The sequence below is a fragment of the Molossus molossus genome, unplaced genomic scaffold (genome assembly GCF_014108415.1).
Source record: "Molossus molossus isolate mMolMol1 unplaced genomic scaffold, mMolMol1.p scaffold_m16_p_1, whole genome shotgun sequence".
NCBI classification, from domain to species: Eukaryota; Metazoa; Chordata; class Mammalia; order Chiroptera; family Molossidae; genus Molossus; species Molossus molossus.
The window spans coordinates 17,179,924-17,468,281 of record NW_023425344.1 but is presented as its reverse complement, the minus strand read 5'-3'; the positions used below and the strand labels follow the sequence as shown (position 1 = coordinate 17,468,281).

Sequence of the window (288,358 nt, the reverse complement as noted above, 5' to 3'; positions counted from 1 at the left end):
TTGTTTGTTTTTTTATCCTCACCTGAGGACATTTTTGCATTTATCTTCAGACAGAGAAGGAGGGAGAGAGGAGGGAAAAGAGAGAGAGAAAAACATCAGTATGAAAGACACATCGACTGGTTGCCACCCACACGACCCCAACCAGGGCGTGGACAACTGCAACCGAGGTACGTGCCCTTAGCGGGAACCAAACCCGGACTCTCTGGTCTGCAGGCAGACACTCTAACCGCTGAGCCAAACTGGCCAGGGCTCAGGTGAGGATTTAAAAAAGAATATCTAGGTGGGACACTGGAAGTTCATGCAGAATCAGGGAGAGCGTTTCATGGGCAGAACTATTCCATGTATCTCGATGCCTAGCATCACTGGCCACCATCCCATACATGGCTGAACACTCCACAAGTTACACAACAGCCCGGGGAATGGAACCACCCTGCTGGTGAAGGGTTACTGCCTGGTCTGTGTCCCCACCCCTTCCTGCCTCTCCCCAGTGGGAGGAGGAGTCATTTTTTTCATTGGTGTATTTGGGGAATATTGCCCCTTTCAGCTTCTCTAGTGGATTCAGCATACTGGAGGGGTACACATTCTGGGCTGTGCTCCAGCCAGGTGGAAACACTCGCAAAAGTCCAGCCCAGGACTGGTGGGCGAGTTAACTCTGGGAAGGACAGCAAACCCCTTTGGCTACAGATTCAAAGCCATGTTCTCTAATCCGCCTTGATGGTAATAGAGCTGACATTTTGCTCTCTGTCTCCTAAATCTTACTTCTAACTGCTTGCGGGAAGCATCGGGAGAAGAAGGGTGTTGTTGATTGCCCTCCACACACACCCCCTTCGGAGAAAGGATGGTCTCTGTGATTCCAGGAAAGATGAGACCATCCAGGGAGAGTGAGCGGAGGGAGATGTGAACAGGCCGTCAGAGCCCTGAAGAACCTCAACATTGAAGGCTGTGGTTTGTCAACTGTGCTTCTTGGAGCCCACGGTCTGGAGAGGTGCCCTGGGGCCTCTGGAAGAGGAGACAGGGGCTGGGAAAGTGCTTCTCCAAGAAACACCACCAACCTCTTTCAAACAGAAGATCTGATTTTGGTTTTTATATTGGGCTTGGGTGTATGTAAAATTTCATTTAAAAAAAAAAATGGTCCTACTATAAAAAAAAAAAAGTTTGAAAACCACTGATATATGGAATAGCAGAGAACAGAGCAACCGACAAAGGAAAATCAGAAGGATCTGCCAAAAAGCAAGAGGAGGGAGGAAGGCTTGCTGGCCAGGAAACCCAAGGGATGGAACTTTTCAGGAGCGAGGACAGGATCAAAGGCATGGAGGCCAGAGGGAGGTCAGGAAGGAGAAGGACAGAAGAGTGACCAAAGGGTCTACTGACACTGCGATCTTGTCAGGAACAGGCTCGGTGCAGGGCCAAGGATTAAGAGTGGATTAAACTGAAGTTTGAACTTCACTATGAGGAAGGTGATGGAGATTAAAGAGTATTAGTTTCCTCAATGCCTCAGGTTGTCCAAAGGATTCACACACAAAGGAAATGAAATCGCTGCATGTGTTGGACAATAGAGTGTTATATTCATAGTAGAAACGGAGACATTCTTCTTCAAACAGAGCAGCAGAAATAGGAGGAGCAGGGGACAAGGGGGGCGGGCACACCTTGGCTTCTTTCCTGGAAGTGCTAGGTGGTTTGGAATTGTTGTGTTGTTGCTGTTTTTCATACTGAAGAGAACATGAATCTTTCGAGGAAGTTCGTGTCCCAGATGGGAGCTGCAGTTAGCAATGCTTCCTGTGTTTCTAACATATTAATGCATGTCGGGCCAGCAGGAAAGGGTGATTCTTCCTCCCCCACACTCCATATCCTGCTGGTAGCAAGGATATAAATGCTGCTGATTGGCTGCCTAATGGCCCGTGGAAGTCACTGAGGTGACATCAGTTAGTGTTGGAGACCTCAAAAGGGCTTCTTTGTTCTTAGAGAAAAATACTGGAAGGAATTGGAGAGTAAAAGCTAGACAGAATGAAAACTCTCGAAGTTAAGAAACATTGGGAAAGTTACAGGGGAAAAAAATGGGAATCCTAAGAGTCATTTTGCTAAGCGTAGCTCTGGAGTTCCAATTATGTTTGACCTCCCCACACAAGAACATGGTGAGGAGTCCGAAGTTTGCAAGGACTCCTGAACTCCACGAGACAAATGACCTGCAAGAGCCCATCGGGAGGAACAAAGACGCATGTTCTTCGGGCTCTAGCACTGATCTTACAAGTGACCCTGCTTTTCCTCAGTGGCATTCTCTGTGTCTTCCTCCACTCATCAACAAAACCAACTTCATGGGCTTCTGTGTGGATAACTCATTAGAGCTTTCCATGGTGCTCAACCAACAGAAGAGAGGTGGTCAGGTGGGGGAATGCCCGTGTACTTCATTGGTTTATACCTCATAACAACCTTGAGAGGCATGGTTACCCACTTTACAGATGGGAAGCCAGACGCCAAGCGAACATGGGTCACCAGCATAAGGTCCCTGGGCTGATAAGTGGCCAAGTGAAGTCAAGAAGACACATCGTCTGGCTCTAAATAATATGAAATGATGAATGAATGAGAGATAATTGAATGATAAAGGAATAATGACTTAATATTATGATACATGTTAGAAATGTGAAGTTCCACTTCGGGACTTAGTTTCTTCCCCTGTTTACTTTCAGAGTCACTTCTTTGTCCACAAACAACTGCTAGCCAGGCAGTCCTGTTGGTGGTGGAAGATTTAATGCTCAAACCGTGAACACTACGCAAGTTCGGGCACCTCCTTTCTGCAGCACAAAATGCTGTGCGAGACTGATAAGTCTTAGAGTCCAGAAGACCTTAAGTGAGGTCAGATAAAGAACACCATTGGGTGGTTAAATAAATTTCAATAATCTGCAGAGTGGAATGCAATGCAACCATTAAAATATGATGTTAAAGAGTTCTGAGATTGAAATTATAATGCTAAGTGAGAAAAATGTGTGCATGGACAATATTAACAATGACTTGGGGAGATGGGATTATGGATAATTTTTTCTTCTGTTTTATACTTTCCTGTGTTTCCAAGATTTCCTTCAATTACAAGTCATGATTTTTAGAATTTAAAAATATGTCACACTTTCCATTGTTAGTGAGCGTTTGCCAAAGCGAATCTACCAGAGACGATCTTTCTATAGGGCAGAGTGTTCAGGTCATTTTTCCCTTTCATGTTCCGTGGACACCCTGACTCCTTGGGATATGGTTCCACCTTGTACAATGCCACGCCATTTTTCTTGTCCCTTGAACAGACTTCCCAGAGGCTGGGGGCATCGAGGCAGCACCATCTTGGAAAATACCCCGCCTCGGTACCGACACAGTTGGGGCTTAGACCTAGGAGATGAGGGCTCATCCCAGGGAACCCGGCAAAGACGCGCAGGGTGTGCTGATCCCTCCAGGCAGCCCTGGGCGCTGGCGCCTGCACCCTCCAGGGGTCAGCATCTCTCTCCTGCGGATCCCACAGCTCTGGCACTGGAGTCCATGTCTACCCCATGTTTTAGGTGTTCTCCTCCACGCCTCTTTGGAGCTCCTCAACAGCTCTTATCATGAGAAAATCAAGGATGCAGAGGTCACATGACCTCCCGAAGTCACATGGCTAAAGAAAAAGGCAGAAGTGGGACCTGAACCTCAGAGCTTCTGGTTCTAAATCCCTTGTACCTTCTAGCGCCGCACTCTGCCGCCGGAGGTGCCTCTCAGAGACACATTCTGTTCAGGGAAGAGAACGAGGTACGGACTCCAGGTCACACTCTGGCAGGTGGCAGAGGTAGGTTTCCGCCCAAGGAACCTCCCCCTGGTGCCTGTGTCAGTCACTCTGCCTCTGACAAGAAATGATCAAAATAAGCTTTTAGGTTGTTTTTTGTTTTGTTTTGTTTTGTTTTTTAATCCTCACCCGAGGACATTTTTCCATCTTTTGTTCAGGTAGAATGGGAGGGGGAGAGAGAGAGAGAGAGAGAGAGAGAGAGAGAGAGACATCGATGTGAAAGGAACACATCGAGTGGCTGCCACCCGCACGACTGACCAGAGCCGGGGACAAACTGCAACCGAGGTACATGCCCCTAGCGGGAACCGAACCCGGGTCTCTCAGGACCGCAGGCCGATGCTTTAACCGCTGAGCCAAACCGGCCAGGGCGCTTTTAGGTTGTTAAATAGCACCCAGATTACATGGCACAGTGCCCACTCCTGTGTCTCCATCACCTGTGCCTGTGAAGAGACAGGAGGAGGCCCAAATGTTTGGCCTCGGTGACCTCCTTTCCTGCCCTTTCCAACCTGTCAGGTACATCATGAAACTGCTCTGATGTGAAGTTCAGCCCAGGGGCGATACGTGTGGCGGGTTGTAAATGATCCAGAAGGGAGCCCATGATTGGCAGCAGTGCAGTTTGGTGAGCTACGCCGGCCAGGCCACCTGCCCCATCAGGGTTGGAAGCTCAAAGACTACGCATCACCACTGACCGGCCACACCGAGTCCAGCCTCCCCGGCAAGGGAAACACCCGGACCCTAATGTGTAGCCAGTTGTCCTAGGGAATGAATGGTGCCGACCCCACCCTGTCTGAGCGTGCAAGTCTCCTCGCACACGGATGAGTCTGCAGCGTGCCCCATGCACAGGGGCATCCACTCACCTCTGAATTTGGGCAACTTAAGGGGGAACAGGTGGGCAGAACTGGGAGGTGCCTCACGGATATAGAGCACTTGCTTTCATGAAGTGCAGAGGGGGGCTGTCTAAGGGACCCCACGAAACAGGCACGAGAACTCACTCTCTGACCGGCCAGTTAGCCTGCTGCTGCCCAACGTGCTGGCGCCAGGAAGCGTTCTCCAGGGCCCAGAGCATGCCCTCCCTGTCCACCACCGCGCCAGTGGCTGGCTCCCCGCGATCGCTGCGTCAGAGATGGTACTCATCGCGTGCCTCGTTTGTGCTGCTGTGCCTGCCTGGCTTGTCAGCTTCTGAGTCTTGCCAATAACATGGCCCTGGCTAGTGCCAGTCACAAAGGGGGCCGTGGGGAGAATATAGAGAGGTCCAAAAAATCTGGGAAAGCCCGGGGCTGCTGCTGGTGGTAGTGGGTTCTGCGGTGTGGCCGCAGGAAGACTGCCTGGGTCCAGCCCCTGGAGCATGAGCCAGGCCCAGCGGAGGGCAGGCGGAGCGTGCCACCCGTCTTAGCCTTCCTCCCAATCCCCATGCAACCTTCGTCTTCTTAAATCCTCTCTCCATCTCTCTCCTGTTTCCCTCTCTCCTCCTGAGGGAGCAGAAGTAAATCAGAGTGACAGGACGCAAAAGGGCTGGGCGCTGGCGTTACAGACCCCTGCAGCCATGCACCGAAGATGCTTACCAGCTTATCTGTTGGTCTCTAAGGGATTCTGATCTGTAAATGGAACATTTCTCAGGGCTCTGAAAGAGACTGTATACATGTAAGTGGGTAGACACACACATACACTATTTGTTTTATTGCAATGAGCTCACCGGAAAACAAGATTAAAACCTTGCCCTTCATTATCTTCATCCTCAACCTTCCCGACTCCCAGAAAGGAGCTTTTGATTCTGGGATTTTGCCCCTGGAACCAACAGAAGGGCTTTTTGGACCGTCAGGCCCTTAACTGCCCACCTTTGCAAAAGATGGTCCTTCATCCGGGAACTGCTGTCTCCTCCTCCTTCCCAACCTGGTTCCTTCCTACTAATACTTTAAGACTCCGTTCAAGTGGCCCCTTATCTTCCAGAGATGCCTTCCCCACCCAGGGTCCCTGAGCTGACCTCCTCCTAGTCATGTCCTTAACCCCAAGGACACAGCCATGACCGTACTTGGGAGTTTCTGCTTTGTGGCCTCTTTCGGGACCGGGGTCCAGAGGTCCGGCAGGGCACCTGGCACAGAGTGGGTGTCTGTGAAAGAATCCCCTCTGCTACTCTCTGTTTTCCATGTTCAGCTTAGGTGCAAGATTTTGCTTGAAGAAGGGTTCTGCTGGGGGGTGGGGGGGGGTCTAGTCCAACCCACCCATTTTATAGATGAGGACAATGAAGCTCAGAAAGTTAATGCCATTTGCCCAAAACAACATCATGGGTGGCCAGATCTTTTGATTCTCCGGCAGTGCTCGCTCAGTACCTGCCCGCCTTGGTCTCCAAGCAGCCTGTGCTCGGCTGGCTGCCCCCAGCATCCGCTCACTCCCCTGCCCCTCCCAAGTCACCCTCCGTTAAGGTCAGGGGAAGCCGGTATGGGGACTCCCTGGGTCTTCCCTGGTTTAGATGACAGAGCCAGGGCGCTGACACTGTGGCTTATCCTTGGTGGACCCCAGGCTGATCCAAATGAAGAAGAACATGACAGCCAGAGTAAACTTCAGAATTATAACAGCTCTTTACAGAGACTCTGAAAAAGCATCTCAGTGATAGCACGTTCCTCCTGCCAAGACCGTCTGGAATCCTATAATTCTCTCCGTAAGTGTTGAGGTCCTTCTGGGTCCTTATATCAAATTAAATGTTGCCTACTGACTCAGGCCTGCCGACTGAGCCAAAGCGGCGACACAAATAAAAGGCACAAAGGGTCCCGTCACGCTGGGGATGTTTTCTTTATAAATCAGCTGGCAGAGACAATAGTCCTTTAAGGCTCCACCACCTACTGGAACTGCAAATTACTGTAGGTGCGTCCAGGAAGCCTGAGACAAAACGCTCCGCGGGGAGAAAATAAACAAAGAGCCATTTCACTTCATGTGGATTCTGCCTCTCAAAATGCCCTTCCCTTCTAATAAGACTTTTTGCGTTTCCCGCACCCCCATGCGTGCACTCTGCCTGCCTTATTGTTACTGTGGGAAATGCAGGCCTCCAGACTGAGCGTTAATTGGGAGGCAGCTAAGGCACATGAGTCATGCATGAAGAAAATGATAATGGGCCAGCTAGGGCTGAATGGCCGGCACATGCCAGATACTGCTCCAGCTGGTTTACGTGTGAGAATGCATCTAATCCACACTTAAACTCTATGGGGCAGACACTGTCAATGCATCAGTCAACTAGACTTCATCCCAAAGGGGAGGAGAGGAAACTAAGGCACAGAGAGGTTAAGCAACTTACCCAAGGGCACACAGCTGTGACTGGCAGAGCCAGGCTTCAGAAGACTACAGATCAAGGCCTCTGCTGGAACTAAGCAGAGCACACAAAATAGGAGACATCAGGGCATCAGGAACTTAGTTGTCCTGATTGAGAAAGGTGAGCAAACATTCCTTTGGGCAGGGACTTATTTATTCAAAATCGTATTACAGAGTCCCTGGGGCGAGTCAGAGACTTGGAGTTGGGAGGATAGCGGCGCCTCATCAGCCAGCCCACTGCCACTTGAAAGCAGGGGGCCAAGAGGCCAGGACTTTGTGCACAGGCAGACTGTAGCTGTCTCTCCACTCACAGGCCATTAACTGTGGGGAAATTGTGCAACTCTCTGTGTCTGAATCTTCTCATTTGCAAAATGGGGAAACTGCTATTAATATCAAAGGGCTGCCATAGAACTAAGGAGACACACGTCCGCCCCTAGGCACCAGCAGCGGGGCGCTCAGCATGCAGGATGGCCTTTCTCTTCCCAGGGGTGTACCTGCCGCCCGTCTTACACCACCTTGGACCAGCGCATCACCTTCACCTGCTTAGCCCAGCTCATCATCATGACACACTTCGTTCCACTGCCTCCCGGGCTCAGCAGGGCTCCATAGAAAAGATATGGGCTTTGAAACCTAACCCAAATACATCTGAAGCCTGGATCTCATGTTCAGCAAGTGGCATTCTCTCGTGGAGACTCCCTCTCCTAGGGACTGAAATGGAGATGCCAGGGACACCTGTTCTGGGCCCTTGCTGAGGATGAATGAGTGAGCCAACGCTGTGAGCAGTGAGCTGCGTGAATCCCGCTCCGCTCCTGCCTTTGTTAAACTAAAAGCTGCTTCTTAAAGCTCCTGCCCTTTGACCCTACGTATGCCCTGTATTTGTTTGCTAGGGCTTTTGTGATAAAGGACCACAGACTGGGTGGTGTAAACCACAGAAGTTTATTGTCTCACAGTTCTGGAGGCTAGAAGTCCGAGGGGCATTTCCTTCTGAGAGTTTGGGGGAGAGCCTAGATGGCCATCTCCTCTCTGTCTCTTCACAGCACCGTCCCTTCCTTCTTATCTACCTTGGTGCCCGAATTTCTACTTTTTTATAAGGACACCAGTCATAGTGGATTAGGGTTCACCCTAATGACCTCATCTTCGCTTGACCATCTTCAAAGACCCTGTTTCCAAATAAGGCCACGTTTACAGGTAGTGGAAGTTAGGACTTCAGCATCTTTGGGGGAACACAGTTCAGCCCATGCCCTACGGGACTATGACAATGAAGTCAACTTCCTGCTCCCAACCCCGGTACTTGGAGCATTTGGACTCAGCTAGAATGTCCCCTCTTGGTCTCCACTTCTCCTGTCTGGAGATATGTCACATCAGCCACAGACTCCTGGTTCAGTCCCAGGCTCTCTTCTCTAGACAACTTCAACTTTGGCAGAATCCCTTTTATTCTTTTTGTTGTTGTCGTTGTTGTTAATCCTCACCCGAGGATATTTTCCCATTGATTTTTACAGAGAGTGAAAGGGTGAGAGGGAGGGAAGGAGGGAGGGAGAGGGAGGGAGGGAGAGAGAGAGAGAGAGAGAGAGAGAGAGAGAGAGAAACAGTGATGTGAGAGAGACACATCCATTGGTTGCTTTCCACACGACCCTAACTGGGGCTGGGTATTGAACCTGCAACCCAGCTATGTGCCCTTGACTAGAATTGAACTCGAGACCCTTCGGGCCACAGGCCGATGCTCTAACCGCTGAGCCACACCCGCCGGGGCTGGCAGAATCCCAGACGAGAACAGGCTTCCCCACATGCAGCGTGTCTGCACGGAACACAGTGAATCCACCACTTTCCGAGAAAGAAACTCCATTCAGTTACTGCAGCCTGTGCAGCTAGTGTCCCCCAGCCTGTCTGCAATTGAATGCTTGAACCTGGGTGCACCAGTTTGTATTGAAAACTGACTGGTGAGACTCCAATGATCCCAGATAGTTTTGAAGCTGGATCCTGCCATCTGTTATATCCCCCGTTCTACTCAAAGTTGTTTCATCTGAGTTCCATCAGCATGCCTTTCTTGGCCTTCTCTCCAAGTCTTCAGTAAGATTACCAAGGACATGCATTCTCAAAGAGGGTGACATCACCCCCAAAGGGGCAAAAACACCTTCCTCTTTTTACATATAAAACATACATACATGCAGCCCTGGCTGGTTTGGCTCAGTGGTTGGAGCGTCGGCCCTCAGACCAAAGAGTCGAGGTTCAGTTCCGGGCAAAGGTAAGTACCCCGGTTGTGTCCGGTTCCCAGCCCTGGTCAAGGTCGTGCAGGAGGCAGCCAGTCCGATGTGTCTCTCTTACATCAATGTTTCTCTCTCCCTCTCCCTCCCATGCTATCTGAAGATAAATGGGAAAGTATCCTTGGGTGAAGATGTTTTTTAAAAAGCATAGACGCCCTGGCCAGTTTGGCTCAGCGGTTGAGCATTGGCCTGCGGACCAGAGAGTCCTGGGTTCAGTTCCCGCTAGGGGCACGTACCAAAAAAAAAAAGAAAGATAAAAAGCATAGACATGCATATAATATGTAGACAGCAGTTATACAGTATATTATCTGTGGTAAAAGTTCATAGGAGGGATGGGTATTTGGGCAAACGTTTCTAATAAGGCTCCTTAAAGGGACAATAATAAAAAAAAAGTGGTTGAGAAAGACTAGTCGAATGGATAAGTCTCAGAGCAAAGCATCGCCTGAACCCCCTGGAGTTTTCCTCAGAGCTGCCCACACCTATCAGTATGATTAACTGTCTGCACCAGAGCCCTCCACCTGGATCAGGGCCAGCTGGCCATTTTCAGATAGGCAGGAATCCATAAATATTTTGATATATTTTAATACATTGTGCGACAATGCTTTCAACAACTAACACAGAGGGGGGGCACACAGATTAACAAATCACTCAGATCTAAATGGACATTAATCATTCATCCATTCACTCAATCATTCATTCATTCAACAAGTATCTGAGCGCCTACAATATGGCAGGCAACGGTCTAGGAGCTGGGAATGCAACAATAAACAAAACTGACAAAAAATCTCCTCCTTCATGGAGCTTTCGACCTGACATGGGCTGGGGTGAGGGGAAGACGGACAATAAACAAAAACATAATTAAACTATGGAGTGTCGTCAGATGCAGCGCCATGGAGGGAAACCCTCATGAAGCTCTCACCTGGGGGGCTGGCTAGGGCAACAAACTGTGCTCTACGAAACGGGAATGATGGACACAGGTCATACCACATTAGTCAACACCCAGAGAAATGTACAGCACAGAGAGTGAACTTTAAATTATGGATTATAGTTGATAACGTATCAGTATGGATTCAGTCGCTGCAACAAATGTACCACACTAATGCAAGATGTGAACAGTAGGGGGCAGTGGTGGTGGCGGTGGGGTGGGTGCATTGAACCCTACGTACTTACAAGCTGCTCAATCCCTCTGTAAGTTTACACTGTGCTAACACCCACTAACTTTTTTTAAGCTGTGGTCTGAACCCATGGACAAACACAGGAAAGGAAGGGTTGGAAGCGGGCCGCTTGGCAAGAAGAGTTGAGAAGGTGAGTGTGAGCGCAGCTGACCTCGGCCAGGTGGAAAGGAATCCACGCGCGGACAGAAGCAGGTGAACGAGGAGGAGGAAGCAGGAGGAAGTTCGTCCCAAGGGATGCTGTGGAACGAGGACAGCAGGGGAACCAACAAGGTCCCCGCAGCAAAGAGCTGTCGTCACAGAACAGAGAAGCCACCACTGTACAGGAGGGGAAGGACAGGAAGTCAAGTTGTGATCAACTTTCAAGGGAAGTTCAGGCTAACAACAAGGCAGATGGAAACCGCTGCACACAGCAGAATTTGGGGATTAGGCGTTGGGAGGAAATTACAGGCAATTTTTAATACCCTTCTCCCAGACACAATTTCCAGCGAACAAAACTAATTAGAATTAGTTTTATGAGTTTTCCCAGCGACACTGAAGTATGAGAAGTAATAATGAAGAAAAGGAACACTTTATTACAAACAGATTAATTCATCACAGGAGTCCAAACAGTTGATAAGTGTCTCGTGTGGGGACTTTAAAAGCCACAAGTTTGCAATACGTGGACTCGCGAGGAACAGAAGCAGTCTTTCCCCGGCCACGAGAGTGACTCATCAGTTCCTTTGGGCTGAGTTTCATAGGTTTAGTGAAAGTATCCAGATTAAAAAAAAAAAAAAAAGCACATACTAAAGGATTTCACTTACACCAAGAACCAGCAATTTGATGATGATGGAGATCGGAAGAGATTGCCTTTGAGATATTGACTGGGAAAAGCACAAGAGAACCTTTTGGGGACCTAGAAATGTTCTGTATATGATCTGGGGTGTAGTGTCTTGTGAATATGAAAAGAATATGTAAAATGTAAGGTATAAAAATTAACTAACTTGTGCCCTTTAGATTTTTATTTAATTTTCCTTTAAGCTGTACTTCAACTTTAAATGTAAGTAAAATGAAAGAGACCTGGCCTTGTCCAGAGTGCATATCTTCAAAACATACGGCAACAGTGGCCAAAGGGAGGGGACACTTAGGAGTGGAAGGGGAGTGGTCTTGCCCATGGACTCGGAGACCACCCTCCCCCCTGCACCCCTAAGTGGCTGTCACATCCCCTTAGCCCTTACTAACAGAATTGGAAATGATCACATTTTCTGTTCTTTTACTCGTTTAAACTCTGGTCCCACCCCCATAAGATGGTGGCATCTGTCAGTGACCCAAGACCAGGACATGCCTGGCTCACAATAAGCCCAAATTAGTATTTCTTGGATAGATGCATAAATAAATGAAGAAGTGAAGGAAAGCAAATCTGACACCATGCTGGAAAACTAGGAATACAAAGATTAATAAAACACATCCACCCCGCCAGTGTGGCTCAGTGGTTGAGCATCGACCCATGCACCAACAGGTCACTGGTTCGATTCCCGGTCAGGATACATGCCCAGGTTGTGGGCCAGATCTCCTTTATTGATTTTAGAGAGAGAGGAAAGTGAGGAGAGCAAATCAATGTTCTCTCTCATTGATGTTTCTCTCTCTCCCTCTCTCTTTCTCTCTCTCTAAAAAATAAAGAAATAAATAACACATTTATATGGAAAATTCTGTGTGAAAATATGTTTCAGGACCACTTCAAGAGGAGAGACAGAGAGAGAAGGTCAAGTTTACTTAGGGCTTTACTCTGTGTCTTCTTTCCTTCAATATTTATGCTGAGTCCAGAGAGGAGGGGTAATGGGTGTTTTCATTCCACCTCAGCTGAGCATGTGGTCTCCACCTCAGTCTGCATGTGGTACCACAGACTGGTACAGGGCTGTCACAGAGCAGACATAAACATAGATGTCAAGTTGAATAGAAACCAATTAACCTCAACTTGACCCTGAGGGTCCCTGCTCCCTCTGTTCTCCAGCTACTCAGACTGGATAACTCGGACTCGTCCATTTCCACCCAGCTGCCCAAGCCGGGTGAGTCTTCCTTCCCCGTAGCTCTTCCTTTACCTTCTCTGTGTTCCCATCACCTTCATGCAACTCATTATGAACCCAGACTTCTGCCCCTGCTCTCACCTGGCCTTTGGGCTTTCCAGCCCCCGATCCACCATGTATGTTCTTGCTCCTTAACCTTCTCAAACTGAGGAGCTCTTCCCAACACCCTCTGTGGAAGCTCTTGCGTGTCGCCCACTTGCCCAGGATACAGGTCACAGCCCTTAGCCCAGTACTCAGAGTAGTCCATTTCCAGATTCAGAACCCAGCAGTGCGCGAGCCCCGTGGCTACTGAGCACTTGCAATGAGGCCGGGAGTCTGCGGGAGGGAGAGACAGTCTCACTAGAGTGAGAAACACTTTTGTTTCCCATTGACCCAACTTTATTGTTTTACTAAAATTACATTTCATTTTAATATCCCCTAAGATGTTATTGTACTGCACACATTAGGTGCAAACATTGCTGTTTCTAGTATACATAGCATGTCGATGAATTGCTTCAAGTGTTTTCGTTTTCTACGCACTTACGGAACATTGTCACGTGTTTATCTGAATATTATCTGTAGACACTAAGAGGTACAGGGAGATCTGTGTAAATCATAATTGGTAATTAAACTGAAATACTGTACTTGTTTTCATTATAATGTAATTACATTTTTCTAGTTAAAAAGGTATGGGCACATTTAAAACTTTTTATTTATTTATTTTTACTTTTTTTTTCTCTTTATTGATTTTAGAGAGAGATAGAAACATCGATGAAAGAGAACATAAATTGGCCGCCTCCTTCATTCCCCCCACTGGGGTTCAGGCCCACAACCTGGGCATGTGTCCTGGCTGGGAATCGAACCAGCGACCTCTTGGTATATGGGTCATTGCTCAACCACTAAGCTGCACCAGCCAGACTAAAACCTTTAATGGAGATAAGTTAATGATGCAGAATCAAGTAGAGATGCAGAAGCTAGTACTATGATCAGCAGAGTGAATCAGAAAAAGATGAAAAGATGTCTGGCTGGTGTGGCTCAGTGGTTGAGCGTGGTCCCATGCACCAAGAGGTCACCAGTTTGATTCCTGGTCAGGGCACATGCCCAGGCTGTGAACCCAGTGCCCAGGGGGGGCATGCAGGAGGGGGCCAATCAGTGTTCTCTCTTATCCGTGTTTCTATCTTTCTCTTCCTCTCCCTTCCTCTCTCTCTAAAATCAATAAAGAAAAAAATAAATAAGTTTAAAATAACACTATATAATTAGTTTTCTTTACATCTGAGTTAATATAATATCATTTATCTTGACTAATACCAAAAACAATCACTGCCATATTAACAGTTGGTAGAATTTTGTATTTGATAATCCCTCTATATCAGACAGCATTCAAATAAGTATCAGTGTAGCTTTCATTCATCAAAGAAAATATTGTATTCAAGTTCCCCAAACAAATGTGAAGTGTTATGTTGAATTTAAATAGAAGAAAAAGGCCCAGTTAAAATATGGAAACAAAGTTTTCATTTGGTGGAAGCCGAAATCAGTGCATATACTCTAATGAAAGATCTGTCCCATGTGGCATTTTCCAAGGTTTTCAGTCCACCAGGCCAAACCCTCAGCTGCCTTCACAGCCTTTGCTTTGCTTCGCCCCTTTGCTTGCTCCCGCTCTGCCTTCAGGCTTTTTCTTGGCCCCTGGTTCATCCAAACGGGGTGCTGTCCGTGCTGGACCAGAAGCCTCTTCGTTACTCTTAGCATCAGTCTCCATTTCCAGGCCACCGTTCCGTCTTTCACCACACACTGCGCTGTCTCTTCAGAATGTTCCGGGTGCACCACAGTTCTACCTCTTGAACATCTTTCATTAAAACATCAGCATCGACTTTAAGAACACGTTTAAGTCTGCCAAGTTGCTTTGGGGCGCTCTTTTTCTTTTCAGCACGCATCTTCCTTTTCCACTTACTCCGTAAGCTTTCAGCCACATTTTATCTGAATAGTTCGCACTCACAATTCACACGCTCATGACGACCGGAGTCCCACGGACACTGGAGATTTAAAAGCTACACTTGCGGCTCGTGTGGTATTTCTATCGGATATCTCTGATCTAGCCTGTAATTGCCATGATCGTAAGACAAAGGTGGTATGACCTTTGCCTTGTTTATTGCTGTGTTCCCAGAGTCCAAAACCAGCGCCTGGCACATACTGGTGCTCAGAAAATACTGACTACGTAAATGAACCTAACCACAAGGAAATACTTCATCTGGGCTCTAGCAGAAAACTGAAATCCTCCAATTATTTCTGCCAGAAAGGGATTCAATCTGGGAGAGTAAGCATGTACAGACATCATGGGAAGGGCTAGAGCAGCAGGCTCCAGACCAGACCCTCAGGAACGGTGCCCGGACAGCGCTGTAGGACCAGCCTGCCAGGGGAGCTGCCACCTCTGCCACATCATGGAGGCAGGACTAAGGAAGCTGCTCCTGGAGCTGCTGGCTCCAGAAACACATCTCTTCAAGCGTCACGTGTTAGATTAGAGCCACACCACACCGAAGGGATCTCGTCTAGTGACACATACATGGTTGCACCCTGCCTCTCGACTCCAGAAGCTGGTGCCTGGATGCTGGAACACACTGCAGAAAAACTAGCATGTTATTCTGTGCATGACACCATGCAGATGCCATGCAGGTGCAGCTCATTTAGGACCCCGCAATCACACCCAAAAACCATTATCAAGAAATCTTTCCCATCTCCCCACTCTTCTTACCAGGTCAATGCCTTCAAATTGAACATCTCTTCCTCCAGGAAGCCCTCCCTGACTTCCCCAAGACTATATTAAGTTGACTTTGCATGCATACTATATGCATTCGTGGCTCCCTTCATTAAATTCATTTATTCTAAGTGTTTATTGTCTCTCTTCCTGATAGGTTGTTAGCTCCATGGCCTGGGCTTTGCCTGTGTATTCCACATTGTCTTTTCCCCACCTAGTGGTAGATGCTAAATTCACATACATTGAATGAGTGAACACAGAGCACAGAGCATCAGAGGTGGGATTTGAATTCCTCCTTCCCCATGCCATGAACCCTCTCATAACAGCCATGTGCCCCCACAGATTCCCTACCGCCAGAGTAAGAGGAGTTAGCACACCCATCACCAGGATGCAAATGTGCCCTCTCAAGGAGGATGGCCCTGGGGCTCTTTCTAAGAAACAGGAAGGGACTATTGTCTGCACAATGATTTTCAAGAAAATGCCCTGGGCAGCGCTCTCTCCCTCAGGAGCAGGCCAGGGCATTTTCCTTTCCCACCTCTCCCCCTCCCCCCACACCCACCCCACCCACACCCCACCCCTGGGGGTTACCTTTGCCTTCCTCTCTCCAAGGGCCCTTCTTTTGCCTCTTAACCGCTTCTTTAGCCCATCTCTTCTACAGCTCACTTTTACTACCTCTGTAGCTTTCTAAACAAACTCTCTTGTAGTTTGAAAAAAGAATAAAGAAAATGCCACGGGCTATGGAGCTTCAAGCTCAGGCTGAAGACCAGCCAAGGGAAGATAGAGCCAAGAGGTTATGTGGACATGGCATGAAACACACCCAGCCAGGCTCCTGTCACCAAGGAAGAGTGGGTACTTCAGTGAGGAACTCAGGAGAGGAGGGACCATGCAAACAATGACACCCAGGAGCGGTTTCACAGCTTATGAAACTCCTTCCCAGGCATTGGCTCACTCACCATTATCACCCTTCTGCCATTATATAGAAAGGGAATCAAAATATACAAGATTAGCACTTTTTCCAAGGGCAAGTGCCAAATCCAGGTCTTGAGCCCAAGGAGCATGGCGCTGTGGTCACAACACACGCTGGAGAATCAGACAGGGCCGAGTTCCAAGTCACCTTTGGCCACACACCAGCCGGGGGTCCTTGGGCAAGTCACTCTCTGAGTCTGTGTTTTCTCATACATCAAGTGAAGACGATACCATCTCATTCACAGGGTTGTGAAAATTAAATGAAATACGCAAAGAATTTAGCTCAGCACCTTGCACAGAGTAAGGATTCAGTAATTAGTATCCAGTTATTGTTACCACTATTCCAAGTTTAAGACTTTTTTCATAATCTTAGATTGCCTTTTTATTTTTTTTCTTTATTGCTTTTAGAGAGAGAGGGAGAGAGAAAGAGAGAGAGAAACATTGATGAGAGAGAACATCGATTGGCTGCCTCCTGCACGCCCCCTACTGGGGATCGGGCCCACAACCTGGGCATGTGCCCTGACCAGGAAACAAACCGGTGACTTCTTGGTGCGTGGGTGGACACTCAACCACTGAGCCACACCGGCTGGGTTCAGATTGCCTTTTAAGTGTACAAATCTTGTTATGGTATTACTTTAAAATACTTCAGCAAAGCCAGCGTGATATGAATGAGGGAGGGGTGTTAACAAGCTTCACAAGGGGCATCCGGTCACCGAGATTAGGTATGCACACTCCAGGTCTGGTGAGCGACAGTCAACCCCAAAGACCTACTCGGAGGGCACCATAACACCTCCTCTATTTTCATGACCAGTCATCACACCCAGAGGCTTTGCGAATCCACAAGATGAATGTTAGAAATGAGTTTCTATCAGAGTACTTAATGACTTGCGAATCACAGAACCAATGTACCAAAATGACTCCATTGATAAAATTATTGGTATTTAATCTATAGAGTAAAATTCAAAATAAGTGATCTTAGAAGCACTTCCTGCCCTTAATTCATCTTAATACCAATCAATTCAGAATGAAATGCCAGTTTGATTAAGCTCCAGTTCAGAGACTATTTTGGAATCCCAGGTTTCAATCATTTTAGAATAGCTTCTCTTGTTGTGGCGGAAATTTGGTGGGTGGGAAGAGAGACTGCAGCACTCGGAGGATTAGAAAAGGACTGTTCAATGCACACCGGTGCGGCCCCGCGGAGTCACCTCCGAAGGCTGAGCCCAAGCCCGGGTTCCGGCTGCCTTTTACACATGACGAGCTTCTGGGTATTTGGGGGCTTTCTAGTTCCGCTGTAGTTTAGGCAGCTGGCAGATATAAGGGGATTACAAACGCCAGGGGCGGGGTCTCTGCACTGCCTCAGGGGTTGTCTCCGAAGGCCTGCCTTCTCACTCCCGCCTCTTGATTCTCTAGCTGCTCCTGGCTGACTTAGAGAACATCTTGGACAGGGAGTTCCCTTAGTGCCACGTGAAGAAAAGGGGCAACCATCTCTCTGACTGCTTCCTGCTGAACAAGGGCGTTGAGGGGGAGGGATGCAACAACTAGAGTTCCTCACCATCCAGAGGAGAGTAGTTGGGGGTGCACAGTTATTCCCAGGAAAATAGGTATTCTATCAGTTACCCACTTATGTACCTCAAGAATGGTTTTTCCTAGTCCTTCTAGTTGTTTTTGAATTTCCAAATTTTCCAGTTCTTTTATATCCCCCTTGAATTGATCAGTGGAAGAGGTCTCCCATATAAGATTTCAAAAGGGGAGAACCCTATCATTGCCTGAGGGGTACAACATACTCTCAGGGGAGCGAGGGACAGTATATCAGTCCAGGGAAGGTTGGTTTCTTGACATAGTTTTGCCATGGTCTGTTTAAGGGTCCAATTTATGTGTTCTACTTTCCCTGAGCTCTGGGGCCGGTAGGCCGTGTGCAAATTCCATCAGATGCCTAGAGTACAGCTAATCCTCCGAGTGATACAGCTACCTGCTGTACTATTTCTGCTCGGAAGGCTGATCCTATAGTCAATGGGCCATTGTCTGATCCTATAGTCAATGGCATTCCATATCTTGAGATGATGTCTCTCAGTAGAGCTTCGGTTACTTCTCTTGCCCTTTCCGTACATGGGGAGTAAGCTTCAACCCCACCCGAGAAAGTACAGATGTCCTCTACTGGGGCCTATTTCCGAGAAGTCGACCTCTAGATCTTCAAAGGGTGCTTGGCCGCAGTGCTGGATCCTGGTGGGCCTGGTGCAGCCTTGTCTGGCGTTGTTTTGAACGCAGAGGAGACAGCATTGGGAGACCGAGGCACAGAGGGATGGAAGTCAAGCAATCAGGTAGTACTGGCTTCATAAGGCTTCTAGGGCAAGTTTTCCCAGATGGGTGAGTTCATGTTGTTGGAGGACTAACCGATGGGCTAATTGTTCTAGCATGTAGATTCTGTGGTCTGGGAGTATCCACCACCCTTCCTTCGCTATATTCCCCTCACCCTGTTGTGCCCATTCTCCTTCCTGGGCCGTGTATTTCGGGGTTGCAGGTCCTGGAGGCAGCATGATTTTGACGGGGCTGTCTGTTCTCCTGCAGCTTGTTCAGCTGCAGCATCTGCCCGACGGTTTCCTTCTGACACTGAGTCTCTTCCCTTTGGTGTGATGACCCCTACCTCTCATCACACCAGTGGATGACCGCTACCTCTCTTGGTTCCCAGACCACCTCCAGCAATGTTAGGATTTCACCTTGGTATTTTTTTTTTTTTTTTAATCCTCACCCGAGGACATTTTCCCATTTTTTGTTCAAGTAGAGTGGGAGGGAGAGAGAGAACCAGAGAGAGAGAGAAACATCGATGTGAAAGGAACACATCGAGTGGCTGCCACCCGCACGACTGACCAGAGCCGGGGACAAACTGCAACCGAGGTACATGCCCTTAGCGGGGACCGAACCCGGGTTTCTCAGGACCACAGGCCGATGCTTTAACCACTGAGCCAAATTGGCCAGGGCTCACCTTGGTATTTTTACTCCTTTCCCCCCTGCAGTAAGGGGCCCTCTTTCCTTGTATATAGCCCCACATATATGTAGTATGGCAAAGGCACAGTGCGAGTCAGTATATGTGTTGGCCCACGAACTTGCTGAGCTCCAAGGCCCTCACCAGGGCCCATAGTTCTGCTCTTTGGGCAGCCCACCCCTCAGGGAGGCCTCGCGTCCACTCGCACAATCTGAAACTGTTGCACACTCGGCGTATACTGTGCCCTCACTCATGTGACTGCCACCATCCGTGTACAGCTGCCTCCTTGATTAGCAGTGTGGTGGCCACAAGGCCCTCAGACAGGGTGGCCGGCCTGACACAACTGGGCCACTGTCCCTGCCAAGGCCCAGACTCCTGGGTCTGGGCTCCCAGGGACGTCCTAAGGCTGGTGCCGCTGTGAGCTTGGCAAACGCTTTCTCTTTATCGGGGCCCCAGACAAGGGGCGCCTTTTCTTCTCCTTTTAGGGCCTCATATAAGGGTTTTGCAAGTTCTGGAAATCTGAATATCCATATTTGACAGAACCCTGCTGCTCCCAGGAATTCTCGAATCTGTCGCCGGGAAGTGGGAACCGGGACAGTGCAGGCTGCCTGCTCCCTCCCCGCCCCTAGCATTCGTTTGCCTTGGGGACCTTGAAGCCTAAGTCTGGCCGGTAGTCTGGGTGGAGCAGAAGTTCCTGGTTTTCCTTGCTGGCAGTCGGGGCACTCATTTTTCCACCTCCTGCATGCCCCACACTGGGGATCGGGCCCACACCTGGGCATGTACCCTGACTGGGAATCGAACCTGAGACTCTTTGGTCCATGGGCCGACGCTCTAACCGCTGAGCAAATCTGCCCAGGGCTGAGGGCAGGAAAGAGCAGCTATACCAGGCCAGGGAAAGTCACAGTAGGGAGCAGCAGATGGGGTTGGGCTCCCCAGAGCCAGTGGCCCATCCAGCCCCTCCTGGGATGTGGGTCCAGCTGGGACATGGCAGGGTGCTGAGCTGGGAGGGACTGAGGCTGTCTGGGCACCGTGTCCTTCACACCCTGGCTTTGTGGAAAGCTCCCCTCTGCAGCCTGGGGCTCAGACTAGCGCCAGGGTCAGAGGCAGAGTTTCAGAGGGGCTGGGGACCTTCAGAAGAGATGGAGAAAACTTTCCCCTAGTGGCCCAGCTCTGCAAACCCTCTTCTCTGTATCTTTGTCTCTCCCTGCCTCTGTCTCCCACAGCTTGTCTGGCCACTCTCTGTCCACCCCAAACTCTGGCTTCGCCTCTGTGCCTCTGTCTGTCTCTCTCCTGCCCTCTCCCGTCTCTGTGTCTGTGGGTCTCCCAGAGGTTCCGCATCAGGTAAGTCCTCTCGTGCCCAAGCTTCTGTGTCGAGATGTCCAGCTGACGCCTTGGTCTGGAGCCACTTTCTGGCTTCTGTGACAGTCCACTACAGTCGACCCAGGTGGGGCGACGAGTCTGGAAGACTGCTCCCCACTCTTGTAGGGCCCGTCAAGGCCCATTCTCTGTGCACCCCTTGTCTCCCACAGTGGTAACTGCACTGCTGCTGGGGGTTTTGGTCCCTGGGTTGCTCACCTGGGACATCTTCCCACTGGCTCTGGCAACCCTGGCACCGGGTTGAGGGTGAAGCGGACGGAGGTGGGCTGTTGGGCAGGTGAGGTTCCTCATTCTTAGGTAGTGGGGCATATGGTGGTGACAGTGGACGGGCCTCTTCTGAATCCCCTTGTAACATAGGAGGCTGCTTAATTCGCCATGAGGTCTTCCTTTCACCTTGTGCCACGAGGACCTTACACTGTCCCTGACCAGTAACACAGAATCGGACCCAAGGAGGCCTGATTTGGGCTGCTTCCAACCACTGGTCTATGTAGGGAAATTGGTCAGATGGCCAGAGTCTCCTATACATAGCCTGGACTGTGGGGACATCACGGGTGACTTCAGAGGGCCATCCCAGACCAACAGAGGGTGTACAATTTTCCAGGGGTCAATTTGACCCCATAATCTCCTGAGAACCACTTTATACAATTCTTTATCATACATTTCAGAACAGTGGGTTTAGAGGAACTTCTCCCCATAATGATATCTAAGATGGTTGAGCAATCCTCCCAGTGAACAGTGTCACAAGACAGAAGGAAACTTGTTTTGTTCGCCTGGTTGCCCCCCTCTCAGGGACTTATGTACCTCTTGGCATTGGCAGGTCAGTATAAACCCCTGACTCGAATCGGGTTCACTGGTGGAGACAACGTCCCCAAGAACCTGATACTGCCCTTAGCCATGTGAGGTCACCACGGATGCGCAGGTTGGGACTCACACAGGCTCCATAATAGGTGTTGTGGAGCATGGTCACTCCCGCACACAATCGCACAGAATTTAAACTTTCCACCCAGGAATTCCCTATCCTGTGCGGCCTCTGTGCCACCTGGGAGGTGATCAAATCCCCTTCTGCCTTAGAGGTGGGCCTGACCTCGGCCCTGGGTCCCCAGGGACACTTACTGATCCGATGTCCTGGCAGTTCTATCCTCCCTGGAGTCCATTTGAGCACAGCGGTGGCCGGCTACAGTCGTGCCCGGCGAGGGTCAGGGTCCAGTGAAATCACAGGTGGCACGCTTCCTTTCTGCCACGGGGGCCCAAAATTAGTGGCTCCTTCCTGCTGGCTTCCGACAGTGGTGGCTCAAGGGGCCAGTGCGGCTGTCAGCTTCCCGGCCCTCGCACCAAAATGTTGTGGCAGGAATTTGGTCGGCGGGAAGAGACAGACTGCACGCACTCAGAGAATTAGAAAATGACAGTTTACTGTGCACTGGTGCTGGCCCAGCAGAGTCACCTCCAAAGTCTGAGCCCCAAGCCCGGGTTCCAGCCGCCTTTTATACATGATAAGCTTCCAGGTATTGGGGGCTTTCTAGTTCCGCTGTAGTCTAGGTGGCTGGCGGATGCGAGGGGATTGATTACAAGAGCCAGGGGCGGGCTCTCTGCGCTGCCGAGGGGTGTCTGCAGAAGGCTTGCCTCCTCACTCTCAGCTTCTTCAGGTTATTTTGATCAGAGAAAAACAGTTTGGCCCTATTTATCATACTATAAAAATAATAATAGTCAGTGTGGTTCTGTTCAGGGACAGGTTCCTTTTGGCTTTGGTTTTTCGCTTTGTTTGTTTCTTTGTTTGCAAAGTAGACTTGGTAGCCTTGCTCTTGGGGAGTTTTTTTTTTAGGCAAGAGATAAGTGATGCCATAGATATGCTAATCACCCCAGACGCTAACCATCTTCTAAGTATAAAAACCTAAAGGAATGGTCATCTTGAATGTGTCCATCAGTTAGGGCCAAACAAATGAATCTACATTAGCCAATAGTAACCATACTTCATCCTTGTCGGAGTCTCCTTAATCCAGGCCTGGCTGGACCTTGTGTTGGTTACCCACCCCCACCCCGCACCGACACCTACAGGAGGGAAATACCACCTGCCCAGCAGCCTGCTTTATAGACTGGCAAAGAGAAGCTCAGGGCGGTTGGGGGCTGGTGTGAGTCAGCACAGAACAGATTTCGGGAATCGGTTCATTGTTCCAGCCCCGGAAGAGTGTGCTGAGCATGAACTACATCTCCCAACAAGGACTGCACCAGAAGGAAAGCCCACAGAATAACATTCTCTTCCTGAGTGGCAAACTCTCCTCATCATACATGAAGTTAAACAAGATCCTTCTTCTGCCTTCTGACAGCTTCAGCTAAAAGTTGGACCATGTCAGGCACCTAGAGGCAGGTTGTTGGGTTGTATATATAGATGGATTCACGTGATTTTGGTGGGTGACGACCTAGGTGCCTTTCAACGCACTTCAGGGAGGCTCTCTCTGCGTAGGCAGCCAGGCGGGGAGAAGGGGTCCGGGGAAGGCACACAGGGCCGCAGCACTGAAGCCTCGGGGCCTGGAGCCTACTTGTCCTGGATGCAGAAGCTCTGCTGCTCCCCAGCCGGGCGGCTCCTTGTCCATGAGGCCACCCAGAGCCGCCCCGCAGGCCGTGGGCGGGAACGGCCCAGCCTGCATGGAGGTCAGAGGTGGGGGGGGGGTGACAGGAAGATTCCGCACTGGTCTCACTCCAAACCTGCCAGTAGCTCAAGAGTAACGGAGCTCACCTTTGCAGGGAGGGAGGGAGCAGGATAAGGAAGGGGAAGATGGAGAGTGTCCTCTGAATGAAGTTCAAAGCTCTTCTGTCCAGTCTGATTCGGATTAAGCTGTGGGTGTCTCCTGTGTGTTCGGGGCATTTCGCTCTTGCCTGAATAGGGAAGATTTCAAAGGCAAAAAGAGGTAAGACCATAAATAAGAGAAACCAACCAGGCTCTCACTGGCCCCTCCTCTTCCCTCCAGCATGTAAACCTCCAGCTCAGGGGGCACTGCCATGGCCGTGGGCACACGGGCCTCAGAGTCTGCGAGACCTGAGCCCCAGTCCCACTGTGCCACTTGCTGGCTGCAGGAACGTGGGCACCAACCTTTCTGAGCCTCCGTTTCCTCATCTATAAAATAGGAATAATACCAGCACATCTTTCAGGGTTGATTGTAAGCTCTAAGCACCTCCGAATGACTCAGCACAGTGCCTGGCACGTGAAAAGGTTCCATAAACGTCATGGCTTCACTAGGTGACTATTCCAGCAAGGAGCTCCCACAGCACAGGTGATTAGGTTAACTAGGTGATTCAGTCTAATCAAGTGATTTAATTACCTAGAGGCAAAATGGCTCTTGTTGAAATACGGACCCTGGAACCCATCTCTCCAGCTTTGCTGGAATGCAGCCAGGCCTGTGGTGACTTCTGGAGATGTTGCTTATTCCTAAGGGGACCTTCTCAGTAGACAATGTATTGGGAAGCCTAAAATTGAGGTATGAAGGGGAAAAGGGGAATGATTGTCTTAAATTATTCAAAGGGCTGGTCTGCAGATTAGGCATTAAATTTAAAACATGGGCCCCCAAAGAGAGGAATTCAATCCAGTAGCAGGAAATTCCAGGGAACAGATTTCTGCTCAGAGTAAGGAAGGACTCTTGTTTCTAGGAGCTTCCCAAAGGAAAGGGGGCTGTTTCTAGAAGTAATGAGCTCCCCACCCCTGGAGGTGACCAAACCTAGGCTGGATGAGCTCTTGGCAGAAGCCCTTAAATCCTACATCTGTGTAGCATTTCTTAGGTTCACAAGAAATGTGAGCTATTGTCCTTGTTCCCTTTTTGCAGATGAAAACATGGAGGCTCAGAGAGAATCCATCCCTCGCCCAATGTCACATGAGGGCGCCACCAGGGTTGGGCCTCTGGTCATTTTTAGCTTAACTCCAGTGCTCAGGCCCTCAGTGACAACAGGTATCCACCCCTGCTGGCTCAGGAAACCTTTTAGAAATTCAGATCCCTACTAAGCAGCTGTTAGAAAGGAAGACCTCTTACCCTTTGAGATGACATAGAGGAACATGGAGAGTATTATGCGAAGAGAAATAAGCCAGTCAGAGAAAGACAAGTATCACATGATCTTACTTATTTGTGGAATCTAATGAAGAAATTAAGCTGACGAATAAAATAGATCCAGAGACATGGAAGAAGGGAACAGACTGAAAAACCTCAGAGGGAAGGAGGTGGGGGAGAAGGAAGAGATGAAACAAAGAACTGATTGCACATATGCACAACCAATGGACACAGACAACCGTGTAGTGAAGGCTGGGGGGTAGGGGTTGGGAGGAGGGTGTCAATGGGGCGAAAAAGGAGGGGCATCTGTAATACTTTCAACAATAAAGATTCATTTTATTAAAAATACAGATTCCGAAATGTCATCTCAGACCTACTGGGTCCAGACCTTCAGAGTTGGTTTTCATTTTTTAAGTTTTCCCTAGTTGGAATGATAATCCAAATTCAAGATAAAGTTAGCCTCTGGGTTGGGAGTTGGAGGGAGATCCCTCTGGGGAGGGGCACCAGGGATTTCGGCTGCACGGAGAAAGTTTGACTTCTTAAGCTGGTGAAATGTACAGCAATGCACACTGTCTTCCACGTCTGAACTCACCATCATAAAATCTTAAAGCTCCCCATTGACATGTAAGCAGCCAGGTTGGGAATCCACCAGATGGTCTGTAGGGTGTTTTCAACTCTAGCAGGATTGGATCTAAAGCAGCTGGAATCTGAGGTCATTCCTGGAGATCCACTGAGCTCTCTTGTCAGTAACTAGACCTGGTTCCCACCAGCTCTACTGGTCGCGATGTTTATGCGCCGCCCACCAGCCCCTTCCCGGGACAGAGTCAAAGGTTTCGTGGATGCTCCGACGTGCCCATCCTCCCACCAGTCCTGCTGACGCGGTGCTTTCGGGATCTCCAGGACTGCTGGGGCCTCCCAGGGAACCTACGGCCTCCGGGATGGCCTCCGGGTTGGCCCCACGTCAAGAAGAGCAGCTGCTGGCAGCCGGGGCCTCGGTCGGCCTGAGGGTGCTGCAAACCTGTCTTTAGGTGGTTCTGCTTTAATCAGCTGTTATCACACTGTTCCCAGCACAGATGGGCCCCACCGTCTGCCTGGCTGTAAGCTGGGTGGGAGTTGCTTAAGCCTGGGGTGGCACATGCAAAGCAGGGAGCCAAGCTCCGGCACTGCTCCATCCTGGGTAATGACTGGGCAGGCCCGGCCAGGAGACCAAGGACGCACCGGCCCCAAGTTCAGCCTGACCTGATGAATGTTTACAAGCAGCGAAGCCACAGGGTGTGTGTAGAAATGAGAGCACGCATGCGCCAGGTGTGGGGAACTCTGCGCTGTCCTCCCAGCTTCACAAGGCACCCCAAGGACCAGGATGCTTAGGGACGTGCATGCTCCTGCCGCTGCCGAAGCCAGCGGTCTTCAGAGTGGGGTGAATGTACCCGGGCTCACAAGGTAATCCATGAGTTTTAAGGGACATGTAAGACCTTCTATTTCTATTTTTTTTGTATCTTAATCTTAAACTTTCTATTTTCTTTCCATTTATAATATACATATTTGATTGCACAGTAGTCATAGTAATAGATTATGTTACCGAGCTCTTACTCTATGCCAGGCACGATTCCCAGAGCTTACATATTTCAATTCACTTGACCTCTACAACAACCCCATGAGGTAGCTATCCTTACTTCCACTTCCTTGGCACAGACAAAAGATCCCTCCAGTGTCACACAGCTGGGTTTACTAAATCCCTCACTCAGCTCTCAGGGAGGCTGAGGGAGGCTTAGTAACAAGTGGTCAGCCAGTGGTCCAGAACATTCTGAATAATGCTGACTGCCCTCCCGCAGCACGGACAGCCTGCCCCCATCCCTCAGAGGAGGAGGGAGGGGAAGCGGGAAGGAACCGGTGGAGCTGGTGACCCAGTCAAGCTGAGCCCTGGCCCAGAGACCAGGGGAGTTCCAGAGGCCTCTCCCAGACTTGCTTTCCCTCCCTGTCGTGAGCGAGCGAAAGGTGCAGGGGGCAGCTTGGCAGGACCAAAGCCAGGTAGCCAAGCCCCATTCCCCGGCATAGCTCCTGAGCCACAGGCTGATGATAAGGGCTCCCCAGTAAACTCAAACACCGAGGAAGAAGGCAGTACTTGCCCCCCAAGGGCTCATGAGAAGTTAAGAGCGGGACTCATGGCCCACGGTCAGGCCTGGCTTCAGAGTCCTCCGCACTGACCAGGCCCTTGCGGACCAGCTGTCCAGGGCAGACACACCAAAACCATTATGAATAAGCTGAGTGGCGCCAGAGGTGAGGGACATGCTGGGTCCTGGGAACAGAAATGGGAAGGGGGGAGGGGCTGGGTCTGGGATCGAATCCCAACCCACTTCTGAGCCATGAGGCTTGGACATTCTTAAGAATTCTTAAATTCTTAAGAATTTAAGAATGCTTAAATTCTCCCATTTTCAGTTTCTTCACGCATACAATGATGTCACTCGCTGTTCCCTTGATTTGAAGGTTAAAATGACATAAGTGACCAGGGTCTCATACACAACAGGTTCTACATTTTATTATCTGGTGTCCACAACATTGTACAAATAGTTTCTACTTATCTGTCACTTACCTTTACATTTTGTTTGTTTTCTCTGTTATACAAAAGCTTTAGATATACTCAATCTGTCAGTCTTCTTCTTTACGGTTTTGTGTCTCACTTTGAAATATGTTTCCAAGGTCCATATTAATGAACTATTCTTGTGTGTTTTCTTCAAATATTTTTATATCTTATGTGTGTATGTGTGGTTTGTTATGATGCATGTTATCAAGTAGGATCTGACTCTGTTTTTCCCAAGTAGATTGTCAGTCATCCCAGTCACAGTAGTCACACAGGTCAGCAACTTCCTACTGACTTAACTTACATATTACATATATGTATTACCTATTACATACACACATGCCTAGGTGTATTTCCAGATTCTCTGTTCAGGACCAATTGCTCTATTTGATCATTCCTGTATAAATACCACAATGTCAAAATGACAATGACCTTGGAGAGGTTTTGATAGATCAATGACAAGTTCTTCTCACCCTGATTATAGTTCTTTTCCAATAATTTACTAGAATTCTTCACATGTTCTCTCTTCTAGATGAATTTCTGAATCCATTTATTGAGTCCCATGAAAACTTGCATTGGCTTTTTCATCGAGACGACAGTGAATTCATATATTATTCACAAAGAACTGATTTATTCACAAGACCAAATATTCTCATCCTGGAGCATAAGGTGTCTCCCTATTTGTTCAAACATCCTTTTGTGTGCTTGTTGATTTCTTTAGGTTTGTTCTCATTTGTTTGTTGTTTTGGATACTTTTGTGGATAGAATTTTTTTTTACGACATTTTATAATTGATTATTGGTGGTCTATAAAAAATCTATCAATGTGTTTTATATTTATTTAGTCTTATCAAGGTGATCACTTCATAAGGTAAATGAACGTCTAGTCACTATATTATACACCTGAAACTAATGTAATATTGAATGTCAACTGTAATTGAAAATTTTTTTTGATGTTTAACTGATGACCTGAGTACAGGTGACATTGCTCGTGCCGTATTCCACCAGTGATCTCCCTCTTCCCATTCTCCTGTTACTGCACTTTCTTTCCCATCCCATCCTGACGTTGAGCCCATACACCGTTTATAGAGTTGCAGACTGGCCCTGGCCAGTTTGGCTCAGCGGTTAGAGCGTTGGCCTGCGGACCAGGGAGTCCTGGGTTCGATTCCAGCCAAGGGCACGTACCTCAGTTGCAGTTCGTCCCTAGCCCCAGTTGGGGTCGTGTGGGAGGCAACCAATTGATGTGTCCCTCTCACACTGATCTCTCTCTCTCTCTCTCCCTTCCTCCCATTCTGTCTGAGGATAAATGTAAAAATATCCTCGGGTGAGGATTCAAAAATAATTAATTAAATAGATAAATAAATAAATAAAGTTGCAGACTGTCTGAGTTTTCCTGCCATTAGCTGTAGTGTCTCCAAACCTTTCCCTCGGGGGACATGACAACGGCCGTTTCCAACGTGCTCTTGCTTTTCTGCGGTGAGGCTGTTTCTGTCAGGGCGCTGACTGTCTGTCTGTCTGTCTGGCCATGGTGCCCTTTTTTTTTTTTTATATTTATCTTCAGATAGAGCGGGAGGGAGAGAGGGGGGAAGAGAGAGAGAGAAACATTGATGTGAGAGAGACACATCGAGTGGTTGCCACCCACACAACCACAACCAGGGCTGGGGACAAACTGCAACCAAGGCATGTGCCCTTAGCGGGAACCGAACTCAGGTCTCTCTGGTCCATGGACCAACGCTGCAACCACTGAGCCAGACTGGCCAGGGCGCGGTGTCCATTTTTCACAGATCCGTTCCTCCTCCTCCTTCCTTCCTGTGCTGGAGAAGCCTCCACACCCCACGGAGGCCACCTTCCTCCCAGCTGCTGGGTGGCACCCATGATGGGCACGAGTAGCATGTGGCTCTACTTCGCCAGCCTAATCAGAAGCTGGTTTACCTGAGAATAGAACTCTAGGCTCAAAATAGCTTTTCTCAGAACCTTGGAAATACTTCATCGTTGTCTTCTAGCCACTGGAGTCGCCGCTAAGAAGCCTGGTGCCAAGCTGATTCTCGCTCACTTGTTGGAAAATGGATGGAAAATACAGAAAAAAGTATACGAGACAAATAGGACACAAAGAAAAGGGATAATATATATGTAACTGGAAACATGGAAAGAGAAAATAGGTCAGAAGCAATATTTGTAGAGATAATAGACACGAATTTTCTGAAACGGATGAAATATGTTATAACTCAGATTCAAGAAGTTCACTGAATTCTATCACAAGGAAAACCACACTGAGGCATAGCGTAGGAAAACTGCTTTCAAACTGCTAAAAACCAGAGATAAAGATAAAAGCTTAAAAGTAGAGAGAGCCTTCGATGGAACCACATTAAGACCGAGAGGTGATTTTCAACAGAAACAATAAAACTCAGAAGACAAGGTGCTGAAAGAAAACAACTGTCCAATTCGGATCATATACTCAACGAAATTATCCTTCAAAACTAAAGATCAAAGGACAAGCAAAACCGAGAGAATTCTCAGCCAGCAGAACTAAAAGAAACACTGAAGGAAATTCTCCAGATAGAAGGAAAAGTATTCCCAATAAAAATACAGAAATGCAGAAAGGAAGGGAACCTGCACAAAAAAAGTAAATAAAAATGAATGCTGACTTACACAACAATAATAAAGATGCACATGCCTTTGAGCCAGCAATTGCACTTCCAGAAACTCCCACAGACACACTGTACATATGCTCCCCCCGCACCCAGATCTGTTTTCTGTTCTTCTCTGCCTAGATCTGGGCCAGGAGAGTAACGACTCCAGTCACCTGGGTCTCTTGCCATCCGGCCTCTACGGCTGGGCATGGCTACTGGGGGGCGCTGGCAGGAAATTCCAGAGCAAGAGGTTAGGGGTGGAGGTATTTCCCCTGCTCCCTCTACCCTTTGGGGCTGTGTTCCTGGAAACATGCGGCTCCCGCTTGGTGGCCTTGCTCATGCTCCTGCTCTCCGGAGGCTCCAGTGGCACATTTTCCCCTTCAGGCCTGGGGCTGGTGACAGCTTCCCGTTGTTCTCGATCCCCTGGCACTTCAGCATCCACAGGTGGTCCCTAAACCTGCCCACAGTTAAAATGTCAGAGCTGCTCCCTTCCAGAACTCCAACTGATGCAGATTCAAATCTCACTGATTTCACCAAAGGATTGTTTGCAATAACCAAACACAGGAAACAGCCTAATGTCCATCAATTGGAAAACCAGATACATAAATGACTCATATAACAGAACACCATTCCAAATTTTAAAAGAATAAAGTAGCTTAATAGGAAATCAGGGGGAATGTTCCCCAAGATGTATTAAGTGGGGGGGGGGGGGGGGAAAGCAAGGGAAGAGTCTGTATCATAAAGTCTCATTTATGTAACAAAAAGCATTTATGTATGTATACAAATATTAATATCTCTGCAACAACACACAAAAATGTGGCATTACTCTGGTCCGCAGGCCGATGCTCTAACCGCTGAGCCAAACCGGCCAGGGCAGGAATGTGGCGTTACTGATGGACTCTCTTTTCCCTATTTGAAGTTTGTTTACACTGTGGATGCATTACTTTTTCAAAAACCCTTTTACACATCTTTTGGAGTAGAAAATCCTTTACTAGAGTTAAAAGTACCTTTTAATTGTTTGGAACATCAGCTTCCTCTCCCCTTCTCACCTGGTTTCACTCTCTAAAAAATACACCATGAGCCAAACCAAACCCTTCACCTAAGTAGTACTTTAAAGAATCTTGACTAAATCAAAGGAAGAGAGACAAACAGAGGATCCGGATTTCAATGACCTTTCCCAGATTTCTTTGTAAGTTTCCTCTTTAGCAGTGGAGATAAGACTTGCAGAGTGATAAAGGTTCTGGAGGGGACAGAAGGACAGGAACAGACTATTTACATTCCTCCCCCACCCAATTCTGACCTTGACTGAGTGTCACTTAACCTGTCACTGCTTCTGGTTTGGATAAGTTTCTGATCATCTCTGGTAGTGGACAAGTGAGGCTGCACACAGGACTAAGCTCTCTCCAACGTAGCAAAGGGGTTACCAAGTAGTCACCCTACCTACCAAAGGGTCAAGACTAGAGCAGATGATTTCAGTGTCATCTTTATCCAAGAAGAAGAAACAGGTCTTCTTTTGAGGAAAAAATGACATATCTTTGTCTAATAAAGACTGCAGTTCTCATAATTGGCCATGTTCCCTCTTTGCCTTGGCTGTCAGGAAGCTCAGACATGAATTTGCTCCCCACAGCTTTTGTGCCATGCATATCTCCATACTCATTCTCTGTGCTTTATCACCCAATTCAATTCTCTTTTCCCTTTATATTTGATTTATTTCTGTTTTTTTAAAGTCATTCTGTAGTGTGTATATTTTTGGAGCTACCTCAAATGCTTTTTCGAATGAAAAAGTAAGTTTAATCCATAAATAAAAACATATTGTCCCGTTGACCTACATAGTCAATAGGAAGGACCTCAAACTTATTTTATATATTTATGTTTAAGTCAGTAAATATGCACTGAACACCTAGTATATACCAGGCCCTATTCTGGCACCAAGGATGTAGCAAAGAATACAAGCAAAGCCCTTCCCTCATGGAATTCCCATGCTAGTGGGGAAATAGCAAGCACACAAAAAGTAAATACATACTGTAACAGATAGTAATAGTGCTAAAGAATAAAAGATAGCAAATTAAGGAAGGTGAGTGAGAAGAGAGATAAACTTCACATTTTTCAACTTGGCACTTAAGAGCCTCAAGGTCTAGTTCCATCCTGCCTTACTCTCAATGCACAATTCACCACACAGGCCCAGACAGCCACCTCCAGGTCCCTGCCCATGCATTTCCTCTGCCACCCCTCAGGATCTAACCATCACTTCCTCTAGGCAGCCTTCCTGAGCATCCCAGGCAGAATGACTCTGCCTTTCTTTGAAGTCCTAGAACGATGACAGCACCACAGACGTCATATAGTGGTCAGTTATGCAGATACGTGGCTTGTATATTTGTCTACATCCCTCCAGGATGATGAGCTTTGGGAAGGTCTTGCATGTAGCAGGCATTCAATAAATTGTGACAAAATTCACAATTAAAAAACCTTTGAGTTAAGAATGGTCCTATGACTAAGTTCTAGTTGATGATTTATAAATAAATATCTGGTGTTCAACTTTCTAGAAAAGGGTTTGCCCTCCTTTTTTTTCTCCCCTTATTCCTGCTAGCTGGAAAAATTCTTTCATACACATGACAGAGAAATACACTTTTATTTCAACCACTGTTATTTTGAGTATTTACTATCCCTCAAGCTAACAGTGCCAACTAAAACAATATTAAAGAAATAGATTGAAAAAAATAAGAAAGCTACCTTTACATTAGGTAAGAGAAAATATGTAGAAGCAAATGATTTTTAAATCTTGTTAAAAGCATATTTTCGGATCCTGAAATTCAACCTATGTTGCTTAAATGTGTTAGTCACTGCTGATATGACTCAGTTAATAATTATAATATGATCAGAGGCCTCATTTTGAATAACTACAGCAATGAACATTTGCTGCATTATTTAAGAATATTCCATTAAAAAAGTTAATAACTTCAGAGTAAAGTTATCTCTTTTAATCCATCTTCACATTAACCCTATGAAATAGCAAAGGCATTTATTTTTCCTATTTACCAGTTAAAGATACTGAGGGCCAGATAGGCTAAGGGATTCGTGGGTAGTTACTCCAGAGCTCCGTCTAGAAATCTGAATCCACTTGGACCACACAGGCAGGCTCAGCGTAAGTAAAACATTGCCAATATGCAGGAACTACAAACCACAAAGAAATTCCAAACATTGCCCCAAATAACAGTGAAAAGTGCAAAGGTACAAGAATGGGTCAACCAGACTGGTCTTAAAAACAAACCCACAAACAAGCAAAGAAGCCCATGGTACAGCACACACTAAAATCAGCATTGTTCTTCAGAAATAACCTTAAGAGCCTGTACCAGTGGGAAGTGAGCTGGGATGAAAAACCCTGGGATGGCTGAGTCACAGGGACAGGGTCAAAGTCTTGTCAACTGGAGGAACATGCCTGTCTCATGAAGGAATGACCCACTGTCCTGGTCTGAGGACTGGAAACTGTCTGTGCTAAAAATCAGAAAACATTCCAGAAAACCAGGACAGGCCGGCCACCTGCGAAGAAGATTGTTTCTGGGAAACATTAATGTTCACCTTGGGAGGTGTGCTTTAGAATTTCTCTCTACAGGTTGCTTTCCAAGCCACTTTATACTTCAGCCAAGAAAAATGGCCTTGTTATTTGAGTGACACCTTGTTTTTGAACAAAAATGGCATTACCTCAATGAACTGGAATAACTTTCATGTCTTTTCAAAAACGTATATCTCACCCTGGCCAGTTTTGCTCAGCAGTTAGCGCATCGGCCTGCAGACCAAAGAGTTGCAGGTTTGATTCCAGTCAAGGGCACATACCTTGGTTGTGGTTCAGTGCCCCAGCCCTGGTCAGGGTCGTGTGGGAGGCAACCAATTAATGTGTCTCTCTCACATTGATGTTTCTCTCTTTCTCTCTCCCCATCACACTCTATCTGAAGATAAATAGAAAAATATCCTCTGGTGAGGATTAAAAAATAAAACAAAAATGTGGAATGGAGATGGCGGCAGAGTAAATGGTAGCTACACAGACCATTTCCCAGGACCAAACTGGAATTACAACTAAAATAAAGACAAATCACCAGGAAAAACCAACTGAAGAGCAGCTGGAAGAGAGCAGTACAACCAGGGACAGAAAGAGGATGCCAAATTGAGCCTAGTAGAAACTGCGGAGGCAAATGGGGGCAGGTTGGGAGCCCACGGACAGCAACGAGGGCTTTATTAGCAGTGTGCACATCCTGCTGAGAAAGCAGGGGTTTTTTAAAGCACCAAATCAGCTACAGCCTCTCACCTTGGGTTCCAGCAGAGGGAGGGCAGACTGGATTGAAATTGTATGGAGAGAGTCTGGGGTTCCTGGTTCAGGAGAGACCTGGAGAGAAGGACATCGGAAGTTTTATACTGAATCATTCCCTCACAGGACAGTAGCCACATTACTCAAAGAGCCCCTTCCCAGACCTCTGGGGAGAAGCAATGGCCCCTCCTGCAGAAATTCAAAATGACCAGGCCAGGCTAGGCCACAGAAATGCAAGTTGAGGCTCATTAACGGCTAAAATCTGATAGCACGTAAGTGCCCCACCCACTGAAAATCCTCTTACAGCTGAAAATTTTTTCATTCAGCTGAGGGCTACCAATTGAGGCTCATCTGAGACTAATAGCCTTCAGGCAACAAGCTAGAGAATAAGTGAACCTTTTCTTGGTTTGCAAATTTACCCAGGAAAGTAAGACTTGACAGTGGTGTTTAACGTGGGTCCTCCCACATTCATCCAAACCCAGTAGAGGGAGCCACAATCAGCAGAACACCAACACCCACAGAGAAAATTTGGCAAGCTCCAAAACCCACTGAGGGAGCCAAAATGGTGAAACAAAGAAACAAATCCCAAATGAAACAACAAGATAGTTTGACAGGAGAAGAAATAAATAAAATGGAATTAAGCAAGATATCAGAGGGAGCATTCAGAGTAATAATCATGAGAAGATCAACAACATGAGTAAAAATATAGAAGCATTAAAAACCAACCAACTCTAAATGATGAATGACACAGCAGAAATAAAGAACACATTGCAAGGAATAACCAGCAGAGTAAAGGAAGCCAAGTACCAGATCAGTTCATTAAAGACAGGGTAGAAAAAAATTACTCAATCAGAGAACCAAAAAGAAAAAACAATTAAAAAACAGGAAGACAGCCTAAGAGAACTGTGGGACAATACAAAATGTAACAACATCCACCTCATTGGTGTGCCAGAAGAAGAAGAAAATGAGCAAGGGTTAGAGAATATATTTGAAGAAATAGTAACAGAAAACTTCCCTAGCTTGGTGAGAAAAAAAAGGCATACAAGTTCAAGAAGCACGAAGAGCCCCGAGTAAGAAGAACCCAAAGAGGCCCACACCAAGATACAAAATAATTAAAATGCCAAAAATTAAAGACAAAGAGAGAATCCTAAAGACAGCAAGAAATAAGCAACAGGTTACCTACAAAGGAACCCTCATAAGGCTATCAGCTGACTTCTCTCTCTCTTTTTTTTACATTTTTTCTTCAGATAGAGTGGGAGGGAGAGAGAGAGAGAGGAGAAACATCGATGTAAGAGAGACACATCAATTGGTTGCCACCCTCACGACCCCAACCGGGGTGGGACAGAGCTAGGCACGAACTGCAACCGAGGTAAAAGCCCTTGGCCAGAATCAAACCTGGGACTCTCTGGTCTGCAGGCCAATGCTCTAACTGCTGAGCCAAACCAGTCAGGGCTATCAGCTGACTTCTCAACTTCTCAATAAAAACACTACAGGTCAAAAGGGAATGGCATGAAGTTATCAAGTTAATGAAAAAAAGGATCTGAACCCAAGACTACTCTATCCAGCAAGGCTATCATTCAAAATAGAAGGTGAAATAAAGAGCCCTGGCCGGTTTGGCTCAGTGGTTAGAGCGTCGGCCTGCGGTCCAGAGAGACCCGGGTTTGATTCCCGCTAAGGGCACGTACCTCGGTTGCAGTTTGTCCCCGGCCCTGGTCAGTCGTGCGGGTGGCAGCCACTCGATGTGTTCCTTTCACATCGATGTTTCTCTCTCTCTCTCTGTTCCTCTCTCTCCCTCCCACTCTACAAGAAGGTGAAATAAAGAGCTTCCCAGACTAAGGCTAAGGGAATATGTTAGCACCAAACCAGCACTCCAAGAAAGGTTAAAAGGACTGCTGTAATAACCAGAAAAAAAAGAGAAATATAACCATAATAAACAAAAATGGCAATAAATAAGTACATATCAATAATAACCTTAAACATAAACGGATTAAATGCTCAGATCAAAAGACACAGAGTAGCTAAATGAATAAGAAAGCATGACTCATACATATGTTGTTTACAAGAGACCCACCTCACAACAAAAGACTCCCATAGGTTGAAAGTGAAGGGATAGGAAAAATCTTCCAAGCAAACAGAAGGGGGTAAAAAGCTGGTTTAGCAATACTCATATCTAATAAAATAGACTTCAGAACAAAGACCATAACTAGGGACAAATAAGGCCACTACATAATATTGAAAGGATCTATCCAACAGGAGGATATAACCTTGGTAAACATATATGCACCTAACATTGGAGCATTAAAATACTTCTGGAGGACTTCAAAGGAGAAATCAACAGCAATACAATCATAGCAGGGGGCTTCAATACCCTGCTGATATCACTGGGTAGATCCCCTAGACAAAAAAATTTAAAAAGGAAACAGATACTCTAAATGATGTACTAGATCAAATTGATTTAATAGATATATACAGAGAATTACACCCCAAAACTTCAGAATTTACATTCTTCTCAAGTGCACATGGGACATTCTAGAAGATAGACCACATGTTAGACCACAAACTAAGTTTCTACAAGAAAATGAACACAAAACAACACAAAATCTATGGGACACAGCAAAAACAGTCCTGAGAAGGAAGTTTATAGCACTACAGGCCTACCTCAAGAAATAAAAAAATTTCTAATTAACTTTAAAACCCTACAACTTAAAGATCTAGGAAGTAAACAAAAAGAAAAACCCATAACAAGTAGCAGAAAAGAAATCTTAAAGGTCAGAGCAGAAATAAACAACATAGAAACTAAAAAAATTTCAAAAGATCAATGAAACAAAGAGCCGACTCTTTGAAAAGATAAACAAGATTATTAGCCAGACTCACCAAGAAACAAAAAGAGAGGACCCAAATAAACAAAATCAGAAACAAAAGAGAAGTAACAACTGACACCATAGAAATACAAAGGATCATTAAAAAATACTATGAACAATTGTATACCAATAAATTGGATAAACTAAGTGAAAAGGATAAAGTTCTAGAAACACATAGACTTCCAAAACTGAACCGGGAAGAGATAGAAAACTTGAACAGACCAATAACAACTAAGCAAATTGAAGAGGTAATCAAGACTCTCCCAGCAAACAAAAGCCCAGGCCCGGATGGCTTCATGGGGGGAGTTTTACTGAACATTCAAAGATCAAACACCCATTCTCCTCAAACTATTCCAAAAAATCCAAGAAGAAGGAAGACTTCCAAACTCATTTTATGAGGCCAGCATAATTCTAATTCCAAAACCAGAAAAAGACACTACAAAGAAAAAAACACTACAGGTCAATATCCCTGATGAACGTAGAGGCCAAAATCCTTAACAAAATATTAGCAAATCAGGTCAAGCAATACGTCAAAAATATTATTCACCATGACCAAGTGGGATTCATCCCAGAGATGCAAGGTTGGTACCATATTCACAAATCAATAAATGTGATACACCACATAAACAAAATGAAAGATAAAAACCATATGATCATATCAATAACCACTTAAAAAGCATTTGACAAAATCTAGCACCCATTTCTGATAAAAACGCTCAGCAATGTGGAAATAGAGGGATCATATCTTCACATAATAAAGACCAAATATGAAAGACCTATAGACAACATCATACTCAATGGGCAAAAACTAAACACATTTCCCTTAAGAACAGGAACAAGACAGGAATGCCTACTTTCGCTACTCTTATTTAACGTAGTACTGGAATCTTAGCCACAGAAATCAGATAAGAAGGAAAAATAAAAGGGATCTAAACTGGAAAAGAGGAAGTGAAACTGTCATTATTTGCAGATGACATGATATTGTACATAGAAAACCCTAAAGACTCCATCAAAAATCTACTAGAGCTAATAAATGAATTTGGCAAATTAGCAGGATACAAAATTAACATTAAGAAATGGACGGCACTCTTATACACCAATAATGAACTCTTATACACCAATAATGAACTAAAAAAACAATCCTATTTACTATTGCAGCAAAAAACTAAGATACCTAGGAATAAACTTAACCAAAAAAGTAAAGGACCTGTTCACAGAAAACTACAGGAGATTGAAAAAGAAATAGAGGAAGATATAAAAAAGTGAAAACATATACCTTGTTTGTGGATTGGAAGAATTAACATCATTAAAATGTCCATACTACCCAAAGCAATCTATAGATTCAATGCAATCTCCATTAAAATACCAATGACATATTTTATGGACTATACCAAATACTCCAAAAGTTTATATGGAACTAAAAAAGGTCCTGAATAACCACAGCAATCTTGAAAAGGAAGAACAAATTAGGAGGGATCACAATACCTGATATCAGGTTATACTAAAAAGTCATTGTAATAAGAACAGCCTGGTACTGGCACAAGAACAGGCATATAGATCAATGGAACAGAACAGAGAACCTTGAAATACACCCAAAACATTATGCTCAATTAATATTTGACAAAGGTGGCAAGAGCATTAAATGAAGTAAAGACAGCCTTTTTAATAAATGGTGTTGGGTAAATTGGACAGCTACATGAAAAAAAATTAAACTAGACCACCAACTTAAACCATATAAAAGAATAAACTCGGAATAGATAAAAGACTTAAATGTGACTCAAAAATCCATAAAAATCCTAGAAGAAAATGTAGGCAACAAAATTTCAGACATCACATGCAGCAGAATTTCACTGATACAACGCTTAAAGCAAGAGAAACAAAAGGAAAACGTAATACATGGGACTACATCAAACTAAAAAGCTTCTGCACAGCAAAAGAGCAACCATCAAAATGGAAAGGGAACCCACTATATGGGAGAGCATAATTGCCAATGATACATCAGATAAGGGGTTAATTTCCAAAATATATAGACTACTCATACAACTCAACAAAAGGATGACAAACAATCCAATTAAAAATGGGCAAAGACTGCGGACCAGAGAGTCCCATGCTTGGTTCCCACTAAAGGCATGTATCTTGGTTACAGTTTGTCCTGACCCCGGTTGGGGTCATGTGGGTGGCAACCACTCTGTGTGTCTCTTTCACATTGATGTTTCTCTCTCTCTCTTCCTTCCTCTCTCCCTCTTGCTCTATCTGAAGATAAATGCAAAAAATGTCCTCAAGTGAGGATTAAAAAAAAAAAATGGGCAGAGGGCCTAAATAGACACCTCTCCAAACAGGACTTACAAATGGCCAAGAGACATATGAGGAAATACTCAACATCACTAATCATCAGAGAGATGCAAATTAAAACAACAATGAGGTATCACCTCGCACCTGTCAGAATGGCCACCATCAACAAATCATCAAACAACAAGTGTTGGTGAGGGTGTGGAGAAAAGGGGACTCTAGTGCACTGCTGGTGGGAATGCAGACTGGTGCAGCCACTATGGAAAACAATATGGGGTTACCTCAAAAAATTAAAAATTGAACTGCCATTTGACCTAGTGATTCTACTTCTAAAAATATGACCTAAGAAACCTGAAACACCAATCAGAAAGAATATATGTACCCCCATGTTCATAGCAGTACTATTTATAATTGCTAAGATCTGGAAACAGCCTAAGTGTCCATCAATAGATGAGTGGATAAAAAAGCTGCAGCAGATATACACTATGGAATACTATGCAGCTGTAAGAAAGAAAGATCTCTTATCCTTTGAGATGACATGGAGGGACCTGGAGAGTATCATGCTAAGAAAAATAAGCTAATGAGAAAAAGACAAATATCACATGATCTCACTTATTTATGGAATATAATGAACAATACAAGCTGATGAACGAAATAGACCCAGAGACATAGAAGTAGAATACAGACTGACAAACCTCAGAAAAGGAGTTGGGGGGAGAAAAGAGATAAACCAAAGACCTTATATGCATGTATGTGAAACCAATGGACATAGACAACAATGCTGGAGGTGGAGGGGCAGGATCGGGAGGAGGGTCAATGGGGAAAAAATGAGAAACATCTGTAACAAAAATAAATTAATATAAATTGAAAAAAACAAAGCAAAACATATATCCCCTTTAAAGGAAAAGATTGTTTACCAATAAAGATAGCTAACAGAACATGCCAAGAACTAGGAAGGAAAGTCCCAGAAAGATGTTGCAAAGTGTTCAGAGCCTCCCAAATGGTGTCCAAGTAGCTCTTTTGAAGGGCTCATTCATTTGAATGCCTGCCTCTGGAATATTTATTAAAATTAAAAAGTCTGTTTCATTAACTTATAGCCACCCTTTGCAAATAGTTAGTAGACATAAAAAGACCTTTGAGTTGCATTCAATTATTAAAGCAGTAAGCAAAGATGGCAGGCCTCCAGAGACTCAGTCACTCCATTGGTGTCCTGTGAATGCCAATACATTAATATGCACAAGTATGCATTTATAATTGAGAAAGATCAGAGATCCTATTTGAGGTATCCTTCGAAAGGAAGAGCCATGACCAAATTCATTTATCATGATTAATTTATCTGTCCACAGGCAAAACCAACGGTCTGTGTGTTTTTATGCATGAAGTAATGGATCTTGATTAAAGCGATGTTGGAGCCCTGGCCGGTTTGGCTCAGTGGTTGGAGGGTCGGCCTGCAGACCAATGAGTCGGCCTGTAGGTTTGATTCCGGTCAAGGGCACGTACCTCGGTTGTGGTTCACCCCGGCCCTGGTTGGGGTCGTGTGGGAGGCAACCAGTTGATGTGTCCCTTTCACGTCGATATTTCTCTCTCTCTCCCTCTCTTCTTCTCTCTCCTTCCCACTCTATCTGGACAAAAATGGAAAAATATCCTCGAGTGAAGATTCAAAATACAGTGATACCTCGGTTCTCGAACGCCTCGGATTTCGACCAAATCGGTATTCGACCAGGAGATTCGAGAAACTTTTGTCTTGGAATCCGAACAAATATTTGGAACTCGAACTTCCGAGATGAGCCGAGTTGAGCCGAATGGCGTTCATTCGGCCCAGCGCGCCTTGCTTGCGGCATCAGTGTGAGTGCAGAGAGAGTCACGCTTTGTGGAGAGAGTCACGCTTTACACTGAATTGAACCCTTAGACATACTGTACACTTTTATTTCTTGTTGAGACTTATGTTTTTCTACATATTATATACAAATTAGGCCAGTAAATAGGCATTTTCTGGGGCTTGGAACGAATTAATCCAGTTTCCATTATTTCCTATGGTTTCATTGCTTCGGTTCTCGAACAATTTGGTTCTCGACCGTCCTCCTGGAACGAATTATGTTCGAGAACCGAGGTATCACTGTAAATAAATAAACAAATAAAGCTATGTTGGACGCATTTGCGTTTCCATTGGCAGGCTTTATTTTCGCATCTCTTACAGTTAAAGGAAGGGACACTTGGATTAGAGCAACACTTTCATATATTGAAACTGGTAATTAATGCAGAGATCTTATGTCAATGAATGACTGTCCTTCATAAAGGAACCTCGTACATTCGAAAGTTAATTTAACTCCCATGATACTACATAAGCCTGTTTGGTGTTTGGCTGTAAACTATATGGGAAGTAATAGCAAGCCGGAAAATTAAATGAGGAAAGCTACTAATGATGAGCCACCTAATAGACAAACCCTGTGATTCACCTTCTCATTTTAAGAACCGCTATTTATTGAGTGTGTACTGTGTGCCAGGCATGATTCTAAGAGTTTCATGCTTATGGCTTCATGTACTCTCTCTAACAACACAAAGAAGACTATTGTGGGTTTTTTTTATCCCCATTTTGACAGAGGAGAAAACTGAGGCACAGAGAGATGGGGCACCATGGCCCAGGTGATGGAGCCGGAGGCCAGCATCTGACTGCTGAGCCCATGTGCTCTCATGGTGGGGACCTGTCCTTCCCTTTTTCAGGAATTCTAGTCACTCCCTCAACTCTAGCCATCACCACCGCCTTCTCCCCCACAGGAACTTAACCCGAAGCTTTTTCCTTTGTCCATCTTCAGTGGCATCTCCAGACACCTTCAACTCAACACAGCCCAAATGAGCACATCACTTTCGCCTCCAAACTTATGCTCCTCTTTGTCCTGTGCACCTGGCATTGTGGTTTATAAGTCCCCTCACTCACCCCAAAAGCTGAGGTGGTTGTGCTGTCTGCTCCCCATTCCAAGTGATGTTATGTCTCACGGATTCTCCCTCTATTGCAACTCAGTGCTATTTTTCCTCCTACTGAAGAAATGTATTTTAAAGGCTAGTTTCTCTTGCTTTATGGGTTAAAAAATGGATACTTCTGCTGTTTCTCTAGTCCACTTGCTTTTTCTAGAATGATTCCTTAATCAGTCCAGTAAGTGAGACATCGCCACAATCTTTTTATGAGAAAATGCGCCGGAGTTCTCCTCCGGGAGTCCACGCTGGAGACCTCCGCAGGGAAGTCCCCCCGAGCTCCAGCTTCCCTGCGAGTCGCAAGTGGGTCCCACTAGCGCTAGGTGAACAGAGCCGTAAGCGCCAGGGAGGAGAGTCCTAGTCAAGGTTGTGTTTCTTCTTCATTACAGTGAAAACTTATTCATTAATTTTTGAAATGGCTATAAATTCCTCAAAATTCTCTTATTCCTACAATATAAATGTGAAATATTTGAGAAGTAAGAGAATAACTGCATTCCGTGCTTAGCCAACGCCCCTAGCTCTTGTTCCGAAATCGGGCATCTCTGCCTTCAGGTGAGCATCACTTTTCTTGCTCAGGCCACAGATCACCTGTGTAGTAAGCCTTTCTGGGCTTTGCTGAGCATTGGCCGTGTCCTCTATGCGTGGTGTTTTTGTTATTGATAATAATAATAATAGACATAGATCTCATACCATTTAATTCCTTAACAACCCAAGAACTATTATCATCCCATTTTTATTGCGGGAACAGAAGACTCAAAGGTGGGAGGCAGCTGCTGAGTGCTGGGACTGCGCAGTCTGGCTCTGGGCCCTCGCATCCCTAAGTACTCTTCTGGGAAGGATACTTTTTTTTAACCCCAAAGACTTTAGGTGGAAGTACCTCCTAGTCACATGAATTAATATCTTGTTGCTCATCTCCAGAACCCAAGCCAGGACATAGCTTGTTTTTTTGTTTTGTTTTGGTTTCTTGTTGTTAATCCTCACCCAAGGATATATTTTTCCATTGATTTTTTTTAGATGAAGTGGAAGGGAGGGAGGGGGAGAGAGAAAGCGAGAGAAACATCAATGTGAGAGAGACACATCGATTGGTTGCCTCCTGTATAACCCTGACAGGGGCCGGGGATTGAACCTGCAACCCAGATACATGTCCTTGACCAGGAATCAAACCCTCCACCCTTCGGTCTGCAGGCTGATGCTCTAACTGCTGAGCCAAACTGGCCAGAGCAAGCTTATTAAATGATTAAACTAGGGAGCCTCATGATTGTGTCCAAGATATCTTAAATTCTGCCTGATTTAGAATCTATACTGGAGTCTTATATTGTGCCTCTTTACCAATGTTGATTTAAAATACCTGCTATGGCCCTGGCCAGTTTGGCTCAGCGGTTAGAGCGTCAGCCTGCGGTCCACAGAGACCCGGGTTCGGTTCCCGCTAAGGGCATGTACCTTGGCTGCAGTTTGTCCCCGGCCCTGGTTGGGTCGTGTGGGTGGCGGCCGCTCAATGTGTCCCTTTCACATCGATGTTTCTCTCTCTTCCTCTCTCTCCTTCCCACACTATCTGAGTAAAAAAAAAAAAATGGAAAAATGTCCTCGGGTGAGGATAAAAAAAATAAAAAATAAATAAAATACCTGCTATGGCCTGGTTGGTTTGGCTCAGTGGTTAGAGTTTTGACCCAAGGACTGAAGGGTCATGGGTTTGATTCTGGTCAAGGGAATGTACCTGGGCTGCAGGTTTAATCCCCGGCCCCAGTCGAGTCATTCAGGAGGCAACTAATCAATGTATCTCTCTCACATCAATGTTTCTCTCTCTCTCCCCTCCCCCACACCTTCCCTTCCACTCCATCTTAAAATCAATGGAAAAATATCCTCCAGTGAGGATTAGACTAAATTGTATTTCTCTAAAATTCATATGCTGAAGTTCTAAATCTAGTGTGCCCGTATTTGGAGTAAAGAAGTAATTAAGGTCAAATGGGGTCATAAGGGTGGAGCCCTGATCCAGTAGGATTAGCATCTCTGTAAGAAGAGTGATCAGAGAGCTCATGTTCTCCCTCCCTCTTCGCCATGTGAGGACATAGCAAGGAGTCAGCCATCTGCAAGCAAGGCAGAGTTCCCACCAGCAGCGCGTTAGTAGGCACCTTGATCTTGGACTTCCCATTCTCTAGGACGATAAGACATACACTTCTGCTGTTTAGCCACCCGTCTGTGGTGTTTTATGGCAGCCCAAGCAGACTAAGACAATACCCAAACACATTTCATTAGCTGTTCTTCTTAAAAATGACATGTCCCCAATCTTGGGATGTGAGCTTATCACTTTTATAGCCAAGGCCTTCTGAGATGCCCTTAGACACGGTGCATAGAAACTACCATTTACACAACCCGAACAGCACAACTCTAATTCATTGGTCCCCTTGTTAATAGAACTTGAGCCCACTCAACTGTCTCTTTATGCTCAATGGGTGTTTAAATTATTTTCACTCACTCTCCGCTCTCTTCTTCCTCTGAGACAGGTAAATGGTGTTAGAACCATGACGACTCCAGTTAAACTGTCCCATTTGTTTATAGGATGGTTTCCATTGTATTCCAGCTTTAATGCTTGCGTAACCTAGACATGCTAACTTTTAAATGAATTATTCTTGTTGTTTGTTTGCAATGTTATTTCACAACAGCTGTATTTTTCTCCTTTTAAAAAAATTATTTTTTCTTTATTGATTTTAGAGAGAGAGGAGGGAGAGGAAGAGAGATAGAAACATCGATGAGAGAGAACATTGATTGGTCACCTCCTGCATGCCCCCCACTGGGGATCGGGCCCACAACCTGACCGGGAATGGAACCGGCGACCTCTTGGTGCATGGGTCGACACTCAGCCACTGAGCCACACCGGCTGGGCTCTTTTTTAAATTTATTTTTGAATACTGTAGTGGACCGAATAGTGTCCCTCCAAAGTTCACATCTACCCAGAACCCCACAATATGATATTTTTTAGAAATAGTCTTTGAAGCCCTGGCCGATTTGGCTCAGCGGTTAGAGCGTCAGCCTGCGGTCCACAGAGACCCGGGTTCGGTTCCCGCTAAGGGCATGTACCTTGGCTGCAGTTTGTCCCCGGCCCTGGTTGGGTCGTGTGGGTGGCGGCCACTCGATGTGTCCCTTTCACATCGATGTTTCTCTCTCTTCCTCTCTCTCCTTCCCGCTCTATCTGAGTAGAAAATGGAAAAATGTCCTCGGATGAGGATAAAAAAAAAAAAAAGAAATAGTCTTTGAAGCTGTAATTAGTTAAGGATCTTGAAAAAAAATCATTCTTGATTTATGATGAGCCCTAAATCCAGTGACTGGTGTCCTCAAAGGGGTGAAGACAAAGGAACACAGAGAAGACAATGTGAAGAAGAGTTAGAGATTGCAGTGACTCCCTCTCCAAGCCAGTGAATGCCAGGCGTCTCCCAAGGTTGGGAGAGAGGGCGTCAGGGTGGAGGCCCAGCTGGCAGAGGATGTTTGTAACATACACTCAAGTCCCCTCCTGGGTTTGACACTGGTCAGAGGCAACAACTCCAGTACCCCACCCATAAAACACCTGGGATTGGCTTTGCAAGAATTTTTCCTCCAATATTTAGATGTCAGTGAGCATTAATGTTCAGCTGAAGAAGTCTGGCCAAGCCTTCCTGCCCCAGAGGCAACCCAGTGCCTCCTGGATCAGCCAAGCTCCAACAACACTGAATGTGACAACTCAATAAGCAGGGAAGACGGTACCTGGAGGTCCGTCTCCAAATCAAATCAAATTTGTATTTGATCATTCATCCATCCAACCAGTACTTATCCCAAACCTCAGTGTACAGGGTGTTTCTGGACTCGGGTACAATAATGGTAACAGGTCACTCGGTCTTTCACACGCTAGTTCCTTTCCCTGGAAGGTCCTACGGCTCCCACCACCATCACCGCTGCTCCATCTGCCTACCCTCAACCCCTTCGTCTGGTGAATTTCATGCCTAGAGGCTAAGTTCAGGGACATCTCTCGGCCATCTCTCCGGGTCCAGATGTCTCTCTACTGTGCTCCCACATGACCCCCACCCCACCCCATGATTAGCCCTGACTGCGCTTGACCTGCTTGCTGTGTTGTCACCACCTGCCTCCTGGTCTTCCATTGTCACTACACTGTGGCCTTCCCGAGGGCAGGTGTTGGCTCTCCCTCTCTCTATACACAGTGCCACCCATTGCCTCGAAATGTCGTCGAAGCTAGAAGCTTGATAAATATGTGTTCAATGGATATTTTTGACCCAACTGCTCCATTACAGATTCAGGACGTGCTATATCTGAAAAACTGGCCCATGATGCATAGGAAAGAGCCCCTGCTCCCTGTCCTGAATATTCAGTCAGATGCTTGTAAAGGCTGTGTATGCAGAATGTCCCACAATGATAAGCACTGGCAGCAACTGCGTAGACAGACGCTGTTAGGTGTCATTGCTGTTGTCACATTGACAAGGTTAATGATATCCATGATAAAAGATAGCTAAGTTTGGCTGCAGGAGGGACCAGAGGCCAGGAGATCGTGACTTCCCATGACCTTCAAACCAGCGCTGTGGCCTGGGACAAATGCTGCTAAATCCAGCAGGATCATCGTCTAGTTACTCTCTGGAGCCTTCCCCAAGTCCCTCTGGGTTTGAAACAGGTGACACGGTCTAAGCCTGTCACCCTCATCACACCTCCCTCCCAGGCCCAAGCAATTGAACTCAGGTTTGAGCCAGTTCAATAGCAGGCCCCAAATCTCAGGCACTGCAAAGCTATCTGTGATGACATCTGTTCCCTTCTGGTGTATGATGTCCAGACACCTGTTTTCCTACCAGGAATTTCTCAAAGCACATGGCTAGGGATGATCACGCTGTGGCTCCGAAGCCAGCCCGACAAGCCACCGCCGGCATGGTGCCGGCCGGAATAGTCCTTGGAGGTCTGAGGAGTCCTAAACTGGGTCACATTGAAGAGCCAACACTGATCCTTACAATGCTATATGTTAATTATAATTTTTTTTATAATAAAAAGGCTTTGAAATTTCAATCCCACTTGGGAATGTTGGGGAAGCAGGGGAGAATTCCCCCCACTATCCTTCTTTAGTTCTTATTGCTAGTTATCAAGGAATAAGATAGACACAAGACTAGATTAACCAGGGGAAAAACAATTTAATATGTGCCCATGGAAGACTCGCATCAGATGCTCAGATCACAAAAGGAGGCTCAAAGAAATGATCGAACCAGGCATCCTGTTATACTTTTTAGACAAAGAAACAATACATTTGCGAGTAATTGACAGAACAAAGAAAGTTAGTGCTCATGAGAAAGGGATCTAAGCAAGGTGTGGACATCCTTAGTGAGAGATCTCAACAGTGCTGGGCTTGGGGAGTCCAAGAGTAAAGGCATTGCGAGGTTCGTTCCGACAGGCCTTTCCTGCTCCCCATCTTCGAACTCTCCTGATGAGGTGTCTCCGAGCCTCTCAGAAGTGGGAGGGCACCTACCTGCTCCTAGGAGGACGGAGGAGGGTCGGAGAGCTCCTCTGAGGTTTGGCCGTTGATTTCAATTCGAAACCATCAACAGGCTGTGGTGCGGCATCACGGGCAGCCTGTCCTGACCCCACAGGAATCAGAACTGCATGGGACTTCTCAACAGCCAGCCAGAGCTGGAAGATCCCGGAGCAAAACCCACACATTTTTTTCTTTCTTTCTTTTTTTAATCCTCACCCAAGGACATTCTTGCATTTATCTGCAGACAGAGCAGGAGGGAGAGAGGAAGGAAGAAAGAGAAACAAACATCAATGTGAGAGAGACACATTGAGTGGTCGCCACCCACACGACCCCAACATGGGCCAGGGACAAACTGCAACCGAGGTACACGCCCTTAGCAGGAACCGAACCCGGGACTCTCTGGTTTGCAGGCTGACGCTCTGACCACTGGCAACCTGCCAGGGTCAAAACCCTCACCTTTCTGATGGGAAATGACTTCTAACTTAGATCCTACACGCATCAAATCATCACAAAGACGTTTCAGGCGTGCACCATGCGACCCACACCTTGCCCTCCCGTGCTCTCCATTCCACAGCTGAGCTGACCCCTGTGGGCTGTTCCTGGCCCCCACGCAGCTGGCTTCCAGCTCCCTTTCTTCCCTCCATTCTCAACCTGGGCCACCTCATCTTCAAAAAGGCAAAGATTGGTTCTTGGGGGGCAGGGCGGTGGAAAACTCTTGTTTTTGTATGTAGAAAGCATATGTACAGTATATCTGTGGTCTGAAAATTGGATTAGGGAGAGGCTATTAGGAAAACAAATGTCTGAACAGTCTCCTGGGGTTGATCTTTTTTTTTTAAAGTCTGAGAAACTCTGGTTTAGTCCGTGGAAGACGCGGGCAGCAGACTGGGGAGAGAAGCCATTGGGGAAGGAAGCCCTCTCTCCCCTGCCTCTCCGCCGTCTCCGGGCAGCGTCCGCGTGGCCACATGTCTGCCTGACTCCAGCCTGTGCTTGTACCCAGCCCTGGGCGCCGCCTGCTCTGCCTCCCGTGTCTGATCAGGCTGGGCGGGGCCTGCAGTTGCTGATCCCCGCCGTGCCTCGCCACCACTTACAGAATCATTCCTTGATCACATTTCCCTGTTGATAAAGGGAGGGACACGAGGCGGCCCTATTTGGCTTCATAAGCTATGTACTTTATAGTACTATGAAAAACATGTTTAAAATTTGATTAAGATATGTCCAAAGTTCCAGAAGGAAGAGTGGTTCATAGTTTAAATCTGAATAATAACAGTTGGCCCCGAACGAAAGGGGTGAAGGCAGAGTGGAGTGAAGACAGGAGTAAGCGTGTTTTCAGCTCTTGAGGACAGAGACCGTGGGTTACTTCCTTGGGTCTCCTGGAGCCCACAGCATCTCCAGAGCCAGGCTGGGCCCCAATTAACACTCGGTGGGTGAGCTGAGGTTGACACAGACCGCTGGCTGCCTGGTACCAGCCTGCTCCCATTCAATAGGCCCCTTGCCCCACCACAAACTGGGTGTGTTCCACTCATGTTCCCCTCCATTCCTGGACAGAAGGGAGAGGGCTGTTAAAAGAATCTGAGGTGTTTGTATTTTTGTTAAGACAATGATGAGAATCCCCCCTTCTCCTTTTTACTTATAAGGAAATCGGGAAGTTCTGCAGGACGACTTAAGCTTGAACTTTTCATTGATGAACCCATCCCCTCCTCTCAGGATTATTCTTAAAAGAGGGGGCAAGGGGCCCTTTCTAAATCTATTCTCAGTCCTACAGTGAGTGACAAGGCTCAGTCTGGCTCCGGCTGGTAAATGTGAGCGTCGTGTGCAGGGCACGTAGGAGTATCTGCCTTTTCCACTGACTTACCCAGTGGCTCCCAGTTCTGCTTCAGAAAAAGAAGAAAGAAAAGCGAAAGAGGGCGAGAGGGAAGGAGACAGACTGAGATCTATGGGCTCAGAAACAGACCTGGTAATTGTGCATCATTTTTCCTTTTTTTCTTTTTCTTTGTATTCATTTATTTGCTTACTTTTGTTCTCTAATTTGGTCCAAAATAGGGAGGGAAAAATTTGGAGTTTGCTTTATGGCAGAAACTAAAGGGGACGTGGCAGAGAAGACGCGCCGTAAACACACCCACCTGCTAACCCTGGTGTTCGAAGGGCAGCCGTTCTCCTTGTTCCTCTTCTCTACGTTGTCCACTCTTTCTGCAATGGCCACTCTTTGTTTTGCTTTTATAATAATAACAACCAAAATCCTTATACACAAAACAAAAACCAAAATGTTGTCTTGTTTTATAGAAAAATACGAAAGACTAAACCATCCCGCAATATAAACAGTGGTTATTTCTGAATGATAAGATCTGGGGCAATTTTTTTCCTTTTGCTCATCTCTGATTTCCAAATGTCACGATGAGAAGATGTTACTGCACAGGAAGGAAAGGGAGGGCGGTGGGGGGCGCACCTGCCCTGGGCCCCTCCGCCACCCTCAGGGCCTCCAGACTCAGCAGGAACTAAGAGCCGGCAGCGAGGATGGTCCAGGGGAGGAGGAAGCAGTAACATGACCTCTCATGAGGACTTCACCTTTGCTCTTGTTTGGGTGTAAAACCCTTCTTCCATGGGTTTTTAAATTCAACCCCACACATTTGTTTTCCCAATAGACTGCAAGGCCTTTGAGAGAAGAAACTGTTTGCTAACCATTTTTATATCCCTCATAGTATTTATTAAATTGCCTGTAACAGGTAGGTGGTGTTTTATCATTCATTCAACAAACCTTTATTGAGGGGTTCACTGAGCATCATCAACTCGGTGAGGTCCTAGGAACTAAAGGCCAGGGCACAGGCCTCGCTCTAAGGGACCCCTCTCATCCTCATCTGTACGCAGGACAAGTGAATGCATGCAGGGTGACCCTGAGGTCAGCAGAGGAACAAGACGAGGAGAGGGCAAGGGGGTGGACCCCGGGGAGAAGGGGAAAGTCCCAATGGGACTAAAAACCCCAATGGAAATCACAGAGAGGACCACCTACTTTTTTTAGTCCTCACCAGAGGATATTTTGCCATTGATTTTCAGACAGAGTAGGAGGAAGGAAGGGAGGGAGAGAGAGAGAGAAATATTGATGTGAAAAAGACACAGGGATTGGTTGCCTCCTGCACAACCCCAACCAGGACCAGGGATCAAATTGCAACCAAAGTCTGTGCCCTTGACCAGAAATGCACCCACGGCTCTTTGGTCTGTGGGCCAATGCTCTAACCACTGGGCAACTGGTGAAGGGCTGGACCACCCACTTTGACCAGGGTGTCAGGCGTGGAGAAATAAGCCCTCATCGCCTGGCTGGTGTGGCTCAGTGGCTGAGCACTGACCCAGGCACCAAGACGTCGCTGGTTCAATTCCTGGTCAGGGCACATGCCCAGGTTGTGGCCCAATCCCCAGCGGGGGGACATGAAGGAGGTGGCCAACAGATGTTCTTTCTCATCGATGTTTCTTTTTTTATTTTTTTTATTTTTTTAATTTTAGTCCTCACCCGAGGACACCTTCTTATATTTTGTTCAGATAGAGTGGGAGGGAGAGAGAGAGAGAGAAACATCGACGCGAAAGGGACACGTCGAGTGGTCGCCACCCACACGACCCAACCAGGGCCGGGGACAAACTGCACCGAGGTACCTGTCCTTACCGGGAACCGAACCCGGGTCTCTCCGGACTGCAGGCCGACTCTCCAACCGCTGAGCCAAACTGGCCAGGGCTCATCGATGTTTCCATCTCTCTCTCCCTCTCTCTTCCTCTCCCTCTAAAAAATCAATAAAGAAAAAAATATTTTTTAAAAAAGGGAAGAAAGAAGCCCTCATCTCAGCAGGGCTGACAAGGAGATGAGGTCCTGGCATCAGAGCCTGGCTTCTATTTGGTGATGGGTGGAGAGTGTCCACAACGGGGAAACATCGGAAGCGAAGTCAGCAGTTGTGAAAAAGCCACTGGAAAGTTCCTTTTCTGTTGATAAAGAGGACACTCTCCTTTATAGCTTTGCAACCATAGGCAATATATGTTTGTTGAATGAATGAAGGATTGAATGAATGAATGAATGATGCCGTTACCAAAGGGGTGGGTCCTGGGTCATCCTGGGTCATCTGGGGTCCTTTTCCTTCCTCAAACTGTGACTAAGAGCTCGTCCCCCCACCAGGAGCCCCGACCCCGACAAGACTGCTCCTGGGAGCAGACCTGGGCCCGCCGGTGAGGTGCCATTCACCCACCCCGACATGCGTGTACCCTCGGCACCAACAGTCCCTGACGCGAATGACTCCTACAGACACAGAACCCACAGGCCCCTCACCCCTCCTAGAGTGCGGGCGGGAAGTTCCCGGAAATGCACACGGGTCAGAAATCAGCGGGAAGAGAGGGCAGCAAACGGGGGGTGACTGCTCACATCCGTCCATCAGGCAGCAAGACGGGATCTACTTGGGGGACACTCGGTGGTAGATGAGATTCATTCCCATCTGCTTCCAGGCTTTAATTGCCCAGCCCTGCCCCGGCCCGAGCTGCTCGGCGGGTTGGGCATCCTCCAGTGCACTGAAGGGCTACCAGTTCGATTCCCAATCTGGGCTCAACCCCTGGTTACGGCTTGATCCCTGGTGGGGGCGTGCAGGACGGAGCCAATCGACGTTTCCCTCTCACATCGAGGTTTCTCTCTCTCCCTCCCATCTCTCTAAATATCAATTAAAAAATCTTTATAAGTAAATTAACAGCCCTGGCCAGTTAGGCTCAGCGGTTAGAGTGTCGGCCTGTGGACCAAAGAGTCCCGGGTTTGACTCCGGCCAAGGGCACGTACCTCAGTTGTGGTTTGTCCCCGGCCTCAGTTGGGGTCGGGCGGGTAGCAACCAATCAACGTGCCTCTCTCACATCGATGTTTCTCTCTCTCTCCCTCCCTCCCACTCTGTCTGAAGATAAAATGTAAAAATATCCTCGAGTGAGGATTAAAAATAATAATAATAAATTAATTAATTAAATGCCCAAGCCCTGCCCTCTGTCTCCACAGTGTGCCCAGGATTGTCAGCAGCCAAACCTCACTGGCATCCACCACCCTGATTGCAAATCCCTGAGACTCTGGGGCACCAGGCCCTGTGGCTGCGCTGGGCGGGTCACGTGCCTGAAGCAGCCTTTCCCTGGCTAATCCCTGACGAAGGGGACCCACAGGCCCCGCAGGAGAAACAATAACTCCCCCCAGGTTGCGGTTTTGTTCCAGATTCCTGGTTTTATCAGCAAAACCCAGGTGTCCTCTGCATGTCCTGGCCCGATGGTGAAAGCCAGCAAGAGCACAGGCCGCGGCTCACCAGCTCTTGAGGGGCTTTGGAAAGACGGACTATGGCCGGTGTTGTCTGCACCCAGTGCGGAGATAGGTCCTGCTGCGCTGTCACAGCCCTGCAGGGGCAGGTGAATCAAGTGACACAAGCTGGTGGAGGGCTTGGAGGAGTCAGGATGAGCCAAACAGGGTGGCCTGTCCTTCCTGCCGCAAAGAATTCCAGGCGCCTGAACGGTGGACTTGAGTTCGAGTCCCGACTCTGCCACTTCTGCGAGCTTGAGCAGTGACTTACCGCTGCTGAGCATCGGGGTCCTGGCCTCCAACGGGGCGCGCTGGCAGGGCGTCCCTCCTCTGCTCAGCGTGGTTGGGCGGGTCCCACTGCTAAGGCAAACCAGGCTTCAGACGCAGGGAGGGCTGCTGGGTAAATGTCAGCCTCCATCCTTTCCCTGAGAGCTGGTGTTTGCGATGACCCTGAACATCACTGATGGAATTCCAGGCCCAACCGAACGGGAAGTTGGTTAATATACGCATATTGAGGCACTTCCCTCACCCCTTGGAAAGAGGAAACAGGAAAGAAGACGAGAAGAGGGACAGCTCTCCAGACCCATCAGGGGTCCTTCCAGTCTGCCCGGGCCTCCTTCAGAACCCAAACCTCCTGCTAGCTCCCATACCCCGACCTACTGGTTCCCCTAAGGTCCGTGCTTTCAGGCCTCTGGGCCTGGCACATGCGGTTCCCTCTGCCTAGAAATCCCTTCCTCCTTGTCACCAGGACATCCTCACCTCATGCTTGAGAACTAAGTTCAGGGGCCTCCCTCCTCCAGGAAGTCTTCCTGGCCCCCACCCAGGCTAAGCTAGGAGATTCCTCCCTGTGTGTACCACCATCCTGGCACTTGGGGAACAGGACTATAAATATCCGCTTGCTTGGGCACCTCCCTGCCAGGCCCGGAGCCAGGCGGCCAGGGACTAGATGTCATTGACATATTAACATTTCCAGCATCTGACACATGGAATACACCCAATTCGTGTTCGATTCACTCAGCAGGTGTTTACTGAGCACCTGATATGTGCCAGGTACATGCACACCACGGTTGCCGAAAGTCCAACTCCTCACTGTCATGGAGCCAGAGACAGATGACCAAAACATTAAATAAGCATGTTACAAGTCAAGTCATAGTAAGTGCCAAGAAGAAAAACTAAAGCAGGTAACAGGGATGGGGTGTGTGCTAGGAGGGGCGACAGTTGGATCATCAGTCACAAGCACAGTGTCTAGTCCCAGGAGGTGCTCAGTATATATTTTTTGTTGTTGTTGTTAATCCTCACCCGAGGATTGTCCCATTGATTTTTCAGATAGAATGGAAGGGGGAGAGAAAAAGAGAGAGAAACATTGATATGAGAGAGACATATCATTTGGCTGCCTCCTGCACAACCCTGACCGGATCTGGGGATCGAACCTGCAACCCAGGTACGTGCCCTTGACCAGAATCAAATCCGTGACCCTTCGGTCCATGGGCCGACACTCTAACCACTGAGCCAAACCGGCCTGGGCTCAATGCGTATTGATTGACTGGGTGGATGCTCGAGTAATGAATGACTCACCCCCGAGCAGAACAGAGCTCCCTATGGTGCATGGTTCGTACCTCGCCCATCGTGAATCCCGCGTGGCCCCGTGTTTCGGTAATGTTTTTAATTGTAGTGAGATGCACACCAAACTTACATACGTCAACATGGACATTTCCCAGGGAGAAAATGGCCTTCCACTCGGAGGGACGCCTCGAGGTCGTTCTCCTGGTGTCTCACATCCCCTCCTGCAGGAAAGGAGAGGAGGAACGAGAGCAAAGGGAAAACACTTCACTCGGGGTCCCTGCTGAGTGACCCCCTCTTGCCTCACTTTACCTCTTCCCGCTTGTGGCAACCCTGCAGATTGTTTCATGTCTTCTTTTTCCCACTTCCAATGAAAAGCCACATAACCCCGCAGCTGGAGAGTTTAGGTAACTTGTCCCTGGTCACCGAACAAAGCTGAAACCCACACAGCTCTGAACCCAGACCCACGTCCCCAGCACCGCCAGAACCCTGGGGCGGTGGGCTCACCCTCCAGGACATTTGAAGTCACCTTCTGCGTGTCTTCTTCTCCCTTCGCTTTTCGGGTGCCCCTGATACGTTGATGTCCTAACCCCTACTTGGTCCCTGGAAATGTGACTGTGTTTGGAAATAGGGTCTTCACAGATCTTGTTGTTGAACGTTAAGATGAGGGTGCACTGGAGCAGGGTCGGCATCAAATCCAGCACGTCGGGTGTCCTTGTAGGAAGAACAAGACGCAGGGAGGGGACAGCCACGTGACAGCAGCCAGAGGTCAGTGTGGTGTACGAATAAGCCAAGGACCCCAAGGACTGGCAGCAAAGTCCGGGAGCTGGAAGAGGCAAGGAGAGATTCTTCCTGTACTGCAGGAGGGAGCCGGCTCCGCGGACAGTTCACTTCTGACCTGCCTCCGAGCTGTGAGGGAGAAGACAGCTCTGTCGTAAGCCCCCTTCTTTGTGGTGCTCTGTTACAGCAGCTCGAGGAAGCTCACACACTCTCCATCGGTCCGCAGCCTGTCCACAGCCACTCAGGCCACGGCCACTGGCCACGGCACTTCCCGAAGCTCCCATCTGGCCACCCCACCCATCCCCCACCACAGCTCTGAGTTCTGCTGCGACTGTCGGGGCTCTGACCCAAGGGGCACCCTCTCGACCCCGGAGATCCAGCATTGTGTCTGAATCCACAGCAGAATCACACAGTGGGGAGCGTGTGTCTCCAAGCGTGGTGCCTTCTGGATCATTCAGACAATTCTGTAAAATGCCCCCAAACCAATGGACTCAGTATCAGGGGGTCAGAATTCTGAATTGTTCACAGACATCTCGTGGGCCTCTTATGTTCAGAAAAGTTTGAGAATGAACGATCTCAGATATATTTTCTGAAGGTGCCCATCTCCTTTCCCAAAATGCACTGTGGCCCTGAGAACACACCTGTCCTCCAGGCAGAGAGAAGGGACATATCGACACAGCCTGTGTAGCACGTTGTAAAGGAGAAGACATACCTGGGCCAGGGAGCGAGCCAGAGGGCAAGGTAATGGGTGTCATGGAAACTCTTCCAGAGGTGGACATGGGGCCCAGGGCAAGTGATGTGAAGGTGATGAAGACGGCAGAGGCAACTGGTCCAGAGAGAGGACTCGTGAAGAAAGGGCAGAGGACCGCGGTGGGCAGGAACCACTCCCACAGGAGAGGGGCCGAGCGGAGCAGGAGGACCTGCCTCACCCCCAGCTCTCCAGCTTGCACACTGGTACCTCACTGCCCCTCTCTGAGCCTGCTCCCCCCTCAATATAAAGAAGAGGGTAATGGTGGCTGCGCTTCCTACTCTGCAGAGCACCAAGTGAGAGGGAGAATGTGAAATAGTAAATGGCTTCTGCAAATCTGACTCTGGGGATGATCAGAGAGATGGCGGAGGTTTCAGTATCAGTGCTGAACACAAGAGGCCTGGAGGAACCAGAGGCCGAGGGGCCACCAGCACGGGTCAGGGGCCCAGGCTCCACAGCTGGAGGACCTTGTCTTACATCACATTCTCTACTTGCTGGCTGTGTGTTCTCAGGCAAGTTACTTAACCTTCCTGTGCCTGTTTCTTTTTCTGTGAAAACACGGCTAACAATAGTTCCCAATTCACAGGGTTGATGGCAGAATTATATGGAGTATTGTTAATAAAGACTTAGGATCTGACGCACAGGAGGGCTTGTTGAAATGCACTTTGGAGCTGAGGAGCTAGGGCAGAGGTCCAGTTGTCAAGGACGCTATGGTGGGGTGTGGATGGGGCTCCCCAGAGGAGAAACAAGCCAACTTCGCAGCTCTTCCCCTACCTTGATGCACCTCTAATCCCCCTCCCAGTAACTGCTCAGGTTTAAGGGTTTAACACCATTACCGCTGCTGCCCACTAGAGGGAGGTACTTCCTCCCGTGTCTCCCTTTGTCTTCCTCCCCTCCCCCCATCCCACAAAGCTCCTTTCTTCTAGCAAACCCCATAACTTTGATCTTTCTAAAACAGTATTCACCAAGAAACCAAGTCACCTATTTGATCACACAAATTCAAACCAAAGTTTACAAAATCGGGGGACTCGCCTTGCCCAGATGCCACACCAAGAATCCTGACAGGTTAGGCTACGTTCCTGTGTCCCCCCCACAGTCCCAGCCCTTCCTCTTCACTGTCCTTCCTGGGGACCTTGGCCTGACCCCTATTCTGAGGGGAGAAGATTGATTGTGGGTATTGATTATGGGAAATTCTCTTGACCTCCTCACCATCTCTTCCTCCTCCTCCAGACTCCCTCCCTCCAGGGCAGAGGCTGGGCAAGGGGCTGGGGAGGTCGGGGGCTCCACTGAGGGACCAAGTGGTCATTTCCTTCTAGGGGAGCAAAGAGGCCAAGAGGCCACCCAGCAGATGGTCAAGGGCCCAGAGAGGACCTTGGCTTGTTGCTCTGAGATTTTCCTTCTCTGAATCCCTCCTGCTGTGAGCACCAAGGTGAGTCAGCAACCCAGGGTGACCAGCAACGCGGAGACATCTTCTCCCCTTAGACAGGGGCCTCTCTGGGCAGGGCCCCTCTGCCCAGCCTGGCAGGCGACTGTCCCCTCTGGTGACCCGTAGCTAACCCTGTTGGGCACTGGGGCGCATGGGACTGAAATTCTTAAGTGGTCCGGGCTCCTGGGCCAGCACTGCTCATCCCCTGTCCCTGGTCTGTGTGGCTCCGTGGCTACCTAGGAGAAGGAGGATGAATGAGGAAGATGGGCAGAGAGAGGGGGGAAAGGAAAGAAGGAGGGAAGGGGGTGGGAGAGAGGAGTATTGCAGGGTTACTTGCTATGCTGTTCTGCTTGCTAGAATCATGCATCATTTTCAGTGTCTCTCATATTTTATGAATTTCACTGGGACCCTTGGGCTCAATCGTTCAATCACCTCTTAATTAACTTCACTCGCAAGTCCCTAAACGCTCCCGACCTACTCTAAACCCTGCCCTCCCGGCTCTGGAAGAGACACGGGCTTCTCACCCCACTGCCCTGGGACCTGGGACCTGGGACCTTGGACAGCGCACCCTTACGTCCGGCGTCGGAAGCATCTGGTGCTCAGGCAGCCCAAGAACCCGCCACTTATTTCTGCTTAATCGCTGGAGAGGCTTCAAGCACCGCAGAAGGAGCACAGAAAACACTCCCTTCCTCTCGGGAACTCTCCCTGCCCCGGCGGCCAGGAAGCCCGAGGACAGCAGCCCAAAGCGAAGGCTTTGCTAGTCATTGCCCCTCCCGGAGGCCTGATCGGCCCGCCGCCCTCGGCTATCCCTCAGGAGGCTCCTGGGGTTGTTGCTGCCTTTGCCAAAAGTAGGTTCGCTGCAGGGTTTCAGAATGTCCCCTGGGCAGAGTGAGCCCCTCCGGGAGTTACTCCCGAAAGCCACGCTTCAGAGGCACTTAAGGAATTAGCTACTCAGGCTGCCCTGGGTCGGGACAAGGAAAACCTGGGTGGGAACTGCCCACGCGGGCGGCCTTCCTCGGGCTCCGCCGGCGGGACGGCACTGGAGGAGAGCTTGGTGCAGCACTCCGGGAAGAAAGGCCGAACCCAGGAGCGCTGGAGGTGGCGTCTTGCCACCCTTCATCTCTGAGCTGGGACGGTGCCTCTCAGAGGGCGCTGCCCCACTGCGCCGCGCTGAGCCCCACGGGCCGGCCGGCGCTGTTCATCAGGCCGCGAGGCCGGCCCCCCAGAGCTGACACTGCAGTGGGGGCGCCCGGCCAGTCACAGGTAAACACACGGTCGGCTCAAATAGTTGCAGGTGGAGCACATTCTAGGCAGAAATGCAAAGTAGGAGAACAAAGGTTTGACTAGGACAAGGCCTCACTCCGGGGACCGGGAGGCCTCTCTGGGGGGGTGACTTCCGAGCACAGTGGACACTGAATACAGCGTGGGGGCCAGACACGGAGACAGCTGGGCGAGAATGGATCCAAAAAGAGGGGCCCGCGGGGAGATGAAGGGAGGTGCAGGTGACGAGACGGCCAGGAGCAGACCCTGTCACAGAGCCCTGTCCTGGCTGCCAGTTTTCAGATGAAGGACGGCGGATCCAGGAGGCCACAGGCCTGCCAAGACCACAAAGCCAGTATGTGTTAGCTGAAGCCACCTGACTCCGAGAGGCATTGCTCCCTGCTGTCTGCTGTCACAGGGCACACACAGACCATGTCCCTTAATCCAAACCCTGGGCCAGCTGTCGGTCAGCATCCAGAAGTCTCCGACCTAAGGACGTTTGTGCAGTGCAGTACGGCATGACCTGGGCCAGCAGAGGACCTGGGGCAGCTCCCAGCAACTGAACATAGTAACATGGCACGACACAAGGGAGCGTACTCACCTCTCTGCAGCACAACGGCTCAGCGCGCTCAATAAAAACTATTAATAGCCTCAGTTCAGATGGGTTTTTGTCACCAAATCCAGGCCACATTTTGATGCCAAATCAGTTACCGAAATAAGTAACAAGCAGCTTTCAGTTTGCAGAGCCTTCAGGATTGTCACTGAAAACACCAGGCACAGTGTCACACCCTCTGAAAACGACAGTGGCAGAGAAGCCAGCTGGAAACGGGGTCGCCCCCATTCACACCCCGGCCCGGCCCAGACCTCGGTGTTCACAGCCAGGGGGCCCGAGCGCAGGGGGCACACGCCGCCTCCTTGGCCAAGGAGCAGCCGCGCAGAGAGCGGCCGGCGACATGCCGGAGAAAGGTGACGCACGGGTCCGAGTCCACGCAGGGCTAGAAAGGCGCCAAGGAGCCCAGCTTTCTCCAATAAACCACCCAAAGGAAGGTGTTCGTTTCAGCTCCCCTGTGCCCTTGCTTGATGGAGTTGGGTTTGAAAATGTGGCCAGAGGCAGAGACGTTAAAGATGGGAGAGACAAAAAAGCATCTTTCTTTAAATTTTTTTAAAGACTAGTTTATTGATTTTTAGAGAGGAAGGGAGAGGGGGAGAGAGAAACGTGGATGTGAGAGCCCAACGTCAACCTGCTGCAGCTGCCTCTGGCACGCCCCCTGGGGGGGCCCCCAACCTCCTGGCACGTGGGACAGTGCCCACCCAACAGAGCAACACCAGCCAGGCCTCTTTGTTTTTCAAATCACACTAGTGTTTTTCCTGTTTCAAGTGCTCCAGGGGTGTCCCATCTCCTTTAGGATAAAACCCACGGGACTCCCAAGGCCCTGTGAGTGTCCCCGCCTGTCCGCCTGCCCTCAGCCCTGCACACACCTCAGTGCCCTTGCAGGTGCTGTTCCCTCCGCTGGGAAGAAATCTGCCCCCCACCTTCACGTGGCCCCCTCGCTCTGCGTGCAGGTCTCTTCTCGAATGCCCTACCTCACCTAAAGGAGCAACTTCTTTCCTCTCCCTTCCCCTCTAGCTTCTTCCCCTGCTTCCCACGTCTTTCCACGTGGTGCGTTATCTGAAACGATCTGTTATTTGTTCGTGCACTTGGTCATTGTCTGTCCCTCCCCTGCCAACAGAATGCAAGACCATAAGGGCAAGGATGGGGTGTTGATCAACATATACATCACCAGTGTCCACACTGCTGAGGGCACAAAGGAGGTGCTCCGTAGTGTTTGTTGAATGAATAAATGACATCCTAACTTCTTAGCATAGCACCTCATCTCTCCATGATCTGACCTCTGCCCATGTCTCCGGCCAGATTTCTTGTCCGTCTCTCTGAGACACCCAGGCATACTCAGCACATGTGGCTGGGGGAGGTCACCTGAGTGTTGACGGCCCCCAGCCTTTGCACGGCTGTGCAGTTTGTCTGGAACCCTTCCCACCTCGCCTGACGGAGGACAACTTCCCCAGAGTTCCAGATGCAGCTTGAGTCCGGCCTCCCGACAAAGCCTCCCCGGGCGCCCAGGTGCCGCCCTGCTCTCTCGCTCCTTTGCCTGGTACCTGTCCTATGTCCACCACACCTCTTATCTCATTAGCTAGCTGTCCAGCTGTGTCCTCCTCGAGCCCCTGCGGGGCCAGGCTAGGCCTTCATCTGCAGGAGCAGAGAAGCTGCTACACAGGACATACCCAGGGAACGTGGGCGGAGCACAGGAGAAGAATCAGCAGAAACCAGGCAAATCTCCTGAGCTTTTTCTTCCTTAATATTACTCTTAAAATTGCAAAAGTAGTACATGCTAATTATTTCTCGTAAAAATACCTGAGTATGTACAGAGAACAGTAAAATTCCTAACTGTCCGGGCCTCGCTGGAGCTGCCCTGAGCCCTGAGCACTTTTCGGGCGGGGAGCCCCGGCAGCAGGCCAGCTCCCCAGCAGGGCCCCAGCTGCCTGCCACACAGAGCTGGGGTGCCCCTCACCAGGACAGGAGGCTGAGGCAGACTCCAGCGTCAACCCTTCCCTCTACAAGAAACGGGACACCCTCTGCATTCCCCTCCTCCCCCCGCCGAGAAAAAACGTCGGAAATTGCTTTCTTGTCTTTCGTAACTTGGGCAACTCCGAAGAGATAAGAAAGTGCTTTGAAATTGCCCAACTTGGAATTTCCCAGAAAAGTTGACAACATTAGTATCAGTAAATACAGTAGATGGAGTTATTGAATATTTAGCCTTTTTAGCCCCACCCCTCTCCCTTTTCCCCTATTTTTTTTTTTTTTTTTGGCGGAATCAGAAACTCCAAAAATGAACAGATTCTTTCTGGAGCTGGGCGCTCATCGTGGACTTGGTGTTCCCCTTGTGCAGAAATCCAATGCGGCCGCGGAGGCCCCTGCACAGCCCGGCCACAGCTCACCCCGAGCACATGCGTCCTTCTGGTGGACGTGGGCAAACCAGCCAACTTCCTGTTCAAACGTTGGCATCTCGCATCATTTTACTACAGAGAAAAGATGCCCTAGTTGGCAGGCACAAGTCTGGATTGCTAGAAAGTTGTGTTTCTCGTTGTAAATTGTGATTTTTCTTTTAAATCCTCACCCGAGGACATTTTTGCATTTATCTTCAGATAGAGCAGGAGGGAGAGAGGGAGGAAGAGAGAGAAACATCGACATCGACGTGAGAGAGACACATAGAGTGGCTGCCACCCACAGGACCCCAACCAGGGCTGGGGACAAACTGCAACCGAGGTACATGCCCTAGTTGGAACCGAACCCGGGTCTCTCTGGACCACAGGCCAATGCTCCAACAGCTGAGCCAAATAGGCCAGGGCTAAATTGTGATTTTTGAAGACAATGCTTTCACTCCTAAAAGACAGCAAGGAGATAACAGACTGCTGAACAGGTGGGCAGAGATCAGGATTAAGGTGATAATGCTGATGGTGGTGATGTTGAAGAAGAAGATGATCTTAGAAAACAAGAGGAGCCCTGGCCGGTTTGGCTCAGTGGTTTGAGTCCTGGTCAAGCACACATACCTGGGTTGCAGGTTCAATCCCTGGCCCCAGTTGGGGTCATGCAGGAGGCAACCAATGGATGTGTCTCTCTCACATCAATGTTTCTTTCTGTCTCCCTCCCTCCCTTCCACTCAATCTAGAAATCAATGGAAAAACATCCTCGGTGAGGATTAACAACAACAACAAAAAAGCAAGAGAAGTAACACAGGCCTAGTGTTTCTTTCAGACCTATAAGTATGAAATTAAAGCTGTGGTCACCATGGGGATTTAGCTAAATACCTTAGAGACCTGTCTGATACCCAACCGAAGTATGCCTCCCTCCAGTGGTCGGATGAATTTCTGCACTGACCACTTCCCCAACTTAGATACTCAGCCTCCTTCCTGCCTTTGCTGCAAGTCAGCCAGCAATTGAAATCTGGTCACTGGTTTTCCAGAGTCTACTTCATGTCGCTCTTACCTCCTTCCCCCATCGTCCCTGCCCTCTGGCCCCCAAGGCCTACCCTTTGCCAAGCTGCCCTCTCGTAGATTTGCATGACCAAATATATCAAGTCCAAACCTTAACATCAACAATAATTTACATTTGTCTAGTAACCTAAGGTTCACAGTTCGCTTTTGCATAAATTATCTGATTGAATCCTATCCTTGCAGACTTGATATATTCATTTTATAGGGGAGCAGGTGGAGTGGCCCAAAGGTAAAGGGACTTACTCAAAACCACACAGTTAGATATATGGGAAGCTTTTCCAGCTACACTGTAGCAGACTCGAAAGGAGTGGGATTGGTTAATATGAAAACAGAGAAGAAGAGAGGTGTTGGATTTCATTATTTATGAACATCATGTGTGGGAAAGGCACTGAGATGAGACTCAGTGTAGTGGAGAGGATAATCCTGGGTCCGAGGAGCTGGTTCACAGGCTCCACAGTGCTGTGTCCGTGGCTTACAAGGTACTGCAGAGTCGAGCTCTGCTGGAACCGGTGGTGGGGCTGGAAATCCAATGGCCTGGGACAAACAACAGCCTGTCCAGGAGTCAGGCTGGGACAGTCCCTCGTGAGCTGCCGCATCCCTTATGTATTCCAGCTCATTGAGAGAGAGAGAGCCACCGGGCAGGCAATATGTCATACGAAGGGACTTTGCAGCCGTGGACATCTCAGAATGACAAGGCGTTGTTCCCAGGGGCCCTGGAGTCAGTCCTTGCAGACGCAAAACGTTTTCAACAAACTGGTGGCCCCCAAGTTCTCCCTGCTTTACCTTGGCCCGTCTCTGGCTTTCCTCCCCTTCCTACTTCCTCAGGCGAGACCCTAGAGCAGGCTGTGTGCAAAAGAAGATTTATATACAGCCAATAAACACACGAAAAGGTGCTCAACTTCATAAGTCATCTGGAAATGCAATTGAAACCACAATGTGCATCAAAGAGCATGGCTAAGATGAAAGACAGGAAATGCTGAATCTCGGCAAAGAGGTGGTGTGGCTGGAACGCTCGTACCGCTGGTGGGAGTGTCAACTGGCACAACCACTGAGCAGAGCTGCTGGCATACACCCTCTGACCCATTCCTTAGTGTATACCAACAAATGCTTTCATGTGTGAACCAAAGTACATGTACAAGAATGTCATAGCAGTTTTATTCCTAATAGCCCCAAATTGAAACAACTCAAAGCCCATCAACAGAATAGATCAGTACATTGTGGTATATTCAGAAAATGGACTATAACAAAGCGACGAGAATAACAGGTTGTTGCTATACACAGCACAGACACATCTCACAAAGATAACGTGGAGGGGAAGAATCTAAACACACATGCATGCAGGGTGCATACAGGTCTACTCATATGAAGTTCAAGGGCAGGCAGAGTAAAGGAAGGTCAGCAGAGCAGTTGCCTTTTGGAGAGGGGCATAAAGTGGGCTTCTGGGGTACCGATACTATCCTGCCTCTTAATCTGAGGGCTGGTTAGCTGGGAATTTTCATTTCATGACAATTCATCAAACTCTATCATGATCATTTTCTTACTTTCCTTAATGTATCTAACACTTCGGTGAAGAATTTTAAGACTCTAATAATTTAACAGAAAACAGGATGAATACTTTTAACGGTGGCGGGTTAGAATTGCAATCTGGTACGGCAAGTACGAACCAACAAGAGTCTGACCAGGAGTGTGGATGGCAAATAGCAGGAATGGCCTGCGGCTCTCTATGGGTCTGACCACTCGGCCTTGCAGATCTGATCACTGCCAAGGCAGGGGTCTGCTGTCCATATCCATCCATTTATTCATCTTCTGTTCATTTATCAGTCTGTCTGATGTACTGTTTCTCAAAGTGGGTCCCCAGAGGTTCACTGATGGAAGATTCTTGGGCGGGAGGGGTCCATACAATTTTTCCTATAAAGGGGGCCATACATAACTTCTTTGAAAAATCCTGAACAAGAGGCCCCAAACTTGTTCTAAAAACCAACAAGAGATACAAAGACAACAGAGTCCCTTGAAAATCATGTCACAATACACTGTTAAGGAAAAGAGCAAGTTACAAAGTAATATGTGTCATATAATCTCTATTTTGCTAAAATATTTATATGTACATGAAAAGTGAATGGATATACTGAGATGGAAAAACACAGCCGAGCAGCTGATTGTCCCCGAGGCCCTGAGGACATTCTCCTGGGTGTCTGAACCTCATTCCCCAGGAGGCCCTCGGAACTTGGTGATGCTACAATCTGCCATTCTAAGTAAAAGTTTGAAAACTGCAGCTAGATCCGGCCCCCACCAAAACCACGTGAATGTTCCTTGGTCATGACCAAAGCTGAACGCAGGAATGGCTACACTGTGCAGGGTCCCATATGGAGTGGAAATCTGGGGCCCCTGGTCGGGAATTCCAAGATGGTGACAGCAGCGTGAAAGACTGAACGTGCAAAGGGACCACAGCCAGGCCACATATAACAATGGAACTCTGACCCTCAGCCCGTAGCAACCTGCCCAGAAAATCAATTCCTCACCTACAGTAACCAGCCCAGAAAGCCAGGCTGCTTTACGTAAGTCATTCTTGTAGAAAGACTGCCATCTCTAGTGACAATCCATCCAAACAACCCCTATAACAATAGGCCCAAAGGCCTGGACTTGATCAGTAACGGAGAGTTTCCCTGCTTCCAACTTAGGACCAACCAGAGAAAGTCCAATGTGCAAGCACACAGGGTGCCCACTCTGTTCGCCCGCCTCCAGCGGCACCTGCCCGCAGCCTGCACTCAGGGTGCACCCAAAGCCCCCCCATCTCCACTACAAAGCGCCCCCACTCCTCTGCCTGCCTCGAAGTCTCCACCTTTCTTGCTCTAGAATAAACAGCCTTTGCTTATTCCAGTCGGTGGGTCCATTTTTCACAGGCCTTAGACCAAGCTCCGGCCCTGTAGCGCCACAGGGCCACTCATACCCACATGGCCCAGGGCCAGCCCTGGCATGAGCAGCACAGACAAGCGAACTGCTGCCCTCTGCCGGAGGTTCCAGCCAGCCCTCAGCTGGCAAGCCAGTAGCCCTCAGGAACTCGGACTCCTGATTGAGACCCTCCACAGGTCTCCCTCTCTGGGGTGTTCTTCCTGGGCCATCGGGCTTGAGAGAAGACTGCCTGGCAACTCGGCATCAGCCACAAAGCCCATGTTGTGCCTGGGCTTCCTGGACCGAGGCATCCCCGGAGCACCCCAGACGGCTGCCGGGCTGCAGCCTCGGGAGCAGCGCTCTCCTCCCTTGGAGCCTCGAGGGCTGGGAGCCTTCTGCAATGCCCGCTTGAGGCTACAGTTAGACTTCTTAGCCACCAGGGGGCGCAATGGCTTCCAAACAGGTGCCCAGACTCTTCATTTCAGAGGTAGGGCTTCCCATGGGGCAGAGATCTCTAGCGAGGCTTTACAACCAGGCACCTTGGGGTGCTGGCCCTCAGAGTTCACAGGCCAGAAGGGAAATGTACACACCCCACAAGTAATGGGAGCAGCTGGTTGTCAGAGATGTACAGTGTATGACAGAGAACTTGGGCCCCACCCCTCACTAGCTGTGTGAACTTCGGCAAGTTACCTACCCTCTCTGGGCCTCTCTATCCTCCTTGGTACAAAGGGCTTGATAATGCTTCCTTGCTTGTGGGTGATGGGGAGGGACAGTCGAACAAGTTAGTACCTGTAGTGTATTTGTAAGCCCAGGTCCTCTGCGAAGGTTAGTGCTCAGTAAACAGAAGGTTCTGGGGAGGACTCTTTTGAGGGCGGAGATGACAGCCAACCTGGGGCCGAGGGGACGGGGCTGGGACGCGTGAAGGGAAGTTTGAAAGAGCATTTGAGCTGGACTCTGGGGCAGATGCAGGGAAGGCAAGAGGCAAACTCTTTAAGACACATTTCGTAGACTCCTTCCCTCAGAGTGGCACCACTTGTTTTGCTTCAACCCATAAAACATACCGGCGGTTTTCTTTTGCAGTGATGTTGTATAGTGTCCTCTTCTCCACCCTCTCTGGCAGCAAACTGTCATCCCTCCCTCCAGCTTCCAGAAACGGCTCACCCAGGCGGTGTGGGTCACATGCCTCGTGCACAGCCCAGAGCAAAAGTGGCTGTAAATTAGCGTTACATCTAATGAAACACAAACAGGCCATTGCACTGAGTTAGGAACTGAGGGGCGGGGGAGCATGGTTTAGAAATGCGAGGAACCCCAGGCTCATGCGCTAATGGATTTGCTGAGCTGAATGTGTTCCTCTGACTTCCATTTCTCAGATGGAAACTGCATTATCACATTTCCTGCTCCACCCCAAGCCTGTGCTGCCCATCAGGGCCCTTTGACGTGTTGGATAAGTAACCAGGATCATTGGCATGTGGTGTTCTGAGCTGTTGTGTAAAACACGAATGTGGTGGTTACTTTCACGACACTGTTGTCACAGTCCCCAGCCCAGCTCACAGGCCACAGGTGCTTTTCTGCTCTGCATTCCGGGAGCCACTCGGTCTTTGTCGCAGTGTTCGCAAGGGAACACGCCGAGTTCTGAACAGTTCCCTACGGCAAACTGCAGATGCCCTCTGCTTGGCCTGTGCGCCTATTCTGAAGATCATTTCACTGCTGTCCCCAAGCTCGCCTGGTGGGAGCTGTTGCCGCTGAGGTCTTCAGACCAGTAAGCTGTGGAATCCTCGTGCTGAATAGGGGAACGTCCGCAGCACAAAGCAGCGGGCAGCTGCCCTGCGGAACATTCCGGGGAGGAGCGCAGAGCTGTCCCTTGGAGACCGGACCCCACCCGAGAGCCTCAGGGGCCATGGCCTGTGCCACTGGCTGTGGGCAGTGCCATCTTGGATGAAACCATACTAATCCTCGAGGTTCAGATTTTGGGGTGCTGGTCCCAGCTCCACCACATGCTACTCCCATATGTGCAGGAAAAACACGCCGCTGCCTCTCACAGCCTTCCTGAGCCGCGGGCGACTGCGTGATCTGCGAAGACTGAAGCCCATCACCTGTCATCACTGTGGGTGCCACCCAGACATTACCGTGGTCATGTCACTGCAGGACTGCTTGGGGAGCTGGGCCACGGGCAAGGAGGGAGGGCAGTGTAGGGGAATGACGCACACCCCAAAAAGGCAGCACGCGGAGTGGTTAATCACAAGGGTCCCGTGCCAGACTGCCTGGCTGCCCATCTCTGTCCCACCCTTGCTGACTGTGTACAAGTCAGAAAATTGCCCTGTGCCTCAGTTTCTTCATCTGTGAAATGGGAGGATGCTAATAATAGCACTTACCTCATAGAACTGTGAGGAGGCCTGAGTGAGTTCACTGTAGGGTGTGCTTGGAGTGGTGCCTGGCTCCGACGACGTACCCAGCAATCATGGTAATCTGGGGCCAGATCATGTTTGCCCCCTGGCCCCATCGCATCCCAGCTGTACGGCTGAGACACACTGAGCCTCTCTGAACGTTCGTTCTTTCCTGTGAAGTAAGGAGAGCGACTCCTTTGCTGCAGATCGGTTCAGAAGACTACAGGAGACAACACACATGAAGCACCTGTGGTCTCCTGCAGCGGTTCCTCCTCCGTGACAGTCCTCTACCCGTGAAAAGCCAAATATGGACAGGAAGGGGGCGGCGGCAGCAGGTGCAGGAAGAGGCCTTGGCCACAGGCAGCCTCCAGTGTGGCCTGGCCCCAGACTTCTGTGGGCCCAAGCACTTGGGGTTTCTGTGGACAGTTCGGCAGATCCAGAGGTTTTCAGGTCCAGCTGGGTCTAGGCCCTCCTGGCTCCGCTAAGGAGCAAGCTGAAGCCCAGGCCATCTCCTAGGGTCCGGAACTGCCCTGCTCTCCAAACAGCCACAGCCTCTGGACAGGGCAGTTCCCCTTCAGAAATGTTTCGGGCGCCCCAGGAGAGGCTAGCGTGCTGGGCCACTCGAACCCGGAGCTGGAGAGACCTGGACTGCACCTCCTCATGGGGGCAAGACCGATGGTGCAGGCCGTGCTCCCCCGGGGCCCGCAGCTGGGCCTCCAAGAGGGGCCCTCTCAAGCCACGCCCAGGCAGGCATGGGGCCACCTCCTCACTGCCACAGTTTCGCCCACTGCAGTGGCCTAAAAAGACAAGATCAGCAGGACAGTCACCAGAGAGCTGCCGAGTCCGAGTCTGAGTCCGGCTGCAGGGTGCTGGTTGTCAGAGGGATGGGGGTTGGGGGTGAAGGGGCCCTAATATATGACGACAGATGATTTGACTTTGGGTGGTGGGCACGCGATGCAATATATAGATCTTGTATCATAGGAATGTACACTTGAAACCTATGTGGTCCTATTAACCAAAAAATTTAATTTAAAAATAAATCCATAAAAAAGAAAAGTTGATAAAAAAATTTTTTTTTAATTAAATGAGAACTGACCTCCATGTCCATTAGTCTTTAGTCTATCTCCAGATGTAAGTTCTGCCCTAGCCGGTGGCTCAATGTGGCTCACAGATGTGGAGCATCATCTGTGCACAGAAGGGTCACAGGTTCGATTCCCAGTCAAGGAGCACACCCAGGTATTGGGGTACATGCAGGAGGCAACTGATTGATGTTGCTCCCTCTCTGAAATCAATTTTTTTAAAAGTCCTGACCTATGGCTGGCACATGAACGGAAACACCCCCACGCTTACGTGTCCGCTCAGCGCTCTCTGCAGCATTGCCCTTGATAGCCACGGCTGTCCCGAGCCCGCGGCCGGCGGTGGGGCTGAGGGGCGTGTGAATGCCTGCCTCGCGGCTCCCTAAGTGACCTTAAGTTACCGACCTTCTACGGGGCTTCCACTAAAGCACTCACCTGGGTCCCCTCCGGTCACCAGCCCACTCTCCCCAAGTCTCCTTGGCTGGCTCCTCCTCCAACAGGAACAAGAGGGCTCTACACACCTTGTAGGGCCCCCCAAGGCCTCAGCCCCTTCATATCCGCACGCCAGACCTTGACTTTCACCTCGAGAGCAAACTGTCACCCTATATCTATGTATTTGTCCTTCATCCCTTCTCCTGGGCAGGACAAAGTGGCGCGGAGGCGGGGAGTGGCCTGGCCCGCGTGAGGGTTCGACAGCATCACTGGGATGCTGACAGCCGCTAGTGTAGTTCGCAGCAGCCATCTAAACACCCAGTTCTACCAACAGTGGGAAATATAACTTAGAATAACAACAATGTTCACTCTGCAGCAGTAATCAGAGATTCAGAAATGAATAAAAGCAGTCCCTAAAGTTGCCAGTCTGGTTGGGGGCACGTGAGAAATCGGAAGTTGGCTGGTAGGTGGCACAAACTACAAACTTGTCTTTTTTTTTTTTTTTTTATCCTCACCTGAGGATATTTTTCCATTTTTTGTTCAGGTAGAGTGGGAGGGAGAGAGAGGAACAGAGAGAGAGAGAAACATCGATGTGAAGGGACACATCGAGTGGCTGCCACCCGCACGACCGACCAGGGCCGGGGACAAACTGCAACCGAGGTACATGCCCTTAGCGGGAACCGAACCCGGGTCTCTCAGGACCACAGGCCGACGCTCTAACCGCTGAGCCAAACCGGCCAGGGCCAAACTTGTCTTTTGATATTTAAAACATCTATCAAGTCGGCTCGAGCGTCCTTCTGTCACATGTGACACACAGTGCATTTGGGTCTGCTGTGAGGTCAGGCTAGCTGCATGCACCTGAGGAAAGGGGACACTTGTGAGCTGTAATGGCCTGTTCCCGACCCTCATGGCCCATACACAGCCAGCTCAGCTTCCCCCACTCAGCCGAACGAGACCTCATGGCTGAACTGCGGCCGTGAGGGGTTCATTTCTACATGCCCCAATGCACAGAGAGAACTGGGGTACAATCTGCCCACCGTCATTTACACAGATTCACCTGAGTGTGAGTGTCTTGCAGGTGAAATTAAACACCAGTTAGGGACATTTTTAAAGAAAAAAAGTACATTTATTTTCAATGCATCTAAAGGAACAGTGTTTAACTTTCACAACTAAAAATAATAAACATCTAATTACTAAAAAATAACACCCATAAAAAATAATGGTTCTCAACCTCAGTGGGCATAAGATCAGTGAGTTGGTTAAAAAATGCAGGCCTGGGCCCTACCTTCACATTCTGATTGAGGGGGCTTGGGTGGCACCCACATATGTGCATTTTTAATCCCTGGCCCAGGCAATTTTGATGAGGCAGTGTGTGCTTCACGGGAAATCCTGTTCTAGTTCACTCTGAAAGTAAAAAACATTGATTACCTACCATAGGTAACAATTCATTTCTTAGAACTAACCCTTTAATAACAGAATTTCTGAGCTGAATTTTCCTCGTAAGAGTTCAAGTACGATTTTCTTATGTAACACACTCCCTGCTCTCACATTTGTGTGAACTTGACTTAGCAGAATCTATGTGCCGACACCCTCTGCTCAGTGAGAACTAAAAGTGATTATGTTGAACAGTCAAATGGAGATCTAATGAATGGAAACAGTCTGTAGATAACTGTCACAATTTCGAGGTGCCAAAGAAATTGACTCGCGCCTGGTGAAATCACACAAGCCGTAATTTCAGTTACAGCATCCTCTACAAGTATTGAGCACACGTCTGCTTGCTGAACTTGCTCAAGAATGGGAATTCGTATTTAGATTAACTGAGATACAGACAGACTCCCGGAGTGGCATCATAAACTCCAGCCTGTACTGTAATAGTTTCTTCACATTTATATTCAAATGCTCTGACTGAAAAGAACACAGAATGTTTTAGCATTTTGCTGAGCATAAAATTTTTATTTTGGAAGAAAATCAAGAATAAAACGAAGACAAAAAAAACCCAGGAAGCCAGAGAATTAGAAAGACTATTATTGTCATAGTCTTATTAAGTCTGGCACAAAAATAAAATGTTATGTAAATTTCTAAACAAAAAATACAATTTATCCTGGAGAACAGCACAGAATATTGTAGTAAGTGCTCATCTTTATCAGGTGCCTCATATATGCCGAGCACAGTGCTCCAACACGTTCCTCCATTTAGCCCTCAAACCCTCAGACAGCACGAAGGTCAGGGCCCGAGGTCCACGTCAGTACCTGGGGGAGTCCAACTGCCAGGTCCTCCACATCTGCAGCTTCGCCTTTTGTTCACTAAACTCAAAACGCAAACCCAGCATCTGCTGCTAAATCTAGTCTCTAGTGGTCAAATTGGTTCCAAATATTAAAAACAAAGTTTCTGGCTGGTTTTGCTCAGCGGTTAGAGCATTGGCCTGCAGATCAAAGAGTCCCAGGTTCTGTTCTGGCCAAGGGCATGTACCTTGGTTGCAGTTTGTCCCCGGCCCTGATTGGAGTCGTGCGAGAGGCACCAATCAACGTGTCTCTCTCACATCCATGTTTCTCTCTCTCTCTCTTCCTCTCTCCCTCCCTCCTGTTCTATTGAAGATAAATGGAAAAATATCCTCAGGTGAGAATTAAAAAAAAAAACAAGGTTTCTAATGGTGGCGGCCAATCGATGTTCTCTCTCCCTCTCCCCTCCTCTCTCTAAAATCAATATAGAAAAAAACAAACCATATATCTAAAAAGATGATGAACAAAATTAATTGCTTTATACTTATTAAAACCTAAAAAGAGCCCTGGCCGGTTTGGCTCAGCAGTTAGAGCGTCGGCCTGTGGTCCAGAGACCCGTGTTCAGTTCCCACTAAGGGCACATACCTTGGTTGCAGTTTGTCCCCAGCCCTGGCTGGGTTGTGCGGGTGGCAACCACTCGATGTGTCCCTTTCATGTCGATGTTTCTCTCTCTTTCTCTCCCTCCCACTCTATCTGAACAAAAAATGGGAAAAAAAAGAAGTTAAAATAAAAAATTAAAAAGAGATTCCGATATCAACTTAAATTTTTTTTCACTTTGATATAACACAAATCCAGCTCCTAAATATGTGATATATCATATACATTAAAAATATTAGTGAGTCCTGGCTGGTTTGGTTCAGCAGTTAGAACATTGACCTGCAGTCCAGAGAGATCCGGGTTCAGTTCCCGCTAAAGGCATGCACCTTGGTTGCAGTTTGTCCCCGGCCCCGGTTGGGGTGGTGCGGGAGGCAGCCACATGATGTGTTCTTTTCACGTCGATGTTTCTCTCTCTCTTCCTCTCCTTCCCTCCCACTCTATCTGAAAAAAAAAAAAAAGAACAAATGTTCTCTGGTGAGGATTAAAAAAAAAAATTAGTGAAAACTATCCTCTTATAATTAGGAATTATTCACGTTATTAATTTAACTGTCAGTGTTAAGGAAAAGCTAGGTGCCGCAATAGAACGATTTCTGATCCCTGGTTCAGGAAAAGTGCAGAATTTGAAAGTCTTGTTTTTTATTTACCCCTATGCTGGAACCACAAATAGCAAACATGCCCATATTAAAAAACCTTTATAAATTTAATGAAGTCACATGGGACAGATTACTGTCTAATAAAGAATTGGTTGATTATCATGAAGCTGGAATTCATTTAAGAACAAGCCATAATTATTTATCTCCCAAATCCATTGAAGTTATTTAAATGTTATACCATTTAATTAGTTTCAGCAATGCATTTACTCCGCATACCTACCACCTATAATTTCTCCGTAATGTCACCTGACAGTCAGTTACCTTTCTCACTCACAAAAGCTAATGTAGACATTCTGCGCTATGCCATGAACACTGACCAACCATCAATAAACAATGACGTAAATTATAATTACTTGTGTTTAAGGCCTGCTATGTGCAAGGCTGCAGGCTAGCACGGTCAATCTCCCACAGGTCACACGTCTGAACTCCAAGTTCACATACACCAGTGGCTTCTCAGCTTTCCCTTCAAAACCAACAAAGAGCAGACGAACTGAAGCACCTGGAGTGTATAGAGATGTACAGTCGTCCCTCACTTATCGCGGTTAATGCGCACCTGGCGTTGAAGGATTCCTGGGGTGCTCGAATACATAGGCCTAGTCCCTCCGTACAGTAATTTTAATTTTAATTGTAACACAGGGGTGTAAAATTGACTCAGACAACCGAGCATGCGCTGTATCATTTTCACTGTCTCGATCAACTTTTTAATGAATATATTTGAAAAAAACGCAATAGAGTGAAGTCACAAAAGGCGAAGCACGAAGTGGCTCATGAGGGACGACTGTACCTACTTAGTTCATGTGCAAAAAACAAATGACACAGAATCCTGCGGTGACCCACTTACCTGGTTACAGTATATCTTCCTGCCCAAAGATCCTCGAAGCTTTAAAAGGGAGTCTTTCATTTAACAATGCACCAATACTATAATTCATACATAAAATGGAAACTCTTTGAAAGTCATGAGAATACTATTCCACTCTGGGAATGAGCACTAGGAAATCTGAACTAATGCTAAATTATGTTTACTTGATCCACATTTCTCATGTTCCCAAGGAGGCAAGTGCACAGACAGCCACCGCATGCTCTTGGCCAACTCTAAACAGAGGAAAGACACCCAGACCCCTGCTGGCTCCAAGAATCCGGAGCTCTAACACAGCATGGCGAGAAGAGATAATCATGCAGGTGTCAAGCAATGTTTTGCCATTTAGATCATAAAGGCTGAATCCATCTTTGGTTTACTCAGCATTACAGTAAATCAGTGTATTTTGAAAACGTAATTTTGAAAGCATTCTGGAGATCTAAAATAAACTAGAAGAGGAAGATAGAAAAACAAGAACAAATGTCTATGTTTTAAAAATACTATGTGCATCAAAATTTCCAGGGAATGACTATTTAAATGTGATTTTTTCCTGGGATAGGAATGATTCCTGATACTTACCTTTTTCTTCACAGTTAATGTTTTTTTTAAACACTAGTTATACACACAGTAATACAAAGGAATTTCAGCAAAAAGAAAGTCTTTCACAGTGACTATACCACTGAGAGAAGATGAAGCAGAATGAGAATAAAATTTACTGTTTATTTCTTTGTTATACAAAGAGAATTAATTAAAAGTGGTTCAAGACATTTAGCCCATCTCCTATGTCCTTTCTGACATAATGAGAACATACAAAACGATGACACCTAGACTATGAGTCTAGCTCAGGGTCCAGTTTTTCCACCTTAATGACTATCTCCGGAGCTAAAGCAGCAGCACCAGCGTGTTGGTTCTCTGCCTCTGACTCGGACAGCACTTCTTCCTTTATTTTTACAGGCTTATTACTGGCCTCCTCCTCATCATCTGAAGACTCATCCAGCTCCCATTCATCATCTATGTCCATTTCAAACACTCGCACATGACGGAGATTTGAGCTTAACTAAAGAAAAAGGTCAAATACAGAATTTTTAAATACAATGGCTTAACTAATACATTATATATAAGGAATTAGAAATCATAAATTCAAACAAAGAATGGTTTGATAGAAAAATTATTTTCACATGAATTTACAACAAAATCATTGAACTGAAGCCTTCACTTTGCATAAAAGGACTTCCACACACTACAGTAACAATTTCATGATTAAAATCTAGAACTGTTATTACTTAGTAAGCTTTCTCAGAACAAAAGAATTAAATAGCTAAGGCAACTAACAAGCTCATAATCAATAGAAGCAATTCATCACAAAATGTTTGCACTGAGAGGACTTTATAGATCCAGTCACTTCCTCCTGTAACTCTCAGTAAAGGATCTATAAACACTTACCACACAGGACACCTTCCGAAAACCATTCCCAGCAACATACTGTGCTTTCATACTTTCCAGTAGTCTCCAGTGCTTTTCGAAGTGCATGGTGCGTGTAGGAATAGCACTGCACTGCTCATCGAGCCTAGACAGGAGAGAGACCAACCCGGAGTGAAAAGGGGATCTTCTCCTTGGTTTAAACTCAACCACGGGCTCCATTTCTACCCATATTCCCATTTCCAACAGAATTCTACCAGCCACCATATAAAAAAGCTGCATAGCCCTGGCTGGTATGCTCAGTGGTTAGAGTATTGGCCTGAGCACCCGCAGGGTTGTGGATTCGATTCCCAGTAGAGGGCATGTATCTGGATTGCAGGTTGGATCCATGGCCCCAATTGGGGTGCGTGTAGGAGGCAACCAATCAATGTCTCTCTCCCTCTCTCTCCTTCTCTCTCCCTCCCTCCTTTCCATTCTCTCTTAAAAAAAAAAAAAACAAACAATGGAAAAAATATCCTCAGGTGAGGATTAACAAAAATAGAACATTAAAAATTTTTTTAAAAAGCTGTGTACTTATCCTATAAAAATACTACAATTACAAATAAGCAGAGTACTATCTTAGTAAGGTTGTTTACTCCCTTTCAAGGAAAGCAAATAGACACATTTTTAAATTAGAGAAGGGATCTGCTTACTTAAATCTTAGTCAACTAAATCCATCTCTTGGAAAGGCCATGTACCCTCCATGTGGCCACTAAGGTCCTAATTCTGGAAGAGAAACACTAAACGCAATCTAGAATAATTCATTCTACTACAGACTGGGTTAATTCATGCTACTCTTGAAAAAAGAACTAACAAAAGCCCCACTCTTTACTCCAAATAATTCCCAACCTTGTTCCCGCAAATACTTATTAATAAAGCAAAGGAACAGAAGAGCCATTGAAACCAGTATTTTTTAAGATAAAAAATAGGAGTATTTCTGCTCAGCTGACTGTATAGTTATCCTTGGTAACGATTATCTAGCACACCTAAAGAACTAGAATGTATGACATACATTAAAAAATATTTTAACTCTTATATCAGAAAGACGAACTCACTAACGAGTTAGTTACCTTGTAGAGTAAGTCCCAGTGAACTGATATTCTGCAGAATCTTCACAGTTATACACTAAAGACAATGGCAACTGGACCAAGAGTCTATCTCTTCCTTCACGTCCTACAGTGTCCTTAAGAACTACTGTTACAGTTTCATCATCATAAAACTGTGCATCCAAACAACTGTAGGTGCTAGAATTGAAATGAGTTTTGTTACATGAAAGATAATCATAACTACTTTATTGACAATATTGTATGTATAACATACTTGTACCAAGCCCCCCCCCCCCCCAAAAAAAGTTAATAAAAAAATCAAGTAACATTCTATAAAATAACATTTAAAAGACATCATTAGTTTGGACTAAAATCACAGCTACCTAATATACTGATTAAGTCACAAATATAACTAGGCCCTAAAAATAGGTGATCATGAAAAAAGAAAAATCTATAAGGTTGGTTCACAGTTTCAACTGTGGAAGTTTTATGAACAATACCATTTTTGTATTTTGATTTAACTAGACAGAAAGTAAAAATAAGATTTTCATATAAAGATACATCAATTTCAAAGACGTTATCATAACATACTTTTATATAAGGAGAGTGAGAAAAGATCAGCCAATTTTGTCCTCTGCAAATCCTCAGGGATGACTCAGGTATTATCACTCTTTTGTACCTTAGAAAATTCCCCTGCATTAAGAATGATACCACCTATCACCTCACACCTGTCAGAATGGCCGCCATCAACAAATCATCAAACAACAAGTGTTGGCGAGGGTGTGGAGAAAAGGGGACTCTAGTACACTGCTGGTGGGAATGCAGACTGGTGCAGCCACTATGGAAAACACTATGGTGCTACCTCAAAAAATTAAAAATTGAACTTCCATTTGACCCAGTGATCCCACTGCTGGGAATATACCCTAAGAAGCCTGAAACACCAATCAGGAAGAATATACAGTGATACCTCGGTTCTCAAACATAATTCGTTCCAGGAGGACGGTCGAGAACCGAATTGTTCGAGAACCGAAGCAATGAAACCCAATAGGAAAGCGTGACTCCACAAAACGTGACTCTCTCTCTGCACTCACACTGATGACGCAAGCAAGGCGCGCTGGGCCGAATGAACGCCATTCGGCTCAACTCGGCTCATCTCGGAAGTTCGAGTTCCAAATATTTGTTCGGATTCCGAGACAAAAGTTTCTCCAATCTCCTGGTCGAATACCGATTTGGTCGAAAACCGAGGCGTTCGAGAACCGAGGTATCACTGTATGTACCCCCATGTTCATAGCAGCACTATTTACAATAGCTAAGATCTGGAAACAGCCCAAGTGTCCACCAGTAGACGAATGGATAAAAAAGCTGTGGTACATATACACAATAGAGTACTATGCAGCGGTAAGAAAGAAAGATCTCTTATCCTTTGAGACGACATGGAGGGACCTGGAAAGTATTATCCTAAGCGAAAGAAGCCAAGCAGAAAAAGACAAATACCACATGATCTCACTTATATACGGAATATAATGAACATAACAGTCGAGGAATACAGTAGACTCAGACACATGGAAGTAGGGCACAGACTGACATCCCTCAGAAGAGGGGATGGGGGGTGGGGGGTGGGAAGAGATAAACCACAGAACTTATATGCATGTATGCATGACCAATGGACATGGACAACTAAGCCGGGGACAGGGTGGAGGGGGGGTGGGGTGGGGGGTGCCAATGGGGTAAAAAGGTAAAATATCTGTAACAAAAAAATAAATAAAAATTCATTTAAAAAAAAAAAAGAATGATACCACCTCCCATTTTTGTTGGTCATAACCACCACCTCATCCACCTGCCCCTGGAACCACATTACTTTCTTATTAACAGACACGGAACTCAGAGGTATTAATTATAGAAAACCACATTACAGAAATTCCTGCTGCAAGGTAGTAAGCTTCTATTCAACTCTCTTTGTAAGTATACAACATGTGACCAATCCTGCTCCCTATGTTGCAAGTGAGGAAGGCCTTGAAGGTATGTATCACTTAACTGAGTCCAACCACATTCCTATAATTTGCATAATTAAACATATATATATATATGTATGTGTGTGTGTGTGTATGTATATATATATATTTATCATCAAAATAAAACTCAAGATTTACCTTCTTCTCACTTTCTCAGTTGTGGCATATGTGAAACTCCCAAATTTAACAGCAATTAATCCATTACTTACAGATCTGGAAGAAAGAAGCAGGGGAGGGAGACTTTGTGTAACAACCTGGATAGCCAATAATCCAAATGCTTGAAAAAACATGATTGTCAGTGTTTACCTAAACACCGAACATTTACCTAAACACCGAACTCCAGACCCAAATGCCATTATGCTCACTCTAGAACACTGATAACTAATTTAAACACCTAGATAGATAAACCTAATATCAAAATTACAACTTGGGCCACAGCCAGTGTGGCTCAGGTGGTTGAGCACTGCCCCATGCACTGACAGGTCCCCGGTCTGATTCCTGGTCAGGGCACATGCCTGGGTTGTGGGCTTGATCCCCAGTAGGGAGTGTGCAGGAGGCAGCCAACACATGTTCCACTCTCACATCAATATTTCTCTCTCTCTCTCTCTCTCTCTCTCTCTCTGTCTCCCTTCCCCTCTTTCTGTCTGTCTTCCTTCCTCTCTCTCTAAAGTCAACAAAAACATGCCCGGCAGGTGTGGCTCAGGGGTTGAGCATCAACCCATGCACCAAGAGGTCACAAGTTCGATTCCCAGTCAGGGCACATGCTCGGGTTGTGGGCCAGGTCCCCAGTGGGGGGCATGCAGGAGGCGGCCAATCAATGTTCTCTCTCATCAATGTTTCTGTCTTTGTCTCTCTCTCTCTCTCTCTCTCTCTCTCTCTCTCTTTCTCTCTCCCCCTTCCTCTCTCTCTCACATCAATAAAAAAAAAAAAAATTAAAAAATAAAATCAACAAAAACATATTTTTAAAAAATTACAACTTGTTTACAATCTTATATTCATCAAAGTAGCTAGATACCTTATACAATTAAGGAAATCTGGAACAACCAAATTATTTCACATCTTGGTTTCAAAATATGTCCTTGAAATTCAGATTTAAAACCATTTAAGATACTAACGGCATTCTGCGTATGATTTACCTTCCAGAACTTTCACTTTGGATTCTCAAAAAAAGTTTCCACAGGTGAGACCTCTTGTTTAATGAAAGGCATACTTAACCTGAGGTAAAAGTCCTTTGTATAAGGAACCCAAAATACAGTTTTGAACTTCCACAAGTTCACAAGATAAAATTCTGAGTGTTCTGCTCTTGATTTTTCCTAGGCCTAAAAAAAACCCTCCATGTAACTGCTATACACCGACACAGAATTAGGTAATCGAGAATCAGAAGGGATCATATAGCTTCCTAATTTGGCACTATCATCCAATGACATGAAAACAGACTAAGAACAGTTCAACGACAAGCCTACAGCCACAAGGTAGCTTAACCAAAACCTGAAACGTAGGGAAGAAAAGCTGTATACTTTATGATTAAGAATAAAATCTTATCTCTTCTGATTCAAACCTCAGACGAACACTTACTGGGTAATATCAGTATGTCTCCTCAAGATGCACATTTTATAAAGTGAATCTTCTAAAATAGTAAAAAGAAGGTAATGTAGATTTGAAGTTTTATTATTCCACCTAAGGAAAGAAAAATGTAATGTCAAGCATGATATGTAGCTATCAATGCAGAGAAAACTGTGCTGTGATCGGGAAGAAGCACACACTTACAGAAAAGGAAATTTGAACAATCTACGTGTAGAGTCCTCACTAAAACAAAAGGAAAAAAAATTAAGAAAAATTTAAATCGGCTGCTGAATTATACCATCCAAAAGCCAAACAAAATTACCTTCTAGTATCTTTATATAATGGAATACAGATTGCTTGATTCATTGATTTTCCAATTACATCCTAAATAAAATAAAATTTAAAATATTAGAGCATTTTACATATCCACAGAAAATACTCTACAGAAAATGAATGGCCATTACTGGTTAAGTCTAATAAAAACAAGTCATCTATATCATCAAACCTTTCACACAGAAACTTTAATGACAGTCCTAACAGTAAGGGAAAGAGAGAATTCTGAGCTGAAAAGGATCTTGGATAAGCACACAACACGTTAGGAACTGCCTCCTCCACGTAAGTCTCACAGTGCCAATCACCCATCCTTCAGGAGTAAACAAGCAATATGTCAGCTCTGTAACTAAGAACATTTATAATAAGTTTGTTCTGGAAAAAATACTGGATGCCAACACTTTCAATAATATTTTTGTTTTTAATATAAGATACTAACAATAAGGAGGGAGTGGGAGTGGGAAGGAGGGGGTCAATGGGGGGAAATAGGGGAAACATCTGTAATACTCTCAACAATAAAGATTTATAAAAGAAACTAACAGTAAGAGGAAATATTAGGGTGAATCATATAAAACTGCCAGTATTCTTAGTTAAAAAAGGTTGAATATCAGCATTTTCATTTGGTTCAGCTTACTGACTATGATCATTGGCATAAATGAGCCACATACTGTACATATTCTTGCTCCTACACAAAGACGTGCATTTCAGACTTACTGCTGGCTTTTGCAAACACTGATCAATAATGTTCTCCATCCGCCTTTTCACAAAATGCAATGACTTTCGAGGATAATAAGGAAACAGCAATGGACTTTCTGGTTTCATACAAAAACAGAAACAAACAATAAAAGCTATAGTAAACCAGATGATTAGAAGGAAATATTCTGTTACTAGAGCCAGCCCACACCGCTTCTCTGACGGTGGACTCCTCCCTGGCCACGTCCTTGGATGTTCACACCTCACTGAAAACGACCGTGGCGTGGCCTCTGCCTTCCATCACCCCTGCTGACAGCCCACTAAACACAACCACTTACTACCAGCTAAGTCCCAGCAGCTTATCACTCAACACGCTCCCTTTCCCACCAAAATCCCAACAGTGTACTTCTGCTGGCTGGAAGAAGGGGAGGGTTTGGGAACCACAGGACATAACGAAACCAAATTCTTCTTCTCCATCCGTAGCCAGTGGACTGAACAGCAGTCCAGGACTGCTCTGGAGGAGGGTGGTACTAACACAGCAGGCAAGAAACCAGTGCTATGAAAATAAACTCTACTTTAAAAAGGCTACTTTTTCAGTAGAAAGTAGTATGTAATTCAGCATTTACTGACACTAACTATGCTAGGTTCTTTTTATATCTGTCATATGTGTTGCTTTACAAGAGAGTACAAAGTAAGCATCATAGTGTCCATTTTACAGATTTAAAAAATGAGATGTAGGAGGCCTACAAAGTGCCCGCCATGAAAATGACCATCTCTGAATCAAGCCAAGTCCAACACCCAAGCTCACCTCCCCCACTTGCCCTGCAGGCCTCCCTCACCCCGCCTCAGTCCCGGCACCTCAGGTGCCAGCTGGGCTGGACAGAACAAATGTTGATCATGTTAACATTTTCTGCTCCCAACAGGTGACAGATACGGTGGTGCCACAGAAAGATATGGGGTCTTTGTCCCCAGTTCCTGGCACAGAGCTTAGAATTTCCTGAGTGATAAGGGTGACAGGAGCATCTTTTGTTTTGATGAGGCCATGCTGGCCAGGCCCCTAGATGGCTTCAGAGGGAGGTGGACACCACAGACCTTGGAACTTTCAGTCCCATCCCCCAACATCCAGGAAGGGAAGCTGAAGTTCAATCATCAATGGTCAATGCCTTAATCATCATTTCTACATAATAAAATTCCATAAAACCCCCTCAACAACAGGGTCAGAGAGCCTCCGGGTAGGTGAATACCTTGAGGTTCTGGGAGGGTGGTGTGCCCGGAGGGGGCTCCATGACCCCCCATTCCATGCCCTACACATCATTGCTATTTGGCTGCTCCTTAGTTGTACCCTTTACAAAAAACCAGTAAACATGAGTCTGTCTCTGAATTTTCTGAGCCATTTTAGCAAATTATCAAACCTGAAGTTGTGGGAACCCACAACTTTGTAGCCAAGTGGGACAGAAACATGGGCAACTTGGGGTCCCTGTACTTGTGAGTCACATCTGCAGTGGGGGCAGGCTCAAGTAGTCAGTGTAGGACAGCCACTTGGTGTCAGAACTGGTCTAGTTTTGGTGTCAGATGCATTTTGAGAGCTCAGATGCTAGCACCCAGGCACTAAGTGCACTGTTTGGATTAATCTGTTCAATCTTCCCGACAGCCTTTGGAGGGAGGCACCGTTATCACCCTCATTTTCAGATGGGAAAACTGGGGCACAGAGTTCAGGCCCCCCGCCACACTCTGAGGGAGCAGGGTAAGATTCACCCCAGGCAGTCAGCTTCCAGAGCACCGAGGTGGACCCGTTATACGCGGACGCCTCACGTGCCCTGACAAGGACAAGCATTATGTATTCAGTCCTTGATGTTTGCAAAGTGTTAGAAGTTTAATTCAAGTTTTCCTACTAGTTCCATAATGACATTTGGTACTACTTCCAATTAGACTCAGAAGCTGCGAGATGAGTGAGCTTGTCCAAACTCACACACTAGCAAAACCTCAAGAATTTAAGAGATGGAGTTACTCTGAAGAGTTGTTTTGATCCACATGAGGCCTGTAGCTAAGATTAGGCCTTTCTATTCAGCCACAGATATGGGTGAATAAAGGGACAGGACCTCTTTTTAGCCCAACCAATTTCCCAGGATCAGTATCAGCCCAATACAGTGACATGCCCAGGGGCCACCGCTCCTGCACACAGCCATTAGCCAGCCCTCTCAGGCATCCTTCCTTACTGCTGAAGCATCCTGATTAAATACGGTAAATGAGCTGAGTCAGCTGTACCTTTATTCTCCCTCATTCAATACCTAATTTACATCAACACACCTCTCTCCTGGTCTTAAGACTCCCAAGGTGGAGCAAAAGTAAGTTTACAGTTGTAGCATACAAAATACAGTTTATTCTTCTATTATTTATTAATTATTGTATTCTTTTCCATACGAACAACTATAAGCCTGCTTTTGCCCCACCCTGTATGTGCTGCCCTAAAAAAGAATTTGGACTTCCAGGGTTAAAACAAAAGAGCAATAAGCCAAGTTCTGGGCCCCTCAGAGAATTCCTTCCCTCTTCCCTCCCTCATTCCCTCCCTCCCTCATTCATTCATGCACTCCATTCATTCATTCATTCATTCATTCATTCATTCATTCATTCATTCAGATAAGCAGCAACCAGATCAAAGCGTCAGAGATTACTAATGAGCCCAGTTAAAAACTCAGGCTCTGCAGTTAGCAGAATCCTAGCTCCATCACTAGCTCATATGAGCTTGGGCCTGCTCTAACATTCAGTTTCCTCATTAGTAAAATGAGGGTAACAAGTACCTTCCCCACAGGATCTTGTAAAGATTGAAGGAGATAATGCAGGTATGTGGCTATTACCCTAAGGATCTAAGAAACAGCTAAACTGTGGTCAATTACTCTTTCAGAAAACAAAGAAATACTTTAAAAATATTTTCATCTAAAATGGTGACGTCCTGACATATTGAATGGTTGCTATTTTGTGTTGCATCCCTAATAATAATGCTGGATAAATAAAATTTACCACACCAACATTTTACGATCCTAGAAAATGAAAGGCATGACAAGTAAACAAAAAAGCTACCACCTCAGGAGAACTCACTGATGCATCATTATGCTTTCAGGAGGCAACAAACTGGAACTAGCCAAACAGACTTTTCTGACTAGTAGGCTCTAGTTTTCTTTGCAATACCCTATTTTTCATATGGTGCAAAACAGACAATACAATACTTAAGATATAAGCAATCTTACTATATCACAGTTAATAGTGTTTTCGATCATGGTAATGTCATACACTCTGTTATTTTGCTATTTCTCTAATCAAATAAAAAGGACACAGAAGATAAATCTAAAGAACTTAGATAAATACTCAGCAAGGGTTCGGCAAAATTGTTAGTGGATATACTCATCTCAAATAAATAGATGTACTAGTCAAAATCTACTTGGGTTCATGCAATACCTTTAAGGTGGCTGCTGTTTTGAAGAAAGTCATACCACTGGTTTCCTTCTGTGTTAGGGGGTGACACGAGATCATCATCTTCATCTTTCAAGTACTAGTAATACGGAATTAGAAATGTGCATGTAGGAAACCAAAACATCGGGCTTCAAAAATTGCTTATATTTAACATTATTCTATTTAATAAGTTAATTTGTTTTACTGCCAACTCCTCTTGGAAAGTGCACTGAAGTAATCATGAGCAAGGTGACCAAAATTTTACTAAATGAAAGCAACTAAAGAAACTGCTAACTACAAAAAGATCAGAATGCTGTAAACATAGAGACCACAAATAGAATTTAAATTCTGAGTTCCATTTTCATGAGCATATTTTAAGCTTATACATGTAAGCTTATAAAGTAATATGGTAAGTATCACTGTCATTTTACTCTAGGGCAGCAGTTCTCAACGTGTAGTCCATGGACCCTGGGAGTCCCTAAGACGCTTTCAGGGATTCATGAGGTCAATACTGTTTCTACAATAATACCAAGATGTTATGCGTCCTTTTCTTTCTTTATTGATTTTAGAGAGGAAGGGAGAGGCAGAGAGAGATAGAAACATCGATGAGAGAGAACATCGAGTGGCTGCCTCCTGCATGCCCCGCACCGGGCCCACAACCTGGGCATGTGCCCTGACCGGGAATCGAACCAGCGATCTCTTGGTGCATGGGTCAATGCTCAACCACTGAGCCACACTGGCCAAGTGTTATGTGCCCTTTTCAATGACATCTGCACTGATGGTCAAAAGCACAGGTGGGAAAATCTCTGGCACCATCACCAAGTCAAGTAGTGGCACCAAAATTTGCTATCAGTCCTTGTATTCCTCTTTGCCACATACTGATTCACTCATCTCTGATAATGCTATTAGCATTATTAACCTTATTAAAGCTCCACCGCTGTGTGAGGGGGCTGGGGAGCGTACAAAAAGCACTTCTGCTGCATACCAAAGTGAGATGGTGATCCCGAGGGAAAGCTCTTATGACAATGTAGTTGAGACTTACGGCAGGCACTGTTTGTTGTTAATGGAATTGCATTTTTACATGAAAAAATGACTTAGAAAAAAATATGATTATTCATTCTTGGATATTTGGCAGACATTTTCTTAAAAATAAATCCAGTGAGCCCGTCACTTTAAGTAAGACAACTGCAAGTATTGGCTGCCAATGATAAAATGCAAACATTTATGCAAAAATTAAAATTTTGAAAAGCCTGTATCTGCCACTGTGTGTTTGACAGCTTCATGGGACTTAAAGACTGATGAGTCTGGCGATGATGTAATGCAACCTGACTTGGAATATATATGAAGGAAGGTGTCAGCATATGGAAGATCTGCATAACTCAGTGAACCTGTATTTTCCTAGTGGCCAATACATGATACTACAAAATCACACATGGGTAACAGACCCATTCAAAATGCAAGGCAGCCCTGGCCGGTTTGGCTCAGCGGTTGGAGCGTCGGCCTGCGGTAGAGAGAGACCCGGGTTCGGTTCCCGCTAAGGGCACGTACTTCGGTTGCAGTTTGTCCCCAGCTCTGGCTGGTCGTGCGGGTGGCAGCCACTCGATGTGTCCCTTCACATCGATGTTTCTCTCTTCCTCTCTCTCCCTCCCGCTCTATCTGAACAAAAAATGGAAAAATGTCCTCGGGTGAGGATAAAAAAACACACAACAACAACAACAACAACAAAAATGCAAGGCAGATGGATTTTTAATGCATCAGAGTATGGAAAGTCCACTGATGCAGTTTAGATTCTATATTGAAACTAACCTTTAAGAACCTATTATCTGTCAGGATTCGGTGCATATCAAAGAATACCTCCAACTATCTAAAACACTATTAAAATACTTCTCCCTTTCCAACCAAACACCTATACGAGGCCAAACGTTGTTTACACAGATTAACCAAAACAAAATATCACAACAGATAAATGCAGAAGCAGATATGAGAATGTAGCTGTCTTCTATTAAGCCAGACATCAGAGACTGGCAAAATTATAAAACAATGCCACTCTCTACTGTTTCATTTTCTGAAATATAGTTATTTTTCATTGTAACTATTTATATTAAAATGTAATAAAATTTTTATTTTTAATAACGATAGTTACTGTTATTTTTAAATGAATTAAGAAATATTTCATTCTGTTTAATTTCTAATACCTAGTAATATCTATCATTGATAGATACAACCCACATAAAATCTTGTTAGGGTCCTCAACAATTTTAAGAATGTAAAAGGGTTCTGAGGCCAAAAAGTTTAAAAACTACTACTCTGGTGATTTCACTAAAAGGGCAGGGCTATATATAACTGGCCTTATATTACTCTCCAAAACCCCTAGATACTAAAAGACTAACACTGCTAATGTTTTAAAATTAGTTTTTAAAAAAATAATAACAATAATTAAATCCAAAGCCCATACCTGACCGACTTTTTCAACATTAAAGTATTTTCCTTTTCTATTATAAAGGTCTGGAGCCTGGAAAGAATAAATACAGTTTAATTCATAAGCCAACTCACAAACACACACAAAATCTTATATTTAAAACAAAAATTTTATTTGCTAAGAGGGCTGTTAGTGGCAATTACTCTTCTCTTTCACGGACTGTAAGACACACATACAAATAGAAGTTCAACTTACAGGCTTTACGTTGAATAAGTAAGCACTGCCATTCATCAGTTCAACATTGTAACAAGCGTAACTGCTAAGGACTTCAACTAAACTGGATTAAATCTGACTACTTCTTACCATCACTCAGGTTTATTACAATACAGGTAGGAATATCTAAGTACTAGATTTTTTACTATGAAGAATAAAAAACAGCATTACAGAAATATCAATTTCCTACCTCATTGAAATGTTCAGTAAGAAATTCAGCAACAAACGTGATATCTTTTTGAGTCATCTATCAAAAACAAAAAAGAAAAAGAAAAATTAAGATAAAAGAAAGCCTCCCAATAAAAGAATTATCATGTAATAATAAATGTGACTTTTTTACTATCTACTAAAAGCCACGGACAAATAAGCCAAGTTCCTTTGAAGAAATATCAATAAAAACCCAGATTATGTAACTTTAAACATAGGAAATCCTGGGGTTCTAAGAAGCATGTAATTAAACATTTAAGCTCATTTTCCAATCAGAGACTCCAACAGCTACCAAGCTCGCCATGACCCAAGGATGGTTACTATGCTCTGCAGGTGCTGAGACGTGTGCGGAGTCCCTCTTGTGGGGGTGGGACTGTGAGCCCCAAAAGTGACCTCCGCCTGAGGTAAGGACGGCACAGTGCTTCCTGCAAGACCCCTCCCTCACCTTACCCAGGTTCTTCAGCCCTCAAAAAGCACAGGTCTCTCCCAACAACTAACACATTTTATCCCCCAAGATAAAGGTAAGACTGATGTCACAGAACAGCTAATGTGAACTTTCCTGGTTTACAAGTCCAGTCGCCCACAGCACAATAGGTTGTGTTGAGTTGTAATCCCTTACTCATTTATTCCACCGAGGCTAATTTTACTGCTCTCCATTTTTTTTTAATCCTCACTCGAAGATATTTTCTTTTTTTTTTTGGTACGTGCCCCTAGCGGGAACCGAACCCAGGACTCTGGTCCACAGGCCAATGCTCCAACCACTGAGCCAAACTGGCCAGGGCAGAATATATTTTCTTAAATATCTTCACATAGAGTAGTAGGGAGAGAGAGGGAGACGGAGAGTGGGGGAGAAAGAGAGAGAGAAACATAGATGTGAGAGAGACACATTGACTGGTTGCCTCCCACATGAACCCAACCAAGGCCAGGGACAAACTGCAACCGAGGTCCGTGCTCTTGGCCGGAATCAGACCCGCGACTCTTTGGTCTGAGGGCCAACGCTCTAACCACTGAACCAAACCGGCCAGGGCTGCTCTCCATTTTTTTTACCTAATCTATCTGAATCAGACAGTTTGGGCAGGAATGAGGATGAGGGAGCCACAGGAATCAAGTGGCAACTTAGTCCTGTTCTTTAAGATCTTCCTGGAAAGAGACTGCATTGCCACTTGTCACAATCCTGATAGTCAGAAAGAAATCAGGCTTACCAGACATCAACATAGGTATGAATATGTAAGTACTAGATTTCCAAGGAAAATAGAAATGCACTTAAGGTTTAAGAAAGTTAAATCTTATAAAATTAGCCATAATAAAGATATTCTGGCCCTGGCCGGTTTGGTTCAGCGGTTAGAGCGTCGGCCTGCGGTCCTGAGAGACCCGGGTTCGGTTCCCGCTAAGGGCATGTACCTTGGTTGCAGTTTGTCCCCGGCCCTGGTCGGTTGTGCGGGTGGCAGCCACTCGATGTGTTCCTTTCACATCGATGTTTCTCTCTCTCTCTGTTCCTCTCTCTCCCTCCCACTCTACCTGAACAAAAAAAAATGGAAAAATGTCCTCGGGTGAGGAAAAAAAAAAAAAATGAAAAAAAAAAAAAAAAAAAAAAAAGATATTCTGTGATAAAAAACCAAAGGCTTACTAAGATTTGTCTCATGTGTCTATATAGCCTGACGACCTATTGACTAATAACTGTGTAATAAGAGTACCAAGATGAGCCCTGGCTGGTTCAGCTCAGCAGTTAGAGCACTGGCCTGTAGACCAAAGGGTCTAGCGTTCAGTTCTGGTCAAGGGCACATACCTGGGTTGCAGGTTCAATCTCTGGCCCCAGTCGGGGTCGTGAAGGAGGCAATCAATCAATGTGTCTCTCTCACATCGATATCTCTCTCTCCTCCTCCCTCCCTCCCTTCTACTCTCTCTAAAAAAATCAACGGAAAAATATCCTGGGGTGAGGATTAACAAAAAATTAAAAAAAAAAAAGAGTAACAAGATGACCAGCAAAGCTGAGCCCAACCGGGACATAATTAGCACATTAGAAAAATATACTAATATATATATACTACCTTATTCAGCTCGGGAAGTACGTGGTCTTCTGTCATCCTCAACATTGCTGAAATATAAATTTAAAAATTATCTTTAAAGGAAAACTACAAACATGATTTTACTTATAGATGCTTTCCCAAGAATAAATGTGGTTCACTGGACCAAAATTTCAATTTTCAACAGCTACTTTTCACCAAGAAAATTTTATTTTCTTCTACAAACTTCAGGGAGGGTAAACAGGGTAAAAAATGGTGACGGAAGGAGATCTGGCTTTGGGTGGTGAACACACAATGCAATATACAGATGTATTGTAGAATTGTACACCTGAAACTTATATAACCTTATTAACCAATGTCACCCCAGTAAGTTTAATACAATTTTTAAAAAAACCTAACAGGTCAAGAATTTAAATTTGATTTATATTTTTAGGTTCCAAATGGTTGGTCTAATTATCCTAAACTCTTAGTTTTCATTTTCTCCTTCAACCTAACCCACTGCCACTCCAGACAAACAAATATAACTGCTGCCTTGTGCTAAGACTGCGTTTGCTAACCCGGAGATGTTTTTTCTAACCCGGAGATGTTTTTTCTAACCCAGTGATGTTTCTTCTCTTAAAACCTATAAGTAATCCTTTCCTCCAAAAGCCTCAGAACACCAAACAGATGTTTTTCTCTCTTGGGCTTTTCCACTACATAAAAGAAGTTTACAGTAAAATGTATGTGTGTATACATTCGCTTATATACAAATATTTATATAGTCTTTAGCATCTATGGCTGACTCTTTTTGTCCTTTCACAGGGCAGTCTTCAATCATGTGTTTTTTTGTGTTAAATCATAAGGGTGATGCCTCTGCTTTTGCGGTGTTTGAATGTGCTCCTTGTGTTTGGTCAGGAAAAGGCATGCTGGACATGCTTCTGCAAATATAGATTATTTCAAAACCCATTTTTAACTCAAACTTCTACGTTATCGGTAAAACCAGCCATAATCTAGTTCCACTCATTCATTCATTCATCCTTTCAAAAATTACTTGCTGGCCATAGCATAGGTGCTAGGGACACAGCAGTATGAAAGAAGTCCCCGCCTTCATTAAGATGATATTTTAGGTTACAGAGCTAATCGTGGCAGGGCCAGGTTACAATTAGGTCCCAGTGCCCAATCCAGTGCGCTTTCTACAACGTCCTGCTCTAACAATAAGCACTGAGTGGTCATTCATTTCTCTTCTAATCCGGCTTCTTATCACATGTAGGATGTGCAACGAGAATGTAAACTGCCTAAATTACTCCAATAATCATAAGCAAAACCAAAGTCCCACTTCTGTAAAAGAAAATTAAAGTTTCTGTAATTTATTCTAATTAACAACTCTGATCAATTAAATAGGCTGGCCTGAGAAACACTCTGGCTCCCCATTCTGGCTAGCATTGGTACGGTTCTGAAAAAAATCTAAGAATTATAAATGTCAACATCTGCAGACTGCATTCATTATTTTACCAAAAGTGATTATATTAGGCTGACAAGTATGAAGTCTGTTTTCAAAATATTAGAATTGAAGTTTTGTGCATTTGTTTAAAGGATGCTAACACATTACAGGTAATTTATTTTCTATTTTACTCTAGACTTTCTTTAATAGAGTTTTCATTGATTTTTAGATAGAGTGGAAAGGAGAGAGACAGAAACATTGATGAGAGAGAGAGACATCAATTGGCTGCCTCCTGCATGCCCCCTATCGGCAATTGAACCAGTGACCTCTTGGTGCATGGGATGATGCTCACTCCACTGAGCCACACCGTCTGGACTACTCTAGATTTTTAACAAATATGAAATAAATTCCATTTACAACTAAATTTTGCATATGTTGGAAGGAAATGTATGCTGGATTATTTCAAAGATTTTAAGAGAGGTCACAAAGGTAACAGTACAAATATACCTAAATAAAATACACATACACTGTAAAGTGAGTATTAAAATATTTAATATCAAGTTTATAAGTATTTGTAATTTATCTACAAGTACAAAGTCTTGTGGAGATATATAAAAAGGGCCGCAAGTGGTCTGCATTCTGTTTACCTACGGCACCACTGTCCAGTAGAAGGTAATAGCAATGTTCTAGTTCTGTGCTGTCCAACACAGCAGCCCCTAACCACGTGACTACTGAGCTCTTCAAATGTGACTAGCAAAACTAAGTATGTAATTTTATATAACTTCAACTAATTTAAATAGCCACATGTGGCCAGTGGCTACCAGATGGACTGTACAGATCTAGAGATAAAAAACCAAAGTATAAAACAGGAGGTAAGCTACTCAGGGGCACAAGCTGTGTCTTATTTTTTTTCTTTCTATTAATTTTAACACTTAACAACGCCTAACACACAGCAGGAATTCAAAAATGTTATTTTAACCTAAGAAGACATTACAAGGCAAAAAAAAAAAAAAGGATTAATTAGCCCTGGCTGGTGTGGCTCAGAGGGTTGGAGCACCACTCTGTACATCAAAGGGTTGAGAGTTCGATTCTCAGTCAGGGCACATTCCCAGGTTGCGGATTCAAACCTCAGTCAGGGCGAATATAGGAGGCAACCGATAAATGTTTCTCTCTCACATCGATGTTTTCTCTCTCTCTAAAAATCAATAAAAACATATCATCAGGTGAGGATTAAAAAAGAGAGGGTTAAGCCCTGGCTGGTTGCTCAGTGGTTAGAGCGTCAGCCATCAAGGGCACATACCTGAGTTGCAGGTTCGATCCCCGAACCCGATCAGGGTCATATGGGAGGCAACTAACTGATGTGTCTCTCTCGAATTGATGTTTGTTTTTTCTCTCTCTCCCCCTTCCTTCCACTCTCTCTAAAAATCAATAAAAATATAGCCTTGGGTGAGGATTAACAAAAAAGGGGGGGGGGGTTAATTATCAGTGAGTGACACAGATAACCCATGCTACAAGTTACATGTGAGGGGAGGTGGGAATGGGTGGGTATATAGAAGAAATAAGACTGGCCATGATTTGAAAACAGATGAAAATGTAGAAAGGGGTTCATTTATACTACTCTCCCTACTTTCATAAGTACTTGAAATTTTACTACAGTAAGTAAAATATTGTAAATTGATATTGCTACTATTTTTTAAAAAGTGTCAAAATAAGAATGCTTAACTTACCCACATACAGCCACCGAAAAAATGCTTTGAAGTTTTTCATACTACTATCTATAACTCTAGAGATAAAAATAAATTAAAAAATGAAATTATTACATAGGTTCATGCAACATTTTTCAACTGGAATATAATAATCCTTACTGTTCTGTTATATCCTATCTGAATGACATGTAAACCTTGAGAACAGATTTTACAAATCACACACACACACATCTAAAAATGAAATTTCAAAAAAAGTGAATCCTGATTCTTTTAAAAAATAAGGCAAATAATTCAGATTCTAACTGGTTATAACAGCCTTGCCACAACCATAATAGTCTCCCCTAACATTTAGTTAAGTATGAAATCCTTTTCTAACTTTGCAAATAAAAGAAGAAAAAAAAAAAACAAGTTTCCAGCATTATTCTGTTTAAAAATATGCTGGTCAGTAAGAAAAAATAGCAACCCCAACAGAAAATCATTATAAATTTGTATGATGTCACTACCCTCAGTATCATTGAACATTGTTTTTGGAAGTTAATTGTTTGTCCTTACAATTACAAATCGCAAGAATGAAATTTCCTTGTACTTAGCACAAATGTGCCCCAAAATTAACTGTTGTAAGTGGAAATCATCTTCATGTTGATTAACTGTTTCGGAATATATCTATCATTTTTAAAATCCTCTTTAAGCTTACATCTGTAAGATAATTACTCTAAGAAAATAACACTTGCACTTCTCGTTCCTAAATCTCAAAGCCCCTTCCCAGCATTAAGTTCCATAATGCGAGTGGAGAGGTGGGTCATTATCATTAACCATTCTGTACCCAGTAAAACCTTTGATTTAAAAGACTGTCACATCTCTTTTGTTACTAAGCAATACAATCAAAACTCTCTGGCAGCAAAAAGAAAAAATAAGTTCCTTTGTATCTTTCCCAATCAATACTTTCACCCTAACCCTGGATATCCCTGGATAACATCAAAATTCTTACTGCCTCAGTATCTCCATCTGTAACGTAAAATAATGTTGTTATCTACTCGAAAGAAGTTAAATAAACTACCTTTCATTCATACTGAAAGGTGATCACAGAAAGCTTAATATTGCATATTTACTCTGAAAATAGGGTGAACCAAAAAATAACTCAAAACACACAGCAAGCAATGTCACTTTTCCTCAAACTGTTGTCTCAGCATATGCATCCATAACCTCTACCTTCCAAAACCCCATTAAAATGATAGTGGGGGGAAGTGGACGTGAACACACACAAAGAGAGGGCAGCAGGAAAGAAAGAAACTTCAGCAATGTCAAAGCTGACCGAGGACCGCTGACAGACGGGGCTTAACAGAGACAGCCACGTGCCAGACAGTGCAGAGAGGGCAGCAAGGAGCCATGTGCCCCCAGAAATGCCAGGGTCAGCAGAAGACACTAGGACGACGCGTGGGGCTGGCCACAGGAGGACAAACTGAAATAGAGTAGTCACTATGTTCGTTCCCAAAAAGCCTAGGGATTTACCTTCCCGACAAAATCAAACACAGGGTTCTGCGCAGACAGGGAACGGACTGGGGGCCGAGGCAGTTCCAGGAGGGCAACGGCGGCGCAGCACAGCTCTGCACTCTGGTGCTCACGCCGGCTCTGGGCCGCCCACACTCAGAGATGCCAAGCGACTTCACCTTGCCACGTGAACAAATATGAGTAAACCATCGGGCATCAGGTATTGGGAAGAAGCTTCCAACAAGAGACCAAGACAAATAGAAAAGTGAGCCAGGAGGGGAACATAACTCAGGGAGCAGCAGGGAGTGTTAATTAATGTCCTCGAAGGGCGATGAGACGGGCACCACTCCCCTGGTCTTTCTGCCTCCCCAGTTTCCTTCGCTAGCTCCCCATCAAACCCATTTCTAAATGCTGGAATGCCCATCACTCAGCTCTAGATACCTCCTCTTCTCTAAGCACACTCACTACTTCCTCCAGGCTCATGGCTGGAAATAACATCAATGTGCTGCTGACTTCCAAATTTACATTTCCAGCCTGGACCTCTCCCTTGAATATTAATCTCACTGTCATCAACGCACACTGGACAGCTCCACCAGTTCACCTAACGGACGCTCCAAAGTTAACATGCCTAACACACTGACCAGGTGATCCAAATCAGTATCGCCAAAGAGGGGTAGACGGACACCGTTTGCCTCTGGATGTAACACCTTGAGAGGGACACTCCACCAATGATGTAGTCCTTGGCCTGGGACGCATAACTTGAATCTAATCACAAAAACATATCAGATAACTCCAAGCTGAGGAACATAAAATACATATATATTTATGTATATTCCACTAAGACTTCCCCATTTCAGTAAATGTCAATTCTACTCTTCTAGGTGCTCAGGACCTAAACTCGTAATTATTGATGGCTCTTTTATTTTACCATCCACATACAATCATTCATCAAATCTTGTTATTTCTACTTTTAAAATATATCCAGATTCTGAGCACTTCAGATTCTGACCACGATTTCTCCCTTGGCTTCTGTTCTTACCCTCCTATAATCTATTCACAACACTAAGCAAATAACAAGAGCAATCTTTTCAAAACGTAACTCACTCCTGTCACTCCACTGCTCAGAACTCCCCGAGAGCTTCTTACACCCACAGTAAAGCCAAAGTCCTTACAACTGCCTACAGGCTCTATACAACCTGGCCTACCCTCACATTTTGTCATTCAAGTCACTTTAGCTATGGTGTCTCCTAGAGGTCCCTCAAACATGACAGGCATGCTCCAGATTCAGGGCCTTTACAGCTGATGTCTCTTTTGTCCCCAAATATCAACAAGGTTCATTCTCTCCTGTCTCCCTCCAACATGACTTTTACAGTGAGGCCTTCCCTGACCACCTGTGTAAATTGTACCCCCAATCCCTAGGTTCTCCTTCCCTGCCTGGTTTTTCTCACCACCACCCATCACTGTCTCACACATTAGATATTTTAATTATTGATTTCCCTACTGTCTGTCTCATCACTTTAGAGTTTAACATCCATGAAGACAAGGATTTGTATCAGTTTGCTCACTGCTATGACCCCAACATCTAACACAGTGTTTATAACACAGGTAAATGCTCAGCTAACATTTATTGATAAATGATGGTGTTGGATAATTAAGTCAAGAAAATTTCTCGAAAAACAGAAAAGACAAAGGTATGAATCCACTGCCCTGGCTGGTATTGTCCAGTGGTTAGAGCATCGGCCCAGACCAGAGTGTCCCGGGTTCGGTTCCCACTCAGGGCATGTACCTCGGTTGCAGTTTGTCCCAGCCCTGGTTGGGGTTGTGTGGGTGGCAACCAGTCGATGTGTCTCTCTCACATCAATGTTTCTGTCTCTCTTCCTCTCTCTCTCCCTCCTGCTCTCGGAAGATAAATGTAAAAAAAAAAAAGATGAATTCATTAAATCTATTATTTGACTAAGTAAATTTCTAGAACAAAAAATCTAATAAAAGAAAAAGAGAGCCCTGGCCAGTTTGGCTCAGCGGTTGGAGCGTCGGCCTGCGGTACAGAGAGACCTGGGTTCGGTTCCCGCTAGGGGCACGTACCTCGGTTGCAGTTTGTCTCCGGCCCTGGTTGGTCGTGCGGGTGGCAGCCACTCGATGTGTCCCTTCACATCGATGTTTCTCTCTCTCACTTCCTCTCTCTCCCTCCCACTCTATCTGAACAAAAAAGTGGAAAAATGTCCTCGGGTGAGGATAAAAAAAAAAAAAAGAAAAAGAGAAAATTATTAAAATAATAATACAGTAGAATTCATGTTAAAATGGCCATTTTCTTATTATCAGCACAATGAATGAAAAGATGCACATATGAAAGTGCTGTTGTAAAATTTCAAGAATAAATTTAGAGATGAGAGAAAAAAAATAACCTACAAAGGAATGAGAATCAGAGGCACTAGACCTTTATTAGCAACAAAAAGTCCAGAATACAATGGAGCAACACTTTCAAGGTTTATGATAAAATGATTTCGCCTTCAAAACCCAATACCCTGTGGAAACCATCAATCAAGTGTGAAGGTAGAAGAGACACAAAAAGACACAGCAAGTTCACCTCACATACCTTCTTTTTGAATAAGTTAGTGGAGGATGCTTTCCAGCAAAATGATTACATGAGCCAAGAAACAGGAAATCCTGGCAGTCTGGATCTAACCCACGAAAGCAGTGAGGAAAATGCCCGTGGGGTGGCTGGTAGGAGAGCTGGAACACAGAGCCAGACGGTGCCGGTGCAAGGCTGAAGGAGGAGGCACCAGGGACAGAGGGGAATCCTAGGGATATGATACTACCCTTGAGACAGGGAAAGAACCCACGGATGTGATAAAGACAGACAGTATAAGAAAAAAAGAAAGCAAATAGAGTCTAAGAAAAACAAACAAAAACATAGAGAAGAGTAAGTTCTAAAAACTGATGAATAAAAGAAATATAGTAGTCACACAGTTTAGATATATGAAAGTAAACCATACAAGAACCAAAAATACAGTTACAGAGTGAAAAGGTCCCAGAGACAGAACTGGGTTTAAAGGTCGGGGGACAGGAAAATACTATTTTTTGTTATGAAACCACCATGCTCTTGGCTGGTTTTAATCAAGGTATAATTTTGACAAAAACTTTAAAACTCATTTTAAGAAAATCATGACAATTTGCTAGGTTCTTATTTGTAAATAAAAAGGGAAATATTCTCAGGTCAGTGATTCTGGGTATCCCCAATACTTACTGAAGAAGTTCATTTGCTTTGAGTATGAAAGAACCCACAGCAGTAATAGCATCTGAAAGGAAATAAATAAATATCATTTGCCAAGTAAGTAAGTGTGTTCAATGTACTCTGTTGAAAAATGAAATTAGCACCTTCAATTCCTGCAGCATCTAATCCAAGAGGTTCATATTTTTGCTTCCATGAAGCCATTCCTTTCAGTTCACTCAGATGGTATAATAAAGACTCTGAGCCACTAAAACAGAGCAGAAATAAATTAGTGTCCTTACCACCAGCAAGGTTGCAGGCAGCTACTACCTTCCCAAACATTTCTGAATTCTCGGAAATAAAAACTGAAAGTAACTATAACTTTCTTCTAAGAGAAATAATTATTTCTCAAAATTATCTCTAAAAACTGTAGCAGAATCATTTGGTCATTAACTACTGAGATGAGTACATGATTAAATTCTGTAAGATAATCAAATTATGTACGGGAACAAAACAGGGATGCCCCATCTCACCACTCTTATTCAACATAATACTGGAAGTCTTAGCCACAGCAATTAGACATGAAGAAAAGATAAAAGGGATCCAAACTGGAAAGGAGGAAGTAAAACTGTCATTATTTGCAGATGACATGATATTGTACATAGAAAACCCTAAAGATTCCATAAAAAATCTACTAGAGTTAATAAATGAATTTGGCAAAGTAGCAGGATACAAAATTAACGTAAAGAAATCGATGGCATTCTTATACACCAGTGATGAACTCACAGAAAGAGAAACTAAAAAAACAATTCCATTTACCATCACAGCAAAAAAAATTAAGATACCTAGGAATAAACTTAACCAAAGAAGTAAAGGACCTCTTCACAGAAAACTATAGGTCATTGAAAAAGGAAATAGAGGAAGATATAAAAAAGTGGAAGCACATACCTTGTTCATGGATTGGAAGAATTAACATCATAAAATGTCCATATTACCCAAAGCAATCTATAGATTCAATGCAATCCCCATCAAAATACCAACGACATATTTCACAGAACTAGAACAAACACTCCAAAAGTTTATATGGAACCAAACAAGACCCTGAATAGCCATAGCAATCTTGAAAAAAAAGAACAAAGTAGGAGAGATCACATTATCAGATATCAAGTTATACTACAAAGCCACTGTAATCAAAACAGCCTGGTACCAGCACAAGAACAGATCAATGGAATAGAGCAGAGAACCCAGAAATTGACCCAAGACAATATGCTCAATTAATATTTGACAAAGGTGGTAAAAGCATACAGTGGAGTCAAGACAGTCTCTTCAATAAATGCTGTTGGGAAAATTGAACAGCCACTTACAAAAAAATGAAGTTAGACCACCAACTTACACCATACACAAGAATAAATTCAAAATGGATAAAAGACTTAAATGTAACTCATGAATCCATAAAAATTCTAGAAGAAAATGTAGGCAACACAATTTCAGACATCATACGCAGCAGAATTTTCGCTGATACCACACCTAAAGCAAGAGAAACAAAGGAAAAAATGAACACATGGGACTACATCAAACTCAAAAGCTTCTGCACAGCAAAAGAAACAATCATCAAAACGGAAAGGGAAACCACCATATGGGAGACCATAATTGCCAATGATGCATCAGATAAAGGATTAATTTCCAAAATAGATAGAGTACTCATACAACTCAATAAAAGGAAGACAAAGAACCCAATTAAATAATGGGCAGAGGACCTAAATAGACACCTCTCCAAACAGGACATACAAATGGCCAAGAGACATATGAAAAAATGCTCAATGTCACTAATCATCAGAGATGCAAATTAAAACAACTATCAGGTATCACTTCACACCTGTCAGAATAGCCGCCATCAACAAATCATCAAACAACAAGTATTGGTGAGGGTGTGGAGAAAAGAGGACTCTAGTACACTGCTGGTGGGAATGTAGACTGGTGCAGCTACTATGGAAAACACTATGGTATTACCTCAAAAAGTTAAAAACTGAACTGCCATTTGACCCAGTGATCCCACTTCTAGGAATATACCCTAAGAAGCCTGAAACACCAATCAGAAAGAATATATGCACCCCTATGTTCATAGCAGCACTATTTATAATAGCTAAGATCTGGAAACAAACCATGTCCATCAATAGATGAGTGGATAAAAAAGATGTGGTAATGCTATGCAGCTGTAAGAAAGATTTCCTATCATTTGAGATGACATGGAGGGACCTGGAGAGTATTATGCTAAGCGAAACAAGCCAAGCAGAGAAAGACAAATATCACATGATCTCACTTATTTGTGGAACATAAAGAACTAAACAAACTGATAAACAAAATTGACCCAGAGACATAGAGGTAGGGTACAGACTGACAAACCCCAGAAGAGGGAACGTTGGGGGGAAGAGATAAACCACAGAACTTATATGCATGTATGTATAACCAATGGACATAGACAACAAAGCTGGAGATTGGGTGGGGGGGATGGGGAGGAGGGTGTCAATGGGGGAAAATGGAGAAACATCTGTAACAAAAACAAATTTAAAAAAAGAAAGAAAATCAAATTATGTAGTTAGTCTTGACACTTTTAATACAGTCATATGGTCATGTTCTCTCAACAGCTATGCAGTTAACATTCAATAAACACTTATTAAATTTCAACTTTAGGTCAGGCACTGTGCTAGATACTGGGAACATAATGGTGAACAAAATGAAAGGGACCCTGTGGCACTGATAGTCTAATGGGAAGACAGTCATAACCACACAATCAGACATTACATCATGCCAACTACCATAAAGGCCTTGAAGGACACGCACAGGGTGCAGGTATAACAGAAGAACGTAATCTACCCTGGGGATTACGGAAGGCCTCTGTGAACAAGTGATATTTGAGCTAAGAGCTAAAGAGTGCTAGTGAAGAGCAGGGTGGAAGTGTTCCAGGTGAGTGGGATGCCTGAAGGCATTAGGTGGGAGAAAAAAATCAAGGTTGAGAAGGCCACCGGAGTGGGTAGAGCAGAGGCAGGTGTGCTAAAGACCATGCAAAGGTCCTGGGAATGAGAAGGTAATGGAAGTTTTCAAGCAAGAACAACATGATCATATCCACGGTGGAAAATGCATTTGAGGGGCACCATGCAGACTAGAGAAGACTAGGCCCAAAGGGACTGCAGTGATCCAAGGGAAAGGTAATGAAGGGCTAGAGGACTCAGCATAAAGAGATTTATCAAAATTTAAGTCAAACACTAAGCACATCCACCTGCCAAATGCTTCACTGAAATAGCTGTGGAGAGAAACAGCATGAGACTTGAAGATCTGGGAGAAAGTCTGGGCTCTGACACTTAGTATCTCTGGGCCAGTCGGATGACCATTCTGAACTTCAGTTTCTTATGTAAAATAAGGATAATCATAACTAAAACCTTTCCAATGTATAAATGCAAGATTATATAACATCATGCTTTGTAAACTTAAAAATGATATACAAACACACTTAAATTCACTGCTCGAAAAAAGCCCAAACAGGGCCTAGCCTGGTGAAAAAATACTAAAAAACAAGTTCATAAGCAGAATCACAGGATTGATTTCTTATATCTTGGGTACTCTGAGATTCCCCTCAAATGCCAATGCAATAATTTTAGCTAAAAAAGGCTCAAAAAGAGAATGACAGACGATGAAGAGAAGGCTGCAGAAAGAAGACCAATGCCCAGACAGTACAGTGGGGAAAGCCTGGGGTGGGGCAGGGCCGGAGGGGAAGAGGGGGGGTAAAATATATCTGTAATAATGTCAACAATAAAAAATAAACTTAAAAACAAAACAAACAAGAAAATGAAGACCAATGCCCAGTACATGTAAATGCAATACCAAAAAATTCTACATCACCTTCATACCTCTGTAAGTGACTTATAACCAATTTTTGTATACTGGAATATGATGACTCTATAGACTGGCCAAGCTTTTTTAAGCCCTAAGAGAAGAAAATATATTTAATATGCAAGTAAGAAATCTATATGCCATTAAAAAAAATTAATACTGTTCATAGCCACTGGAATACAAAGACACTTTAACCACACACACCTTAACTGTTAACTGGTTCATTAAGAGGGTCTGAAGTTCAGCACTACAAAGAAAAACACAGTATTTTTAGTCTTCTCTATTCAAAATCTGAATAAATCCCTGAAAACTTTTAAATTTCAAATTATAAACAAGATTTTTAAATAAAAAAGAAATAGTCCAACAAAAAATAAGAGTCTGTTGTACTCACAAAAGGAACAATAAAGTCCAGGAACAGACTGAAGCATACATGAGGATGTCTGCATGTTAAAATGGCATTTCAAATCAGTGAGAAGGTGCAATACTCAATAAACTATAACGGGCAATTATCTAAACATTTAGAAAAAAAGTCTTCCACGGCATATAACCAAAAAAATCACATCTGGGACGTGAAATAAAAAATAAACCATAAGCCATGGCCAGTTTTGCTCAGTGGTTAGAACATCAGCCTGCAGTCCAGGGAGACCCGGGTTCAGTTCCCGCTAAGGGCATATACCTCAGTTGCAGTTTGTCCCCGGCCCCAGTTGGTCATGTGGGTGGCAGCCACTCGATGTGTCCCTTTCACGTCGATATTTCTCTCTCTCTCTCTCTGTTCCTCTCTTTCCCTCCCACTCTATCTGATAAAAAATGGAAAAATGTCCTTGGGTGAGGATAAAAAATTAATAAATAAAATTAAAAAAAATAATAAAAGATCACATATTAAAAATTTTTTTAAATAAACCATAAAAATAAAAAACAAAGAATACAATCTTTGAATATTCCTAAGATGGGAAAAGTCTTTTTAAGAAAAATGCTAAGGCAGATATTACTAAAGAAAAAGATTAATTTGGCTATATAAAAATTATATTTTTATACATTTAAATATATAATATATATTATACATATACAAAATGATCACATTTACATAAAAATGTGTATGTGCATAGAAAAGTCTATAAACATATACTATTTTTTGTTCTTGTGCACCAGAATTTTAAAATGTTTTTTATAATAAATAACTTTTGACATAAAAAATTACTTTAAAAAAGGAAAAGCAAAAGTACTTAACATGAGTTTATTACCTAGCTTTCCCCCACAACAGCAAGTGCATGAATTCATCTTGCACTGATGTGGTTGTGTTCTTTTCCTAAACAAAATAGATAAAATTATACAAAGTTTTCATTATAAGCATATTTATTCAAAATTATAGGAGTATGACTCCCTTTCCTTTCCTTAACTTTCCCTTTATATCCACATTTAAATTGATTATGTGCATATCAGTTACTAGGAAACAGCCAGTCAGTTCTTCCAACATCTGTCCTTACTCCCCAAACCCCACCGGCCCCACCTCACAATCCTGTCCCCACCTAAGTTGTACCAATGGGAAGAGTCCTTTCTCTTCAAGAAAGTAGCCTGAGGTTAAACCAAAGCATTTGAAAGAAGTCCTGATCTTAGCCTTTTTCAAACCAGACTGATTTTTCTTATGTACCTGGTGAAGTAAATGAGGACACCATGCATTCTTCAATGCGTAGGAAACCTCTGGTACACTACCTGCACAAACTTGGTGAGACGAGAATCCATCTGCATCAGTATTTCTTCCCATGCTTCACACATGCATGTTAGTGACAAATTTACATACTATTAACAAGAAGAAGAAAATATTAATACGGTAAAAAGTATTAAAATCAATATGTTAACTGAATAATCACTTAACTATCAAATATTCCTTAATTAGCCCAGCTGGTGTGGTTCAATGGTTGAGCGTCGACCCATGCACCAAGAAGTCTCCAGTTCAATTCCTGGTCGGGGCACATGCCCAGGTTGTGGGCCTGATCCCCAGTGGGGGGCATGCAGGAGGCGGCCAATCGATGTTCCAATATACCATTTTATTTGTGGAAATACTTAAAAAGATTTAAACTACTTTTTTCTTTTTTTGGAGAAACAGAGATGGGTGGGAGCAGATTTTCAATTAAATTTCTTTTTCTTACTTTAATGGAAACTAAGATTATGTATGAGATTAGACACCTCTACTATAGATAAAGTTTTCAAGTTTTTCATTTATAGAACATTAGAAACTTATAGTAAATATTCACAAAAAACAAGGCATATGTAAATACCTGTAAAAGAGCTGAAATGTGAGTAAACTTTCTGGCCATCCGAGTTACTTCAGGTAAAAAAGAGTACAACAGATTGGTTTCAAGCTGTAAAATCAAAGTAATAAAGTGAGTTGCAATTAGACACACTTACTTTTTTTTTTTCCAACTAAAAAAATTTTTTTCAGTCTGGCTGGAGTAGCTCAGTTGGCTGAATATTGTCCTGTGCACCAAAGGTTGCTGGTTCGATTCCTGGTCAGGGCACATACCTAGGTTACAGGTTCGATCCCTGGCTGGGGCGTGTACAGAAGGCAACCAATCAATGTTTCTTTCTCACATCGATGTCTCTCTCTAAGCATGTCCTCAGCTGAGAATTTAAAAAAATGTTTTTTTCAATTACAGCTGACATTCAATAGTTCCAGGTGCACAGCATAATGGTTAGACATTTACATAACTTAAGAAGTAATCACAAGTCTGACATCACACATGGTTATTACAATGTTGTTGACTGCATTCACTACACTGTGTTTTATATCCCCATGGCTATTTTTTAATGACTAGTTTGTACTTCTTAATCCCTTTACCTTTTTCACACTTACTTCTTTTAAAAGATAAATCAGTCCTTCCCTGGTACAAACTTCCAATTGTAAAATAAATCATGGGAACTTAATGTATAGCATGGTGACTATAGTCAATACTATTGTAGTGCAAGAAAGTAAATCTTAAAAGATCTCATAAGAAAAAAAATATATATATATATTTGTGTAACTTTGTATGATAATGAATAACTAGTCTTATTGTGGCGATCATTTCACAATGTATACAAATATCAAACTGTTACATTATACAGGAGGGACTAATGTTAACATGTCAATTATACCTCAATTAAAAAAAATAAATTAAAAAAACTTAAAAAAAATAAATACAGCAGTCCCTCCAGCTTCAAAAAATACAATCCTATAATTCAGAAGAGTCAAGGTCTACCTCTGCATCATTAGAAAGACTATGTGAGAATTCTGCTCCTTTTGAGCACAGCAGTTTTGAGACTAATGGAACAAAACTGTAGGATTTTCTACTCTGCCACGTTGAACTGTGCACAGCTCAGCCTCCCTTGGTTAGCAATCCCCTCTACATAGCTAGAATAACTGTAATAATCTATTCTGTAACACTATTATGAGGAATTTAAAAAACATCATAAATATATATGAATTCTTAAAGAAATTATAGGCTATTGATAAATACAAGTTGAATATTGCAATGGAATGTGAAATATATCTCAATAAATATATCTCAATAAAGCTGTTATTAAAAATTACTACGGAGTTCAAAGAAATAGTGAATCATTTTGTTACAGCTCCAAATGCAATTCTGGCAATCATATTTTCACAGAACCTTAAGAGAAAGAGCAAATATTAACAACTTTTCCAGGGAATTTTCTGATGCTTTGAATACAATGAATGTTGGAAGGCTTACACATATCTTCTGGCCTACTTTTGCTTGAGAGTTCTGGGTTATTTGAGATGAAAATTTGGGGAAGATTTTCTTGAAGTCAAGGCTATACTCTACTCTGCAGGAGCCCAGTCGGTTTCCACAATCTAAAATACAAACGGCACACACTAAAAAGGTTTTTCCCCCCATCCACTGATCCTCATACCAGAGGCAATGTGTGGGTGAAGAGCACCAACTCTGGAGCCAGGCTGCCCAGCATCCCTTTCTAATTCTGTGACCCCAGCAAGTTGTAAGTTTCTCTATGTGCTCATTTACTCATCTGTAAAATGGGGATAATAACAGTACCTACCTATCAGGTTGCTGTGAGAATGTATTATACTGAATCACTCATACTTGGCACATATGAAACAACAAATATTACCTTTTACTATTATTGGGGTAAGAGCCCTAAAAAAACACAGTACAAAGATGAACTGGTATAGCAATCAATTAATATGGTCATTAATAAACCATCTAAACACTGTTTTTATGAAAATTATACTAGGCCATGGAAATAAGAATAAGGTATTCATTGTAAGAAGATTCTACATGTAAAATTTAGCAGCCCCAAGTCAATATTTTGCTTTTTGTTTTAATAACCACTAGGATGATACGGACAATAAAAACCTATAAAATCACCCTGGCCAATGTGGCTCAGTGGTTAGAGCGTCAGCCCACGGACTGAAGTCTCAGGTTCGGTTCCTATCAGGGGCACATACCTCAGTTGCGGTTCAGTGCCCAGCCCTGGTCAGGGTTGTGTGGGAGGCCACCAAATGATGTGTCTCTCTCACATGAATGTTTCTGTAGCTCTCTCTCCCTCCCTCCCACTCTGTCTGAAACTAGATGAAAAAAAATCTTCAGGTGAGGATTTTAAAAAAAACAAATTATAAAAAACATATTTACTTTCTGTTGTCAGGTTTCAATACTCACCTGAAAGTATGAAACTTCTGAAGCACCAGTGGCAGACACCTCTGTGACCACAGATAATGATTTCAAATCACTTGATAAACACAACGCAAGACAAGTACCAACAATCTGTAAGACAGTCAAATCCCCCAGTATATTTAGTATTACTGCAGATTGCATCTGCTTACAATACAGGTCACAAAAATTCACAGAGGTCTAAAAAGCAGAAACACATCGTGGCTCCTGCCACACGTGTAGCCAGCCAGTGAAGGTAGGCATCCACCTAGCTGCAAGGACAAGAAAGGACACGGACACACGGATGTGCACATACCCATATCAAGGGTCCCCAAATTAAGTGTTGGAGAACCAACCTTTTCCACAGAGTCTACAATATTTTATGCCCTTCTAGGGGAGAATTGATGATTAAGCTATGGAAGAAAAAGAAAGCTATGGGGAAGACAACCATGGCATCATGGGAGACTCAGTGCTGAGGAGATAGCTCCTGATGACTTGCATCACATGGCTATCACAGACTGTAGCTCTTACCCACCACAAGGCTAGAACAACATCAACTCACAATCAAGTGTATTCTATCAACCTTTCTATTAAAAAGAACAACTTGACTAATTCCATGAATAGTTCCAAATCTTAACAGACATCATAACACTCTTTTTCAGTAAGAAAGTTATCTTCTTAACATTTAAGAACAAACAATACCAACACTTGAACCTTAGAAAAAATAACCTTTTATTCTTTTTTCATAAATCCGCTGGCTGCTATATTCTAAGGTAAACAATACAGAAAATACTAACAGAAAACTTACCCCTGTGACTCGGGCAATTTTGAACATTCCATAAGCATAAAGTTCAATAAAACCAGAGCTTCCTCCAAGGACGAGAATATTAAGCCTAATTAAAAATAATGCAAGAAGCTGAGGACAATGGTGAAAGATGGCGTTCTTAAACCAAGATATAAATTGTTCCTACTTTCACACACTCGGCATACAGGGGAAATGAAACATCAAACAAATTCACTAATATTCAATCACATCAGCCTTATTCCATTTTTTCGGAAGAACAACATCAATTTTCTCTAGCTTAAAAAACATCAGTTTACAGTAAACTAGGAATACATTATTTTGACCATGACTGCATTTGTATACCCTCAATAACAAAACAATCCTTTTTGCAGCTAATACAAAGCACCATCAGTTTTATCATAGCTCTGATGCTTAAGTGTATTAAAAAGACTTAAAGAACTTGAATATTTACATTTAAATTTTAGAAACTCAACTACTTCAATTCTCCTTTACTTCTTATTGGAAGAAACAAAGGTACATTATATTATTAACCTTGACACAATCAGATTATATAACGAAGACAAGTAAAAAAATACATGGTAATGTCTGTATATTGTACAGAGATATTTGTCAGCAATAAAATAAAGAAATTTTATTTCTGATAATGGAATTGCCCTTGAAACTCTGAAAACTGCCTCAAATACCAAATATCAACTTCAATAAATTAGACTTGCTATTTAAGATATGTGCAAAATTTACCTGACATCTCCCAAAAGCTTAATAATTTCATCAGAATTTTCTTCACTAAAATATAAAAACAATTGAGTTATTTTTTAACTATATCCTTTAAATAATAAAAAGATTATCTTACTTGAAAATAAAAAAGGCATATCTTACCTAAATATTTTTGAGGTGTTGCTATAACTAGAGAAAAACAAAGACTGGGGTAAAAAATACTCTTAATAGAATAGATTTTTTTAAACAAATGAAAAAATTGTCACAGTGTTAATAGTAAAGAGAAATCTGCAAGATTAATTCCAATGTTATTAAACTCTGATACTTACTTCTTTGGCAATGTAGGTAGTTTAGGTAAGAGAAGATTTGATTCATCTTCAGCATTATAAAAGGACGTTAGAACACTAAAAAATAAATAAATAAAGCATTATAAAAACAACAAAGATTTTGCTTCTCTTTCCACTTAAATACATAATCGTTTTTTGAAATGCCCAGTTTTACACATTATACATTACCAAGTAAACAAAAGTCACATATATTTTACCATTGTAAAATAGTCATAACAATCATAAACAAGAAATAGAAGAGTCGAAAATTTGTGGTAAATTCTTCATTTACAAAAGGGTTTATTTCTGAAAGAAAAAAAAAATATCAGCCTGCCCACTTGACATTTAGTGGAACAAATATTAAAAACAATGATCTCAGCATATGAAATATACTCAAGTGTATTCAGTATTAAATACTAAGGATTTATGATTTCTTTTTTAAATTTATCTTTATTGTTGAAAAGTATTACAGAAGTCCCCCCCCACTGACCCCTTCTCCCCGCTCCTGCCCCCGTCTGCCTTCACAACACTATTGTCTGTGTGAATTTATGATTTCTTAACTCTCATCTAAGAACCATCACTAAACCTGAGTACAAGAGTAATTTTAAAGAACACTGCAATTATTTTATCATTTAATTATGAGTTCTATGGCTTACATACATTTGGAGATTCGACAACCCAGTAGGTACATAAGACAACACGATGCATTTTGAAATATTCGTATTTACTCCCCCTTTTCCCTCAATTCTACCTCCAAATAAGGTTGGAAATAAATAAGTGAGAAGGTTAAAAAGCGGTGACTTGACAAGAATTTTTTTCCCACACAAACTAGGGCCCTGGCCGGTTTGGCTCAGTGGATAGAGTGTCAGCCTGTGGTCCAGAGAGACACGGGTTTGGTTCTTGCTAAGGGCATGTACCTCGGTTGCAGTTTGTCCCCGGCCCCGGTTGCGTCGTGTGGGTGGCAGCCAGGCGATGTGTCTCTCTCATATCGATGTTTCTCTCTTTCTTCCTCCCTCTCTCCCTCCTGCTCTATCTGAAGATGAATGCAAAAATGTCCTTGGGTGAGGATAAAAATAAATTAATTTAAAAACAAAAAACCCCCACAAACTAGGTGTCCCAAGAGACCATGAAATCTTCACAAAACATTTCTAAACTATTTGTAGAAAATGTGTTAGAAATACACTTAGCAGCTAACTAGACTAGGATAGAAATTAAATAGTATACTTTGCTCTAACCTCCTATAAACCTACATGACAATTTGTACTCTTGATTAATTGATGATGGATTAATCACTCTGTTTTATCTGAGGTGAATTTCAAACCCCAGGCTAGATCTTTGTTATCCAATTCTTTACAAACCCCTCTTAGGAAAGCTGTCAATTAATATTCAGGTTTTATAAATTCATTTGATATTATTTTAAAACTTAATTAGAAAGGAAAAGCTAATGAAAAGAAAATTATCACATTTACTCAAAAAGAAACTTTTATTTTCAGTATTACCTAAACCACTGATCCTTTAGGCCATCTTAACTGCAAACCTGGAATATTATTTGACTACAAAGACTAAGGCAAAATTATTTTCATAAAACAAGGGAACTACTGGGATCTTGGGCACAGAATAAAGCTGTGTAGCATCAAAACAGAATGCTCCATTTAACACTGCATACTATAAGAATATTCACTAAGGCATACAAAAAAAACCAAAGCTTTAGATGAAATAAATGGTGAAAAGAAGAACAGAACCTCAATTTGCTAACCAGAAATTTTAATTAATATTACTTGAAAGTATATATCAATGACATAAACTACAAAAATAACTAAAAAGAAAGATCTTGGACATTCAGACATTACTGCTCCATTGAAAAAAACAGATTTTTTTCAGGAGAAAATAAAATCTAACAAAGCATAAAACATGTTTATCTTGATAAACTTAAAACCAACAGTTAAATGCAATGTACGCATACTTAACATACAACTAACCCCTAAGTACCATTTAAAAACAATGAGTTTCACGCACGTTACTGGGTTTTTGTTTTGTTTTGAATTACTCTACCTGCTTTCTGCAGTCACTTCCATCCAATGCATACAAGAGACTGGAGCCTCCACAGAAAAGGAGTGCAAGCTTTCAGGTTTTTCCACATCACACAAAACAATTTTCTTGGTGTCAGCAAGAGCAAAGGCCAAAACTAAAACAAGAAAATATAATCAGAATAAATCAGGGTAACATTCGAGAAAACGGGTATTTCACTTCTAGCCCAGTTTTACTATTTTAAATACATTATCACAGAACTCTTTAAACCTAAAAATCCTTTCTTTAAATATTTTAAAACCTAAAAGATGTCTTTGCACATAGTTAATCTGTTACCTAAGCTTACTTTCAAATACTCAGACTTTCATGAATAATCTACTACTTCCTCATGTACTGTACTTAACATCTTACACATCAAAGCCTCTAAACTGGAACCCAGCTGCCAAGCAGAAAATACAAACCAGGTCTCAACAGACTGACAATAATATTGTATCACCAAGACATAGTGGTCCTGTAAACGGGCCTAAAAGGCCAGAAGCAATTCCATCTGCTTGGTTCTTGGAAAGATTTTTATTCCCCTTTTTTGTTCCTAACACTTAATGAAAAACAAGGCTATTCCCATGACTGAATTATCAAGTACAGTTTCTCTGAGTCATTGACATCTTTCTAACATATCAAATTTCGGAACTTCTAAATAGTAGCCTGTATGTATCACTGTATATCAATACACACAACTTGGATGGATGTGAGGCAATCCAGGTTTCCTCCTCTTTATAACGATTTAATGCAATCTTGAAATAACCAATACATAATAAAACCTTTTTTAGTGTCTAAACACACAAGTCATTTTTAATGATAAAAATATCATCTACTTAAATACATTTTAATACACTAACTTGCATGATTTATTTTTGAGATCCTGGTATTTTTTGAACGAACACTGTAAGATATCATGATGTTACTTACAAAAGTCCTCTAATTTTACATATACTTTAAAAAAAAAAAGATAAAACAAGTCCTAGCTGGCGTGGCTCAATGGTTAGAGTGTCGGCCTGTGTCCTGGAGGGTCGCAGGCTGGATTCCTGGTCAAGGGTACATACCTGGGTTGCAGGTTCAGTCCCTGGCCCCTGGTCTGGGCTCATGCGGTAAGCAACCAATCGATGTGTGTCTATCTCTCCCCTCCTCCCCCTTCCTCCCTCCTTCCCTTCCACTCTCTCTAAAAAAAAAAATCAATGGAAAAAATATCTTTGGGTGAGGATTAACAACAATAAAAAAAGATAAAACAAGAGCTGAGCTAAATGAATACAGATAAAAATAATTATCTGTAAGTGATGGGCTTTCAGGGCATTTGTATGTATTTGAATTATCTAGAAAAAAATAAGCAATGAAGAGTACGTAACATTTTACAAAAACAGTTCTTTTTCTTAAAGCACTAATGACACAGATAAACTTTGTTATGATTTACAGCATTTTACTGTATTGACTGTATTTGTACAACAGTTCAAATAACAACTGTCATTACTACAAAATAAAGGACACCAGAAGGAGAAAAATCATACAGAAATGAAAGAAATGAGGTCAGAGCTGACAGTCCTTCAGGTGAGGCAAACATACATGCAGAGAGAATATTTATGAACCATACATTTAAAGCTAAGAAACATTTTTGGAAGAAAAAAGCCATAACAGCACTGAACTGACCAGGGAGAGGTAGGTAAAGAGTCAGACAAACTGTGCAGGACAAGACAGGGAAAGGATAGCACCAAAATACTTTGTATATTCCACCACATTTCTTTTTAGAGTTATCTTTGCCAAGAAGTCAGATTTTATTTTGGAGATATCTTTGGGAAGAGACAAGATGGTAGAATTAAAATTTGAGTTTTATGAAAATACTTTAAAGCAGTCTAAAAAACAAAGTTCCCAAACTGGTATTTAAAATTCTAGTATATAATGAGAATAAATTCTTTCTGAAAATAAGCTTTCTTTAAAGAATACTCTGTGAATAATAAAAACAAATTTTTTTACAACACTGTCATTACGTTTGCCATCTGGTCGCCAAGCCAGACAGGTCACTTCCTTTCCTGTATTTTCATTTGGTGGAAAACTCCAAACCCGATGGAAACTTGCAAGTCGATGAAGTAAAACCTAGGACAAAATAAATATAACAACATTAAACGAGAACCCATTTCCAAAAACAAAATAAACCTAGATTCCCAATACTTTTAAATCATCTTGAGTGAAATATTTAGCTATCAGAAGAAGTTAGAAGACAACAGTGTCTGAATGAACATAAGGTATTTTCAAAACAGGTGGAGCAGGTCTAATTTAGCCCTGTACCCTATCTTTATGTCAGCTCAGCAGAAAACTTGTCTTTTGGAAAGTACTAAGGCTGTCCAAGAAGACGATGACAAAGAGAAGAACACAAATAGCACTAGAAAGGTAGGGCTGATATAGTTAAATAACAGTAAACTTGGAATCAGACAACTTGGGATCTGACTTCAGCCATGTCACTTAACTGGTCATGGATCTTGGACAAGTCACTTAGCCACTCTAAATTTCCATTTCCACACAAGTAAATTCCCATCTTGGAGGTTCAAGATGATATCCCAGAGTTCCTTGTACTTCAAAAATAAGACTGTTCCTACTCCATCTTGTATATAACCAAATGACGATTGAAAATAAGGAAGAAAAAGTAGAACTGTGTGTGTTCCTAGACCCCAGTACACCGTCTTAGTATCCCGCATTCACAGCTTTACCTCTCCCTGCCCTATCTCATGGAGTCCACTGGAAGCCAGGACTCCCAAGGAATTACTCATCCTCCAGACTCAATGCTCTTTTCTGAGCCCATCTTGCCATTTCTTATTTCTGCTCCCTTTAGAATTCATAGTCAGGTATCATCAAGATCCCCTGCATCTTCATTCTCTTCTCTGAAATGTGCTTCTCACCTAAGGACACTGCTTCCCTGCAGGATTCTCAGGTAGTGGCCGTCTGACTGCCCACATCCCCTGTACTACTACTGGACTAGGAGATAAAATAGGATTTTTTATTTTTTAAATATGTTTTCATTGAGTGTTTTAGAGAAAGGAAGGGAAAGACATATAGGAACATAGATCTGAAAGAGAAACATCGATTGGCTGCCTCCTGCATGCCCCCCACTGTGGGGATGAAGCCCACAATCCGGGCATGTGCCCCAACTGGGAATTGAACCAGGACCTCTCAGTCCATGGGACAACACTCAATCCACTGAGCCACACCCATCAGGCAGAGATGAAGTAGGTTTTGTCCTTGATGCTCAATGCCATTTCTAGATGATTTTTCTTCCCTTCTCTAAAATCCTCTAACTTTGAATCTTATGCAATCAGACTGTATTTTCCACTATCCCTCTTTAATTGCAGTCATCTAGAGACCCCTAGGCCATTCCCTTCACTCCTGGAAGGTGGGGACTCCTGTCTGGCTCACTCATGCTTTCCAACATTACTCATCATTCTTAGTGATTTCAAGAGCTTTTCACTTCTCAGTCACCTGTGCTCCAATGATCACATCTTCTACCTCACCTCAGTCACTTCCAGGGTCACACCCCTAACCTTGTCATTACCTACAACTACAAATGCTGCCACAGTTTCAAACTTTTCACTTTCCAGCACTGCCATATCTTTCCAGCTCATCCCTACTTATACCCAACTTTGATTCTTCAACCTTACCAAGACACACAATCCATTTATTTAACCACCTATTCATTGCTTCTCACTCCACACATGCCCTCGCTTCCCTCCTTAAACAGGTTAAAACCCGAGGTTCATCAATACAATCACTCCTCTTGCATATACTTCAACTCCCTTGCATCTCTCTTGATTTATCATACTTGCAAAACAACCCTGGTTAAACCCAACCATGTCTGCACCCGCAGAGCCAAGAAGAACAGTGGAGACATACAACTATGCTCACTAGTTTCCCCCGAACTACAAGACCGTCAATCTCATGTTGCTCTTAATAATGACCAGCAATCCTATTAGGTTTCCTGGTCCGCTTGCCTTGTCAGCTTTTTCAGACCTCTCCTTTCTCATCAAACTTCCAATACTTCTTTCTCCATCATCACTCCTAGACAGCACCCTTTCTTCTCAAGGAGACAGTGGAAGTAACAAGTGCCTACAATTACATCTACCCATCTGATTGCACTGGCATCTCTAAGATCTCCCTTCCCCTGCTGCTGTGGCTGTATCTGCACGTCTCTCCAGAGCGAGACAAAGTTCTGAAGCACCCTGGCAGAGGAGGGAGACTAGATTTAGGGAATTCCTTGAGAAAGCAGACATCAATACCCTGGCAACAAGGGCAGGGCAGTCAGCCAAGGAATGCAGCCCTGAAAACTGCTAAGTTTTCCTTATCGCCTGGTTTCCAAGCTTGCTGCACATAGCATAAGCCTCACCTGGCCAGGTAATTATCAGGAAACCTGACAAAAGGCCAAGAGAGGAAACACGCACAGGTGAAGGTTTCCTTACAAAATGGCAGCCAGGCTGAAGCTCGTATTGTGAACTAGAAATGGTAACTGTGAACATGCATGCACATTCCATGAGGAATCCGGTGAAACACCACTCCCTTGTTGCTGTTTTCTTGTGTTTTTAATCCTCACTGGAGGATACTTTTCCATCTATCTTTAGATAGAGTGGGAGGGAGGGAGAGAGGAAGAGAGACACATCCACTGGCCGCCTCCCGCAGGACCCCAACCGGGACCGGGACCAACCACAACCGAGGTACGTGCCCTTGGCCCGAATCGAACCCGGGACTCTGATCCGCCGGCAAGGCTCTAACCGCTGAGCCAAAGCGGCCGGGGCTCACCCCCTTGTTTTAAGGGTATTTATAAGGGGGGGGGGGTTATCCAACACTTAACACAAACCTCGTCCAACATGATATAGATGCTTAAACACATCCTCTGTGGCAGGCACACGCGCGCACATTTGCAGATAAAGTTTAACAACAACTCATCTTCCTTTTGCTACTAAACTGCAAACTTCGGGCAGGGTCTGTGGATCTACTACTCTAGTTCACGAGTGACACATAGCGGGGTTTCTAAAAGCCCATTTAACGGATGAATGACGAAGAGAGCGAGGGACGCAGGGCTGCGTGATGGTGTGAAAACGTGTTTTCGCCATAACATATGTGAAGCGAGCATGTGGATTCTCTTTCCCGTACACGGTTGCTTACACGTTCACGAGCAGCTCCCAGCCGGCCCGGAAGGGAGGCTGGGCAGACAGGTGGCTCGCCCCGGCCACGCGGGGAAACTGAGGCCGGGCGCCCGCTCACTCACCTCGCCCGCGGTGTTGGCCAGAGCAATGAGATCCCGCTTGGGTGACCAGACCAGGAAAATGATCTCCTGCGGCAGCTGCTTCTCTCCCACCACCCGGAAGGACGGGAAACAGGTCGGAAAACGCAACATGGGGGCGACTCTGCAACACCTCAGTCGCAGGCCGGCAGGAGCCCCCGCGCCGCCCTGGCCCCCGGCCCTCTGCGGAGAGCCCCGACCGCGGCGATAGCTGCGACAAGCCCTCGGCAGCCAGAGCGGCCCGGGCTGCCTCTCCCTCCCTTCCTCCGCCGGCCCCGCCGCCTCCGCGCAGCCCCGCCGCCGCGCGCTCGGGGCACTTCCGGCGTCCGGACTTCCTCGCGAGAGGAAGCAGGCAGCGTGCGCGCGGGCCTGAGCGCGGCGCCGCGAGATGCGCGGCGGGGGGAGAGCGCGCGGGAGCGCGAGGGCGCGGGGACCCCGGGGGCGCGGGGCTGGACCCCGACACCTGGCTGGAGAGGGGCGGGGGCGCGTCGCTGAGACCCGAGCGCCAGTGTATGGGTTAGCCTTGTGTACACGTGTGTGCGCGCCCGCGGGTCTTGTCCGTTTTCGCGGAAATTCCTTGCTTTGGGTGAACGGACAGTTACAGGTTTGTGGGTGAGGCCTTCGACTTTAGGTCCCGATCAGCCGGAGCCTTCTTGGACAGTTTCTAAGTGGGTGTTCAGTCCGGGTTGCTCAGTAGAATCACCTGGACAGATTTTTACCCCTCTCCCCTGCCCAAGGACCCCAGACCAATGAAAGGAGAATTAATGCGGGATGGCACCCAGTATTTATTAAAACTAAGTGTTTCCAATTTGCAGCCAAGGTGAGGGTCCACCTCTAAAATATCTGACATAGGCAAGTATCTTGATTATCCCATTTAAGCCTCACAATTTAGTAGTAGTAGCCCCTCCACAATAAATGAGGGCTATGGACTCATCTCGGATTTACCCCATAGCTATTTGAGCTTCTAGTATGTGAAAGAAAGTGGACTACACGAATGCACAGGACATGGGCTCTGCAGAACTCATCTGGTGCTTCTTTATACAGGACACATTTAAATGTTCACAAGTTCCCACAACTTACAACTGGGTTGAGAATGTGACAGTATTGTCTTGTGATTCTTAAACTTCAAATTTATGGTGCAATGCCATCTATCTACATTTCACTTCTTTTACTATTTAAAAAAGAGAGAGGTGGCAGATCTTCAGTTTTCAACAAGCCCCATCTTCTTGCCCTCTATCTGGATCTATCCTTGTGGGAATAAGTGATAGAGGTAGACTAATCCATTCAGCAACAAATATTCCAGGCACTATTTTATGCCAGACATTATTCTTAATGTTTAAAAATATTTTTTTAATTTATGATTTTAGACAGAGAGGCAAGGAGAGAGAAATAGCTATTTGTTGCCCCACTTATTTATGTGTTCATTGGGTGATTCTTGTATGTGCTCTAGCCCGGCATCGAACTGCAAACTTGGCATATTGTGTGGAAGCTCTAGCTGAGCTACTCATTGATACTTACACTGCTCCCTCTGAGAGATGGGCTTTTTTTCCTTGCCAGACTATTTAGCATGTCTCTCATTTCTAAGGTGAGAATGGACTTGCCTTTGCTATTATTCATAAAATACATTTTCAGGTGTTAATGTTCTGGGGTGGCTACAATGGATAAACTGGATGGTGGGGATCCAGTTATCTATCTGCTTAACATTCCTATGGAAACTGAATGCCTGTTTTCCTGAAACCTATCCTGAATATGAACCCTCATACAACAAATGAAAAGAGCTGGTGAGGGATACACTCAGTGCACATTATGAAGCCTTCACAGAAGAGTATGAATTTCCCAGAAAGTATTACAGCACAGGAAACAGCATGGATGTGGAGTTCCCGATGTGACTAGGAAACAGCAAATAATTTTATGTGGCCATCGTAGTGCCTTGTGTATGTTGGTGGGAGTAGGGGGCAGGGGATTGTTACTGGAAATGATCCAAAGTAGCCATAGGATAAGAGCTATGTTAACAGTGTTCCCAGCCTTTTCTTTTTCCCATTGCCTCGTAAGGGAAATTTGGGCTTTACCCACTCCATATACTTGCCTTTTTCATTCTCTTAATGAAAACATTGCTGCTCTGGCTGGTTTGGCTCAGCAGTTAGAGCGTCAGCCTGTGGACCAGAGAGTACCGAGGTTGGTTCCCAATAAGGGTACATACCTCAGTTGCAGTTTGTCCCGGGCCCCGGTTGGGGTCCTGTGGGTGGCAACCACTGGATATATCTCTCTCACATGAATGTTTCTCTCTTGTCCTCCCTCTCTCCCTCCTGCTCTACCTGAAGATAAATGCAAAAATGTTCTCGGTGAGGATAAAAAAAAAAGAAAAAGAAAACATTGTTTGTTAAATTGGTTTATTTGTACTTCTCTGGCACAGAATCAAGCTGAAAGGGGAAAGCCCCAGGGATCGGGCATCAGTGCTCTTTTAAAGGGGCAATGACAGAAGACATGAAAGTATGGAGACTGGGGAGGGAGGAGGGAAATGTAAGAGAAAATATGCTTTAAGAAGAATTTCCATGCTCTGTATATCCTCTTCCTAGAGCTTGAAAAAAAAATGCAAGAACTAGCTTTTTTGAAATAACTTTTTGGTAGCTAGGCTGTTTCTTTGATCACTACACCCTGCTTGGGCTAGCTTATGCTGATTGCGTCTTTCCAGGTGTTATATGGGGTTGAAGTTTGAAGAGCCAGGCAGCTCCCTACAGATTTATTGGGGGAGGGGTATATATTGTTGACAGCACTACACTAGTTCTTTGGTTATCTGGGATCTTAATTCTGTGACAAGGGTCATGATACATTACAAAGAGGTGTAAAAAGTGGCAGGAAGACAAGTTGGGTGTGGGGGAGGAGGTTCTAGAGACATTTCTGAAGTAGAATAACAATAATTGATTATTGAGTAGATTGGGGGAATGAAAGTCAAGACGAGGTTGGGATATTTGGGTGCACAGATTCAGGAAAGAGAACTAGTTGTTGAGTTATGGGTGGGGGTATGAGGGAAGTATGAGGGGGAAGGAAGGGAAAGTAGACCAAAGCAAAAATTCAGTAAGGACTACATGCAGGTGGAAGAGGTGTGTGAAAATCTGGCCAGTGGGCAGCTGGAAGGCAGGTTTGAAGGGGAAAGGTCCAGGCCTGAGCAGAGATGCGGGAATACCTGTGTATAGGGATGGAAGATGGAGTTGTGTGGAGTGTGAAAGCTGTTACTTTGAGAATACCTGTGTATAGGGATGGAAGATGGAGTTGTGTGGAGTGTGAAAGCTGTTACTTTGAGAAGTCTATTTTGAAGTCATAAAATAAGCAAATCAACAGAATTTGCTGGAAAGAGAAATAAAGGTAGATTGGTGTTAAATATCTCTGCCCTACTACAGTTTCATTCACTAGGCAATAAAAAATACCAGACTCAAAGTGGCACAGGTAATAAGGCGAATGTGTTGGCTCATAAATAGCAAGTCCAGTAATAGGGCCAGCTTCAGGCCAAGTTAAATCCAGCAAATTTATATCATCAGGGTATGTGTCATCATAAGGCTGGCTCCCCACGTGGTCACTGTAAGACTGCTAACAGCAACTGGAGCTACATGCTTTTTCATTCAGAAGAACAAACACTTCTTCACCAGTCACATGATTAAAGTCTTGATCCTCATGATTAGACCAAGCCCTGTCACGAGCTTAGCAGAAATCAGTCACAGGTAAGGGGTATAGAATTATGCCCCATAAAAAGCCCTCCTCAAGAGCTGGGGATTATGTCAGTCATCCCCCAAATCCCATGGCAAGCCCACAGTGGGGAGGGTGGGAATGATGCTGCCGAAACACCAGTCAACAATGTTCAATGACAATCACAACTACTCAAAGAGTAGTTTTAAGTATTACGTGCATTTGGGAGATGTTCCATCCTCACAGGGAATCTAAATTGTATCAATTCATTGCATTGTGTTCAGTTTGTCTCCCACAACCATTTTCAGTTGCTATTCTGAGAAAGAAATTCAGAGACCTACTCATGTGACTTCACTCTAAAGAAAAAAGTTCTAATAAGCTACAGAACTGGTATTTGTATATATGGATTTATCCTAAGAAAATAAGATTTGGTTATAAGTATGTTCATCATAGGGTCGTTTACAATAGTGAAGAAAATGCAAACAACATAGATATCCAACCATAGATTGTTTTTAAAAAATATGGTACATCCAGCCCAGCTGGATGTGGTTGAGTGTTGACCCATGCACCAAGAGTTCCTTGATTCGATTCCCGGTCAGGGCACATGCCCAGGTTGTGGGCCAAATTTCCAGTGCGGGGCATGCAGGAGGTGGCCAATTGATGTTCTCTCTCATAAATGTTTCTATCTCTCCCTCTCCCTTCCTCTCTCTCTAAAAGTCAATGAAGAGCCCTGGCCAGTTTGGCTCAGCGGTTAGAGCGTCGGCCTGCGGTCCAGAGAGACCCGGGTTTGGTTCCCGCTAAGGGCACGTACTTTGGTTGCAGTTTGTCCCAGGCCCTGGTTGGTTGTGCTGGTGGCAGCCACTCGATGTGTCCCTTCACGTCGATGTTTCTCTCTCTCTCTCTCCCTTCCTCTCTCTCCCTCCCATTCTATCTGTACAAAAAATGGAAAAATATCCTCAGGTGAGGATAAAAAAAAAAAAAAAAGTCAATGAAGAGCCCTGGCCAGTTTGGCTCAGCAGTTAAAGCGTCGGCCTGAGGACCGGAGAGTCCCGGGTTCGGTTCCTGCTAAGGGCACGTAACTCGGTTGCAGTTTGTCCCCAGCCCTGGTTGGGGTGTGGATGGCAACCACTCAATATGTCTCTCTCACATCGATGTTTCTCTCTCTCTCTTCCTCCCTCTCTCCCTTCTGCTCTATCTGAAGATAAATGCAAAAATTTAAAAAGAGTAACACAGAATAGTATGTATATACAGTTCCGTTATTGTGAAATAAATTTTAGTGTCCGTGTAGCTATTTGTACAAGACCGTCCTTGGAAGAACATACATACACAGAAGTTGTGACAGTGATTATTTCTGGGTGATAGGATTAGAGCTGCTTTTCATTTTCTTGGATTGACCTGGCCCATGTATTATCAAGTTGACAGGCAGGAACCTTTGTTTCCTTTGTCCTCTAAGCACGTAGAATAGACTTGGCTATTCTAGTTTGCTCCCACTCCTCACCTCCACATTTGCAGATGAAGACACTGGCCCATCTATTCAGGCGTAGTTTCTTAGATGCCACCGCACGCTACACCTCCAGTCTGCAGGGCTATGAAGCAACTGGACAGCGCGAGAATCTCGACTGTCCTGCTAATGGTGTCAAACTCACCTCTCAGAGCTCCGAGATCTACTTGCTCACTTTGGGTGCTTTCCCCTCAGTCTTGCTGAGTTAACATTTACACTAAATCACCTGAAATCTTATCTTTGATTGCAATGACCTTCTTAACTGACCCTCAAGTAATTTAACCCATGTCCTAATGTCCCAATTAAAGTTGTATCAAGTAAGTGAAATTGGATTTTCCTTTGCATTTTGTGCAGGCTTTCCTTACCTACACAGCTCTATGCAAAATAATTTCTTACTCATGTAGTAGTTAGAGTTCTGAGGCATAAAGCGGTATATCAAATGGCATTTCTACTCACTCAATTTGTATTTATGAGCAGCTACTACTTGAAGGGTGAAGAATGTGTTAGCCTGGCCACATGCTTCCCAAGGTTGTCGGGAGGAACAGAGATCACACATGCTGCAGTCAGCTGTCGCTGATGTCGCCACGTGCAAACTCCAGGAGCCAGTGAACACAGTGGTGTCCACAGGCCCTGCCATCGATGAGCTAATCTGTACAAGGGAAACAAGTACGAAACATCATTCTAACACAGGGCATGAGCTAAGCACCTCAAAAGAAGTATAAATGAAAAGACACACAAATATTATTTCACTGGCGGGAGATGGACTATTTCAGTAGAGACACCTGCAAGGACTTTGTGAAGGGGTGGAGCAGACCAGGACCTTTGTGCAGGCTGTGATTTTATATTTAAAAATTAGCCAGATTTTTGGTATTTTACAGATTACTTTGAAAGGGCCAGACATCAACTTATTTTTCTTAAAATAACCTTGAAAGCGGAATCATTTTAAGTTTAAAGACTCCCAGAAAAGACTGTCAATCATGCCCACACAGCACATCCCAACGTTCAAAGCCTTCATATTAGCAGTCCTAGAATTCAGAGACTGAATTCTTCCCCGTATTGTTTAGGTCTGTTTTCCGGTCCTTATAAAAATAAGAGCAAGTTCTCTCCATATCTTAGCCATGCTCACTGTTATAGACTGAATTGTGTTTCCCAAAATCCATATTTTGAAGCCCTAACCCTGAGTACCTCAGAATGGGACTATATTTGGAAATAGGGCCTTTAAAAAGGAGATGAAGGTAAAATGAGGTTATTAGGGTGGCTCCTAATCCTCCGACTGGTATCCTTATAAGAGGAAATTTGGACACAAAAGAACACCAGGGATGTGCGTACAGAGAGGAAAGATCACGCGAGGACACAGTGAGAAGGTGGCCATCTGCAAGCCCAGGAGAGAGGTGTCAGAAGAACCCTGCCAGCACTGTGATCTTGGACATTCAGCCTCCGAAGCTGAGAGCAATAAACTATTGTTGAAGCCACCCAGTCCGTGATCGTTTGTTATGGCAGCACTAGAAAACTAATACACCTACCGTCTGAAAACCTTTAGAAAATTTCATGCTTTCATCAAATTTTTATTGAGCACCAACAATGAATCATTAGAGACATAAAAGTGTGTAAAATGTTTATTTATTTGTTTATTTATTTATTTTTATCCTCACCCGAGGATATTTTTCCATTTTTTGTACAGATAGAGTGGGAGGGGGAGAGAGGAAGGGAGAGAGAGAGAGAAACATCGACGTGAAGGGACACATCGAGTGGCTGCCACCCACACGACCAACCAGGGCCGGGGACAAACTGCAACCGAAGTGCGTGCCCTTAGCGGGAACCGAACCCGGGTCTCTCCGGACCGCAGGCTGACGCTCTAACCGCTGAGCCAAACTGGCCAGGGCTAAAATGTTTATTGACATTAACAAACTGAAACCTTTTGGGGAAACAGAATCTTGGTGTATAATCATGTAAGAATAATACATGAAGAGACCAATACTGGATACCAATGTGGTGCAAAACGCCAAGGGGCTCAGAGAGGAAGGTACTGGTTGGTGTTGGGTTCATGCAACACTCTCAGACGAGGAACAGACTTGGGCCAGGGCCTGAAGCTCCATCAGACTTGACAAGATGGTTGTATGGAGGAAAATATTCCAAACAGAAAACAATGGATAGAAAAACTGAGGCATACTGGAGAAATAAATTAGTCTAAATATTAGACTAAATGTAGGAAAATGTCAACTCTGATCATTCAGGGCCTACAAAGTGACTCTATTTCATTAAATTGTATAAGCAAGAAGTAGGGCCCTGGCCAGTTGCTCAGTGGTTGGAGCGTCAGCCCACGGACCAATGAGTCGTGGGTTCAATTCCGGTCAAGGGCACATACCTCAGTTGTGGTTCATCCCCGGCCCTGGTCGGGGTCGTGCAGGAGGCAATGAGTCGATGCATCTCTCTCACGTCAATGCCCCCCCACCCCTCCCACTGTATCTGAAGATAAATACAAAAATATCCTCGGGTGAGGATTAAAAAAAAAAAATAGAATGAAGTAGCTATAATTGTTTAAGAAAAAATATCCTAAAAAGCATAGAAAGCTTTATCTGTCAAATTTCAGGAATTTTCTTTTGTTGCTGTTTTGAGTAGGTATCTTAATGTTCAGATTTGCAGCTTTTTAATTAGAACAAATGACCTCATCTCCCATCACACTTTACCTCCCAGGGACATTTTTACATCCCACTAGTTTATTTTTAGAAAAGAAAGACATTAGTCCTTAAAATTAGTATGAATTGAACATAAGAACAGAATCTACATTTTTCCTATTTTTAACTTTCTTAGAAGGTAACATTTTTAAAGTACATAATTCCTGATTATAATACCGTATCTCCTCAATTCTAAGACGTACTTTTTTTCACATTTCAATATTTCTGAAATAACATACATCTAAAATTTAATATGTACAATGAACAAGTTATGGAGTTTTTCCCCTTGAAAAGCTATGATTACATCAATAGTGCATTTTACAATTGATGGTATCTTAAAACAAAGGAAATACAGTGATGAAAAGAACCATTGTCACCTGGCCAGGGTGGCTCAGTTGGTTGAGTATCGTCCTGTGCACTAAACAGTTACAGGTTAGATTACCTGTCAGGGCACATACCTGGGTTGCAGGTTCAGTCCCCAGTTGGGGCATGTATGGGAGGCAACCGATCAATGTTTCTCTCTCCATCGATGTTTCTCTCTCCACTCCTCTATGTATGTCCTAGGGTAAGGATTAAAAAAAAGAACTACTGCCCTGGCTGGTTTGGCTCAGTGGTAGAAAATCTGCCCGTGGACCAATGAGTCATGGGTTCAATTCCAGCCAAGGGCACATACCTCGGGTTGTAGGTCATGTGGGAGGCAGCTAGTCAGTGTATCCCTCTCATGTCAATGTTCCTCTCTCTTTCTTCCCCTCCCACTCTATCTGAAGATAAATAGAAAAATATCCTCAGGTAAGGATTAAAAAAAAGAAAAGGAACCATTGTCTATCAGGACCCAATTCTGCAGTAGTCACAGTCCCTCAGGTGTCTGCGTTTTGGGGAGAGCTCATTAGATTTTACCCTGTCCCATGACATTACCACAAAAGTCTGGTAATGTCCATATCCATGCCTGAATCGGGAATCCTCACAATGATTCTACAAGGTTCATATGTCATGGTACTAGCCCTATCACCATAACAACCCATGTAGAAAAGGGAGCAAGAGAAGAGTTTCCTGATACTTATTAAGTCTAGGGCCTTAGATTACCATTTGATGTCGCCTGATACACACACTACCACTACACTGACCAGGGCCCCGCTTGAGTATCCCACACCAGACATCAAACAGCCCTAACTTAAATAGCAGATGGAATTTCAATACCAGATGGAGTACAGTTCTTCTACCTTTACTCAGAGGGCCCCAGCTAAGCCCAAGCAAAGATGCCTCCAGACTCGCTCTAAAACAGGTGTTTGGGAATGAGAAAAGTCATTATGCAAATGCAAGTCATTCAAAACCGTTCAATCTTGAGGAGATAATGTCCGCTATCTAGCAGAGAAATGGGGAGATGAACTCAGAGTTTGTTCTCCGAATTCAAACTACCCCATCCATTCAGTGCTGATACTAGACCACCCTTGATCACTACCAGGGCTCCAGGGCATCTTCACTGGCTAAATTTCTCACCAATAACAGGACTGACAGAGCCAGGTGCACACGTTTCAGCACAAAAACAAACCTGAGGGGTAACTATTATTCTCCCCATTGCGAGCATGAAGAAACCGGGGCTTCTAATGAGTTAGTAACCTGGCTCTCTCCCTCTCCCCACAGAGTAAAGGCTGTCCGAGGACACAGCGAGAGGGTGGCCATCTACAAGCCAAGAAGAGAGGTCTCACCAAAATAAGGATCTTCCAGGCCCTTGATCTGTGTCTTCAAGCCTCCAAAATGATTACTGTGGAACTATGATCCCTGGAGAACCTATGTGAAGTGCTTCATGACAAGCAAGTGCCTGAGATACATTAGAAACTTGTGCATGATCAAGACAGCACAAAACGAAACCAGGAGAGCGGGGTTGATTACTTGCTGCAAGCACTGTGTCTGCAGTAGGGATACACTGACGAGTGGTGAGGCAGAGGTGCTCTCTGAGCCCGGTCCTCCACGCAAATCTCCTTTCCTCCACCAAGTCATCTGAATTCCGTCTGCAAGGCCCAGCATGACCTTCATCTCTGGCTCATGCAAACTTCCAAGGAGATCTGAGACACAGCACCAAGGAACATTTACTGAAAGTTTGTCTCTAATTTCTATCCAAGATCTAGTAACTGTGTCTCTTTTTTATTGCTAAAGACCAGTCCCATTTTTCACCTAATTTCTTTACATCATTGTGAATGCAGTCAGCAAAATCTCTGGAGGTAGATTCTCATGTTGATGTCTGAAGTTAGTCACTTTTACCAACTTCCAAAGTATGAGACTATTACTTTAGATACCCAAGAATCAATGTCCTTTACTGTGAAAAGTGGATATTAATAGCATCTATCTCAGAGGGAAATAAATAAATAAAAATAAAAAGTGAATAACCCAGCCAAGGACATGCCAGTTAGTCAAAAAAGGAATAGGATTTAATCACCAAACTATTCTGCCTTCTACAATAGTTTTATAAAAAGAGAAATTTACTGCTTAGATTAAAAGATGAGATGATGGCCCTGGCCGGTTTGGCTCAGCGGTTAGAGCATCGGCCTGCGGTCCTGAGAGACCCGGGTTCGGTTCCCGCTAAGGGCATGTACCTTGGTTGCAGTTTGTCCCCGGCCCTGGTCGGTCGTGCGGGTGGCAGCCACTCGATGTGTCCCTTTCACGTCAATGTTTCTCTCTCTCTCTCTGTTCCTCTCTCTCCCTCCCACTCTACATGAACAAAAAATGGAAAAATGTCCTCGGGTGAGGATAATAAAAAAAAAAAAGATGATGAGATGATGGAGCAAGTCCTAATTCTAAACACCTCATTCACTCAACAAACATTTGGGTGATTCTATATCATCAAAGGACAATTGCAAAAAAATACTGGAAAAGAAGTATTTAATAATGATGTAATCATAATTATAATTTTTGTATCTTTCGAGTCCCTGTGTCAAAATTATTTCCATCATTTTCAGATTCTGTCTAAAAATAACTGTACAGTGTCCTTTTCCTTACAAGGGGCGGGGGTTAAGCCATTGTACAATATTTTAATATTTACTTTAAAACATTTTTCTTAACATTTCTTATGCAATGTATACAAAACCTCAGATTTTCATTTTCTTCTGACTCTACAAAGAATGCTCTACCCTCACTTTTCAGACAAAAAATGCTAAAGTAATATGATTAGAAGGGATTTAAAGGGAGGAAAAAGACAGAGAGCTAGTAAACCAGTTAAGAATGGAACAAGTCACCAGGTCTCCAGAGACACTGCTGAGGGGGTCTATAAACCAGCAAATACCATCTGCCTATTATCCAGCTTAGAAAGGTGCACACCTTTGAAAGTGACAGAATTTAAGTCCAGCATGGCACTTTCAGAAAATGGCATCAAAGGTTGGACTATAAATCTTTCTTATTCTCAAGTCACTGGACATTTAAGAGCAAAGATATTGATGGGCTCTTTCGCTCCTTTTCTTCTTCCTTGTAACAGATGTATGATTCATGGATTGTCCTTTAGTGGTCTCCATTTTCGTCTTATTACTTTTTCTTTGCTTCTGCTTTCTGACAGCTCTGAAAAACAAGGCGCTAAATTATTTTGTAAAATGAGCACAGTGAATAACGTAATTAGGTTGAAGTTTAACTCGCTAACCAAATAAGAAAACAGAAAGGAAATAATTTACTGTATTATAAGCATAAATCCTCAGGATCCTAAACCACAATAACAAGGAGATAGTCTGAGGCCTGATCAAGTAAAATATTTGAGAAAAGAAATTTCTTTGAAAGAGGGTTACTACAGATTTAGAACAATCTAATCAAGGCAAACACACAACAGAAGTAAACAGTCAAGCCAATGAGTTGGGAGTTTTTTTGTTTGTTTGTTTGTTTGTTTTTATATCTGTACCACTCAACTCGGCACTTCAATCTCCGAATCCCTGAATTACATTTTTCAGAAAAAGGATAGATATATTCCGGCAGTTAGCAGAGGTGGGAAAATGAAACAGCACAATAGAAAAAAACTGACAACACTTAAAGAGACTCACGTTGTAAGTCCTACTGCTAATTTTCCTTGCCTCAGTAGATCTAAAAGTCCGGACAAGTTCCATATGGATGTCCACCTTTTGCAGTCTCTGTCTTCTTGGAAGTCTAGCTTCAAAATGAACAAGTGGGAACTAACCCTCTAAAAACACTAAACCACACCAGAAACAAACAGATCCTTTGTTTCTGGTGCTCTCTGAACTATCTTCCAGGCACTCTGTAGCTGAGGGTCGCCGGGCTGTTCATTCTCTCTCCAAGCTAGCAGAATCATGCCATTTATCATCCATCGCGAACCTCAGGGTGAGCTGGGCTGCCAGCCTTGGCAAACCCGGAACCTTCCCACGGCTGTGCAGCAATAGCACTCATTAGACTCATTCTCCTAAACCACAACAGGCCCCAGGGAAAAGCTTATTCTTGATCTTCCCAGGACCAAAACCTGGGAAAGGAGCTTCCTGAACAGTATATAATCCCCAGTGAACTAAACTCAGGCCTCACTTTTTGTTCATTCAGCATATATGCTAAGTGTTGAGAATACAGACAATGAACAGGCATAGTCTTTGACTTCAAGGATCTGGGAGACTGAGACAGGCGGATGTCATCCTCCCCTTTCCTTCCCAACTTTTATAGGCGAAGAAAGTGAGGCTATGAAATCATCCAGTGAAGAAGTGGCAGAATGACCTTGATTCTAGAATCTGTGCTCTTAATTACCTTGATACTGTATACTCTACTCAATTATTCAGGTGTGTAAAACACTAGGCATATAGTAAATAAATAAATCACTAAATAAATATTAGCTATTATTAGTAGCTCCATGGGACTATAATTCAGAATTTTGCTTGACATTTTTAAGTTTTTCCATATTTAGATTTTGCACTATAGACTGGAGTATCCTACCAGTTTATAAAACAAATAATATTAATCTTTTTACTGTTTTGTGCATGTTATATAAATCTCCTTTCCCTCCAGCCACTTTTTAAAAAGTAAGATAATGTCCTGATAAGTGATGATTTTGCAAATTTAATAAAGTATAACTTCTCAATGCAAAGTCAATGAAGCTATGCATGCCTGTATACAAAATGTAAATAGATTTTCTTTGACTTATCCTCTTATTCTAAGACCTAAACATGGACCAGATTTCACTAGATACAGTAAACAAAAACAGAAAGAAAATATTTACTTGTAATATGAATAAAACTTTACAGAGATAAAGTATTTGAATAGCAATAAAGTGATTAAGCATAAATAATTAAAATTAAAGTGACCTAGTATTTGTCCTCTAAATTAAAGGTATTTATATAACTGATAAAATGAGCTTTAACCACAAGAGGGAGCCAGCATCATTCCAGTTCACAACGAAAGGAAAGTTAATACTAAGGGAAAAGCCAATTAATATGAGACAGCTATAAAACACATATAAGATGAAAAGATGTTTTATGCCATATAAACTAAAAAGGCTATTAAAATTATTTTTTTTATTGTAAAAGAAGGTTTTGCATTTTCAATTTCATTACAAAAAAAATTTTAAAGCAATAGCTTAAGAAAACTGTAAACAGTTCAGCAATTTTGTCTGAGAGAAGTACCACATCCTAAGGGATCTGCTCTTTGAATTAAACTTGATAAAATCTAGTACTAAAAGATATGAGATGGTTTCCCTCAATGAAAACAATGTGTTACTACCAAACAGACTAGCCAGGGCTATTTAAGAACCAATGAAAAGTCTGCAGTATAGTACAAAATGCAAATTCAGATTCCGTGTATCCTAAGATCTCAGAATCAAAGGCTGAGCATGTTACTAACTCTTGTTTGCCAGCAGAATTACACTGTAAATAGTGCAACAATCCCAGAATAATAGTTTATTAGGTTGTATTCTATTCTGGAAGGTTTCTAAGGAAAAATATTTTGTAAGATTCTTCAATACACCTCTTTAATTAATTTAAAAAATACCATAGCCCTGGCCAGTGTGGCTCAGTTGGTTACAGTGTCATCCTGGGCACCGAAGGGTTGTGGGTTTGATTCCCAATCAGGGGACATAACCAGGTTTTGGGTTTAATCCCCAGTTGGGGTGCCTATGAGAGGCAACTGATTGATGTCTATCTCTGTCTCTGTCTCTGTCTCTCTTCCTCTCCTTTCCCCTCTCTCTAGAATCAATGAAAAGCATATCTTCGGGTGAGGATTAAAAAAAGAAAAATACTACTTCTATCCTGGACTTACTGGAATAATTAATGTAAAGTAAATTTGATAAAAAATAATGGAAAAGGCAATTTAAAAAGCAGGCAGAATTCAGATGGCTGGAAAATAATGGAACAAAATTAATTTCCACTGACATATAAGTAACAATTCTAATATAATCATAAATAGTTACCAAATAATTGGATACTTCTATTACTAATAAGAATTTCTTTTTTTTAACCCTCACCCAAGGACATAATTTTATTGATTTTAGAGAGGAAGGGAAAGAAAGAGAAGGACAGAGAGAGAAACATCAATGTGAGAGAAAAATATCCATCAGTTGCCTCCTGCATGCCCCAACTAGGGATAGAACCTGCAACCTAGGTATGTGCTGTCACTGGGAATTGAACCTGCACCCTTTTGGTGCATGAGACAAACCTCCAACCAACTGAGCCGCCCAGCCAGAGCAATAGATTTTTTTAAAATCACAAGTCATATGATAGCTCAAAATTTGATCCTGATCTCAATTTTCTTACAATGTTAAACTTGGCTATCTGGTTTTCATAAGAATAAAACAAAAGGACTCAATATCCATCATCTCTTTTAGTTTGAAAAAAGTATAACCATTCAAGTTAGCCCTCTGGAAAAAGCAATGGTTTTTCTAAATACGCGATTGTCACTGGTATAACTTTCCTCTGAGTTATAACCAATACCAAATATTGGTGAGAGAAGGGAAATTATGACAGAAAAAAAGGTAAAAATTAAAACTTTAAATATTTAAATGTTTAATATGTCTAAATATTTTTCTTGAAGTCTGATATAATTTTTTTTTTTTTATCCTCACCCGAGGATATTTTTCCATTTTTCTTTTGTACAGATAGAGTGGGAGGGAGAGAGAGGAAGGGAGAGAGAGACAGAAACATCGATGTGAAGGGACACATCGAGTGGCTGCCACCCGCACGACCAACCAGGGCCAGGGACAAACTGCAACCGAGGTACGTGCCCTTAGCGGGAACCGAACCCGGGTCTCTCCAGACCGCAGGCCGACGCTCTAACCGCTGAGCCAAACCGGCCAGGGCGAAGTCTGCTATAATTTGAAAAAGTAGCTTCATTCCACTGTGTCCACTGTGGAGTTACACGCTTCAGTGCATCGGAGACGCCTTCTCCAGCTACACTCACTACCATGGGCACATCCAGTCCGCTGACTCCAACATCCTGTCCTTCCGTAAAGCCTGAACTCTCACCCCACAGATTACAATGTTACCCTAACCACAGGCGATATAAAGTTAGTCACTTTCTATCTTATATTTTGGTTATTTTCATGTCTTGCCTATAAAAGTCTAAGCTCTTGGACTCATCTTCATATCTTCCCGTCCACCATCCATGCAAACAATACATAACAATGAAAACACTTAATTTGGCACTCTGACTCCTCCAACTGCTGCACACTTTTGTGGACTGCTCTCTACAAATCACACAAGGGAACTTTTTTCCTAGTAAATAAAAGAATTCAACTAACTTGTTAACTTTCTTAGATGTAGAGATGTTAGGACAAGTACTCCGTTTATGATCCAATTCACCACAGATGAAGCAGCCGTCTTTAGGGCCCTTGCAAGAATGATCTGGAAGAGCACAGTGATTGCAAATGCTACAGTGGATCCAGGCTGTAAAATAAAAATTAAGTTTTAGAAGAGGTTCATTTAATATAATTTTTCATTTGATTAAATTTTATGATAGGGAAGCATGAATAGTGTTTACTTCAATTATTGTGACAGGTTTGCATAGCTGATTATAATTTTACCAAAGAGCCCAAAGTTAAGAGGCTGGAGTCCCCTGTAAACCAGCTAACTTCTTTCTGAGACATGGGAACAAATGTAGCCCTTCTCTCATGAGTCATGATCTTAGAGCCACTGAGGAACCGAGGGCTGGCTGAGGGACACAAGCCCTATTAAAATAAGCCAACTCCATTTCCATAGAGAAACAGATTAGTATTCATGTCTCTCCATGAAGCAGAGAATGTACATTTTGGTAATTGTGAAAATTAAAAAGCAAGTAAATTAATACAGGTCTCTATTTCAATTTTTTCTCTTATAAATACAGTTAAATACAAATCCTATATAGTATATACGAAGAATGACTCAAATGGTTTCACAGGATCTCAAACACTAAGTCTAAATACTTACAAGGCTTTACACACTTTTTGCAGAGAAAGCAATGGTTCCATTTCCTGCCATCCTACAAAAACAAAATTTAAATTATATTTAATTTGTCATTAAAAATCAAGTCCCACAATTAAAAATTAAAATGTCTTATTAAAATCTGTGTAAATTATTAATTCCTATTTCTCACTTTCCTGGGCTTCAAAATTACATACTTTGATTTTAATTTATGCATTTCTCCACTCAACTCAATGCCTCATTGATAGGCCCCAATTTCCTTAAGTCTAAAACGGGGAGATTTATCTAAATGATCTTGAAAGTCCACGCAGGTCAAACAACCCAATCTGCATAAAGAAGGACTCAATGAAAATTTTAAGAGAATGAATGATTCATAATTTTTATGTCTCTACCTGGCATAATCCTTAATAAAATTCATATTTGAGAACTTTATGTAATTTAGAAAGATCTAGGTTACTACTATTTGGGTAATTTTAAAACTATGAAGTAAAACATACCTAGAAAAGTACATAAAACACATATGTGCAGTTTAACGGTCATATGAAGCAATCACTTGTGAACCCAAGAGGTCAAGCAACAGAACACCATCGGCCCTGGATACCTCGCCCCGAGCCCTTTCCCAGCCCAGCTTTCCTCCTTCCCCACGAGCGACACCTATTCTGGTTTCTGTGATGAGCACTTCCTTGCTTTTGTTTATTTTCACCATTATGTGTGTATCTCTAAATAATAAAGTTTTATTTTACATATTTTGGACTTCTATGCTCTGAGCATCATTTTTTAAAATGAAGAATACAGATAATTTCTAAATGAATTGAAAATATATGTAATCAGATGTGTTAACATAATTAAAAACTAGTATAACCAGTAATAAAATTACAAAGTTATAAAAAATGTACTTTCTAATAGTTATAAAAATACACCCTTTCCTTTGAAGAAGAATATGTGCTTATTGGCCAAACTAAACTTCACATGTTCTTTCTGAGTGGATTTATTTAAAATAACCGAGCAACTTAAGGGTGATCCCACCTTCCTAAAAAATAAAAAGGAGGTCTGGCCCATGGGGTCCTTCTTCATCTGTAAAAAGCGAAGGGTAGCCCTGGCCGGTTATGCTCCGTGGGTAGAGCATTGGCCAGCGGACCAAAGGGACGTGGGTTCCATTCTGGTCAAGGGCACGTAACCTTGGCTGCGGTTCGATCCCTAGCCCTGGCTGGGGTCGTGCAAGAGGCAACCAATCGGTGTGTCTCTCTCACATCAATGTTTCTCTCTCTCTCTCCATCCCTTCTACTCTATCTGAAAAATGAATGGAAACGTGTCCTGGGGTGAGGATTGTACTTATCTAGTTACGAGGGCTATTGTGAGCAGTAATGAGGTAGTCCACGGACAGCTCTTCGGAAAGGGCCTGGCACATAGTAAGTGTACAGGACATGTTATTAATTATAACTTCACCTGAACAGTGATGGTATCTAATAGTTCATATTTGAAACACTGTGATTCTGTGCTCAACGAAATTTAGTGCCTTATTTAAAACACTAATAACTTTTTGCCTGGCTGGTGTGGCTCAGTGGTTGAGTGTCGACCCATGCACCAAGAGGTCGCCAGTTCGATTCCCAGTCAGGGCACATGCCCAGGTTGTGAGCCTGATCCCTGGTAGGGGGGCATGCGGGAGGCGGCCATTTGATGTTCTCTCTCATCGATGTTTCTATCTCTCTCTCCCTTTCTCTTTCTCTAAAATCAATAAAGAAAAAAAAATTTAAATAATAATAATTTTAGCAGTCATACAGTACCATATAAAAATGACTTCAAGCCCTGGCTGGTTTGTTTGGCTTAGCAGTTGGAGCACTGGCGCGCGGACCAAAGAGTCGCGGGATGGATTATGGTCAAGGGCATGCACCTTGGTGGAGGTTCGGTCCCCAGCCCTGGTTGGGATCGTGGGGGAGGCAACCAATCGACGTGTCTCTCTCACATCATTGTTTCACTCGCTCTCCTCGCCCCCCCCCCCCCCGACTCTGTCTGAAAATAAATGGAAAAATATCCTCGGGTGAGGATTTAAAAAAAAATGACTTCAAATAATTATTAATGATGATGAAACCAACTGTGTTATGTGCCGTTGAGCTGGCTCCACTCCTGGCAACCCCAAGAATGAGTGACGTCCACAGTGTCCTGTCCTCAGCAGCCTGCTCAGCTCCTGTAGACTCAGGCCTACGACTCATTTTATGGAGTCGACCCATCTCATATTTGATGTTCCCCTTTTCCTTGTATTTTCCCAGGAATACTGTCTTTCCACAGAACCCGGCCTTCTCAGGCTCTGCCCGAGGCAGGGCAGTTTCAGTTCTGTCGTTTGTGCCTCCAGCAATGTTTCAAGTTTAAGTTGCTCTAGGACTCTCTTGTTCGTCTAAGTATTTTTTAAAAGCGTCTTATACTTTATACTTAGAAATAAAATAATGTAAAGTATAATTAATAAATGAGAACATAATAATATAAATTATATGAACAGAATAACATTAAACGTAATGAAAACTAGTAAACAAAAATAAAACTAATATATTTGAATAAAAATGTATTCTAAAGAAACCTATACCTTGGATGTGCACGAGTCACAGTGCTCACAGTGCTGATTCTCTCGAGAAACATATCGTTGACACAAAGGGCAAAACCTAAGCAGGAAAGAAAGACTTGGACAAATTAGCTGCATATACTTATTGAGATCACAGAGTAGATAAAAGTTTGCAAGGCACTCATTAGAAAAGCTAGGTATAATCCCAATTTCACTCAATATAAAATTATGGGCCACAGTTAAAAGTAACAGAACTACATCAAGTCAATATTAAAAGCATTTTAATGTTAGACATATGGAACGGTATTTTCAGTGACTTGTGCATTTCAAGATTCCACCTGAATCTTACCTGTACCCTTCTTCAACAGGAAGGATTATTTTGTCGGGTGAAACATTGGTGAAAATACGCACAGGAGACTGTTTCCGACCTGTCTTCCCATGTTTATAAAGTGCGTGATTATCATAATCTACCTAGAAAGTTTTAAAAAATTGAAAAATAAAATTTACTCAAATGAGTCAATATTCCTTAAGATCCCTTAACCAATAAATGAACAAGCTAATGCCAAGACACAAGTTAAACTAAAGTATTTAATAAAAAATTCTTAAAAGTAAGACTTTACCTACTAATTAGCAGCCTCAGAAAGGCCTCTATGGCAATGAAATTTGATTATAAAAATGGTAAATTTTTTTATGACAAATTCACATTGCCTAGCATTGAGAACAACTCTGATCTTTTATCCAATACAACAGACTTTACAAGAAAGACTCTTATGTAATTAAGAATTTAGAGTTTTGTAAGAAGTACAACTTGGTAGTCACAAAATAGTCATGGGGACGTAAAGTACAGTACAGGGATTATATATAGTCAATAATACTGTAATAACTATGTACAGGGGCAGGTGGGTACTGAAAATATTGGAGGGGACCACCATGTAAATAAAGTATAAGACTGTCTAACCACTATGCTGTACACCTAAAACTAGTATAGAATAATACTGAATGTAAACTATAATTGAAAAAAAATATTTTTTCTTGAAAAAGAATTTAACTTTTGGCATTAAAAGAATTCCAACTTTGAAGGTATGCGCCAGCTTGGTTGGAGATTTTCATTGTGTGTGTGAACGTCACACTACGTGCATTCTCAGCTCACCAGTTCTCAGTATGGTCTCAGTTTGGCCCTCCACCACTCACTGTCTGACAGAGCACGGGTCTGGAGGCAGACAGCGGCTCTGCTGCTCACTTGTTATGTGACCTTAAGCCAGTTTTTGTAATTTCCACCTTCGAGAAGTTGTGATGGTTGAATGAGTAATGCATGTAAAACACTGAGTTCAGGGCCTGGCATATGGCAGACAGAGACAAAAAGATGGCGATGAACAGAGAGATTCCTAACTACAGTTCTTGGCACAATGACTACTTGAAACATCTACCTCTTCTGCATATCCCTAACTCAACTTTCAGTTCCAGCAGATTATCTTGAAAGTAAACTGAAACTAACAAGCATGATTTCTATTAACTTCTTGCTCCTGACCCCTCCAACCTCTCTATTATCCACACACATTTTCAATTTGGTTTAAACCAACTATGGATCCACCCGGCCATTTAGTCTATCTTTCTTTAGATCAGCAATTCTCAGAGTGGTGTCTGGATCGGCACTGTCATCACCTGGGATCTTGTTAAGAATGCAAAGTTTCGCCCCCACCTAGGACCTCTGGAGGTGGGGCCCAGCAATCTGTAATTTTGACAAGCCCTCCTGGCACACTAAAGTTTGAGAACTACTGCTTTAGATTATCCACAAGAATACCATGAGATTTTTATGAAGTCAATGTCAATACTGGTAGGTCACAATTTTCAAATGAGCTATAATGAACTGTTTAGACCCTAAAAAGAATACACTTAGGAACTGATAACAACCCTGGCCATGTGGCTCAGTTGGAGCATCATCCCATATACCAATTGCAGGTTCAATTCCCAGCCAGGGCACATACCTAGGTTGCTGGTTCAATCCCTGCTCAGGGCACATATGGGAGGCAACCTATCGATGTGTCTCTCACACTGATGTCTGCCCACCCCCCTTCTCTCTCTGTCTAAAAAGCAATAAAACATTCTGGGGTGAGGATTAAGTAAATAAAAAGAAAAAAGAAAAAAAGAAATTACAACAGAACTGGCTTGCAAACTAACTACTTATAAGCAAATCACAAAAAATGTAAGGAATTGATGACGATGGAAAGAGAGGCCTTGAAAGGGAGAACCCTAACCTCTCTCTGTGGCCCCGCCAATGCCTACTAGATTTACAGGGGGACAAATTTAGGGAGACTGATTAACAAGCTTCAGCAGTGGGGGAAAAGTAAGTACAGGATGAGGGGGCCCAGCAAACAAGGGCCAGAATGAAAAGCCCCTGGGAGTCCTGTCAGCTGTCAGTGTGGTGAGCCCACAGCACGCATACCCGGTAAAAGCTGGCCCATGAGGACAGGACAAGGTGACCTCACATTTGAGCCCCACATTCAATCACTACATTTTAGAGACATTAATAAAACCAGTTCATTTCCATTGAAAATAATGGAAATGAATAGGATTTAGGGCTTAACATATTGGTGGTATTTATTCAGAAAAGAGAAGACTGGGAGGATCTGATAGCTACTTTATAACTGAAGGGGTGTCATATGGAATAGAAATCAGCCTTATCCCTTATTGCTTCGGAGAACAGAAGTAGGACCAATGGTTAGAAGTTAATGGGGAGCATATTTTATCTCAATGTGAGAAAATTTTCTAACAATTAGAGCTATTAAATAAATTGAGTTGCCTCGTAAGGCCGTAGGACTTTGCTCACTGAAAGCCTTCAAGTGAGGACAGGTGACTGCTCGTCATGAATTTAGTGGCGAGGATTATTATGCTGGGAAGTTAGAAACATTATCTCTGTGTTTTTTTCCAACTTTAAAATTCTATGAATGTATGTTACCTATTAGAGGCTAAGATACAAAAGTAGAGTTTCCTTAAAATAGTACCTTCAGTAGTTTTCTTTTAAAATGATTTAAATTCATAACTTTCCCCATTGCACTCCTCTTTGCACTCAATAAATATATGGCACCTTATTAAATTCAACAAAGATATTTTGAACATTTATGAGCGTCATAAGAAAAAAATATTCCTCCCAAGAGAAGCTTACAAAGATTTGCAAATGTTGGAAAAGAGTATCTTAGAAAGATTTCTAGCAAATGGAATATTCCATGCAATATAATAGATAGCAGATGGAAGAGAAGAAAAAAAAAGAACAATTTCTTTATGGTTACCCAAGGAGTCAGAGAATGTATGTGTCAGGAAGGTGGTTGATTGCTTGATTTTGCATAACCTAATTGAGATTATTATTATTTTTAAATGCGGGTTTGTTGTGCTAATTAACTATAAACATATGGTATGTAAAATGCATGCTGCTGGGGTAAATTAATGTACCTCTAACATACATCCATATTTCATAGCTTCATCCACACAAATAAACCTCCTATGGAAGCGCTGTAAAGCAAACACAATTTTGCAAATTGCATATCACTCGTGGTAGAGCTGATACCCCATTTTCCCATCATTATCCCTGACATTTCACTCACAATGATGATGAGAGGCATTTTCAAACAGAAAATTTCTCCCATGGAACTGATTAATGTGATGAAGTACTGTATAGAAATGAGGGAAAGCACAGAATCTCTGCACTTCCTAACTTTTAATTTTATCTCTACGCACATTTCGTCTGCAACATGAGACTGAAACTAGTTATATGGAAACCAAGACAGTCAAGTCCACAAAAACTTATTTTGCACCTACTATGCTCCAGGCATTGTGCTGGGAAACAGAGATTAAATAAAACAGAGCACTTGTATGTTCATAACTCCCTAAGGACTGTGTTCTGTTTAATTTTGATATACTGAAAAGATCCCAAATGAACAAATTCTTCAGCTCCATCAACCAACTTCTATACCAGCAATTAGGTCTTTTCTTCATATTCTTCATATCCCATACAACCTCATTTAAAATTACTATATACAGCATGGGGCAAAAGTAGGTCAACAGTTGTTCATATGGAAAACAATACAGTAATTCATAAATAATAATACAAGAATAAACTGTGTTGCATGTACTCACAACTACAGACCTACTTTTGCCCGCCCTGTAAATATATTATTCCCCTTGCCACTCCAAACCCATTAAATGTTTTATTGTATATCGAGTTTTAAGAGTTTCAGTTGCCATCTTTTCATTTACAATCATATCTCAGAAATTGCTATCAAAGTATTTTCATTTCTAAACATGAAACTAGACTCAAAATCAGTTTTCTATATGGGATGATTTTTTTAAAAGAAAGCTTTTTTAAAAAATAAAAGCACCCTGGCCAGTTTGCTCAGTGGTTAGAGCATCAGCCGACGGCCCAGAGAGACCCAGGTTCGGTTCCCGCTAAGGGCACGTACCTCATTTCGGTTTGTCCCCAGCCCCGGGTGGGTCGTGCAGATGGCGGCCACTCGGTTTGTCTCTCTCACATGGATGTTTCTTTCTCTCTTCCACTCTCTCTCCCCCTCCCACTCTATCTGAACAAAAGGTGGAAAAATGTCCTCGGGTGAGGATTAAAATGAATGAATGAATGAATGAATGAATGAATGAATGAATGAATGAAGCTCTACTTTTACCAATCCAGACAAATGTCCCAGATTAAGTAGAAATAAGAGATCCTGGGGCATGTTCCAGGTGGGAAGTTAAGTGAGATGATCTAGCTCAGATATGGTAAACATAAGCCCTGAATGCCATTGGTGCCAGACCCTGACCCTGCCCTTGACCATGACCCTGCACCTGGGACAGACACCACTCATCAGTCACACTACTCTCTGACACTGAGCTGGTACTCTCAACAAATTCCCAAGAAAGTCACTACCAATTAATCTAGCAGGATTAGCGCTAAAAGTGAAATTTATCGGCCATCCCTTTTCTGGTTAAATTATTTTATTTTATTTTATTTTATAGGTAAGAAAACAGAGACCTGCAAAGATAAAATGACTTCTCCCAAGATTAAACAGCCTCTAAAAGGCAGTGCTAGAACTTAAACTTCTGACTCTAATTCAGAATTTATTTTCATTATCACATCCTTTCTTTCTAATATACCCCTAATAAAACACTTGGTTCCCTAGGTCTTTGATCACTATTTTATTCTGCACTCATCAAGTGCTTTATCATGGAAGAGTTGACATAATTTATATTTTAGGAAGATGTGCAGCATCTCCACCTTCCTCTTACCTGAAAAGTATCTCAAAAAAAAAAAAAAAGATTTAGTGATTTTTATATTTTTTTCTTACTGCACTGTGGTTTGGGGGCTCATAATCATCTCAGGCAATGTCAGAAAGAAGGCTAATCAAGGTCTATGGAAAAGATCTGTGAAGGAAGACAGGAGACTTTCAGATTTTTATCTGACACAGATGGCTAACACAAAAGAAAAAAAAATGACCACAAAATGAAGTTAAAGTAACAAAAGAAAGAAAAGAAAGCAAAAGGCCCAGAAAGAATGATGATGATGATGATGATACATTTTCATAAACAAAGGTAGAAAAATCATGAAAGGTGAGGTACAGCAAATTATGTTAAGTCCACCAGGACAGCGATTTTCAACTGGTGTGTTGTAAGTATTTTTAAAACATGCAGTACCTGACTATTTAGTAAGAAGCACTGACCTCTTTTCCCTTAAATTGTAAAATAAAAATGACAACAGACAGCACAATAATAGCCATCCAGTGTAAATGAGTCAAAATGATACCCACATTTTTTTTTGTCAGATCGGCAAAAAATACATTTTTTGGTGTGCCACAGAATTTGAGTGATTAGTTTATGCGTGCCATGAGATGAAAAAGGTTGAAAATCACTGCACAAGGAGATAATGGTGAAATCAGCTTCTCCAGCTGAGCATGTCACGGGTAAGGGTGTTCTTATCTTTAGTAGGAATCATGAAAAACAAATATTTGTTTTGTTTTATAAATATTATTCTAATTTTTCTTTTTAAAAGTTGGCTTTCTCTATATTGAAGACTGCTTTTCACCTTGTCCAATACACATGGCCTAAATAGAACCTATTTCACTGATACAATTATGTAATTATATGTAATTGGCTCTTGAAACTATTTCTCAAGACTGAAACTCAAATATTTCCAGAAGTTCTTTCCTAGAAACACAGGCTATCTAAGCAACAATGACGGTTAACAACCTTGTATTCTGCAACCTGAATGTCTCAGAGACGGTACGAAAAAGGACCTAAAAAGAGTTTCACGCCCACCCTGGGACCATCCGAAGGATGGCAGACGACACTGGAGGCTCGAGATGCTGACGGCAACGACCTTTACTCTAAATTTGCTGTGTTTTAGGGCCTGGGCTCAGCCTGTTTAATGTATTATGTCATATCATTCTAAAAGCCTTATGAGGCAGATGTAGTATTACTACCCTCATTTACACGTAAGATGAGCCTCAGAGTTAGATGAAATGTGCCTCGGTAGTGAGTGGCAGAACCAGGATTAAAACGCAGTCCTTTTCGAATCCAGAGTTCAGGCTAACTTTATAATTCAATTTTGATTCAACACGTAGGGCACCTACTATGTCCCCGGCATTGCACTAGATAATGATTGACTGTCCAAGGCAGCAGGTGCTCCTGGAAACTGGAACTAGTTTCCTCAGTTAAACATCTTGAAGGTAAGTCAACATTAGAAGCATCCCTCAGACAAGAAACAGAAAACTGGATGCCCTAAAAAGGAAAGAAAACCACCTCTGAGAAGAATTATGATGTGGATTTTGTCTAAAGCAGAGCTCAAAAAGTCAAGGTTAAAATGGCTTGTGTTATACGCTTTTGGAAAGAAACCAGTTAATATGTCCATTAAATTTGATAATGTAATTTTTAGAAGTCTATTTTATTTTTGAATTTAAGGAAGATATGTAAAATGTGGGAGAAAATTATATGAATAAAAGATGTTTATGGCAAGGTTATTTATAGTACCTTAAAGGTAGAAGCAACCTGTAAGTCCAAAAAGAAGAGAATGATAACAGCCTGTCAATGAAATAATTTAAAGTTATTAAAAGCATAAAAATTATGTAGCTACATTTAAAAATGTACATTTATATAAGACACAGTGAAGAAAACAGAATTCAAATTCATCTGCTATGATTACAAATATGTAAAATTGCTTTTAAAAGAGACTGGAAGTGAATACTTTAAAATTATATTTGCTATTTGGAGTGAAATCACAGGTAGGGTCTGTCCCCTCATTTTTAGTAACACTACTCCTTTCAGAACTTCTAAATAATTTTCTTAATGCTATTTCTTCAAGATTAGAAAAATGTCTTCAAGACTGTAGCTTGGAATAACTAGTAAAGACATTTATAGGTATAGGGATGAAAAGCCTTAATCAGAAGATAGTCAATTGCTCAGAAAACTCAAATAGAAAAATATTACAAAACAGGAAGTAGTGCCCACTGGGTGACCACACATAAAATGGCAATATCGGGATCTGTTTCAGAACTCAAGGACATGTATACCAGCAAATGAACTTAAACAAAAATTTTTTAATCATCACCTGAGGGTATTTTTCCATTTATCTTCAGATAGAGTGGGAGGGAGGAAGAGAGAGGAAGAGAGACCGGGAGAGAGAAGGATCGACATGAGAGAGACACATCAATTGGTTGCCTCCCCAACCAGGGCTGGGGATTAACCGCTACTGAGGTATGTGCCCTTGACTAGAATCGAACCCGTGACTCTCTGGTCCACAGGCCGACGCTCTAACTGCTGATCCAAACCAGCCAGGGTGGAGCTGCCGTGGCCTATGGAGTCTATTCTCACCGAAGGCAGATTCCCAGGGCCTTGGGTGAGCCATGAAGGAGGTCTAGTCAGTTCCACACTCACAGAGGGCATCTCTGCACCCTGATGGCCTGTGACCTGAGGCACACCTGTCTTTACAGCTCCTGGCAGCCTCAGAGTGTGTGTGGCAGTCTACTGACCAGAAGGAGCTACTTACTTCCCTGCAACCTCTAAACAGAGAAAAGTCAGTGCACCATGAAGATCCTGGGGTGCTGTGAACTCTTCTAGTGATGATAAAGGGTTAGATTAGTTGGTCTAAAGCCCAGCTGCACATCAGAATCACCTGGGAAGCTTAGTAAAATAGTTTTGTGGTGCTCCACCCTCTGATATTGATTTAGTAGGTTTATTTTGGTACCTAATCTATATTTTAAAAAAATTTTTTTTAATTCTTTCCTGAAGATATTTTTCCATTGATTTTTAGACAGAGTGGAAGGGAGGGAGTGGGGAAGAGAGATGGAGAAACATCGATGTGAGAGAGGTACATCGACTGGTTGCCTCCCACACCACCCCGACCTGGGCTAGGGATCGATCGAACCTGCAACACTTTGGTCCTCGGGCCAACTGTAACCACTGAACCAAACCGGGCAGGGCCCCAATCTATATTTTTAATAAGCACCCTAGAGATAACAGACATTTAGGTACCACTAGACTAAGCTATGTATGGTATAATTTTAGTGTTTAACACAGTTTATAGTATTTTCATTTACTAAAACCAATGGATAGTCATTCAGAATTTTTTTAAGCAGGTTACACATTCCCCAATAATGCCATAAGACAGAATATGTACTATACCTGATAATCCAGCATGCGGAAGCTTGGAAAAAACTGACAAATTCGGGATTCAAAAAAATAGGGGAAAATCCAGAAAATGGGTAGTTCTTTGTGATTGTTATCTAATGGATCACAAAAAAAAAGAGAAAAAAAAATTGATATTTAAGAAAAAAATAAAACAGCTATAAACTGAAAAACTTCTGTTATCAGAAGAAACTATAATCATCTAATACATTTAAATCATACAAAAGGAAAGAATGATTACCAGAGAGCCACTGACAACCAAATCTTCCCAAAGGCAATGGAAATGGTCTTTGATATCTAAACACAACTACAAAGATATCTGAAGTAATCCTTACATGCATAGCACATTAGTTTATGTAAAGGCAGAGATGTTACCAAAAATGCGGGAAATAAACTAATTTTTGTGAGAGGCAGGAACACAGCTGTTATTTAGAAAGCACCTAGCATAGGCTGAGCACAATGCTAGGTACTTGCTAAATATTATCTCCATATAATAACCTCTAAAGTTAAATATTAATAATCCCATTTCACAGAAGGGGAAAATGAAGCCGCAAGATTTAAGTATTTTGGTTCAAGTTCACGCAGCTGATAAGTGGCAGAAGTGGAATTCAAGCCCAAAAGCCCTTTATTGCTTCCCCAATAACAAAGACTTTATCCACTTTGATAAGTGACTTCAGAACTGAAAATAAGTGGAGTACTTAACACCATGAGTCATATTTTAGATTTCATTTGCATTCTGTCCCCAAAGCACACTATTTATGTAGCAAAACTGATGGAGAAATTTGATCACAAACTCCTAGCATGCTTACAATTTATCAACTTGCCAAGCTGGAAACTAAAAGAATTACTGTACAAAAAAAGGAAAAAATTACTGTACAGATGAATTAGATCATTGTATGAAATATTTGGAAGTCCTCAGCCACTTGACTGAATAACAACCCTCAGCCATGACTCCACCCCCAGGGCCGGGGTTTGTGTGTCACTGATGACCAGTCAGGCCACTGGATGTCTGACTTTCCGACTGAAATCTTGGCACAGTGTAGCCCTCTGGGCCAGAGGTCAGGTGCCATCTTAAGAGTCGTGGGAGAGACTTCAGGAAGAGGGAATGTGAGGTCCATGAGGACAGAGCTCTGTGCTGTCTTGCTCACTACTCTATTTTCAACACCTAAATAGTACCCGGTGCATAGTGGCCCTTCAGTAAATATAGGGGTGGCAAAAGTAGTTTCCCAGTTATGAGTACATGAAGCACAGTTTACTCTTGTATTATTATTTATTAATTATTGTATTATTTTCCATATGAACTATAAATCTACTTTTGCCCACCCCCATATTTATTGAAAAACTGACAATTCACTGCTATTATTCATAATGTCCCTTTATGCACCCCTCCCCCCAATATTTTACCTATAAGCCATTTTAAAAACAACATGATCAGGACAATGCAAAGCGTATCATGATAATATGCCACATTATCAAAAAAGCCTGTTTTTAAAAAAGACTAGAACCCAAGTCATGTATGTTTTATCAGTTCTGATTAACTGAGACCTGCTGACATTTGACAGAAAGTAGACACACAGATACACGTTTATTTTGCAGTAAGTAATAAATTACACACCTTGGCTTTGACCTTTTTTCCACATAGCAATTAACTTCTTGAATGTAATAGCCAGAGGTTCAACCAAGCCACCAAAAGGAGGATCTGTCACCATAATGACTCCTTCACCTTGATCTTCTTGTAAAAATGTTCTGCATACTTCAAGGGCAGCCTGGAACAAATAAAAATTCATTTCTAAATTAGGACTAGAGGGAGGCACTTCATCTTATTTGGAGGAGAATGCAATGGGCTTGGTCTCACTCTTAGTACTGAAATTTCACCCATTTGCCACCCTACAGTCCCTCACTGACATCCTCGAGTCTCTCTCATTCAGCCCTTGTAAGATTTTATCTTTGGGTTTCTTGATAAGCAGGTTTTTAAAATTGCAAATTCAAATACCATCACTATCAGAGGACTACACATTTCAAATGGTTATATTAAAAAACTAAATTTAGTAACCTAAAAGAGAGAAACTCATTACCCACGAACACTATCTAAAATGCTAAATTCAATTCAGCAAACAGAAACAGGAGCTGTGCCAAACACTGGAGACACAAAGACAAGACATATTTCTTTCCTATCTGGTTTGTCCACCACCATGTGCTCAACTTAATAAGAGCTACAATTACCAGTCGAGTACCAGGTAAATGACAGACATATCTGAACATGCACGGTAAGGAAATAAATGAAGGTTCACAAGTAACAACGCTTATCCAGGCCATAAAACCAGGCTATTAGCACATTTTCCCAACAAACTGGTTGAAGTGTTTGTAACAATTGCAAAGTTAACATTAACCACTGTCTAGGATACGTATTATTTTTTGCTTTGGGAGAAGTTAATAAGAGATACACCTATAATAAAAATTCTAGTCAACTGACTTTGTAATAGTTTTCAAGTAGGTACTCATTTATAAAAGCAAACCAACACTTAACAACAACATACTAAGTGGCATAGATTTTAAAGTTTAATGGTACTTTATTTTTTTATTTTTATTTTTTTATCCTCACCCAAGGACATTTTTGCCTTCATCTTCAGATAGAGTGGGAAGGAGAGAGGGAGGAGAAGAGAGAGAAACATGGATGTGAGAGAGACACATCAACTGGTTGCCACCCACACAACCCTAACTGGGGCCAGGGACAAACTGCAACCGAGGTACGCGCCCTTAGCGGGAACCGAACCGGTCTCTACTGTCCATTCTACAACAAAAGAGTGTGTCAAGATTAATTATTTTTAAAGTGTGATATGGCACTTTCTTAACTTGCCTACATGAACGAGGCCCTAAAGTACAGATGTTACTAAAAAACCTTCAAATTCCTTAGTTAAAAGCAGAAAAAGAAAATAAACAAGTAAACTAGGCCTAAACTCTTAATCAAATTTAAAAGACATTAAGAATATCTTTCCAGGCAGGCATCTATGCTGCAATGTCCTGCCATCAGTTGGTGACGGTCCTACTGTTGCCCCCTCCAGAAGCTGATGCTTGTGTGTCACCAATGTTGACAGTAACTTAACTCTTTTCTTCATCTCAGTTATCATTTAATAAAGTACTTGGCATTTAAATGCCCCCCTCTATACATAGTTTAACCCCCTTTACCATTAAGGCATATGAAAGTTTTTGTTACCTAAACACTCTATTATTTGCTATGAAAACATCCTGGGCGGGAAACGCCGGCTCTGTAACCCAGTGGACTGTAAAGTGTGCACATGCAGTGACAGAGGCGTCTGTCCTCAAAGCACCCCGCACACCTTCAGCAGCGCCTCGTACACCCAAAAGGACTTAGTGATTGATCAGAAGATGACAATCTTTTTTTTTTTAAATCTTCACCGGAGGACACCTTTGCATTTATCTTCAGATAAAGCGGGACGAGTGGGAACCAAACCCGGGACTCTCCGGTCCGCGGGTTGACGCTCTAACCGCTGACCCAAACCGGCCAAGGCAGAAGATGGCAATCTTTACTGGAAACCTTACTCAGGAAGCAGGTAGAAAAAGGGCAGGTATGCCCTGGCCAGTTTGGCTCAGCGGTTAGAGCGTCGGCCTGCGGTCCGGAGAGACCCGGGTTCGGTTCCCGCTAAGGGCACGTACTTCGGTTGCAGTTTGTCCCCGGCCCTGGTTGGTCGTGCGGGTGGCAGCCACTCGATGTGTCCCTTCACATCGATGTTTCTCTCTCTCTCTCCCTTCCTCTCTCTCCCTCCCACTCCAACTGTACAAAAAATGGAAAAATATCCTCGGGTGAGGATTAAAAAAAAAAAAAAAAAAAAAGAGAAAAAGGGCAGGTAGTAAAACATTAAAACAACAGTTTTCTGTAGATCAATCTCTACAGTTTCAGGGCTACTCAGAGGCTGTTCCTAAAATACAGAGGAAAGTTGAGCTGGACGACTGTTTTCTGCAGGGAAGGATAACGTAGAGCCCAATATTGGCAGCTTATTCCAAACGTTATTCTAGAAACTCATAAGGTGATTCTATAAATGTTCAATAAAAGTTACCCAGAATTTTACTTTTAACTTGTCATCATTATTCAAAAATAAGAAGCAAAATTATGGTACAATATTAAAAAGAAATAACTAACCCCCTAAGCCCCTTCTGCAGCATTGAGCAGTAATACAAACTCAGTTACTTCCTCATCTATGTCCACCAGCCCTGAGCTCAAGGCCCCTCAGCTTTAAGAGAGCACCCTGGATGCTTCCACATCGAAACGCCTCCAGCCCCACAAACTCAGCATTTCCAAACCTCACTTCAAACTTCCCTACCCTCTGTTCTAACGAAATACGAGTCCAGGTCACACCACCAAGTCATCTTTGACTTCTCCCCCGGAACACTTACCACCAAGTCTTTTTTTTTTTAAATTGAGGTACAATCTTTTAAAACTCAACTATACAACATAATGATTACAACCAATTCTTCTTGTTTTCGTCTGTTAAATGCCTGCAGAAGCCACATCTTTGCTCTCTTTCCCGCTGCCACTGGCCTAGCTGAGAAGTCCCTCACCGTCTGTTGTCAGGTGATGTTTCAATCCCTCCCTCTCCTTCACACTGGTCTAATCAGCTCTCAAATCCTAGTGAAGATCAACCACACACGCCCTTTGGGAAACGGTAAAACGCATCTAATTCTAATTGCTATTTATTTCAACACTTGGTTTTCATGGCTATCACAGCTGCAAAACAGATATCCCAAAGCCACACTGATTCTCACGGAAGGCGTGCATCACTGGCTGTGCTTACCAAGTCAGGAGGCTCATTTTCAGTCCCAACCAACAATTCAGAATTTGTTTTCATTTCCTAAATGCTTAGTTCTTTAGTCTTGCTTGGTTTTCATTCAATCATTAGGTAGTATCTTAAAGCACAATATAGACTTAAGCATGGTTCGCAATTTTTAAAAAATTGATACACACACACATGGATATGCTTCAAGTAGTCTTGATAATTCCAAAACATTTTCAAATTCAAAAGCTCCTGTCAGGTGTGTAAATACTTGGTTGGTTGTGATTTTTATTTTGTGATAAGACCGACAAAAGCTCAGACTAGGAGTAGAAGTTATCAGCTCTGCTGTGTTGTTTATTCACAGTGATATTATTAACATCATATTGCAAGAAGCTTTTTTTAAGCCACTATCTTTTTTTAAGACTACTTTTTAGAGCAGTTTTAGGTTCACAACAAAATTGAGAAGAAGGTGCAGAGCTCACCCATATATCCCCTGCCCCCACACACGACAGCCTCCCCATTATTAACATTCCCCACCAGAGGGGTACATTTGTTACAACTGATGAACCTACGCTGACCCATCTTTATCATCTCCAGTTCATAGTTTGCATTAGGGTGCATTCCTGACACTACTTTTCAAGGATTAATTTAATAAAACCATAAATCCCCTTAACTGGGACATGAAATTTATCAGGGAGGCAGACACCAAACAACCACAGAAGTATTTAATTATAGCATTGTAACTGTACAAAGGAGAACTTGACCTTGTCTACAGCTCAGAGGAGACTGGAGAACGTGACCTGGAACAGAGCTCTGAAGGTCAAGTTAACGAGACAAAGAGAGAGTAGAAGGCAGAGGGCACAGCATGGGCAAAAGCCCCTATGGTGGGAAGTAATTCCAGATGGAAGTCGTCTGCCCTGAACACAAACAGCAGAGCAGGAGCAGGGAGAGGAGAGGCTGAAGTGGCAGGGTCAGGCCACAGAGAGCCATGTGGGCCTTGGTAAGAGAGTCGGTCTTTACTCAAAACACAGTGAAAAGTCATGAAAGAGGAATAATTTGATCACCTCTAGATGCTCAATACACATTCAGTTAATGAATAAAATATCTCTGTCGGTAAATGGTAGAACAGCCACAATTTGATCTTTAAGGGGCTTAAAAAATTAACAAAGGAGATATTCTTGAATTTGTTCTTCTACAAGATAAGAAAAAGATAATGGTTATAATTCTTACCTCTCCATCAAAGAAGTGATGGTTAAACATGTTATAATGGCAAAAGCTATCTTCCATATAAAACTGCGAATACCTGTAAAATAATTTGCTTATTACTGGAGTTACTGGTCCAGTCATAGTTACACAATAAATAAATATAAACTGAAATTTACAACTATGAAATCACATCTTTAATAAAATCAATTTCACCATGCTTTAAGTGTTCTGAAATAAAGAATACTTTCCCAAAATCTCAGTTGGTAACAGTGGATGATGAATAATAAACTTAAATTATGTTTCCAAATTTAAGAAATCAGTGATAAAAGTATGGAACACTCACTTATAAAATACCCATGTTCTCATGGACCAGAAGAGCATACATAAACAATCAGGTTACTGGTAGATTATTATGCAGTTTAAGCTTGAGATAGGTTGGCAATGAAAAGATATCTCTCATAGTTAATAACTTTAAGGAAAATACTGAATCAACATTTCTGCTCAACAGCTTTTAATTACTGTATTTTCTTCTGTGAGTCACCAAAAAAAGTATTTAATGCAAAGTTTTTCTTATCCATTGCAGATTAGCTTTATAAAATATGCTTTTCTTTTATATATATATATATTATTTTTTTAATTGATTTTTTAGAGAGAGAGAAACATCGATGTGAGAGCGAGAAACACCCATTGGCTCCCTCCTACATGCCCCTGCTGGGGATCGAGCCTGCAACCCGGGCATATACCCTCACCAGGAATCGAACTGGGACCTTTCAGTCCGTGGGACCATGCTCAGTCCACCGAGCCACACCAGCCAGGCTAAAATATGCTTTTCAATTCATTAAAAAAAAGAAGTATGTCCATTTCATACTTACTGAATTAGTGCCAAGAAAGAGGGATATTTATTTACTGATCAAATCACTTCATTCTTCTACCATACTACTTTATTTAAATTTTTTAATAAAAAAATATTTTTTTGCAATTACAGTTGACATACAATATTAGTTTCAGGTGTAGTAACACACTACTTTAAAATGCCATCAGGAATGAATAAGAGTACTAGCTTTGGGTATTAACATTTTATAAATTTTTGCTAATTTACTAGGCAAAATTCATACTACATAATGGTTTAAATTTGCATTTATTCAATTTCTTATAATACTAAGATTTCTTCACTCCTTAAGTGTATTTGTACTGTCTGTTTCTATTTTCTCCATTAATGTATGTGGGTCTTAATGTCTTTCTTGCTGATTTCTGAGTTTTTCATATATTATAGAAACCTCATTTTTATCTCAATAGGATCTTGAACACTGACAATTTTGTGATAAACAATTCCATATTAACCGCATCATCCTTCCACAGAATGCATAACCTAGTAGAAAGACTGAAAAAAATTAAGGACCCATCGTCTACGATTTCATTAAACAGATCATGACAGCAGCTCTTCTTCGTGTCTACTCCTCCTCTGTTACCCACTACTGTCTACAGCTGATTCACCGCCCAAGTGAGTGTTCTAATGGGCAATCCTGGCTTTTCCTCCTCCTCTTACACTGTGGTTAGAGGAGCAGGCTCTATAGTCTGGTTTCAAACTCTGGGTCTCACTTATAAGCTGTGTAACCTTAGTAAATTATTCAATCTATCTGAGCCCCTGTTTCTTTATCTACAAAAGGAGCAACATAGTTTCTGCTTCATAGGTCTCAGTAAAAATAAAGGGGAGAAGATGGCAGCAGGCAGGACCAGAGGGAGGGTGAGTGTGTGAGAGTGAGCGAGTGTTTGAGAGAGTGTGAGTGGACGTGAAGGTGGACGACCAAACCCGAGCAGTGCAGAGCCGCGGAGCAGAAGGTTCCTGTGCTGTGGATGGAGCAGTCGGCTACCTGGGTAAGCAGCCCTTCAGGGTGCTTCTCCCTGCCCCACGGGGAGCTCCCACCACTTTGGAAGATCCCGGGTCTTCCCTGGGAGGAGGCAATGGGAGCGGCTAGGGCCGAGCAACCTGAGCCCCCCAGTGCACCTGGCACCATCGGACCAGTGGACACTCTGTGTCAACACAGACCCATGCACAGCAGTGGAGCTCCCAAGGTGCCGGTCGCAGAAGCTGCAGACAGCCCTGAGCCCAGGACCATCCCCCACAGTAGCAGTCTGATCAGAGTCAAAATATACCCCCAGCAACAGAGGCTGGGGAGCAGACACCCATCCCCAGGCAACAGAAGCACAGACCAGCAGCTGAGACCTATCCCCAAAAACTACAGCAAAAGCTGAGCAGGAGTTGAGCCCCATGGGGCAGCGGCACTCCCCAGCCGCCAGCAGTGGAACCTGGGGCTCCACAGAGGCCTGTGCGGTCCAGCAGCTCACAAGAGAGACTGGTGTTATCCAGCTGCCGGCCCGCGGGAAATGTAGGGTGCAGGGGCACCAGAGTGGCCTGTGCGACCCAGCAGAGACTGCCATCTAGATACCAGCGGGACATGCGGGGCGCTGAAACACCAAAGAGTCGTATGCCACCCAGCAGGGACTGTGCGATCTAGTTACCCGCGGGACCTGCGGGATGCTGAAGCACCAGAGAGGCCTGTGCAACCCAGCAGCCCATAACATAGGCATAGAGCCCGGTCCCCCAAAGGACTGTGCGATCTAGTTACCCGCGGGACCTGCGGGATGCTGAAGCACCAGAGAGGCCTGTGCAACCCAGCAGCCCATAACATAGGCATAGAGCCCGGTCCCCCAAAGGACTGTGCGATCTAGTTACCCGTGGGACCTGCAGGGTGCAGGGGCACCAGAAAGGCCTGTGCGACCGAGCTTCACACAAGATAGGCCTAGAGGATGTGAAAATGGAGGTGGAGTGAATAGAAGCTACGCAGATGATCTCCCAGGACCAAATGGGAATTACAACTAAAATAAAGACAAATCATCAGAAAAAAAGCAATAGAAAAGCAACAGGACAGGACCATATAACCAGGGACACTGGTAGGATCTGCGGAGGTACGAGAGGATGGCGGGCTGGGAGCTCACAGACAGCAGAAGTCTTAGCTGTGAGCAGCGCCCTTGGGAAATAAAGAATAAGTCTGTTCCAAATACACAAAATCAGAAATGAAAGAGGAGAAATAATAACTGACACCACAGAAATACAAAGGATAAACAAATATTATGAACAATTATATGGCAACAAATTCAACAATCTAAGTGAAATGGACCAATTTCTAGAAACACATAGTCTCCCAAAACTGAATGGGGAAGAGATAGAAAACTTGAACAGACCAATAACAACAAAAGACATTGAAGATGTAATCAAGACTCTCCCAGCAAACAAAAGCCCAGGCCCGGATGGCTTCATGGGGAAATTTTACCAAACATTCAAAGAAGAACTAATACCCATTTTCCTCAAACTATTTCAAAAAATTCAAGAAGAAGGAAGACTTCCAAACTCATTATATGAGGCCAGCATAATTCTAATTCCAAAACCAGAAAAAGACACTACAAAGAATGAAAACTACAGACCAATTATCTCTGATAAACATAGATGCCAAAATCCTAAACAATACTAGCAAATTGAATCCAGCAATACATCAAAAAAATTATTCACCATGACCAATTGGGATTCATCCCAGGGATGCAAAGCTGGTACAATATTCACAAATCAATAAATGTGATACACCACATAAACATAATGAAAGATAAAAATCATATGATCATATCAATAGACACTGAAAAAGCATTCGACAAAATCCAGCACCCATTTCTGATAAAAATGCTCAGCAATCTTGGAATAGAGGGATCATATCTCGACATAATAAAAGCCATATATGAAAGACCTACAGCCAACATCATACTCAATAGGCAAAAATTAAAAGCATTTCCCTTAAGAACAGAAACAAGACAAGGATGCCCACTTTTGCAACTCTTATTTAACATAGTACTGGAAGTCTTAGCCACAGCAATCAGACAGGAAGAAAAGATAAAAGGGATCCAAATTGGAAAGGAGGAAGTGAAACTGTCATTATTCACAGATGACATGACACTATATGTAGAAAACCCCAAAGACTCCACCAGAAATTTACTAGACTTAATAAATGAATTTGGCAAAGTAGCAGGATACAAAATTAATGTCAAGAAATCAATGGCATTCTTATACACCAATGATGAACTTGCAGAAAGAGAAAGTAAAAAACAATCCCATTTACCATTGTGGCAAAAAAATTAAGATACCTAGGAATAAACTTAAGCAAAGAAATAAAGGACCTATTCACAGAAAACTACAGGTCATTGAAAAAAGAAATAGAGGAAGATATAAAAAAGTGGAAGCACATACCCTGTTCATGGATTGAAAGAATTAACATCATTAAAATGTCCATACTGCCCAAAGCAATCTACAGATTCAATGCAATTCCCATCAAAATACCAATGACATACTTCACAGAACTAGAACAAATACTTCAAAAGTTCATATGGAACCAAAAAAGACCTCGAATAGCCACAGCAATCTTGAAAAAGAAGAACAAAGTCGGAGGGATCACATTACCAGATTTTAGGTTACACCACAAAGCGACTGTAATCAAAACAGCCTGGTACTGGCACAAGATCAGGCATATAGATCAGTGGAAAGGAACAGAGAACCCAGAAATGGACCCAAGGCAATAGGCTCAATTAATATTTGACAAAGGTGGCAAGAGCATACATTGGAGTCAAGACAGTCTCTTCAACAAATGGTGTTGGGAAAATTGGAGAGCTACATGCAAAAAATGAAACTAGACCATCAACTTACACCATACACAAGAATAAACTCAAAATGAATAAAAGACTTAAATGTGACTCATAAATCCATAAAAATCCTAGAAAAAAATGTAGGCAACAAAATTTCAGACATCATACACAGCAGAATTTTCACGGATACATCACCTAAGGCAATAGAAACAAAGGAGAAAATGAACACATGGGACTACACCAAACTCAAAAGCTTCTGCACAGCAAAAGAAACAATCATCAAAATGGAAAAGCAACCCACTGTATGATAGAGCATAATTGCCACTGATATATCAGATAAGGGGTTATTAATTTCCAATATATAGAGAGTGTTCATACAACTCAACAAAAGGAAGACAAAGAACCCAATTAAAAAATGGGCAGAGGAGCTGAATAGACACCTCTCCAAACAGGACATACAAATGGCTAAGAGACACATGAGGAAATGCTCAATATCACTAATCATCAGAGAGATGCAAATTAAAACAACAATGAGGTATCACCTCACACCTGTCAGAATGGCCGCCATCAACAAATCATCAAACAACAAGTGTTGGCGAGGGTGTGGAGAAAAGGGGACTCTAGTGCACTGCTGGTGGAATGCAGACTGGTGCAGCCACTATAGAAAACAATATGGTGTTACTTCAAAATATTAAAAATTGAACTTCCATTTGACTCAGTAATCCCACTTCTAGGAATATACCCTGAAACACAAATCAGAAAGAATATATGTACCCCCATGTTCATAGCAGCACTATTTACAATAGCTAAGATCTGGAAACAGCCCAAATGTCCATCAGTAGACGAATGGATAAAAACACTGTGGTACATATACACAATGAAGTACTATGCAGCTATAAGAAAGAAAGATCTCTTATCCTTTGAGACAACATGAAGGGACCTGGAAAGTATTATCCTAAGCGAAACAAGCCAAACAGAGAAAGACAAGTATCATATGATCTCACTTATTTGTGGAATATAATGAACCTAACAGTCTGAGGAATGGGGTAGTCCCAGAGATGTGGAAGTGGGGTACAGACTAACAATCCCCAGAAGAGGGGTTGGTGAGGGAGAGATAAACCACAGAACTTATATGCATGTATGCATGAACAATGGACATGGACAACAAAGCTGGGGATAGGGCGGGGAGGGAGGGGGAGGGGGGGAATCAGTGGGGGGAAAAGGAGAAACATCTGTAACAAAAATAAATTAATTAATTTTTTTAAAAAAGAATAAAGGAGATAATGTATGTAAAGTGCTTAACACAGTGCCAGCTAAACAGCATATACTGAAATGTTAGGTATCATTATTTTAATAAACACCAGCAATAAAGATTTATGTCTTAATATCCCTAATATTAGGGAATTAAGTTTCTGTCCTACCAAAATCTCCCTTCCTAAAGTCTAAACCATTTCTTCTTGTTCTGTGGAGATGAAGAACAGCTGTTCACCATTCTCAGTATGTTATCCCTTAATATTATTTAAGATACCGTTAGTACGTCTGCTCATTTCATAAAACAAATTTGCTTTGAAGAAATAAACAAAAGGTTTGGATAACTGAAAAATATTTAAACTATATACTATAACTTAATAAACATTCCAAACACTGTGGGATAATGTCAATTACCATTAATAAACAAATGTCTTCCTATTTAACTAAATTCCAAATATATATTTTAACTACTTAATATATATCTATCAATACTCATATAGCTGTGAGTCAACTATCATTTGAGAGTTTTCTTCTCTCTTGCGTTGCTTTGTGTAACCAAAAAAAATACAATCCCTTTTAAAATTTATTTCCACTGCCTCTCCATTTTTTTATTGCTTCACAATAACACAATAGTCATTCTTTTTAATTAAAACAGAAAATTTTATTTACATAAAATTCAATACAGCACAGTTGTCCAAAGCTTTCTAGGCAGCAATGGGCAGAGCCGGAGAGAGAAAGAAGCCTGAATTTCAGCTCTAAGTCTCATCAAATACAAAAGAACATAATTATTCATATTTTAAATTATGAAAAATCACTCAACATTACCCTCTTATATATTTTATATGAGTGAAATTGGCCACAAGAAATTATTCTCTCCATTGAATAAGGCAAACAAAACCAATCAGAAATGCATACACTTGAAAAGTGCTCAAAAGGACATTCATTTAATTTGGCCATTCATTCTCTTTAAATGAGTCAGTTACCAAGTGTGAAACATGCTCTACACACAGGAAATGTAATCAAGAGCTGAATAAAATCAGTTCATGAAATGAATTCAAGAAATCCATTTTTTTAATATAACTTTTTTGGATGATAGTTTGCCAAATAGAGTTTCACATCTTTCATGCTAAAAATAGGGCATACAGAAATCCATCTTGGCGAATGTCAACCTCCTGTCTTAGATCTCTGAAGAGGAGGTAGGATACGTAGCACATCTGCCAGGGTTGAGGCGGTTCTCTGCAGCCCTGGACAGACCGTGTGTGGGCGACAACAAGCCAATGTCAAAGTACCACTGCCGCTCTGTACCACACAGGAATGTTTTCCTGATTAAATTGTGAGAAATCTGAACAAACCACATACTCCATCATACTGTAAATACAGGCAACAGACTGAATTCACTCAGGCTACTCCTGTGTTCCAATAAACCAGCTCTCTCTTAACACCCAATGTTAACCTTTTTTTATAGAACTGACTCAGGAACAGAGTAAGGGATCAAAGAAACTAAGCTAGGATGTCCTTACTACAACACCTTGGGCTTTTGATACAACACACACAGAGGTTTATAGACATTTTTAAAAAAACTATCGGTGTATTCTATTAGTTATAAAATAACTCTATCCATATGCCCTAGGCCCTACTCTAACCAAGACATTTCAACTCCAGGCTCAAGAAAGGTAAAACCGTAAGGTATGGATAGCATTTAAGGCAAAAGAATTAAGGTACCATTTAAATATTTCAAATTATAAGTAAATCAGGTAAGATGAAGAGTTCTGGAGAATGGTTCCACAGTGATGTAAATGTACTTCACTTACTTAACACTACTGAACTGTACATTTAAAATGGTTACATGGTAAATCCTATGCCACATGCATTTTGTCACAATTTTTAAAAGAACAGTTAATAAGGGCAATAGCAATGAATAATAATATAAAATGAAATTTAAAATACAACAAAAAGAATAAAATATTTAGAAATAAATTTAACAAAGGAAGTGCAGAATATATACACAGAAAACTACAAAATATCATTTAAAGAAATTAAAGAAAACCTAAATGAATGGCAAGACTCATGTTTATGGACTTGAAGACTATTAAGATGGTAATACTCCCCAAACTGATATACAAATTTAATGCAATCTCTATAAAAATCACAGCTGGCTTTTTTTGTAGAAATTTACAAGCTGATCCTGCAATTCATATAAAATGCAAGGAACTCAAAATAGCCAAAACAGTCTTGAAAAAGAATAAAGTAATAATTACACTTCCTAATGTCAAAACTTACTACAAAGCAAAAATAATCAAGATTGTGTGGGACTAGCATAAGGACAGACAGATTAATGGACTAGAATTTGGAGTCCAAAAATAAACCCTTACATTTATGGTCATTTTGTTTTCAATAAAGTGACAAGACCATTAAATGGGAGGGAAAAAAAAATTATTTCAATAAGTGGTATCAAGGCAACTGTGAAAAAGAATGAAGTTGGACCCCTACCTCACTACATATATAAAAATTAACTCAAAATAAATCAATAACCTAAATACAAGAACTAAAATAAAGAGCTCTTAGAAGAAAACAGATATAAATATCCATGACCTTGTATTAGGCAATAGTTTCTTAGGTATGACACCTAAAACACAAGCAAAGAGAAAAGAGAATAGCTGGACTTCATAAAAGTAACAAGACAACCCACAGAATGGGAGAAATTATTTGCAAATCATATATTTGATAAGGGTCTAATATCCAGAATATATTAAAACTTTTTCAATTTAACAATAAAAAGACAACCTATTAAAAATGGGCAAAGGAAAAAATGGCCCATAAACACATGAAAAGATGCTCAACATCATTAGCCATCAATAAAGTGCAGTTACCTGCATTTTTGGCAGTTTAGCAGTTCCTCAATAAGTTAAATACAGAGTTATCATATGACCCACCAATTCTATTCCTAAGTAGATACATGATATGGGCTCAACTGTTTCCCCCCAAATTCATGTTAAAGCCCTAACCCCACTACCTCAAAATGTAACCATATTTGGAGATAGGCCCTTTAAAGAAGTAATTAAGTTATAATGAGGTCCTTAGGGGGGGCCCTAGTGAATGTAACTGGCGTCCTTACAAGAAGAGGAAATATGCACACACACAGAGAGCAGGGTGCATACACACAGAGGAAAGACTGTGTGAGGACACAATGAGAGGGCAGCCATCTGCAAGCTAAGAAGAGATGCCTCAGAAGAAACCAAACCTACTGACACCTTTATCTTTGACTTCCAGCCTCCAAAACTGCCAGAAAATAAGTTTCTGTTGTTTAAGCCACCTAGTCTACGGTATTCTGTAACAGCAGCCCTAGCAAACTAATACAATACCCAAGAGATACCAAGTCATGTTCACACAAAAAACTGTACACAAATGTTCATAGCAGCATTATTCATAGCAGACAACAAGTGAAAACAATGGATAAACAAAATTTGGTGTAACAATACAATAGAATACTTTTCAGCCATAAGGAGGAATGAAGTACTGATGCATGCTTCAACATGGATGAACCTTGAAAATACTGTGCTAAGTAAAAGAAGCAAGATACTAAAGGCTACATAGTATATGATTTTATTTATATAAAATATCCAGAAGAGACAGAAAGTGGATTAGTGGTGGTCAAGGGTTAGGGGAGGGAGAAGTGAAGAGAGACTGCTTACTGGGAGAGTATTTCCTTCAACGGTAATGTTCTGGAAATAGACAGTGGTGATGGTTGCACAACCTTGCGAATAACACAAAAAATGTATGTGACATACGCCTAAAATACAGCAAATGAAAAAAAGAAAGACTGTAAGTTATGATTCCACTTTTTAAAATTTTTAAATGCATAAGAAAGGTCTAAAAAGCCAAATTACAGAATTCTTGGGGTGACAGTATTAAAGATCATGTTTCCTTCCAAAGGAAAAACAGTAAACCAGGGATCCTTGGAAAATGAACAAGTTCTTAGACATGAAACACTATGATTTCTTCCCGTTCTTTTGTGTACAAACTACAACTAGCTTGGAAAAAGCTTGTCTTTAATGAACTCACAATCATTATATAATTTATATGTAACTTCAAAAACCATACTATTAGAAAGATAACACTACCATTTTCACTAAAATGCCAAGGTAGGAATTTCAGTGCTGCTGACAACTGACATATAATATTGTCTTAAATAATTCATTTGTGGATATATTATTTCTTTTGCTTGTTTCTCCAACACCCATGTCTCCTCTATCTCCTAAGGAGAACCCACTTCATGTGGTTGGTCAGGGGCTGCCCAAAGCACCCTACCTGCCAGGCCACAGTGATGGTTCTGGAATGGGCACAGGGCCCCAGCCAAGCTAGGCAGAGGACTTCCTGGAGTTGTGCTGCTGAGCTCTCAGGAAAGACGACCTCTTCCTACTGGGCAATAAAGTTGAGACTACGTAAGCTAAAGCTGCTGCCCATCCAAGTCCCTGGCAGTATGAAGGAAGCTGTCTGTAGAATAAAGCCAATACACAGAGAAAGACAGATGAGAGGTAGAGAGAGAAAGACGGAGCCCTAACAACACTGTGAGAACCAGCATCTCGCCTGGACTAAAGCCTGCAATATCCTAGACCCGAGTAACGTGAACCAATACATTTTCTTTGACATAAATGAATTTTCAAGACTCTAATGAAAGAAAGATTCCTGACTAATATGAATGCCTTATTCTAAATACATGAATAATCTGGAAACCAGTTATAAACTCATTTGAAAACCACTATGGAACAAGGCAGGAGATAGATGCAGAAAGGGAAAAACAAAAGGATGGCAAGAAAGAAATGGACTATATAAGAAAGGCTTACATACAATTTCAAAAGCAAACTTATGCCCTGGACAGTGTGGCTCAGTTCGATGGAGCAATCATCCTGTGAACAGGTGGCAGGTTCAACTCCCGCTCAGGGCACATACCCAGGCTGCAGGTTCGATCCCATTGGGCCACGTGCATGTGGAAGACAACCAATTTATGTTTCTCTTTCTCTCTCTCTCCCCCCTCCCGTCCTCTCTCTCTCGGAGCAATAAAAAATTTTTAAATAATAAATTAATTTTTTTAAAAAAAGCAAAATTATTTCCAGAAGATAACTTAATTTTTGAAGTAATGCTGACTGGATTTGAATTCTGACTTGGCGACTTATAAACTGTGACTTGGGTCAAGTTATTTAACCTCTTTGTACCTCAGTTTTTCCATCTGGAAAGTGGGAAAGATGGTGGCATCTATCTATCTTACAGGGCTATTGTGAGGACCAAATGAATTAGAACAGGGCTTCACATATAACAAGCATTCAATAAATACCAGCTACTGTTAATATGGTCATAATAAGAATGCAAAAGTTAAATTTCTACCTTTAAAATAAACATTTTTGATAATTTAACAATAATAACACTTTAGGAAAAAAACATAGTGAGAAAAAGAAATTAATATAACTATATAATGAAATATTGTAGAGGCATGAAAGAAATGAAGTACTGTTATATGCTACGCTGTGGATGAACCCTGAAAACATGCTATGTGAAAGAATCAGACACAGAAGATCGCACACTGTATGATACTGTTTACATAAAACACTCAACAGCAAATCCACGGACAGAGAGCAGATCAAGGGTAGTCAGGGGAAGTGAGGAAGGAGTTTCTTCTCAGTGCTCTGGAGTTAAACAGTGATGTGGTTACAAAACATAGTGAATATGCCAAAAACTGCTGAAATATGTGCTTTAAAATGGTAAGTTTTAAGTAAATTATCTCTCAATTTAGAAAAAGAAACTGACTTTATCTTTAAGAAGAACTCTATATCGTCACTATGGAATTTTATTTTGCCAAGATTACTCACATCAGCAGATATTTGTAAACTGCTGGTCCTGTTAATAAGGAATGAATGGTTCAGAAAGTGTGGGTTATTCCTGAGAAACGTAGCTGCTTATTTCAGACAACCCAAAAGTGATTTGGAAATCTAAATAAAAATAAACGATAAAAGCTATGCTTTTTATTGTGGCTTTTTCACTTTAAAAGTCTGTCTACCTTAGAGAGAGAACTCATGGATAACACTGTGATGATTTGGGGGGGGGGGGGTGATGATTTGGGGGGATGGGGGAGGTGGAAGAGGGCACAGAGGGGATAAATGGTGATGGAAAACTTATAATTAAATTACATTTATTTATTTATTTTTATTTATTTATTTATTTATTTATTTTTATTTTTTTGTACAGATAGAGTGGGAGGGAGAGAGAGGAAGAGAGAGAGAGAGAAACATCGACGTGAAAGGCACACATCGAGTGGCTGCCACCCACATGACCAACCAGGACCAGGGACAAACTGCAGCCGAGGTACGCGCCCTTAGCAGGAGCAGAACTCAGGTCTCTTGGGACCGCAGGCCGATGCTCTAACTGCTGAGCCAAACTGGCCAGGGCTTAAATTACATTTTTAAAAACTGACATAGTTCCAACAAAATGAAATCAGTCTGCCTTGTTTTTAGTGAGAAAAAGCATATTAATTTCATAGATTCTCTCCAACAAATACTGGAATATTCGCCAAATAGACTCTAACAGATTAAATAGAAACACAAAGCCTGATTCCTTCAATATGTTCAAGAACAAACAAAAGATATTAAAATCACAGTGTCTCATAGACTCCCCATGGAATTCAAATAATTACAAACTAGGAAGAGTACTTCAAATTTACAGAATTACAGAGACTGTGGATAAACATATTCAACATCCAGTGCCGTAAGTCAAAAGGCTGTATCTTCTAAATTACCACCAAAGAACAGATTCAAGGCGAGGTCCTCTTTCTGTCTCAAATCCATTTGTCCCAACCTGTCAGCAGCCATTTGGCTCTGAGCTCTCTGTTCGCTAGTCCTCGGCCTTGGGTCTGTCTATTCCCCAGGAGCACATCCTTCACTTAGGCTACGTCCCGTGAAAGACAACACCACGCCATCATCTGGTAAAATATTAAGTAAATGTCTTATCGCACTTAAAACATGATGAAACAAACTCTTGGAGGAAACTCAGAATTATCTTCAAAAACAAGTATACAAGAAGAAATTCACTCAATAGGAATTTATCTTTAAATTGTAAGCCCAAGACAACGAGGCACATTCATGGAGAAAATTTGGGAAGCACACTAGCAAAAAGAGAAATTCACTTTACCAGGAGAAAGGGGCATGGGGGGAGGCAGGAGGAGGAACAGCGGGGAAAAAGAAGGGGAGAAAAAGAGAAAGTCACTGCCTGTTTGAAATATGGAAGATGACATGTGCAGTTTATATGACTAAAAACGTGGCTTATAACCACTTACTACTTCTAAATATTTACTAGGATTATAACAGGTAACAGACAATCAAAAAGAAGAAAGAATTAAAAGCAGGAGACAATGAATGAGAATAAATATTACACTTTGTAAACCTACCGAAAATCAATATCCAATAAAAGGCTTTTAATGTTAGACTTGTTGTCATCTGATGCTTTCAACCTGATCAGCTCGTGCAGCCTAAAGCAATCAGTGAGAGCAAAGTTAAAAAAAATTACAAATGCCATAGATAATAAGCAAATAAACAAACAAAAAAAATCAATGTTCTCCTGGTATTTCTAACATTTCAATGAGACACTGAAGAGAATTTGGCAGATATAACAAAGTATCCGTTTTGCAAATATTTTTTAAAAGGCAGAACTTATCTGAAACAGAGTTGAATAAAATTATAAACAATTTAAAGTCAAATCAGAAAGACTCTCCTATCATACATCAGAAATCGATAAAGATTTCTCTCAAATGAAATACAGATTGCAAACTCCTTTAGAGGGACCTTGCTTTACACTTCTCTGTGTTCTCAAAGCTTTGTGCTATACCCTGGAACTTGATCACTTTTCGCAGTTTATATAGTGGTGTCAGGAAAAGTTCTTTAAAAATCATATAGCATACCTTGGTGTTCCAACACACAGTACTCTCCTGAACCCCAGGGTAGAAAGTAGGTCTATCAAGAACTGGCAGCTCCTATCAGCAAACAGATACTGGGCATTCGTCTTCTTGTTTTCCAGCGGAGAAAGGAGCTGACTGGGCCTTTTTAACTGGGCGACAGAAACATCACCCACGACCGGATGCTCACGGTGCTTCCCCCAGTCATCTGGCAGTAACAACTGCTGACATCTTTGACAAAACTTTCTCTGAGACAACGGCAACTCAATGAACGTCAAGTACCTTCAAGACACAATGACACACAAAGGAATATATTTTAAATTTTTTGTTTTAAAGACAATTTATTTTTGCTATTTTTAGTATGCAAAAAGTATTATTATTTCCTAAAATCTACTGCATAAAGAAGCAAAGGTAAGAGAAATCTGTGGAATGTTGGCTAGAATTTATGTCTAGCTGCATGCCTACAAAGTGGAAGAGAATCAGCAATTTCATAAGAATTGAGATGCTCCAAGTCAGTCACTGAATGAAGATCAATATCCATTTAAAATGTGAACATAATATATTACTCAAACAACTTAGTAGTAATGGAGACTACTACCACGTTTAAATTTATTGACAAACCCATGTGCTCTAACTTTGAAGTGTTAAAAAGCCTGGCTCAGTATGACAGTCATTTTAAAATGAGAAATTAAGATCATTCTTCAAGTTCTTATGGCATACTTAGCAAGAAAAATTACCTCCTAAAAGAAAAAATGTTCCTACAAAGTTCCTCTATTCTTAGCAATACTGATGGAGGCAGTTCTGAGAAGCTCATCCCCAAACAGCAAGCTGACATCTGAAGCCTTAAAAAAAATATGTATCAGAAACCCACTGGACTTATTTCAAATCGTCCTCACATCTGATCTCAAAGTCACCACCTTGGTTTTGTTTTGTTTTTTTTTTTCTTTTTATGTGGAATGAGTAAAGAAAGAAAATAATCACAGTTAGTATGTTTTAAAAACTGCTGACTTTGTATATGCTATGCCAGCTATAAAATCAGAGTAGGAAAACAAAAGAAAAATAAATAAGCTTATCGAGGCTCAGAAATGTCCACATCTAAGCATGTCAAATGGTGCACTAAAGGATTCTTCTAGTTTGAGAAGAGTCACACGGTTTCAATTGAACTAAACTCTGGAACTGCACTGGAAAAACTGAACTTAATGTAGAATCAAAGTGGGTTTTAAAACTTTTTATTTCTAAGCAGTTTCACTTCAAAGCACCCAAGGCAGCGAGAAATAGATATTCTGAATGGCTACAGCAAGAAATAAGCTTATCATGCCAGTAATTTAAATGTTTCTATTTCTATGATAACTGTTCTTTTGACAGCTTTAGCTATGACTAGAAAGAAAAAAGGCAGCAATATTAGAAGAAACTTTAACAGTAATTTAAAGAATGTCAGTAGAGAAAAGGGCCCCTAAGACATGAAATGCACGTGGAAAGAGCCAGCACAATGCAGCCACAGAAACAATGAGTTTACTATTACTACCTTTCATTATTAAATGTTGTGTCGAAGACGCCCATATTCAGCCAGGATACAGTAACAGAGACCAGATTTGCCATCCTGACCCTCAAAAAAGTTTTAAACAGACAAAACACATAAAACCAATTTTAAAATACTGGACAAATGGCAGGCCAGAGAAGGAAACAAATGATGAGTGGTACAACTGCCCAGCTTACAGTAGTCCTCCATTATCTACGGGGAGGCGTTCCAAGACCCCCCAGTGGATGCCTGAAACCGCAGATACCATCAAACCCTGTATATACTATGTTTTTTCCTTTATATACATACCTATGATAAAGTTTAATTTCCAAATTAGGCACAGTAAGAGATTAACAATAATTGATAAAAATAAGTTTAACAATATACTCTAATAAAAGTCATATACATGTGATCTCTTTCTCTCCAGTAATTTTTATATTTTCAGTTGAAACCTATTCCTGAATCTAGACTTATTAAATTGACTAGAATCCCCTCTCAGTGTTGAAGAGAAATGGTAAAAGTGGACATCCTCACTGTGTCCCAGTCTTAGGAGGAATGCATTCAATCTCTTGTCAGTATGATGTTAGCTATAGGTTTTTCTTCGATGCCCTTTATCAGGCTGTGGAAGTTCCCATCTGTTTCTGAGAATCTTTATCATGAATGAATGTTTGATTTGAGACTTGAAAGAACTCAAAGTATGTAGTTCATAATCCGGGTCCTTACTGAAGAACCCGCTGGACAGCTGGGTGCCAAGTAGAAAGGGCAACTTCCAGGCTGGAGCACTTTTACAAGCCCTAGAACAGATTTCTCTGAGATGAAACCAACCGATTATGCTACATGTGAATGTTCTGAAAGGTTCAGACAACCAGCAGAGCTACAGCTGAATTAGTGATGAGCACATAAATAACTAACAGCAGCTACAATAAAAAATCCAAGACTGTTAACTCTAAGGAAAACAAAAGGCTGTACAGAAAAGAACTTACTATGATTTATTTCATGGTTCAGCTATGAGCAGCATTTATATGGTTATAATAATGCAAATACTATATTTTGAATCTAACCAACTTTATGACATAACCATATAAAATTAAAGTATGAAAGGGTATAGGATTATGGCTGGGGGCGGGGGGTTGGAGGGAAGAGGGCCGAGAAAGGAGGGAAAGATAAATCCTCATCTTCTGCCCAGTCAGTGTGGCTCAGTGGTTGAGCGTTGACCCATGGACCAATAAGTTGCTGGATCAAATCCTAGTCAGGGCACATGCCTGACTTTCAGGCTCGATCCCCAGCAGGGGTCCTGCAGGAGGCAGCTGATTGATGTTGATGTTTCTCTCTCATCAGTGTTTCTATGCCTCACTCCCTCTCCCATCCTCTCTCTCTAAAATCAATAAAAACATTTTTTTTAAATTCTCATCCGGCCCTGGCTGGTTTGGATCAGCAGTTAGAGCATCAGCCTGTGGACCAGAGAATCCTGGGTTCAGTTCCCGCTAAGGGCACGTACCTTGGCTGCAGTTTGTCCCTGGCCCCAGTTGGTGTGTCTCTCTCACATCAATGTTTCTCTCTCTCTCTCTTCCCCCCTCTCTCCCTCCTGCTCTCTCTGAAGATAAATGCAAAAATGTCCTTAGGATAAATAAATAAATAAATCCTCATATTTCATACAAAATAAACAATTTCAAAAACTGATACACCAAGACATACAAGACAAGCATGTTTTGTATTCTACAGATAGAAAAGCGAATTCTGAAAGCATTAGCCAGAGGAGTGGACTGAGGATGCTTCTGGAAGGCGGAGATGCATGGGTGGAGACAGGCGTACTGCTCTTTGTAAAACCTCACAGAACTCTCTGATTCTGTTGCCACATACAGGTTTCTTTACTGAAATGTAATTCACCTACCACACAATCACCCTTTTAAAGTGTATGATTCAGTGGTTTTCAGAACATTCATGAAGTTGTGCAACCATTGCCGCAACATAATTCCAGAACATTTTTATCACCGCAAAAATAAACCCCGTACCTGTCAGCAGTCACTCCACAATTCTCACTACTCCCAGCCTCTAAAAACCACTAATATACTTTCTCTATAGATTTGCCCATTCTGGACTTCTCAAATAAATGGAATCATATTATAGCCACATGTAAGTTTTAATTTAAAATTTTTTATTAATAAGCTTGGCCCAGCCGGTGTGGCTCAGTGGTGGAGCATCGGCCCATGCACCAAGAGGTCGCCGGTTTGATTCCCAGTCAGGACACATGCCCGGGTTGTGGGCCCGATCCCCAGTGGGGTCATGCAGGAGGCGGCCAATCAATGTTCTCTCTCATCGATGTTTCTCTCTCTCCCTCTCCCTTCCTCTCTTTCTAAAATCAATAAAGAAAATAATTTTTTTTTAATAATAACAATAATAAGCTTATATTTAAAAAGTAAAAAGTGCGAGAGGGTGAATTTCAGCCGGACAGGAGATGAATGCAGACTACCGCCGCGGGGCTTGAGTAAGCGCTGAATCCATTTGACCACAGAATAAAACAGGAACGAACATGGGCTTCACACTAACAGCACAAAACGCAAATAATAAATTCAAAAAAAGTGGTAGGGAAGAGGATGGGGAAGTGTAAGTAGACCGATTTTCGCAGGTTTTAGAGCCATGGGCCAAAAGATATAATTTAAAACTGAAAAATCAAGTGAAAGAGCTATAAGCAATATTCAAAAGCATATTAACCTGAGAAAGAAATAATCAGCTAAAACCAGTCAGTTGTTGAGAAAGAAATAGGAAGAAATATGCTAGTTTCATCATTTCTCATTTTTAGAGGAAGACTATCTAAAAAAATAAAAGGGTTAAAAATGGCATAGGAAGTCACAAGGGCACCACCACAACAATACAGAAGCATACATTAAAACAGAAAAGCAAAGCAAACACAGACCATATAGAGCGAAAGAGAACTAAAAGAAGCAATAACAACAGAAAGCATAAAATAACACAGCAATACTGAGACAGAGCATATTTATTACACCCACTATGAAAACAGGCTAAATCCACCATTGAAATAAAAAGCCTGTCGGACTGGGTCACAAAGCAAAAACCAACTACCCAATTTCATCACTTCCAAAAAACCTCTTTTTTCCCATTATAGCATGTACAATATTGACATACAATTTATAATTGTTGTCAACCAGACAGAGGTCATGAGGTCGCAGGGAGTGTCCACCCATGTGCACACTTGGTCCTGGCTCTTCACGCTGTCATCTCCTGGATGCACACTGAGCACTGCTGGAACTACAGGTGGGGTGTCACTGCCATCACCCTGGCTCAGTCCCCAAACACAAAGTGAGTTTACATGCAGCCAGGCACCACAACTGAGCAACAGAGCATACATTTGATATTGTTAAAAGAATGACAACAATAGTCAAGTGCTTTATAGAAAAAAGGATAAGGAAGATCCCCAAATGGATGAAGTTGTGTCAAGTTCTGTGATGACAACTAAAGGCAGAAGCTGCAAAATCACCAGGAAGAGGTGAAATAAAGTCCAAGGTAATGAGGGGCTAGTGTGAGTTAACTCACTATATAGCATTATCTTAAGACACTAAGTTCAATTATTTTTAAACGAAGACCACTGTTAAATGAACCTTCATTTATGTATCTTTATGCCTTGTCCAGATTGTCCTTTAGAAAGCTTTACTGCGTACTTATCAACCTTCTCTCAACAACATATAAACTGAGATCTTGTGCATATTTCTCTCTATTCCAAATCACATCACAATCATTCAACTATATGGCTTTAAATTTACCATTCGGACACAAGGTGTTTTAGTTTTTGTTATTAGACCATACTTTTAAAATTTTATTTTTCAATTATAGTTTACATTCAATATTATTTTACTAAGTGTTCCCCCTGATATTTCCAGTACCCACCCAGCACTATACATAGCTATTACAATAGTATTGACTACATTTTCCATGCTATACTTTACATCTCCATGACTGTTCTGTAACTACTCATCTGTACTTATTTTTTTTTTTTTTTTTATTAAGTTTTAGAGAGAAAGTAAGGGAGAGGGAGAGAGACATAGAGACATTGATGAGAGAGAACATAGACTGGCTGCCTCCTGCATGCTCCCCATTGGGGATCTGGCCCACAACCTGGGCATGTGCCCTGACTGGGAATTGAACTGGCGACCTCTTGGTGCATGGACTGATGCTCAACCACTGAGCCACATGAACTGGGCCCAACTGTACTTCTTTTTTTTTCATCCTCACCCAAGGACATTTTTTTTTTTTTTTTTTTGCATTTATCTTTAGATAGAGCAGGAGGGAGAGAGGAAAGAAGAGAGAGAAACATCAATGTGAGAGAGACACATCGACTGGCTGCCACCCACACAATCCCAACCGGGGCTGGGGACAAACTGCAACTGAGGTATGTGCCCTTTGCGGAAACTGAACCCGGGACTCTCTGGTCCACGGGCCAGTGCTCTAACCGCTGACCAATCGGCCAGGGCTCATCTGTACTTCTTAATCCCTTCACTTTTTTCACCCAGTGGCCCAACACCCCTCCCCCCTGGCAACCATCAGCCAGACACAAGTTTTTTTAACAGTTTGGTATCAAGAAAACGAAACATGAAGAGTTAAGGATTACTCAGCACTCTCTCCTTATTTGTACTTACTACACATACCCCAGGGGGAAAAGAAATTCATTCTGCTGCATGGCTCAGCATGATTCACAAACTGCAGGCTAGCATTTTGAAATGTCATTTTTATTGATCTCCATTTGATGTTCCATTTGCCTTTCCTGGAGTAAACAAATTATGTTTATGGCATTTCCCTAATAGCAGACCTTGAAAATCTGAGTTTAAATGAGCTCTGAAAAAAACATAAGAAATAAAATATCAACTAAATAAAACTATCTGAATGCACATAAATTAATGCTGATTCTAGCATTAAAATATATCTTCCCCAAGACTTCACAGGTCACAATGAAGGTGCCAACGTGACTACATAATAGAATCACACATCTCAGAGCGTAACAGCCAGCTAAAACTATAAGGAAAGTCGAATCTCAGGCACAAGACGTAAATCTGTCAGCTGAGCACATGAAATATAAAGGATGGCTCAGTGTGAGATTAGAAAAACAAATACCAAGTCCCATTCTGTGGAGCCCAGAAGTCCGTGCTGTACTGCCAATTCTGTAATCAAAGTCAGGTAATAAGGTCAATTTATCTTGCTAGCTACCATCACTCCTTTCTAACAATTTCAAAAATAAATTAGTCAATGGAAAGCTATTGTTACTCCACAATAACAGATCAAAAGTTTGCTTTATAGAATAGAGATAATGTTTAAATGCATTTTACTACTTTCAAGTACACTGGTTATTTAATAAGATAACATAAATGAGTTGCATAAGTTAAATTAGAAAGCAATTAAAATCTCAAGTAATAGTACATCATCCTTAGGTCCACTTACACACAAGAATGAACTGCTAGTCTTAAGCTGAAGACACACTAACAGAATAGGTAATTAATAACAGAGAATATAGTTTAATAAGTCTTTGATTTTAAAAGCCAAAATTGAAAAATTTTAGCAGAATGACTGATTTTGAAGTTTTTACTCAATTGAAAGCTTTTAAGAAATCATAGGAACATCAATTACCAAGTCAGGCAGTGAAATCAAAGACGTTACATTTTAAAAAGCTTCTACTCATCCTCCAAAACCTAGTCAGATGCCATGTCCTTCAACTGTACTGATCCACTAAGGCACAGGTAGGCTGTAATGCTTCTGGCTTTCCAGCACTCAGTCTTTTCTATGAATACTGCTCACACGTTTCCTTGTACTGTATAGTTGCTGAATGTATCTCAACTCCACTGCTAGCATTTTAAGTTCTCTCTGAGCCTTCAACAAAGAATGAGTAAATGGATAGATGGATGGATGGATGGATGGATGGACGGACGGACGGACGGACGGACGGACGGACGGATGGATGATGGGTTGGGCAACAAAATCCAAGGTTATGGGTCACAGATTACTTAAGATACTGAAATTATTTAAGACATGCTCTCAAGAATCAGCACTAAATAACAGATGAAATTATGGCCCCCAAGTTGTACTGAATCTATACTTCCTTTTTCTCTTTTAAATAAGTCTAAGTCTGTGAGGCAATAACCTCTACAAGCAGCAAAATCAAACAACCTCTTAAAAATTCATTAATAGTTCATATTTTGGCTAGTGTTTTTATATTTTAATACACATGAAATATACATTTCAAAAATTCTTTATTATCAAAAAACCATACTTTGGCAATACAAAAACAAGTACAGTGTCTTACTTCCAGACTAAAGTTTTATTATGCAAGGAGACAAGAGCACCTAGATTTTCTTACAGAGTTTAATTGAATCACCAATATCCTTATGTAATAACATGAACAACATGCTTATCAGATAAAAGTGATAAGGCAGAGCACAAAACTACGTACACATTATGACTACAACCTTGTAAAACAAACCTTGGCAGAGGAAAAGAAGGAAATGTAACAAATTGACCGAGGTGATGGGTGCAAAGGGAGAGGCATGGGTGATGTTTTTGTACCTTCTGCATCTTATCCTTTTTTATCTCATTATGATATATCGCTATATAACTCATGTTTTATCTCCTTACATCACCTTAAATTAAATCCCTACACATCATATACTAATTACTATCTGCTCTTATATTTAAAAATACAGTCATTCTAGTAGTATGAACTGGATGAAGTTACTTAACTTTTCCAAGCCTCAATTTTCTCATCTAAGTAAACCAACTCAGCAGGATTAAAAAATATCTCATGTAAAACACCCAGCTTAGTGCCGAGCTCACAGTAGTGCTCAATTTATATTACTTCCCCTTTCAACATTTTTTGGTATTGATTGAATTCCTATAAATTAAGTAGACATCACTGATTAAGTACTTTGGTTAAGAGGCAATCCATTTATCTTAAGAAAAGCCTCCTCCATCAAAGGAATTTAAAATCTACTAGAGAAGCTTAGGAAGACATTTTTAATAGATCCCAGTAATCCTTTCCACTTAGCCTGGATAAGACCCCAGGATCCTTCAAAACATAGAAGCCCAGGTAACCAGGAGTAGCCATGAAGAGTGAAAACCTATTTGTCATCAGCAACCCAGAACAAGGGATTCTTAAGGAGCTCCTCCCAGCACACAGACGCAAGGTCTATGACATAGGAAAGGGATGAATTCTTTTTACAGGTCTGCCAAAGAATTAAATCTATGACTCAATTCCAGTTCACCCTATAAAACAATTTAACAGTGAAGATATTTAAAAAGAGGTGTTTACAGCTTTTATTTTAAAAACTGGGTTCATTTAGTATTTCAAAAAAGAAACATTACAGGACATCTTCATGGTTTTGGATTTAGCAATGAATTCTTATCTATGATACCAAAAGCACAAGCAATAAAAGAAAAAATTGATAAACTGGACTTTATCAAAGTTTAAAAACTTTTGTGTATCAAAGGACATCATCAAGAAAGTGAAAAGACAATCTAAAGAATGGAAGAAAATATTCACAATCCATCTGATAAGGGTGAACATATAAAGAACACATAAAGAACTCCTGTGACTCAACAACAAAAAGAACACCATATTAAACATTGACAAAAAAAATTGAATAGACATTTCTCCAAAGAAGATAAGCAAATAGCCAAAAAAAAAAAAAAAAAACACATGAAAAGATGATCAACATTATGGGTGACAGGGATATAACAAATGAAAACCAAAATGATATATCAATTCACAATTGCTGGGATGGCTATAATAAAAAAGAAAAGAAATATTGACAAGGACATGGAGAAATTGGAACCCTCATACATTGCTGGTGGGAATGTAAAATGGTGCAGACACTGTGGAAAACAGTTGGGTGAGTCTCCAAAAACTAAACATAGTATTGCCATACGATCCAGTAATTCCACTCCTAGTACATATGCAAAGGAATTGAAAACAGACTCAAACAGATATTTAAACACTGATGTGTATTGTAGCACTATGCAAAATAGCCAAAACATGGAAACACCCAAGTGTCCATTGTGGATGAATAAACAAAATGTGATATATAGATATACAATGGGATATTATTCAGCTATAAAAAGGATGAAATTCTAACACATGCTACAACATGGATATGCCTTGGAAATATTATAATGAAATAAGCCAGACATCTAAGAACAAATATTGATGATTTCACTCATCTGGGGTACCTAGAATAGTCAAATTCATGGAAACAAATAGTAGATTAGAGATTACCAGGGATTGCGGGGGAAGTGGAATGGGAGTTATTGCTTAATGGTGACAGAGTTTCCGTTGGGGCTGATGAAAAAGTTTTAGAAATAGTGGTGATGGTTACACAACATTGTGAATGTAATTACTGCTACTGAATTGGCAATTGTGTGCGTGCGTGTGTGTGTGTGTGTGTATGTAACTACAATAAAAATAAGTTAATTAATTAAAGTATAATTAAAGACACAGGTAAAAATCAAACAAACAGGCTAATGAATAAAAATGACACCACATCAGTACCTTTCCACACACTGCATTCGGGACAGAGGCGGCTGACATCTTCGGTTATGAGCTTCCCGGGCAGCAAGTCTAGCTCCTGACAACTGAGAGGATGAAATCCACTTAATATGCCATCAAACTTGACACCATGCTAGAGAAACTGGTATCACTTTCTGACATCAAGAAGCCAGAAATTCAAGCAGCTCAAAGTTGCAAATAAGCATTCATTTCAGGGGTGCGGTGGAGGGGATGGGGGAACAAAACATAAACGGAAAAAATTCTACAGTGTTTGAAGCAGTACCCAACATATGATTAACTAACATGTGGTGATCTTAATAGGTCTGCAGAAGAGTAATATACAAGACTGCTTTCTAAGAAACTTAACAAAGCTCAAAACATTCCAGTCAAAACTTTCAGAAACTTTAATGGGAGCTGAGTCCAAGAGGATACCCAGTTCTTAACTATTTCTCTAAGTGCCTTCATCAGTCATCCAGGAGCTATATAAAGGATGTTCAAAGCAAATGTTCAAAAACAGTATTTTTCTAAAACTCTTTCTGGAATGATCATGACCTGGGCTCTTTAGGGAGACAACTATATTTGCAAACCCTACACTAATAACCTCAGAAGGTCTTAATGGGAACTAAGTTGTTGAGACAGTAGTTTAAGACATCAGTGACCAAAGTAAGTTCAAAGTAAGTATGAACTTCATTATCTCTAACAAAAAACGGCATCTTCAGCTCTTAAAAGATTTATCTCATACATTCTCAAAAATGTCACATACATCAAATATAAGAAATAGATATCCAAAAAGTTAATATACCTTTTCATCTTCCCATTGAAAAAAATTACAATCTTTTCTATCTCTACAGGCTGAGCAGGCATAAAACCTCCGTGTTTCTTCTTTCCCTTGGCTCACCTTTACAAACAAAAGAGTGGGTCCTAGTTCCAGAATAGGGAAACACATGTCAAACAATAGTCATCTGCATCAAGTTCCTAGTTTTCACCTCTCTTAAATAAAACTTCTAATTTTATGCACGGTTTACTATTAAGTCCACTACTTCGTTTAATAATTTACTTAAGAAATAATTTTTGAAAACTGGTGCCCCCAGAAATACAATGCTATTGTTAGTGGGGCAGCGGTCTAGGTGGCGAATGACCTGGGTTCCGGGACTGAGACAAAGAGAGCGTCCGGGGAACTGAGCACTTTCCACCTGCGTCCGCTGTTATCCTTTCCGTGGGAATCTGAGTTTTTAGAGCTGGACACACCCTTCTCTGCAAGTTAGAGAAAAACAAGGTCTGGTTTCTAAGGAAGAATTCATTCGATCGTTCTCCCTAACTTTTAAAAATGAAAGTAGAGCCAATCAACAAATGAGATTCCCAAATACGTGGCAATGGACATTACTTGGTAACACGCAACCACCACAGTGGGGACTTTTTAGGACGGTTTCTGAAATAGGTTGAAAACCACAACTTCGCGAGGAAGGACTGTTTTCTAGGCATTACACACGGTGGGGAGTGAAGCGGATAAAAACCCGGAAGCCCGAAAAGCCCATGGACACTCAGGCTAACCCTTGCCCCTCGGCGCCCGAGGGCCAGGCTGAGCCCAAACACGGACCCACCGTGAGGGCACAGCGGGGCGGGGGCGGCGGGATCGGAGGGAAGCACCATCTCCACTGCAGAGCTCCCCTGGCTGCTCGCGCTCCCCTCTGCCTCCACGGCTCCAAGACTGTGCCTGAGGGCCGCCATCTTCCCGCCGCTGTCCCGAAAGCCTCGGTCCAACCAATAAGGAGGCTAAGAAAGAGCGCCACCACGACCCACAAAGACTCACAGCGCCCCGCGCGCCCAGGAGGGGATGCGGCCGCAGAGGCGAGACCACGCCCTGAAATGCAGCAGCCGCCGGCCCTGGGCTGTCGCTAAGCTCTCCTTGGCACGGGAGGTTACAACTCACAGACAACTTGTTGGACCTGTGCAATAAGCTCACCTGTTTTCTGCCTCACCCATTAGCACCTGCAAGTACCCTCCTCTTGTAAGTATACAGGCAGGACATGAGATAACCCCGGAGCAAAGATTTGGTCGGGTTTAAGTCCAAAAGGCATCATCACAACCAAGAGCAGTTGGCAATAGAAAGCTGAAGCGTCTGTGCTTCATGAAACCACCCTCTTTTCATAGTGGGAGGCACAGTGTCACCTTCTACCTTTTGGACAGTGTTTATAGTTGCAAATTATAGTTGCATATCCATTGACATTTATGTATTGTAAAGAAATAAAACTGTCCCTTTTTGCACCTGACATGATTGTCTACATAGAAAAATCCAAACGAATCTACAAAAATAACTAGTTTAAACTGGATGCCAGATAAACATACAAAAGATCATGGAAACACCAAAATTAAAAATAGAATACCACTAACAACCACTCAAATAAATGAAATACTTAGGTTTTACGTAAATCTAACAAAACTCAGACAGGACGTGTATGCTGAAAACTACAAAATGCTGATAAAAAAAAATCAAAGAAGATCTAAATAAATGTAGAGACATACTGTGTTCATGGATTAGAAGACTCAACATAGTGAAGATGTCAGTTTTCTCAAAGTTTAGGGAAGATACAAGTTTAGCTCCATGTCTGTAAAAAGTCTCAGTCGGATTTTTGTAGCTATAGACCATATTATTCTGAAATTTGTATGAAAAAGCAAGGAAACTAGAATAGTTAAAACACTTTTGAAAAATAATAGTAAGGGGGTAGGAATCAATCTATCCAAATTCGTTGCAATAAACACACACATGGTTGTAGATGAAATAAGTAAATCTCCTTGTAGTAAAGAGTCAATGGCACTTCACGTATGTAATTAAATTCACATTTACCACTATGATATATTAATTTAGAAATACTGCTCTTTTCCAAGCACATTTCATGCAATGCTTTCACTCAAATCTTTCACCTGCACCTGTAGCACCTGGTCTTTGGCATACAATTCCCCTGTCCTAGTCGTCCAGCACAAGTTACTGGCGTGTCTGCATCTTTAGGAGAGGGAACTTTCTGGACCCATGTTTAATGATACTTTTGAAAATTTGATCTCAAGACCTAACTATCCTTGATCATTAACATTAATACTTCTATTTAAAAATTTTAACTAATAGGTACTGATTTGTAATCTTTAAAAGACATGCTTAACAACACTTGCAGTAGAATTCATAAAATTATACCACCAAAAATAGTTACTGAATCTGTATTTTCTTATTTCTTAAACAATTCTGATGCTGTGAGGTGAGCTCTCTAAGCAGCCCAAACAAATATGGATTTGCACCTTTTACAGTGAAAGGCCAACAAGAGTTGTCCAAATGAGGTCAATGAAAGAGCGCCTCTTGCCCTGGCCGGTTTGGCTCAGCGGTTAGAGCACCGGCCTGCGGTCCAGAGAGACCGGGGTTCAGTTCCCGCTGAGAGCGCGTACCTTGTAGTTTGTCCCCAGCCCTGGTTGGTTGTACAGGTGGCAGCCACTTAATGTGTCCCTTTCACATCGATGTTTCTCTCTCTCTCTCTCTCTCCCTTCCTCCCTCCCACTCCTTCCCACTCCATCCCACTATGTCTGAACAAAAAATGGAAAAATGTCCTCAGATGAGGATAAAAAAAAAGAGCACCTCAATAAGGCAGTTCTCTCTCCCCTGAGGGATAATGTGAGGACAAAAAAAAAAAATCTCACCTATATTCAGACATGTATGTGTAGTGTATGTTGAATGTTTACTGAAGAGCTCTTGAATCTGAGCAGTAAGTTATGAAGAAAGTTTGTCCAGGAAAATCCTTGAGCAGAGAAAAGCTGAGACGTAGCAGGATTCTCAAAGGAAACCAGTGGCAGAGCTGAAAATGGGCCCCTGGAGGCCTGAGCACCGAGACTCATCACACTCACCCTTTTCAATACCCCAAAGCAGGCTCAAGTTCCACCACTGCCCACCAGAGCATGTGACAAAACTGGTGAGCTTCCCGTAGGGACCAGGATGCCTCACTCCTTGACTTTGTTAATAGGGTAAAAGCCCTCCCACCTGCAAACCTCCTGCAGAGAAAGTGGCTGAAGCCAGAGGAACATTCTTCATGGATGCCCGACTGACTTCTCTATCTTCGGTTAGAGAACCTAGCTGTCCTTGGGGAAGCCAACCCTCGCCAACTCCAGCCCATGTCGCTTCAGAAGTACAAAGAGCCACAAAGACTGGCTTGGGTTCGGCAGGTAACTTGGGGAATGCCTTGAATGGCTGAAAAAAGAAGCTGTAATAATTAGATTGATGTTATCCCAGTGATACCCATAATATTGACGTATCATGTGTCTGAGGGGTTCAGCTCTTCAGTCTTTTCTGAGCTTGTATCCAGTGACTTCTGGAGACCTAGGTCCGGGTTCACCTTGGCTGGGATAACTCAGCTCTGCTCCTTGTGTATCTCATCCTCCTTGCAGTGGATCGAATACTTGTGTCCCCCCAAAATTCATATGTTGAGATCCCTAACCTCCAAAGATGATAGTATTAGTAAGTAGAGCCTTTGAGAGGTGATTAGCTCATGAGAGCAGAGCCTTCATGAATAGGATTAGCGCCCTCATAAGAGGCCCCAGTAAGCTCCCTTTCACCATATGAGGAAACAAGGAGAAGTCTATGACGAGAGAGCGCGCTCGCCCAACCTCGCTGGCAGCCTGACCTTGGACTTCCAGCTTCCAGAGCCACGAGCAATGAATTTCTGTTGTTTTTAAGCCACCCAGTCTGTGGGGTTTTGTTACAGCAGCCCTAGTGAACTAAGTTACTCCTCCTAGAACCAGGGGGTCAGCCTGGGCACGTCTTTCTCACAGAGATGGCAGCAGCACAAGAGAGCTAGGAGAAACAGACAAACTTCCAGAGACCTCGGCTTGGAGCCGCCACTGTCAGTGCTTGTGCCCACGGGTTGCTGGTAGGAGGGGGCTACTTACGATATCATGAGAAAAAAAACTGTTCTGAGACTCGCACAGGAGAACGAGTGATTTCTATTTGCATGAAATTAAATCCCTGAGTTTCCGAGGTCCTATTTCCCTTCGTCCCATCACAGAAGAAGTGTAGCTGGGGCTTCAGCAGAGCTAGGATTAAAGCCATTGCCCAGAGTTTCTGTTCCGTATCCGCACAGTCTAATCCAGTATCAGGCTAGTTTTGCTTGTGTTCCCCACTGCAGCCCATCAGTCCATTGCGTGTGGAGTCTACAGGGCCACATGGCCATGGAGGGAACATGGGCAAATGCAAGAGCCACAAGAGCTCAGAGCCAAGAGCGACAAGAGCCAAGAGAGCAAGCTCTTTTGTCTACAGGAGTATGTATTCCTAAGTTTCCGTGGGCTTGCATTGGCTCTGCCCTCTCTAGCCAACCTGTGGTTCCCCAGGCAGGTATCTTCTCTATGTCACTCCAACTTTACCGCCCATCTTCCCCTTTGTCCAGTCCCTTGCCCCACTGTTTTGCAGAGAATGGACCAGTGGTTCCCTGGGGAGTGCAAAGTTGCAGCTTCCTGGTGAAGGTGCCCAAATGACCATGCTTATAATGTCTGGCCTTCCTTTTGCTCCTTCCCCGTTATTAATAACTAGCTAATTACAACAGTATCACTATCAGTCACAACCAAGAATGGCAACTAATGTTCTATGCTGCAGCCATCATACTGGATGGATAAATGTCTGTTAATATGTCATGAAGCTCTTTCTCAGCAAGACCAGCTAACTCTTCTCTCTACTCTCCCTGCCACAATGCCTGTCTGTCATCCTGCTCTCCTCCCCTCCATCTTTCTCCTCTACCCATCTTGGGCTCTCCTGCTGAGGCCCTTTAAATCACACTAACAAAAGACAGATTAACAAGAGAGAGAAATAGAAGTTAATTAACTGTGCATCAAGCACACATAGAGCACTTCAAAGGGGTGATTAAAACTTGGGCTTATATAGCATCTTAGCAAAAAAAACAACCCAACAATACATTTTTAGAGACATAATAAGGCAAAGGAGAAGGGCCTTGAGCTTCTAGGGGTGGCAGATCGTGGCAAGGCAATTATATGAAGAAACTAACGGTGAAGAGTAGTTTTAGCGAACTTTGTTGTATAGATGGCTCTGGTGCCCTCTCTGGACGAATGAGGGTCTAAATTATCTCCATTGATTAACTTCTGTCCATCCTGATAGAGAGGGGAGGGGGACAGACATCTTTATAAATTACGTCCTGCTTTTAGGCAAATGGGGAGAACAGAGAGCTTTTCTTTCTTTTTTAAAAAATTTTATTTTTGATTTTAGAGAGAGAAAGGGAGACAGAGAGAGAGAGAGAGAAACATCGATTTGTTCTTCCACTTATTTATACATTCATTGGTTGATTCTTTTATTTTTATTTTTTAATCCTCACCCGAGGATATTTTTACATTTATCTTCAGACAGAGTGGGAGGGGGAGAGAGAGAGAGAGAGTTAGAAACATCAATGTGAGAGAGACACATCGATTGGTTGCCTCCCGCATGACCCCAACTGTGGCCAGGGACTAACTGAAACCAAGGTCTGTGCCCTTGGTTGGAACCGAACCTGGGACTCTTTGGTCTGCAGGCTGACACTCTAACCACTGAGCCAAACTGGCCAGGGCCATTGGGTGATTCTTGTATGTACCCTGACCAGGGATTGAACATGCAACCTTGGTGTATCGAGATGACACTCTAATCAACTGAGCTACCCTGCCAGGGCCAGAAAGCTTTTCTTGTATGTGTTTCTTTTTCATTGCCTTCAGCTCAAAATAATGCTTATGCCAAAGTGGCATGTTTGGGAGTGGCAAATTTGGCTACCCCTCCTCCATCTCTTCATTCAGCGTCAAAAGCTTTTCCTACTACATTCCTCTGTTGATTATACCAAGTTCTGCGTTAGCGGCAACTTGACCTCTATGTGCCGCAGGCTTTTGAAACTTAAAGGTAATAATGTCTCCCCTCGAAACTTATTAAGGTGGATGCTGTCCAGTAAGTGAGCAGCATTTTAGCTAAAGACTCAAGAAAAGTATGCATTTGAGCTCCTCACTGATAGCACAGACAGCAAGTGGGGCCGGATGCTACATTTCTTAGGAACCTGCCAAGGCAACGTCACCCTTGGTTTAAACCAGCACCTGATTACCTTTAAGTACTGCAATTTACAACAACACTTGGAGGGAGGAATAGCCTTCCGGACTCTTCCCACAGCCACACTGAGATCAAAAGCAGTTGGATTCACCTTGACAGGCGGTCAGGCACAAGTGTCAGAATCTGGTTAAACCAGCTCCGGCAGCCAGGGATCAGTCCAGAAATGTTTATACAACTTTCTGACTCGGAAAGGGGAGGCCACCTGATTTTTCTGCTGCTTCCCAGGCCTCAGTGGTTTCCAAAGCCTTAACTGTCAGGTGGGAATAGTGTGCCAGAGCTGAGGAGCAGCCTGGCTTCCTGGAATCAAAGGAAAAATAAACACATCGCTTTGCTTACGGAATACATTGGCTGCTGGGGTTTTTTTTGTTTTTTTTTTTAATCACATTCTTTCCATTTCCAGGTCTAAAAAATCTCACCAGGCAGAGGCACAGTCACCGACTGCCAGGTTAGCATTTCTTTCACAGGCTGGACCTGGTGTCGGGCTTTGGAACAAAAACCCTTTTGAAATGTCGCTTAGTTTCTCAGGGAGTCTCTTACATCCGGTGATCTAAGGTACATTTTCCTTTCAACCCCAAATCAACCCATGTCACACAACAGAACATTTTAAAATAGACTTTGATTCCCAATCTATCAGCATGCTCAAAGAAAGATGATATCAAATCTAGAAATTTTCATGTGCACAGACCCCTCCCTTTATGCAATAAGCCAAATCCAGAAACACGGGTGTATGCCTTATTTCATCAGCTAAAACCGAAACTTCGCCCTGGCTGGTTTGACTCAGCGGTTAGAGTGTTGGCCCGCGGACCAGAGAGACCCGGGTTCGGTTCCCGCAAGGGCACGTACCTTGGTTGCAGTATGTCCCCGGCCCTGGGTGGGTCGTGTGGGTGGCAACCACTCAATGTGTCTCTCTCATATCGATGTTTTTCTCTCTCTCTCTCCCCCCCCCCTCCCTCCCTCTCTATCTGAAGATAAATGCAAAAATGTCCTCGGGTGAGGATAAAAAAATAAAAATAAAAACAAAATTTCAAGCGTGCCATTAACACACACACAGAGTTTCTTGGGTGGAAACCGAATCTATAATTAACAGAATTAGTACTGCACTCTTCACAAAATGTACCTTATTTCATCCTCATTACAAAATGAGGTTACCAATAGCTCATGTATTTTACACGTGGGAAATTGCAAGATCTGGCCGAGGTCACGGAGCTAATGAGGGGCAGAACCAGGACTTACATGCAGGTCTATTCCAATCTCAAACTCTTAGTCAAAAGAGAATTGTAGCATATCTTCCATTTATTGAAGATAGCAATATTAGAACATAAGTAAGTTTACAGTATTTTGAAATGACAAAAGTTAAATCTATTGCATTACTTGATGGTAGAATAAAAACTTTAAAGCTTAAGGATTTATTTTTCTCAAAGAACTCTTTACATGGATTCTGAAGCAAGCAAAAGCTTACTGAATAAAATGATGCTGATTAATAATGCAATTTGCTGGGGCGATGGGTACATGATGCAACGTGCGGGTGATGTTTTATTGAGTTGTACACTTGGAATCTGTATAGTCTTGTGAACCAATGTAAACCCAATAAATTCAATGAAAAAATAATGGAATTTGCTTAGATAAATGCCTTGTTGTTATATACATAAACTATTTGATCCATGGGCCAAGAGACTGCATGAGTCATACTCTCCACAATCCAAGAGAAAGCTAGACATTGAAAATACGCTTCTAAAATAAATAAGAAAAATGTTGAGAGCTCAAGTCAAAGGCAATCAAGCATTTAGTTTACAAAGCATTTACCTTCCCTCCCTTGTGTGCAAGGGGTTTACAACCTGAGAGGCAAAGGTAGAAAGTGCAGGACAAAATCAAAGACTAGGAAGGACATTAGTCCTCAGAAAATACTTGATTTTAGATCTATTACCATTTTCAGATTTTCCTTCTGCCTTTGAGCAGCATTTGAAGAGTAAATCCAAGAGCTGAAATGGTATATCTTACAGATTTCTCTATTCCTACCACCTTTTGGAGAATCTGGCATACAGCAAGTACCTAATACATGTGTTGAATTCAATGAGAGATTTATATGTATCAAACCAACTGTTACCCATTCAGGAGTTGGGATTTTATAAAGGAAATGAAAAAGAGCTAAAGCAAATTCATGTATCTGTCATGACTGAGAAATGAGAGGTTCTGGTCCACAGTTATGTAGAATAGAGCCAAGAGCCCAGCGGTAAGCAAGACATTTTTCTCCGTAGTCAAGATAATTATTACAAATCCAGGTTGAAGAGTTTCTGCACATTATTCAGAAGAAAAACTCTCAGACCTCACTTTAGAAAATATTTACAGGTGGGTATTCCTATGATCTCAGTCTTCTGTTCGGAATATGACTCAGAAGGTGGCTAGACCGCAGTATTGACTAAGGTAGAGAGAGGCTGAGCTTGGCCACTTTAGAGACTAATGCATACGTAGGTGCTTACGTTTTTTACTTTGGGTGGTGTTATGGATTGAAACTTGTCCTCCTCAAAATTCATGTTGAAGGCCTAACCCCCAAGGTGACTATATTTGGAGATAGGGCCTTGGTTAAATGAGGTCATAGGGGTGGGTCCTAATCCTGTAGTGCTGGTGTCCTTACAAGAAGAGGAAGAGACGCTAGGGTTGTGAGTACACAGAGAAAAGGCCATGTGAGGACGCAGAGAGAAGCTTTCTGTAAACCCAGGAGGCAGGTCAACCCAACCCTGCGGGCACTTTGACCTTGGACTCCCAGGCTCCAGGCTCTGAGAAAACAAATTTCTGTTGTTTAAGCCACTCAGTCTGTAGTGTTTTTTTTTTTTTTTTATGACAACCCTAGCAAACTAATAAAGGTGGCAAACAAAACATTCATGTAAATGAGACCCCATATAAAGGCTTCTTCTTTCAATGAAAGAATCGAAACATGGAGAACAACAGAGAATATAAAAAACACTCACTCACCTACCGCTCAGACTTGAACAAATGTGGTCATCTCATCATATTTGCTGCAGTTTTCTCAATACTTTTATAATTTGGTGTAGGGACCTTGCACATCTTTGGCTGGACTCATTCCTAGGAATCTGATGTTTTGTTGCTGCTATACATGGTATCTTTTAAAATGTTCTTTTCCTAACTAATGTTGCTGGTATATAAACTACAAAATTCATTTATTAAATCTAATAGTTATTGGTAGATTCTTTTGAAGTTTCTACATGCATAATTATGTCATCTGTAAATAATGACAGTCTTATTTCTCACTTTCTGACCCTCATGCTCTCTCTTTCCTGCCCTCACTAGCGAGGCTCCACAGTACAGTACCGAATAGGATCAATGAAAGCAGGCCTCCGTGTCACGTAACTGATCTCAGAGGGAGCATATGGAAGGCAGAAGAATGGCCCCCAAAGATGCCCATGTCCTAATCTCCAGAATTTATGAATATGTTACATGGCAAAGGGAATTAAAGTTGCAAATGGAATTAAGGTTGCATATTAGCAAGGCCTTAATATAGGAATATCCTAGATTCCCTGGGTGGGCCCAATGTAATCATTAGGGTCCTTAAAAGTGGAAAAGGAAAGAAGTAAAGGATTAAGAAGTACAAATTTATAGTCACAGAATAGTCATGGGATGTAAAGGACAGCATAAGGAATATAGTCAATAATATTAATAACTATGTGTGGTGTCAGATGGGTACTAGATTTACCAGGGCGATCACTTCGTAAGTTGTATAAATGTCTAATCACTGGGCTGTACACCTGAAACTAATATAGTATGGCAGCTGTAATTGAAAAATAAAAAATTATTTTTAAAAAAAAGTGGAAGAGGGGGGCAGAAGAGTGGGTGTCAGAGTGATTTGGCAAGAAAAGGTTTCAACCCACTGCAGCTGGCTTTGAAGACGGAGGTAGAGGGCTATAAGGCGAGGAAGGTGGGAGGCCCCTGGAAACTGGGAACGGGGAGGAAACATTCTTCCCTAGACCCCAGAAAGGAACACAGCCCCACTGACGCCCTGACTTTGGCCAAGTGAGATCTGTATCAGACTTTTCTTCCCCACAGAACTGTTAAAATAATCGGTAGTTTTAAGCCACTAAAGTTTGTAGTCATTTGTTACAGCAGCAAGAGAACAAATATGGAAACCTTTCGTTTTCCCAGCACCACGATGTTTGCTATGAGGTTTTTGTGGATATGTTGTCTATTTGTTCCTGTTACTTCTAATTTCTGAAACACATTTTTAACTCCAAAATTTCCTCTGTCAGCTCTCACTTTATTTCCCCATTGCTTGCCCATCTCATTCCTGCTTTTTTGATTTTGATGTTATGTTGTTCTTAGGTTCTATCATTTCTTAAATTCCTTTAGCATTAAAAATATATATTTTCCTCTGCTTTGTAAATGTTTCTGGAATATCTTCATTTTCTCTGGGTATGTTAAACAGATTGTTATCCTGTTTTCTTTTTGGGGGGCACATATTATGTAGTCATGTTTAAGTGACATAGGTTTTCCTACATTTTCCCAAGAGTCCTATGTAGGAGGTGAGGTGAACCAGGAGTTTCCCAGTTTTGTAGTTCTAGGCTTCTCTTCCGCAGTTAGTAAACAGTATTAGAGAACATGGTTTTGTGTGTCCTCTTAGGTACTTTCTGACATGTCTCATTTGGTCCCCTGATCTATTCAGTGTCTGAGCCTTCTCTCCTTTACTCCCAGATCCTTCCCTTGTCAGAGTGTGTTCCACACCCGTTTCACCGGTGCAGGCCATGTGCTCTCACTGGCTGCGTCTGAAGACCCTGAAGACTGGGTGGCCCTAGCAGCCTCATCCCTTTCTGCAGGATCCTCTAATTATACTGGCTGTAATTAATTTCTGGACAGCCCTCTCCCAACTGTGAATGTGGTTTTTTAATCCCCCAGTTGAGCTTGCCACCACCACAGGGAACTCCTCCTTTGGGGCTGAGTACATGTTGGTAAATTCTGGATTCTTTGGCTCTTATAAACATCACAAGTTCTCTTTTTCTTTCTCTCTGCTTGCTCCTCCAAGCTGTTGTTCACATGTGATCTTGTTGATATTGATGATTTTGGTCCAAACTGCTCAGAATCTGGGATTCACAAGGTACATCTATCACCTAATTTTAGTGAAGACGGTGTCACTGTATTTTTTTTTTTTTTCTTTTGCTATACGATAGCTCCATGGGGATTTGGGGAGATTAAAAAAAACTACCCATCGCTGTTGCTATCTGCCTCCTATAATTGATATTTTATTTTTTAAAATTTATTTTTTATTTATTTTTTTTATCCTCACCCGAGGACACTTTTCCATTTTTTGTTCAGATAGAGTGGGAGGGAGAGAGAGGAAGAGAGAGAGAGAGAAACATCGACGTGGAAGGTACACATCGAGTGGCTGCCACCCACACGACCAACCAGGGCCAGGGACAAACTGCAACCAAGGTACGTGCCCTTAGCGGAAACCGAACCCGGGTCTCTCTAGACCGCAGGCCGACGCTCTAACCTCTGAGCCAAACCGGCCAGGGCTGATATTTTATTTTTATCCTCACCTGAGGACATTTTTGTATTTATTTTCAGATAGAGTGGGAGAGAGGGAGGAAGAGAGAAACATCGATGTGAGAGAGACACATCGACTGGTTGCCACCCATACAACCCCAACCAGGGCCGGGGACAAATTACAACTGAGGTATGTGCCCTTAGCAGGAACTGAATTTGGGTCTCGCTAGTCTGTGGGTCAACGCTCTAACCACCGAGAAAACTGGCCAGAGCTAATAATTTATTTTTATTTTTATTATTTATTTATTTATTTATTTATTTATTTATTTATTTATTTATTTTATCCTCACTCGAGGATATTTTTCCATTTTTTGTACAGATAGAATGGGAGGGAGAGAGAGGAAGGGAGAGAGAGAAAGAAACATCGACGTGAAGGGACACATCGAGTGGCTGCCACCCGCACGACCAACCAGGGCCGGGGACAAACTGCAACCGAAGTACGTGCCCTTAGCGGGAACCGAACCCGGGTCTCTCCGGACCGCAGGCCGACGCTCTAACCGCTGAGCCAAACCAGCCAGGGCTAATCATTTATTTTTAAATGATTTGTATTTTTCTATTTACATTATAATGCTCAGGATAGGACAGACTATGCTTTAGTAATGAATATATTCAAAATTTTCATGATTAAACACAAACATGTATTTCTTGTCGTGCCCCAGTCCAGTGAAGTCCTCCAAGCAGTGCTGCACAGGCTGTGGCTGCTTCCATTTTGTAAAGTGCGTGTTCACAGCCAGACAGGAAGACGGGAGAGTGTGTTCAGTCATGACCACTGACCGTGATGGCGGTGAGTTTCACTGCCAGCTCTGGAAGTCACATATATCACTTGTCCCCACATCTCACTGGCCAGAACAGTCACATGGCCCCAAATGAACTGTAACGCAGGCTTGAAAACAGAGCAATTTGAGAACCTTTGCCACAATCCTGTGCAGGTGCCCAAGCACCTTTGGGAAAGCAGGTAGACTAGAAAACAAAAGACATAAGACGCTGCCTGTCTCTTCACATATTTGTAAAGGACTTAAGATGTTATCTGATCAAAAAACATGTCACCAGCATTTTTCAATAGAGGTTTAATTCTATTAGCATAGTATTTAAATTTTTTTAAAAAATGTGAATCAAATCGTCTTCAAGTCTGCAAAACACCACGTTTCCGTAGTCTTCAATTGCTGACAAATTTGAGAAAGAATAAGGCAGCATATAATTAAGTAAAAGTAAAATGTCTCCAGTTAAATAGATCTTTTGGAATTATTAAGAATTAATAAACTATACTGCCATAATACGAAGCAAGAAAATGGTGATTTGTCATCATTTATAAATATAAATGTGTTCACAAACTTTCTAATATTCAACATACATACTTAGGAGAAATCTAGCTTTAAGACAATGATTTTTTATTACCTTTAGGCTACCAATTGACACGATAATATATTCACAAAAAATTAATACAATATTTAAATAAGAATTAAGTTCAAAAAAATTGATAAAATATTACCAATGTACTCTGACTTATAATCACATCTTAGATATTTCAACTTTTCTGGCCTGGTGAGACCATTAAAAAATATTTCTATACTATTTTAATTTTATGATACAAAACAGTAGCAATTTCTAAGGTTTCCATTATAAAAATTAATATAGCAATTCTCAAAATACTGAAAAAAACTGTTTTATGAAAGCAGTACCCACATCACAACATCTTAGTTCTTTTAGAACATATCTTTAAAGGCACATTTTAATTACTAGCATTTATCTAAAGATAGTAGCTCGAGTTTTAAGCTTCCAGTTTCCCATCATCTCAGCATTAGGATGATGAAGGGTCGGGGGAGGTAGGAGAACACTTCAGCTTGCACAGCAGTATCCTCACTCGTCACATTCACAAAGATCAAGAGAAAAGAGGGAAGGAAGAGAGCACTGCAGATCTGTCTTCCACCCTAACTTGACCTTCAGGAAATACTTTTTACAAAAAAAGTACTTCATTAAAAAAGCAAAAGGTCAAGATCACAAGCCACCCAGTTTAGGCCGAGTGGTGGTGGTATTTGTCTGGAGCCTGAAGAAGAGAAGGACACTTCTGCTTCTTTAGAATCACGTCTTCGCATTGGGCTCATCTTAATTTAAATCACTCGGTGAGTTAAAAGTGCTACCAAGTCCCAGGATGTCAGACATATTAATATTCAAAATCAAGTATAAATGATTTTATGGTTATCTCTGACATGGTCCACTTCAATTAGGGCTGATATTCTAAATTTGACTGTAATTATAAGCAATCCAATATGCAATTTGAGGTATGTTTTAATTTTCAATGAGGTTTAATACTAACTTAAGTACCAAGTTGAACAAGATTAGTACTCTGGAGTACTAATTATGTAATTGATCCCATGCAAAGAACAAAAGGGAATTTTTAATGCTAGGTTGAAATTTCATAAACATTAAGAATCTACCATAATTTTATATAATTCTCAAGTCTCATTTGAGTGTTTCCATTTTTTAAAAAAGGAGGTATCTTTGGATTTTCTTCTCACTCTAACAAAATAATTGATCAAAAATATTCTGAAATACAAAAAGAGAAAATGGTCATCTATTACTTAACCAAGATACAATTTTCTGGTCCCTGCCAATGGTCACTTTAGGGGCACTTATTCAAGTTCGAAATTAGCAGCTTTCTAAATTAAGGCAGCAGCGCTGCATTCTTACCGGCTTCTCTAACGAACCAGTTCGGGCTCAGAAGAGCAGTTTCACACTCACCGGCTTCTTACAGTGTGAGAAGAGTTAACATGAACATTCTTCTCAATATCTATAAACTATACAAAAAATTATTTTATTCAAAGCCAACAAATACCTTATTCTTTGTTTTTTTTGGAATTCTAAAGTAATTACAGTCATTTCAGAATGTGTAAACCATGACATTACCTTTTCAACTAACACCAACAACATAAAGCATGATTTTTATACAAAAATACTGTTTAGAAGAGATATCACTTTTTCCCTGAAATAGAAATTTAATATTTGGACAAAAAACTGTAAACTTCTGATAACATTCAAAACATAACCTTTTAAAGTCTTATATTATTTGAGGTTTTGGCAACTGAAGCGATTTAACAACACAAGAATGCAAACAGTCTGTTTGTCACATCAGCTACCAGGAGGAAAAGAACGGCTTCCTGCAGTGGAAAGTCTGAGTGAAGGAGCTGGTGCGGTGGACCCGACCGTGAGTTCTGTGACTGTGCTCCACGATCACACAAGGCATTTGTACCAGCTGGACGGGACTCTTCCAATCTCTCAAAGCCTGAGCAAGATTTAAGATCTGTGAAAAGAAGAGATATTTTCACCAGTTCAAAGAAGATAAAAATCCTTCAGTCCACTGACATTAGTTTAACCATTTATTCATAAATACAATTAAAAAAATTTTTTCCTTTATTGATTTTAGAGAGAGTAAGGGAAAAGGAGAGAGACATATAAACATTGAGAGAGAACATGGATTGGCCGCCTCCTGCATGCCCCATACTGGGGATTGGGCCCACAACCTGGGTATGAGCCCTGACCAGGAATTGAACCCGCGACCTCTCGGTGCATGGGTCGACGCTCAACCACTAAGCGATACTGGCCAGGCTATAATTACAATTTTTATTTCATCTGTTTATGCCCAACAGAATATGATGACAAGTAACTGCTATAAATAGATATTATATGGATATATGCATGTTTACACATATACACACAAGTGTACAAAATTAGAATTAAATAACTATGCCAACTGGTACCTTTAAAATATTCTAGAATGCATCTGCGTCCAAGAGAAATGATATCAGAGACTGAATAGAGTGAATAGCTCCACATATTCCATTTGACATATAGCCTAAACAAATACTGGTCTAAATAGTCTGGTTTTAACTAAATACTTGCCTTATCCACTCATTCAACAAATACATTTAATACAAGCAAACTACATACTAGGCCCTGTTCTAGTGCTGGGGATACATATCACTAAAAAAACAAACCAAATCCCTGCCTTCATGGAGTTTATATTGTAGCGGGGGTGGGGGTGAAGGGGAGAGTCAATAAACATTAAGAAAAAGTAAATTATACCATGTACTAGCAGGCAAAAGTGCCATGAAAAAGCATGATGCAAGGTCAGTGGGAAAGTGGGTTACATAATTTGGGAAGGCAGCTGTTTAAAATAAAGTTTTATTTCAGAGCTAACTCTTAAACTGGAAACATAAACTAAGAAAAGTAAAAATACATTACATTCCATGTTTATATATTCTTGGAATTGCTATTTGAGCATAAAAATAAGATTATGAAACAATATATAGCTTACAGCTTATCTACTCTGTTCAGATAAAATAAAATTTTAATAATTCATTTTCTATTTTCCCTGAATAGCAGGTAAAAAAAAATCCATTACATACTTTAGAAATAGGGATGTCTCCTTTAAGTATTTGGAAATAACCAATATATAGATGGTATGCACTTTACTGATTCATTAAACACTATTTAATAGTGATAAACATAAAGGTTTCAATACAAAGCCATACTAATAAATACACGTCATAATACTTTAAATAGTATAAACTAGATGGTTTGTATTGTAGACAATTTAGAATATTTAACACATCAGGAAATTATTTCTAGCAATTGCAGTTATTGTATTTTTGTTTTAGGATCCCTTTTAAATTCTCCCTTAAAAATCTTCTAGAGTGGCTATATTTGAATAACAGCACAGAAAGAATTTATGAAATTTACACTTATAAACATTGTTCTAATCATGAAAATAAAATGTGGGCACCAGCATGGGTAAGAAATGAAATGTTCTGGTTAGTTCCCTCTACTGGTTTTTAAAATTCTGTTCTAAAAATGTTGTCTTGCCCTGGCCAGTGTAACTTAGTTGGTTGAGTATCATCTCATGCGCCGAAAAGTCACCAGTTTGATTCCTGGTCAGGGCACATATGTGAAAAGAATGTATCCCTCTCCAGTGTCATAGGCTTTGTGCTCTATGTGCTGGGAGAGAGAGAGAAACATTGATGTGAGAGAGACACATCGATTGGATGCCTCTCACAGGACCCCGAACAGGGCCAGGGATCAAACCTGCAACCCTGGTAGATGCCCTTGACTGGGTATCGAACCCATGACCCTTTGGTCCTTGGGCTGATGCTCTGACTGCTGAACCAAACCAGCCAGGCATAGATGGCCTCTTTTTAAAAAAAAAAAAAATTTTTTTTTCTTTATTGATTTTAGAGAGAAAGGAAGGGAGAGAGAGATACAAACATCGATGAGAGAGAACATCGTTTAGCCGCCTCCTGCACACCCCTCACTGGGGATTGGGCCCACAACCTGGGCATGTGCCCTGACCGAGAATCGAACTGGCGACCTCTTGGTGCATGGGTCGATGCTCAGCCACTGAGCTACACTGGCTGGGCTAGATTGCCTCTTAACCAAAAAACTTAATCCCTGACGAGAGGCAACCGATTGATGTTTTTCTCTTTCCCTCTCCCTTCATCTCTCTCTAAAATCAATAAAAGCATAAAAAATTAATAAAATAAGCACACTAATAAAAAAGTCTAAGCACACTAATTTAAGTAACATCTAATATTTTCCTGACTCTAAAAACAATACATAATCATTTTAGAGATTCTGGAAAACAGAATGGTATAAAGAAAATAAAAAGTCATTCTACAAGATTAACAATTTTCAAATATATACTAACAGCAAAAATTATTCTATCCTAAATATTAATATTTCTTTGAGAGTTGAGAAGATTTTTAATGATCTTGCATTTATTCACCAAAGAAACATTTACTGGGTATGCACTATGTTGGGGAGGAGAGCCCTAAAATACCCACATTCTAGAAACAACAGCCACACGAATAATGGTAATGTCATGTGATAAACACTTTAACTACAGTAGACCTATGCCCTCAATTTACAATCTGTACCCCTTCCCTACATATCATTTCTCAAAGAATAAGCAAATTTATTATTATGTTTTTCCCCCATGAGAACTGAGCAGAATCCAGTCGAGTTTGCAGCACTCATGTGTTATACGTTTAACTCAGAGAAGATGATTTTCAGAAACAGACTAAACATTGCAGGCAAGGAGAAACACTTCAGAATTCTTCATCCATGCCACATGTGATAACTTGGTAGGGATGTGATAGTTATGTCAAGGGCAGATGGTATAACCTCACAGATTTCTTTCCTTATGACTAGGTAGTTCATTGGTCCTCAAATTTTAGTGGGTGGGCATAAGGATTACTGCATTATCTCCCTAAGGTCACAGATACCTACTTTAGGGTTGATTATAAGCTATCCTTTTAACAGTAATGTGCCCAATATGCTGATGTCCACATCAAATTTCCGAGTAAAATGTGATGCGGGTGGATTCCCAGAGGGTACTGTGGAAATCCGAACTCCCTAGGTGGCAGGAGGGGTCTAGGAAGACACAGCTGGAGTTTGAAAGAAGGCGTCCTTCAGAGGAAGAGGAAAAGGCACCTCAGGAGAGAGCAGCACAGCCTACACAAGGACACCACTGGGAAATGAAAATGCGAAGGATGAGCACTTAAGAGTGGGCAGACTGCCCTGGCCGCCTTGGCTGCGGTTAGAACATCAGCCTGTGAACCAATGAATCGCAGGTTCAACCCTGGTCAAGGGCACGTACCTCGGTTGTGATTCATCCCCGACCCTGGTTGGGGTCATGTGGGAGGCAGCCAGTGTATCTTTCACATCGATGTTTCTCTCTTCCTCTCTCTCCCTCCCACTCTATCTGAACAAAAATAGAAAAAAAAAAAGTCCTCGGGTGAGGCTAAAAAAATAAATATACTACTTGAAAAAAAAATAGTGGCCGGGCTTAGCCCTGGCCAGTGTTGCTCAGTGGTTAGAGCATTGGCCTTCAGACCATAGGATCTCGGGTTCAATTCCTGGTCTAGGGCACGTCCCTGGGTTGCAGGTTCAATCCCCGGCCCCAGTTGGGGTGGTGCAGGAGGCATCCAATCGATGTGTCTCTCTCACACTGATGTTTCTCTCTATCTCTCCCCACTCCCTCCCTCCCACTCTCTCTAAAAATCAATCTAAAAAATATCCTTGGGTGAGGATTAAAAAAAATAAATAAACAGAGTGGCCCATCTTAGGGGAAGCCACAAATGACAAGAGCTAAAGAAGAGATAAAGGCAGGTAGACTGGTTTGGGAGCGGACTGTGAAGGGTCTTGTTGCTTGTGCTCAAAGCCACGACTTGAGCTTGTACACACTGAGTCACAGGAGTTTTATGTCACAAAAGAAAAGATCAGATTTGCTTTGAGAGAGGCTGTTGGGTCTGGGGTGGAAGAAAAATGAGGAAAAGAGGTAAGACATCACTTAGAAGAGCATTAGAGCAGAGAAGAGACGATAAAAGCCCCAGGCAGAGACAACGCCTAATGTTGCAGACTTGCCAGGCTGAGGGAGACCCCTTTTTTACAGATGTTATAACTCTTCAGAGCCAAGTTTCCTCCACATAAAATGCAGATAACTATGGAGAGCTGTGATGAGGATAAATGAGAAGAAACATAAAAATATCTAGTAAAGGGTCAAGTACTCAGAAGGTGCTAAAGTGTTAAGTTCATTTTCTTTAACATCAATTATTATTCAATCTCCAAGAGTGAGTTTTACAAATCACTGAATACAAGTTCACTATGACCGATAAAGCAGTTTTATTATTATTTTTTTATTAATTAATTTTTGTTACAGATGTTTCTCCTTTTTCCCCCACTGATTCCCCACACCCCCTCCTTCCCTACCCTGTCCCCAGTTTGTTGTCCATGTCCACTGTTCATGCATACATGCATATAAGTTCTGTGGTTTATCTCTCCCCCACTCCCCCCTCTTCTGGGGATTGTCAGTCTGTACCCCACTTCCACGTCTCTGGGACTACCCCATTCCTCAGACTGTTATGTTCACTATATTCCAGAAATAAATGAGATCATATGAAACTTGTCTGTCTCTGGCTTGTTTCACTTAGGATGATACTTTCCAGGTCCCTCCATGTAGTCTCAAAGGATAAGAGATCTTTCTTTCTTACAGCTGCGTAGTACTCCATTGTGTATATGTACCACAGTGTTTTTATCCATTCGTCTACTGATGGACAACCGGGCTGTTTCCAGATCTTAGCTATTGTAAATAGTGCTGCTACGAACATGGGGGTGCATATATTCTTTCTGATTGGTGTTTCAGGCTTCTTAGGGTATATTCCTAGAAGTGAAATCACTGGGTCAAATGGAAGTTCAATTTTTAATTTTTTGAGGTAACACCATATTGTTTTCCATAGTGGCTGCACCAGTCTGCATGCCCACCAGCAGTGCACTAGAGTCCCCTTTTCTCTACACCCTTGCCAACACTTGTTTGATGATTTGTTGATGGCGGCCATTCTGACAGGTGTGAGGTGATACCTCATTGTTGTTTTAATTTGCATCTCTCTGATGATTAGTGATGATGAACATTTCTTCATATGTTTCTTAGCCATTTGTATGTTCTGTTTGGAGAGGTGTCTATTTAGTTCCTCTGCCCATTTTTTAAATTGGGTTCTTTGTCTTCCTTTTGTGGAGTTGTATGAGCACTCTCTATGTATTGGAAATTAACCCCTTATCTGATATATCATTGGAAATTATGCTCTCCCATACAGTGGGTAGCCTTTCCGTTTTGATGATTGTATCTTTCGCTGTGCAGAAGCTTTTGAGTTTGATGTAGTCCGATGTGTTCATTTTCTCCTTTGTTTCTATTGCCTTAGGTGATGTGTCAGTGAAAATTCTGCTGCGTATGATGTCTGAAATTTTGTTGCCTACAGTTTCTTCTAGGATTTTTATGGATTCATGAGTCACATTTAAGTCTTTTATCCATTTTGAGTTTATTCTCACGTAGGGTGTAAGTTGATGGTCTAGTTTCATTTTTCTGCAAGTAGCTGTCCAATTTTCCCAGCACCATTTATTAAAGAGGCTGTCCTTACTTCACTGTATACTCTTGCCACCTTTGTCAAATATTAATTGAGCATATTGCCTTGGGTCCATTTCTGGGTTCTCTGTTCTGTTCCACTGGTCTATATGCCTGTTCTTGTGCCAGTACCAGGCTGTTTTGATTACAGTGGCTTTGCAGTATAACCTGAAATCTGGTAATGTGATCCCTCCAACTTTGTTCTTCCTTTTCAAGATGGCTGTGGCTATTCGAGGCTTTTTTTGGTTCCATATGAACTTTTGAAGTAATTGTTCTAATTCTGTGAAGTATGCCGTTGGTATTTTGATGGGGATTATGTTGAATCTATAGATTGCTTTGGGTAATATGGTTTATTATTTTTTAAATGTTTTATTTATTGATTTGAGAGAGAGAGAAAAATATCATTTTGTTGTTCCACTTATTGACGCATTCATTAGTTGCTACATTTAAGTGTCTTGACTGGGGTTGAACCAGCAACCTTGTTGTATCAGGACACCGCTCTAACCAACTAAGCTTCCTGCCAGGGCTTATTTATTGTTTCTGCCATTTTTTTTTCAAATCATGTGTAAAATATATTTCACATTGCTCATAAATATTTTCTGAGGTCTGGTGTTCCAAATTGGGTACAGGGAGAAAGGGAAATGAATGATCTTTTTAAACCTCATTTTGACCTACTGCTATTTAATGTAAAATTCAAAACATGGCTTATCTCTAACTTTCATAAACATTACTAGCCCAGATTTCAAAATAAATGCCTCCATTTATTTTGTTTCGAGTTCCATGCCACATCTTTATGTGAAGAATTAAGAGCATGTCACTGGTTATGTGTATAAAACTGAAGACTCAGTATAAGTGAGAGCAAAAGACTTGGTTGTACAAACCACAAATCAAAAAGTTAATTGGCAAAAATGGAGAGAAGAGGGATTTAAGGAATAATTATAAATGATGAAAATAGCACAAGTAATTTGACTCAAGCAATTAGCTAAATGATTCTGTTGTTTGGGATATAGGTTACTGTTATTTGTTTTTGTTTGCTAAACCTCTGTTTCATTAAGCACCGATTTATTTCAGAATATAAAATACTACCTGATTTTTCACACAAGATTAAAAAATACAGTTAAAACTAGAGAGCCTACATAATCATGTACACGGTTAGGTACCCTACTCTTTCTGGCTATCAGAAAGGTCAAAACCAAATTAAAAATAGTAATAATAATAAAATAAAATAAAAACATATAAAGAAAGCATCATTTTATTTTGTCTTTCCCCAAATCTTGATCTTGTCATTTTTCTATTTTATTATAAACATCTGTATCCTACTTTAAGTCTTTTGTGAGAAAGGATATGAACAAATAAAGCTAAAATAGCATATAGATACTGGTATATCTTTGTAATAAACCTCACTCAGTACTGGAATATCTCCATATCTTTTCAGATAAACATTTTAAATTTAAATTCCTCATGTACTAACTTTAATCAACAACTAAAGCTTATAAAATTATTTACAGCTTTTATTTTTTAAAAATTATTCCTGAGATAAAGATATATATTTAGGGTTATTGATAAGTTAATTTATTCAAAGCAAAAAATGGTCAAGTTAGGGCGTAACTGTCAATGCCTGAAAATTTAGCTCAAATGTAGTTGGGATAGTAACACTGTAATATAACTACAATCACTGACCATCTAAGCCCTTCATTCATGCCTGAATTATGGGAAACACATCCCCAAGAGGCTCCCTGGCTCTAGACCCCTCATACACTGAGTAAATGTGCACCCCACTGTCCATCCTAACCTTTTACAGTGGTTCTTAATCTCTGATGGTATAGGTATCCCCTTCGCTAAGATAGAAATCCTATCGCTTCCCCCTTTGCACACAATTTTAGGGAGTTCAGAGAAGAAACTGAGGCTGTCTACTCTCCAAAAATGTCACTTACCAAAACCCCGTTTAATGCTAAATCTCTAACTGTTCCAATCCCTTTTGTGTAGAATCTATATTCTGGCACATAAGGCCCTACATGATCAGGATCTATACTAATGCCTCAGCCATTTCCCTTCCTGTTTAAAACTTAAGACTCCTTGCCCTGGCAGGTTTGGCTCAGCGGTTAGAGCGTCGGCCTGAGGTCCTGAGAGACCCGGGTTTGGTTCCCGCTAAGGGCGCGTACCTCGGTTGAAGTTTGTCCCCGGCCCTGGTCGGTTGTGCAGGTGGCAGCCACTCGATGTGTTCCTTTCACATCGATGTTTCTCTCTCTCTGTTCCTCTCTCCTCCCCCCCACTCTACCTGAACAAAAAATGGAAAAATGTCCTTGGGTGAGAATAAAAAAACAAAACAAACAAAAAAAACCCCTTAAGACTCCTTGCCCTGGCCAGGGTGGATCAGTGGTCAGAGCATCAGCCCATGCTCCAAAGTGTCTTGGGTTCAATTCCCAGTCAAGAGCATGTACCTGGGTTGCAGGTTTGATCCCTGGCCCCAGTCAGGGCACATTTGGGAGGCAGCTAATCGATGTGTCTCTCTCATATCTCTCTCTCTTCCCTCCTCCCCCTCCCTTCTACTCTCTCTGAAAATCAATGAAAAAAATATCCTTAGGTGAGGATTACAATCAATCAATCAATCAATCAATCAATCAATAAAAACACAAAAAACTCAGTGCTCCAGCAAAGCTCTGAAAATCAATGAAAAAAATATCCTTAGGTGAGGATTACAATAAATAAATAAATAAATAAATAAATAAATAAATAAATAAATAAATAAAACAAACACAAAAAACTCAGGGCTCCAGCAAAGCACTGCATACATACAATGGAGCAGAGATGTAATAGCTAATAACTGCCCTCTTTCCCTGAGCTCTGAGATGCAGAACTGGGTCTGCTCACTGCTTTATCTCAATGACTAGAGCTATATTTGGCACTAGTCTGACAATAAATATTTGGTGAATAAATAATTATCTAATTCAATAATATTTATTAAAGTTATATAATAGTACAAACTCTAGACTCATCTTTTTGCCACAGGGATGGAGCAAACAATGACCTTAAATTAAATGTAGGAAGAAAAAGTTGATTAGCAAGTCACTAAAAGACAATGTTTACAGTATAGTCTATTTTCACTTCAAGTCTTCCTTTTGGAATCTAAATACTATTAACAGTAGAAGAACTAGATGTCATCTATAGTCAGCACGGCCTGCAGGTCCACACCAGTAGACCTAATACTTTGTATTTCTACTTAAAGGAGGCAAGAAGGGGTGAGAGGACTGAGTTACAATTGGTATTTTTATGCCCCAATCAGTGCTCAATCTTGGTGACATGGTTATTTACTGACTGCTCTCGCCAAGGCCTAGCACATTCTATGAGGCAAATAATCAACAGGCAACGGTACATCTAGGCAAGTGGAACTGGGAGGAAAAAGAAAGTAACAATCAGGAAAAGAATTACCAAAACGAGGACAAAGAATTCACAGTAGGGGAAACTGAAAACTAAACAAAATGCAACAAAGTCAGTAGTATCTAATCTATAAGACAATAAAGGAAAGATACTATTGAAATCACCATCATTTCTATTTCTAATCATCTGAGATATTTTGGTTCAGCATAAAGACAGTATCCACATTTGCATCTTTGGGTTACAATGAAGAAAAAAGTTGATAAGTATTTCAAAGAGAGATTTCTTTTTTCTTAGCAAGAGCATAAAAATGGTGACCTACCTGACCCCTCATCACAGACATCTGACTTTCAAACATGGCTTTGTTAAATCTTTTGTCAACCTAGCACAGGAAGGAAAAAACACCATTATAATTCCAAAAATCAAGATCTTTGAAATGAATATTTGAAAACAAATGAACTCCTTCAACTTAGCACATAAGGTCATTAGAAAGCTTTCCTAATCGATAAAATGACATGAAAGAGTATTTTTACCTGAGGCATTTTATACACCCCTAGAATGATAAGAATAGTTAATTTATACTCCAACTTGTTCTAGAAAAGATTTTAAATGACACTCCAGCCAATGACTTTATGCTGTTTCGAGAGAAGCAAATTTTAACAGGTCACCAAATATTTGTTGTAATTTTTAGAGTCATTATGTAAATATTCAACTTTTGAAGAAAACAACTTCTCAGATTTTAAGTTTCACTTCCAAGAATACTCATAGTAAGTGTAACGTCATAAATTTATACTCTTGTAGAGTAAAACTGCTAATACCTTTCTGTTATGTCAAGTTCTACCACAAGAAGTGATACCAAAAGCAGTAAATTACAAATTAGCTCTATTGAGAAAATCTCTTTTAAGATTTCATTTTCTGTAATAATTAAAACTAAAATTTACTTACCTTAAAAAGTTCATATATATCTTCACATAAATCCTGCACAAAGTTCATGTCAGAAATATATGGTAGAATCAAGTTTCTTATTTCTTCAGAAAAAGGAACTTTTGCTTGAGGAAGCCAAGCCCAGTGAAATGGATCTAACAGAAAAAAGTATTCTAATCAGTGGGGGAAGAGATATATTTTTTTTGACCCACATTTACCCCGGTTCTTTTCCTACAATTCCCAGGTTCTCAAAAAACAGATAGGAGAAAGAAGTTAACAGAGAACAATTATCCTTTGCTTTCTAAAGTATTCAGATTCCAATTTTGGATGTTTGATTCAGAAGACAAAACACAATAAGGTTTTACCTGAACTAGTTAGGTTTCTGAGTTTTTAAGAGTGTAAGAGTTTTGATAATAAGTCTATTTCAAACAGCCTTATATAAAAACATATATTTGAATCTCTGGTTCCTAAATTTGGAAATTAAGAGACAGCTATAATCTGTTCACAGCCCCAGATCAAAAACACCTTGGCTGAGGTCTCCCTGTTCTCCCAGCCACACACACACACACACACACACACACACACACACTCTTCTAAAATTTTAAATCATCAGTAGTGTAAAAAGGTGAGCAGTCTTAACGGATAAAAGAACCATCACTCTGGGCTAACTGTACTTCTCTCCCAAGAGGGCCTTTATCTACACAGTGCCAGGACTAGAAATATGTATAAAGTAGTAGAATCTTCTAGAAAGAATGCATACATATTCAGTTTCCTGTACAAAAGTATATGGCTTATAACAACATATCATAGAACTACTATGGGTACATCAAATGAAAACCTTCAGCCTTAATGGCTCCTACCATTTAGAAAGCACTGAGGAAGAAATCTGCCTTTAGTCATTCCTTCTTACTTTATCTTTTTGTACACTATGGAAGTACACGGTCCATTCCAAAGAAAGCTTTTCCACTGGCTCCCATCTCCCTGAAGTTATATCCAATGTCCTTTTTATCTTTCCCCGATCAATTACATAAAATAAAAGCCTTTATTAAAGTGCCTGGCTCTACTTCCAATCCCTACCCCTCAATTTTACTGTCACTCTCTCCCCTAAGACAACCAGCCATCGCTTAAGAGTCTCCCCAAAGGCCCATTTACAGTTCTCATCTACTTAAGGTCTTTGTATCATGTAGCACTGTTTTCTATCATCTCCTTCTCCTCTCCTACATTGCTTTGGAGATACCACTCTCAAAGTTTACCTTCTCAAAGTCTTTTAAGCCACTACTATAGTATGCTGGCTTTTCTTCTTCAATGTCACCACTCCCCTAGATTATATCCTTACTCCTTTTTCTCATTTGTTTACTAAACATTCATGAAACACTGAGTACTTATGTACTCCGAATTACCCTAGTGACAGTATTTGTTCACCACATTTCCCTGGGTGATAGCAAACACCACCATGGATTCCACTATCAAGGTGACAGTTTAAAAGCTATATCCTCAATACCATTTCCTCTTTCAAGTTCAAGACCCTCAATCTCCAAATGTGTGTTTGGTAAAATTTCCCAGATGTATTGTAGGCAACTTAAACTTAACACTTTTTTTTTTTTAATCCTCACCCGAGGACATTTTTTCTCTACCGCAGGCCGACGCTTTAACCACTGAGCCAAACTGGCCAGGGCCCGAGGACATTTTTTCATGTTTTGTTCAGATAGAGTGGGAGGAAGAGAGAAAAAGAGAGAGAGAGAGAGAGAAACATCGATGTGAAAGGGACATATCGAGTGGCTGCTACCCGCACGACCCAACCAGGGCCAGAGACAAACCGCAACCGAGGTACATGCCCTTAGCAGGAACCGAACCTGGGTCTCTCTGGACCTCAGGCCGACGCTCTAACCGCTGAGCCAAACAGGCCAGGGCTAAACTTAACACTTTTTAAAGTGCAATTTACATACAGATCATTAGAGGAAAAAGAAATGAAACAAAGGCATCTCAAGTCAGTTCCATAAAGATAGAAAAGGAAAAAGAATAACTGGAATTTATGGTGAATAGAAATATATAAGATGGCAATAAAAGTTCAAATACACCAGTAGTTTATTGAAACAAACTATAATATAGAGTTAAGCGTATGTATTAAAAGATTCTCAGGCTAGGTTTAAAAAAATCCAGCTAAGTAATATTTATAAGTCATATACTTAAAACAAAATGATGGAAGTTAAAAAAAAAAGTATAGAATACCAGGTAAATGCTAATAGAAAGAAATAAGGTGTACCGATGTTACAACAGACAAAAAAAAAAAAAAAAAGAAAGAAAACACTGAGAGAAATAAAGTGGGATGTTCCTTACTGGAACAAGCCACCAGTAAGATAAAATGCTGGGCTTTTAAGAATGTAAAATACAAAGCAAAAAATATATGGAAATGTAAGCAATCGATAAAGTCACAATCATAGTGAACTTGAACATTCTCTCAAAAATCAACAGATCAAATAGTCAAAAAAATGAGTCAACAATATGATTTGACTAATAAGCTTTAATTAGAAGACAGATAAAGAACTTTGCACTCAAATACATTCTTTTCAAATACAGCCCTTCGAATTGGCCATATATCAGATTACATAGGAATTACTCACAAACATCAAAAGCAGATTTCACACAGCCACATCCATAGATCACAAAGCAAGAAAACTTAAAAATAACAAATGACAGTTTTTAAAGAAAATCAGCTGATCTAGAAATTTTACAATCAAACAAAACACTTCTAAATGACTCCTGTCAAAAAGAAAATCTGAAAGTATGAATCTATAAAGCAGAATAAAAGAGCAGCATGTCCAATCTATGGCTTAGCCAAAATGATACCTAGAAAAAAACATATAGGAAAGCCATATAGGATGAATACAGAAGAAAATGATAATGTGGAAAACACAAATTATCAATGAAAAAGAAAAAGCAAGTAAATAAAACTGAAAATCTGATAAATAAAAAAGGCAAATTAGCTGAAAAACATACAAATGTAAAGAGGCCAATGTTTTATAATAGACAAATCTTTGGTTAACTCTAATAAAGAAAAAAATAAGAAACTAATGAACTAATGAACTGTAGAAATTTAAAAGTGGCACAGTCATAGATACAGAGATTACTTTTAAAATTTATTACACATATTTTAAATATATATTTAAAAAACTAGTACTATGAGCTCCCATATTCTGAATAACCTAATTCAATTATTCTAAAAATTTAACAAAACTGGTTTCATCTATCCCTGTTTTCTCTCCCCAAATACTTTAAGGCAAATCCGGTCAACATTTCACCCCTAAATGCTTAATATACATAGAGAAAATGTTCTTATTTATAGGAGAATTCTATTAACAAGTTTATATCCATAAATCTACAACCCAAGATATGGACAATTTTTAAGCAAAATGAAAATGTCTAAAACTGCCAGCTTAAAACACAGCAACCAGACCTTTAAGACATAAAAACCAAACCAGTAGAGACACTGGTAAGGCGGTTAAAGTGCCATTCACTAAAAAAAATAAGGGGGGGGAGCGGTTAAGACTTAAATTGTTTTATCAGTGAATATTACCCAAAACATTAAAATTAAGCTCTACCAAAATATTAAATGGATAATTCCCATGCTTTATATATATATTTGAAATTGGAAAGCTATCAAACTTAATTTACAATGCCAATACAAGCCAAAAAATCAAAATCAGGCACAGTTATCCAAAGATAAGTGAGCATACATGGCGAGACACGTATAGTGCACATCTTTGCAGAGAGTGCCTGAAACAGAGCCCTAAACGAATGATATTTCACCCAGTTTTTCTTCTGCTAGTTTAATGACCATAAATTTTGTTCTCTTCCTTTTCTGGAAAAGGGGTAACTATAGAACCTATAGAAGGTTCTAAATACTTACATGTTCTCCACTCATCAGGATGTTTAAAAGGAAATGCTAGACCATTATCGATTGCAGCTACTTTAATAAGTAATTCTTTATCATCAATCCATTTTGTTTCCTAAAAAGGAGAAAAATGGTCTGTTGATTAAAAAAGTATAAAAATATTTTTAACGGATAAAGTATTTATAGAAGTTATTGAGGCTTAAAGACATTTTATCTGAAGCCTATAAAAATGGAAAATAAGTTCCCAGAAAGTACATATTCACCACTGAAGGGCAGAGACCATCTTAAAAATCAGTAAGAATTTCAAATCACTAATTTGTTGTTGTTGTTAATCCTCACCCAAGGATATTTTTTCCACTGATTTTTAGATAGAGTGGAAGGGAGGGAGGGAGGGAGGGAGGAAGAGGAAGAGAGAGAGAGAGAGAGAGAGAGAGAGAGAGAGAAACATCAATGTGAGAGAGACACATCAATTGGTTGCCTCCTGCATGACCCTAAACAGGGCTAAGGGTCAAACCTGCAACCCAAGAACGAGTCCTTGACCAGGAATTGAACCTGAGACCTTTTGGTCCAGGAGCCGATGCTCTAACCGCTGACCCAAACTGGCCAAGGTTCAGATCACTACTTTTCAAAAATTTGATATTACAAATTTATATAGTAATGGTTTCTTTCTTTCCTTTTTGGGGAAGAGAGCTTGAAATTATTAAAAATTAAAGTATTATTCTGGATAATTTATTGCTAGATGCATTGCTTAAATGTATGAAAGTTAGAAAACATAGACATTTTTAACAACTCAATAAGTTACCTTATTAAAAATCTAGTCTTTTCTAGGGTACGACAGAAATAATTCGTTTCGAATACAAAATGTTTCTAAATAAAACTTCCCAAAGACCATGGCTAAGTATAACAAGGTCCAGTAGAAGGAACCTCAAGAAACTCTTGATTTCATAATTCCTAACTTCTACATTCTTCTATAGCAGAAACAAAGACCTCAGAAGCAAGAAGGTTTTTAAGTTAGAGTACTCTCTATTATTTAAAGATAGACAGTTGCCATTATTAAGTGGCCTAGATAATAAAAGGTAAATTAGATCATTTTAAAATTAAATGTAGATGAGTGGGGGGGGAAAAAGGGCAAAGGAATACCTCTCTGCCATAAACAGGAAGGAAATCTTATGTTTTGCGACAGCATGGAATGTATCTGAAGGGTATTATGATAAGAGAAATAAGCCAGTCACAGAAAAACAAGTACCATGTGATTTCACTTATATGTGGAATCTAATGAACAAAATTCCCGACAAACAAAATAGAAACAGACTCGTAGATAGAGAACAGACAGACAGCTGTCAGAAGGGAGGGGGGTTAGGGGGCTGGATAAAATGGTGAAGGGATTAAGCAAAACAACCCCAACGAAACAAAAAAAAACACCCTCATAGCCCAGCCGGTGTGGCTCAGTGGTTGAGCACTGACCCATGCACCAAGAGGTTCGATTCCCAGTCAGAGCACATGCCCAGGTTGTGGGCCCGATCCCCAGTGAGGGGCATGCAGAAGGTGGCCAATCGATGTTCTCTCTCTCCCTCTCTCTCTAAAAAAATCAATAAAGAAAAACAAATTTAAAAAAACAACAACACCCTCATAGACACAGACAATAGTATAGTGATTACCAGAAGGAAAGGGGGTGGGAGTAGGTAGAAGAGCATAATGGGGGAATATGGTGAGGGAAGGAGACTTGACTTGGGGTAGTAAACACACAATACAATATACAGATGATTTATTATAGAATGGTACACCTCAACCTATATAATTTTATTAACCAATGTCATCCTAACAAATTCAATAAAAAATGTAAAAATTTATTTTTTAAAACTAAAAATATTAAAGTTAAAGGTCTGTGTGATATATGCCAGGTTTATATCCTTTAGTTTATATCAAGTATATCAATAAAAATGCACAAAATACTTAAGAGCAAAATAATAAAATTTTCAGTAAAATCTAATTGCTCAAGATAAACCAATAAAATATATTTAGGAATTACTATAAATATGTATATTTAAGTCTGTATTTTAAATCCATTTGTGCTTTAACTGGCATTTATTTTTATTTCTATCATTTTTTTCTGTTTACAACTTTATTGAGGTGTAATTCACACACAATAAACTTCAGATATTAAAGTGTACACTTTGATAAACATTGAAACCTTCACCCAAGTTTCTTGTGTCTCTTTGCAGTCCCTCCCTCCCACCCCTAGGCAACCACGTTCTGCTTTCTGTCAAAGGGATTAGTTAACACTTTTTGAAGTTTTTATAAATGGAATCAGACAGTATGTTTCCTTTGTGTGTGGCTTCTTTCACTCAGCAGGATTTTGAGATTCATCCACATTACTACCTATATTGAGTCTGTTCTTTTTTATTGCTATATACTATGAAGATGAAGTTTTAAATTTCTTTAAAAATCACTGAAAAGTATAGACTTTCTAAAGTGATGCCATAGCTTTAAGTGATGAGAACACACAGATTATAAGTATTGGAGAAATTATTTTCTAAACTAGTTAAAACTTTCACAAATATATAGACTTTTAAACTAGTAAAACTATCCTGAAAATACATCTTATGTAAATATTTAAAATATGAACTTGGGTAGTCAGAGTTGACAAAAGTTGATCTAAAATCTACCATTCTGATGCTATTATGGGTCTATGCAGTCCATTATGTGTACATTAAAACCAGCTTATTATGCAAGTAGGAGTACATTTTTATTAAAGTTCAATGTATATGATTCACAGGTAAATCTCACATGTTCCATAAAATTGTATGTCCTAATACTTAGTCATAAGACTCAGAAAGAAATATATTAGTAATATATAAAACATGACAAAAAATACTAGAAAATTAAAGCAAAATAAATCTGGCAGTTTTACAAAAATTTTCTAAGCTCTCTAAAAAGTACCAAGCTGGTATCATTTTTCTATTCTAATGAAACTTAAAAAATAAAGCTGCATGGAGATTTTAAAAAAACAGAATGAAGAAATGTAAACAAGAGAAGAAAAGAAAAAAGATGAGAAAAAGAGCAAAAGGAAATAAAAACCAAAGATTTGAGTGAAGGAAATGAGAAAATAATGAAGAACAAATTCAAGGAATCTTACAGAAATTGTATGTGTGTGTACACACACACACATATATGTTCTTTTTTAATTTCCTTACCTTAATTTCCTTTCCAAGTTTCTGTTTTTCATATTTGATTAACCAATTATCATTTCCCCTGTCTTTCAAAATAGCAAAAAGTAAATGAGTAAATAAAATAAATAAATTTTAAAAATCTGTTTGCCTTTTTATGAATATCATAGCTTAATATCAAGGGGGGAAATCCAGTCACTTCATGATTTTCGAGACTTTCATTGGTTATCTGTGACATATATTTACATATTAAAGGCTCCAATTTAATACATACAAACTAAAAAACAATGTGCCAGACATTGTTGTAAGTGCTTAACATATATTAATTCATATTAACCCTCATAACCACTCTGTGAGGTAGGTATAATTATTGTCAACAACTATTAAATCAAGGTTATTAAAATCAAGGGTAATTTTTCTGCACCTTAGAAAGAAAAAGCATCTAACCCTAATACCAGGTAAATATCTGGATAGGCTCTCATCTAATGTCTTTATAGGAATATTCTAAACTCTACACTAATTTTAACATTTACATAAGACCATATTAATTAAGATGGTAAATCTAGAAAAGTATATAATGCTTGTTGAGAAACTAATATAATTGAGCAAACATTTGAAGTTGTGGCTCTCAAACTTCAGAGTGCAGCAAAATTACCTGGAGGATTTGTTACAACACAAACTGCTGGCCCCCACACGCAGTTTCTATGTCAGCAGGCCTGGAGTGGGCTACTACAAGTGTACCAAGTCCCCACATAACACTGACCTTGACAGGCTAGGAAACACTGTGTTATATCACCTACATCATTGTTACCTTCCAGCTCATAAAAAATTAAGAATTTAATGTATTTATAGACTACACTATATTACCTACAGTCAAAACAAGCATCTAAAATAATTTATACAATCAAGTTTTAATTATTCATATTACGTCAATAACATTTCTTAAAACCAGGTTGGTCCTGCTGCCAAAAAACACCCCGCTAGGAACAGGAACTGATCATGACCACCAGGGCAAGAGCCTGCCATGGGTCAGGATCTCCAATTCTGTCAGGTGGGTCAGGACTGCATCTCTCTTTTCTAAGGAAGGCAGAGAAAAAGCAGCCTCAAGAGTTCTGCATCAAAACTTTATGTCTTTGATTTAGATAACAGGAGCTGAATACAGTTTGAAAGCTAACAAGATTTGAGTGAACAAATGAGAGAACTTCAATACCTGTGTTTCTGATGATGTAATCCAAAATCACTAATCTTTCAAACTGTGACTGAAATTGTTTTCTAATATTCTCAGGCAAAGGGTCAGCTTCAAATTTCCTAAGCCAAAATTCAGCCTCCTTGTAACCTTCAACAAATAACTGAAAGGAACCAATCTATAATTTTAAGAACTACAGTTAGAAAAGAAAGTATGAGAATAAAAGGATTATTTTAAAAATTTCTAAGCAGTATCATCATAAAATATATAAACACAGTAAGAAAAATAAAAGAGTTAATACTAATTTAGATAAGCTATGTTTATCAAGAACACCATTTTTACACACCAATGTTAAATATCATATAAAGAATACATAGCAAATAAAAAATGTTCAACCCTAGACTTTCAAGGAGTACAGCAGCTATTTTAGGATAAAAGACATTTCTATCGCTAAAATTACTGGTTGTTAACTTTAAAAAAGTTTTGAAAGGAAATACAAATTTAAACAGCACATGACATACAGGTAATGGGTAACCTAGATGGCCTAATAAATACAAATAAATCACCACAAAATAATCAATTTCTTATCCTTTCTCAACAATTTATATTTTTGTTGTTGGCATGAAATTTTAATGATTTCCTAAAGGTTTCCTCTAAAGCATTTATAATTAAGTCCTACTAGTCATAAATATGGAAATAATATCCTTTTTTTTAATCATACTTATTTCAGCATATGCAAGGAGTTAACAAGTCTTATAAAATTTTTCCAATTCCTTGCTTACTTTGAGTACAATTTTAAAAATAAGTTAAACTGATCATGAATTTCTACTCAGATTCTTTTATCTAGATCAATGTACAGCTACAACACAACAAAACTGCAGGTCAAATATATTTTTAAAAAAAACTTTATTTAGTTCTTTTTTTTATCCTCACCGGAGGACATCCCTCCATTTTTTGTTCAGGTAGAGTGGGAGGGAGAGAGAGGAACAGAGAGAGAGAGAGAAACATCGATGTGTTCCTTTCACATCGAGTGGCTGCCACCCTCACGACCAACCAGGGCCGGGGACAAACTGCAACCGAGGTACATGCCCTTAGCGGGAACCGAACCCGGGTCTCTCAGGACCGCAGGCCGACGCTCTAACCGCTGAGCCAAACTGGCCAGGGCATTAAAAAAAAACTTTAGAGTTTTTTCTAAAATGCCTTTCCCATTAACCCTCTCCATCCTTGCTTAGCTAGCTGCTAATCATCCCTTAGGTTTGTTTAAAAGTGGTAAGGAAAAAGAAGATCTAATATGTAGGAAGCAAACACAGCTACTATCATTTACTTTTCTATGTGCTAGGACTGTACCAAGTACTTGACATAAATGTCTTCATTTGAACCTCACAACCCTAAGAGGTAGTTTTGATCACTCCCCCATTTTATAGAAAATGAGGGTTGGAGAGTAAGGAATTAGCCTAAGGTCTCAGAGCTAACTGATAGAGAGGCTGGGAGTAAAACCTATTTGGTTCTGGATCTGTGCTTTTAGCCAATGTTTTGTAAAGCTTTAGATGCAACCTCCTCTTGCAAACATCCCCTAGCCCTCCAAAAGGGTTACATATCTCTCCTTTACTCTTTCTGAGTTTCCCAGCTCTTAACCATCTTAACAACATTATCATATTGCATTGAGATTGCTTCTATACTGTAAGTTCTTTGAAGATGAAAAATTGTTTTTGTTACTATTATATCCATAGTCTATAGCTCAAATAATAGACACTGAATTGCCTCCCAAATAAAGCTTATCACAGTAACTTACCTTAGGAGGGAGTCCTATCCGATGAAATTTTTTACCTACTTTCGGCACTTTCTCTAAAGCATACTTTTTGCCTCTAGCTTTTGCGCGGTCAATTGCACTGTAGTTAAATGTCTCACTGACAAGTCGAACCACCTAGAACCATATGGTTTAGAAAAATGGTTATTAGAATTTGCATGATAGTATTTATATTCATATACATTATGAAACTCACTTGAATACTGTAAATTAGCGAAGTTGAATCCTATACGAAATGCCTCAGAGAATCTAAAATAGAAAGGCTATGGGATTCTGCAGTCTGTTCAATGGCACATCTTTCTCTCTGAGAGACACAGCCTAAAATTAGCCAGTGGTTGAAAGAAGTAATAGTCCTGAAATGTACAATTAAGAATGAATATTTTGAGGAAGTCTTCAAGTAAAAATGTAAAAAGAAAAAAAAGAAAAGAAAAAAAAACCAGTCTTTTGAGCCCATTAGTTATCTCTACCTTCAACAGAACTTTTAGATCCCTGATCTTTATCTGCTTTCTAAAAGCTAGTCCTTTATCATAGCATCATCTCAGCTCATATGTTGGAGACATTCCCTTGGGTACTTTTTGTGGGTCTACACTAGAAGTTGTTAGTAGCTTATGACTCTGGATTACCAAAAAAAGGGGGCTCAATTTTAGGCTCTGTCATTAGAAATGTGTTCAGAGAGAAAAAGGCTGTAAACCAAAGTCCATGCTTAAAAACAAATTTTTCTTTACCCTTGTTTTTGGTACAATGCCCAGATGAAGCTTTTCATCCACAAGAGAGGCAGCAGCTTCAGAAAGGTACCCCTGGTTAGGAATCAAGCAGCCTCTGCCAAAGCAGCAAGGGCAGCAGATCTTATGAACATATTTTGTCCATTTTGGATTCAACTGACCATAAGGCTCTTCCGATTTGGGTTTAAACACACCAATAATTTTCTATAGGGAAAAAAAGTAGAAATTTTATTAGACTTTAATATACAAATAATAATCCATAAAGTTCATGCTTGATAAATCCTCCCACCAGAATTGAACATAACCCTTAAATATTAAGGGATTTAGTTCCAATCACATTTTTACATTCATTCTCATTCAACAGTCTAAAAATCAACAATCCTTTGGGCTAGTGGTTTCCAAACTGTGCTCTGAGAAACCCTAGGGAAGGTGAGGGAAGGTGAGGACCGAGATCTAAGACGTCATGCCACTTAATCAAACAGACTTATATTACACTAGTTTTATACATCGGACTTTCAACTCATTAAAGGATTCCACTGAGATCAAACAGTTATTATTTAAAATCTGTTAAATATACAAATTATATGTCTATTTGTTTATTGTCTACTTTTCCCACATAATGTACTTTCTAAAAGGGCAAAAACTATCTTAGGACTGTATCCCGTGTACTCACAACAGTACTTGATACACGGCAGGCATTCAAGCATGTTAAATTAATAAATCCAATGACAAAAAGTATTCTCTATACAGATAATGACAAAGATAAAATATAAAATAGGATATAGTAAACATCTATGTTGTCAGATTCTCTGGCCCTAATATCTTTTTTCCAATTATTATTATTTTTAAAAAATATGTTTTTATTGATTTTTCAGAAAGAGACGAAGGGGGAGAGAGATAGAAACATCAATGTGAGAGAGATAGAAACATCAATGTGAGATAGATAGAAACATCAGTGTGAGAGAGATACATCGATCGACTGCCTTCTGCATGCCCCCCACCAGGGATCAAGCCTGCAACTCAGGTATGGGCTTTGACTGGGAATCAAACCGGGACCTCTCAGTCCATGGGACAACACTCAATCCACTGAGCCACACAAGCAGAGCTCCAATAATTTTTTTATGAACCGATTTTAAACAAATTTTCTCCTCTTAAAAAAATTTGCTCATGGATATCCAGTAGTCTATAATCTTTACTACTGATCCGATAAAATATACTCACATTACATTTAGGAGCTGAATTATCCTTAGACAAGATAAAATTATTATAATTTTAAGTATATAAGTAATTTAAGTAATTGTTTATAATGCAAAAAGTCTGAACCAATAAGAAAATCAACAACAACAAACTGAGAACTCAAACTCAGAATAAAGACTGAGATTGACATTACCTACATATACTTAAACCTCAAAAAAGACTTTTAAAATATAACTTCGAGCTTTGCAAAAAATATCTGTATGAAATTATAATCTCTCTTCCTCCTAAAAAAGGAACTGCTTGCTATGCATCATTCAGAAAGCTTTTACAAATGATAACATTAATATTGAAAAATTCTAGACTAAGTGGAACAAAGTCCCATATCAGCTTCTCTTTTCTGCCCTAGAATTATACTTTGATTCATTTCACTTTGTCACATTCCAATGCCTTCAAACTTCAAACTTCCCAGGCTCCTTCTCTGGTGTAATGCAGGGAAATAATAGTCCTAGGGTAAAATAAACCTATTAAAAAAATAAAGCAATTTGAAAATGACATTAAACTTTGCTTGGCTAATATAGACTATTGTAAGGTAAGGAGTTATGATAAACTCAACAAATCTACAGTTGAAAGTGAGTATTCAATAATGCTTGAAACCAAACAGTAAGATAATAGGATAGCAAACTATGACTTTAAATGAATAGCTTTACTTCTAAATAGTAGTACTTTAAGTAAAATAAATAAATAAATAAATAAAAATAACCTTTATTTCTAAAAAGAAAGTGCAATCAGATTTATTAGGAAAATATCTTCAGAAACTCACAATGACTTCATATTTAAATTAATGTTTTCCAAAATTTCTGTTACATATAGTAGGTCTGTGAAATTCTCACCCTCTTAGGATCCTTCACAAAGTAACTTCCACTTGAACCTTGAGAGATTCTTTCTGGAAAAACTCCAAATTTTATTGCTTGCTCTGCTTTCAATACAATAGCAGCAAACTCTGGATCATCCAAAAATGTATTCAATGCTGAAGAACCAACAATTATTACATTTAGAATATTAATGTTAATATAGCACATGAAATAGAAGAAAGATCAGCTATGAAAATGCTCATGATATGAATCTGTAATATTGGATCAGGTTAACAGCATTAGGACATGAAAGCATAAAAGTTTAATCAAGCATTATACGGGAGATTGATTCTCCTTTTTCCCACCACTACCCACCACTTCTCTCTTTAAGCTTCAAGGAATCACACATGGAACACAAAATCCCTATTTGTTGAAATAATCACAGATATTACTGCACATTACTTTGAACTCCTCTCTTCCAGTAATTTTGTTTTCCATTGCACCCAAGTCTCCAACTGCACAGTCATACCTCAGATCTGTTATTACCAATACCTGTAATCTCTCCATACTTTGAATTTCAAGCACCTTATATCTTCCTAATTCATTTCCTCTGACACCCTGAGCCTCCAAATTCTTCCATTCCACTAGAACCTACAAAACCCTGATCTATCATGTTGTCACTGATCTTCACCTCCTTTGTGCCCTTATTTCCCTACTTGGTCAGCTTAAATTATGGTCAATCATTATATAATCACTATTCCTCTCTCCCCTCATCATGGTCACCTGGGAAAAAAACCCAGTCCTGGTTAAACCCAACTGTCAGCCGACTATGCCTAGGCTCAGACAGCTAAACTTGGCAAGAGAAATACAAACACAATGCCTGGTGTCACTTTAAATTCATTACCACAAACCTCAGGTGGGCTGCCTAGAAAGCATGCTAAATTCCGGTTTTGTACTGAATGACTGTCTCCCACAAAATATGCTGAAGCCCCAAACCCCAATGCTATTATATCAGAAGAAATTCAGTTTAGATGAGGTAATGAGGATAGGGCCTCCATAAAGAGATTAGTGCCCAGAGCTCGCTCTCTGTCGCTCTCCCTCTGCCATGTGAGGACACAATGACAAGGTGACCATCTGCAAGCCAGTGAAAGAGCCTTCAGCACAACATGACTATGCTGATTCCCTAGTCTTGGAGTTCCCAGACTCCAGAACTGAGAAAAATAAATGTGTGTTGGTTAAGCCGCCCAGTTTATGGTATTTTGTTATAGCAGTCTGAACAACCACCTCATACTCTCTCCTCTCCTCTCCCAACACCTCCTCTCTCTCAGCGGTTGATCTAGCTTCCTATTTCCCTAAGAAAAGAGAAGCGATCGGAAAAAACTATCATAAGCCCTCAGCACCACGTCTACCCCACCCGCATCCTACCCATTCTGTCTATCACTACGGATGAACTGTCCAAGCTCTGAGATCAACTCTTCCACCCTGCATCAAAAGTTGCCTCTCTACTAGATCATTTCTCTCACCCTGACATCCAATCCATCAGCAAATTGTGTGGCTCTGCCTTAAATAAATATCCAGAATCCAACCACCTTTCACCATCTCCATTTCTGCTATGTGAATGAAGTCACTATCACCTCTCACCTAGATTATTACACGTCTCTTAACTGATCTCCCTTTTTCACTCAGGCCCTCTCTATATTCAACAGAGAAGCTATAGCAATCCTTTGTCAAATAAATCGGATCATATCACTCCTTTGAACAGAACAGCCCAATGGTCTCCTGTCTCACTCGAAGAAAAAGTCCAAATCCTTGTAATGGTCCCCAAGATCCTACCCAATATCCCCTAACCTCCAGTTTAATTTTCTGTTTAGCACTTATTACCCAACATATAACATTTATTTTGTGAGCTTCAAGAAGACAAGGATTTCTTTCACTGCTATATACCCAGAACCTTTAATTCCTGGAACATAACAGGCACTCAATAAACACTTGCAGAATGAATTAATAATACTCATTTAAAATTGTAGACAAGCCAAAAATTGCTTTGGAAGGCATTTAAATGCTATATGTACATACAGTATTACAAAAAATTCTAAACATAAGCTTTCCTTAATTTAAAATTTGCCTTAATTTGGAAAGAAATAAAACTTATTTACTAATTTTTAAACATTTGTGCTAAGAAAAATACTAGAAAAAGGCCTATGGGGTATATTTAACTTACTTAAAAGAATAAATAATCTAAGTATTTTAGTCATGGCTATACAACTGATATGCTAATTCCAAATCATTCTTTTTTTTTTTTTTTTTTATCCTCATTCGAGGACATTTTCCCATTTTTTGTACAGACAGAGTGGGAGGGAAAGAGAGGAAGAGAGAGAGGGGGAAACATCGATGTGAAAGGGACACATCGAGTGGCTGCCACCTGCACGACCAACCAGGGCCGGGGACAAACTGCAACCGAGGTACATGCCCTTAGCGGGAACCGAACCCAGGTCTCTCCGGACCGCAGGCGGACGCTCTAACCGCTGAGCCAAACCGGCCAGGGCAATTCCAAATCATTCTTATCTATCCCATTAAAATCCTTAAGAAAGAAGGAAGGAACTCTGTCTTTATTATTCACTGTATATCTCTAACACCTGGAAGAGGGTAGTACTTAATAGTGAATTGAATAAATGTATTGTTTAGATGCCAGAGTATGCCAGTGATCATTATTAGTCAAATAATATTTCTTCTAGGTCAGGGCTCTTAACAAGAAAGAATGCGAAAGTTACTTATTTCAACCTTGCTACCAGTACTGGTGTACTTTCCTTAATACATCACCCGCACATGGTCTTTGGAACAACGGTTAAACACTTTCAAAGAGAGATCACTCTTTTTTCCATGCTCCTACTGTTTGCTTAAAAACGTGTGTGTGTGTGTGTGTGTGTGTATATATATATATATATATATATATATATATATACACACACAAATTTCCTTTTCCAGAAGTAAGTCTCCTGTAGTTTCACCCAATGTCCCAGACAAGTCATCTGGAGCAAAACAAAAGTCTACCTACTCCTTTCTTCCCAGGGATAGCCCTTCAAATAGTTGGAAGATCATTTCATGTCCTCGAAGTCTATTCTCTTTCTCCTTCAATATGGAAGTGTTTTTAGGCTTTTCAGCATTTGAGTTACCCTCCTGTTTCACACTTCAGTTTTCCAATGTGCTTCCTTAAAATAAGATCTCTAGAACTGAGCAACCCATTGCAGAGAATAGACATCTCTCAGTTTTAACACTAATCAAAGAAGCAGTCTAGCATTACATTAGCTGTTTAGGAGTCCTGTCATACTTCTAATTCATATTGAAATGGCTAAACTCTTAGACTACTCTTAGTCTCTCCCATCCTGTACTTGAGCAGTTCTTTTGGAAACTATGTGTGGACTTGGACATTATTACTATTAAATGTTATAAAATTGCTTTACAGGTCACACTTTGTGAGTTCCTCATAGAAACTGCCTTTGCTGCTCTCATGAAAAGCAATCATAGTCAGAATATTTAACTCAGTTTTTTTTTGGTACGTGCCCCTGGTGGGAACCAAACGCGAGACTCTCTGGTCTGCAGGCCAACACTCCAACCGCTGAGCCAAACCGGTCAGGGCTAATTTAGTTCAAACCAAAATTATATCAATAGAACCATTCCTATAAAATCAGCCAGCAGCCCTGGCCAGTGTTGCTCAGTGATTAGAGCGTTGGCCTGCGGACCAATGAGCCACGAGTCGGATTCCGATCGAGTGCATGAACCTCGGTTGTGGTTCGTCCCCAGCCCTGCTCTGGTCATGCGGGAGGCAACCAGTTGATGTGGCTCTATCACATTAATGTTTCTCTCTGTCTCTCTCTCTCTCCTTCCCTCCCACTCTATCTGATGATAAGTATAAAAATATCCTCGGATGAGGAATAAAAAAAAAAAAAATAAGCCAGCAGCCCTGGCTGGTTTTGCTCGGTGGTTAGAGCATCAGCCTGAGGACTGAAGGGTCTCGAGTTTGTTTCCCAGTCAACGTACCTGTGTTGCAGGTTCGATTCTGGGCCCCTGTCCAGGTCGTGCAAGAGGCAAGAATCAATGTGTCTCTCTCTCTCCTTCCCTCCCTTCCACTCTATCTAAAAATCAATGAAAAGATATCCTTGGGTGAGGATTAACAAAAATCAGCATATTCCAGCATATTTTCAATCCCTTTCTCTTTAATCTGTCCCTGTTGAGCAACTCTTTCAGATAAGTGAGATAATCTCCCCCCATGAAAATGCGCATGCTTTGAGATGGCCTGGATTTACCACCAGTCTAGGAAGGCACTTAACTTAAAAGACAACTGGTCCTACTATCTAATTTCTGCCAGGAGAAAAGGCTACATATCCACTATTCTAAAATCAAAGTAACTGCTTTTTAGATAATTTTTCTTTAACTGAGACTCATAACTCATATTCTGCAACTTTATTTTAGTGACTTAAATGTACATTTGTCAATGAGTTTAACTTGGAGGACACCCTCAAAAGTTATGCTTCAAGTTATATGTGCTATGGAAACTTGACTTGAAGGTTTATTGTCATGGTTTGGTTTGATTTTTAATAGCTGAGGACATTGGTTAGCTACATTTCTGTAAATATTTTTCAGTTAAACCCTGGTCGGTTTTGCTCAGTGGTTAGGGCATCGGCCCACAAACCAATGAGTCGCGATTCCGGTCAGCGGCACGTACCTCAGTTGTGGCTCATCCCTAGCCCTGGTGGGGGTCATACAAGAGGCAGCCAGTTGTATGTCTCTCTCAGGTCAATGTTTTCTCCCCCCCCACCGCCCCCCCACCCCACTCTATCTGAAGATAAATGAAAAAATATCCTCGGGTGAGGATAAAAACAAACATTTTTTCAGTTAAAATTACTATCACCTCTTTTAAGGAATAAACTCTGTGGTTTTAATTTGTCTCTGTATCAAAGAATATTCATATTTTCTGAGTGTCTCTGTGCACTCCCTTTGGGTCTCCTCTAAGAAGATGCAGTGACTTTCCAGTCAACTTCCAGTCCTATTCAAGCTTCTCACTTTTCACAAGACTGGTCCTCTGAAGCTTTACCCTTGGTGTTCCCACGTACATGTCAAGCTTACTTTCATGGCTAATTCTTATTCATCCTTCAACTCCACCTGATCACTTTCAATACTATAACAAAATGATCTAAGTTCCAGGAGTGCGGAGATCTTTGTTTTGCTCTTGGATATATCTCAAATGCCTAAAACAGTACCAGCCACATGGTAGAACTGCAAGAAATATGAGCTAACAAATTATCCCCTTAACTACACGTAAGGGTTATTACTGGTCCTGTAGTAAGTTGAAAATGGAATAAGAGAACCCATTGTATAACCTTTTATAGTTAGTTTTATGTAAATATATGCATGATAAATTATCAAGCTCTCAATTTAAATAAACCAATCAAATGAACTCTTCCTCACTTAGGGGTTGGGACTATCTTACCCACTTACCTGAATATTTTCCGAAAATACAAAACAAAATAATAAAACAGTAGTTGGCTCACAAGTTTGGTGACCTGAACCCCGCCTCAGTGCTCTTCATCTGTTAGTTCTCAAATCAGATGCAATTTCTTCGCCTAAGTCTTCCTTGGCCCCTAAAAGTCTAGGGCATAGCTTAGTGGAACCCCCAGCTTGCCCCACCCATGCACTTATTTCATCTGTTTGTTTTAATTGACCGATTCTTCCATTAGGCTATAAAGCTATGTGGGGACAAGGCTGGTGACCGAATATCAAATGGATTTGTTTCTCCAAGGCCTCCATTTCTACTGGTACCCATCAGAAACTCAAACATTTCATGAATCCTATATCTCTGCAATAAATGGGAAATAAAGAATAGGTTTATTCTAATTAGTGAAATAATCTCCAACACACTGCTGCTTATTACCTTTCAAAAGCTCAATTATGAAAACTTCCGGTCAAGATGGTGGCATAGGTAAACGCAGTATTGCCTCCTCCCACAACCACATCAAAATTACAACTAAACTACAGCACAACTATCATTTAGAACCGCCTGAAATCAAGCTGAATGGAAGTCCTACAACTACGAAATTAAAGAAGTCACACAGAGACTGCAATTAAGACTCAATTACAACAGAAAGGTGTACAGTCCACACTAGAGGTGCACCTCGAAGGCCCAGCTAGGGTGATCAGGGAAGCTGTGCCACTGGATCCTACAGGACACCTACAACAATAGGCCACCCTACAAAGCCTAGAAGACATAGCAACTCTACCTAATACATAGAAAAAATCATAGGAAAGCAGCCAAAATGAAGAGACAAAGAAACATGTCCCAAATGAAAGAAAAGAACAAAACTCCAGGAAAAGAATTAAACAAAATGGAGATAAGCAATCAATCAGATGCAGAGTTCAAAACACAGGTTATAAGGCTGCTCAAGGACCTTGGTGAGACATTCAAGGAACTTAGTGAGACTATCAACAACATAAAAAGGAACCAGTCAGAAATGAAGGATGCACTAACTGAAATAAAGAATAATTTATAGGGAATCAATAGTAGAGTAGGTAAAGCCAAGAAGCAAACCATTGATTTGGAATATAAGGAAGCAAAAAAAAAAAAACCCAAACAGAAAAGCAAAAAAAAAAAAAGAGTCCAAAAAAATGAGGATTGTGTAAGGAGCCTCTGGGACAACTTCAAGCGTGCCCACATTCACATCATAGGGGTGTGCCAGAAGGCGAAGAGAAAGAACAAGAAATTGAAAATCTATTTGAAACAATAATGACAGAAAACTTCCCTAACTTGGTGAAGGAAACAGACATACAAGTCCAGGAAGCACAGAGAGTCCCAAACAAGATGAACCCCAAGAGGTCCACACCAAAATATATCATGAAAATGCCAAAGGTTAAATACAAGGAGAGAAACTTAAAAGCAGTGAGAGAAAAACAGTCCGTTACTTACAAAGGAACTCCCATAAGACTGTCAGCTGATTTCTCAAAAGAAACTTTGCAGGCCAGAAAGGAGTGGCAAGAGGTATTCAAGGTAATGAAAAACAACGACCTACCACCAAGATTACTCTATTCCGCAAAGCTATCATTTAGAATCAATGAGTTTCCCAGACAAGAAAAAGCTAAAGGAGTTCATCACCACCAAACCAGTATTACATGAAATACTGAAGGGTCTTCTTGAAGAACAAAAATATGAACAATAAAATGGCAATTAATACATATCTATCAACAATAGAATCTACAAACAAAATGAGCAAGCAGAACACAATCAGACTCCTAGACACAGAACTTTTTGTTGCTTGCCAGAGGGGTGGGGGCTGGGGGGATGGGTGAAGGAATTAAGAAGTACAAATTGGCCCTGGTCGGTTTGGTCCAGCGGTTGGAGCATCGGCCTGCGGTCCAGAGAGACCCGGGTTCGGTTCCCGCTAAGGGCACGTACCTCGGTTGCAGTTTGTCCCTGGCCCTGGTTGGTCCTGCAGGTGGCAGCCACTTGATGTGTCCCTTTCATGTCAATGTTTCTCTCTCTCTCTCTCTCTCTCTCTCTCTCTTCCTCTTTCTCCCTCCCATTCTATCTGAGCAAAAAATGTCCTCAGGTGAGGATAAAAAAAAAATTAAAAAGAAAAAAAAAGAAGTACAAATTGGTTGTTAGACTGATGAACCTGAGAGGGAAGCAGGGAGGGAGGGCGGGATGAGATAAACCAAAGAACTTCTATGCATATATGCATAACCAATGGACACCAACAACAGTGTGGGGAAGGCAGGAGCGGGAAAGGATTGGGGAGGAGGAGTCAATGGGGAAAAAAAGGGAAGACAACTGTAATATTCAACAATAAAGATGAGTTAAAAATATAAAATAAAGAAATTAAAAAAACAAAACAGAACACAAAAGCTCAGTTATGGAGGGCTGTCAAGACACATAGGACTTCTACCCTCCTCGTACCTTCCTCTAAATTAAGCCAAATTACCAGCATCTTGAATCTAGGTCCAGCAATACTGATAGCACCACCATTAGAATTACTTCTATTGAAATGGGCTTCAGGGAAGTTATAAGGAATACTACAAAATCAATCACTTTTATTACAAAGTTTTATTCAACATATAGTCTCTTCTCCAAGGAAATACATGATAAGTTATGATTTGTCAGTTCTGTTTGGTTCAAATAATCAGCTTATTTTTAACTTTATGGATACAGTGATTGCATTTCTCGCGGGTTGGCTGCTTAGTTTTATTAAAATTAAATTTGTGGGCTGCTTGCATCAAGTGTCTGATGTGCATTTTGTGTACTTATTCCAGTGTCCATTTTATGTAATTTACTATCCTTATTTCCCATTCTTATCTTCCCTCCTTTTATTTTTTTTAAATTAAATTTATCGGGGTCACATTGGTTAATAAGATCATATAGGTTTCAAGTGTAGTACATTTCTAGGATACATAGAAATGTATACCTACTTTTATATTATTTTATTTTGTTCCTACATTTATAAGCTACTGTGAATCATTAAATGGCTTATAAACATACACTTCCTTTTACTTGAGTAGCTCTTTGTGAATTCTACCACTGTTCTCTAATTGTTAGGCTCTCTAACAAAACTGGTAAGTGCTCCTGGTTTGTATTAACTGGGACCTTGGAGAAATCACTCTACCTATCTGTGCTTCCTTAAAATGAAAACAAAAAATAGTACTCACTTCATAGGGTTGGTTATGAGTAATACACGTGGCACGCATAGAACTATACCCTCCATGTACTGTTATGTTGGTATTAGTTATTACCACCCAAGTCACTGATTAAAACGACAATTAAAACAAGGAATGCCACTAATCCTTCTTCTTTGACACTGATCCAACGCTATGGTTTATGCTGGTTACAGACTTTGTCAAATGCCTTGTTAAAGATGAGACATACAATATTCTTCCACTGGCTAAAGTACACAAATTACAAAAACAGAATAGTAATAAATTAGGTCACTATTAATCTAAAGGCAAGAATTTCTTGAAACTAGAGAGGTAGCTTCATGGAAACTGGACGGCAAAGGACAAAGGAAGTTAATGTACTCACTGAAAAATAACTAAAAAAAAATCTAGTTAAACTACTTAATCATAAACTTTTTAGGAGACTGGTTTAAAATGTATAAAATAACTTTTACAATTCAAATCTATTTTTAAATGCATTAAAATAAGACCTCCATAATAAATAACCAAAAGTAACAATTATTTTATAACACTTGGGAGACAGACAAGAAAGGAAAAAGTGCAGGACCTGAAGAACTAGGCTCAGTCCTGGCTTTACCACTTCCTGGATACTTAACTTTGGCTGACCTCTGAGGTTCTATAACTACTAGTCATTACAGTTTTATTCATTTTCAATCCTTACAACAGGGATGGGGGTGAATAACTAACTTGCTGAGCTGTTGTGAGAATTAATGAAATATACAAAAAAAGATCTTAAACCATAAACTATGGTAGAAGTTATTACCATTTAAAAGGGTAGGAAGCCATGGACAGTTTGGCTGCCTGTGGACCTAAGGGTTCTGGGTTCTGGGTTCAATTCCCTGTCAAGGGCTTGTACCTGGGGTTGCAGGTTTGATCCCCAGCTGCTTGTGTGAGAGGAAACCAACATGGATGTGTCTCTCTCACATCGATGCTTCTCTCCTCTCTCTCCCTTCCTTCCTCCCTCCTTCCACTCTACCTAAAAAAAAAAAAAAATCAATGGAGCTCTGGCCAGTTTGGCTCAGCAGTTAGAGCATTGGCCTGCGGACTGGAGTCCTGGATTTGGTTCCCGCTAAGGGCATGTACCTCGGTTGCAGTTTGTCCCCCGCCCTGGTTGGGGTCATGTGGGCAACCACTCGATGTGTCCCTTTCACGGTGATGTTTTTCTCTCTCTCTTCCTCCCTCTCTCCCTCCCGCTCTATCTGAAGATAAATGCAAAAATGTCCTCAGGTAAGGATATAAATAAATAAGAAAATAAATAAATAAATAAATACAGTCTGTTAAAAAAAAAAAATCAATGGAAAAATATCCTTGGGTGAAGATTAACTAAAAAAATAAAAGGGTAGGAAACTCTCTTAAATAATCCCATTATATTCTGAGTACCATATCCCCATTTTTACTTTTTCTAGCCTTAATATTATTTTTTATAAAACCTCACTTTCATAGAATAAACACACTTTCAAGGTTTTAGGCTCTTTTAAAATATAGCTACACAGGTAACTTTGGAGCAGAAAAAGGCAAGCTAGCTACATGGATCTTAGTTACTTCACAGACTGGATTCTAGGTAATATATATCCAAATTATCAATGTAGCTAGGTGAACGTGGGTTTACTGTGATCTGGTTCCAACTTCGTTTGTTTTTTCCGTTAAATGTTGTAATGTCAACGCATCCATTAGCTAACACCATAATGGCATCCGACCTGCATGTCTGACTGGTTTGCTAAAGCTTTATTCTTCATGAAACACCTGAATTGGGAAGTCTGCTTCCCTTTAGGCCTCTCTAGACTATGTCAGACTCTTAAGTTCAATTACAACTTAAATACCTATTCTACCTAAAATTCTTTATAATGTAGAAGGCCCATTAGTGTACTAGTAGCCGCAGAGGTAAAAATCCAACAACTCTGGAAAAGCCAAGCAGTATTAATAAAAACTGTATTTACTTCAGGCATAGTGCACACACCATTTCAGCTAAACCATCCTAACCACTAGCAACCACAATTTTACAAACTAGCTTGTCTCATCTCTAGCTAGGATTCCTACAAGTCTACTCTGTTTTTCTATCAAATTAGTCTAACTCCACTTAACACACCAAAAAAGAAATCACTTTATTAACAAATGTCCATGCCTGCAGTAGCTTGCCTACATTTTACTAACCTTCAACATCATTTCAATCACCCTCTTTCACCTGAGACAATCAGTCCAGTTACTAACGAAAGTGTTCTTTTCTTTTTAAGGCTTGAGAGTAAAAATGACCAAAGAAAAAAGTTTTGCAGGAGAGAGAGCAGGTACAGAAATTCAACTTGCCTCTGCCCCCTCTGGCCAACGTCACAATAACAACATTTTCAGAGCAAAAAGTTTTTGAAACGTGTCCCAGTGGCAACTGGAGGTTCTTACTGGACATCTCCTTGCAAATTCACAACTCTGGAAAACTAACTTTCTTGATAGTTCAGGGTTCTTAACCCCAAACTCAAGTCCAGACTTGAGCAAATAACTTACATCACTTGACAGTGTTAAGTTTTCTTCAGTGTCTCTGATTCTAAAAGTGTAGGCTCACTCCTAGGGGATCAGAGTTCGCTAATGACACCCAAAAGGTCTGAGGGTGCAGCAGCCTACAGCCCCTGGGAAAGGTGCAGGAAGGGGGGAGCAGGAGCGAAAGGCAAGGAAGGCGTCCACGGTCTGGGCTCTGGGCGGCGGGCCCCCGACCTGCGCTCCAGACGGCAAGCCGGGCACACTGCCTGTCCTGCCACGCAAGTGCCAGTGTGAGGCCGAGCCCGGACCGGGGCGGGCGGGGACCCCGCAGCGGGGCCGGGGAGGAGCGGGGCCTGAGCGGCGACAGCGGCGACAGGCGCTCCGGGAGGGCGGCGGGGAGAAGGCGAGAGCCCGGTCGCACCTGAACCCCTGAAGCGGCTCCTCTCCACGTCGACGGGCGAGGTCCGCGGGCCGCCCACGCCCCGGGGGGGATGGCGATGCGAGTGCTGGGGCCGGCGCGGGAGTTCCTCGTCGTCCTCCTGGCCAGGAGAGGCCGCGTCTTTCTCCCCGGCAGTCTCCACCAGCCTCACGGCGGTCCCCGGGGCACTCCTCCGCGGCTGGGCCCAGGCGATCCGCGGCAGCAGCGGCTCCCGCTCCTCGTCCTCCCCGTCCAGGCTCTCGTCGCCCGCGGGCGCACGCCGCCCGGGCTCCGAGGCTTGCGCCATGGCTTCCCTCTGTGTTTTCCGCGCTGAGACCGGCTCAGAGAGACGAGGCATCCGGGTCTGGCCTCCGCATCGCGGAAAGATTGTCGTCGCTGGGTCGGACGGAGGCCACCTCACTAGCGTGCGGCAGCGCAAGGTTCCCGCCCAGCGGTTGCCCAGCCCCGCTACCCGCCACGCCCCAACTCGCACCTCCCCGCGCCTGCGCGTAAGAACGGGGGCGGCGGTGGGCGGGGCACGGCGCGCAGTCTGGAGCCGCCACCTGGCTCTGAGCTTCGGGGAAGGCTTGTGGGACAGGCTGCTGTTGCTCCTCAGGGAGCATTGGGGTCTGAGTTAAGTTACTTCCGAAAATACCCCTCTCCAACCTCTGTCGGCCTCTCTCACCACGGCAGGTTTGTCTCAAAGAGTTTACTACAGTCTATCTATACATTTCCTTGTATGATTTATTTCCTCCACTAGAAGTCCATGAGAGCAGGAACCTCATCTTTTGTTCAAACATTCCAGATATTGGTAGTTTTTAGAGAGAGAAAGGGGGAGGTGGAGAGAGAGAGAAGGAAACATCTATCTTTTGTCCCACCCACCCCATGTATTCATTAGTTTACACCTGCATGTGCCCCTACCAGGGATCAACCCCCAACCCTGGCATATGAGGATGATGCTCCAACCCACAGAACTAACCGGCCAGGACTGCATTATTAATTCTTCACCTTCCTATTTTAATATGTTTTTAAATAATAAGCTTTCTATGTTTAAATAAAGCTATGCATTTTCCTTTAAGCACTGCTTTATCTGCATTGCACAATTTTTTTTTTTAATCTTCACCCGAGGACATTTTTCCATTTTTTTGTTCAGATAGAGTGGGAGGGAGAGAGAGAAAGAAAGAGAGAGGGAGAGAAACATTGACGTGAAAGGGACACATCAAGTGGCTGCCACCGGCTCGATCAACCAGGGTCGCGGACAAACTGCAACGGTGGTATGTGCCCCCAGCGGGAACTGAACCTGGGCGTCTCTGGACCACAGGCCAACGATCCAACCACTGAGCCAAGCCGGCCAGGGCTGCATTCCACAATTTTTGATATGGTCTATTTTCATCCAGTTCAAAATGTTTTTTGTTTTTTTTTTATTTACCTTATGATTTCTTCTTTGACTCACTTCTTTGAAATGTGTTTAATTTACAAATATTTAGGGGCATTCCCAGATATTATTATTAATTTCTAATTTACTTCTGTTGTACCAGAGAAGATACACTAAGATTTTAACCTTTGAAATCTATTGAGACTTATTTAATAACCCAGCATATTATTTACCTTGGTGAACATTCCATGTATGCTTTATGTGTATTCTGCAGATTGAGTGGTTTTATAATTGTCAATTGATTCTATAAATATCAATTCAGTTACATATTGATAATGTTTAGATCACCTATATCTTTAAGGATTTTTAAATTTAGTTTTATTGTTCACTGAGAGATTACTATAATCTAATTATGTTTGTAAATTTGTCTATTTCCTGTTTTAGTTTGGTGAGTTTTTGCTTTATGTATTTTGAAGTTGTTATTAGGTGCATGTATACACAGGATTTTTATTTCTTCCTGATTATTTGGTCTCTTCTTCTCTCTCTCTCCCGCTCTTGCTCTCGCTCTCGCTCTCTCTCACTATTCCTCCTCATCTCTCTTAACACCAGGCTTGAAGTCTACATTGTCTGATATTAATATAACAATTCCATCTTTCTTAGGCTTATGGCTTGCTTGGTAAATCTTTTTCCATCCTATTCTTTCAATCTATTTGTGACTTTATATTACTGTATATGTATCTCTTATGGATAGATTATAATTGGTTTTTGATAATTAAAAAAATCCAGTCTGATAATGTCTACCATTTAACTGGAGTTTTTAGTCTATTTACATTTTTAAAAAATAATGATGATGGTTTTTATTTTTTAAATTATCTTTATTAATTTGTTTTTGTTACAGATGTTTCTTCTTTTTCTTCCATTGACACCCTCCTCTCCATCCCCCGCCCCCTCCCCATCTCCAGCTTTGTTGTCTATGTACATTGGTTATGCATACATGCATATAAGTTCTGTGGTTTATCTCCCCCCCCCCAACATCCCCTCTTCTGGGGTTTGTCAGTCTATACCCTACCTCTATGTCTCTGGGTCAGTTTTGTTCATCAGTTTGTTTAGTTCATTATATTCCACAAATAAGTGAAATCATGTGATATTTGTCTTTCTCAACTTGGCTTGTTTGGCTTAGCATAATACTCTCCAGGTCCCTCCATGTCATCCCAAATGATAAGAGATCATTCTTTCTTACAGCTGCATAGTATTCCATTGTGTACATGTACCACTGCTTTTTTATATACTCATCTACTAATGGATACTTGGGTTGTTTCCAGATCTTAGCTGTTGTAAATAGTGCTGCTATGAACACGGGGGTACATATATTCTTTCTGATCGGTGTTTCAGGCTTCTTAGGTTATATTCCTAGAAATGGGATCACTGGGTCAAATGGCAGTTAAATTTTTAACTTTTTGAGGTAACACCATAATGTTTTCCATAGTGGCTGCACCAGTCTGATTCCCACCAGCAGTGTACTAGAGTCCCCTTTTCTCCACACCCTTGCTAACACTTGTTGTTTGATGATTTGTTGATGGCAGGTGTGAGGTGATACCTCATAGTTGTTTTAATTTGTATCTCTCTGATGATTAGTGACGTTGAACATTTTTTCATATGTCTCTTGGCCATTTGTATGTCCTGTTTGGAGAGGTGTCTATTTAGGTCCTCTGCCCATTTTTTTTTTTTTTAATCCTCACCTGAGGACATTTTTCTATTTTTTGTTCAGGTAGAGTGGGAGGGAGAGAGAGGAACAGAGAGAGAGAGAGAAACATCGATATGAAAGGGACACATCGAGTGGCTGCCACCCGCACGACCAACCAGGGCCAGGGACAAACTGCAACCAAGGTACGTGCCCTTAGCAGGAACCGAACCCGGGTCTCTCCGGACCGCAGGCCGACGCTCTAACCGCTGAGCCAAACCGGCCAGGGCTCCTCTGCCCATTTTTCAATTGGGTTCTTTGTTTTTCTTTTGTTGAGTTGTATGAGTACTCTATATATTTTGGAAATTAATCCCTTATCTGATGCATCATTGGCAGTTATGGTCTCCCATATGGTGGGTTCCCTTACCATTTTGATGATTGTTTCTTTTGCTGTGCAGAAGCTTTTTAGTTTGATATAGTCCCATGTGTTCATTTTGTCCTTTGTTTCTCTTGCCTTAGGTGTTGTATCAGTGAAAATTCTGCTGTGTATGATGTCTGAAATTTTGTTGCCTACATTTTCGTCTAGGATTTTTATGGATTCATGAGTTACATTTAAGTCTTTTATCCATTTTGAATTTATTTTTGTGTATGGTGTAAGTTGATGGTCTAGTTTCATTTTTTTGCAAGTAGCTCTCCAATTTTCCCAACACCATTTGTTGAAGAGACTGTCTTGACTCCAATGTATGTTCTTGCCACCTTTGTCAAATATTAATTGAGCATATTGTCTTGGGTCAATTTCTGGGTTCTTGGTTCTGTTCCACTGATCTATCTGTCTGTTCTTATGCCAGTAGCAGGCTGTTTTGATTACAGTGGCTTTGTAGTATAACCTGATATCTGGTAATGTGATCCCTCCTACTTTGGTCTTCTTTTTCAAGATTGCTGTGGCTCTTCGAGTTCTTTTTTGGTTCCATATAAACTTTTGGAGTGCTTGTTCTAGTTCTGTAAAATATGTCATTGGTATTTTGATGGGGATTGCATTGAATCTATAGATTTCTTTGGGTAGTATGGACATTTTAATGATGTTAATTCTTCCAATCCATGAACGAGGTATGTGCTTCCACTTTTTTATATCTTCTTCTATTTTTTTTTTTAATGACCTGTAATTTCTGTGAAGACGTCCTTTACTTCTTTGGTTAAGTTTATTCCTAGGTATCTTAACTTTTTTTGCTGTGATGGTAAATGGATTGATCCTTTTAATATTATGTAGTGACCTACTCTGTCTCTTATTATGGTCCTCGTTTTGAAGTCTATCTTGTCAGATATGAGTATTGCTACACCAGCTTTTTTTTTCATTTCCATTTGCTTGGAAATTTTTTTCCATCCCTTCACTTTCATCCTGTGTGAATCTTTTGTTGTGAGATGGGTCTCTTGTAGACAGCATATATATGGGTTGTGTTTTCTTATCCTATCAGCTACCCTGTGTCTTTTAATTGGAGCATTTAAGCCATTTATATTTAAGGTAATTAGCGATAGATAGTTATTAGTTGCCATTTTAATTTTATGCTTGTGTTCCTCTCTCTGTCTCTCTCTGTTTCTTCTTCTTCTTACAACAGTCCCTTCAGCATTTCTTGCAGTGCTGGTTTGGTGGTGGTAAATTCCTTTAGCTTTTTTTTTTATTCGTGAAGCTCTTTATTTCTCCTTCAATTTTGAATGATAGCCTTGCAGGATAGAGTAGTCTTGGATTCAGACCCTTGCCTTGCATTACTTTGTACACTTCATGCCACTCCCTTCTGGCCTGCAGCATTTCTATTGAGAAATCAGCTGACAGTCTAATGGGAATTCCCTTGTAGGTAACTTTCTGTATCTCTCTTGTGTCCTTGAAGATTCTTTCTCTGTCTTTAATGTTTGCCATTTTTATTATGATGTGTCTAGCAGTGGGTCTTCTGGGGTTCATCTTGCTTGGAACTCTCTGTGTTTCCTGGACTTGTGTGACTTTTTCCTTTACCAGTTTAGGGAAGTTTTCTGTCATTATTTTTTCAAACACATTCTCTATTCCTTTCTCTGATTCTTCTCCTTCCGGTACCCCTATAATGTGAATGTTGTTAAGTTTTGTGTTGTCCCACAGCTCCCTTAAACTCTCCTGCTTTTTAAACTTTTTTTCCATTTTCTGCTCTATTTGGGTGTTTTTCGCTACCTTGTCTACTAAGTCGCTGATTTGGTCTTCAGCTTCTAATCTACTATTGAACCCTTCTAAGGTGTTTTGGATAACAGCTATGTCATTCTTTATTTCCTCTTGATTTTTATGCATAGCTTCAACCTCTTTATTCATAGCTTCTACCTCTTTTTTTAAGCTGAAGTAGTTTCCAGTGAGCTCTTCATAATTCTTATTAAGTTGCTTGTAGTTCTCACCAAATTTTTTGAGCACGCTTAGAATCATTGCTTTGAATTCTTTATCTGACAGGTTACTTTCTTCCATTTTCTGTAGTTCCTTTTCTAGTGATTCCTCTTTTTCTTTCCTTTGAGTGTTGTTTCTTTGTCTCCCCATTTTAGACATCTGGTAACCCTAGACCTGGTGAGGGATGTTTGGATGTGTAGGCAGCTCACTGTATATCAAATAAGGCTACTGTGCCTCCCAGACTGTTCTGTTGCATGTCGCCTCTTGCCTGCTGTGGATCTTGGAGGATTGACTACTGGGGGCTGGTATTGGTGTGTCCTGGTAGGTGCTGCTGCTGGATTACATGGGCCCCTCTGAAACTGTATTCCCCACTGGTCACTGGTGCCACCTGTAGCTGTATTGCTCAGGCCCTGCTCGAGCCGCACTCCCTGCCTGCTCCTTTGGTGGCTGGGTCACACAGGCCTGTCTGGGGTCCCGGCTCAGCACCACTCTTTTTTTTTTTCTTTTTCTTTATTTTATTTTATTTTTAATTTTTTAATTTAGTTTTTTGTTACAGATATTTCTCCTTTTTTACCCCATTGGCACCCCCCTCCCCACCCCACCCTCACCCCATCCCCGGCTTTGTTGTCCATGTCTATTGGTTATGTATACATGCATATAAGTTCTGTGGTTTATCTCTTCCTACCCCCCCACCCCCTCTTCTGAGGGATGTAAGTCTGTGCCCTACTTCCATGTTTCTGGGTCTGCTGTATTCCTCAGACTGTTATGTTCATTATATTCCGTATATAAGTGAGATCATGTGGTATTTGTCTTTTTCTGCTTGGCTTATTTCACTTAGGATAATACTTTCCAGGTCCCTCCATGTCGTCCCAAAGGATAAGAGATCTTTCTTTCTTACCGCTGCATAGTACTCCATTGTGTATATGTACCACTTCAGCACCACTCTTATGGGCTGCTGGGTTGCACAGGTCCCTCTGGATCCCAGGTTCCGCACCACTCTTGTGGGCTGCTGGATCGCACAGGACCATCTGGCACCCCAGCTCCGCTCTGCTCTGTTCTTGTGGGCCGCTGGGTCTCACAGGTCCCTCTGGATCCCCAGCTTACCACTGCTTTTGTGGGCAGCGCGCCGCTGGGTCTCACAGGTCCCTCTGGATCCCCAGCTTACCACTGCTCTTGTGGGCAGCTATGTTGCACAGGCTCTAATGGAGCCCCAGGTCCCGCCACTGGAGCGCCTGTTGCCTGGGGATGGATGTCTGCTCCCCAGCCTCTGTTGCTGGGGGTATATCTGGACTCTGAGCTGCCACTGTGGGGATGGTGCTGTACTCCTGGACATTTGTGGTTTCTGCAACCAGCACCTTGACAGCTCTACTACTGTGCACGAGTCTGTGTTGACACAGGGTGTCCGCTAGACCTGAGCCAGGTGCACTAGTGGGATCAGGTTGCTGGGCCCTAGCTGCTCCCACTGCCTCCTTCCCAGGAAAACCCGGGATCTTCCAAAATAGTGAGACCTCCTGGCAGCACAGGGAGAAGTGCCCCGAAGGGCCACTCATTGCTGTAGCCGGCTGCTCCCATCCACAGCACAGGAACCTTCTGCTCTGTGTCTCTGCACAAGTTTGGTCGTTCACCTTCGCATCCACTCACACTCTCTTACACACTAGCTCACTCTCTCACGCACTCACCCTCCCTCCGGTCCTGCCCACCGCCATCTTTTTAGTCTGTTTACATTTAATGTAATGTTAATATGATAGGATTTGGCTGTATTGTTTTGCAATTTGTATTCTATTTGTTTCATCCCCTTTGTTCCTCTGTTCCTCCTTTTCTGCTTTCTTTGCAGTTAATCAATATCTCTTCATATTTCATTGTAATTCTTCTACTGACCTTTTGCTAAAATTCTTTACATTTTTAGTGCTTATTCTGACATTTACTGTATATATCCTTAAATTATTTCAATGTACTTAGACTTCATATTGTGCTATCGAACATAAAATTTAGGAATCTTGCAAAGAGTAGTTCTATTTATCCCTCATTCTTTATATTATTGTTGTAATATATATTAGACCCACAAATGTTTAAATACAGTGAATAATTTTTGCCTTAAACAACTAAATGTCTTTAAAAGAAATTAAGAAAACAATGTATAGTCTTTTATATTTACCCACATAGTTACCATTTCCAATGCTCTTCCATACTTCCTGTAGATCTGAGTTTCTATCTACCATCATTTCCCTTCTCTCTGAAGAGTTTTTTAAAGTATTTCTATTTTTTTAAACTTATCTTTATTGTTGAATATATTATGAAAATATTTCTTGTAATGCAGATCTACTGGTGATAAATTCTAAGTTCTCATTTATCTGAAATTATCTTTATTTCACTATTATTTTCAAAGGATATTTTCTCTGGATATAGAATTCTGGATTCACGGTAACCCCCTTCCCCACTCCAAGTTCAACTCCAAAAATGTAATTCTGTTGTCCTCTAGTTTTCATTTTTCTGAATCATATCCATTCACCAACCAGCCCAGTTTGTACTATGTTCATTTTCTCTAGCTGCCTTTTAGAATGTTCTCTTTATCTTCGGTTTTCACTAGTTTGACCATGATGTTCTTGGTATGAATTTCTGTATATATATTCAGCTTCAGTCTGGCTGGACTTCTTGAATCTGTAAATTTATGTAATCCACCAAATTTGGGTAAATCTCAGCCATTATTCACATTTTTTTCCTGTCCCATTCCCTTTCCTTTCTTTCAGGCATTCCTATTACATGTATATTCGAGTCTTTGATGTTACCCTAAAGGTCAGTAGGAATCTGTTCATTTTTTCCCAATAGTTTTTTCTCTTTTTTCAGATTGGATAATTTCTTTTCATTTGTTTTCAATTTCACCAACTCTTCAGCCATTCCTAATAAACCGTTAAACCTACCCAGTGGATTTTTTATTTCAAATTTTGTAGTTTTCAGTTCTAGAACTTACATTTGGTTCTTTTTAAATTTAAAAAAATTATTTCTTTATTGATTTTGAGAGAGAGAGGAAGGGAGAGGGAGAGAGAGATAGAAAACATTGATGAGAGAGAACATCTACTGGTCACCTCAGGCATGCCCCCACTGGGGATTTGGCCCACAACCTGGGGAACTGAACCAGTGACCTCTTGGTTCACGGGTCGATGTTCAACCACTGAGCCACACCAGCAGGGTCCATTTGGTTCTTTTTTTTTTTATCCTCACCTGAGGACATTTTTGCATTTATCTTCAGACAGAGCGGGAGGGAGAGAGGGAGGAAAAGAGAGAGAAACATCAATGTGAAAGAGACACATGGACTGGCTGCCACCCACATGACCCCATCCAGGGCTGGGGACAAACTGCAACTGAGGTCTGCACCCTTAGCGGGAACCAAAGCAGGGTCTCTCTGGTCTGCGGGCTGACACTCTAACCACTGAGTCATATCAGCCAAGGCCCCATTTGGCTCTTTTAAAAGAGTTTCTGCACTTCTGCTATTTCCATCTGTTAATTCATTATGACCACTTTTTTTTTTAAGTCTTTGAATATATGTATAATAACTATTTAAAAGTCTTTGCTAATTCTTACATCCAAGTCATCTTTTTTTAAATATATTTTTTCTTTATTGATTTTAGAAAAAGAGAAAGGGAGAGGGAGAGAAAGATAGAAACATCAATGAGAGAGAACATTGATTGGTCACCTCCTGCATGCCCCCCCACTAGGGATTGGGCCCATAACCTGGGGATGTGCACTGACCAGGAATAGAACTGGCAACCTCTTGGTGCATGGGTCAATGATCAACCATTAAGCAACACTGGCCAGGCATCTGAATCATCTTGAAGTCAGTTTCTATTGACTTTTTCTCTGGACCACGAATTAAACTTCTCTATTTCTTTACATATCAGTTAATTTTTACTATTTACTGGATATTGTGTTTAATATTTAGAGCCTCTAGATTCTGTTATCTTCCTCTGATGAGTGTTGATGTGTTCTAGGAGGTGTTAACTCAATCAGAATCAAATTCCACCTGAAATTTCTGATCATTTATTTTAGCCGTTGTTTTTTCTGAGCTCTTTGAAATATTCTCCCATGCACACACAGTTCAGGAGTCCACCAAGGATTTGGAACTCCCTCCCTTATGACTCCCTCCATTTTAGGATTTCCCTCCTCAATTTCTTGCTGCTCTGGAAGCCCCAGACTTCATCGTTTAATTCCTTAAGCCATTAAGACTGTGGCTTTTTGATTGAGTTCCAACTGCCTTTTACAGTGCAAGCTGAGTACTGCTTTCAGATGAAAAGATATATGAGCATAAATCACACTCATTATATTTCAATTCTTTGAAGAGTGGCCATCCCTTCAATTATTGCCAGCTGGCTTTTGATTATTTTCCAGGGTCTTCAAATATAAACATGCATCACTTACCAATGGGGATATGTTCTAAGAAATGTGTCATTAGGCGATTTTATTGTTGTGTGAACACCATAGAGTGCACTTACACAAACCCAGATGGTATAGCCTACTATACACATGGGCTTTATGGCATATCCTATTGCTCCCAGGCTATAAGCCTGTACAGCATGTCAGTTACTGAATACTGTAAGCAATTGTAATGTGTTGCATGCACTATGATGTTACAACAGTTATAACATCACTAGTTGATAGGAATTTTTCAATTTCATTGTAATCTTATGGGACCACTGTTATATATATGGTCCATCATTGACCAAATATCATTATATGGTGTGTGACTGTAATTGTTCTTATACTTTGTCCAACATTTATAATTTTTTTCCATAAAAAGGTTAGTCTGATATAAACTCCTATGACATATTTTATTAATGTATCTTTTGGTGAGATGAATGCTGCTATATTTTTGTGAGTAGTTCACATGTTAGCAGAGGAATATTAGTTATTGCTAGATAAGACGGGATTCATCATCAGTTCTAGTCATAGTTTAAGTTTCTGTAGACATAAATACTGAGAAAATCTGTCCAAATAAATACGCAAATATGGAAAACATTTTGTAATAGCTATGCCACTCAAATCTTTAACCTCCTTCCTAGATATATGTTAAAAATCACATAGTCCTCTATCACTAAACATTATTTTTTATGACTTATTATCAGGCACCTCATTTAGGTCCTTTGTTAGAGTTACTCACTTTCTCAATTTCTGGGAAGTATACCAAAAAGGCTTTTAAAAGACATCAAATGATTAATAATTGTACTGTAATTCTCTCATTTCAAGGTGCCTTATTTATTTATTTATTTATTTATTTATTTATTTATTTATTTTTTCATCCTCACCCGAGGACATTTTTTGCATTTATCTTCAGATAGAGCGGGAGGGAGAAAGGGGGAAAGAGAGAGAGAGAAACATCAATGTGAGAGAGACACATTGGTTGCCACCCACACAACCCCAACCGGGGCCAGGGACAAACTGCAACCAAGGTACATGCCCTTAGCGGGAACCGAACTCGGGACTCTCTGGTCTGCGGGCCAACGCTCCAACTAGCCAGGGCTCAAAGCACCTTATTTTTAAACTCAGAGTTGAGAAAATAAAGATATTAACATTTCTACAAACCTTTTGCCAATACAATATTATTTATTAAAATTATTTATCTTATCATGCACTTTAAGTGTATATATATAAAACGTTGGAATTATAGCCCTGGACGGTTTGGCTCAGCGGTTAGAGCGTTGGCCTGTGGTCCAGAGGGACCCGGGTTTGGTTCCTGCTAAGGGCACGTACCTCGGTTGCAGTTTGTCCCCCGCCCTGGTTGGGTTGTGTGGGTGGCAGCCACTCGATGTGTCCCTTTCACGTCGATGTTTCTCTCTCTCTCTCTCCCTCCCACTCTATCTGAACAAAAAATGGAAAAATGTCCTCAGATGAGGATTAAAAAATAAAATAAAACTTTGGAACTATATATTTGGCTCATTCATTGCATGTAAAATTTATAACTTAAAAAACAGTTGGGAAAGCCAGACTTCATTATCAAATCAACCAGCCAAAACAGACTTTTCTTGACTCACACAAGCATGTTAAACTATATCCCAGTGTCAACGTCTCAGTTTTGAATTCTAAGGCTCTGCTGTCTTAAGTATTTCTCAGATACTTTATTTACTTTGTTCCCATGGAATATTCCTTAGGATGTATTCTTTGATAGTACTCAGGGTTTAGAAAGTCAGAATCAATCTTTCTTTCTTTCTTTCTTTCTTTCTTTCTTTCTTTCTTTCTTTCTTTCTTTCTTTCTTATTTATTTTTATCCTCACCCGAGGACACTTTTCCATATTTTGTTCAGATAGAGTGGGAGGGAGAGAGAGAGAGAGAAACATCGATGTGAAAGGGACACATCAAGTGGTCGCCACCTGCACGACCCAACCAGGGCCGGGGACAAACCACAACCAAGGCACGTGCCCCTAGCAGGAACCGAACCTGGGTCTCTCTGGACTGCAGGCTGATGCTCCAACTGCTGAGCCAGACTGGCCAGGACGAAAGGCAGAATCTTTAAATGAAACTTGTCATCACTCTCACATCCTCATTCTATAATACCTATTTGTTCAGAACATCCTAACACAAGTCTAAATGCACCATGTCCAATATCGCCATCACCTTTAAAATACTTCTCCTTTAATAAGAAAATACATGAAGCACTGCTACCTTATGTGGCCTCTGCTAGAGGAGACTTTGCCAACACCTGTATTTCAAATCCAGTTTTTGTTGGGAGCCTCAGTTTTTGTGTGTGCCCTGGAGCAAGGAGCCACTGGAAGACTCAGTATAGGGGTTCCAAAACCAACCAGTGTACTACAATTCAATTATGGCACTAACCACCCAGAGTTAGCACAGTCCTGTAAGTTAAGAGGTCAGTCCTCCATAAGACTTCTGTCAGTTCAGATGCTATAGCCACACTTCGGTGGTCCCCAGGCTACCCCATTTATGACCCACTGGCTACAAATTTGGGGGGCCCATGATTCCCTCAGGTTCTATAATTTGCTAGAAAAACTTACAGAACCTAGCAAAGATCTCAAGGTTCTTGCCTTCATGGAGATCATGATGAGATGGAACTTACAGACAAATAAACAGGCAGTTACTATACAAGTACGCTGAAAACTATATGGAGGAAGTACAGGCTGCTATGAGAGTATATAAAAGATGCTAAGATCAGGAAAAGGGGTTAGGAAAAGAATACAAGTGTAGGGGAGACACTTGGTTGATGTAAAATATCACTTGAATTTTTTTATCATTTTTTTCCCAACAATACAGCTGTTGATTTTTGTTTGGCAAGTAGAAGGTCAAGGCCATAAGGCCTCATAGGGCACATGCCATTTAGGTGGAGACTTGAATGAGGAAAAGGAGCTGTTTGTGGAAAGAATGGAGGGAAGAGCAATCCTGGCAGAGGGAACAACTTGAGAAAAGGCCCTGAGATGTACATGAAGCACTGGAGATCTCTAGGGCTGAGCACAAACTGGAGGAGAGGATGTGGTCAGAGGGGGAAGCAAGACACTGGGTCCAAACGTGGTCCTGGGCCTCACTATGTTGCCTTTCAGTACAAATATCATGCCAACATTTTCAGTCCTTTTGTGAAGGTCCTGACTACCCTGTTGTCCTCTGTCTGTGGTCCACAGGGTGGACCATGACACTAGATGAGATTAAAGATTTAGGGTATTTATGAGATGGAACTGTATGGGTTAAGTAGAGTATGGATTTAATTCAAAACTCAATGAGTTCATAGCCTTCCCAAAAGGATAAGAACTTTTGCTTAAAGAGACATTTTAATCAAATGTGTGTTTCTCCTTATAAATGAATCCAACAGATAACCATATAATACTCTTGAAGGTTAATCTTAATCTTAGATGCATATACATGCTCTGAATGTTTTGGAAAATATACAAAGAAAAGTGGTAACAGTGGTAGACTTTGGAGAGGGTTTGGGAGATGAGAAAATGGGGGTGGGCATGAGATATGCTTTTCTTTCCATACAAGTGGCAGGACCATGAGTGGCTTATTGGCACTAGTTGGGCTCCATCAGAAACCCTCTTCCCTCCAAGGCATTCCAAATGAATGCACAAACCATGCTTATTAACCAAACACGGACTCAAGAATGTTTCCTAGTTCCTCCATTCATTCATGCAACAAGTAAATTATGCCAGGTGTTATTCCTAATACTGAGGAGAGAGAAGTAAGCACATCTCTGTTTTCACGAAGCTTCCATTCTCACAGAGATAAATAATAACATTCAATTAATAGACTATTAGAATGTGAAATGATGACAAATGGTATGGAAAGGAATATTGCAGGGTGAGGAGTACAGAATGATGGTGGTGTGAATGGGTGGGCGCCAGTTTATATAGGGTGGTTGTAGTGGGTTGAACGGTGGTTCCCCCCAAAGATATGTCCACGTCACATCCCCAGAAGCTTCCTTCTAAATCACAATTCTGATCATTGTCTAACTTCTAATGTTATTCCATTGCTCACCAAAAAAAAAACAAAAAACAAAAGCAAACCTAAAAATTTACCATGGTATGTCATTCCTCCCACAGACTGGGCTCTACCCTCTAACATAAGCCTTGTTTCACCTTGTCGCAGCTTCAGCCACCCGAACTTCTCCCTACTTCCAGAATCAGTTATTTCATGCCTCTGTATCTTTATTATTGCTGTCAGGATATCCTTACCCTCCTCCTGACCAACATCTACCTGGACACTAAATCGTAGTTTAATGTCAGTTCCTTTAGAACACTGCCCCCGGTTTCCTAAGCAGAAGTAACATGTCTCTGGCCTGCGTTCTCCCCAAACCCTTGCTGTGACCTCTGGTAGGGCCCTTTCCCACTGAAGTTTATTTCCCTCTTTAAAAATGCCATGAAACTGGCCGAGAGGAAAAATGGCGGCGGAGTGAACGGAAGCTACACAGACCGTCTCCCAGAACCAAACTGAATTACAACTATAACACAGACAAATTGATGGGAAAAAGCAACAGAAAAGCAGCTTGCGAGGACCATATAACGAGGGAAGCGGCCTTAGCTGGGAGCAGCGCCCTCGGGTCACACTCCCAGGAGGCCCCACAGTGCAGAGCCGGGACAGAGGCTACAACAGCCACAGCCACTCACCTTGGGCTCCGGCAGAGGGAGGGCAGACTGGACTGGAACTGTGTCGGGACACTCGGGATTTGGAGGGCGCTCAGAGCTTTGGCTGAGTGGCAGCCACGCAGGACTGTGGCCATATTGCTCCTTCCCAGGGCTCTGAGGAGAAGCAGCAGCCCCTGGCTCAGAGATCCAACCCCACCCTGTGGGCCACTGAAGTGCTAATTGAAGCTCATTAACAACCAGCATCTGCCCCACCCTCGTGAAATCCCCTTGTGCTGAGCACCTGAGGGATTTTTCAATCAACTGACAACCCAAAACTCATCAAGTAACCTCGACTGCTAGCCTCCAGGCAAAAAGCAAGAGGATAACAGTACCTTTCCTGGGCTGGCAACTTTAACCAGGAAAGTAAGACTTGACAGTGGTGTTTAAGGTGGGTCCTCCCTCGCTCATCTAAACCGAGGAGAGGGAGCCACAAACAGCAGAACACCAACACCCAAGGGAAAACTTGACAGGCTCCAAAGCCCACAGTGATAGCCAAAATGGTGAAACACAGAAACAGAAGCCAAATGAAAGACCAAGAGACCTCCACTGTAGATGAGATCAATGTGGAGCAATTAGGCATGTTAACAGAGCTAGAATTCAGAGCCATGATCTTGAGGAAGCTGAACAGCATGAGTCAGGACATAGAGACACTGAAAATAAGCCAATTGGAAATTAAAAACCATCAAGAAGAGATAAAAAATGACATATCAGAAATGAAAAACACATAGGAAGGTTTAAAAAGCAGAGTAGAGGAAGCTGAGGACCGGATCAATGAATTAGAAGACAAGGTAGAAAAAAATCAACCAATCAGAAAAACAAAAGGAAAAAACTATTAAAAAACAGGAAGACAGCTTAAGAGAACTGTGGGACAACTGGAAACGTAGTAATATTCGCATCATAGGAGTCCCCGAAGAAGAAGAAAATGAGCAAGGGATAGAGAATATATTCAAAAAAATAGTGACAGAAAACTTCCCTAATTTGGTGAAGGAAGAAGACATTCAAGTTCAAGAAGCACAGAGAGTCCCAAGTAAGAGGAACCCAAATAGGCCCACACCAAGACACATAGTAATTAAAATGCCACAAATTAAAGACAAAGAGAGAATCCTAAAAACAGCAAGAGATAAGCAACAGGTTACCTACAAAGGAAACCCCATAAGGCTCTCAGCTGACTTCTCACAAGAAACACTACAGGCCAGAAGGGAATGGCATGAAGTAATCAAAGTCATGAAAAACAAAATCTGAATCCAAGACTACTCTACCCAGCAAGGCTATCATTCAAAATAGAAGGTCAAGTAAACAGCTTCCCAGACAAAAAAAGGCTAAGGGAATACATTAGCACCAAACAAGCACTGCAAGAAATGTTAAAAGGACTGCTGTAATTAGCAGTAGAAATGGGAAGAAAAATAGAACCACACTAAACAAAAATGGCAACAAATAAGTACATATCAATAATCACCTTAAATGTAAATGGATTGAATGCTCCCATAAAAAGACACAGAGTAGCTGATTGGATAAGAAAGCATGACTCATCTATATGTTGTTTACAAGAGACCCACCTCACAACAAAAGACTCACATAGGTTGAAAGTGAAGGGATGGAAAAAAATTTTCTAAGCAAATGGAAAGCAAAAAAAAAAAAAGCTGGGGTAGCAATTCTCATATCTGGTAAAATAGATTTCAAAATGAAGACCATAACTAGAGACAAAGAAGGCCACTACATAATATTGAAAGGATCTATCCAACAGGAAGATATAACCTTGATAAACATATATGCACCCAATATAGGAACACCAAAATATATTAAAAATCTTCTGGAGGACTTCCAAGGAGAAATCGACAACAATACAATCATAGCAGGGGACTTCAACACCCCGTTGACAGCACTGGATAGATCCTCTAGGCAAAAAATTAGCAAGGAAACAGACTCTAAATGAAGTACTAGACCAAATGGATTTAATAGATATCTACAGAGAATTACACCCCAAAACTACAGAATACACATTCTTCTCAAGTGCACATGGGACATTCTCAAAGATAGACCACATGATAGGACACAAACTAAATCTCCACAAGTTCAAGAAGATTGAAATCATATTAAGCATCTTCTCAGATCACAATGGCATGAAACTAGGAATCAATTGCAACAAGAACATGCAAAGACATTTCAACACATGGAGGCTAAATAGCATGTTATTAAACAATGAATGGGTCACCGAGGAGATCAAGGAAGAAATTAAAAACTTCCTGGAAACCAATGAAAATGAACACACAACAACACAACATCTATAGGATGCAGTGAAAGCAGTTCTGAGAGGGAAGTTCATAGCACTACAGGTCTACCTCAAAAAACAAGAAAAATTTCTAATTGACTGTCTAACCTCACAACTTAAATTAGAAAGCAAACAAAAAGAAAACCCCAGAGCAAGTAGAAGGAAGGAAATAGTAAAGATCAGAGCAGAAATAAATGACATAGAGACCAAAAAAACAATTCAAAGGATCACTGAAACAAAGAGCTGGTTTTTTGAAAAGATAAACAAGATTGATGGACCCTTAGCTAGACTCACCAAGAAACAAAGAGAGAGAACCCAAATACACAAAATCAGAAATGAAAGAGGAGAAGTAACCAACACCACGAAAATACAAAAGATCGTTAACAACTACTATGAACAACTATATGGCAACAAATTCGAAAATCTAAGTGAAATGGACAAATTTCTAGAAACACACAGACTCCCAAAACTATTCCCGGAAGAGATAGAAAACTTGAACAGACCAATAACAACCAAGGAAATTGAAGAGGTAATCAAGACTCTCCCAGCAAACAAAAGCCCAGGCCCAGATGGCTTCACGGAGGAGTTTTTCCGAACATTCAAAAAAGAACTAACACCCATTCTCCTCAACTATTTCAAAAAATTCAAGAAGAAGGAAGACTTCCAAACACGTTCTATGAGGCCAGCATAATTCTAATTCCAAAACCAGAAAAAGACACTACGAAGAAAGAAAACTACAGGCCAATATCCCTGATGAACATAGACGCCAAAATCTTGAACAAAATATTAGCAAATCGGATTCAGAAATACATCAAAAAAACTATTCACCATGACCAAGTGGGATTCATTCCAGGGATGCAAGGCTGGTACGATATTCGCAAATCAATAAATGTGATACACCACATAAACAAAATGAAGAATAAAAACCACATGATCATATCAATAGATGCTGAAAAAGCATTCTACAAAATCCAGCATCCATTTATGATAAAAACGCTCAGCAATGTGGGAATAGAGGGATCATATCTCGACATAATAAAGGCCATATATGAAAGACCTACAGCCAACATCATACTCAATGGACAGAAACTTAAAACATTTCCATTAAGAGCAGGAACAAGACAGGGATGTCCACTTTCGCCACTCTTATTTAACATTGTACTGGAAGTCTTAGCCACAGCAGTCAGACATGAAGAAAAAATAAAAGGGATCCAAATTGGAAAGGAGGAAGTGAAACTGTCATTATTTGCAGATGACATGATATTATACATAGAAAACCCTAAAGACTCCATCAAAAATCTACTAGACTTAATAAATGAATTTGGCAAAGTAGCAGGATACAAAATTAACATCAAGAAATCGACGGATTCTTGTACACCAATGATGAACTCACAGAAAGAGAAACTGAAAAAACAATCCCATTTAGCATCGCGCCAAAAAAATTAAGATACCTAGGAATAAACTTAACCAAAGAAGTAAAGGACCTATTTGCAGAAAACTACAGGTCATTGAAAAAAGAAATAGAGGAAGATATAAAAAAGTGGAAGCACATACCCTGTTCATGGATTGGAAGAATTAACATCATTAAAATGTCCATACTACCCAAAGCAATCTATAGATTCAATGCAATCCCCATCAAAATACCAATGACATATTTCATAGAACTAGAACAAATACTTCAAAAGTTCATATGGAACCAAAAAAGACCCCGAATAGCCACAGCAATCTTGAAAAAGAAGAACAAAGTAGGTGGGATCACAATACCAGATATCAGGTTATACTACAAAGCGACTGTAACCAAAACAGCCTGGTACTGGCACAAGAGCAGGCATATAGACCAGTGGAACAGAACTGAAAACCCAGAAATAGACCCAAAGCAATACACTCAATTAATATTTGACAAAGGTGGCAAGAGCATACAGTGGAGTAAAGACAGCCTCTTTAATAAATGGTGTTGGGAAAATTGGACAGCTACATGCAAAAAAATGAAACTAGACCATCAACTTACACCATACACAAAAATAAACTCAAAATGGATAAAAGACTTAAATGTGACCTGTGAATCCATAAAAATTCTAGAAGAAAATATAGGCAACAAAATTTCGGACATCATACGGAGCAGAATTTTCACTGATACATCACCTAAGGCAACAGAAACAAAGGAAAAAATGAACACATGGAACTACATCAAGCTAAAAAGCTTCTGCACAGCAAAAGAAACAATCATCAAAATGGAAAGGCAACCCACTGTATGGGAGAATATCATTTCCAATGATGTATCAGATAAGGGGTTAATTTCCAATATATAGAGAGTGCTCATACAACTCAACAAAAGGAAGACAACCCAATTAAAAAATGGGCAGAGGAGCTGAATAGACACCTCTCCAAACAGGACATACAAATGGCCAAGAGACATATGAAGAAATGCTCAACATCACTAATCATCAGAGAGATGCAAATTAAAACAACAATGAGGTATCACCTCACACCTGTCAGAATGGCCTCCATCAACAAATCATCAAACAACAAGTGTTGGCGAGGGTGTGGAGAAAAGGGGACTCTAATACACTGCTGGTGGGAATGCAGACTGGTGCAGCCGCTGTGGAAAACAATATGGTGTTACCTCAAAAAATTAAAAATTGAACTTCCATTTGACCCAGTGATCCCACTTCTAGGAATATACCCTAAGAAGCCTAAAACACCAATCAGGAAGAATATATGTACCCCCATGTTCATAGCAGCACTATTTACAATAGCTAAGATCTGGAAACAGCCCAAGTGTTCATCAGTAGACAAATGGATAAAAAAGCAGTGGTACATATACACAGTGGAGTACTATGCAGGTGTAAGAAAGAAAGATCTCTTATCCTTTGAGACGACATGGAGGGACCTGGAAAGTATTATCCTAAGTGAAATAATCCAAGCAGAAAAAGACAAATACCACATGATCTCACTTATATACGGAATATAACGAACATAACAGTCTGAGGAATACAGTAGACCCAGAAACATGGAAGTAGGGCACAGACTGACATCCCTCAGAAGAGGGGGTGGGGGGATGGGAAGAGATAAACCACAGAACTTATATGCACGTATGCATGACTAATGGACATGGACAACTAAGCCGGGGACGGGGCGGGGATGGGGGGGAGGGGAGGGGAGTGCCAATGGGGTAAAAAAGGTAAAATATCTGTAACAAAAAAATAAATAAAAAATTAAAAAAAAAAAAAAAAAAATGCCATGAAACTGAGAGCCCCTAGCAAAGAGGGATATGATGTTCTCCTCTCTGTATTTCTCTCTCGGTCCCTCAGGTTTCTAGGAGAGTGACTAAAACAGTGTGCGTGTGGCAAAGTTTTATAAACTAATGAACAATAATTGAATGAGTAAAATTATATTTAAAGGCGTTCTATAAATAAGCTTTTGTAGTGAAAGCCATCAACCCCCAATTTCTCTTTGGTAGCATTGCTATTTGCTCCCCAAGTATCACCAAGAACACCTATGTTGGAAGCCCCCAAAAGCACTCCCTGGATTGATGATTCACTAGGAGGATTCAGCGTATAGTCATCTTCACAGCAATGAGTTATTATAGTGAAAGGACACAAGGCAGAATCACCAAAGGGAAAAGGCACGTGAGACAAAGTCAGGAGAAAACCAGACACTCACTTCCGGGAGTTTCTCCCAGTAGAGTTACCTCCTCACACTACACGTTATGACAACATGTGTGAAATGTGTACCAGGGAAGCTCATTAAGACTCAGTACCTGGACTGTGTTAGTCAGTGTTCTCCAAAGAAACAGAATTAACAGGATAGAAAATATTTATTTTGAGGAACTGGCTCAAGCAATTGTGGGAACTGGTAAGGCCAGCAGGCTGGAAACTCAGGCAAGAGTTGATGCAGTAGTCTTGAATTTCTTCTCTGGGAAACCTCAGTTTTTGTTCTCATGGCCTTTCAACTTATTGGATGAGGCCGACCCGCATTACTGGGAGTAATCTCCGTTATTTAAAGTTAATTGATTATAGATGTTAACCACGACTCCAAAATATTTTTACAGCAACTCCTAGATTAGTGTTTGATCAAATCACCTGTAATATACCCTAACCAAGTAGACACATAAAATTAACCATCACATGGATCATTCTTTTCTTCATCTGTCTACTCAGATCATGCCCATTCCTTATCTGGGACTCAATGTCCCCAGGAAAGTTTCTATGAAGGCCTTCTTCACCAATCTCCTCATTAACCCCAAAAGTACTCTCTAAACATAGCACTAATGTTATACAAATTTATAATAACCTGTTTACCTATTTACCAACTAGAACATAAATTTGAAGAGCAAAAATTGTGCTTAGTTCACTGTTATGCCCATCAGCCAGCACATGACTTGCCGCATAGCAGGCACTCAATAAACAGTTACCACCTTAGCTTCATAGTTGAAGTAATAGATCTAGAGATAATAAGCCCCTTACCTATGATTACCACGCAGATTAGTAGCAGGGCTGGATTAGAACTCACAGCCCCTGCCTGTGACCTCAGGCTCCTCTCCACTTTGCTACTCCTCTGTGCAAGAAGGTGAAGATCCACCAGATGTGTTTTCAGAGTGTGTGTGTGCTCAGCTCTTTTCTATTAAAAAACAGAGGCAGACTCAGGTTCCTGCAATAGGGTTTTGTGTTTTTTTAAGAATGCATATAATGATGTGAAGCTTACATGACAGTCCCTGTCCTGCAGAACCGGTGGGAAACCTGAGAAGGAGCTAGGTTCTCTCCTTGCCTTTCAGAAACCGGTAATCTCTGGTTTCCTGCCATCCTGCTGACTCAGCTCTCATCTTTTCTTTTCCTGCCACTACCCAGCCAGGACTCCCAATCTGTTCATGCCTTCCTGACTGCTTATGAGTAATGTGGATTCACTCATATCCTTCCTTTGAAAAGTTTTTAGTATCTCTTTCTGCCATCCAACTGACTCTTTTTATATTTTCCAAATCCGATCCAGGCATTCTTCCAGAGAGTGAGGCCAGTACCATCATTGACCTGTTTAACACAAAGAAAAAAAATGACTAGAGTTTTTGGAAAATAGTCCGAAGTGTCATCTTATGGCAAGGTATAGTAGTCAGGAGGCTCAGGCTCCCACGTTTCTGGCATATGTGGCTCTAGAGTTTCCTTTTCAGGTTAAGATGCGGGGAGTAAAGCATGCTGGGGACAGTGTGAAGAAAGTAGGGGAAAAATGGACAATGGAAAGAAATAAAATAACCCTTAGATTTAACAGTCTCTGACTTGGACAATAAGAAGTGAATTTAAATGAAGCTACATCTCAAAGTGATTTCTATGAAAACAGACAACTAAGTTTTATTTTTCTTCCTTCCTTTTAAAAAAAAGATTTTAATGAAATCTGGTAGAGTAGAAGAAAATAACTCAATGTTCTGAAAATAAATTTCCCAGAGGAAGCTATTACGGCAGCCCTCTTGTTTCCTGTCACACTCTGAATCAGTTACAAGGACAAACTCTATTTGTTTGGGTACATTAATTTTGCTCAATGGCCTTTCTATAAAATGAGCATCAAATTGATGGGACCGGACCTCAGCAAAGAAGAAGTTCCAATTTTCTCTGGATGGATTGTTCTGGACGTGCAATGGAAAATTATTATTAATAGCGATTCATGTTTACTATCCAGTAAGCACGAGAGGAAGATGGGGTTTTGAAATGCAGCTGTATCCAAGTAAGCACTGAGCATCATAGGACAAATTACTAGGGAGTATTGACCCCAATCTTTGGTTCCTGTGTGTATTTGGGCCACATTTGGTGTGTTGAATCATTGGTTATTTTATTTTATTTTTTTCTGACTGTGTTTTGGTTCAGGAACTTCAGGGAAGCAAGATAGATTTTTGATCTGATCTAATCATTTGAGTTGTCTTCTTGCAGGTACCACGTGATAATTATGCCCTGGATGTATCCATGTGTTTATTTCATTCAACTGGGCAGTGGAGAGGGTCCTGAGAAAGCATGTTCCTTTCCCTCATAGAGTTGGTATTCTAGTGATTAAATCTGGTTCCTAGATCTTCCTGATTCTGACTCAGCCCTCAAAGGTCAAACCAAAACAGAAGCATATAGTGGCTCTAGGTTTTTATTTTCAGATGAAGGGTTTGGGGGGTAAAGTATGCTGGAAGGAGATGTGAAGAAAGAAATAAAAAGAGGTAAAACAACTTCATCTCCTGGGACTTAATCAGAACCCAGTTGGTTCCTGTGGTCAATGGGGTATGGAGAGTTGCTATAATGCTTATTTTTCATAAATGTAATATGCCTGTCATTGCATTCTGTGTGCTAAGCTAATTCCTGAGTTCATTTCTCTTTTCTCTTCTGTGGCAATAAATGAAGACCAACCAAACGAGAACGGGCAAGGTGTCCTTATTTAGAGCTCAATATAGTAAGGGAGTCAGCCACCATCACTTGTGTTTTGGCAAAGACTCAAAGGCAGGCAGAAGAGGAGAAAAGTTTTGGAGTGAAATGAAGAAAAGCCTTTGGTTGTGCCCTGATTAGGGGCTGTTAGCTTGGGGAAGCTAGAGGTGGGCTAACTAGAAGTGAGTCATCTTATGTGATTGGTTAGAGGTGCATATTGGTCACAGTCTGGTTGGTGCTAAGTTTGAAGTGGGAGCAAAAGTTAGGGAAGCTCAGTTATTAATCAAGTCCTGGATGTTTGGGGTCAATTGCTACCGAGATTATGTTTAGTTTCCTGGGGTGGTAATAGAGATAGTGGTCTGACTTATAGACAGGAGACTGGCTTCCTGGGCTGGTTACTATAGATAATAGGTTGGTTTCCCAACCATTGTCAGTTCTATTCCACATAACTAAAGATTTAAGCATCAAAATTCTGTATGACTTGTCATGCTCTCTTGACATTGATGGGGAAAATTCTGACTTCTGCCCTCAACTTATTTCTTCCATTTGTTTATGACTGTTATTTAGCCAATTACCAAATGGCAGTGTCAACCCTTTTCATCCATATGTGCATTCAACATTTTTATAGGACTGCAATCTCCTTGTCATGAGTAGATGGATCATTTTCATTTTTCAATTATTTGAGCTTCAGTGTAGGACTTTGGTTAATGGTTGTTGCAAGACACTGATTAGAGAGGTCTTTTTCTTTCCTGATTAAAAGCATGTGTGATATCTTCTCTCCAGCTCTCCTTTATTTGTATCTAGTAATTGTGGTAATCTGTCATATACTATATTATATGAAATTTTCAGGAAGCAAAATCATTTTGTTGTTTTTTTAAAATCATTTCAGAAGGTTGTCATTAGTCAGACTAAGGGTTTTGGAAGTAAATCTTAAGTAAAATGAATTGTTTCAATAGAACAGTATAGTAGCAAATCACTGCTGCCAACTCCTCTTCAATATTCCTCTCATTATGCTATTTGTGTGTCATATCTAGAGAACGTTTTCACACAAATTATCTCTGAGGCTGTTGTCCTTAGAGCTTGGTCTCTACAAACTACATCCAGTTGGTAGTTTAGTATGGTGGGTAGGAGTACAAGGTTGGCTGTCCTGAGTTGTCTTTTCCTTCCAGTTTTGTCTCTTACAAGTTCTGTTACCTTGGGCATGTACCTTCCCTCTTGGAGTCTCAGATACCTCCTCTGTAAAATGGTGCTGTAGACTGAATGTTTGTGTCCTCCCCCCCAAAATTCATGTTTTAAATCCTAATCATTAATATGCTGGCAGTGTTGGGAAGTGGGGGCTTTGGGAGGTGATTAGGTGACAAGGGTGGAGCTCTCGTGAATGGGATTAGGGTCCTTATAAACGAGACCCCAGAGAGATCCCTCTTCCTTCTGTCATGTGAGGTTGCATGGAGAATACTGTTGCCTACGAACCAGGAAGTGAGCCTTCAGCAGACGTTGAATCTGCAGGCACCTTGATCTTGAACTTCCTAGCCTCCAGAACTGTGAGAAATAAATGCCTGTTGTTTATAAGCCCTTCATTCTATAGTATTTTATTATAGCAGCCCAAAAGGACTAAGACAAATGGGGGTAATGTTATCTTGGAGGATATAGTCATTCATTCTTTCATTAAATATCTACTTACATGTCCAGGCCTGACCTCAGCAGTATTATTGCGTGGCACAATGTCATGCATAATACGGACACAAATATGTTCACTTTGCTTTCTAGGTTCTGAAGATGCAATGAGAAAAAAGGCAGGCATGATATTTTTATTTATTTATTTATTTATTTATATATTTTTATCTAATTGGAAAGATTTATTTATTTTTTATTAATTTATTTATTTTATTAATTTTGGCATGATATTTTTAAAATATTTTTCCTATAAGTGCAATATCTTGGGTGATTCAAAGGCCAATTCTGGAAATGAGAATTTTATAGTTCGAGAAAGGAGTAGTTGGGTTCAAATTTGCTGTTATTTGATCTTGGGAAACTTCCAAACTCTTCTCTCTCAATTCCCTCCTGGGCAAAATGTAAATAATGGTTTCTTCCTACTTAAATGAGAATTTTATAGTTCGAGAAAGGAGTAGTTGGGTTCAAATTTGCTGTTATTTGATCTTGGGAAACTTCCAAACTCTTCTCTCTCAATTCCCTCCTGGGCAAAATGTAAATAATGGTTTCTTCCTACTTACTTCCCAGAAGTGTCTAGGCAGTTACACCTCTTAGCAGTGTACATACAGTTCAATGAGATCATCAAGTGAGATTATCTCCATGAGAGCCCTATGTAAACTCTAAATATGGGAGTGGTGATTAAAATTCTTACCTAAAAAAACAACAGCTCAAGTTGGTTTGAGGAAAACAGTGTTTTTCTGGTTTTTCCGTTAGTGAGTTAAACTTTTCAAGAGGAGTTTTGGAACATTAGCCTTCACTTGACATAGAAAATTCATCCATAGCATCACCCAAAGGCATCAATCACTCTTCACTCTGTTTATTAGCATTAACTGGGAAATAGCTTTAAAATACCCCTACCAACGCCTCACCCCAAGCAATTGAATTCTGATTGCTGGGGGTGGGACATTATTAAAAAAAAACCCAGGTGATTCTCATGTGCACAGCCCCAAGAAATACTCTTCTAATCTAACATCTGCGGTTTTGCCAGGAAAACTCTCAAGCATTACAATTGCTCTGAATAGGTGGCTGGTGTTTGCTCAGCTTCCCTCTCGCCTTCCAAAGGTGGCAGCCAAAGTAAAACCTGGGCCCTTGGGTGGCTGGATAGAGGATCTGCCCTCTGGCCTGACAAATGGTGTTGCCAGCATCCACTGTTTCACAACAGTAACACAACCACTTTTATAACTGAATTGCTTCACGAGTTACAGTGTACTTACAAATGCACCAGCTCATTGAAGTAAATTTTTTTTGGATATAAAGAAATATATGCCCATCATAGTAATCTTAGAAAATATAGAAAAGTGAAAGAAGATGTTTAAAAAAACCCTCCCAAATCCCATTATCCAAAGGCAAGTATTGTTAACATTTTATAAATTTCCTTCCAGTTGTTTTCAGAGTTAAATTTTTTTATCATAAAATTATTCATATTCATTGTAAAAATAATCAGATACAGAGTTTATAAAGCAAAAAATGAAAGTCCCTGCCTGCTTCCTACTGGCCCACTTCCCTCCCTGTCCCCAAACTCCCACAACCACCTTGCTGAATCACATTCTGCAGAGGCAGACATTGATAATGACAAACACTTCCAGATTTTTTTCTTTCTATAGGCTCAAGTTTAAACTTTTTTTCTTGGTTGTATTCTTAAAGTATTTGCCATTTCAATTCCCTTTTACCCTATTGAATATGATATCATCAGTTTTCTTTTTTTTTTTTTATCCTCACCCAAGGACATTTTTCCATTTTTTGTACAGAGTGGGAGGGAGAGAGAGGAAGAGAGAGAGAGAAACATCGATGTGAAAGGGACACATCGAGTGGCTGCCACCCGCACGACCAACCAGGGCCGGGGACAAACTGCAACCAAGGTACATGCCCTTAGCGGGAACCGAACCCGGGTCTCTCCGGACCGCAGGTGGGCGCTCTAACCGCTGAACCAAACCAGCCAGGGCTCATCAGTTTTCTTGAACATAATTTTTAATGACTGCATAATATTCTATTGAATATGTATTATACTTTGTTTAATTATATCTGGTTGAATAATTAGGTTGTTTCCAGTTTTTCACTAATTTAAATTCTGCAATGACTATCTTTATACATAAAGTCTTTCCTGCTCTATTTAGGCACTTTCTGTAGAAAAATCCACACTCCAGAAAAGCATTCCTGAGCAACATCACCCCAGGTAATGCCTTTATGCCCTTCCCCCTCAATAACCACCCCCTGTCCCAAGGGTAATGACTGACTTCTATCACCATGGATTAATTTTTCCTGTTCTTGAACTTTATTTATTGAAATAAAATAGTATGCATTCTTGTGTGTATGGCATTCTTTGCTGAATATTAAGTCTGTGAGATTTATCTATGCCAAAGTGAGTATTAATAGTCTGTTCTTTAATATTGTTGTATAATATTGCAGTATATGAATATTCAAACATCTATTTATTCATTATCTTGTTTATGGACATTTGAATTGTTTCCAGTTATAAAAATGTTTCCACATCTATGGTGGACACATAACACTCATTTCCTTTGTGTACATACCTAGGAGTGGAATTGCTGGGTCATATACCTTTGACAGATATTTTTCTTATTTTCTGTGATGTCAAATTTGGAAAGTTAAAATCATTATTTATTCATTCAGTATATGCTTGTTAATATAAGAACGGGATGGAGCTGAGTGACCAGGAAATGCAGGTTTACTGAGGGACATACCTGCTGGGCTGTCTCCAAGTGCAGCAGGCGGTTCTACAGACTAAGGGTTTTAAACTTAGGGCTGAGGTGGGGGGTTGCCCCGCCAAGGAGTCGCGGTCGTCCTTGAATGGTCGGGGCTGGGGTCTTTCCAAGAGTTGTTCTTCTCATCCTCGAGAGGCTGTTTAGGTTTGGGTGGAGGTTTCAGGATACTGCTCCGCCTGGCCGGGGTGATAAGCTTTGGTTTCCTGGAATAAGCGGCTTGGGGTGAGGTTAAACAATAAGAGGCTGGGGTAGCAATATGGAAGTTAAAGTTAACAGTTAAGTGTCTAATATTCACCAGTCACTGTTCTAAGTCTTAAGGTAGAGGGCTTCCAGGGTTCGTTGAATGAGAAATTCAAAGGTGTCATTAAAGACCACTTCTCCTTTTCACCATCTTTAGAGTGTTTTAGAGTATTTAACGTCATCTTCAGGTTTGTACCCTCATAGTCTCAAGAAGGCTACTGCAACTCCAGGTATCACATCATCACAAGACCTTATCCAAAATCAAAAAGTAGTGGGAAGAAGGGCCCTTTTTATGTATGTATGTTTTATTTTATTTTTTAACCAGGGAGAAAATTTTCCCCAAATCCCCAGCAGACTTTCCCTCAGGTCCCAGTGGTTACAGTGGGTCATATGCTCATGCTCTAGCAGCAGAGAACTCTGGGGTAAAGTGTATTCAGTGTTTTCAACTTCTTTAATGAGAAGAATGTATAACAAGCAAAGAAGAAGAAAAAAACAGTTATAGATGAGCAACTAACAGTGTCTACCATAGCTATTTTACAGCTGTTTAAATTTGAGTAGCCCAGCCAGTGTAGCTCACTGGTTGAGCATTGACCCATGCACCAAGAGGTCTCTGGTTTGATTCCCAATCAGGGCACATGCCCAGGTTGTGGGCCTGATCCCCAGTGGGGGGGCATGCAGGAGGTAGCCAATCGTGTTCTCTCTCATCGATGTTTCTATCTCTCCCTCTCTCTTCCTCTCTCTCTAAAGTCAATAAAGGAAAAAAAAAAATTGAGTAAACTTAGGTAAAGGCTTTCCTATTAGAAAAATGGGGGCAATAACACCTGCTCTAAAGGTTAGAATCAGTATTAAATAAAATAAAATATGATTCTTGTCTTTTTCTGTTTGGCTTGTTTCGCTTAGGATAATACTTTCTAGGTCTCTCCATGTCGTCTCAAAGGATAAGAGATCTTTCTTTCTCACAGCTGCATAGTACTCCATTGTGTGTATGTACCACTGCTTTTTTATCCATTTATCTTCTGATGGACATTTGGGCTGTTTCCAGATCTTAGCTATTGTAAATAGTGCTGCTATGAACATGGGGGTACATATATTCTTTCTGATTGGTGTTTCAGGCTTCTTAGAGTATATTTTTAGAAGTGGGATTACTGGCTCAAATGGAAGTTCAATTTTTAATTTTTTGAGGTAACACCATAATGTTTTCCATAGTGGCTGCACCAGTCTGCATCTCACTTATTTGTGGAATATAATGAACATAACAGCCTGAGGAATGGGGTAGTCCCAGAGACGTGGAAGTGGGGTACAGACTGACAAACCCCAGAAGAGGGGGTGGTGGGGGAGAGATAAACCACAGAACTTATATGCATGTATGCATGAACAATGGACATGGACAACAAAGCTGGGGACAGGGCAGGGAGGGAGAGGGAGGGGGAATCAGTGGGGGAAAAAGGAGAAACATCTGTAACAAAAATAAATTAATTAATTAAAAAATAAATAAAAACATATTTTTTAAAAAAGAAAAATAAATAAAAATAAAATTGCATGCGATATAATAGGCACATAATAGGTGCCAAAAAAATGTAAATACCCTCCCTTTGTATTATTGGTATGCCCATGCAATTAAATGTTTGTGGAGATTTCACCAAGAATTATTAAAATGAAAGACCAGTTGAGAAAGATGAAGAGGAGAAATAAAGATAATGTATTTCATGTTATAAGTCTATGTAATTTATAGATTATATGGCTAGAGAAATTGTAGCTTATTATTTTAGGAGGTAAAAAAGAATGTGGAAATCTGCTTCAGTTACAAGACGTATTACAGTTAACTAAATTTTGTTGCTTCACAAATACATGAAAAAATATGTGAAGGATATTGGATACCAAACGGGCTTTATTTTTAACTGTTTTAATAGCTTATGAAAATATAGTAGTGTTCTTTATAGCTGTAATGAATTTTAGGACTATGAAACTTCACTGTAGCTAGTACTAAACCTGTTTAGTGGAGAGATAAGATACTTAGTGTACTCGTATCCCTCCATGCACCCTGGTGGCCAATTCCTCCTTCTGTTGCTATTCATACTTTTCTAAAAATTACAGGCTTAGAATATGGGCATAAGGGGTGATAATTTCAGGAGGTGGTGCCTAGAAAACTGGTATGAGCACCCATAAACTTCATTTGCCTTCCTCAGGTTTATCCTCAATTCTTAGATACAAACATTTTCTGTTCCCATATAAGGCATATAGTGACTTCTTTGGCATTGGAACTTTAAATGGGTAAAGACTATATGGATGTGATAAGATTATTTGACTTTAATATCAGAAATTTAGCTTACTTCTTAGCCAAAAGAGAATATTGATTGGCTCACATAACTGAAAAGTCTAGGCCATACTGCCTCAAATGGATCCAGGTGCTCAAATGTTGTCAAAGGATTGGTTTGCATGTCTTGTGTCTTTGCTGCTTTCCTCTATAGTGGTTCCATTTCCGGTTGGCTGATCTCTAGTGGCGAGAGGGTAGCTGCCAACATTTGTCTTCTCAGCAAACCCAGAAGAAAAAAAACACATTTTCCCCTCACCAGTTCCGGGAAAAGATGTCCACTCTGGAGGATGAGGGGTAAGGACAAGGCTGAGACTGAGCCACATAGCACCCATACAGGTGGGACAACAGTTTACAGTTGCCATCAGATTGGGCAGTGCCTATCTTGCACCTGTTTTAAACTTTTTTGAAGTATGGAGAAGTGGCAAAGAGTTATCCCTGTTGTATTTTTTATAGCCTTTATTTCATCTTATTCATCTTCATCTTTATTTTACCTCCAGTTCCTTCTTTGCTCCACAGAAGTCTTACGAAGTAGGTAGGCAGGATTTGATCCTAGTGTGACATTGTTGTAGTGGTGGTGATTGTGTGTTTGGGGAGTTCAGGCTGGTTATTCCAGTCCCTGTTTCCTACCACAAATCCCTGTGTCCAAGAAGAAAGTAGGGAAAACTTCAGCTTCATTTGGACAAGAGCCGAATGTCTCATTCATCGTAACATATGAAGTAGAAAACACAAACCTGAAACATTATATATGTTGTGATTTCTGCTTTTTATATTAAAAAGCATACACCTGACTTCCGGTCAAGATGGCGGGTAGGTAAACGCAGTATCGCGTCCTCCCACAACCACATCCAAGTTACAACTAAACTACAGAACAATTATCATTCAAAACCGCCTGAAATCAAGCTGAATGGAAGTCCTACAACTACGGAATTAAAGAAGCTGCATCGAGACTGGTAGGAGGGGCGGAGGCGGACGGGCTGGTCCCACACCCACATGTGGCGGATAAAAATCAGGAGGACACCTTGGCTGGGAAGGTCCTTCCTGAGGACTGAGGGGTCCCCATCCCACACCAGATGCCCCGCTCAGGGTTCCAGTGCCAGGAAGAGAAGTTCCCATAACTTCTGGCTGGAAAAACCAGCAGGAACAGAGGCTCAGGGAAGCTGAAATGACTAGAGCCCCAGGCAGCTCCTTAAAGGGCCCGCGCACGGACTTATCGGACTCACTCCCTCTAAGCTTGGAGGGGAGGCAGCTCGAGGGGCACCAGAGACATACAGGGAAGAACTGAGCTGTTTGGCACTGGAGCGAGGGCTGGAGAGGGGGCTTTCTCCTAGACAAACGTGCTGTAAGAGGCCTTTGTTCCTTTGGTGAGCCTTCCCTGGGGCGGCAGACAGTCACCATATCTGAGACTCCAGCAACCTCGCTCACACTGGTAGCCCCACCCTAGTGACTCCCTGAGGCCCCGCCCCGCCCCACCCAACTTTCAGGCCCACCCAAGCTGTTGGCACTTGCTTAACCATAGGATTGTCCTGTCTTGGATCCTGCTTCAGGTTTTTCCTAAATTTTTCCAAACGAGCAGCATCTGGTCTCAGCTAGCCCCATACTGCTCATTAAGTAATACACAGAAACAAACACAGGGAGGCAGCCAAAATGAGGAAACAAAGAAACAGGTCCCAAATGAAAGAACAGAACAAAACCCTAAGAAAAGAACTAAGCGAAATGGAGATAAGCAACCTAACAGATGCTGAGTTCAAAATACTGCTTATAAACATGCTCAATGAACTCAGTGAAGGCCTCAAGAGCATAAAAAAAGACCAGTCAGAAATGATCGATGCACAGTTAGAAACAAAGGAGGCTTTAACTGAAATAAAGAATAATTTACAAAGATTCAATAGTAGAGTACGTAAATCCAAGAAGCAAACCACTGATTTGGAATATAAGGAAGCAAAAAATGCCCAATCAGAACAGCAAAAAGAAAAATGAATCCAAAAAAATGAGGATAGTGTAAGGAGCCTCTGGGACAACTTCAAGCGTGCCAACATTCGCATCTTGGGGGTGCCGGAAGGAGAAGAGAGAGAACAAGAAATTGAAAACCTGTTTGAAACAATAATGGCAGAAAACTTTCCTAACTTGGTGAAGGAAACAGACGTACAAGTCCAGGAAGCACAGAGAGTCCCAAACAAGATGAACCCCATGAGGCCCACACCAAGACACATCATCATCAAAATGCAGAAGGTTCAAGACAAAGAGAGAATCTTAAAAGCAGCAAGAGAAAGGCAGCTAGTTACCTACAAGGGAGTTCCCATGAGGCTGTTAGCTGATTTCTTAAAAAGAAACTTTGTAGGCCAGAAGGGAGTGGCAAGAAATATTCAGACTGATGAAAAGCAAGAACCTACAACCAAGATTACTCTATCCTGCAAAGCTGTCATTTAGAATCGATGGACATATAAAGACTTTCCCAGACAAGAAAAAGTTAAAGGAGTTCATCACCACCAAACCATTATTATATGAAATGATGAAGGGTCTTTTTGAAGAAAAAGATAAAATGTATGAACAAACAAAATGGCAATGAATACATATCTATCAACAATGGAATCTACAAACAAAATGAACAGGTGGAACAGAAACATTCTCATAGATACAGAGAACATTTTGTTGGTTGCCAGATGGGAGGGGGATTGGGGGAATGGGTGAAAAAGGTGACGGGATGAAGAAGTACAAATTCATTGCTAGACTGACAAACCTCAAAGGGAAAGGGGTTCGGGGGGTGGGAAGAAATAAACCAAAGAACTTAATGGACACAGACAATAACCAATGGACACAGACAATAGTGTGGGAAAAGGCGGGAGGGAGGCGGGAGTGGGGAGGAGGGGGTCAATGGGGGAAAAATGTGGAACATCTGTAATACATTCTACATTCAACAATAAAGATTTTTTAAAAAAAAGCATACACCTATTTACATAGAGAAAACATTTTGATGGACATACAACCAATGTGGTAACAGTGGCTCTTCCTGGGTGGTGTGTTTCAGGAGGTGATTCTTATTTTCTTCTCTATACTTCATGACTATCTGATCTTTTCTTTATTCTTTTTTAATAAGCACATACTACTTTTATAAACAAAAGAAACCAAACTATTTTTTTTTTTTTATCCTCATCCGAGGACATTTTTCCATTTTTTTGTACAGACAGAGTGGGAGGGAGAGAGAGGAAGAGAGAGAGAGGGAAACATCGATGTGAAAGGGACACATCGAGTGGCTGCCACCCGCACGACCAACCAGGGCCGGGGACAAACTGCAATCGAGGTATATGCCCTTAGTGGGAACCGAACCCGGGTCTCTCCGGACCGCAGGCGGACGCTCTAACCGCTGAGCCAAACCGGCCAGGGCTATTTTTTAAAAATATGCCAACGTGGTCAGAGAAGGACAAGTACCACATGATCTCACTTATTTATGGAATATCATGAATAAAATAAGCTATCAATCAAAACAGATCCAGAGACATGGAAGTAGGGAACAGACTGACAAACCTCAGAGGGATGTGGGTGTGGGTGTGGGAAGAGATAAACCAAAGAACTTATATCCATATATGCACAACCAATGGACACAGACATTAGTTTGGGGAAAGAAGGGGGTGGGGGGTGGGGAGTGGGGAGGAGGGATTTAATGGGGAAAAAGGGGGAGACATCTGTAATACTTTTAACAATAAAAAAAGTATGCCAATGTAACAGGGTCAGATAAATATTATTGGTCTAAATAGGTACACTTTGGAGCCTGGCAGGTCAGTGATGACACATGGAAAAGCACACAGTACAAAGGTGATTCCAGATTGCAGGCAGAGTGCGTTTACTTTCTGACTCATGATGCACTCCTCACTAGGTGCTGGTGGTCAAGTAAAAGGGATGTCAGAAACTGGTCTGCTAAATGGAGGAGTGTTAAGGGCTGAATGAATTGCATCTCCCTAAAATTTATGTGTTGAAGCCCTAATCCCTGGCCCCTCAGAAAGAGATTGTATTTGTAGATAGGGTCTTTGAAGAAGTGATTAAGTTAAGATGAGGCTATGAGGGTGGGCCCTAATCCAATCTGATTAGTGGCCTTATAAGAAGAGGAAATCAGACACACAGAAAGACACTTGGGATGTGCAAGTACAAGAAAAGACCATGTGCGAACAGTGAGAAGGTTGCTATCTGCAAGCCAAGGAGAGAAGCCTCAGAAAAAATGAAACCCATTCACACCTTGATCCTGAACTTCCAACTTCCAGCACTTCAAGAAAATAAATAAATTTCTGTTGTTTAAGCCACCCAGCCTGTGGTTATTTTGTTAAGACAGTCCTTGACAACTACTTTACAATTTTAAGTTTTTGCATGTTGAAATGTGTAAATATTTTAGCCCAAATATTTTCACAGATGCTGCCCTTTTTGCCTTAATTCAGAGTACCTTTCTTTAACAAATATTTCATAAGAAAAACCTCATCAAATAAGTTGTCTCTACTTATGATTCTGCATAATTATAGGCCTCCTAAATTTCATTTCATTCCATTACGGAACATAAATTTATCTAATTAAAAATAGGTGCTTCAACAAATGAGTCATCCTGCAAGTTGAGATATTCCAAAATGCAATTACAGAATTTCAATATTTATATTGTATACTATTTGAGTGCTCATTGTTTAATTTGTTTGGCATCTCCTATGCTTACAAAAGGATAGATTTCAAGTCTCCCTGTTTGTAAATCTTTCTTCCAATAACTGCATTTTGGCATTTCATCTGATAAATACTTTGATTTAAAAAATTCATAAGCACATGAAAAGATGTCCACCTTTACTGGTCACCAGGGAAATGTCAATTAAAATCACAAGATATCATTATATACTAGAATGAATAAATTAAAAAAGATTGACACCACCAAGTGTTGGCAAGGATGTGGTACAACTGGAACTCTCAGACTTTGCTGATGGGAATCCAGTCACTTTAACAAATAGTATGGCGTTACCTTATAAAGTTAAAGATACATTACCATATAAGCCAGAAATTCTACTTCTGGGTATATACTCAAAAGAAATGAAAATATATGTCCAGACAAAACATGTACAAGAATGGTTGTAGCAGCATTATTTATAAATAGCCCCAAACTGAAAACAACCCAAATGTTCATCACCGTTGAGTGGATAAACCAATGGCGGTGTATACATACCTTAGAAAGCTACTCAGCAATAAAAAGGAAGGAAATATGAATACAGACAACAACATAGACACATCTCAAAAATATTATGCTAAGTGGAAGAAGTCAAACACAAAGATTCCATATTGAATGAGTCCATTTACATAAAATTCTATAATATGCAAAACTATCATGATAAAAAACAGGCCAATGGCTATCTGGGGCTAGGGTGAGAGGAGATGATTGAATACAAATAGGTGTGAGGAAACTTTTTTTTTTTTTATCCTCACCCGAGGATATTTTTCCATTTTTTGTTCAGATAGAGTGGGAGGGAGAGAGAGGAAGGGAGAGAGAGACAGAAACATCGATGTGAAGGGACACATCGAGTGGCTGCCACCCGCACGACCAACCAGGGCCGGGGACAAACTGCAACCGAAGTACGTGCCCTTAGCGGGAACTGAACCCGGGTCTCTCCAGACCGCAGGCCGACACTCTAACCGCTGAGCCAAACCGGCCAGGGCTAGGGTGAGAGGAGATGATTGAATACAAATAGGTGTGAGGAAACTTTAGGGTGAGAAATTCATGCTATATCTTGATTGTGGTGATGGTTAAATGATTGTACAAAATTACAAAAAATCACCAAACTGGACAGTTAATTCGTGTAAATATTGCTTTAACAAAAAAGGGGTAAAAGGCAACTATTTTGAACACCATGCAACCAAAATTTAGAGGACTTGTTTACAAAGAGTTTGATGCAGTGGTAGAACACTTATATTGATTTACAAAGCTTAGATTTCAAGGCTCAACTATTTTTAATATCAGCTTGAAGACATTCCACAAACTCTTTGAGGAAGTATGGTCTTCATATTGAAAATGATAAAGGAGGCTGAGAGAACATGAGTAACTTGCCCACAGAAATAGCTGGATTTCAAATTAGGTCTGAGTTCAGAGCTCACATCCCATCCACTACATACATGCCTTTGATGTCTTCTTTTCTTTCTTCTTTTTTTTTTTTTGCCTCTGACTTTTTAATTGGACCTGACATTAGCGTTTAACATGGTCTTTGGGGGCCATTTAAACATAGTGTCATTAGTATTTAATGATAGACCTCATTTATTAACCCATTTCAAATGTTTCCTGTGCTGGCATTCCCTCCCACAATCACAGTGCTCTCCCAGTGGTGGGAGAATGAGTCTCATGTGCCCCTCCTCCATGATTAGTCTCCTCCATTTGAATCACCCTCTAACATTCCCCTTTGCTGTCCATCAGGGGTTCACACCCAGGAGAGCACAGTCCACAGAATATTTGGAAATGTGTGTCAGTGGGCATTTTGGACGCTTTGGTACTTAGTGGGCAGGAGTCAGGGGTGCTAAATATTATATTATGCCATGCAGAAGCATGAATGAATCACTTAGCTCCAAATAGCCAATAACACTATAGCAATCCCCCCAAAAAACTGTGGCTAACTCTAGTCTTTAAAAACCCAACTCAAGTCATCTCTGCTAGGCTTTCTCTACCCAACCGGGCCCCAGTCACCTTGCCCTCTTGAATAACGCCAGGCTGTTACTACCTGTGCTGCTCCTGCACAGCTTTTAGTCCTACGTTCTCCGGTTTTCTTTTTGGTGGAAAAGTCTGTCAGCGAAGCACATTGGAGGCACTCTGGCTACAGGAAGCCAGTCTGCGATTCCATTGTACCCAGCAGTTCAGGAACGCTGTGATTTGCTTGTTCAGTCAGTCACAAAATGATGTTAAAAGGCTTCAGTGGCAGTGTTGTAGGAATTTCTTTAGGGATTGCAACTAGAGAGACATATAGGGGGCCTTTCTACAGAATGAGTATAAATATGCATGCTACAGAGACCTGGGGTGCGGTGGGGGGCAGAGGTTCAGCAGTGGCTGACCTTTGCCTGGGACTCCAGGTGGCATCAGAGATGGCTTGCCTGAAACCTCCAGCTAGCACTTAATTCTGCACAGGTAGCCACGGTGATTCATGTACCAGGCCATTAATCCAGTAAGAAGCCGATAAATGGGCAGACGAACAAAAACAGGAGGCCCTTCTGAGAGCCGTAAATTATCTCTCATAACAGCTTTATATACTTGAAAGTGAAGGGTATCCGGAGAACCGTGGAAAGTACCTGGGACCTCAGTTTCTAATAGAAACCTTGGAAATTTGATCCAACCACTAACAAATTGAAGGCTTATTTTGTACAAGTGGCTGGGCTGGCACAGAAATGAATAAAAAGACAGTCCTTAATCTGTCAGGAGTTCAAAAATTTGAGAGAGAGTGATTCTTGAATATTAGTTTCCCCTCCCCCGCCCCCATATCTAGTGCTAGAGTACTAGCCCCTTAAGACCCTTTGCAGACTTTCCCTCTTCTTCACCCCTATTACTGGATGACCGAGGCAACAGCCTTTAACCTGCTTTCCTGCTGCTCCTGCCCCAGTCGAAGCCAGAATCCACACACCAGTACATGAACAGTTCCCAAACAATCTTATCATATCACAGTAACTGATGCAAATCCTTTTAATGGTGCTCTGTTGTTTTAAACACCAGTACATGAACAGTTCCAAAACAATCTTATCATATCACAGTAACTGATGCAAATCCTTTTAATGGTGCTCTGTTGTTTTAAGGATGAAATCTGAACCCCTTGCCAACGCCCTTCTGCATCGAAGCCCTGTTTGCGTCTCCAGCTTTTCCGTAATATAATGCTCCAATCCAGACATACTAACCCTCTGGCAGTTTCCCAGACCTTTACGTTCTAGCTTCTATCACCTTGCACATGTGTCCCAACCTCCGGTCCAGATAACCAAGCTCCCAAGATTCAGCTCTGGTTCCATCTCCTCCTGCACCCTGGGTGAGGGGCACCGCTGTCTGTGCTCCCCTCGCCACCACGGTTTCTCTCTCATCACATGCATCATATCTGAGTCCTTATCTGTCTCTCCCCGTCAACTGTGATGTTCTCAACTAAACCCCAAGAACTATACCTGATTCACCATTGACTCCTTAGCACCTAGCAGGGTGCCTGGTACCGGCAGGTACACAATAAGTGAATGCATTTGACTGAGTGCCTATGCAAGGTCATAATTAATAGGACAAGAAGGACTCATTCCAAGATGCCGTAAAGCACATTTATCTCTATGTGGTTCCTGCTTTGTTTCTAATTTTGCACTCAGAAAAGTTATTGTGGGCAATTGAATTCCTCATTGTTCTTGAATGATGTATGGGAGTAGAAAAGAGACAATATTTGTTATATTTGGGGAAATCAAAATACAAGTCTCCAATATAATTCTGTCTCACAGATGATATGAACATCCATGTTCAAAATGATATATGCATAGAAAATGTACAGTTTGGTAGGTTGAACATTTTGGTTAATTAGTTGAGTTTGAAACTTCATGATTTTGTTAAACTGCCTTGTTTTGGGCTTGGTTTTACTTACTTGGACTGTATTAGTTTTCTAAAGTTAGCGTAACAAATGACACAAACTGGTTGGCATAAAAGAATTTATTCTCTTACTGTTCTGGAAATCGGAAGTCCAAAATCAACATGGTGGCAAGCTGTGCTCCCTCCAAAGTCTCTAGAAGAAAATCTTTCCTTGCCTTTTCCAGCTTCTGGCACCTCTATGTGTTGCTTGGCAATGAGGCTATATCACTTCATTCTCTGCCTACATCTTCACATGGTTTTCCCCGTCTTCTCTTCTGTCTCTTCTAGGGACACTTGTCATCGGGTGTTTGTAATTACCTGGATAATCCATGATGATCTCATGTTGTGATACGTAACTTGATTACATATGCAAAGGCACTTTTCCAAACAAGGTCACAGGTTCCAGAGATTAGGGCATGGGCATATCTTTTTTGGGAGGGTGAGTGGAACACAAGTCAACCCATCACAAACTGGAAGTAGTAAGTTTAAGTACATTTATAAAAGCCATTAGGATAAAATTCTAGGGTATTACATAGTTATTTACCTTAAATAAATATAAATAACTATTTTGAAAGGCTTGAGAGGGATCTTATTGTTCAAATTGGAAGGGGCTGCAACTGGGTGAACATTCAGTATTAATTTTAAGTGAGGACGCCATCTATTGGTTGCTAAGATTCACAACTGGCAGAGCTCTGCGGTAATAACACTGAACGCAGAATTTTCTAACTGTGGTGGCACAGATATTAAACCTAATTATGTGGTGCCTGTTAGCACATTTGAAAATGTAAAATGGCTATACAAATGCACTGGTTATGTGGAGTCCAGTAAGAACACTTGGAAAGTTTATTTTTCTCTTGGGCTTTGAAGCCATGAGCTCGAAGGGGTAAGGGATAAAGGCCATTTCCCCCCTTAGTGCTAATGATATTTCATGTTCATTAAGGAAGAAGCAAGGAGAAGCAGATTAACTCTAGGAATCCTTGAGCATCAACTCTAGAGTCTATAATGAAACAAATGGAAAAATTAGTGCATAAATAGTACTATGGTGCCATGAAATCAGTCAGTTCACATAGTTCAGTGGTCTATGCAAAATGCTTTGTGTCACACAAAATGTGGTCTATTGCCTGTTTTTGTCAATAAAGTTTTATTGGAACATAGCCATGCCCATTCATTTACATATTATTTGTGGCTGCTTTTGCACTCCACTAGAGAGCTGAATGATCAGGAGAGAGACATCATGGTCCTCAAAGCCAAACATATTACTAGCTGGCCCTTTATAGAAAAAGGTTGCCAACCCCTGATTCTACTCAATAATATTTAACATTTTTGAACATATACCATGTACTAGATGCTGTGTTGTTTTATATGCATTTTTCATATAGTTTTATTTCATCCTCAAAGCTACACTATGAATTGGTTATTAGTATTGCCATTTTTATAGATGAGAAAACTGAGGTTTAAAGGACCAAGTAAGTTGCATTGGATCACAAAGCTGCTAAGTGACAGAAGTGGGATTTGAACTGCCATCTGTTTGATTACTGAACTAGAGTTTCATTGATCAAACTAAGTGCAAACTTTTGTGTTTCCTAATTACATAAATTAGCACAGAGAACCAAAAGGAATATGGTATATGTTGGCATATATTTGTTGTTGCTTTCTGAAAAATATAAAAATGCTTTTTAAGTCTTATTAGAACAATATTTAAAAATCAGCTATAGCTTATTTTAGTTATTTAATTAGTATTTAATTATCTAAGCTGTCATATGCAAAGAGGCAGTGAATTCATTTGTAAAGTGAGCCCCCTGTTCTTGGTTATAAACATGATTAAAATGAAGGTCTCATTCAAAAGCTACACATGGGATGGAAACTTGACCAACAGATTTCATGTAATATTGTGGTTCTATTGGCAAGACTATCTTTGCAGGGGGGAGAGTACCTTAAGCCATTTTATCTGAGGACCACAACTAAACTCTCCCTAGACTCTCCTCCCTCTGGTTCCATGTTCTACAATGAAACTACCAGTTATTCAGTGCTGGTGCATTGAACAATTGTGGGGGTGGGAGGCATACCGTTCACACTGCAGTCCACAGGAATGGCAGCCTGGGATGTTATAGGCAGGTGGCTCTGGAAAGAATGGACCAGTCTTGCTGACACCCGTAGTTTTAGTGAGAATTATGTCACTCATTGTAAAATGAATTGGCATCCACTTGCATGCATTGCTATCTGTGAACCTGAATTAATGTGAGTCCACCACTGAGATTTGTCTATTTTTTTCTGTGCTCACACCAGAGCTTTGGATTTGGTACACCAAGAACCAGTCCCTGGAGTGTTGCAAGGTTGTCAAGGAAATAGATGCCACCTTATGAGACCTCTGGGTAAAGAGCTATCGACTTCCTTGGCATTACTATGATTAAACCACGTCATCCCATTTGTGGAAGATGTCTTGCTGTGCCACTCAGAAGTAAAGGACTAACTCCTCAGCTGCTGGGTGTGCTGCTGGTAGCAATCCCTCCGTTGTCTAAAGGGACTGCATCTGCTAAGAGGGCTGCCTTGTCCTAACTTTTAAGCTCCAACTGTTTCAAAGGCTCAACCTGTTTACAAAATTCCCAGTAGAGTTGGCTGAAGCTCCTACGAAGATTGTCTGCTTGTCCCTCTGCCCGATCCTGCTTCCTTCCCTTCCTCACACAGATGCTGATACACTTCCTGCACACCGATTTCCATTTCAGAATCTGCTTTTGGGAAACCTAACCTAAGGTACCACTCAAACCTCCAAATCAGAGACCCCACCTTTAGGGACTGTCCATGCATAGAAATGACAATAAGGAACTCAATCTCCACTTACTCATCCAATAATTATTTATTGAGCATCTATTATGAGCCAAGCACCTTCTAGGCTCTAAGAATAGAGCAGTGAATAAGAACAGTTTGTCTTCCTGTAAAACTCTCTGGTGTGGGAGGCAGACAAAAATCAAATATTAAAATATGTCAGGCAGAGCCCTGGCTGGTTTGACTCAGCGGTTAGAGAATCGGCCCGCGGACCAGAGAGTCCCAGGTTTGGTTCCTGCTAAGGACGCGTACCTTGTACCTCAGTTGCGGTTTGTCCCTGTCCTGGTTGGGGTCGTGTGGGTGGCAGCCAGTTGATGTGTCTCTCTCACATTGATGTTTCTCTCTCTCTTCCTCCCTTTTTCCTCCCGCTCTATCTGAAAATAAATGCAAAAATATCCTCGGGTGAGGATAAAAATAAAATAAAATATGTCAGGCAGAGACATATACTTGAAGAAAAGTAAAACAGAGTGAAAGGTTAGAATGTTGGAGTGGGACAGGCTGCCCTAGGGAAGGACTTCCTGAGGCGGTGTCATTGAGCGGAGACGCGAAAGAAGCCAGCTATACAAGGATTTGGGGGAAGAGCATTCCCAATGGAGTCCACTAAAATGCAAAAGGCAGGTCTTAGTTTAGGGATGAGCATTGGGTTTTCGAGGACTATCAGGAAGGCCAACCTGGCAGAGTGAGTGAGCAAGGTGGAAAATAGCAGGAGGTGAGATCTGAGGCCCAGACAGCCGTCTTGTATTTTGAGCACAATGAGGAGCATTGAAGGGCAGGAGAGCAACAGGATATGATTTATGTTTTTAAAGGATCACTTTGACTGTAGAGGGGAAAAGAATGGAAGCAGGGGAACCAGTGAAGAGGCTATGCCACCATCTTAACCCAAACCAATTCAGTGTTCTTATAAGAGCATTAAGCCTATACATTTCCATTTGAGTATAATGACACCTGTATGCATAGGCTTAGGTATAAAATATTTTCCATGTTGTTAATTTCCATATTTTTTTTCAGTTTTGATTTCTCTCTTTGATCAAGGTTGTTTGATTTTGTTTTCTTTTCAAAAGCTGGTTTAAAAATTCTCAATTATTTAACATTTTCTTGGTATAATTTTATTAGCTTATAGTTAGAGAAATCGATCTATAGAAACAATATGTTTCAGAAAGGTTGTCTGTCTATATAACCAACAACTATATGACCAATTTTTGTTTAAATAAGTACAAATTCCTAAAAGCCTATAGAAAGTGGCAAGAAAATAGCTTATTAGAGTGGCATAAATGTTATTTAATTTTTCTATATTAGTTGAAAATAAAGGTTGCTGGTTAAAGATGGAAAATTGAACACATAATTCTACTCTGTTCTCTACAAAGTCCTCACTAAAAACTGCAATAAATGGCTTTTAAAAAAATTGTAAATCCACAAGAAGAAAGAGAATAAGAGAAAACTGGAATCTAATTTTGTGAGCTAAAATGTACAAGGATGAGTGGTAATATTGGGAGCTACTGCCATAAAGTAATGAAATTGTAAACATCTTAAAGCCTACAGAAGTGGGATGCTTTCCCTTGTATCTTTCATGGTTCCTAACAAAGGGATTGGCACATACCAGCTTATTAGCACATTTTTAGTCATAAAAATACAGATTAAAGAGGGAAAAGTAAGTGCTAGAGGGATTCAAAAGCCTAAAACTTTCAGAAAACTAGGGACTAACTTAAGGGGAAGTGTTGTGAATATGTAGAAACTTGACCAAGCTTGCAAAAATAAAGAAAAGAGAATAAAAGAAATGACCAATTAAAATACATAATAAAATAAAATGGAGTGGAAGGAATGAAACCAAGTGAGCTATCATAATGAAGAAAACAATGTACCTGAATTAAGATGGAGACACCAGTAGAAGGCAACAGAGTCGATACATCATGTGTGCACTACAAGGTGTCACAAGATTTCTTTGAAAACCCTTGGATTCCCTCCCCTTCCCTCCCCTCCCCTTCCTTTCCCTTTCCTACAATTATGTTCATGGCATATGTATTTACAAAAAAACTAATGACCATGAAGAACACAGCAAGTCAGTACCCAGATAGGTCTGCAAACCAACCTTACTAAAATAACCCTTACCTTCCATTAGCATCCCCCATGTGTCCTAAACACTTTCCCACTCCTAGCTAGCCCAAACACCTTTTCCTTTGTCTTGTCATATCTCCACAATATTATAATCCTCAGCCGAGGATATGTTTTTCATTGATTTTTAGAGAAAGTGTAAGGGAGGGAGGAGGGGGGGGAGAGAGAGTGAGAGAGAGAAATATTGATGTGAGAGACATATCAATTGGTTAGATGTGAGAGAGACAAATGGATTGGTTGCCTTCTGCATGTGCCCAACCTGGGCTGGGGACCAAACCTCAACCCAGGTGTGTGCCCTTGACTCTAGTCCTTAAGCCCACACTCTAACCACTGAGCTACACTGGCCAGGGCCATGGTTTATCATATTTTGTTAAAAAGGACATATATATAAGTTTTCAGGCCTATCTACTTCTCTGGGTCTTCACTTTTTTACAAAGGCCAAGTGCATAACAATAACCTTTCTCCTGTTAATCTGTCTTATGAGTCTCATTTGCAGGTCCCTAGTCACTAGACATAAGAGGGTGGAGGAAAAGTCCCCTCCCCTTTACTTTAGTTGTACTTTCTCAGTATAACTGGAAAAGAAAAAAGAGTTCATGAAATTAAGTAGCTGGCCTGATTTGGTCAATGACACGCAGTCTCTGGGCATTGGTTTTTTTTTGTTTGTTTTTGTTTTAAATCTATGGGTATATCATCTCTCTAGCGGAATTCTCTAGAAGCTGTTTACTGTGAGGTGAAATGTGTTAGTGATGATTTGCTCTGGAACGTGAAGCTTCCACTGTGAATGTGGAGGCTGAATCTATCATTTCTGAAGGCATCAGTGTGTCCCCAAAGTCATGACTTGTTAGCAATTTGAAGAAACAAGCCTTATACGGGAGATACAAATGATCTGGTAATTGGGCACCAGAATATTAGTCATTGATGTTCCATTATTATAAAACAAAACCACACCCTGTCTTCAGAGACAGAGTGAGGGACTGAGTCTGTATGAGCAGTGCTGTGGGCTTCTTCAGAAGACAGACCTTCCGATCATAGCTCTGCCACTGACTGGCTGTGCCATTGGGGCGAGTTCCTTCCCTCTCTGAGCCTCAGTTCTTTTTTTTTTTTTAAATATGTTTTTATTGATTTTTTTTTTTTCGAGAGAGGGGAAGGGAGAGAAAGATAGAAACATTGATGTGAGAGAGAAACACTGATTGGCTGCCTCTTGCATGCCCCCTACTGGGGGTTAAGCCCACAACCCTGGCCTGTGCCTTGGGACCTCTCAGTCCACGGGATGACTTTCAATCCACTGAGCCACACCAGCCAGGCTGAGACTCAGTTCTTTACTTGCAAAGGTGGAGATACACTCACTCATTGCTTCATTTATTGAGACACTATTATTTGGGCATCCACTATGTGGTAGTGGCTGGAGATGGAATGATGGGCAAGCACACACACAGGACAAGTGATCATTTCTATGTCATAGAATTGTTGTGTGGATTAAATGAATAATCAAAATAGAGGGTCTGGTGCAGTAGTTAATTGTTGTTTTTAACTTTAAATTAGATTTGATCCGCCCTGGCCAGTTTGGCTCAGCGGTTAGAGCGTCAGCCTGCGGTCCGGAGAGACCCGGGTTCGGTTCCCGCTAAGGGCACATACCTCGGTTGCAGTTTGTCCCCGGCCCTGGTTGGTCGTGCGGGTGGCAGCCACTTGATGTGTCCCTTCACGTCGATGTTTCTCTCTCTCTCCCTCCCACTCTATCTGTACAAAAAATGGAAAAATATCCTCGGGTGAGGATTAAAAAAAAAAAAAAAATTAGATTTGATCCAAATGCCTAATTACAGCCACCTACTTTGGAACTTGGTCTTATTTGTTGAAGATCTCCAGCTTTTTTTAAAAGAATACTTGCAGGCTCCTATTACCCACTGCTTCCCTGGCCTACAGAAGATCCACCATCACCTCATTTACCTTGGTTAACTCTTTGGATCTGAACAAATTATCAGCAAAAAGGAAGGAAGGAAGGGACCAAAAGATAGCCTTCCCTTCCTCTCCTTCCACCCCATCTTGGATTTTCATTGATTAGTGCATTCTAGAAAAAAATATTTCATTCTTTCAATATTATTGAATATCCTTAATACATTGGATCATGTACTAAATGTGGAATATACAGAATCAAAAGACTATGGTTCTTGTCCTTGAGAAGCCAAGAACATTCCAAACTCAAATTCTAAAAATGGACCAAACAGACCTTGGAGTCTCCAAGTGTAAGAAATGGGGTGTTCTTCAATGAATGTTCAGGACAATGTTTGGCAGATCATAGTTCTCATAATTTTTTATAAATTCAGATCCAACACAGTGTCACATGGGCATAGAATTTTCCTTGACATCTTTTCTTAACCATCTGCTAACCAACTTTCTGCCTCTGTGTGCACTCGCTTTTATTTCAGCTGGACATCTCCTAACATCCCGAGAAGGAAATGTTCCTAAGCTCTAAAGAACTTAGAATGTATTTTTCAAAAGTACATTTTTCAACATTCAAGGAATTTTAAGAAATGTACCATTTGCCTGAGGGCAGATGATTTAAAAGGTCTCTCTGTGATAGCTTCAAATAAGTTGGTGATTGGAAAGCTGATGCATGAATATAAGGCATTATCATTCTACAGTGATGCTTAGAGTAGAAAACTAGTTAGGGGACTATCTTCCTCCCCAACATTTTATTCCTGCTGAAATAAGTCAAAATGCCCAATGTTCTTTGTATTCAGAGGTGACACTGGTACAAGCACGACTGTCAGCTGCTGTCAATCCTGGGCTTTGGAAGCAATGTCACGGTGCTTTAACTTGCTTTTCAGTTTGCTCAGCATGTCTTTGAAGCGCTGCCTCTACTCATCTCTTCCACAGCTCACTGTTCAGCCAAATTATACTATTTCAGCAGGAACTCAGCTAAGTACGTAAAAGGTAGCGGGCCAGCTTCCTCCTTGTTAAGGATTAAATCCTGTGTTTTCCAGAGAGTGATCCTCAGGTAGGCAGCATCCACTTGCCTGGGGTGGTTGTTACATTGCCTATTCCTGGATCTGTTCCCCAAACCAACAGATTCAGAGACTCTAGGAGTGGGAGCTCAGGTGACCTGCATTTGCCCTGGTGATTCCCATGCACTGAAGGTTTTGACCTCTGAGTTGAGGGCTTTTACCGTCTCTAACTGTGTTTTGGTTAAGCCTCTTGTAATCCTTGCAGGGGTGGGGAATGTCTGGCCTGGAGGCTGTACAAGACTAGAATAATCAATACCAGCCAATATCATATGCCTCACCAAATTAGCTGGAATAAATATAGCAGGCTAATAATTTTGTATGGCTGTCAAATGATTTTATAAATATCCAAACGGCCCTTAGCAGGAAAAATGTTCCCCATGCCTATAGGGACATCAACAATCTGCGGAAGCTCATTCCCAGAAAGACATCACAAATGGAAGGTCTATTCATATGATTCAAATCTTCCCAGAAAACTTTCTGTCCTTTAAATATTTTATGGCTTATATTTTGAAAATGTCCCATATGCATTCAAGTATATGTTCCTAAATGGTCAGGTAGATCTTAAACAAAGGCAGAAAACAAGTCAAATTCAAAACATTAACATGCTTTGAAAGAGAAGAGCTTGAAGAGTGGGAGTAGAATTACAACTTTCCATGGGAAGGAAAAAAGCCCTCCGTGTAGCTGATACACAGGCAAAAGCCCTTCAAGGTATTGGTTAAGAAAAGAAAAATAAGTGCAACAACACCTTGGGCTTCCTCCCCAGACAGGTGTACTCCCAGCCCTGCTCAGGGCAGACTGCACGCTTCCCCTGGCCACCTGGAGCTCAGAGCTCCATTTCTATCTGCATGGTTTCTACAACCACAGACAGCATTTCTACCCAATTATTATTTTTTTAACTTTTGTTTTTGAAATAATTATAGATTGTAGGATATTGAAAAAAATGCACAGTGATGTTCCATATACCCTGCACCCACTTTCCCCAATGGTAACATCTTACACAACTACAGTATAACATCACAGCCAGGAAATTGACACTGGTCATTGGTACAATTTACCGAACTTATTCAGATTTCACCAGTTTTATATGCATTGTGTGTGTGTGTGTGTAGTTCCATGTAATTTTATCACGTGTAGATTAGTACAACCTCTACCACAACTAAGCTACAAAACTGTTTCATCACTGCTAGGCTCCCTGGGCTAACCCTTCATAGCCATGCCCACCCCTTCCACTACCATCTCTAACCCTTAGCAACAGCTAATCTGTTTTCCATCTCTGTAATTTCCCACAAATTATTTTTTAATAGCATTTAAATAGCCTTGAGGCAACCTCCAACCATGCTGAGCTTCCTGCCTGGACTGTCCAAGTTCTCTCTCAAGGTACCAATGACTGTTTTTGTCAATGCTCTAGTTACAAAGTTACATAAATTTTTAGTGCTCTGACTATAATCCTAATATTCCTAAAAGAATTATTTTGAAAGTAGAATCTTGCTGAATGTGTGGTTTTTTCAGCAATGTCTACTCCGTGTCACAGCAGAAATAACTGTATAATGGCTCCAACAGAAAAGCAGGCTTTTTTTTTTTTTTCTCCACAGAGTCCAAAGAAAATATTCTGTCTGGAAAGACATCTCCTCCAGTTGGCAATCAAGTAACCCAGACTCCTTTCATTTTGTGATTCTGCACTTTGATGGTTAATTTTATATGTCAAATGGACTGGAGCATGGATGCCCAGAGATTTGGTAAAACATTATTTCTGGGTGTTTCTGTATGGGGGGTGGTTCTGGGTGAGATCAACATTTGAATCAGTAGATTGAGTAAAGCAGACCCCCCGCCCCCCCAATGTGGTCAGGCCTCATCCAATCTGTTGAAGGCCTGAATACAATTGAAGGCTGAATAAGAAAGAATTCTTTCTCTCTGCTTGTCTTTGAGCTGGGACATTGGTCTTCTCCTGTCTTTGGAATCAGACTCCAACTAGAATTTTCACTTTCTGTTCTCCTGGTTCTCTGGTCTTCAGACTCAAACTGGAACTAAACCATGGGCTCTCCGGGGTTTCCAGCTTGCCAGCTGCAGATCTCAGACTTTTTAGCCTCCATAGTCATGTGAGACAATTGCTTCTAGTAAATCTCTCCGTATGCGTCCTGTTAGCTCTGTTGCTCTGGGAACCCTGATACCACAGCCACCCTCCAAGGCCGTGGCACAGCTGCAGTTGCGTCTCCCTAGTGGATGGGCACAGAGGTGGGAGGAGAGCAGCTGCTGCTTCTGGTTGACTAGGGCGTGACACATAAAGTTCCATTGTCTGGAACTCAGGCACATGGCCACCACTAACTGCAACAGGGGCGGAGAAAAGTTGAGATCAAAGGACAACTCTCTTTCAACTTCTAAAAATGGAGATTTCCTTAGGAGGAAAAAGGGGGAGAGTAAAATGGTTTTGGATTAGGCAAAAACCAGTGTCTGAAATAAGAATGAGTGCAGAGATGAGGCTGTAAACATTTTCATCATGGAATTGTTTATAATAGTGACCATATTCTAACAGCTTAAATAAGCCATAATAGGAGATTGGTTAAATACATTATGATGGATTTATACAACAGAATAAAGTGCAATGTTAAAAATGGTGTTGTAGAAGAACACGTGGTTTAGAATAATGTGGAAACTGTTTATAATGCATTATTGAGTGTAAAAAACAGGTAACAAAACAGATATACAGTATGTTCCCTTTTTTTGTAAAACAACAACAAAAGAATAAATATGTGTACAGAAGAGAGACTGAATGGATATATAGTATATCACAATTTATTTTAATCCTCACCTGAGGATATTTTTCAATTGATTTTTAGGTAGAATAGAAGGGAGGAAAAGAGAGAGAGAGAGAGAGAGAGAGAGAGAGAGAGAGAGAGAGAGAGAGATTGTCTGGTCGCATCCCACACAACCCTGACCACAGCTGGGGGAATTGAACCTGAAACCCAGGCATGTGCCCTTGACTGGGAATCTAACTTGCAACCCCCAGTCCAAGGGCCCACTCTCTAACCGCTGAGCCAAACCAGCCAGGACAGTATATCACACTTTTAACAGTAGTTATTGCTCTAGGAAATTATAGGTGATCTTTCTTCTTCTTCTTCTTCTTCTTCTTCTTCTTCTTCTTCTTCTTCTTCTTCTTCTTCTTCTTCTTCTTCTTCTTTTTTTAGTGTATAGTTTCTAAATGTTTGGAAATATAAAAAAGTATCATACTTGAAGTAGAAATAATAAAAAATTAGAAATAAGGTAATGAATATTGGTAACCATAAAACAAGGATAGAAAGCACAAGGTTGAAAAAAGGAACTGGTGACCCAGGTTTGAATCCTTGCTCTACAACTTCTTAATTGTTTTACTTTGGATGAATTATCAACCTTTCTAAATCTTGATTTCCTCATCCATAAGATGAGGACACTGGAAATACAAATATAGACCTCACTGACTTGTTATGAGGCTTAAATAAAATATTATTGTTCTAGTTCAGGACTTGGCAGGCAGTAAGTGCTCCAACAGCTTAACCATCGCTATCATGATCATTATTAATAGTAATAGAATACTGTTGTAGGGCAACTCAAGGTCATGGGGTAACATGGAAGTCTTTGAACATTCTCCCCACTCCTGGGCCAAATATCAATCTTTGTAAACAAAGTCCTGCTTCTTCCCCCAAATCTACATTGCTTTTCTTTCGCCTCAGTGTTTGCACTATTTTTGTTCATAAATTTTCAAACATATTCATTGTTATCAATACCATTCAGCCTAAACACTAATTTCATTAAAAAAAAACCTCAAATTATAATCTTCATTATTTCATTTTAACAGAAGATCACACCATCAGTCAGTCATCACTCAAGATCATTTCTGAAGAATTTGGCTTTTAAGAAACTTCTAAGCAATTATGATGACCACATTTTATAGAACATGTCTCCTTCACCACCACCACATACATACCTGTCTCCATTCCTAGTGTTTCCTTTTATGTAGAGGTAACTGCTGGCTCTCTCCAGCTCCTCACTCACTCCTAATGTCCCCCTAGTCTCCAAGCCGGTCCTTTCTTTTTCCTTGTCTTTGGGGACATCTGTGCCAGCCCTGATTATGGATAAGCCTGGTTATTTCTGGATTTCGTATAGGAAGCATTTGGCAATGGCACTAATCTAGACTTTATCAATGACTACGATGAATTTTGGCTTCTATCTGCCTTATCCTTTGTCTTATGTCTTAAGTGGTTCAAAACCTGGATGGGGAAAACAGTTTTGTGTATGGGTCCTATTCAGAGTTCCCAAGAAAACACACACACACACACACACACACGCACACGCACACACGCACACACACACATACTTTAATACAAATGCAGCTTCAAAAGATAAAGGTTTTTTTAAAAAAATTTTTTTCCACTAAAGCAATGATAAGGGGCATGTGGGGAGGAAGCTACACTGAAGTATCCAAAAAAGTAAAAATATCTTGACCAGAATTTGAAAGACTAGGGTAAGTGTTCAATGTAGATTCAGTTTGCATTTTTAGGACAGTATAGTGCTTCTCAAACTGTAATAGTGCCAAAGAATCACCTGAAGATATTGTTTAAATTCATATTCTGATTCAATGAGTTTGGCGTTAAGCCCAATTTTATATTTCCAATAAGCTCCAGGTGATGTTGATGACTTTGGTCCATACACAACACCTTGAAAATAGCAAGGGTATAGAATGTCATGAATTGTCATCTCAATAATCACTCACCAATTCTTTATTTTGAAGCAGATTTACATTAATAATGATTTTGCCTAATCTGGTATTTATGACGGACCTCTAGTTTCCTAAGTGCGCATCCATCTGGATAGCATGCCATGTTTGCTTGTGTTGCTCACCTGCCCCCACCTTAATGGCTCCCCATTATCAGCAAGCTTCTGCTGCATTAACAAACTACCCCCAAAATATAGTGGCTTAAAACAACAACTATTTATTTTGCTCACGGTTCCATGGGTTATGATTTAGGTTGGGTGTGGTCTGCAGCAGGGAGCTTGGTTGCTGTTCCCCTGACAGTGCTGACTGCGGACTGGTGCAGTGGAGAGCACTGGATGACAAGTTTCTCATCAACATCTAACTAGCTTCAGCAGGCTTGTTCATATGGTGACAGAAAGGTTCCAAGTGCAGCACTAAGGTCAGCCCAATTGTGCAAGTTCTTTTCATTCTTCTACCTGAATCATGTTTGCTAGCATCCATCTTACTGGTCAAAGCAAGTTGCTGACCAAATTCTGCATCAGTGTGGGACAGAATCACCTAAGGATGTGGCTACTAGGAGTGGGAAGCACTTGTGGCTGCTTTTGCAGTCTGAATATTCCAGTTCAGATTGGCCTTTAAGGCCTTCCCCAGAGAGGCCTTCAGGCCTGTTTATCTCCACACTACTGCTCTTTCACTTCATTCCTTCTGGACCACTTTCCATCTGCTTTTGAACAGAGCCCTAGACCACTTTCCAGTGCTCCCTCCTACTGAAGCTTGATGTTTAAATTGTATGATGGGCTCTTCAGTCATATGGCATGTCTCATTCAGACTCTTATGTTTACTTATGGGCAGGATACATCCTCCCCTACTAGATCAGATATTTCTAAAGAGTTTTGATTGTGGCTTGCTTTTTGCATTCCTGTATTATCCAGCAAATAATATCAACTGCTACAATTTATTAAGCACTACTATTTATTGAGTGTAGTTACTTTATATATCTTTTATCTCATATAAAGTAAGTATTCTTATTGGCTCCTTTTTATAAGTTAGGAGATGAAACACAGAGAAATCAAGTAACTTGTCCAAGATCACAGAGCCAGGAAGTTGCAAAGTCAGGATTTGAACCCATTATCCATTGAACTCAGAGCCCAGCCTTTTCAACTAGTCTTCTCATTGAATCAAAATACATGGTTTGAATAAGCCACATGCAGATAATTAATAATTGATTAAGGAGTGTATGTCTGTCCACTTGTTGGGAATGCAAGTCAGGCTTCAGGGGTAAAAGAAGGTGTCTGGGTTAATGGGCTTCTCACAGACATGAGCTCAGATTTTTACCCAAGTCTGTAGGTTCATAAGTAGTTCTTGGTTCTCTGTAGAACAGTTTCAGTATCTTTAGAACTGAATCATTGATGAAATGATTTCAGACTCACAAAAGACTGAGGAAAAGTCTAGAATGCTGATTTATCAGTGTCTAGGGAGATGAAGAAGTGACAACCATACCAGCACAGATATCAGATGGTCAGCATGTTTTAGCAAAAGGGAAATGAAGTTAAGATGAGAAGGTTGCAGAGTGTGTTTACTTCCTATCTCTTTCATAAAAGGATTTGTTTATTGCATAGGGAGTGGCTATTTTTAAGTAATATAGCCACCATTGGGGCATGGTGAGTCATTCTCGATTAAATGCTGAATCTGCCATGATGACAGGAAGACTCATATTGAGTCATCAATGCACCATCTCTCTTGGGCAGTGCTGGAGAAATTTTCTTCTCTCCACGTCTCCATTTTCATATTCCACGAGAACATCAATATTGATTGGGCTCCACTCTCTTGGTTTGGGATTGTGACGTCTGCTCTATTCTGACTCTGATTATTCACTTCCCAGCATTATAGTTGCAGTTTGAGCAGCTGTCACCAGGGGATGACAATGCCTTAGGCTTAGATATATAGGGATGGGATAATTGGTCAGTCTTTCTACAGGTGTGAATAATATAAGAAAAGTAATATCACCAGGTGAAGCAAATAATGCTTTAAACTTTTCTTCACTTGGCCTGGCCGGTGTGGCTCAGTGGTTGAGCGTCGACCCATGCACCAAGAGGTTGCCGGTTCAACTCCCAGTCAGGGCACATGCCCAGGTTGTGGGCGAAATCCCCAGTGTGGGGCATGCAGGAGGTGGCCAACTGATGTTCTCCCTCATTGATGTTTCTATCTCTCTCCCTCTCCTTTCCTCTCTCCCTAAAAATCAATAAAGAAAAAAATTTTTTTTTAATTTTCTTCACTTGTAAAAATTATGGTACACAATTGAGACTGTGAAGGAAAGAAATGTAAACATCTTGTGTAGTAGTCAGGATTGAGTGCAGGAAGCAGATATGACTCTAGAAAGGATTTAACGTAAGCAGCAAAGGACTTAACGTAAGCAATAATGTGTTTACAAAGTCACTGGGAAGTCTAGGGGTGTGGGCTCTGAACTGACTTCTGGAAATGACTCCCAGAATACTGCAGAACGGATCCACCGAGGGAGCTATCACCTCTGAGGCCAGCAAGGGCTACAGATGTCGAGAACCCACTGCTGAGGCTGTGTTTCTGGGAACAGAAAGCCACACTGCTGCTGGACACTCAGGAGACTGAAGATTGGATTCTGAAAGGCTGAAACGACCTTTCACGCCTCATGTCTCTACTGCGTAGCTTGCCAGTGACGACACACAGTCGAAAGAAGCAGAGCATGTTCTCCAACTTCCAAGTCTCATGAAAGTATATGTAACTGGCCAAACTTAATTTGCTTTTAGAATGAATTGCTTGTTGGGATGGAGTCTGGAAAACATAGTTTGTAGATGTACAGACTCTGGTAAGGCCCAGAGAAGGAGACTAACCCTGCCAGTCCACACTCTCCACACCCAGGGTCTAGTGGTTCTCTCACCACCATGGCGATGACCGGCTGCAACAGCAGAGATCATGGTCTCACATTGGCTGAGTGCTCCCTCTCTGCCACATGCTGAGCTGACCCTTTCCATCTGTCACTGCCTCCCCCTCGCTATCACTATGTCCCTTTCACAGTGGAGTGAACTGGGGCCTGCAGAGATTGGGTAATTTGCACATATTTATGCTGGAGGGAGAAGAGGAGCCAGCTCTGAACTCTACCTGGCTGATTCCCACCACTACTTGCCCACTTCCTGTCATCACTGCTCTACCACCCGCATCTCTCTAAGTCCAAGGCTTAGAGACTCTTCCTCACTCTCTTTCAAATGTCAGTAAGCCCCAGGCTCTGGGCCAGTTCACAGACTCCCGACAAGTCTCCTGCAGCTTTTCTCTAGCTCCTGCTTTTAACTGGGTATTGTAACTTTGTAACTGTCTCCTCAGTTTTAACTGCTTGGAGGAAGCATTCTGTACCTACCTTTCCTACCACTGGAGACAGAGTTGCTTTGCTGATCCTGGGGAAGGTCTGAAATTACTTTCTGCTACCTCTACATCTACTTTTATTTAATCTTTTTCCATCTGAAATAGAGAAGATGAAGGCGAGACCATGCTTTCTGAATTCTCTGAGTCTCAGCAAAATGTAATTACTACACTTTTTTTTTTCTTTTTCTAATCACAGGGGACTTCTCTGAACAACCCAACCTAGTTACTGATTCTAGTGCTCCCTCACTTCCTCCTTCCAACTGCCCTTTGAAGCTTGGCCTTGGTGTGGAAGTTATTTTGCTTCAAATTGCTTGAGCGGCCTCATTAATGAGGTTGATGACAGCCAGATTCTGCCATGCTTCTTAAGAGACTTGTCGTTTCCCCGATCCCAAACATTTTAGAACACATGTGAATGGAATGACAAAGGGATGTGGTCATTATTTGTCTATCTGCATCTGGCATTGGAAAACATCTCCTCCATTTAAAGTACCCTCATCACACTAAATGTCACCTATTTATCCCTGGTCCCTGCTCTCTCTCTCCTCTTTCCACATTTGCGTTTATTCAGCAACCATAAAATGATAAAATGATAAGCCATCATTGGGAGCCATTTTTATCATTTATTCAAAAATGTTTCTGAATGCATGCCATGTGCCAGACACATGCTAGGTGCTAAGAAGAATAGGTAAAAAGTCAGGGTTTCTGTCTTCCAGAAGCTTCTAATCGAGTTGCTTACACAAGTAATCAACTCATTAAATAATATATTTATATATATACTTCAAACTAGATTCCTAGTTCCATAACGTGGTCAGGGAAGGCTTCTCAGAGGAGGTGACATTTACAATAAAGGAAAAGTAGAAGCCATCCATGTAAGATGAGCAGGGAAAGATCATTTAAGGCAGCAAGCACAGCATGGAGGTAGGAAGATAAAAATTTGGTGTGTTTCATGGTCTGCAAGGAGGTCAAACGGGGAAGGAGTCCACCAGGTCAAAGGAGGATGGTGCTTAATATCAATGACGGCCAGACTTTACAGGGCCTTATATATCAAGGCGAAGAGTCTGGATTGTACGCTCAGTGTGATGGGAAAGTGTTGAAGGATTCTAAGCAGGGGAAGGATGTCATTTGATGGATACTTAAAAGATAATTCTCTCTGCTGGGTGGTAACTGGATGGCAATAAGAGATGATATGCACAAGTGGAAGCAGACAGGCCACTGAGGTTGTCCTCTGCAGTGGGGAGATGGCAGAGGCCTGGACTAGGTGGGGGGGGGGGGGTGTGGAGAAAGGGGTGGGGTGCAGCCTCACAAGATTGTTGCTAGATGAGATCTGAGTGGTGGTAGAAAGGAGATGTCTGTGATGCCTTTTGGGTTTTCAGCATCAAGGAATCTTGGCACCAATATGTTGGGAATCTTTTCTGCCCATAGAACTTAATGGGCTCTCTGACTTAATAATATAGTTTTAGCAACCTGTCCTGTCTACATTTCTGGCTATATTCTTGTTACTCCATCCACATCCCAGTGAACAGAACTCTGAGGCTGCGTATTATCTGCCTAAATCCTAGAGCACGCAATGCCTCCGGCTCTGACAGTGGGGGATAGTGGTTAAGAACACAGCCTCCAGAGCCAGACAGCCTAGTGTGAATCCTGGCTATTTCCCTTGACTAATGGTGCAATCTCGTCTGGTTTCTCTGGGCTTGGACTCCTCACTTGTAAAATGGGGTGAGGAAAATCATACCTACCCCTTAGGGTGGCTGGGAAGATTGGATGAGCTACTGCAGGTGAAGTCCTTATGGCAGCACCTGGCATACAGGCTCAGGGATAGCTCATGTTAGGGTAAGTCAAAGGGACCAGGTGCTTTTGATCTGCCTTCACTCTACACCCCCCTTACAGCAAGATGTGGTGCTTTGAGACACCCCCCACAAAGATCTAATAATCCCTTAGTGGGTTAACAAGAGAAAACAATTTTCTAAGTATTTCATAGGGACGTGAAGGATAGGGATTAGTGTACAACATTTCATTTCAAAATGTCCATTGAAAATCTGGCCTCTTCTCTCCCTCCCTGGGCAGAGATATGGACACTTGCTGCATATCTACAACTCCCACCCCAACCCCACTTCCTTCTTGCAGTTTTTCTGGCCTCTGGACCTGGATTCTCCCTCTCACCTAACCCTTAGTTTTTTTTTTCACAGAAACCACAGTTGGTTTTACTAATAGTAGGGGGAGAAGGAAGCATATAATAGAAATGTAAAAAAAGCTAAAGCTTTCTGGGCTAAGGTTTTATGAGTTTGTAAAAAAATAGAAAATAAACCCAAAGAAAATAGAAGGAAAGAAATAATAAAGATGAGACCAGAAATTAGGGAAATAGGGAACAAAGAGAGGACTAGCAAGATCAATGGTGAAACATTCTAGAAAATGTGTGACCAGCACTCCTCAAAACTGTTACAGTCATGGAAAACAAGAAAAAACGGAGGAATTGTCACAAGCGAAGGAAACTCAGGGGACATGACTGAGAGCAATGTGGTTTCATGGACTGACACATCAAAAAAAGTCAAGCAAAGGTCCAGTACAGTGAAGCAAGGAGCTTCAGGTAGAACTGATGCCAAGATCAGTACGAATGTCAAGCAAGAAACAAAAATTTTGTTGATTGTCCTAAGGTCTTGAAAAAAATTGATATTCTTATCCATTTGGTTTCTTTCCTTGCAAGACTGAAGTGTTATAAGGGATAGTGCAGGGTCTGAGAAGACCTTTGGATATAAGGCCTTCAACTATAGCTTTTTAAAAAAAATTATTTTTATTAATTTGTTTTTGTTACAGATGTTTCTCCTTTTTCCCCCATTGACACCCTCCTCCCCATTGCCCCCCCGCCCCCGCCCCATCTCCAGCTTTGTTGTCTATGTCCATTGGTTATGCATACATGCATATAAGTTCAGTGGTTTATCTCTTCCCCCCCAATACCCCCTCTTCTGGGATTTATCAGTCTGTACCCTACCTCTATGTCTCTGGGTCAATTTTGTTCATTAGTTTGTTTAGTTCATTATATTCCACAAATAAGTGAGATCATGTGATATTTGTCTTCCTCTGTTTGGCTTGTTTTGCTTAGCATAATACCCTTCAGGTCCCTCTATGTCATCCCAAATTATAAGAGATCTCTCTTTCTTACAGCTGCATAGTATTCCATTGTGTACATGTACCACTGCTTTTTTATCCACTCATCTACCAATGAACACTTGGGTTGTTTCCAGATCTTAGCTATTATAAATAGTGCTGCTATGAATATAGGGGTACATATATTCATTCTGATTGGTGTTTCAGGCTTCTTAAGGTATATTCCCAGAAGTGGGAACACTGGGTCAAATGGCAGTTCAATTTTTAACTTTTTGAGGTAACACCATAGTGTTTTCCACAGTGGCTGCACCAGTCTGATTCCCACCAGCAGTGTATAAGAGTCCCCTTTCCTCCACACCCTCACCAACACTTGTTTGATGATTTGTTGATGGCGGCCATTCTGACAGGTGTGAAGTGATACCTCATAGTTGTTTTAATTTGCATCTCTCTGATGATTTAGTGCGTTGAACATTTTTTCATATGTCTCTTGGCCATTTGCATGTCCTGTTTGAAGAGGTGTCTATTTAGGTCCTCTGCCCATTTTTTAATTGGGTTCTTTGTCTTCCTTTTGTTGAGTTGTATAAGTACTCTATACATTTTGGAAATTAACCCCTTATCTGATGCATCACTGGCAATTATGGTTTCCCATATGGTGGGTTCCCTTTCCATTTTGATGATTGTTTCTTTGCTGTGCAGAAGCTTTTCATTTGATGTAGTCCCATGTGTTCATTTTTTCCTTTGTTTCTCTTGCGTTAGATGTGGTATCAGTGAAAATTCTGCTGTGTATGATGTCTGAAATTTTGTTGCCTACATTTTCTTTTAGGATTTTTATGGATTCACAAGTTACATTTAAGTCTTTTATCCATTTTGAGTTTATTCTTGTGTATGGTGTAAGTTGGTGGTCTAGTTTCATTTTTTTGCAAGTAGCTGTCCAATTTCAACTGTAGCTTTGAACCCTGTCTTTGCTTCTAACTTCAAGGGATGTTGGGGGTGTTTGGGTAACAGTCTTGTAAGATCTATCTACTTGCTGGATTCTGCCCCAATTATTGTTTCAATGTCTGTGGACTTTGAAGTTCACAGAATGTCAGATATGCATCAAATACAATGCGGAAGGCAAAGGTATATCCAGGGCAGACACAACTTGATTATGAATAGAGAACTTCTCTGGAATTCTAAGAAATAGTTTCTTTGTTGAGCACTTAATATTACAATTCCATTTGCAGAGTAAGTCTCTCCTTATTAAATATGCAGGGGTGATGTCACAGAGCAGGAAGAAATGTGTTTAATTCAAGGGCCCAAGGGTTACAGTTAAGGGCTGGGAGATAGGAAAAATATGTGGATGATTTGAAAGATAGGAAGAGGTTGAACAAAGATGAGGGGTTTAGTTTACTAAGAAGAGCACCCTTATCTACCAGGATTGATGAGACTGACCATCTATATTTATTAACCTTGAGTGTTTAAAGGTAAAAATCAGGATTTGGGGAGCTTTTTTCTTCTTCAGAGCATCCACATTGATCAGAATTGAGGGATTTTCTTTGTCTTGGTTTTTGTAAAATGGGACATTCTTTTTTCCCAGTGTCCCTTCTGTTTATACTATCTACATAGTTCTTGTCAAAAATGGTGTCTTGGAAGAAGGAAGACTTCCAAACTCGTTTTATGAGGCCAACATAATTCTAATTCCAAAACCAGAAAAAGACACTACAAAGAATGAAAACTACAGGCCAATATCCCTGAAGAATATAGCTGCTAAAATGCTGAACAAAATAATAGCAAATAGAATCCAGCAATACATCAAAAAAATTATTCACCATGACCAAGTGGGATTCATCCCAGGGATGCAAGGCTGGTACAATATTCGCAAATCAATAAATGTAATACACCACATAAACAAAATAAAAGATAAAAATCATATGATCACATCAATAGATGCTGAAAAAGCATTCGACAAAATCCAGCACCCATTTCTGATGAAAATGCTCAGCAATCTGGGAATAGAGGGATCATATCTCAACATAATAAAGGCCATATATGAAAGACCTACAGCCAACATCATACTCAATGGGCAAAAACTAAAAGCATTTCCCTTAAGAACAGGAACAAGACAAGGATGCCCACTTTTGCCATTCTTATTTAACATAGTACTGGAAGTCTTAGCCACAGCACTCGGACAGGAAGAAAAAAATAAAAGGGATCCAAATGGGAAAGGAGGAAGTGAATTTGCAGATGACATAATACTATACGTAGAAAACCCCAAAAACTCCATCAAAAATTCACTAGACTTAATAAATAAATTTGGCAAAGTAGCAGGATACAAAACTAACATCAAGAAATCAATGGCATTCTTATACACCAATGATGAACTCACAGAAAGAGAAACTAAAAAAACAATCCCATTTACCATTGTGGCAAAATAATTAAGATACCTAGGAATAAACTTAACCAAAAAAAATAAAGGACCTATTTGCAGAAAACTACAGGTCATTGAAAAAAGAAATAGAGCAAGATATAAAAAAGTGGAAGCACATACCTTGTTCATGGATTGAAAGAATTTACATAATTAAAATGTCCATACTACCCAAAGCAATTTATAGATTCAATGCAATCCCCATCAAAATACCAATGACATACTTCACAGAACTAGAACAAATACTTCAAAAGTTCATATGGAACCAAAAAAGGCCCCAAATAGCCACAGCAATCTTGAAAAAGAAGAACAAAGTTGGAGGGATCACATTACCAGATTTCAGGTTATACTACACAGCCAGTGTAATCAAAACAGCCTGGTACCAGCACAAGAACAGGTAGATAGATCAATGGAACAGAATAGAGAACCCAGAAATCGACCCAAGGCAATATGCTCAATTAATATTTGACAAAGGTGGCAAGGGCATACAGTGGAGTAAAGACAGCTCCTTTAATAAATGGTGTTAGGAAAATTGGACAGCTACATGCAAAAAAATGAAACTAGACCATCAACTTACACCATACACAAAAATAAACTCAAAATGGATAAAAGACTTAAAAGTGACTCATGAATCCATAAAAATCCTAGAAGAAAATGTAGGCAACAAAATTTCAGACATCATATGCATCAGAATTTTCACTGATACATCACCTAAGGCAACAGAAACAAAGAAGAAAATGAACACATGGGACTACATCAAACCGAAAGGCAACCCACTGTATGGGAGAGCATAATTGCCAATGATACATCAGATAAGGGGGTAATTTCCAATATATATAGAGTGCTCATACAATTCATCAAAAGGAAAACAAAGAGCCCAATTAAACAATGGGCAGAGGAACTAAATAGACACCTCTCCAAACAGGACATACAAATGGCCAAGAGACATGTGAGGAAATACTCAACACCACTAATCATCAGAGAGATGCAAATTAAAACAACAATGAGGTATCACCTCGCACCTGTCAGAATGGCCACCATCAACAAATCATCAAACAAGTGTTCGCGAGGGTGTGGAGAAAAGGGGACTCTAGTTCACTGCTGGTGGGAATGCAGACTTGTGCAGCCACTATGGAAAACATTATGGTGTTACTTCAAAAAGTTAAAAATTGAACTGCCATTTGACCCAGTGATCCCACTTCTAGGAATATACCCTAAGAAGCCTGAAACACCAATCAGAAAGAATATATTTACCCCCATGTTCATAGCAGCACTATTTATAATAGCTAAGATCTGGAAACAGCCCAAATGTCCATCAGTAGACGAATGGATAAAAAAGCAGTGGTACATATACACTATGCAGCTGTAAGAAAGAAAGATCTCTTATTCTTTGAGACTACGTGGAGGGACCTGGAAAGTATTATCCTAAGCGAAACAAGCCAAACAGAGAAAGATAAGTATCATATGATCTCACTTATTTGTGGAATATAATGAACCTAACAGTCTGAGGGATGGGGTAGTCCTAGAGACGTGGAAGTGGGGTACAGACCGACAATCCCCACAAGAGGAGGTGGTGGGGGAGAGATAAACCACAGAACTTATATGCATGTATACATGAACAATGGACATGGACAACAAAGCTAGGGACAGGGTGGGGAGGGAGGCGGAGGGGGGAATCAGTGGGGGAAAAGGAGAAACATCTGTAAGAAAAATAAATTAATTAATTTAAAAAACGGTGTCTTTGGAAATGGGCCATCTAGCTATTTATTTATTTATCTTTATCCTCAACCGAGGATATTTTTGCATTTATCTTGTGATAGAGTCGGAGGGAGAGAGGGAAGAAGAGAGAGAGAAACATTGATGTGAGAGAGACACATTGACTGGTTGCTACCCACATGACCCCAACAGGGGCCAGGGATTGAACTGTAACTGAGGTATGTGTCCTTAGCGGGAACCGATCCCAGGACTCTTTGGTCTGTGGGCCGATGCTCTAACCACTGATCAAAACTGGCCAGGGCAGCCACCCAGCTATTTGATCAGCAAGATCATAGTTTACTTTGGATTCTGTCTCACTTTTATTCTAAACCCCTCTCAAAATGTTCTGACAGGTGTTTTAATTCAGGCAAAGATGCCATTCTAATTTTTATTTTTGAATTAGGCTTCCAGTTTCAGGTTTAACTCCACTGACAGATGAGATTAAAGAGCTACTTTTACGCTATCACCTTCGTTAATTTCTGAATGTTGTTGGGAGGTATTTCCTAGTCTATCATGAAAATCTCCTATATTTTCATCTTTTTCTGTTTGCATGATTTAATTATGGTACAATCAATTTTTATTGGAAATATCTAGGGAGACTTTGACTTAATTTTCAGATCTTTTTTTACCTCCAGGTTTGTGTGGAAGGAGAGATCCTATAGATCCCTTTCTGGGCCAGTCCGATCAGCCATTCAAGATTTAGCATCCAAGGTTGTGACCAACATGTGTACAAGCTGATGGGTTAGGCAACCCTGAATCATATGCACCCAAAAGAATTTTAAATTCTTCTAGGAATAGTTGCTGGTCTTGTTGGAGAGTAGGGAGGATCCTTAATTATAGCCCTTAATTCATCTTCAATCCAAAGTTTAAATTCTACTGTTGCCTGCATACCTGGCTCTTTGGAGGGATGGATTTTTACAGGCAACTAGTATTTTGTGGTCTTAGCAGAGTTTTTGGGAAAAGGTAGGGGTCTGGTCAAGAGGAAGAGAATGGAGTAATTGATGAAGGTGAGGAAAAAGAGATCAGAAGGATAAATGGAAAGAGGGATATTGGATAAAGGGAAGCAACTGAGGTACAAGGAGAGGAAGGATATATTAGAAAATAAGTCTAATTTGTTGTTGCCCTTGTTTGTCAAATTGCCCATTAGTTTTGGCCAAGAATCTCTTACTGAAATAATTTTTAAACTAGAATTTCTTCTGGAGGCCTCCATATACCAATCAAAAACAGCTGTGCATTGACCTGAGACACCTTAATTCCCTTTCTTTTCTAAGGGCCTATCAAGTAAAAAAAATCCATTTAAGTCAAATGTTCCCCAGAGTGGCCACAGAAGGACCAAAACCTTACTGCTGAAGTTATACCACTTGGAGAACTAAGCACCAGAATTAGGATTGCAATGAGAACACATATAAGAAGCAGCTGTTTTTCCTGGAGGAGGGGAGGATTTAGGCTTAGAGGACCCGTGGAGATCTGGCATCGGCTAGTTGAAAGTGATGCTTGTGCTATTAATGTCTCAGGCCCTGTCACCTGATGGTTGGCCCCCTCTGAACACAGACCTGACAATCTGTGCCCTAAGGCAGGTGGCAAATTAGAGTAAGCTCTCTAAATTAAAGGAAAACTCAGGACAAAGCAAAACAAAACTTCAAGACAGAAGGAAGCTCCCCTAGTTTTATAGTTTCTCCCCAGCAAAATTTGTTCAAACGGATGCCAGTCTGGAAAGAACTGCAAATTCATTGGTCTGTAAGGCTGCTCAACAACAGGTTTATGAGGGCCTGTGTCTGTGTTCCACCCTGTGATTCTTCTTATGACAAACAACACTTTTAGGCAGCCCAATACAAAACAGAAGTACAAAAGGGAGCCTACAAGGATCAAGAGGAATAGCCTGATTCCACCAAGGACACCTAACAAATGGGAACTAGTGACAAAACCTGAGTACCCAATTTAGAATAGCTTAGGAACTCAATGCAAAGACAGCAGAGTTCATATCCAGCACTGACACACCACGATGACAAAGACTTGACAAGCCACAAGCATCAAGGTACAAGAGCCCTCTGTGGGTACCTTATGTAGTTGAAAGCTGGGGTCCATGGTGATTGGCAGTGCATACTGTGTCTCAGTGGAGTCTTCAGGAAAACTGTGGAAATAAATGAAGACCACCCAAATAACTAACGGATTTTCAGAGCTTGCTAGAGCAAGGGAGTTAGTCACTATCACTTGCATTTGGAAGACTCAAAGGCAGGCAGGGGAGTAGAAAAGCTTTATGCTAAAAGAATGAGGAAAGGTTTAGGTGCTCTGGTTGGAGGTTGTTGGCAAGGGGAAGATGGAGGTTGGCTAAAGAAATGAGCATCTTATATCATTGGTTTGGTGAACATATTTGGCTCACTCTGGTTTGTTCTGAGTTGGAAGCAAATAAAAATATTGGGAAACTGGCAGTCATTGACTATGTTCTAATTTTCTAGGCAGATTGCTGTGGGGATTTTGGTTTGGCTTCCTGGGCTACTTGATGCCCGGACTGTGGGTTGGGGTTCTCATCTGGTCCTTAAGGTGAAGATGTCATTGAGCAGTTAGATTTCATTTAATCACCATAGCTATCTCCTCTACGTCCCTATTTTACAGATGAGGAAAGCAAAACTCAGGGACTATGAGTAATATATCCAAGTCCATACAACTAGTGACACTGCAAAATTCAGACCTACAAATGTTGGACTTATTTTTACATCTTGCAGAGACCATAAAATTATTCTGATGCTGACTTATATGTTAGAAATAGTAGGCACTCAAAATTTTTCATTGGGTGGGTGAATGGATGAAAATAATTTTGGAACACTTCTTCTGAAATGATCTCCAGAGCCTGAATTTTTTAAATCCTTCAATGATGGCATGTCTTCATGGATTTAGTTTTTGGAAACAAACTTTTCTAAATTAAGACTGGTGAATAATGTGAGAAACCTACTGACTCAAAATCTAGTGTGTGCATTCAATAGTGAGACAGATCTTGGAATTATCATATATTTTTTTCTATTAATTTATTTTTGTTATAGATGTTTCTCCTTTTTCCCCCATTGACACCCTCCTCTTGATCCTGCCCCCTCAACCCCCACAGCATTGTTTTCTATTTCCACTGGTTATGCATATATGCATATAAGTTTTTGATTTATCTCTCCCCCCCCCCCCCCCCCACTGCCCGCCTCCCCTGAGATTTGTCAATCTGAACCCTACTTCTATATCTCTGGGTCTGTTTGGTTCATCTGCTTATTTTGTTCACTATATTCCACAAATAAGTGAGATGATGTGCCGTGACCGGGAATCAAACTGGTGACCTCTTGGTACATGGATTGATGCTCAATCACTGAGCCACACCGGCGGGGCTGTAACACAGTTTTTTTATCCACTCATCTATTGATGGACACTAGGCGGTTTCCAGATGTTAGCAATTGTAAATAGTGCTGCTATGAACATGGGGGTACATATATTCTTTCTGATT

The 288,358-nt window shown here is 41.6% G+C and overlaps 3 protein-coding genes and 1 pseudogene across 13 annotated transcripts; all 4 read right to left on the bottom strand.

The window, feature by feature from the left end:
• Nucleotides 1-14,116: 14,116 nt before the first annotated feature.
• On the bottom strand, nucleotides 14,117-14,541 carry LOC118616788 (annotated as a pseudogene).
• A 60,234-nt stretch (nucleotides 14,542-74,775) lies between these two features.
• Nucleotides 74,776-115,308, bottom strand: ANAPC4 (anaphase promoting complex subunit 4). Its single transcript, XM_036275761.1, has 28 exons — nucleotides 115,087-115,308; nucleotides 111,824-111,929; nucleotides 109,812-109,944; nucleotides 107,763-107,837; nucleotides 107,596-107,622; nucleotides 107,458-107,502; nucleotides 106,723-106,807; nucleotides 105,924-106,028; nucleotides 103,530-103,613; nucleotides 102,964-103,050; nucleotides 102,495-102,559; nucleotides 101,458-101,500; nucleotides 101,271-101,347; nucleotides 97,533-97,633; nucleotides 97,402-97,453; nucleotides 92,691-92,746; nucleotides 89,568-89,614; nucleotides 87,503-87,559; nucleotides 87,076-87,132; nucleotides 84,627-84,720; nucleotides 81,195-81,292; nucleotides 80,473-80,534; nucleotides 80,355-80,393; nucleotides 80,163-80,264; nucleotides 78,726-78,800; nucleotides 76,600-76,773; nucleotides 75,515-75,638; nucleotides 74,776-75,128 (listed from the first exon to the last, which is right to left on the bottom strand). Exons 1-28 carry the CDS (start codon nucleotides 115,213-115,215, stop codon nucleotides 74,901-74,903), a joined length of 2,427 nt encoding a protein of 808 aa, XP_036131654.1. The 5' UTR covers nucleotides 115,216-115,308; the 3' UTR covers nucleotides 74,776-74,900.
• A 5,450-nt stretch (nucleotides 115,309-120,758) lies between these two features.
• Nucleotides 120,759-174,214, bottom strand: ZCCHC4 (zinc finger CCHC-type containing 4). 11 transcript variants are annotated; one of them, XM_036270018.1, is made up of 15 exons: nucleotides 174,065-174,210; nucleotides 173,266-173,384; nucleotides 172,467-172,549; nucleotides 162,409-162,684; nucleotides 161,899-161,979; nucleotides 148,551-148,623; nucleotides 144,146-144,296; nucleotides 142,528-142,628; nucleotides 140,878-140,928; nucleotides 137,317-137,376; nucleotides 134,219-134,340; nucleotides 133,894-133,969; nucleotides 131,322-131,373; nucleotides 130,658-130,802; nucleotides 120,759-120,932 (listed from the first exon to the last, which is right to left on the bottom strand). In XM_036270018.1, exons 1-15 carry the CDS (start codon nucleotides 174,189-174,191, stop codon nucleotides 120,764-120,766), a joined length of 1,686 nt encoding a protein of 561 aa, XP_036125911.1. In that variant the 5' UTR covers nucleotides 174,192-174,210; the 3' UTR covers nucleotides 120,759-120,763. The 11 variants fall into 11 exon arrangements, with proteins under 11 accessions (XP_036125911.1, XP_036125914.1, XP_036125913.1 ...); XM_036270019.1 differs by lacking the exon at nucleotides 120,759-120,932 and adding an exon at nucleotides 126,292-126,504; XM_036270021.1 differs by lacking the exon at nucleotides 137,317-137,376.
• Nucleotides 174,215-186,767: 12,553 nt separating this feature from the next.
• On the bottom strand, nucleotides 186,768-223,168 carry PI4K2B (phosphatidylinositol 4-kinase type 2 beta). The gene is made up of 10 exons (XM_036242441.1): nucleotides 222,786-223,168; nucleotides 211,223-211,359; nucleotides 209,139-209,339; nucleotides 208,399-208,530; nucleotides 206,631-206,784; nucleotides 205,448-205,509; nucleotides 202,269-202,368; nucleotides 198,383-198,516; nucleotides 197,760-197,819; nucleotides 186,768-188,413 (listed from the first exon to the last, which is right to left on the bottom strand). The coding sequence occupies exons 1-10, from the start codon at nucleotides 223,138-223,140 to the stop codon at nucleotides 188,246-188,248; spliced, it is 1,503 nt and encodes a 500-aa protein (XP_036098334.1). The 5' UTR covers nucleotides 223,141-223,168; the 3' UTR covers nucleotides 186,768-188,245.
• Between the last annotated feature and the right edge of the window lie 65,190 nt (nucleotides 223,169-288,358).

Coding starts and splice junctions, on each gene's coding strand:
- ANAPC4 (XM_036275761.1), bottom strand. CDS start 115,215: ATGTTGCGTTTTCCGACCTGTTTCCCGTCCTTCCGGGTGGTGGGAGAG. Junction 107,623..107,762: donor CTACCTACATTGCCAAAGAA/GTAAGTATCAGA, acceptor GTTTTTCTCTAG/TTATAGCAACACCTCAAAAA. Junction 101,501..102,494: donor CTGTTGTGGGGGAAAGCTAG/GTAATAAACTCA, acceptor TTTTCTTTGTAG/TGCTGAACTTCAGACCCTCT.
- ZCCHC4 (XM_036270018.1), bottom strand. CDS start 174,191: ATGGCGGCCCTCAGGCACAGTCTTGGAGCCGTGGAGGCAGAGGGGAGC. Junction 144,297..148,550: donor ATCACTTCTTTGATGGAGAG/GTAAGAATTATA, acceptor TATTTGTTCCAG/GCTGCCCTTGAAGTATGCAG. Junction 133,970..134,218: donor CCTGTTGAAGAAGGGTACAG/GTAAGATTCAGG, acceptor TTTCCTGCTTAG/GTTTTGCCCTTTGTGTCAAC.
- PI4K2B (XM_036242441.1), bottom strand. CDS start 223,140: ATGCCTCGTCTCTCTGAGCCGGTCTCAGCGCGGAAAACACAGAGGGAA. Junction 208,531..209,138: donor GCATTGTACCAAAAACAAGG/GTAAAGAAAAAT, acceptor ATATGGTTCTAG/GTGGTTCGACTTGTCAGTGA. Junction 188,414..197,759: donor TGTCTGTGATGAGGGGTCAG/GTAGGTCACCAT, acceptor TTCTTTTCACAG/ATCTTAAATCTTGCTCAGGC.